The 203279-nt window shown below is 38.2% G+C and overlaps 13 protein-coding genes across 21 annotated transcripts; 9 read left to right on the forward strand and 4 right to left on the reverse strand.

The window, feature by feature from the left end:
• Positions 1-3383: 3383 nt before the first annotated feature.
• LOC105388779 (peptidoglycan recognition protein-like) lies at positions 3384-8380 on the forward strand (the record flags this gene model as incomplete). The annotated part of the gene is given in 5 exon segments (NM_001305536.1): positions 3384-3425; positions 3889-4032; positions 4905-5100; positions 7433-7545; positions 8109-8380. Coding segments are annotated over 5 exon segments (720 nt in total). The 5' UTR covers positions 3384-3409.
• A 578-nt stretch (positions 8381-8958) lies between these two features.
• On the forward strand, positions 8959-11227 carry LOC125491291 (peptidoglycan recognition protein-like). Its single transcript, XM_048632876.1, has 5 exons — positions 8959-9160; positions 9275-9451; positions 9601-9802; positions 10543-10655; positions 10964-11227. Exons 1-5 carry the CDS (start codon positions 9106-9108, stop codon positions 11206-11208), a joined length of 792 nt encoding a protein of 263 aa, XP_048488833.1. The 5' UTR covers positions 8959-9105; the 3' UTR covers positions 11209-11227.
• Positions 11228-20191: 8964 nt separating this feature from the next.
• LOC105388780 (LIM/homeobox protein Awh) lies at positions 20192-52459 on the forward strand. Its single transcript, XM_011559750.3, has 6 exons — positions 20192-20363; positions 39611-39792; positions 48313-48530; positions 49607-49849; positions 50321-50416; positions 50798-52459. The coding sequence occupies exons 1-6, from the start codon at positions 20358-20360 to the stop codon at positions 50875-50877; spliced, it is 825 nt and encodes a 274-aa protein (XP_011558052.3). The 5' UTR covers positions 20192-20357; the 3' UTR covers positions 50878-52459.
• Positions 52139-64604, reverse strand: LOC105388781 (protein henna). Of its 2 annotated transcripts, none has more exons than XM_048632583.1 (6): positions 64582-64604; positions 55822-56125; positions 55167-55526; positions 54713-54975; positions 54226-54455; positions 52139-53984 (listed from the first exon to the last, which is right to left on the reverse strand). In XM_048632583.1, exons 2-6 carry the CDS (start codon positions 56114-56116, stop codon positions 53825-53827), a joined length of 1308 nt encoding a protein of 435 aa, XP_048488540.1. In that variant the 5' UTR covers positions 56117-56125; positions 64582-64604; the 3' UTR covers positions 52139-53824. The 2 variants fall into 2 exon arrangements, with proteins under 2 accessions (XP_048488540.1, XP_011558053.1); XM_011559751.3 differs by lacking the exon at positions 64582-64604 and adding an exon at positions 60069-60251.
• Positions 62868-68931, forward strand: LOC105388782 (ATP synthase subunit gamma, mitochondrial). The gene is made up of 6 exons (XM_048632584.1): positions 62868-63054; positions 63325-63572; positions 65343-65506; positions 65799-65963; positions 66331-66506; positions 68807-68931. Exons 1-6 carry the CDS (start codon positions 62963-62965, stop codon positions 68895-68897), a joined length of 936 nt encoding a protein of 311 aa, XP_048488541.1. The 5' UTR covers positions 62868-62962; the 3' UTR covers positions 68898-68931.
• Positions 68932-69387: 456 nt separating this feature from the next.
• On the forward strand, positions 69388-81685 carry LOC105388783 (proton-coupled amino acid transporter-like protein CG1139). Of its 2 annotated transcripts, none has more exons than XM_011559753.3 (10): positions 69388-69588; positions 74414-74490; positions 75937-75999; positions 76194-76344; positions 76624-76830; positions 77984-78253; positions 78663-78838; positions 79260-79441; positions 79754-79854; positions 79943-81685. In XM_011559753.3, the coding sequence occupies exons 1-10, from the start codon at positions 69571-69573 to the stop codon at positions 80078-80080; spliced, it is 1383 nt and encodes a 460-aa protein (XP_011558055.3). In that variant the 5' UTR covers positions 69388-69570; the 3' UTR covers positions 80081-81685. The 2 variants fall into 2 exon arrangements, with proteins under 2 accessions (XP_011558055.3, XP_048488672.1); XM_048632715.1 differs by lacking the exon at positions 69388-69588 and adding an exon at positions 72723-72865.
• Positions 81686-86982: 5297 nt separating this feature from the next.
• On the reverse strand, positions 86983-174233 carry LOC105388784 (hepatic leukemia factor). Of its 7 annotated transcripts, none has more exons than XM_038122209.2 (8): positions 174008-174233; positions 116014-116052; positions 93859-93995; positions 93223-93403; positions 91961-92073; positions 89493-89630; positions 88229-88349; positions 86983-87902 (listed from the first exon to the last, which is right to left on the reverse strand). In XM_038122209.2, the coding sequence occupies exons 1-7, from the start codon at positions 174105-174107 to the stop codon at positions 88263-88265; spliced, it is 795 nt and encodes a 264-aa protein (XP_037978137.1). In that variant the 5' UTR covers positions 174108-174233; the 3' UTR covers positions 86983-87902; positions 88229-88262. The 7 variants fall into 7 exon arrangements, with proteins under 7 accessions (XP_037978137.1, XP_037978139.1, XP_048488625.1 ...); XM_038122211.2 differs by having other exon boundaries at positions 91970-92073; positions 93868-93995; positions 174008-174231; XM_048632668.1 differs by lacking the exon at positions 174008-174233 and adding an exon at positions 118341-118477.
• Positions 120123-122437, forward strand: LOC125491213 (acetylgalactosaminyl-O-glycosyl-glycoprotein beta-1,3-N-acetylglucosaminyltransferase-like). Its single transcript, XM_048632666.1, has 2 exons — positions 120123-120831; positions 122163-122437. The coding sequence occupies exons 1-2, from the start codon at positions 120132-120134 to the stop codon at positions 122426-122428; spliced, it is 966 nt and encodes a 321-aa protein (XP_048488623.1). The 5' UTR covers positions 120123-120131; the 3' UTR covers positions 122429-122437.
• A 1033-nt stretch (positions 174234-175266) lies between the features above and the next one.
• Positions 175267-178228, reverse strand: LOC105380516. Its single transcript, XM_011550092.3, has 3 exons — positions 177872-178228; positions 177033-177647; positions 175267-176753 (listed from the first exon to the last, which is right to left on the reverse strand). Exons 1-3 carry the CDS (start codon positions 178107-178109, stop codon positions 175423-175425), a joined length of 2184 nt encoding a protein of 727 aa, XP_011548394.3. The 5' UTR covers positions 178110-178228; the 3' UTR covers positions 175267-175422.
• Positions 178229-178666: 438 nt separating this feature from the next.
• LOC105380514 (OCIA domain-containing protein 1) lies at positions 178667-180298 on the forward strand. The gene is made up of 3 exons (XM_011550090.3): positions 178667-179056; positions 179582-179708; positions 179987-180298. Exons 1-3 carry the CDS (start codon positions 178814-178816, stop codon positions 180190-180192), a joined length of 576 nt encoding a protein of 191 aa, XP_011548392.2. The 5' UTR covers positions 178667-178813; the 3' UTR covers positions 180193-180298.
• A 647-nt stretch (positions 180299-180945) lies between these two features.
• Positions 180946-183186, forward strand: LOC105380515 (OCIA domain-containing protein 1). Its single transcript, XM_011550091.3, has 6 exons — positions 180946-181125; positions 181206-181332; positions 181595-181769; positions 182087-182262; positions 182459-182573; positions 182776-183186. The coding sequence occupies exons 1-6, from the start codon at positions 181051-181053 to the stop codon at positions 182870-182872; spliced, it is 765 nt and encodes a 254-aa protein (XP_011548393.2). The 5' UTR covers positions 180946-181050; the 3' UTR covers positions 182873-183186.
• Positions 183187-183375: 189 nt separating this feature from the next.
• On the reverse strand, positions 183376-191616 carry LOC105380512 (autophagy-related protein 13 homolog). Its single transcript, XM_011550089.3, has 6 exons — positions 191138-191616; positions 190239-190587; positions 189908-190070; positions 189357-189522; positions 187229-187387; positions 183376-187008 (listed from the first exon to the last, which is right to left on the reverse strand). Exons 1-6 carry the CDS (start codon positions 191333-191335, stop codon positions 186778-186780), a joined length of 1266 nt encoding a protein of 421 aa, XP_011548391.3. The 5' UTR covers positions 191336-191616; the 3' UTR covers positions 183376-186777.
• A 1326-nt stretch (positions 191617-192942) lies between these two features.
• On the forward strand, positions 192943-198091 carry LOC105380511 (coatomer subunit gamma). Its single transcript, XM_038122358.2, has 3 exons — positions 192943-193085; positions 193346-193942; positions 195634-198091. Exons 2-3 carry the CDS (start codon positions 193394-193396, stop codon positions 197680-197682), a joined length of 2598 nt encoding a protein of 865 aa, XP_037978286.2. The 5' UTR covers positions 192943-193085; positions 193346-193393; the 3' UTR covers positions 197683-198091.
• Positions 198092-203279: the final 5188 nt, after the last annotated feature.

Consider the following 203279-nt stretch of genomic DNA (forward strand, 5'->3'; position numbering starts at 1 on the left):
GCATTCTTATTATCCTGGTTATTGTTATGAGTCTCATTGTCTACTTCTGTTTGAGACGAGATAAATCGAAACATGCATATTATGAAAACAAGACTTTGGGCAGCCTCCCACGTCCCCATCTAGGTAAATAAATATTATAAAGTCACCTCATAATACCTTCGGGAATTACAGTCGTGAGCAATGAGAGCATAAATATACTGTATGTTTGTATTATGACATAAAAAACGACCTAGCCCGTAAAAATTTCCTCATCCAAACCCTCTTCTCAATGGCAGAATATAGGACTTGGCTGCTCCCCTCTAAGCACTGGAACGCTGTGCAGGTAGACCACCACAGGACTGATCGCTTTTTGAAGCTGGTGGTGATAAACCACTCGGTGATGCATGGATGCCACGGCAAGAAGGCTTGCGCGGATGAGCTATTCCGAATGCAACGCTATTTCCGAGAACACCGCGGGTGGAAGGATATGCCGTTAGTATCTCTTTTCATAATTTTTACTTAGTACCTACTGCGCTTGTTGGTACGTGGTCTCCACTCGTGAACTCTTACGCCACCTGACCTTCTATGTTATTATATTCTCTGTGGGGGTGTAAGAACCTGCACCTGGCTCTTTTGGCACCTGGCACCTATGTGCATATCCTCAAGGTCTAAACTGCCTTCCTAAGCTTGGAACATTTCCCACGCTGGTCCACTGCGGGTTGGTAGGGACATGCAAGTTTCCTCACGATATTTTCCTTCAACCGTAAGAGCGATGGTATACATTGTACTTAAATTCAAAGAACTCAGTGGTACATATCGGAGTCGCCGTCGGCATTAGAACCCGTATCTCTGGCGTGAGGAGCGGGCACTACCCGACTGAGCTACCACCGCTCACCATCTGACGTTATTCTGGTGTTGTGTTGCAGTTACAACTTCGCTATCGGCCAGGCCGGGAACGTGTACGAAGGGCGCGGCTGGGCTTCCCACGGCGCCCACACACGCTCATTCAACAATTGCTCCCTAGGAATTGGCTTCCTTGGTAAATATTTTATGTTTTTTTCACTTTCATCTTCCACTTACTAACTAACTAAGCGGTTGCATAAGGTCTGTAGCGCTGCTTTTGGAGCTTGTGCTTGTCACCTTTGGGAATAATCGGATTGGCTTCAAATCTCTAAAGCAACTGTGCTAAGTTTAATCTTAGTTGTAGTTGTAGAAACTTGCAACTATTGGTCAAAAATCGTAGCTAAGTAAGTAACGTAAGTTTATAAACCATCTTATGTACCTAACTGCAAGTCCCGGAAGTATTTTGATTCCTATGAGAGTAGTTGTGACCACTTCAATATGCAGACCCTCAATAATCGTCGTATCGTATCAGACATGATGTTCCTTCACGAAAGGACAGTTGCGCAGCCGCGTGGACTGCCCGCCGCTGCTGCGGGAGGTGGGGCTGGCGGGGCCCGCGCGCCGCACGCGCCACACTCCGCTGATGATTTTACTATGCTATGATTTTACCTTGTATCTGTACCATTGTAACGCTGTTGATTTTCATAAATAAATAAGTAAGTATTAGTTAAAAAGCAAACAAAATACATAATGATGTTCCCGTTATACTTGACACGAGACGTTGACCAATCGGATCAAAAAACCGGCCCTTACCTACTCAAGTATTTATTATGAAAATAATTAAACAAATAAGATTTTAAACATTTACAGGTAACTATAATGAGATGAAACCAACGAAAGCCCAAATGGTAAGATTACGACAGCTACTTGATATGGGCGTGCAAAATGGTCACTTGTGGAGAAATTTCGTCATAGTTGGTCATAAGGACTTGTATCCAACAAGTGAAAGTCCCGGCAAATATCTTTACGACGCAATCAAGAAGTTAAGGAGATACAACGCCAGACGTTATAAAAATATGAATTGTGCACAGATTATGAAAAGCAAAAAATAATGTAATAAATTATCTCTGATGTGAATAATCCTGTTGGTCCTTAAGTTAATCCTTAAGTTAATCCAGATACCTTTGCGTGTTTAAGTAAAGTTAAATAATTCGAGCTGTTAGCTAAATAAACATTAGGTTGTGCCAAAAGTGGTATAGTATAAGGAGGGGCTCTTTTCTATTCTCTGGGGGTCTTAGTGACTGTATCTGGCTCAGCTCCATAGAACCTAAATGATTTACATAAATCTAGGTCTCATTACGAAGTTTTCCTTAGTTATTATTTATGAATGTATAGCTAACTAATCTGTTATATAACATTATACAGGATGGACCTTTGGTAGGTGATTATATTCGCCTGCAAGTCTGGTGGACTTAGGGCCCTTAATTGCCAACGCCACAACACTTTGTATTCTGCCTTCCTCTGCTGATTACACTCTCGAGCAAATAAATGACAATGGGCAGATTGGGATCACCCTCCAATAGCATTAAGACTAACATCGTTGGATAGGTTTTGTCAATAGGAATAACTTTTGCTATGACAGCTTTGTTGTCACAGTTGTCCGTTCAGAGATATATATGACTTATAAGTTCCGATACTCGTCAGTTCATCTTACTGCTATTGGAGGCTGGACCACCCTCCAATAGCAGTAAGACTAACGTCGTTGGATAGGTCTTGTCAATAGGAATGACTTTTGCTTTGACAGCTTTGTTGTCACAGTCGTCTATTCAGAGATATATGACATATAAGTTCCGATAGGGGGTTAATTAAATATTTTCTTGGGAAGAAAAATAATAGCACTGGTTATTCTTTAATTATGTATTATTATAATTACACTATCTACACTATCAGACGAGATCTGGGCATATTGGATAACAATAACTGACGATAAAAAACAAAAAGGGCAGCGGTGGAGGTGTATTCTGCCTCCAATAGCAGTAAGATGAACTGACGAGTATCGGAACTTATAAGTCATACATCTCTGAACGGACAACTGTGGAAACAAAGCTGTCAAAGCAAAAGTTATTCCTATTGACAAGACCTATCCAACGACGTTAGTCTTACTGCTATTGGAGGGTGGTCCAGCCTCCAATAGCAGTAAGATGAACGACGAGTATCGGAACTTATAAGTCATATATCTCTGAACGGACAACTGTGCCGACAAAGCTGTCAAAGCAAAAGTTATTCCTATTGACAAGACCTATCCAACGACGTTAGTCTTACTGCTATTGGAGGGTGGTCCGAGCTCCCATATATTGTTGCCCATCCTCTTTTCAAACTGTCATTGCCGAATCATAAAATAATAATACGTCGTTGGAGCTTTTTCATTGCTCGTGACTCGTGAGTGTAGACTAACGTTACTTATAGTCGATCGAATGTATGAATGAATTTAAGAAGTTTATATTTCCCGTCACTATTCATAGTCATGGCCCACTGAAATATTGCGTTTAATTTATAAACAGTGTTAAAACCGCACCATCGGCAAAATATGTCTTCACGTACCGGCAAGTATAATAATTATTTAAATATAATAATAATTATAATAGTAAATTATGATTATTAATTAACTCAATCAAGAATGCATAAGTTCGATGATAATCACGACTGTTAAAGATGAATTGTTAATTAATTCTACAATCTTCATCGAACTGTTCTGCAAATACCTTGTCCACTGAAAATCTGGCACCTTCCTTCTTAGATGATGTTATTTGTGACCAGGTGCATTCACGACACAGGCTGAGCCTATTGTGGAAGCCACCGAAAAACGTTAATTTCTAGTTAACTCACACCTTTTAAAATTTGTTTCTATACTTAAGTACTTACTCATATACCTAAATTCTAAAGTGTTCAATAAATATTTTTGATTCTGAAAACACAAACTGAAATGACTTTATTCATCGTATAAATACTCGTAAAAATAATTCTAATAAACGTAATTTTTGTACCAACTACGGTTCATTGCTTCAGAGGTTCCGTTTTGGACGTCCGTGGGACAGAGTCTAAGGAACTCGAGTCGAACAGAGAAGATCTTTTGCTGTGTATGCTGGACCATTATACTCGGGGCTGTCGCAGCCATTGTTTACTTACTCGCCTTCAGACAACAGGAGTCTCGTAACTATATTTATCTTTAACTGCAATATTCTACAAGTCAGCGGTGGTAGTCAGCTATGGTCTTTATCCTTTTGCGTCCTGAAGTTGCGATTTCTATTGTGTCTGATTTCCAATATCTATATCATGTTAGTTACACCCTGTAACTGTAACTAAAAAAAAAAACCCACCAAGTGCGAGTCGGGCTCGCGCACAAAGGGTTCCGTAGCAGCAATTAAATCAACCTATCTCAAAAACTATAAGAGATACTTTGATCAAACCAAAAATCGTTGAAAGAGTTAATTAGCATGCATCACCTCAATTTTTTTTAGAATTTTATACCCCGTAGTTATAAAAATAGAGGGGGGGGGACATACTTTTTACGACTTTGAGAGCTGATATCTCAAAAACCGTTCACTTTAAGAAAAATGTTTCTTAGAAAACTTTATATCATTTTAAAAGACCTTTCCATTGATACCCCACACGGGTATGTACATCGAAAAAAAAAATTTCATCCCTCAGTTACATGTATGGGGGGCCCCACCCCCAATTTTTTTTTTTACTATTTAGTGTCATATTTTTGTAGCGGTTCATACAACACATATTCCCATCAAATTTCATCTCTGTAGTACTTATAGTTTCCGAGTAAATCGGCTGTGACAGACGGACAGACGGACAGACGGACAGACGGACATGACGAAACTATAAGGGTTCCGTTTTTGCCATTTTGGCTACGGAACCCTAAAAACTACAATAATGTAGGTTTTGAATAAAATTTCGGTATAACAATATCTAACATGAGACGTTGCCACTTGCAACCAATTTTAAACAAAGAATTTAAGGTTTTGACAGCACTAAGATCAGGATCTGTGCACAAATCCTCCTTGCTTTCCCAGCATCCAACGTTTGGAACATAACCCGTGCCATGTGGCTCGGCGCGGACATCGCCGGAGACCCGGTGAAGTACCGGCCCTTGAAGCTGGTCATCATCAACCACTCCGTGTCCCCCGAGTGCAGGAGCTTGGAAGGCTGCGCACAGTCCATGCGCAACCTTCAGAACTTCTTCTTGAACGATAAGGGATGGGATTTGCCGTGAGTTATCGATGTTCAAGCTTGTTTGTGGATTTTTGCCGTGTGTGGTGACTAACACAGAAAAATGGACAAATTACCTAGGTACGGCTGTTTCAAGAGACAAACAATTGTTTATACCTAGCCATTGAGTATGAGTATGACCCGAGTCCGCGTTGTTCTATGTACCTGGCTGTCTTTACGGTGCAGATGTGCCCGATGTTATCCGTGGCGTTATTATACCAACCTAACTATCCTAATCCTAACTTCCTAACTTAATATTATAAATGCGAAAGTAACTGTGTCTGTCTGTCTGTCTGTTACTCTTTCACGCCAAAACTACTGAACAGATTTGAATGAAATTTGGCATACATATAGTATAGACCCTGGGAAAGAACATAGGCTACTTTTTATCCCAGAATTCCCACGGGAAAACTTTTTAAGTCGAAGCGAAGCTCGCGGGCACAGCTAGTGAGTAACCTATATTATCGTCAGTTTATCGTCTTTCAGCTACGCGTGTTTTGAAACTATACAAGGCCAGAACGCAGAGGGTGGGACTGCTCGCGTATATTTTCAAATTAAAATGGTGCCATGATTTACTTGAAAGTATACAAGGCCATTACGCACTAATCGCGTATATTTTCAAGTAAGTTGGACCAAAATTATTGCTTGAAAATATACTGCAGCAGTTACCACTGCGTACCTACTAATCGTGTATATTTTCAAGTGCCAAGCGGCAATGCGAGCACTTGAAACTATACGTGATTAGTTACCAGGTAGCCCTTTTGAATTGTTGCTCTCTCTTTCTTTCATGCGAAATAGTAATAAGTATATTGCTTTCCAAACATTGCATCATCATTCCACACTTAGCATTGTTTTCGTAACGTGTTTTTTGTTTACATCGCACAGTTTAAAAGTAAATTGATTTAAATTAAACTGTAGAACTGTTAATAGTGAAAATGATCGCAGAATAGGGTGTACAACCATTCATAAAAGACAATTACGGTGAATTCAAAACTTGATGAAAAATATGTCTGTAATAGGTCTATAGGGTAATATCACCTTCTACACTCACGAGCAATGAAGTCCAAGTACCAAAATTTAATGTAGAATTTGACAAAAATCATTCAAATCAAATTTTTAGTTGGTTATAATATTTTGATGCGCTGTTAAATGTACTTTAATATTGCCAAAGGCGTCATTAAGGTAGTCTTTTTCGTTCAGGAGCTATCGACACTGGAACTTTTTCATTGCTCGTGAGTGTAGTAAGTATTCATATAAATAAATATTCATATAAATAATAAGATATTAGGATTTTTACTTGCAAGTATGATTGCTATAAATATCAATTTATCAATCAAATAAGAGTTTGTTCATCATTATTTATTAACCTTCTCTAGGTATGAGGGGCAGAAGAAGTAAATTGTAGTCATGTACCTACATTTACCGAAATAGTTAAGTAAATCAGAATCAGCATGTAGGTATAAATTATATGCGACAAGTACGCCAATTAAGTAATGTAATAGCAATGTATATTTTCAAGAACGATTTACTAAATCCCAACTTGAAAGTATACGCGACTAGTACGCACAAATCGTGTATATTTTCAAGTAAAAATTTTTTTTTTCACTTGAAACTATACAGTGCTAGTACACTATGGGTGCGTTCTGGCCTTGTATAGGTTCAAAACACGCTTCAGCTATATATTATTTTAATTCCTAGTTCTTAGGTTATTAGTTGAATAATTTAGTATAGCGTTTATATTTATACCTGCTTAGTTTAATAATTTAGTTAGTTAATATTAAATTTTATCTAGTTATAAGTTTTTCTAGCACCTGTTACATTTTACATAGTCGTAATTTTAACATCGAACATCGTAGAGGTATCATACGTTTTTATCGGATTGAATGAGAATAGTGATGACGATATAGCGCAATTATTGCCAATCCGACTAATATTATAAATGCGAAAGTTTGTGAGTGTGTGTGTGTTTGTTACTTCTTCATATAAAAACGGCTGAACCGATTTTAATGATATTTAGTATGGAGTTAGCTGACACCCTGTATTATTACATTGGCTATTTTTATCCCGGTATTCCCACGGTAAACCTTTTTTAGACGAAGCGAAGCTCGCGGGAACAGCTATATATATTTAATATATTTATTAATACTTCTACAAAATATGTTTTATAACCATCGTCCAATCCATATTTTAATGGGTCTTAATTTTGCTTATAGTTACTCCTACTTATTTCGCCTTCGTATCATAATATTATGGACTCATTCTTTTGTTGCCATTATGTCATGTATAGACTTTAAAAATTATAATGAAATCTTCAGTTATTGTAAGTTTTCAGTTACAACTTCGTGATCGGCAACGACGGCCGCGTGTACGAAGGAAGAGGCTGGGAGCGCGAGGGGGCTCACACTTACGGCTACAACTCTTGCAGCTTGGGCGTCGGATTCATAGGTTTGTCACATATAATATATCCAGACCCTGTAGCACAGGGCGCTATTAAAACGTGACAAGAGTTCTCGCTCTTGAGGCTGCGCGATGTGAGTAAGCGCGATGCAAAACTCTTGTCACGTCTTAAATCCGCCCCGCCCCCTTCAGGAAAACACTTTTGTTCACCTTTATCTCATTTTCATTACTTAAATAAGAGATGAATTCATGAGATTGCTCCCATAAGAAAACCTTCTATGCTATTCTCTGGGGGAGTGTAAGTACCTGCACCAGGCTTTCTCGAATGGAACCTTTGTGCATATCCCCAAGGTCTAACTGCCTTCCTAAGTTTGAACCATTTCGATCCATGCTGGTCCACTGTGGGTTGGTGAGATGCGCTAAATCTAGATATTTATGCAGGTTTCCACACCATATTTTCCTTCACCGTAAGAGCGGTGGATTCCAATGTACTTAAATTACCAAGAACTCATTGGTAAATGTCAGCTCATCTCTGGGGTGAGAAGCGGGCGCTTACCCAACTTAGCAACCACCGCACTGAAGACAACCTTTAAAATACCTAAATTTCGCAGGCGACTACCGGCCAGGCTTCGGCAATACCGTGCCGACATCGCTGCAAATGGAAAGATTTAAGGAGCTGATGCAGTACGGAGTCCTTATGGGCTACCTAGACCCTGACTACGCGGTGGTGGGCGCCAGTGACCTGCAGACCAGCGCCAGCCCCGGCGACAACCTGCTCAAACAAATGAAGGCCTGGAGTCATTACAACCAGGATATATATCGCAATATGACGTGCGCTCAGATTTACGATCTTACTAAGTGAATTTAATACTGTCGCAATAAACCGTTTCGTCAATTATATTCTTGAGGTACTTAACACTTAATAATAAATAACATGTTACTGTATTTCGTACTGAATAAAATAAATTATTTGTTACCAAATCAAACTTTTAAATTAAAACTTAAGTATAGCTTAGCAAAGATTTGCTTGTAGGTAGTGAAAAATAAGTTTTTACAATGAAGTCAGAAAACATCAAAATGTAGGTAATAAAACAATATCATACTCAACTAGTTAGGCTTCTTAAATGAGTTTTACGTTGAAAATGTGCGCTTGGTGATGAAAGCTTGAATCTTTTACTATTAGTATCTTACACTTGCAGTGATCATTTTATTTTAAGATGCGGATGCAGAATTTGACCCCTAACATAATATATTATACAGGTTGTAAAAGATACTTATTGCAGCCACGTGGGCATCGTAGCCGTCATAGAAACCGATCATCGAACATTTTTATGAGTAAATAGTTGTGGTTGGCTACATAATGAAAGTTTGAATGATCAAGCGCTATGTAGTATAGTTCCATAGTCAAGTGAGTTAAAACTTTTTAAGTTAACTTTATTTTACCCTAAATAATCTAGTTGGCCCAGGTAATCATTTGTACCTATTAGAACCAAGTGGATTGGATATTAAATAAGTACTTAGTATACTTTTGTATTTGAATATTTACAGCATTTTGTATTTTTTTTAGATTGTGGTCTAAAAGTGTTTAGAATTAAAAACTGGATAAAAATGAGTAACGTGGCTCCCGGAGCATCTCAGCCAAATGGACCAGCCCCAAGAACAAGTACCTAAGTTTATTATATAATTGTAGTCATATTATATACCTTATATTAGAGGGTTAAAGAATCTGAATGAATCATGGATCAATAATACGATAATAATTCCTTTTTCTTTCCAGAAATTTCAGTTAAAGAAAGGCTCTCTAGTAAGAGCAACGTTAGCAAAAGCATTATTTGTTTAACTATTTTCGCTCTTATCATGGTGGTTATTGCCCTAATTATTTACTTCACGGTGCGGGGACCTAGACCAAATTCTACAGAAGAGGAAAAGAAAACGGACCAATACTCTCAGACAGGTAATGTACTGGTTTTTGTGCTATGTACGTTGTACGTAGGTAATAACATTTCCTCAAGCAATACAGGATGTGCATTTTTATTGTAAGTATTCGTATTAACATAATATGTTAAATAACTGTAAAAGTCTCAATTTTGTTTCTAATTGTAGGTCCTAAGCCGTGGCTGGTCCAAACTAGTGATTGGAAGGGACTGTCCGTAAAGCACGTACTGCTAAAACGGAACTACCCCCTGAAGCTTGTGATCATCAACCATTCTGTAATAGGTGGATGTACGAACAAAGACTCTTGTAGCGAGGAATTAAGGAAAATGCAACTTCATGTGCAAAAAGATCTCGGTTGGATTGATATACCGTAAGTTTGAGATTTTACTTATTGTTCATCTTTTATAGGCTTTCAACTGGCAAGCCGTCTCGGCATCGGACGGAAATGGATGTGTCGGCTGAACTCAAACCGTGGCATGTCGATGCGTTCTTTTGGATGCGTACGGATCTCGGATCGGATGATACGGATGCCGCCGCGAGAAAACCTATCTGAAATAATCTCTCTAATGTGAATGACTCATGCTCACGTCACGACCCACTATATTTTTTTTATATTTATTATTTATTTATTTTCAAATACATACATACATTACACAATATAAATCCGCCAAACTATAGACACATAGTTTGTTGGCGGAGAGAGCTCTCTTAAACATAAACATTAAATATCTACATTACCTGCTATATCTACCCATGTTAGTGACTCGACTTTATGGTGATAAACTAGTCCAACTACACTCACGAGCAATGAAAATGTTCCATTGACAATAGCACAAAATTACTCCTAAACGGAAAGATTTACAAATTGAAGTCATTTAACAGCTCATCAGCAACATATGACCTACTACAGCAACTTTAAAATTGGGGTAATTTAGTTTCGAAATATTATAAGTGAAACTTTGCTCGTGAGTGTATTGTTGTTGTTGTCCTATGATACCCTGGTGGTACAGAGGGCCTTCACGAGAGTGTGCCATGCCGTCCTGTCCTCAGCAACAGCTCTGGCCTCCGACCTTGTGTGTATTAAATAATTTTATCAACGTTTTGCTCCAGCTACAACTTCGCGATCGGTCGAGAAGGCCACGTGTACGAGGCTCGCGGCTGGGGCTCCGAGGGGGCTCACACTCTCCACTATAACAACTGCTCCGTGGGAATCGGCTTCTTCGGTTGGTTCATAGTTTCGTATTTAGCGGCGATTAAACTACACTACATGTAATGCACTACAAATTGGCGTCCTACAAGTTGGAGTTAGGACGTTCTGTTTACACTGGACTATGTAGGATGCCGATTTCAGGATGTAGGACGGTCAGGACCCGTCAATCTCCGATGTGAAGTGTCCTACATGCCTAACTATGGCCTCATACAGTCATGAGAAATGAAAAATACAAGTTTAGTTCCAAAGAATAGTTAACTCTAGATATCAAAAGTCATGCCATCTGAAGATTTCCTAAAACAATTGATTGTGTTCCTCCAGGTAACTATAACGTCATACGGCCAACTAGAGGGCAAATCATGAATTTAAACAAATTGCTTGACGATGGCGTTCGACAGGGGTACTTGGATAGAAATTACGTCATAGTAGGTCACAAGGATATCTGGCCGGGCAGCGAGAGTCCCGGGAATCGTCTGTACGCCGAACTCAAGAAGTTACCAAAATACAACGCTGAACGCTATCGTAACATGAATTGTACCCAAATTATGGAAGATTTTAGTAAGTAAAATTTTAATTTAAAAGTAATTATGAATTTTGCTATTTCTGCTGGTTGATACCGGGACGTAGCACATTTCTAATATTTACAGAATGCAAATTAGATATCTACAATAGAGCGACTTGCCTTGAATATTGAATAGTCATGATTTAATCTTCCAAATAGCCGAACTATAAGACAATAACTACTACTATGACATGACCGCTAACCATGCAAGATGAATAATGCTCTTTGAGAGGGGTCAGGTTTTTTGACCAGACAGTTACAAAAGTACAGGTACAGTACAGTAAATACAGTTAGAAAAAGAGCTACAAAGACCACCACAATTTAAATACTTTAATTTTATTATACACTGACGGGTGATACGAGTACCTACTAAGGACAAACAATACTTGACTTGTTTGCATGTATCGATGAAAAATTATTTGATTCACCTATCTTCCACCCACGAGTCTAAGGATCAAACTGTTTATGCTGGGGTGGCACACACGTCTCTTTTGCTGACTGTACATACGGAGTTGTAAGTAAATTACAACAGGACAAGGGGGGGGGGGGGGGTTTAGGGGTGGATTGAAGTCAGATCGGGGAGGGGGGGAAAACGGCAAGCGGTTCATTACTGCTGATGTTATTCTAATGTATTCACTGCCGAAGTCGGATACACCACCAGCTTATGTATATTATGTATATAGGTATTATCTACACTAGGGCATGCAATACCGCAATACCGGTATTCGTAATACCGGGATCCCGTACAAAATTCCCGCTTTTTTCAATACCGGTATTGAAAGTTAATACCGGTATTGAAGTAATACCGGAATCGGACTTTTTTAGGCTATAAATAAAGCGATTAAGATTTAGTTGCAGCCTTGTGTGTGTATATACTGTGAAAGCGCACTTGTTCCCAACCGTTTAATGCAGTTTTCGGCTGCTAGAAATCTACTGTTGACCATGCGTAAACCGGCACCGGATGTAAAAAAATAGTTTATTCTAAAATTTAAACTCTAAAACTGATTTCTCGTAAAAATCTACAACAAAATACAGAATATGATTGCATTTTCTTTTTTTATTTTGATGTATACGACCTTTAAACACAGTATATGCCATTTATTACAAGGAAGTCTAATACCGGTATTAATACCGGGATCCCGGTATTGAGTTGTAATACCGGAACTCAATACCGGTATTGAAAATTGTTCCGGTATTGCATGCCCTAATCTACACCCACAATATTGTGCCATAGTCTGGCTTTGTGAATATCATTATGTAGAGTAAATAACAATGCATAATTTATTCTTTGGAGAGTTGCAGTTGCTAGATGGAAATACGCTCAAATATAAATATTTTCTAAGGGTGTTATGAGTAGGTACTAACGTACTTATAAAGATAGGCCGACGTAGACAACTGCTCTCAGAAATACACAAACCAACGAAATAACGCTAACTATGTAACTGACTAAGTACAAAAAAGAAATTTAAAATAATAATTTGGGTATGGTGTGTAACACCATAACAAGTACCATAATTATAACTTCGTTATCACTTTCTGCCTTTGAGGAGTTCACTGATAAAAATTTACGCAGTAGTATAACTAAATACCATACTACATAATACGTATTGTGTGCTCAACTCACGTAGGTATCCGAAGACAATCCAGTTAGGAATCCTCTACAGGATTTATTTTTTTGTGATTTTTCGGCTCCCGTACGATGTTGGGCCGGAGCGAGCGAGGGAGGCAGTAATCAAATAAGAACACCCCCATTGTTGTGTGTTCCCGCTGTAAAATGTCCGTGTATGTTTCCGACTACACTGCAGTCTGTTGGATTTTCTATAGAAGATTTTTATAAAAATACAATTGATTTTTTACGGATACAAAGTTGTTTCGTGGAGACAGTGCCAAGAGCTTCCATAAAGAAAAATTAAGGCAGAGGTAAAAATATGCTACATGCGTCTTTAATACCATGTCAAAGTGAAAAAAATGGGTCATCCGTTTGAGAGCTATGCTACCACAAACAAATGCACGTGAAAGTTATCGCTTTTTAATATCCCTGAAGGAGTAGTCAGAGGTCGTCTGAGCGAGACACCCGCTTATTCTGCTCTGTACCTATCATTTAAGGTGCTCCAATCTTCTTTCCTGAACGCATACGCATACTACAACGTTGCTATAAAATACACACATCCAACAGTGCAAAAATAAATGAAATATTGTGCGAAAAGGGCAGTATTTAACGATGTTGCACAGTCGACTGGGCACACATCCCTCCAATTATCTGAACTAGGTCCTCGTGAGATCGCGGCGAGGGCAGCATTAACTCACGACACGCGACCTCAACACTCTATTGTACATCATTAAGCTTTTTTAAACTAATTTATAGTAGCTGCGAAGTGGAGGGATATAAGGCGTTACTACCTGAAGACATAAGTAAAAGATTGTTTAGTGATTGGGACCAGAATATGCTCTAGCCGTTTTTTCAGTGAAGCTATTCATAAAAACACGGAAATTACCGGATTTATAAAACAAACGTAATCCGTAGGCCTTGGGCTAAATATATGAACTTTTCAAAATTAATGATGAATCATGTCATGAGTACTCACCTAGATAACACTGTAGCTTCTTATATTTCCTAAAAAGCCAGCTTCAAGCTTCTAAAAGCTAGCTTCTAATTTCAGCTTAGATAAAAAGACGCACACTATTATTACATCGTAATCTGAATGCACCTTTATAATAAAGCCAGTGCGTCGCGTGGGACCACTGACGAAATTGTTCAGACTCTTTGGTACCTTTGACTTTGACCCAACCGCGTTTTAAATCTTTTAAAAATAGTATTTCTGATAAACATTGTATTTTTTATCAAAGAGTGCTACAGAGGAAAATTTTATGCATGCACCCACTGAAGCTCAGTCCTTGTTTAATAAAAAAAACCTAAGCTGTAATCGTAATATGTCGTGTGCAGCCTAGGTCTATCTTTCTACGCTAAATGAGAACAAAACCCTATGGCTTGTGGCAATGAGCACATCAATCGGACCAATCCACTCTACTGCGAATACAGTTGGAATGTCAACAATCACGCTAAACGTGCCTATTAGCCTATAATCACAAGGGCTGTATTCGTTTGCGTCTGTCTAGAATTGGACGCTGTCGACGAAAAGGATCCAAACCATTTATGTATTTATTTAGTCCGCGTTGTTCTATGGTCTTTACGGTCTATATTTTATTATTTATTGCTGTCTTGATCTGACACTATACTGTTAAAGCAAGCGAGCAATAGATTTACCCCCAAATTCATAGAGCTTTTTCACACTTTACAATAGCTTAAAACTGACGTAGTAATATAAGAATTTCAACCATTTCACTGACGTAAAGAGTCGAAGTCAATTTTAATCTTGTTGTAAATTTACAATACTTTCTATGAATTTGAGGGACAATTTCGATTAGGTATTTAAATGTTTTTGCAAGTCTTAACTAACCCTTAAAAGCTCACTAGGGACCAACCCACATGTATGGCAGGCAGGACATTAGTTTACTTTCATAAAATCTTCGATATCTCAAAAGTAGGTTCGTGTGGGTTGGATACCCCTTTCGAACCTGAATGATACGAATGTGCGCTCGATTTTTTAGAAATTCTACTTTAGCGTTAAACTTATTTCACCGCGTGGAACCGAAACGCATCGTTTGTGCGTATCGTTGTAAATACCTAAAAAAATTGTGGTTGATATTTGAAATCAGTTGGCCTGTGACAGGCGAAGAAATTGGCGGCGTTCCTTGAACCTGACAGCGAGCGTGTTTAGGAATTAATGTAATTTTGCTGTTTTAGCTAATTTTCTTCACATATTTTATGCTACATTGTAATATTACAGTCTTATCTTTGTTGTTAGCATAGTAAAGTTTGCACAACACAATGATTCCGTGATAATTTTTGACCGACAAAACTGAACCGCACATTTGTGCGGTTCAGGTTCAAAATGTACAAATGCACAAAATTGCATGAGGTATTTTTTGTCATAATAATAGTACTTTTCGTTCCATGAACCAGTTCCATGGGGTCCCAGACATTTGGAAGGCGTTCATGGGCCAAATTATTATGTAGGGACTGTTTGACAAAATTAATCTATATGAAATGTGACACCAACCGACGATATTCCCTGCTTAGACTATAGAAGAAAGCCCAAAGAAACCCCCCAGTTGGTGCAGGACTGTTCTAAGATATGGAGAAAATAAATAAAGGGTTATGGAATGGGTGCTAAATGGACTGGGTAACTGACTATGGAAGGTCTATGGCTCCTGTCTGACCTATATATTTCGCACATGGATAAAAAGGCAGGGGGTGACTTGCACACACAGCCAATGAACCCCCAACCCCCCCAAAACAGTCGCTAGATCATTACAGTGGCGTAGCAGCAAGGGGGCATCATGACATGAGGTAGTAAGGATGGAGAGGGATTCCACAGCTCTCAGAATAATCAAGTTATGGGTGAAGATCTCTACAATACCTTACTGGGTAACACATCCTTCTTTGAGCATTTCTGCTCTAGCGAAACACCACTCAAACCAGCCAAGCAAGGGGTGGGAGATCCTGTTCCTCTTCAGTGTTCTGGACAACCAGTAAAGGCAAGCCAGAGACGAGGAACAGGGGTTCTCCGTAGAATCTGGTGGGTGGAATCCCTAATGCCCAACAGCTGGCCAGAAGCTGCCCTGCTATTTTATGATTATCATTATTATTATTATTATTAACTTAAGATTTAAGCTAATAATTATTTATTTTTAGTATTGTACCTTAATATGCACTTCGCTTTCATATTTCACGCCTTAAATATGTTATTTACGTTTCGGAATTCAAAACTATATATTATTATCATTAGAATTAAAAAAATAGTCAAAAAGCTAAGTTTTTTTTTTTAATTTTATAATATTGTTGCAATGATTGATTTTAGAAAGTGTTTAATACATATTTTCTATTTTTTATTTCAGTCAATTAAATAGGTATCCTAAGTAAAATATGGTAATGCACAATTGTGTTTTGGTGGTATTGAAACCCAGATAGCACGAACGTGCTATGGCTTTTCCGGGAAAACGGAAAATGCATGATTTTTTTTATTATTTTTTCCTAGCCCTTTTAGGCATAAAAGGCAATATTATGCTATTTTTTTTTACATATGATAGAAAAAAAATCTCAGGTTCGAAAGGGATACTTTTCGTAGAACAGCGTCCAATTGCAGATTGTAGCAACACGGGCAGTTGCGTGGAAAGCCACGCGGCCCGTTGCCGAGTTATTGTACATTTATTGTCACACCCTCGCGATTATTGTTGCACACCGTGCGAGATGTGGGAGCGATCTGATTGCTCACACATCCGGTCAAGTGTACTCTCCTAGAAACATCTATTTTCCCTTTATTAGAGGCTCGTGAGATTCGTGAGATTGTTGATAAAATCTTTGTTTCGCAACGATGTTGGTTATCAGACGCTTTAAAAATACATCTCAGGAATAAAGCATGTACCTAACTTCTTTCTATATTACATCAAAAATTACAATCAGTCACATAAACACTGGTTAAAAAAAACATCAAAGTAAGCATACATACATCGGATACATGGGAAAAGACAGCAGAAACCGACTCTCTTTAATACTAGGTATGTAATAATTCCAAAGTAATACAGCAACACAGAAGGTAAGTACAAGTGTAAACGAGGATTAATTAGATTTTCTCGCAAAAGAAACGGGGTCCACACTATCCCCCAGCTCAGTCCCGGGAGGACCAACAACAACAACCCCGCTCAATTGATACAAACGCCACGGCACTAACAAGTCCGCAGGGACTTTGGCAGGAATTTAGTATGTAATTCTTTATTCATCGCTTCAAACGGCTACTTTCCGCGCCCCGGGACCGTATTAGGGGGAATTCGGAGGCTGTTTGATTATCCTCCGTGCAATGTTTGACAAGCGAGTCGCACCATGCGGGGATTAAGAAATGGACAAGGAATGGATGCTCATGTCGTAGAATTTGTGTCATGTTAAGCCTAGGTTCTTGTATGAATTTGTTTATTCGTTTTCTTTCTTTATCAGAAAATTCCATCCATTTCATTACAATCTTAATTATTCATTAGAAACTTTTCCATATGAAAAAAGTTTTCTTTTATGAAACTTTCACCTTAGTCTGGTACACCCATATATAGCAATAGAGACCTTTTCTTAAATTCAAATTCACCTCTATTCTGTAATCAGTGCGGTCTTCCCCGAGGTACGCGCCCCAAAAATAGTTTACTTTTGCACCGTCAGATGTTTGAGGGTAAATCCAGTTACGATTGAGCCGGGGCGGGAGTCCGAGGGGAGCGGCGAGGGGTGAGAGGGGATCAGACAGGAAAAGAGGGAGAGTTGGTCTTAATCTCGTTGTGCGCTCAACTGCGCCCGCGCTTTAATCGCATTGTCTGTGTAATAGTCTTATCCGCACAAAGGCCCGCAGCTCAAACGCATCAATTGCTGCACCAAATGCTTCGCGTATCGCGGCGCTTGGCATTCGGCCGATGTGTGATAAAATAATGAGTGCGTTAAAAAACAATAGGTAGGTACTTTATACGTGTACCTATTCAATTTTCTAATGTAAGTATAGCAGATACCAAGATCATTTTTAAAACCACATGATATAGAACAACATGAGAATAACCAATGTTTGAGTATATTTTTTTTCATAAAGGAAATTGAGTCTCACATTTTATTTACCTCTGTACTTACATAATTATGTGTTTACACTTGATAGGAGCTTTCAGTTAGGTGGGCTTCGAGTATTCTCATTAATCACCACAACTAACCTCAATATTTTCCCAAACGCATTTAATGGTAATACATTATTTAGGTACATAAACACGGGTATCAGACGAGACCTGCCAAGCCGGCATCGGCATAATAATGCTGTGCCATACCTATTATAGTTATAATTCCGATGGCCATTGCATACATAGAGTCCTGGCCAGCACAGCAGGCTTTGAAAGGTTTACCAAATTCGCAAAGCTAAAGATAGCCACCGGCTAGGAACAAACAACATACTAACTCCTCTGCACCCAGTAGCAAAAGTTTAGTTTCAGTTTCACCCCCATTTTTGCCTCCCCCCGAGACTGTATTCTCTGGAGACGCTTTAGGACGAAGTTTGACCTCAAACATACGCGCTCACAATGTTACACATTATTTATTGCATATTACAATGTTTTTATTCGACATGTCCATTAAAACATGAACAAATTAATACGTTTCGTTATTATGTGAAGGATGGGTTTCATTACTCATAAATCAGACATAGTATGCAAACTGGTACATTGCTAAATGAATGAAAAATATTATTGCCGAATTAATGCTTGTTTTATGGTGGTGTATATTTTATGCATTTTGTAAGGTGTATAAATAACTGATACTATGTGTAGCATATAAAACTTCTAAGAGTTATCAGGGACACTGATCAAAATCTTATTACCTACACCTATTTCACTTCTTTGTTAGAGACTCCCGTAGATCAGTCCTTTAATTTCAGACACAATCTACTCGTATCTTCATTAAAATTCATAACTGTGTTGATAGTCCATATGCTACGCAATTGCAGGTGTGCTGATGGCACTAGCCGATAGACCAGTGATCAGACACAGTGGCAGGTACATTCACGCAATAACTGATCTACGCACTTGAACTACCGCGAAGAATACCGCAACGCTATCAATACCATCTGCGGATGCATCTTGTTTACAGTCATAATTGGTCACCCTCAGAAATATCGTAGAAAAGGGGTGGCAAACAAAGAGTAATCAAGGGCCAAACTCCAGCAATCGAATCAATTAATATTCCGCTTACCTGAATAAGAGATATGATCTTTCCGATGAATCAATTTCGAATGGATATTTTCGTAGAGTAAAAAAATGAAAAGTTGAAAAGGCGGCAATTCGCGCCGGAAGTGTCTCTCGGATATCTAGCCGTCGATAAATGCGAATAATTGCCTCCCCTGGAACAGCTCGGTCCCTCCAGGCGGGAACCCCTCCTCCGCTCCCGATGTCCCACCCCGTCTGTTTCGTGGGTCAGCCAGAATTTTTCAAATTTTATAATTAAGATCCCCATTTAAGTTAGGCCTGTGATAGCTAGTGCTAATAGGCGTATGTAGCATGTGTAATCGGTAGCTATAATTACATTCTTAAAATTTCCGTGCCACTGCTCCGGCAAGTGACAATTTGTCACTTGAAGTCGGGACACTCGACAACCCGGCAGAATATAGGAGATGGGGCAAACCGAGGATAATCCCATGATTGGTCGTAATGACTTAATTTGTGCGGTGTGTGGGGCCACTCGAGACTTGATTGGTGATTGGTGATCGATTGGTCATCGTGATCGTGACCATTGCAGCCTTAGTTTTTGTGCGTACAAATTAAATCGAATGGGTCGTTTAAGATTTGCTGTAGGTAAACGAAACTATTGATTGAATTCTTTTCGGTTTTACTGCATTTTTTCTTAGTATTGTGTCTTTTGCGTATTTTGGATTGCTTTGGTAATGGTGCACGAATTAAATGTACCTATAAATTTTGTGTTAAGTATTTGAGTGTTTTTTCTATTTTGAACTGATGAATTTTTATGTTGTTTATTTCGCTATTCATTAATAATCATAATTAACAACTTACTTACCGAAACATTAATTGACAACATCCGCCACAATGTCTTAAAAACAAAAGTAATCATCCCAATTAATTTAATAACATGCTAATATTTAATTTCATTGTAGCCAATAGCCAAACTAAGCAGATAAGTCTCCGTCAAAAAAACGAAACCAGCCGTGGATTAATAATTCAGGTGGGTCTCTTTGCTGTACTTTATATAAGACTACGCAATGGAGTAATGATCTACGCGGCAGCCCGACTACGTCGCTGGGCCACGCCCCTGTGGCCATGGACCAATGAGGAGCCTCGCAGTTCCACGGAGGCCGGGGGTAGTGGCACCGCCTTCTTTTGTCCAGGGCCAGTTGTCATTGAGCCGGCCCCGTGGATACTCGTGTATGACTCCTCTGATTCAGCAGTGTGTAGTCAGGCAGTGGTGCGCGGTGAAGTGGAATGCTGTGAGATCGGATGTGGTGAGCCGATGCTGAGCCGCGGGGCACCCTGGGGCACCAGATCGACCAAGTGTTGGGTGTGAAGGAGGAGATGAAGGTAGTAAAGCTATTGGTTATTCGTTTTGATACGTAGTCATAGGTGCTAGACTAGTGCTAGAACTGTAGGGAGCTTTTCCGCTGTATAGTATATTTTTCCAGCTGCGTTATTTTAATTAAGTAATCAAAGTATGTGCTTAAATTAGGTGAGAATGAATACTTGTACCTATAGCTGGGACTTCGGTGTTGTTATTCGTTACCTACTAGGCATAAGTACTTATTTACTACCTATTACCGTTATTGAAAAAAAAAAAACTGATTACAAAAAATAGGCCTAAATGTGCGTAAATGAACTTAAAGCCTTATTGGAACATAATGTACAATTTAGTAAACTGTTAGCTGGTGCCAAATATACTAATTACCTAGTATGTGTTAGATACGAGAAGTCACTAAGGCATAGATACACAGGTGCTGGAAATGCATAAAGATAGGTAAGTACTTCTCTACCCAATACCTATGTACTAAGTACTTACCTATAATAATGTCGATATCTGACTAAACCTTTGCCATATCTGAAAACAGTCATCATCTGGTCTGATATGAATGTGTTTTAAAATTGTTATAATTGCTACTTGACTGACCTATAACGTGATTTACAAAGTTTATTTTCATGTAAACTTTTTATTTGTGATATTGAGTAGGTGTAGGAGTGGATTTAATTATTCACCAGTAGGTAGGTAGGACTGTTATGTATGTAGTATTCTACACATTCTTAATTTCTTACTATTCACGGGGTTTATTTTAGCTACATAAACCCTTTTACCTTACCTAATAACATTTTTGTGACAATTTCTATACTTACCTACTGTATAGTTAGTTATCAACTATACTAAGTAGGTACTTACTACTACTTACCAAAATCATTGAAAGAAATTGTATTCATTTTCATAAAAATAAAAGTTAGCACCTTTCCAAAACAGCATCGTTAGTTACTTATGGATCATACCTATTCCTATTACAAACTATGTATTTTAAGGTTTTAAAATAATACAGAGAGCAATGTCATGCCCTCTAAAGATTTACGTACAGGATCAAACAGGGTCAGGGTTAAACTGAAAGATTGTCACGACAAATAGCAAAGATGTTTTTTTAAACCTAATACCCATTTCACATCGCGTATTACCGAAATCGATAAATAAAAGGTATCTAATTTGCGAGGCTATTGTAAATTTTGTGAGGTTATCCAGTTTAATCCTTTGATAAATAATACGAACTTGATATAGTGTCACATACAAAAACGAAGCTAAATAAATACTGTCAAACCGAGGTAAACGTATTGTACCAATGAACATCGTCTCAAATCTTCTTACCGAACTAATTCCTAATAAGAACTTACTTAGAAAGTAAGGTGTGATAAATAAAATGACACTGACGCTCCATCTAGTTCGTATTGTTTATAAAAGGATTATTCAGTAATATCAGAAGTGCCTCATATTGCTGCGTTGCTCGGAGGCCCGTGGCGAAGTTACTGAACTGTTTTCAATAGTTTTTACATATAGAATGCCTCTACCAAAACGGTTTAGTTGAGCAAGATTTAGATGGAGTGTCTGTGCAAAAGGAGCGTCTCGACCAATAACACCCCACTTCTACCATTGAGGTCTTATTTTGATTGATGATTATTTTGGTTAGAAGATTGGTAACTTTATGCAATGGCACAACGGTTGTCATGAGATGAACAGTACAGTTTGACAGCAAACAAAACACGGTTCATTTCATTTGTTTTTGTATGTAACACACCTAAGGCCTTGGTCTCCTATTTACGCCGTAGTTCGCGTCCAGCGTCACGCCGTAGGCCGCGTCACGATGCTCACTATAGAAATGTACTGATGCGGTCTCCCTCACACGCCGACGTTGGCGCGTAGACATAATGAGCATTGTGACGCGGCCTACGGCGGTGACACTTGACGCGACCTACGGAGTAAATAGGAGACCCGGGCCTAAGATAGAACTTCTTGTTCCTATATCAATATCGTTATAAGACGCGCGTGCGATCTAGGTGACTATTGCCAAGTTGCAGAACGGGGCATTGAGCAATAATGTCGGCACTCGGCATTAAATCTATGTCTGTCTCTTTCTATCCGTATAATGTCTAAGCATACATTTAAGGTCTACTCTAGCATATAGATCTTACTAAAAATCAAAAGAAAATTACAAAAGCTATAGGTATGACCAAAAATGCAATAAAACTTCACTACATAGAATCAAAAAAAGTAGGAAAGTTTGTTTCAATAGGTTTATAACACATATTTTTTATAGACTGAAAATAAACAGCCCATGCATAGAAATATGACCAAAACACTTACAGTTTTTCGAATTCTATAAGCACCCTATTTTACTTGCTAACTTATATTACATTTTAAACTGATATAAATGTGCGCTTTCTGGACATGAAGGGTCTTGAAAGACAGACAGACAACAATGTGATCATATAAGTATACTTTCCTTTTTTGTGGTATTGGTATCCCTTGGCTGGTGTACCCGTTTACTATACACAATATTGAAATTTCCGTTTATTTGTACTTATTCCTACATACCTACAGTGTTAAAAAAATATTTTCATGTAAAGAGTTTTTTGAAGTTTCTTAAAATGTTTAACCGTGATTAGTCTCATCCAGTCTCATCCCATTGATCAGCATTTATTCCTATAGGTATTATTAAGAAACTAAATTAGCGAAAGCAGTCCCGTTGCCTCCGATCATAATAATTATAATGCCTATATTGTTCCGCAGGCTGAGTGGATGTTAAACAATGTATAGAATAAAATACTATAACTTTATTACACATAACAAACGCAACATACAAAATATAGAAACAATATATATAATTTGTTACAAAATAAACAAAATATAAACGAAGCGGCTCTATCGCTAACAAAGATCTCTTACAGAAAACTTTCCAAAAGAAACAAAAATACAGGAAACAAATTTGCAATAAACGCTCAGTTCCTGTACAGGATTTGCAAGTAATTTTCAATGTTTCTTAATTGCAATTTAATGATCGTAACTGATCATAGAAGTATCACATGGCTGACATGGCACAATCACTTATTGGATGGGTTACCGATTTCAATTGTTTTCGGGTCGCTTCCGTGCTTCTGATTATAACTGGTTGCCGTTTCGGGAGTAGACGTAAAGCCTACTGCCAGAGGCCTTCGGGCAGCTTGGAAACATCTGACAGTCGGGTTGACCACTTACCCGACACCTTTCTCAGCTCAAGCTTTCTTGTGTTCGGGTCCAGCACCAATCCACACTGGACCCGCGTGGTGGACTATGCCTAAAATCCTTCCATCATTGGAATGAGACCCTTGACCCAGCTGTAGGGACGTGATAGGTTGTGATGATGATGATGGTTGAGAGATCATAATGATATCTTTCTGTCAGTTTGATCTAACCAATTCATAGATAATAAAGACTTTTGCACCAAGTAAAAACTTCGTGTTTCGTTCAGTAGTGGACTGGTATTCGTGGTCCGGTGGCCGTGCGTCGGCCGGCCTCAAGACACCGCCGCACCGCGGGGGTCACCACCACTAAATAACATATTAGCTCCAAAGCCGCCGCCACACCGCCATATTTCTCCACTTTTCGAATATCGGAATATATCGACGATGACAGAAACGATTTATCGGTTGCACCCGATTCCAGTTTAATCGGATTTTAACTAATACTCGGCGGACTTACACGAGCGGCCGCAGCGTTCTTTTGTCGCGGCCAGAATTAATAGCCTTTAATACTAATGTTGTGTTGCTCGTCTGCTCAGGCTCTACAAACAACTGGTATTTTCAGAATAGGTACGTGTTATATTATTATTTATATCCCGAGCCCAAGCCCCGTAAGTGACAAGACGCTCCGTAAATCAAACTGCAGTGATGCGGGACTTTGCCACCTACATTATTGTCGCTGCTGCGAGGAATACAAAAAGGGATGTTTATTTTCTTCGCACACCCACTTATAATTTCGTTATAACCGCAAAAGAAGTATGTATGTACATTATATTCTTACAGTTTTATATTCACATTCACACACAGTACTTAAAATTCTGAGTAAACTAATCTACATTTATTCCAAAAACTGAAATAAAGTTTATTTTTAAATATCTTTAAACCCAATACCTACATCCAAAAATTAGTATCATAATCGGTCTATAACTGACAAAAATATCAGTGGTCATACATAAAAAATACATACGGACGAATTGTAAAAATCTGTTATGTCTGGTCTAGCAATGGGTCACCGGGACGTAAGTGCTTAATTGTTGTGGCAGTCGTACTCATAAAAAAGTAGAACGACTCCGAACTGAAAAAAATCGAAACGCAAATTAAAAAAAAATATATATATATATATATATATTATATTGTATATAATTGTGTATTATAATACATGTAGTAGGCGTATGTACTTGTGTGTATTTTTTATTTATTTTTTGCTTATATTTAGTGTGTAGTAGATAATAATAACTTAAATTATACTATATTCCTTGAGTAAGTACACTGTACCCCTTTTATATCTCTAGTCCATCCATCCAAAGGTTGTCTGGAAGAGATCGCTATAAGCGATAAGACCGCCTTTTGTACCCTAGTTAAGTGTCTATGTAAAATTGTTAATCATTTCTTGGTGTACAAATAAAGAATACTCTATCTATCTATCTATCTATCTATCTATCTACTCGTATTACCATTCTTAAATATTTAGGAACACGACGATGCTATGATTTTAAAACCTTATAAGTTTTTTTATTATTACAAACTTAAAGGGCCTTATCACAAAAACTTAGACAGTATTTATCAGGTGTCAAACGCCTACAAAATCTGTCAAATTTCGTTATATAAACACTTGTTAAACAGTATTTAATGTTTTTTGTGGTAGTACAGATAAGGTCTTACAATTTAGTAATTCGTATAAAGTTAGGTAGTATTTATAGGTACTACTACATACCTACTTCAATACATTAAGGTTTTGAGTAAGTTTTATGTGCTTGGTATGTTTTTTTTTGTGAAGTTGGAATGTAGTGGCGAATATGCAGGAACGAACCGCATCGAATCGGATCTTTATGGTCCGCTGCATGACGACGGATTTTCTCGTATTATATATTAGCTTATACTTATTATACATATATTTTTCAAGTTTTGCCTGTAGGTAGAGCAAGAATATCCTGATATTTACGAGATCGATTATTTGCGGTCCTGCATTCTTGGATATTTATGATCACGGAGTAAAGTCATATCGAATATAACAGAAAAACCATAATGTAATAATACATATATGTAAAGTATGCCTACAATTGTCGACTTTCTGTGATGTGAAACTGTAAATCTTTAAATACAATTATGTAAGCCATGGTAATTGTAAAGCTCTTTTGGGGTCTCGGCACTAGATTTTTTTTATCAGAGTGGTTCTATGTCGGCACTGCTGCCCTATTACTTTCCCATAATTAAGTAAGTAAATCTCAATAATCCAGATTCTTTCTGTAAACATTTCATAATTAATATATTATGTTAATTACACAATCATAATTTACAAACCTAACACCGTTTACTTGTCTTTTATGTCTTGGATTAGGTACCTACACTCATAATTCTTTTCCCTGCTTTTATTTTTTAATTTAATCAGTTCATCACTTTATCTTTAATATTTTATCATACAACAGAATATATAGTAATTAAAAACACCGAAAAAAACTTACTTACACTTAAATAATGCAATCAAATTAAATTAGTCTTGACGCCAAAGCTTCCGTAATGAAAAAGTCAAAATAAATCTACCTACGTATCTAACATCGTGGCTGAACTAATAAGCTACCGTTTTGGCCCTTTGAAAGTAATATTCTGTTGTAGATAAAAATCTAGAGGTGTTGTAAGAGCCGACGGCCGGGGCGGGACGGGGCGTTATACACGTTTAGATTATCCTACCAGATAACCACTTCAATAAAAAAACGTACCAACAACACCGAAACAAAAATCAAGATTGCTGTGTAGAAGCAGATTGAATAAAAACATACTCCAACTCAACATATAAACACGTATATGTATCGTATGCTTAAAGATGTGTGCGTTTTGGCATATTTACGGAAATTCAACAAACATCTTCAGTTTCAGGTAATTAGATTGCTCTGTTGTACGTAATATCCTCAAAACTAACGCCCATGTACTTTATACCTTTCTCTACAAACAAGTAATACTTAAGTCAAGTAACATTTTTACGTAACATATCACCCGAAAGTAAATCAGAGGAACCGTGGCAGTGCAAACAAACCCCAGCGCTCGGTAATTTTTACACCTTTGAAAATGATAAGTGGTGTTTATGAAAAATAAACAATTTGGCGGAGGCTCGCGCGGCCGCAGCGGACGTTGTAAATCTGAGCCGGACAGGACACTCGTGCCTCGCGCCCGTTCCGACTGACTGGACCAAATGTTGCACTACGTTACGTTGCGTTAGTCCTCAAGTGAATAAATCACAAATTTACGGATATTATGTACTTATAAGGTTAACGAAAACAAGCTACCCCTAATTAACTACAAGAATCTCGCTAGATTCGTAGATTTTTTTGTGAAGTGCCAAAGTTTTTTAATATTGTTTGTACTTAGACATAAAATTTAGAAACGTAAACATTTTGTCACGATTCTATCGCCAATAGAGTCAACCTCCGCCTATGGACAACAAAAACCACAATAATAAATGATTCAATTCGAGCCGAGACTTCGAACTCGAAGCGTTTTTTTTACAAAACATCGGCCGATATAGATAGATAAGATACGTTTAATCGACTCGGGCAGGAATCGAAAGATCGATTAATAAGACGATGTGTGAAGTACCAAGACATGGATTCCAGGGCCATAGAGCACTGCCTGGTGTTGACCCTTCTCGGGTTAGTTCTCAATGGAACTAATAGTTGATCTCACGAATTAAATATTCTAAGTTCTAACAAATAAGCATTACAGAATGACTAGTAGCTTAGATAGTAAATCACAAAACGATTTTATGAACATGTCAAGAGAAGAGTAATTTAAATATGGTTTTACCCTAGATTTTTTTTATTATTTACGACTATTTCAAAGTTTTGCATAAAGTTAATATACGGTATGGAAGTTGAGTCGTAGATATTCGCATTCCTTAAAAATCATTTATCTTATGTCTTAACATCTGCAGGGTCAGACTATTTCGGTAAAACGGGTGTAACTTAAAAGGTGAGGTTAGCGAGGCTACAAGTATTAATCATATCCATGCATTGTGTGCTTGCACTGTGATCGATCATCTTCGCATATCGACAAACACTATGTGAGCACACAAATCATGATGTTGTCTTTTTCTAAACGACTGCAAGTGATAGAGACAGCTTCCACAGATTTACGTGATTTTAAATTTGTGAATTTACTTACTGAAATATCAGACCAAATTACTCTGTAAGCTGGTGTTGGAGGCATCAAGGGCTAGCGTTCGATAGCTTGGTACATTTTTATCGTAACACAAACGGCAGGTTAGTCTGTCCACTTCGCAAGCCGCCGCCCACAAGCCTCTCATAAGCGGCACTTATACCAGGCGCGTGCTTAACAAATGTTCTCGTGTATGATACAATACAACTCCATACATCATCGCTAGCAGCGACCCAGTGAAACGGAGTTAATAATCGCCTCGAATGTAATCCTCTGGTAAGAACTCATTCTTGCCATAGAGCCAGCATCGCCCTCGATGGACGCTATTTATCAATTTATACATTTAATCTGTCTCTGTATTCTTATTCTGTATACGTTTTAAGTAAAATTGTATGAACGATATTAGATTTATTTATTTTCTCCGGTTTTGAGTGTTAAAGTAGAGCCTTATTTCCTACATTATTCACACAACGTAGAGCGGTGGGTTTTCGTTGAATGATTTATAATTTAAACTATACATTTTAATGGTGTCATGATCTTTTATAAGGCTAAGATATTATTATAATATTTATTAAACTTACGATAGCTAAAACTAGACACCCTTAGGATAGGTACCGTGTTAAACATGCTTTAAACTTTTATATGATAAAAATACTTACGTACCTTCTACAGTTCTACCTGACAAAAGTCATAAAAAGTATGGGTTCATAAAAACTATAGCACAAATAAATTCTTCAAGTGAAGCTCAAGCAAAGCTTTAAAAGATGACCAATCATGTTTTTTATCACTGATGCTTGAGAGTACGAAAGCTTTTGTGTAAATAAAATATTATTTACTTTAGATCCTCGTTGCGTGAGTCGATCTTTATAAATCTGGTTTAGTTCTTATCATATGTTATATATAAAGATTTATTTTGTAGATGGCACTGTGTGAACACCTCAAAGAAATTAGCTGTAGAAAACTTACAAAACCTGCAAATTTAAGTTTTGAAATATCTAATGCTGTTTAATAGACTCCAGATTTGATGCACCCTCAACAGGCGATCCGCTCAAGGAATGCATACCACGGCCGGGGACGAAACACATGTCTGTAGTAGTACGTCATCAACAAACAACTCTTCAATGGTCTCATGTGATCATGTGAAACACAAACTATCAATTGTTCGCTGCAGCCTGATAACTTAATACGACCTGTGTAAGCCGATGTACAGAAACTAAACTTTAATTCAAAGATGTTAAGGTGTACGATTAAGTGTAATGCTTTGTTATTTGCAGTAAGTTGGCCTCACTTGAGTAAATGTTCATTTGTTCAAAGCTCCCAAGCCGACCGGGACGGTCTGGACAAATAGAATATCGATTATTACAAATATAGTGCGCATTCCACAGATATACAATTATGAACGGTGGATTTTGATCTCGAAATAATTGAAATAAATGAGTTACAAAACCGATAACATAAAAAGGACCGAAAAATATGTCAAGGTAAATTTGCTCTTGGGGTCTCAGAAAAGTAGCTAGAACATGATCATCACGAGAATATGTTATGATATTTTTACTTCAAGATATATACTAAGTACTGATATAATACTTACGTATTTTATAGTCAGTATGTTTTTGAAATCAGTAGTTTATTTATGAAAACTTTGACTAGACACAGACGGGTCATGCACATGCAGGGTGATTTAAGAGTATTTATGGTGATTCAGCAGACTCTAAAACTTTGTCACCTACTGGAGATCTTTATCTTAGGTATCTACTGTAGCTGATATCCGTCATCAGTTCTTCACCTCTAACACATTCGACCTTGCTACTTTTTTTCGGATCATCTTGGTGTCGGTGGCATAGCAAGGGGCTTCGTGACCGATGTGGCTAATGCGCGGCTGTGCGCAGCAGTCAATGATGGATGCGCCCGCGCCGCTCTCCACACCTGCGCGCATGCGCCAGACCTCCTTACTTCATACTATACTTATATATAGATCTATCTAGCTACTTTTTGTTTAATACTACGTACTTCATACTATACTTATAGATTATATAGATAGAAACTTTTTCATACACTCCGTCGCCCAATCTTTAGATACTATTTGTGACGCAAAAGTTAAATTTACATACATAGAAAACAAACCTAGTATCAAACAAGTTGGATCCCTTGCTACTTTCAGTTCCTGTGAAACACTGTAATGAACTGAAAGCAGCAATGAACAAAGGCAGCAAATGAACCTCACTATGCAATATTCATGCATGATGCTGGTACACAGCATGACCTATATCATTTCGTTATCGCTATCACCCGGACAGATAAGCTTTGGTGGTGTTGGTTTTTGCCTAATTCTAGGTACTCTGCAAAAGCGATGTGCTTCTAGCACGTTTTAGCTTACCAGTGCTTTTAAAGTGTGTGAAATGTCAAGTGAAGTCTAGTAGAATCATCATTCATCATCATCAGCCTATAGCAGTCCACTGCTGGACGTAGGCCTCTCCCAAAGCATGCCACTGGATGCGATCTTTAGCTTTCCGCATCCAATCATAACCAGCCACCTTTCGCAAGTCGTCACCCCATCTAGCCGGAGGGCGTCCCATACTACGTTTGCCTAGTCGCGGTCTCCACTCCAGAACACCCATTGTGTTGTTTACCCCATCGGTCATCGGTTCTTCGACAGATGTAACCAGCCCACTGCCACTTAAGCTTACTAACTCGGTGAGCTATGTCGGTGACTTTAGTTCTCGAGTCGAATCATCATTACTATAGGCTATTTACACGGCGATAGGTTTCGCGATCTATAACGTGAAATTTGAGCACGAGAATTACGGCGGCACAGAGATTTCAGTCCTGAATATTTCTTCAACTCATAAAGCTCTATCTATATTGTATTGAACGCTAGGATTCAATCGAATAACCAATTTTCGAAAACTTCAATGGAAACAACCGAGATACCTTTCAATATTGGGCGGACGCTTTTGATACGAACCGGTTTCGTGTCGTAAACCGAATATGTTATTATATTACTTTGTCCATTCAAATTCAAATATCAATAAAATGGAAACAATTTCATTTCATAGCAACTGGCCAAAGACAAAGGCCTCGGGGCTTCATATATGAATTAAGGAATTATGAACACAAGGTATAATGGTATTCGTCGCGTCGCGTCGCTCGCCTAAAGCCGAAAGCCAAAGAACGGACCGACCTTTACTATCATAACGCTATGCATATTAAAGACCATCGTTTAATTTACTGGCTTCGTTTAATTCTTCTCTGTTCGCCCGACGATCACGTAATTAAACTAGAAATGGTCAAGTGAAGGAACAACTGGCGCCTAAAACTGTTTGAATTTTTTCTAATTTATACATCAATATCATTTCTCGGGGCATTATCGTAAAATGTGAATAGTATTTAATAGTGAGGAAGACGAGCCGCCCTATTACCGCGTGAGTTACGGACGGCCGGACGGCCGACCCTCGCCAGCACCCGTCATCGACTTTTGACTGCAGCGGATTGCGTAATCATTTATAAATAGTGAAATTAATTAATTCGGCCACCATCAAAAAATATTATTAAGGCTCTGGTAAAAGTACATACTTTGGATTCAGTGGGTAGCTACTTTACAGCCATCAAATGTACTTATTATAGACACTTTACTTATTAGTCTTATTACATAGGTAACTTACTTTTAACTGCATTTTCAAGTTGCAATATGGTTTTCAACTCAACGTCGTCGACCTAATGCTAAGGATACACGACGACACACGTGTATCCTTAGCATAACTGTATTGTAAGTGAGGACGATCATCAAGGAGGGAAGGCAATTATTGGGCGCCAGTAGGCCACACTATCCCAGACGTCACGGGACATAAATTTTAAAGAAAATATTAAAAATAAAAGGATTTAAATTAAATAACTTATAATATTTTATGCGTTGCAAAGTTAACATGTCTTGTCATAAACCTTTGACATCTAAAACGAAATCGGATATGTAATAAAAAAAAAACTTGTGCAGTAGAAATCAAACTTACAACTCTACCAACATACGTACCTTTTCGCATACCTTTCGTGATCAGTAAAGTCGTTTATTGATTCCCGGCAACATTACCTTTGATATTTTGCCCATTATTGCATGTAAACGCCGTTCCACTCTAATGCTGACGAAACTTTTTTTGCAATCTCCTTCAAATATACTTTTATATTTTTTCTAGTGTGCTGCCTTGATGAGCTCTTTATCTAAATTCGCATTAATTGCCAGACTGGAACGCTGACGAAGATTTATATGGCTACTAGTTACTTCGTTTAGTATATCCAACTCACCTAGGTACATAAATTCGTAAAAATTCTATGATAAATAGTTTAATACTTCCCTAAATATAATCAATAGCCTGAGTAAGAACCCGTTGATAGTGATTAGATTAAGTTGGTAACATGACATTGCTAAGACTCTTAGGAATGGCAAGACTTTATTTTCCTACATATTACTATTATTCATACACAGTTTTTTTCAATATTTTTGGCCTCAAATGCACAAATTTGCCTCAATTTCCAAATACGAAAACTCCCTTAACCCATTATATGGACCAGGAAGCTATGACTTGATCAAAGGTGCAGCGGCGAAACATGGCCCCCCATAGGAGGCAGCGGGGGTCGCGGGGGCTGCGGGGAGGGGAGGGGGGGACTATAATCACTGGCAATTAACCCCGGGATGCTCTCTCTACAGCTTCATACAGAGTACAGCGATACCTCCGGAAGGATAACTGCTGGAATATTCATGAGCTTTCCCCTTGCTGTGCTGGTGATTCCGGGACTGATTATAAATACACGTAATATTATTATGAGACAGTAATTGTCGTTGGTCCCTGTGTTTTTATAAGTACAAGTACAACCGAATTTCGAAAATGTATCATGAAATCACGTGATTGTTTTTCCCTTCAGTTTGGTTTTTATGAATTTCAGATTAAAGACTTGTTATTTTATATTATTATATTATATCTTATATATTATTATTTGTATACATACCTACCTACACTTCACTGTATTATTTGAGTGCAAATGCGCAGTGCAAAAATCGTAAATAGGTACATGTAAATGTAGATAAGTACACCTACTTAATTTGTGAACAGACAGAAACAGAAGTACTATTCGTACCTACCATAAAGTTTACAGGAATGCAGTTAGTGCCGAGGCAAATTCAAAGCTAAGGTCGGACTTTCACTGCAGCTCAGTCAACTAGCAACTCCAATGTTTACTTCAGAAGCACACCTAGCTACACACCGTTCTTGAAGGTCCTATAGGTATACTGAAGTGAAGCTATCGATCGAGGTCTCGAGGTACAGTTCGCAATCAACGAGGTTCGGAGAGAGTTCAGGATTAGATTACACACACAGGCGCATGACTGTACGCACGTACAACCACACGCACACACTCACAGCGAGTGACGTCAGCACGCTCCGCCTTGCCACGCCCCCCGCTGACGACCGAACCCTCACTTATACCACTGAAAACATAAAGTACACCTTAACCCAACATACAAAAGCTCAAATTCAAACAAAACAACAATGAGAAGAAGCCGCCGGCGTTCTGAAATCGAATACCGTTTGAATGTTGATTATTGTTTGTTCTTGACGTTTCGTTCCTTTTTTCAGCTTTTTATTGCAATTTTTTTGGACCCTCGAATTTTAATCAATGGTAAAATCTTACCCTAAAAGTTACTTTGTATTTTAATAACGGCTGCCAAGTCGCAGATGAAAAAGTTCGAAATGTTTTAAGATTTATTTAGTGGCTCGATTGGATAGTGAGCTTTTATATAGGTAAGCTTTTTAAACTCTATAAACAGTTTTTTTTTTATCGTATTATGCGTATAAATCACGTATAAATGCTATGGTCTTAGAAGATTAGTCAAGTGGAACTTTTTATTCGCTCGCGAGTGTAGAAGAAGAACAAAAACTTGTGTCTAAACTTTCTACCACAAGCTGTTAATTCGTGGAAAGTGATGTCCGCGCGTATATTAGTAGATCTTCCTAGCGATACTGGCCGTGATTAGCATATAGCGATGTCACCCGGCGTCGCCCGCCCGGTGGCGCCCCCTGCCGCGCATTGTTCCCGTGACCCACTCTCCGTCACACCACACCTTCGTCATACCCACAATAACCACTTTTTCACACCAACCACTAACAGATGGCCACAACATGCAATAAAAAGTGCGGGTCTCCCCCGACGTCGGCAGTCAAAACGTATCCGTGCGAAGATCAAGAAAAAACTTCGGAAAACATCAACAAGAGGCAATTGAAAGTTTTATTGGAGGAGTTGTTTTGAATACCGTGATTTTCCTGTCCCCCCGCGCCCGGCTTACTTCTGCCCCCTCCCCTGTCCCTGTAATGCACAAAGAGCTTTCTGAATATAAAACGCGAGGCAACTCAGCCTCACGGGCCTCAGATTGGCTGAAGTTATGGAGATTTGAGCGAAGAAACTGTAGCTCATTTGTGCTGTATTGTTGTGTTCGTAGGGGCTGCCAACCCCGGAAAATATTTGCGCAAAGAAATATGTAGGCATATAACAGTTGTTACAAATATTATTCTGTGAACATATGTAAACGACAACGGATAAAAATAATAAATCAAAGGGTAAACTTATTTAGATCTAAAAACAACCATAAAGAATTCCAATCCGAATTCTTCTTAACAAAACGGCAACATAAACAAAACCTTTAAATATTTTAACACCACAAAACCGTGTTAACCGATAAAATATTGACACAAAAGATGAGCTGCACATCAATAAGTGTCGGACTGGCTCAGATGTGGAGCCGAGTCTATTACGAGGCGCGGTGATCACCCGGCCGCGCTCAATAGGCCCTAGACCCCGCACCCACCGCGCTTAATCTTACAAACACATTTATCATGTTCAACAGATAAAAATGCTATTGAGGCTCGTTCACAATGAACCCAGCCGCATACCTGGCTCGAGCCGAAAGTCAATTATATTCAAATATAAATCGGATTTGCAAAGTTAAGACGCGGACAATGCCGTAAGCGCCGGGAGTGGTGGCTCGTACCATTAGAGTGACATCAGGACATCGTCAAAGTAGATTCAAGAGCAATTCAGTTAATACAGGATGCCTGCATAGACTAGGGTTATGATGGCTTTAAGCGATTCTTGCATTGAGAAGGAGCTCTGTCGTAAAAAAATATGTTAAAAGTGTTTATTTCCATCGCGGCACAACTTTTAACTTTAAAACCTATGCTATGGTGATGTGACTGTGGTGATCTGATTGTGAGAGAGGCCACAGACACATCAAATAATGGAACTGAAAAATATTCATAACCTTTGAAACAAAACAAAACACAACAAAGTTTTCACTAACCAGCTCATAATCAAAGCCAGCCGAAGAAAACCCTAGTAAAAAAAAGAATTGAATTCAATGATCACCGTGTCCAATGATGGCGCTTTACGGCACATTTACTAGATTATGAAGTCAGTCCATTACACCATTTATGCCCAATGTTCACGCCAGCCATTTCGATGATGCGTGCACATTTTAGTTTGTGTACAACCGCCCCCCACGGCTCATTGTCCACTTCATGATTCTCCAATAGAGCACGTCACGGTCATTGTTACATTCGGATTTAGGTGAGTTAACTATTTTGAAACATATTTGCCACGACGTGCATGCCAATGATTTCAGAGTTAGGGGAGGTAATAGATGCCTACTAATACTACTACCTACCACTGCCTAATAGGCAAAATATAGATGTAGAGATAAATACAGTTTCTTGTGTTTGAACGTTTCTTCTCTCTTTTCCCAACAAATATACTAGACTTTTTGTACACACAAAGCCTAATCTTACACAAAACTATTGTTATCTTACACTAACTATTTTCTTCAAATCAACACCTCACATCTTGGCTATATCACATCACATCTGCAACTTGGCTAAAACCTAAGATTTTCATAACTATTCATAAAAATCCGTTAAAATGGAGACAAATCATCTGAATGCTTTTTCCTTCCCTCCGCTGTCACGCCTGCGGTATTACCGCCGCATGCTGTTGCGACCCCCCGGGGTTCGATCCGCATCGGCCGTCCATTGACGTTCCGGAACCATTGTCAACATTATTGGATATCAATGACGGTAAAATCTGCAATGTATCATCTTCTGACTTCACGTGTCGAGAGGGGTACGATCTTTTTTTAAAGTCTTTGAGAAGATTGTTTGCTCATGCACTCGTATTAAATCGATCTATGATCTACAAAGTTTATTATAACTTCCGAAATACGTCTTCTTCTTCTTATATAAGAAGAATACGACTTGATTTTGAGGTAGAGTTTAATAAACAAATAAACATGTCAACTCTTTTAATTTGTGCGGGTGTCATATAGATATCAACGGTGAGGTTGAAAAGAATTAGAAAATCCAAGCGACTAAAAAGGTCTTCTTTTGCATAATTTCGTCCGTAAACCAACAGACCGTTCTAAATGTTGCGTTAAACACACAAATAACATCATTATACGCGACGTGGATTTCGTCGCAAAAAACCGAGACAAGTCGGATGTGTGGAGTCACTTGGACAATGTGGCCGGGGAGCCATTATACCCTATTGTCAGAACTCTTAAGAAATTTGTTTCTCGCAGTGTGTTCGGTGGCAGAGAGTGTCGTGCGGGCTGCCACGCATTGTTCGCGTGACGTCGAGCGACGGCTGCACACATCACACCACACCTCATATAAATTTATCGTTTACAAACCGCTTGTGAATTTGATTTGGGGTGTGAAGAAGCGGTAATAGTACTCGAGTGGTTATTATTGGGGTTGTAACTGCGCCGGCGCACCCGCCCCTTCTGACTTTTGTATCAACTTTTCATAGTTGTCAGTTGTCAGACAAGAGAGAAACATGAGATTTATCGTGTAGTGGTTGCGAATTAATGATCGGGGATAAACTATGATCACGTAAGCGTTTTATTGAAATTTTTGCCCATACTTATTGGTTTCACACATGATTGTACGTCGTAGTCTTACTTACATTTTACGGGTAGTAAAATAGATCTTTTATTAATTTACCTGTATATTTTATCAACAGAAACAGATGCTACCCAAATAGCAATTTAAACTTGTTTCAGCCTTGCATTAAGTTTGAACTGTCAAATGAGAAGACTTGCAACAAGTCTGATGAGGCAAGTGAGTAAACTTGTGGCAAGTTTAAATCAAACTTTCTAGTTTCCCTTGAACAAACTTGCTGCATTTTTGACACGACAAATTGGCATAATTATCGGGTTAAAAAGACTGCGATGTGCACACGACATATTTGCAGTGGAGAGCATTGTGGCAGGGTGCCGCGTCGACCAGGAGAGACTGGCTCTGCTTGCTGACCTGCCGAGGCGCAGTGTCCAGTGTGCTGTCCGCCTGTCCCAGGTGCTGGTGGTCATTCGAGAGAGTACACCGGAGTCCGCGTTCTTCTATGGTTGAGGCTTTGACCAGTTATCCAATTAGCTTTCTGCCCAACGGTCAGTTTGGGGGCTCTGTATATATAGCAGCGTAGGTGAAAAACTTCGAATGCGCGATGTAGGATTTCATACAGAATTGCTTCGTTTCCATACATGTTCCGTGTGTGGCGTTCCGAGCGCCATCTGTTGATTGTGTGGCGAGGTGTCCGCCACATGCTTATTTGATAGGAATAATAAAGTTCTCTAAATAAAAATAAAAATAAGAAAATTGACGCTACCTAAATCTTTAAACAAATATCTGCCCTTAGCCGGGAATCGAACCCGGGACCTTCGGCATAGCAGTCAGGGCCACTATATAACCACTACTTTCACAAGCTTACAGCAAATTTGAAATAAACTTGACATAGAAAACTAAATTTCACAAGCTTACAGCAAATTTAAAAATAAAGTTGCCATAGTAAACTTACTTTCACAATCTTACAGCAAATTTGAAATAAACTTGCCATAGGAAATTTGACGTTGCAACTCTTGCAACTATATATCACACAAAAAACAAACTTGAAGCAAGCTTACATTTTATCTGGGTAACTTACACCGTAAGACAGTTTGGATATCATATTTTTGAAATAATTTAAGTAATTGTAATTGTAACAACCAACCGACATTCAAAGCAACACACGACCACCAATTTCCACAACTCTTTCATTGCAATTAACGCTCGTGAACCTTTGACTGTTTGATCGCCCCGCGGAGGGTGAGGGCAAATGATAGGTCTGCAAGGAACTGTGATTACACACAGTAGTAGCAAATAGCAAATAAGATGAGTCGCAGAGGCAGGGGCTCGGTACAATGTGTCTAATTCGGGATAATTGTCGCGTGTTGTGACGCGAGTCACGTGCGGCGCGGGGGAGGACGCGCGCCCATTGTTCAAGTATTATTTGGTTAAGCGGATTTGTAGTTCGATGACGTCGGCGATATTTTTAGGGCCATCGCGCAGTAGAGCACTCGGTTTGTAAGGTTTGAGGCAAGAGGAATATTAAGTGTAGCTTAAAAGTTTTTTGATTTTTATAACTTGACGCACAAGAGAAATTCGGATAAGTTATTATGACTGTATTTTTGTTTTTTTTTAATTGCTCTATTTTTTATCCCGAGGTCCTATTTAATGTCGTTGTACTGAAAAATAACGTATACATAATTGAATATTTACGTTACTAACAAGCGACGTTTAATCAATAAATTAATGTTGGGCATGTTACAAAACAAATTATCTCAAAAAAATGCTTGGGTTATTACAAAAGCCGAAAAAAAACAAAGGACTGATTATGACAGTCCGACGACGATGATCCAAATAATTTCCATATTATGTATGCAAATTGCAGCGCACCACTTATGTTACTAAAGCGTACGAAACGTACATATAGTCAACTATCTAGTTCCATCGTTAGCATTGGGCTAATCAATTTAAAATTCAGTTTGAATTCCCAAACAATGGTTAGATAAATTGGCAATGACTATAATTCAGAATTGTCAAACGCGGTTTGGGTGGATCGACCGAATTCCAACTGAATATGTATTTATGAAAATGAAGTTAAACTGAATTGCAGGGACACCATAAAGGGTTTATCGTCTGCAAATTATGTTACAGATTGTAACTCTGTAATTGATCAAATAAAAACATACAAAGCTGTCGCACGCCGCTGATTGTCGCGGGGGCGGGCTGTTGACGCAACAGTTATTAGATTACTTGTACCCTGCACAACACTGTACTTACACCCTACCATAGATTCAATATCACATGTTGCAGAATAGTTCGAAAATAAAACAAATGTTTACTTCGATACTAGCGATGTCAAGCTTATAGAGTTCAGTTGTTAAGGTTTTGACCGCACAAATATTAGAATGTATTGATGGTCCCACCCGGGAATCGAACCCGGGACCTCTGGGTCATGAAGCGAAGCTTCTACCACTAGACCACAGAGGCAGTGGTCTAAGTTTGGTTAGGACATAGAAGGCTGATCACCTGATGTCCGAAACAGTGAAACGATCCATGCTGTCGGATGGGCATGTAAAGCAGTCGGTCCTGCGCCTAGCTCTCTCCAGTCGTGTCGGTCAATCCGTCCCATTGGGTTATGAGAGTGATGGAACAGAGAGTGCTCCTGTGTACTGCGCACACACTTGGGCACTATAATCTACTCCTGCGTAGATGGCTGATCTCAATTGAGATTGGCCGCCGTGGTCGAAATTCGGCTAGGAGGACATTATTATTAGAATGTATGCCTTCATAATCGATATCAATAAGTATCTATTTTAGATTTAGCTTTCAGCTATCTTTAATTTTCTCTTTCTTACCTTTCATTGATCTCTTAACCAATGTCACTCCTTCTTTCCTTTAATTCATCTCATCTGACCAATGTCGCCTCTTCTTTCCTTCAACCGATCTCATCTGACCAATGGCATTCCTCAGACGGAGCACCGCGTGTGCTGCGCGTGCGGCGTGGGCATCGCGGACCGCTTCGTGCTGGAGGTGGGCGGCGGCGCGTGGCACGCCGCGTGTCTGCGCTGCTGCGTCTGCGCAGCGCCGCTGGACTCCCAGCCGTCCTGCTTCCTGCGCGACCGCCGGGTCTACTGCAAGCAGGATTATGCCAAGTAAGTCTGCTCCAGTAGTCACTTTCCGTGTACCTTTATCCGTACCCTTGCGTGGCCAACCTGTAGAATGATAGTAAAATAATTCTAAGTTGCTCTTAGTTTGCTTTCTAGTTCGTATTAGGTATATTGACGGATTGTGCCTTTTAGTTTCTACTAGCAGGTTGTTTCTGCTCACAGCCATTCTGATTCCTGATCCTGAGTGATGTGGATTTTTTTATTTATTTACTAGTTATGTTAGTCTGTAGTCTAGCTCTAAATTTTTCTCATTGCTCATCTTACATTATGCAAAAATGATGTTTTTTACTAGCTTCCAAAAATTTTGTTTCGAATAGAAAACAAACATGATCGCGGGTACTATACGAAGAGGTTCGTCACCCACTTGAATTGATCGTCTCTAATCTGAAATGATTCTCTAACGAGACCAATGACGGACTCGAGCCCGTTACCTTGTTCATCGATGACGGCAACTTAACCGCAGGAACAATGGCGAGCCGGCCTGTGTGAGTGTGAACCACTCCACATCATATGAGGCTGTGGCCTCAGCGATGAGGAAATTGGTGCTTCGTGGATAAGGCATATTCGGGAAAATCTTCTAAGGCTTCGTAACCCCTATGAAACTAAGTTCGGAATGTTTTGACGAGATCTGTTGAGTGATATTTATGATGTAAGATAGAGCATCTGCCCCCAGCAGCGCCGTGTGAGGGCAGCCGTCGACGCGCGCCGTCGATACCGCGGCCGATACTGCCTCGTGCCTCACAATCCGTATCGCTGTCTCGATTAAAAAATATGGTTTCACGTCGCACCAACTTATCACAATCAAAATAAATGACAAATGAAAACAGCGGTGTTGCAAGTCATGGCAACTCGGCTATATTTTTTATCTGGCAACATTCTCCAGGGACCTCTTTGTTGTGCGCCGGTTTTCAATAAAACTCTCGAGACACTGGACTTTTTTCTATGTTAAGTTATGAGTATAAGTTCTCACGCACCTGTTTTGGTGAAGGCTTATTCCCCTTTTAGGAGCCTTTTGTGCTTGTATCAACATTCGGAATTTGAAGTCTCGAATGTGTTCCCGATGCGTTGTGGCATTGGACAAAAGCCATTCCAGCTTGTGGGTTCGCTCCTTTATTTTGTGGAAGGATCCTTTTGAATAGTCTTAACTTGATAGATGTCATCAATATATTCTGATCAATTTATCAGTTTACAGCTCAGACTTTGAAAATTATTTTAGTTCCACTTCCTCCTAGTTGAGTTCCGATTTTCCTGAAAGGGGTAAGGTTTTGGTGGACATTTATTGTAACGCACGACAAGTGTATTTGATCTGATATCGTTGGTGTGGTCGGTCGCTGGTCCGAGGCCCGCGGTCCGGTGACGACGCGGCGAGCGGCGGCGGCGGAGTGCTGCGTCACGCGCCACACAGCGCGCGGGTCAGAGGTCTTGGCCCCTGCCCCCCTCCCGCCTCACACCGCGATCCTCGCATACCGCCTCCTAACCAACCGTGCATCGAACACCCACGAACCAAACTATCTTTAGCCAATACCCCGACTTCGCCATCTGGCCGGGTTGCATTATTCACCGATGATGAGTCGATGTTTCTAATGCTAAGGTTAATTGGACGCATGTCCATATTGTATAGGAATTAAATGTACCTACGTTTGAAATTCCATTGTGGTGCGGCTAAACGCTCTTTATGTTTTGTAAACACGAGGAATTTAAGAACGCAATGTGATCTCAATGGTCAGTTTTTATAGCATGCCGTGGCATCGCGATATACGATGCATCGTGATGTGTGCATTTGTTTATATCGGGCCTGTTTAAATACTACCCTTATTTACAGAATTGATTACTTCAAAACAATCCCCTTCCTATGTTCAGTTCGTGTAGTTTTGTGTCTTTATTTGATTTGTTTAAAATTTGCATGATTACGTACACTACTTTTTTTGCTTGAATTAATATATTTAGCTGAACATAAAATATTTTTCATGATAAAAAGACAATCGGTTAAAGGTTATATATGATTTGTGACAACTATGATATTATTACTGATATGCAACGAAAATGTAGTCGATTGCAAAAGAAACATAGTAACGAACATAAAGTAAATTTTTCAAACAGGTCACAGAAATTACGCTTTGTTACCAGCGCCGCCGATTTCTTTTCAGGCAAAGTACGAATATAGTAGGTTTAGAACGGACAGATCTGCGATGTTGTGATGAGCCGAGGCCGAGCACAAAATAGGGTAGACTATTCAAAAAGAAGGTTTACTCCAAACTATGAGATAAAACCGCCTTATTCAGGTGTTTCATTGATGATTGCCCAAATTTGTGCAATATTACTGAGCTTTCAGCGGGTCTTCTCAGGAATTTAACTTTAATCTTTTAAGGCAATGTAAGGGAGCGGGAATAGCTGATTCTGTAATACGTATAATCGTTTGCAATAGAATCCAACAATCATGTAAACAAACCAAATTTTCACGATTACTCCGTAATCACATACATTTGACGATCAATTATGAACATAGTCTGATTTCAACGAACGCACCATTGTTTTCGCATTATCTTCAACACGATTTAACTTGTATTTATAAGTTAAATTTGTTAAAACATTTGCAACGTAAAAATTACGAAGTATTTGACAAGCTGTCATCTTAGTTTTTTACTCATCGAACTCTATAAGTCATTGAAAAGTTAGTGTTGTTCGTAATCTGAAGTTATCTTTTATTTTTAATTTAATAAATTATTTTAATTTAATATTATTTGAATACAATTATATTTTTTTTCAAGAGCTTAATATAATTAACCAAAACGAAAAAAGGAAGAGGAAGAAATGAAAAAGGTCGACGGCATTTTAGACACGGCAAGCGATGACACAGTGGTTCCATTTATAATTACGGTCACCGGTGACACTTCTGATAGTGATGATGACGAAGACAAAGATTTAAATTTGTTTTAATAAACACTTTTTTTATATTATTATACCTATAATCAGTTTTATTTTATAGTCTATGGCTTATATACTTAATCTAATTAGAATACTATGACATCACTATGGGCATAAACAATACGCTGTCAATGTCAGTCCGCCATATTTGTTTACATGATTGTTGGATTCTATTGCAAACGACTATATATGGTTAAGTACTTGCTTAATTCTTCTGAGTGACAGACGTAGCTTTGATGTAACAGCCGTGGTCACCGTGTAGGAGTCACACAAACTGCAATCGTGTGTCGGTCTGTCTGTCCATCTCGCACTCCTACAACTCTGATTGTGCTATTGTTGAACACCTCCGCTCTATCACAATCGTTTCTGCTTATTTTCTTTTGTTGCCCTCTTGCTGTTAGGTATATTATTACGAGTATTTACTCATATTATAGTCACTCAAGCTCAAGCCGTACCTAAAAGTTCCTTTGTTGAAAACCTAAATGTGTTTTCTAGCATAATGTTTATAAGTAATACATTTATCATACTCGTAATTTATAATATTTCATTACAAATATAATTACTTACTTGAAGTTATTTTTACTAATTTAAACTTATCACGTCAAAGAAATGACTTCTGTAACTTGCAACGCAGATCATTCTTGAGATAAAGAACATGCTTCACAAATCACACCGTGATCTACTCGACAACATTTAACGATGGCTTAACGAGGAGTTAACAAGGTGTTTGGTGAGCAAAGCAATGACGGGCAGGCGCTACCAGGCGGGTAGGTTACTGAGGAGCTAAATAAACAATAAGCAGCGATATATCAACGGAAAGCAATCCCGTCTCGTCGCCGGCGGCTGGGCAAGCGTAATCGGCACCCGCTGCCGATTTATGTTGCCCCAGTATAGTGGATGTTATTTACATTCAGAATGTCTGCTTGTCCAATATCTCCCCAGGAGGCCCACTGAAATACCTAATCTAAATACTTAATAAAAATAATAAAGTAGTTTGAGAAGCTTTTTTGCCACATAGGTGATTTCAATTCCGGGTTCAATGAAGTCATTAAAGTCTGAACAAAGATTAATATAAACTTTCAGTGCACCAATGCATCTAACACATAGTCTTCCTGCAGTTTAATCTCTAAAGCAATAAAACCAATCTACAGCCTTCGTTATCTGAACGTAAACACTTTAGCGGAATTGTCGAAGCGTGTTGTAAGTTGTATCAGTTTATCGCGTCACCGACACCTAGGTACCTGCTGGTGCCTTGGTCCCGGCTGCTACTGCTACCAGGGTTGTATAACTACTAGGAGGCTACCCGCCTCCCACACTCCGCCGCAAATGCGCACTCCATGTTGTATGTAAATGGGGGCTTGTCGCCGCGGCTTTTAATTAATCTCTAGTCGCATAAATATACACGGCAATCGATTCCACTCTAGATCGATTTATTCGACGGTCGGGCGCCGGCGGGAATATTAAAGAAACGGTTCATGGATCTCTGCGAGTGATTCTTTTTGTTTGAGCGATTGTGTTTTGTTTCATTATGGACCTACTAGCCTATATGAAGTTTACGGGTTCCCCTCATCTCGCCTAATCTTTATTGCCCTAAACTCTTTTGGCATAACTCGTAAGGTCTAAACTTTTTTGGTAGAATCATCACTACGCCAAGACTTATGTGGCATAAGACTCGTTTCGTCTAAAACTCTTTCGGCACATACTTGAAACACCTAAGTCTCGTTTGCTCAAATTGATCGTATTGTTATAATCTTGTTTCTCCTTATATTATCTTAATAAATACTATATTAAGTAGTTATAAATGTACAAATTGTGGTATTTTTCTCCAACATCTCGAAAATCACGATATTGAATGATCAAAATATCGAAAGTGAATGACCATTATTATTATTACAAACGCCATTAAACCCCCTGGGATCGAAACCTAAAGATAGGTGCGACGACGAGCAAAGCGAGGAGGAGCGTGTTAGGTGCACATGTTCGTCAAAAGCAAAGCGGAGCGTTTTCCATATAGCGACTACAATACAAGGCACCAGTTTTCGCTATGTAGGGAGACGCTCGCGCTCCATCAAAGTTAAAGCCAAACGAGTATTATTATTTATTATAACCTATGCCTTAGCATTATTAGACTATTCAAGATTTGGCCATACCATTATTAGGCTAAACAAGATTATGCGAAATAACTTTTTACTAAAAGAGATTTATGCCATACGATTTTCGGCGAAACGAGACTTTGACCAAACGTTACTATGCAATATGAGATTCGGCAAATAAATCTTAGACCAAAAAAGGTAGAACCGAAGTTTACAAATTCTTTTTAAGTCCTATCTCAACGACTATGATACTGCCGAAAAATTAAGTCTGGAATTTCATAGGAGTATAAAAGTAATACGAGTATGTATGAGATTTGAATTGTTACTGCCTATAGCATGTTTATTGTAGATAGTTTCCACTTCCATAGTCTTTCCTTTCATTTTAAGTATATTGTAGTGAATTTGCAGGTATAGAAGGGTTGCAGTTTCATTTTAGGGATCTCAATATAGCCTTTACAACTTTCATGGAAACTGAATACAAAATTCGAACTTAATGAATGCAAATCATCTACCTACTTATAAACATATTGTAAGCCAATTGTCTAAGTCTGCAATAATTCATGTTCCAAATTATAATCTCCAAGGAAACACACAGACCTGAACCAGCCCGTTAATCGCGAAAGTTCCCAAAAGCGTGGTGGGGCAGTGACAACCGCCAACGCGTGCGTCGACGCATCGCAAACAGCCTCCGGCGCAGCGCATAAATCCTCACTCGTTGATTGCATTCCCTTCCCCCCCACCCGCACCCACCCCGCGCACACCCGGCGACATGACTTAAATTATAACATTCAACCAAACCGTACAAAACCCATTCAGTTAAACCAAGCGTTTGTTTAAAGAAGTGTAACTCGCCCCGGGCAACCTTTGATGACTACACGGGAACTGAATGCACCATTTGTATTATAATATCGATGATAGATCGCCGGCTTACAGGAATTTAATTGCTTTTCTAATCTTCGACAAATAATGTACGGTATGAAATGTGTCACGGCATTCGAACGCGGGGAAACTCTTGCGCATTAAGCTTGGAGATCCATGATTTATTGTGCTTGCTTTTAATTCCCTTAAATCTGTTGTGGCTATGACTTAGCTGAGATGTGACTACATTTTACGTAAAACAAATTGTTTCCTTACAAACCATTCACTTTTTAATTTGACTGCCTACTAATTTTACAGCCCCTGAAAATTCAGGAAACCTTGCAAGTTTTTATTTTGGTCTAATAGTAATTAGTATATAGTTTGGTGAAATTACATTATAATTTAAGTAACTCTACCTAGATCAATTATAACTGTTTTAATACCGGAAACCGGATGTTTTTGAATCCAAAAATAAGTGCTATCCAAAAATACATGTAACTTAAAATTCAGAAATGTTTGAAGTGTAAATGATATTCAAAGGACCACCCTCGGACCCGGGAGGCTCGGCGGCGTTATCAGGGGTACTCAACATCTTCATTACGGGGGCCGTTTGACTTGTCTCTCATTACCATACGACGCGTTAATTGACTCAGCGAGACAAAATGGTAATAAGTGGTGATAAGCGCGCCGAGCAAATGGTCTTACGATGTTTAGCACGCAGCCGCAGGAAACGCCACGTTGGGATAGCAGAAATCATTGGTTTTTTGCCACAATAAATAATTAAGCAAGCTTTCGTTTGTAGGAACTAAAAATAGATCGACTATTCAATCACGAAAAGACTGATGTTGAAAAACTGAGGTAAGTAGGTTCTAGAATACTACTAGTATTATAATTAATAAATTTTAATGAAAGATGCTTCTAAGGTCGACAGTAAAAATACGACAGATTATAGATATTTCTGCAATGTATCATACTTGAATTTTATAAGGCTCTGTAACTTTACAAGTATGTGTTCAAATATTTAATGTAAGTATGTCACCTCACCACTTATTACTGTTGTGATAGATTTCATAAATATAGATCACATAAATAAAATAAATAAATAAAAGATAAATAAAATAAATTAAACAATAAGGATTTCCTGAATGGCGAGACTTTCGTTTTGCATCTATAGATAATTTAGTATGACAGTCATTTTTAATTATTTTGCCAGATTTATTTAATACTGTGATTGAATAGTTCGGGGCAATAACTTAATTAAATAATTGACAGGCAATTTAACGCTTTAATTAAAATAGGTACTTATTAAAATACTGCTATCAAACGATCTTTGGGCAATATCTCAAAATAACACTTAAAACCGTTAAAATAACAAACAGGTTCCGTCAAACTGTTTGTCGCCAAATGTTTGATAACAATGTTTTAAGCCAGTGTTAATGGGTTGTTGCATGCTTTTACATAATTAATTATATTTAGGGTCCCGCAAAATGATAATGAGACGGTAACAGGTCCGAAAGGTTGATGACTTCTGGCCACCAAAAGAAGCCGTTTTATGAATGCACATTTTTTAAATTACATTATATCTAAATCTAGCTTATTTTTAAAACAAATAAGTGGAACAAACTTCGAGAGACCAGAGCAATATTTATAAAAAAGATAAATTTACAAATTGAGTGATCTAAAAGAGCACTAATTGGCTTATTTAAAATATGCATTTATTAATAATGGGGGAAACCTACCTACTTACCCCAGTTTTGTGATGATGATGATGAGTATTTTTCCGCGAGGACCATAATAAGAAATAGCATTATTTTTCTTCAGTAGTTCCCATCTAGAAATCATAGCATGTGATGGAAACAGTAACATTATGTTAAATTTCATAAAATATCTTAAAATAGAGGAAGGAAAGCTTAAGAAGTAAGGTACTTAAAAAACATAAAAGAGAACGCTATAGAATAATAACCTATTCATTATTCATAAACTTTTATGGTTGGTGAGCAATTTCCAATTAAAACATATCTTTCATTAGAATTCTACATGTAATTGCAAATTAATTGTTATATGCCGGTAAAAAGGAATTGTAATAAATTTATTTTTGAAAGCTTTGCGTGTGGCATTTCTTTAAAGTCTATAATATTATTTATATGATATCTCCTACTTTTGTTTAAATGCTTCTGGAGTGAAAAAGACAGAGGACCGCTGCAATAATTTCCAACCGATAACCTTATGATTTACAATGCACTTTAACATAATTATTTAAATAAATAGCATTGCGATCTGATGATTTTTACGCCATAATAATTTTTATGTTTTTAATTATCTTAGGCTTTTAAGCGAATGCCTATTTTTAATTAATGATCTGGGGTTATGCGAGTTTTAATTTTTTATTTTCATCCTGTCCATAAATAAACCAACAACTGAACAAAGATTACTAAGGTGTCGGTAAGTAAGTCTAAAGTTTACACAAAGATCATTTTATGTTCAAAAATACCAAATAATAGACATTCCGACCGGTATGTTATGGTAGACTGTTGCCTACAAACTATACCATCCACCACACCAGCCCAGCAGCTCGCACAACCCCGCAAGCCCGACTCGCTGACGCCACCAGCCGCCGCTTTGTCCGCAGATCCTTCGGTGCCAAGTGCTCCAAGTGCTGCCGAGGCATCTCGTCCTCCGACTGGGTGCGCAAGGCTCGGCAGCAGGTCTACCACCTGGCGTGCTTCGCGTGCGACGCCTGCGGCAGACAGCTGTCCACGGGGGAACAGTTCGCGCTGCATGATGACCGGGTGCTTTGCAAGCCGCACTACTTGGAGACACTCGATGGAGGGTCAATTTCTAGTGATGGTGAGTTTCACGTGGTTTTCATCTGTGTATAGAGTGTTTTTGATTGTTAATAATGTTGAAAGGGCTAAGTACGTAGATGGTCCTACAGTATCACAGACAGGTATTTGTTTATAGACACAGATATTTTTGCTTGGTTGTTAATTATTAAGAGTGGAGATTATGGTAAATCTCTTCAGACTTAAAAGAGGACTGATAGTACGTGTGCGTGCGTGCATGAGTGTAACGTAAAAAAAAACAAATAATTAAACAGTTATCAGAGTTAAATAGGTTATGTAAGCATGTTACCTACGACAGTATGACTCAGTTTTTAGGGTGGAAAAACTTTCTCATAATGTCTATACTATAGTCAAAAGTCTAAATGGCCACATGTCTAGCCTATTATTCAGCCCAAACGTACAGAATCATACCTAGTAATGTTGCTACAAGTTCGACAAGAATATTGTTGAAAGCGTATACCCACCTACATATTGATCGATTTCGGTGCAGTGCATCGGAGCTCCAGCTGCAGCCACGCGGCGAGAAAGCTAGTTAACATTATTAATTAAGCCGCCTCTACATTACTAGTTTCCCTACTACGACCCCGTCGGCTCCTCAATGCAAAAGCCGCAGGTGTATTACAATGATCTCATCTATAAATGGTATGTAGAATGGCCAATAAATAACCTGTCTCATGATGTTTTCATTGAAGTGAAATTCTCCACGTCTTATTTTACAAAGAACAAGCGGAACTAAGATTAAAAAAGGCTAATCACGTTCCGAGGCCATAACTGTCAGAATTCATAGTTACAATATCTATAACTTTGCAGGTTATGGGATTGGGTCGAATGAGGTCCGGCCCCACCCCGCATAGCACTCGGGCTTACGAGCGCTTTTTATAAGACCATAATATTTAGTCTCACGACTGTAATGATAGCCATCAATATGGTAATAAATGTTTACAAGTTTCTATTAGTGTTTAAACATACTTATCACTAGTTATGACTGACGTATTGTAAACTACCTCGATCCGAAAATAATAACTTTGAAATTTATTGCCAAACATTAAGTTTAAGACGATTTTTTATATTATTTGCCAGACGGATGCGATTCCGAGGGCTATCACAAGAGCAAAGCAAAGCGAGTGCGCACGACGTTCACAGAGGAACAGCTGCAAGTGCTGCAGGCGAACTTCCAGCTGGACTCGAACCCTGACGGGCAAGACCTGGAGCGCATCGCACAGGTCACGGGCCTGAGCAAGCGGGTCACGCAAGTCTGGTTCCAGAACTCCAGAGCACGCCAGAAGAAACACCAGCACACGGGGAAAGGGAAACAGAATCAACGTGAGTATCGGCTCAATTTCGGTTGGGCTAAAACTATTGATTGACTGAAGCAATTTGTATAACTTCATAGTCGTCAATGTAAATGTTGCGCTTATATTTGTTACATAATACTTATGGTTTTGTGTTGACCACACCTAGATGACCCTACTATAAATTTGGTTACGAATAAAGATATATTCAGCCCAACAAGTCAATCAACACTTTTGTCCCAATACTGTGTTCGAATAATTGAATTAAACAGAAAATTTTGCATGTTATATTTAATTACGCTGAGCGAAATAACGAAGCGAGCGGTGCGATTCTGTTGGAACAACGCGAATATTTATTATCCTCCGACTGTGCTCATGTTTTATTTAGTTAGTTAATTCTATTGCCGCTGTAATTCATCTGCAATTTCCCAGTCGAAATCGGTGGTAGTATTTTTCAGGCTGTGGCTTGCCGTGTCTGTATTTTGTTTTCGTATTGTTATAGTCATGGCGAGAGACGGGGAGCCGGTGGGGTTTGGGCGCCCCATCAACCTCCACCTCACCTATTCCTTCCAGAACAAACCACCCTTCGTGCCGATAGGTAAGATATAGGTATTGTGCTTTTCATTGTATGTAATGTAAAAATTATTGTAACAACACTCTTGTCGTGAAAAAATGCATTCGAATCGACCATCATTATCAGTTTTGGGACAACAAAGTTATGACACTTTTCTGTTACGAAGGTTTCTTGTTTTGATGGTTAAGATTTATGACTAGCACACTGCTATCACATATATATAGGAGCATAATATACCTAAGTAAAATCGCGCAGCTGTTTAAATCTAACACTTAAATCACTGTGCTTATACCTACTTCTTTAGGGGTTTAAAATTATATTAACCTCACATATTAATAAATTTTCTATATGTTATAGATTAGGTTTAGTTAATCCTAGAAGTAACTGAAGCATTTCCCGTTTCAGATGGAACCTCCTTCACGGATTCTTCAATGGATGAATTATCTGAGGACTCATCAATCCACTGCATGCAGAATGAAGTGTAGATCACGAAACTCGTACACACAAGTTTTGCACCATGAGAGAGACTCTTGCAAACATATTGTTTGTGTACCAAATTTGGCCATATGGTAGCCAGATTATATACCTGCTCATTTCAACAATAATCGTGTGCGTGGCATGACGCTCAATCACAATGTTAATTGGCCTCGGAAAGGAATATGATGATGACTGTTAAGACATACAGCACACATGATAAAAACATTAAAATAATGTAAACATACAGGGTGTTACATAACGGTAACATAGCTCACGTTTTAGGATACTCCTATAGTAGGAATGCTGCAAATCTTAAGTAGATAGGTATTGTTAGCTTGGCCAAGGATGAGGTGATTTGCAATCAGTTTGTTTTTACGGGAAGGATGGAAATGTTAATCTAGAAATCATTCCATGAATAGAGACATATCATCCGTATCCTATGCTTTCGCCACAAAACTCTGTCCAAGTGCCCACTAACAATATATTGTGTTATCAATTGTGGCCCTTTTGCGTCCTATTTGGAATATTGTTATATCAGATAGTACCTACGTAGCGTGACTACAATATAGTTTTATTGAAATTGTAGTTTAGTGCAGTGACTGTGGTAAAGTTTATGTTGATGTGACTGCAAAACGGTTTTGTTAAGTTATCTAGATAACATTGTAGTTTAGCGCAGTAGTAAAGTTAACATAATCTGATTTAAAATCTTTCCTTCAGGGTGCAACAAAGCAATTACTGTGTGTATCGTTGTCTTCTCCGATCAACTTAGTTATTCCTACGTATTTAATTAATAACAAGTCTAGGTTTATTTTACTTACTTATTGTTTATTTATTTACTTGCTTAATTTATGAAACTGTGATAGGTTAATTTCAGAAATAGGTACTTTTTAAAAGTGCAATGTATCAATCTCGTGTCTTTAAAAACCCTACAATCTTTGTCATCTGATATCAAATGAATATCATCTAAATGTTCAAATATGATGCAATATTAGCATAGGTAAATTAAATTCGGTGAAAAATCTGTGTCTCGAAATATGCTTGTAGGTACTTATGTAAAATAAATATTTATTGGGTGTATGTGTCTTATTTAACGTTAGCCTACATGTAATTAATATTCAGAATATTCCTGTACATTTCAAAATAAATTTTGAGTGGTCCGATGAGCTGAAAAAATTAGACTATTTGTAGAGATTGAACGAAGTCATGGTACCAGTGTCGGTATCTAAACGTACGAATAATCACGCAATCGGGTAATATCATATCACTGTAAATTCTTAAACATTTATTAAAGTATAAAGATAAGAAAACTTTTACAAACTTAAATATTTCCTATTTATACTTATTATGTACTTACTTAATGAGTGCCAAAAAATATAAATCTTAACTATTTTCTCGATGTACCTAACTAGCGAGCTCTCTTCTTGCCAAATAATGTTTTAATTCAAATACAATGAACTAGGTATTACGAATCTGAATGAAAGCAATATGGTAGTACCTACATACGAAGAATTTATAAATAATAATAACATTACATTGTTATATTGTGACTGTCTGTATATTGTATATATAAGTAACATAAATAATATGTTTTTTTTTAATATATAACGTACCGAACATCAATCGACCACACGTTCAAAAGTAGACATCCAATATGTAGGTATGTATGCTGTAGGTAAGTATATAAAATTCTTACATACATACATTACAAGTTAATTATGTACTTGGCCCTTTATTTTGCATTAGACATAGATCTGCAAATTGAAATTATATAAGTATTTGGCTTTTATACTTATACCGAAAATTCACACACTTAACAGCTACTCCACATGAAAACTATATTATGTATTTATAAATAAATGGTTGAGTACCTAGATAGGTACTTCTGTATTCATAAATAGACTTAAATAAGTAGAGACTTTTGGCATCACCTAATTTGGTCATAACTGTTAATTACTCGTAGCTGTCAATACAGTATAATTTATTTTTATCATCAAGGTATTTAGTTAAGTATATAAAAATGCTTCTTCCTGAGTAACTAAGTACTCATGTCGTGTATTGTATATAAACACTATTTACTTTAGAAAATTGTACATTGGCCGCTAAAGGCGTCTATTTATTAACTTAGATGTAAGTTATAGCTCATTATCTTGTCATTTTAATGTAACATTTTAGTTTATTCGAGTACTAGGTACTTAAGTTTTATCTGTACAAATTATTAATTATATATGTTGAATAAAGACGTGTTTTAATTGAAAAGTTCATATTGTTAGACTTTCTACATTGATATTTTCTTAGTCTGCCTGCTAGTATCAATTAAATAACATAAAAGTTTTTTGGCCATTTCTTCCTGATATAGGTACCTACTTATATCATAATCTGATAACATCTGAAGCTGAAGTAAAACGTCATAGGTACCTATTAGTATTCTTTTCTAATCTAGCTCATAATCTTATAAATAACTAATTACACATCTACTTAAAACATAAGTACATTTACAAGTTAAATTTAATTATTTATAAATACTATTCTTATGAACATCGTGACTCCAACATATCTTTTCTGCATATCGCTATAAATATTAAACCATATTAAACTGCCTGAAAAGTTACACATACGACGTTAGCCAATTAAATACGAACTAAATAAAGTTCCATAAAGCAATTTTTTTAAAGGAGTAGTTACATACATATATCAAAATATATTATGCTATTGGGTCCAGAGTGTAGCAAAATATGCTATTTTGCGTAACTTGCAGGTGTACATTTTACAATACCTATGAATGTGTACTAATATCATCATCATACTGTAGATAACTTTGTACCAGATCCCAAACAAACGGAACAACAGTAGCGCCATCTAACAGTCACATTCAAACTAGTAGGTGAGTGAGTATTTGACTGAATTCACTGGTGGTCTCACAATCTACGCGATTCACAGAGTCTCAGACAGGTGGAGCTATTCCAATTTTTCCATAGCATTGAGGAGTTCCTCCATCTCTTGGTGGATTCCTTTGAGCAGGACCTTCATTTGCCGAGGGGAGTCCAGGATGTCGATGCTCTGGGTGTATGGGTTGTAGCGCACGCTGAAGTCCCGAGGGATGGTGTGGGAGAACTTTCTGGAAATTAAAAGTTTGGCTTATTAGATTTATATTCTCTCTTTACTTACTTATAATTGGTTCGTGTTTTTTTGCCATTAGGTACATAATTTTCCGGCCATTTATCAAAACTGTGGTCAAAAAAGGCCTCAGCACTAATTCTAGTAGGCCTATATTAGGTTGTTAGGTAGGTTTATAAATATCTTTTCTTCTTTATAATTTGCTACTGAATTAGCTATCTAGTTACGATAAAAAAACTTACATCATCTTGTCCTTAGCATCTTCAAACGAGTTGGCCACGAAGTACACGGGTTGGTACTCAGTGATCGGGTACTTCTGGACTCCGGTCTGTTCGGGCTCGAAGTCCCGGAGCTCTGGTTTGTCGGACAGACTGTACTGAAGCTCCCCGAAGGAAGACAGGAGACCAGCCCCGAAAGCCTTCAGCTGTCCGTCTTGCCGGCACAGACCGAACTCCACGGTGAACCAGAAGCACTGGAAGAAATAAATATGATTGCTAGCCATCGTAGTTGTTATCAAGTCTTTGAAGCTTTGAAAAAAGTTAGCTCTTATACATATAATATTATGTCAATGGTTAGCTAGCTCTATTTTTACTATCTGTCTGCCTTTTAAATTATGACTGGCCGTTTCGGGTTCGATTTCCGACCGCTTCTGCTCACAATACATGTATCAGGGGTAAAAATGTGTCTGACAAAACTAACTTAAAGCTAACAATAGCGTTTGATACGTACCGTAGCCAGCTTCTCAATGTAATCATCAGGTGCTCCGAGCGAGGCCAGTCCTATCTCTTGCGAGAACTGCGCGAAGGCGGGATCGGCAAACAGGGGGGCGTGGCCCAACAGCTCGTGGCAGACGTCTGGCTCCGGAGTGTAGAAGGGCCTGGAGTGGTGGCGGATGTACTGGGTGCTGTGGAACACCCGGAATGCCAGGCCGGCGAGGAAGTCGCGCGATGATAACAGACCCGCCACGGGGCGCAGGGTGAAACCTGTGCAATCTGTGGAGCAATTAACGTGTAAGCTGTAATATTTAGGGTTAGTACTAACTTTAAGTATTGTGTCTAATTAACAAAAGCTTGTTCTCTGCAATAAAAGTAGCAGTTTACTTACTTAGATTTACTTCTCATTACAGTATGTATGCTAATGTTTTACTATGAATATAAGGTAGGTAGTAGTATTAAAAACTTACCTTTCAGGAAATTAGAGACATCTTCCAACTGCGGAATGTTATCAGCTCGGTAGCCGCAGTTCTCTATCAACAGCTGGAACACGTGATTGTGTTCTCGGCACGCGTGGGTCGGATAAAGTTCCGTCAACTTCTCAAAGATGGCGCCCCAAGTGGCGACCTCCTCCTTGCTGTAGTTCACATGAGGGAGAGGCTGTCCGTGGCGGTAGTTGTAAGCGATGTCGGCGAAGTACTTCCTCCTGGCCCGATACTCGGGGTCCGTGAAGCCAGGGTGGTCGGAGTCCAGCTCGGATCCGTACGACAGGATCTGGTTCGCGAAACGGTCCAAGTCGCGGATACGACGCGGGAACCACGGAACCGCAGCTGGAATTAAAAGAATACGATTTTCATTACATGTTTAAAAAAAACACACATTTTCATATCATATTTTATTTTAGCCACTAGTTCTTAATTTATGTTTTTGTGCTGTCTTCATTATTTGTCTACACTACCAGACTAAGGATTTTCGTCGTGGTGAAAGCGAAAGCATTATCCAGTCATATTTATATTGCTTTCAATCGCTGATAACCCAAAGTTACTCGTGGAGCTCCTTTCTTGCAACCCCGTAGTAGCAGTTACATAGCATCTATAATAATATCGATAAATTATTCACACTCACATCGGTTATCCTTGTAATTCCTCGAAATAATGTTCAAGTAGCCGACGTCCTTCTTCAAGTCAGCCAGAGCGGCACCGAAGTCCCCGATCCCGTGTTCACACTCAACCATGAACTCGTAGCCCGGTCTCCTGGCTGATGAGCGGGACTCGATGTGGCTGAGGTTGACTCCGTGACCGGAGAAGATGCCCAGGAACCTGGCCAGGTCTCCTGCAGCGTCAGGGCTGGCTGGGGAGAATAGCAGCCACGTCGACTTGGACGAGTCACGACCCTCGCGAATGTAGTTGCCGCCCTCCATTAATTTCGGCTGGAACAAGATTTGGATTTTAAACTATTAAGTTCATGATTATTCATTATTATAATATCACTGCTACGTTACATTTGAGAAAAATGGGTTGCCGTTTTTTTAATTATAAAAACTATTCAAAACACAGCATTGTTTCTCTTTCTAAACGAAAATATTTATCAAGCTTAGTTTGCATGAGCATGAGCATTAACATCCCGGGTAAGAAAATAGTGTTGCAATTCCTCATACATATTTTCTTTTTTTAAGTTACATTTTGTAAATCATTAATTAATATTTTGTACATTCATGATACGAATGACGCAAGTCATCCAAAATAATGTACATCTGAAGTAAAGCAAAGTTTATCGCGGGAAGATAAGGGTAAACGTCCCATTTATGGGTGTAATATTGAGGTTTCATGTTGAATTAAGTGTGAACCGCGATAACCTCTGACCGCGCACGTTACGTGAGTCGACGAACCACGGGATAACATTGAGATAATGATGCGACTACGTAGTCAATGCCTGATCGGCTATTATATTATCATCTGCGGTAAAACAGCTTATGCTTACAAAAAACAACGTGGATTAGGTAATTGGCAAAAAATATGCAAAAAAAACGCGATAAATGAAAAAGTTAAGTTGTAGGTACCTATTTGTAGCACAAAATTACTCCTAAACGGAAAAAAGTCAAAAAAGCTAGCAATGACGCCTCGTCTGCAATATACTATAATAGAAGTAGATCAGAGTAGTATCAACTAATAATTTAAATATTGTGTTCAAATTTTAAATAAACCGGGGCCATTTGGAGTCGCTATATTGTGGGTGGAACATTTTTTTGCTCGCGAGTGTAATATCGGAGCTGGTATGTTTTAATCCGCTTTGTTCTGTGATCGCAATCGAAACCTTTCTCGATATATAGTATTAAGTACATTATATTTACCTATTATAAAAATTTAAGGAGTAATTTTTGTATGTTTATATTGTATCGGTTTATGCTTATTTTATAAAAGCATCATAATATCCATCATATTCTCAAAGACCATTTCCTTTATCAAGTAGGTAAACTAACATAATAATTTCATAATTTTCTGGAATGTACAACTGATTCTTGACTGATTTATTGGATGTTTATAACGTTATTCTACTTTGATATAGACAACTGAACCGACTCGTACTAAACGATTTTATTGGCACTTAGAAACATGAAATTATTGGTTATGAATAGGATTGGACGGTTTTGATAAGCGTGATAGTATAGCAGATGTAGGTAACTATTAGGTCTGATGATTTTCTCATCCCGAGATTATGAAAATGTATTCGTTTTATTCAGAGTAGGAAACAAGGATTCAGGAAATAAAATGTAGAGCACATAATTTTGTCTTTGTTTCGGAAAATAATATGTACCTAAGTACCTATGTACGGTGGCCTGCGCCTAAAAGTATACAGGCGGAGTTTTTAAAATAGCGATCCCTGATGATGAAGGGACCAGCTACATCTGTTATAAATCCGGGGACGTGTTGTGTGTGATATGTGTAGCAGTGGTGTTTATGTGGATGTGCTTGAGCCGCATGTGAGCTTGAGATCGCTATTTTAAAAACTCCGCCTGTATACTTTTAGGCGCAGGCCACCGTACCTATATGGTATGTACGTGCACCGTACATCAGATCAGAGTAAACGAAATAGTATGTGTACCTAATGTTTGATGAGCCATATAATTAAATAAGTTATGGTAGGTACAATATGTTTTATTTATTGTGATGTATTTAGGATTATATTTATTATATATTTCCGCCGCAGGGCAGACGGCGCAAAGGGCGACCTGCAATAACTTGGAGGCGATCCATTCTCAGCGACCTCAATGCCGTCGGAATCTCCTGGGACGAAGCCAAAGAAAGAGCCCAGGACAGAAACGTCTGGAGAAGAACTGTGGAGGCCCTATGCTCCTCGTGGAGTTAGAGGAATTAATGATGATTTAGGATAAGAAAAATATCGAATAAAAGAAAATGGCGAATCAAGAAGTACCTCGATGAGATGGAATCAAGAAGTAGAAGGTATTCATGAGCTTCAACAACAACAACCCGTAAAAATGTACTTATTCATAGGTTATTCATAGGTAGTTAAGAGTAAAACATCTAAAAATATTGCGAGGATTTAGCAACTGATAAGCTATCATTTGCTCCTTGACTCTTGACAAATTTAAATACAAATTATTTTCAAAACATTCTTGGTCGTTAAATATCATTTACGTGATAACTTTGATAATTATTTAAAACGCTATTAGGTATATTGCATTATGCTTTTTGATTGTTTTAAAATATAGACGCTCTCACGGAAAATTCTAAATACGACGAATAAGTACATTCAAGTACAACTTCACTGTATTGTGTAATTCTGGGGAATACTTTGTACTTTGTCAAAAACAAAAGAACTAAGTACCTAAGTACCTATCGAAATTACCATTAGGTCGCTAAGCAGTATTTCAATTATTTGTAAAAAAATAAACTACACAAATAGAATAAGCATAGAGAACATACTCGTTCTATTACTATCTAGCATTAGTAGTTAGGTACCTACGTTAATTAGAAAAAAAAACTGTTTTTTGTTATACCTACTTATTATTCACGCAATTACAAAAATAATGAAAATTTGGGTATTGCTAGGTCATTAGACGACATTCCAGAATAGTTTTATGTTGGGCCAATACTTTAATAACCGCTTATGTCGCGGCGACCCATTGGTAAACTAGATACAACAGATTTTTAACTGTTTCAGATTTCTCGGGATGCGAAAGGTAGGTGAAAGTTGAAAAATCCCGTAAACCTAGGTTTATACTGAGTTCGATCTGTGAATAGTGATGATGAAAAATAATTAATTTCATCACGAACAAGTCACGAACTTTAACACGCCTTTGTTTTGTTCAGAGATTAGATGCATATGACTAGCACCTTCTCGTATATTATAATTAAAACACATCTAGTTAAATAAAGTAACGTCTTTGATCAAAACATATTTGACATATTTCCTCCCTAAGGTTGTCTTGAAAAAATCTATTCAACCCGCCATTTTTGTACATATGTGTTAGTATTTAAGTTATGTAAGTTTATTTTATGTGTGTGTACAAATAAAGAATAGTCTATCTATCTATCTAACCTGTTATTTTTACAACATCGGCAGTACTATTTATTTGCGTTCGCTTAAGCATAACATAAGTTGAAAAAAAACCTGGATCATCATAGATGAAATTATAATAATATAGTTCTTACATTCGTTGTACTCATATTATTGTTATTAATCAAATCTGTGCATTTTAGTATCTTATCACCAAGAATTACCGCAATGTATGAACTATTATCACTATTTAATAATAATAATAATAATTTGCCATCTTTTTACGACTTTATACTACTTAGGTATGTGAATGTTAAACCGCATTTTAGAATACTGTCGTAAATAATAAGTTTTACCCCAATATACACGAAAAAATCAGTGGCGAAATGACCAATAAATATAAAAGCTACAAAATAATCGCGAGCTCACATTCGTATTTCATATTTCACACAAGTAAAGTTAGCTTAGGACTTAATAGGGACACAACTAAAAAAAACATGATTGTGACAGTTTTTATAAACGGACACAAAATAAAAAATACTAGAACTTTTCCCCTAAAACTTCATATCTCATATACACTCACGGACAATGAAAAGGTTCCACTGAGAAAAACACCAAATTACTTACTGCTAAACGGAAATAGCTTTCTGCAATATTGAAGTACATTTAGCGGAGCATCAGGATATTACCAACTAAAACAATAATATTTATTTCAGTTTTTAAAATAAATGTTGGAAAAAATGGGGTCCTTTGGCTTTTTTTGAGTGAAACTATTTCATTGCCCGTGAGTGTATTTTAAATAGGCCCTTAGATCACTAAGTTTTAAACTTTCGCCAATGCCTTTGCTTACTTACCTTGTCAGGGGGTGAGCTTGAAAGCTCCACAGGCTTGTTGACTTCCATCATGGTATGTACTCAAATAGTATAATCAATTAAAAAAATAGTCTAAAATATAGTTTAACTACGACCGATGTGCTTTTGTTCACGTCTTGAAACAAATGAACGTGATGAGACAACGCCTCGCTTTTAAGTACCTATATCAGTGTGATGCATAACCAGCTCTATATTAATATTAATGTACAGTAGGCTAAACATGGAAGTTTGGAAGTTTTTCACTAAATAAAAAGTGAACAATGTCTAGAATTCTAGATATAGTTAATACATATTATGTATGTCGATTTGATAAGTTCGTTGTAAGATAATTTTAACTTTCTTTTAGCTTCACTGCGTCTTAAAGGTAGAGCTTGAATATGTTGTTCTCGGTTTTCCCGGTGGGATTCTGGGATTTCCGAAGTTGTTCTTTTTTTCAAGATCTTTTTTCTGACAATACTTCTATCATAATGCTGTAATCAAGGGTAATAGGGATTAATTTCTATAAGTAAATAAGGAATGTTATACTGGATATCCTATTCGGAAATTAATGGCGTGAATGAACATCGAGTATATATTTATTTATTTATATATTTATTCTTCATTGCACAATATACAAAAGTAATTATGTACAATTAGGTGGACTTAATGCTAAAAGCATTTTCTACCAGTCAACCTACAGGAGGTACAGGGAGTAAATTGTATGGGATATTGTGGGTGCGTATCATCTTAGCTCCAATTAGCTAAGGCTAGGTTCTAAAACGATTGTTTTACTAAGCTATTCACTAGGTGACTCGCTAGGCTCAGTGCGCTAAGTAAGCCTAGGCGGCTAACCTAGCCCTAAGCCTAACCGAAATAATAAAAGATTTTTTTTTTACTTGTGTTTGTAGCATCGTAACCCGACTATAACCTAACCATTATGGCTGAACAGGATTTGATGAAATATTCCAATAAGGATATGTGAGGCGAAGAAGCGTACGTAGTCTTCTCAGTCAGCCTCAGTGATCGTAACTGATTACTGAGGTCATCACATATATATGTATAAGCATCACATGGCACGGTCAGCCATTGGATGGGTGACCGATTTCAAGTGGTTCTTTTCGGGACGCTTCCGTGCTTCGGACGTTAATTTGTGGGTCCCGGTTGCTGCTTCTGCAGCAGTCGTTAAGCCTACTCAGAGATCTTCGGGCAGCTTGAAGACATCTGAAAGTCAGGTTGCCCACTTACCCGACAACTCTCTCAGCACGGGCTTGCTTGTGTTAGGGTCCACCAACCCGCACTAAACCAGCAGCGTGGTGGCCTAAAACCCTTCCTTCATTTGCCCGTGCCAGCAGTGGGGACGTAGGTAGAATTTACATAGTTTTATACATTTACAATATAGGCTTACAATCAACTATTAATAAACAAGGTCCTATACCTATGTCGGTAAGTAAGTACATAATATAGCTCTATGTATATTTATTGTTACAATATGATTTTTAGTCCACCATTGAGATAAATTATTGTCAATGATCAATGAATATTTCAATCAAATTGTTGATTATTATTTTTGCGCAACATTCGCGAGCGTCAATTTTATTCGAAGGTCATTATTTATTGATACAATGCGACACAATTTTTTGTCATTACTGTATAACTGGATTTAATTTGTTCCTTAATGACTGTTCTAGATTTTGCCACTGTTACTTGATTTACTTATTAAAAAAGTTTTGCTATTCATTTATCTACGTCACGAAACATGTTTTGTTTAAAAAGGTCATCTTTGTTATGTAAATATTTGATGATAATAAGTACATAAGTAGGTACTTATATTATAAATTTAAAAATCAAGGTAATTTTTAAAACACTTTTTCGTCCTTTGATAGTCGTATCAAGAATTAAGCCAAGCAAGCCATTAAGAAGTAAATACTTCATACCAAAAAGCTTCAAAAGACGATAAGTATCAACCACCAAACATATTTTTTTAAACATTACATTATTACCACGATAAGCCCATAATACTTATGATGCAAGCGTTTCAGAAACAATGTTTGTTTACAATTGAGCAGCTAAACATAATAATATTATCGAAGCGGCTATTCGTCAAAGAAACAGCCGCGGTCAAGTGCGTGACACAGCTCTCACGAGGATGCGCATGCGCCGACGACGACGATACAGGGGTTCACTCTATATGAGGAAAAACGATGTTTCGTAGCGCTGCTGTTAGAGCCACGACTCTATCTCGTAAGCCGATTGCACGACCGCTCTCTGTAAGAGTATAGAGTCGTATATAGTGACCCCACAGTGCACGCTTACTATAATGCAATACTTGCATTTCTAGGACGTCTAACTTCTCGCCATCATCAGTTCATCAAAGGAATCACGATCAAGACATGTCCGATGGTAGGTTGTAAAATTAAATAGAAGGCATAATTATTTATCTCAACAATTAAAGAGTTTGGAATATAAAACTGGCAGGTATAATCACTCGCTTCTCGGAGGCATTTTTTTATTTTATCCCGGTAGAAAACCACCTTGTTGGCCCTGACAATATTGCTGCTACCACTAAGAATAATAAGAGCACTAGTGGTCCTTGGGCCCTAGGGGTAGGACGTGGGGCTGTAGCATAGAACAAGCAACGTGGACTCGGATTGGGGCAATGACGATTGGGGCCTACCCTACCCTACCCTTCCTACCTATACGGCCTTTATGAGCTAATTTGTTAAAACCATAGACTTGGTATATACTAAACAGCCTATTCTGTGTTATCTGTCATAACACGTCAATGGAAGTTATTATTCTAATGCTTCTTTCCGAAGACTGAAGTGATTGTGTTTGTATTCCTTCAACCGAATATAAAATATATTTATGAATATTAATGAAATACCTATAAACTCATAATGGTGCAACTAAAGCAAGTGGTCATTCGTCTGAAATCTATTAACAATATTCAGAAAATCACCAAAACTATGAAGATGGTGTCCGCCAGCAAGTAAACATTTATTTAAACTTTATACTTTTCCCTGATTAAATATAACAAAGTGATGAAAGTAAGATGACCCACCAACCTAATAACCGTTTAATTTTTTGTCGGTACACACCCCTATATCCTGCTTTAGTCTAGGTATAGGTACGGTCCTACGCATTGGCAAAGAGAGATAGACAATACAGTCTTATTTACTTATCAACTCACAGTAGAAGTAATAATAAACAATCCTATAGCGTTAAATTACAAAACGCAAGAAATCCCTACTAACTGCAGGTTCACACGAGCAGAGCGCGAGCTGGCGGCCGCAGTACCATTCGGCTACGCCCCCCGCAAGTTCTACCAATCCACCCACCTGGTCCTCGGCCCAGTGGACGAAGGAGATTCCAAGGAGAAGTTCAAGCTGAAGGATGCAGAGCAAACCCCAGCGGTTGCGGCACCTCCACCAGTGGAGAAGACCCCGGAAGAGATTGAGAAGGAAGCCAAGATGAGGAGGCTCTATGTTGCTGTCACTTCAGATAGAGGTCAGTGCCACGGAATCATGGTGTTGTAATTAATTTATGGGGTATGGATGGGATGGAACGATCAGGAAAATATTTTATCGCCGGAGAGAAATTGAACATTGAACTAGCCGCTGGGATGCCTAATAAAAACTGAGATCGATCACACTCCATCTCTCTTTATGTTACCTATACTTATTCAACTATCAATCCTCATTCGGTTGAACACATGGTTGCTATTACCAAGTTGGTTTGAATTATAGGCAACACAATAATTCGCGGACGGGGTCACTACGTCTTAATTAGACATGATGAGGGCCTGAACTGGTTGTCCTATAACCGGTTGCCAACAGCCACTTCGGCTTATTGAGGCTAGGCCATGGTAATGCAATGCACTTAGTACTAGCTGTAGCATATACTACCGGTTAATGGTCTCCTGGCCTAAGTAGCTGCTGGTCTGTCAATCATATCACGGACACAAATGAAATCTGCACAAATCATGACCGTTTTTAACGTAGTGTAAACAATATTCACAAGTTATGCGTGTATTTGCTTATTTACTTAATTGTACGTTAAACCTTATGAAGATACTCAAAAAAACTTTAACTATTAGGTCAAATAAGTGAAATTCCTTCGGTTAAGCATTATACTTGATTGATTGACGCATTTTATTCAAGTTGGTATGTACCTTTTGCTTTGCATGCTTGTAACGCGATTAATAACTCAATTAGTGTTAATTACTGCTAATAATAATAAAAATGTTTCATTAATATTATTATCTTGTAACCTTTCACATAGGGATATCGGAATCAACATGCGAAAACCCACAGGAAAATTATTAGATTTATTTCGCTACGGAAATGTATTCGAAAACAGCTATGCAATATGAAATTATTATGCATTTTATTAACCTGGCAGTAAAAATATATTATCATTCAGTTCGCAGTTGCATTTTGGCGCAAAAAATACATAGAAGCACATTTTCAATAAAGTTTATGGGATAAATAAATTAAGAACCTACATAAATACATACCTTTTCTGTAGAAGACGCCAGGATACTTTACGAGTGCTAATACCAATCAGAGCACTTTTATACCGACACCGGCTCTACGTTGCCAATTTAGTCTTTTTAGCATGCTTCTATTACTCACTTACTCAGCTATGCCTGTAATTGTCCTCACGGTGTTTTCAAGACTCTTGCAACTGCCCCCCAAAGTTTCATCATAGAGGATGTACTAATGATATTGAATGAATCTTACGACGTATGTTTTGACTGTAATAATGAATTCAATTTATTTTTATAAGATGTTGTTATATAAGTAGTTTCTTTTATTTATAAAATAGATTTTTGGTGTTTAACATACACTTTATATGTATAATTATGCTGACTAATTTACAGTTTTACAGCAAATACTGGAAATACCGACTCCGTCCTATTTTTTCGAAGTTGGACGTTGGACATAATCCCCATGCTTCACAGGCTTAAAATGACGTTTTTCACAGGTGGTATTGTATTTTATGTCACACTGAGCATGCAAAGGGGACGAAGCGCCTAGCAATCTACTATAGCAGTATGTCGCTTGGCTGTGCGGCGGAGTCCACAGCGGCATGGCGCGGCGGATCAGGCGAGAGGGTCGTGTGCATCGGCGACAACTCGTACCTCAAAATGATAAATGGAACCCTTATAGCATCACTTTGTTGTCCGCCCGTCTGTGTGCCTGTCTGTTTACGTTACGTTTATCTGTGCTGTGACATTTAAGCGCCTAGCAATTAACTAATAGCAGACTGTCGCAGGGCTGTGCGGTGGCGTTCACAGCGGCGTGGCGCGGCGGATCAGGCGCGACCTGACGGCTCGCGGCGCGGACCGGCCCGGGCAGAGGCTCGTGTGCATCGGCGACAAGTCGCGCGGCATGCTGCGGAGGACCTTCTCGCACCAGATGCTGGTCAGCGTCAAGGATGTAAGGGTTTGAAAGAACCGTCTGTTTGTAGCATCGATGTAGCTAATAAAGTGATGTAGTAGTAGGTATAAGATTGTAATATTATTCGGCTGTGAAATCTAGATGAAAAGAGAGAGTAAATTTTTTTTTAGTTCCGTTCCGTTTCCAACAAAATGCATCCATAGGTCATCTCACTATCTTCTTCTGGGTCTTCCCCTAGCTAGTAGCTGAAGGCGTTTTTGGACTAGAGTTTTTGTTTGGTTTTAAAATTGGGACTCTTAATGGCTAATGTTCGCCGATACCAACCCCCCAGATCGGTCGCACAGCGCCGGTGTTCGCCGACGCGTCCACCGTGGCCGCCGCCATCGCCGAGGCGCAGTTCACGTACGACATCGGAGACATCTACTACAACAAGTACCACTCGCCGGTCAAGTACGAGCTGTCCACCGTGCCCTTCTTCAATAAGGACAAGATTGAGGTAATGCCATTGCTAGTTAGGTATTATTCTGTGCGCAGAACGGAAATCCCTCCAGAATGCTAGCAGGTGATTGAGAGGTGGTAAGTATATTATAGTGGTTGATGGAGAAAAGCGCAGAGTGTGGAGAAACTCTTTGGAAGAAGCCACTAGTTTTAACTCGTTACAACGGTAATAGTGTCATCATCTCTACCATCCGCCGCTGCACGAGTTCGTTATCGACGACGTCGATAAACTCGTATGATACACACATCAATCACAGCGCCGTATTAATGGGGAATTGCGATAATGACATTTATCTACGTCGATAACGAACCCGTGTAGTGGCAGCAGGTAAACAACATCCAACCTCACCTCTTAACTTCACCAGGTGGCGCCCAACATCCTGATGTTCGATGACCTAGACCCGGACAGCATCGAGAGCTACGCGGAGTGGACGGTGGCTGCCCTACTGTACTACGCCATGAAGCAGAGTGCCGCCTCGGAGCAGTCGGCCAGGATGGCTGCCATGGACAACGCTACTAAGAATGCCAATGATATGATCAAGTATGATATTGAAATTGTAGATAGAAAGTCAATTCACTATTTTGTCACATCACAAGTCGTCACGTCCTCACTGCTGGGGCACGGGTCTCCTTGCAATGTAGGAAGGGTTTTAGGCCAAGTCTACCACGCTGGCCTAGTGTGGGTTGGTTGACCCCAACACAAGCAATCCACACTTAGGTTTTCCATCTGTATCGAGGCAGGTATCAGTCAAGCTGAATGGCTTATCCTTTCACCACGGTGAAGAATCCTAGTCCAGCTCCAGTATCTGTCTTCGGTACTCTTAAAGAAGATTAGTGGTAATCGCTCACTTGTTACAAAATATACAAATATTTTTATTACAATTCGGTACATTCTGAATATATCAATAATTTTAATATTATCTATAATTTTTAACTACTTATACAGGGTGTTAACTTAATTGCGTTGGAGCGGGAAATGGTAGATACAGCTGATGATACTGAACACGATAAGACATTAAAAAACGTATTTTATTTGCTTTAAGCTGACCAACATAAAACAGTTTTATTTAGTTCATTTTAAAATTTCATAGTCACCCTATTCATGTTTAGGTACGTTTGACAGAATGACCATGAACTTGAAAGCCAAGGTCAAGGCCAAAAAAATCAAAGCCAAGGTCAATAAAAAATCAGCACCACACTTGGAGCCACATCGTCAAGGTACCTACCGAGATTTTGGGTACTCAAAGTACCCAATCCATTGTGGACATTTCATTTTACTCCATAAGTATCACTTTATTGATACACAATAATTATCTTTTATGAATACAGAACAGTTTCATTTTATGCTTCATAACATAGGTCACACGTATTCAGAGCACAGCACAACATAAAACGAGATGAGGAACAAGGCTTGGTAATCAAAAGATAGAATTGTAGGTACCTTTTCCCTTTTAGGCAATAATTGTAAAAAATGATTGTAAACAAGTAAACAACAATGACTGACTGACAGACTAGATTCACAGAGAAGGTAATGACTATCATAAATACTCGATGGTTATGATACGCGAGATTGTTATTATTCTACTGGTATTCAAAGTGAGGCCATACTTATTATGAGGATTTCCGTACTATTCGTCATCAAAGACGTCTCAATCGCAAGTACACAACACAAATCGAGATGAGCGAGTGTAAGTAAACCAATTCGTCATTGAAGTAGACCCTGTTATCATCCTGTTATGCATTGTGGTCTTTTATCTTTAGCTGCGTACAGACCGGCCAAACGAACGCCAACGAACGGGTTTTGTTGACCTTCGTTGCTCAATCTGCCCCTGTATTATGTATGATAAATGTCCATCGGTGGGCGTTCGTTGGGCCGGTCTGTACGCATCTTTAGGTAATAAAAGAAAAATAAAACGTGGTGAGTATCAATGGTGAATACTAAACGCTTACCTTATTCTGAGTAAAAAGGTTTAATTATTGTTCTGAGCTCCTAGAAAGTCATAAATTATATTCTGTACGATCTATGAAACTTTATGCACATCAGCTGTTTAATTGTTGATTACATGTTGATTAGTATGTCATTAATCACCATGAATAATTTCAATTTTATTTAATAATTGTTATTACCTACTGTGTAATTAATTACAATCATAGTTACATCAAATAAATTATGAAAAGTGAAGTTGATAACAAATTTACAGTGTGTGTTCTTTTGCAATCGAATGTCTCATTGGTTATGTGTTTGTGTAGGGTGACCATGTTTTTGATTAAGGTAAAACTTTCCACTTTACTTTAGACTTTAAACATAAATATTCGAGATTCTGATGTTTTTTTTCTTAGAAACGTGCTTGGTTAGACTAATACTAACCCCCATTTCCCGCTCAAACGCATTCTAGTTAACACCCTGTAGTTTGGTGTGTAACTGTAAGCCTCTATGTTCTCTCTAATGTACATACGAGTACATACCTTAATGATGTGGGTTGGGTTGACAATGACTAAGACGAGTTGCTCGTAAAAAATCTAGCATGCATGCCAATTGGCACATTGAAATATATGTAATTGTAGTTACACATTTTGGTCAGTGTCCCAGTTGAGAGATTCGCGATAATGAGTTATGAAGGGAGAACCATTTTACAGTTTTTAAGACGTTTAGAATATTGTCCAAGCATCAGAAAGCTACGAAGCTATCATCCTAATAGTAATATAATTTATAAAAGTCTCACAGAAAAAGAAAACAGTGTGCTAGGCGTGCAAAGGTGCTCATATAGGGCATATCTACCATAGGCGTTTATTATTAGCTGTGTATAAATCTAATACTTATGTAATGATGATTGTCCTCAGGAAACTGACGCTCCTGTACAACCGCACCCGACAGGCCGTCATCACCAGGGAGCTCATCGAGATTATATCTGGAGCCGCCGCCCTCAAGTGAAAAAGCCTCGACCTTTTAAGTTGTATCGTATAATGACATATATTTATTAGTCCCTAGTAGATTAGTAGACAATAATAATGTATTCAGTTAAATAAACGTTACAATGGTATAATTTCGCTTCATGCTTTTTTCTTTCGTTTTAGCCCGATTATTTAAAAATAGGCTTACTGCAAAGTCGCTGTCGTCGTAAAAACTAGATAGTTGCAACTTTTTAAGTTTATTTTATAAGAAATTCAAATGTTCCTTCGGCATTGTAAATTATTGTTGCCTAGTAATAAACAAACAAAACAAATACGCAACAAACTATTCTAACTTACATCAAAGTTGCAGTAGCAGCTATGCAATTGAAGACAGCCTTGGCAACGGTAAGAAATACGACGACAAAATAGCTGCCCTTTTACAGCGGTGTTTCAGCGGTATAGGGGGTGGGGTGGAGAGCGACTGAACGTAACGAGGGGGTGGAAGACTTCGGGGAGACTCGGGCGCGGCCGATAACACTCGGGAAGTAACCTTCGCCCGGCGCGGTGTATCCGTCCGTCAATAAAATCCTACTAACTAGACAAAATACGTAATCGTAAAAGTGTTATGGTTAGATTACCAGTGAAACAAATTCGGAGCTGATGGCACGTACTTTGTTCCGAAAAAAGAAGAGCTTGTTATAAAAGCAGGCAGCATGGAGAAGGAAACATCGGTAAGTTAGGTTTAGTTTGTTCTGACGCTTGATATTTTGGAAAAGCCCTAGAGCGGGTGATTCGGCGCGCAAATTGTGGAGCTATATCTAGCTACGTATTGTGGACGTGTAGGTACTAGATAATAAAATATATTTTATATTATGTGATGATCTAGACAGGCCTTCAACATAGTGTGACAAAGTGTGTAGGTAGAACCGAAACAAATTGTTAGAACAAATCTTTCCTTGCTAAGCGCCGTGTTAAACCTAACTCACGTAACCTATGTAAACAAATATTTGATGCTGCTTTTATTATAACTCTACATAATATAAAATCATGAATAGATTTTCCTTCACTTTCCTACGAATTCCACGGGCATTTTCAGAAACTATTGTGTGTCGGTTTGAAGTTTTACCAGGTTTTACGTAACCATGGCATGGGTCGGAGTTGGCACAAGAAGCGTGTGGAGGTGTGACGAGTGAAATGAAATCTTATTGGCGGTAAAAATGTAGCAGATTTTTAGTTGGTAACTTAACATGAATTTAACTAATGTTAGGTAGTCAAAAATAAATTTTTATTTCTAAAATTTATTGGTAATGAATGCCTACTATAAGAATTATAAGAAAATGAATATTTAGTTGGGGGCCGTCCATTAATCACGTGAGGTCGTTTTTCTCATTTTTTGACCCCCCCCTCCCCCCTGGTGATATTTGGTGAGGTTTGGGACCAACCCCCCCTCCCCCTACCTGGTTCACGTGTATTTTTTTGGAAGTGTATGTAAAGGCAATTTTTGACTAGAAAAAATATAGAGGTCATACTACAAATCATTAAAATTTTTGCGCCGTCCAAAATATCGATTCAGTAATACCTAATTTTTGACAAAAAATTAATACACGTGATGTCTAACGAGAACCCCCCCTCCCCCCTCGTGATGTTTCGTGAGGTATTGAGTACCCCCTCCCCCCCCTTTGAGCCTCACGTGATTAATGGACGGCCCCTTGGACCATTGTGCTAAACGTTGGTTCTGTTCTGTTCACTTCAGTAGATATATTGCAACTGTATGCATAAATAAGTATAAGTAACTTAAAATTACTATTTGGCTGCTTATTGGAAACTTATTTATCTGCTTACATGGCATGTCAAATTTAATATCAGCCATCTAAAAGGCGTACTTTTTCACCAACTTTGAATGTTTGTGCCTTTGAATTGGAATTGGTTTCGGATACTGGTTCGCTCACATTCACAGTCTGCAAACATTTATCGTAGTGACGTCACGGATCCCCGCGCCTTCAGAGGTCATCGCGCTTGCGCCATACTGTATTCTGAATAGGGGCTAAATTTGCTCAAAAACGTCACAGACTTAATCCAAAGTGAACTTGTTAGCACTTAGCACTGCAGCTAATGCTGCATTTGATGTTACTTAGGAGATTGAGCTTCACCAACTGTCTTGAATTCGGTCACAACTCAACTCAAAATTGTGAATTAAGCGAATTTATAACTTAACCACCCGTCTCGTGGCCAATTCAGCTTACAGCTTCTAACATGTAAAAGATAAAAAAAAATTTATATGTTTATGTTTTTGTATACCAAAGTCGAAAGAGTCACTTCGTCGATTACATAAATAGCCGCTAGCATAAAAACATGATAAAAACCTATGCCTACATGGGCTGAAATATTTAATCTGTGGCTGAAGGGCGCCAGCAGGCCCTGCTCTTGCGGCTATATTATTCAGATTCCATCGATTACGTTCCTATGTAGAAGGAATCCATGCGGTATAACTTATTGCAAAATTCATGACCCTCAAGATCACGGGACATAAATACTTCACTAACGTGAAAATCAAGGAACATAAGCTATAAACTTCCTAATTTCCTCACAATTAGGCTCACATAATTAATTATCTTTAATAGGTAGATTGCAAGCACTTTTATTTTCGTATTCCATATAAGTCTTTTAAAAAAGAGATTTTTTTAAAAAGCTAGCTTTTAGAATATAACCAGTGTGTCTCTATTATTGTTTCTAAAATGATTGCATACTTTTTCTCTGGTAAATAAATGACCTAGTGCATTTAGGAAATAAGTACCTACACAATAAGAGACAGCTAGGGTTATCATCACTTGAAAATCAGAAGTCGCGTTATGCCTGTCGCCTGATCTCTATGTAGACTGTAGAGGTCTTAACTCCTATTGTCGAAGCAATATGTATCAATTATAAAATTGATATAAATGGTTGTTGTACAGTGAGGGTCTCGATAAATATACCACTTTGGACTTTGTTCCGTTCTTAATTTAGGTTAAACTTGACTGCTAGAGTTTAATCATTATTAACCATAGCTACTTATTAGTACAGTTAGGTTACAGAAAAAAAAAGTTCAATTAAAAGCGTTATTCTCAAAACTTCTTTATTAGGCATGCTATTGCTAACTCCAATTTTAGAACCACCTATTTTATTTGTGATTTTTGAACGCTGTGCGATTTTTGTACATAAGTTAATATAAACAGAACCGATAACCCGGGGTGTCTTTTTGGGGGTGTCGTTAACAATGAACGCTGTGTGTTACACGAATTCTTGACTTCTTAAGTGGTGACAACGAACAGGCAAGCGTAGCGTAGGACGCCCTCCGTCTCGACTGGCCGGTATAGTGGCTAGAAGAGAAAGGGCGAGGACTAAGGGTCGTGGCGCTTCTATGTCCAGCAGTGGAAAATTAAGGACTTATGAGATGATGAATGGATGATGATGATTATTTTGTTAGAGACCTTCTTACGGTTACGAAGTAGAAGTTAGGTAAAACAAAATATTTGATAATTAAATACCACACAGTTACAGCAATTAATATTACTTCTGGTATCCCACAAAACCATGCAATTATAATGAGTTCTACATTTGTGTACACTCAAGCAGTGATGGAGTCTTTATCCACCACAGATACCCAGCACCACACTCACACAATTTGTATGAAACCGGTAACTCGATGCGACCACGAGCTGTCGTAGTTAATAGTCGTCAACATCGCAGCATTGTTCTTTCTAAGTATACACAAATTTAATACAGTACTGCAGGCTGATATACTTACCAGTACTACTAACCCACAAATGCGCGCAAACGCTCAGGCAAACGACAAAGCGTGCCTAAACAATAGAAGAAAATGGGAAGCGATTCCCGCGGATATCCCTTAGATCGTTTTTCTCAAAGCGGGAACGTCGGGAGCTAGTATAGAGTGGCGCAGTAATACGCGCGCCGCGCCCGCGCCTGCCCGCTTCGGTCGACCCTGCACCACCAGCCTGACTCTCCTCCACCGTACGTACAAACCACAACCACAAACTCCTAACCATGTTTTCGTATACACACACGATACAACAAACGTCTACGTCTATATTTAACTCATACCTAGTCGCTGTCTGACATGAGCTTTAATGTTAACTGCTTGCTTTGGTATTTATAGAATAACTAATATGTAGAGAGATATTGTATAACGACAGATTCTGTGTTGTTAGCATTTTTCTTGGAAACACACCAATAAGCAAAAGTTCTTTGTGTCCGGTGTGGCCCGATCGTATTTCTTGTTTGTTCTTAGTGCAACTGAGTTACTTTCATGGTTGTGACAGTTTGTTGGTTCGATTCGCAAGCCATTCATATTTTGCGCATTGTTCGCCCATCATCATATTCAAGGATGTTGTAAAGGTCAAAGACAAATGTATGCTGTTACAGACTGGTCACAAATGCCCCAGAATATTTACGTATTCATGATGGAAATAAGAAAAGGCCGTCTATCGATTTTGCTAGTATAATTTTAAAGGAATTTTCGGGAGGTTGTCGGTGGGTTCTGGAATTTCAGGATCAGAAATTATATTTCAATCACATTCATGTGGTATTAAATAGATTAAATGGGGATTAGCATATTAGCAGTCTACTTAGGTTTAGGTCTTGTTCTGTAGACTTCGCTTGTGCCAGGTTCCCTAGGGTTTACGTAAGGGTTTATTTGAGGCTTTGAGTTTTAACCTGCGATGAGCCTTCTGCCACTAGAACCTATGTACATCTTCATCTCTTGCTTCTGATACCCAATATCTGCTTCTTTATCTCTACCTTGAAGGACCCAAATTGCTTCAGTATTTAGATAAAGCAAAAACAATACAATTTATAAATATAAAAATACAGCGAAGTAAGTGGCCGGCAAGGGCACGTCAATCACTGCGAGATGAGAATAAATAACTGGGTATAAGTAGTCTGATTAGAGCGATAAGGGGAAGTCCCCCATTATAGCAGGTTTGATAGCTCAATGGGTCACATCCCGCATCATACCGAGAACCCAGTCCCGGGTGTGACGTGGGCGAAATGGACTAAGCTCTACAAATATCTAGTTATCATTAAATCACCCCACATTAGTTAAGGCAATGATGAGCAAAGAACGGCTTTTGGTGTAACATGAAAGATAAACCCTTGGCGTAGAATTTATTTAGGAAATTATTATTGGACCACTAATGTGATATAGCCAATACATAAAAAATAATTATCAAAATCAAAGGGCTTGTACACAAAACTGCGATACGAAGTCGCATCATAAAAATGAGTGACGGTTTTGACAGTTTTTCAGGAAAAAATCTTATTACTGACGCAGTTTTTTGCGATGCTACGACGACAAAATGACGGAAATATCGGTCAACTTACATAAAGTAAATACGAATTGAGAAACTCCTCCTTTTTTCGCAATTGGTTTCAGTAACCTTAGATCATAAACTCCCTAGATCCAACATTTTCTATCTTGCAAGCGTGACATTAGTGTAGCATATACTTCTGACATGTCTTTGAGTGAATGAAAAAAATAACTTGATATGTTTGTTGTTCCAGGGTCACTCGCTCAGCACCATGGCGACCCAGCAGGCGGAGGGCGTCACCTTGACCTTGATCACAGAAACACCCAAGAAGTACGGCAGTTATGCAAACATTGTAATGTAACTCCCACGCCTTGTGTTAATGTTCTCCCCTGTAGGATAGTTAATATTGGTATAGGTAGAACCATTGCCGCACCCACTTTTCGCGCAAATAAATATTAATTTTTGTCGATAAGAGTTTTGGGGCAGGTAAGGATAGATCTCATGGTTATTATGGACTGCTAAAAAAACAGCTGTGTTTGAAATACAGATCTATTATGGCTTCGGGTGGCTTTGGTGGTAATACCTCTACATTTTTTCGGGAAAATCGTACCCAGAAGAAATCACAAATTTTGATTCACAATAATTATGTAGAATGTCGACTTGGATGTTACTCTTTCAGTTATTTTTGATACGTCATGCAGGTAGAGTTGTTCTTTTAAAATAATTAAACTGTGTAGGTAATTAATGTGCATATCTTACGTACGATGATGTGTCTTGGTTTAGTAGCAAAGGTTAATTTTATACGATAATGATGATTAATCTCTCCTTTATCCGGAAATACTTACATGACTGTGCAATCACATCACATGTAAGGTAATAGAGCGAGTAGATTTCAGCGCCAGTATTCCAAAGATTATTAAAAGAAAAAGATAATTTAGAAGGACCTACACCATAAGTGGGCTATCGATGTCAGTTGAAGAACAGACAAAATGGTTCTCATGCTGAAAGCTCATTAAATTAGTAGGCCGCCTTAAGACCTGAGTGGAGGGCTTTGGTTAAAACCAAAGTCCGTGATTTTGAAGTCCACCGGCGCGCCGAACTCGACTTGAAGCGCGATGAGTTAAAACCCGACCACCTGCGCTAACTCAATACAATTATGAGAATGGTGTGCTCACATGCCCGCAATGTGCGAGGGTCTTCACGAATAAGATAGGCTACACAAGCCACATGCGAGCACACGAGCGACGAGTCTGATCCTCGAAGCGGTCGCCGTGACCGAAATCGGTCGGACCGCATCATCATCACATATTACGACAGATATTGATTATTATTGGTATTACGTAGATAAACCACCCCATGCAAGAGGCTTTGTTAAACTTTGGAACACAGGTAAAAAATACTGTGAACGCATGTACAATAAACTCTATGATTCAGGTGACCTTTATGATGCAAGAATAAGAAATTGTGATATAAGGATTGTGTCTGCGCGCGCGCCAAAACGGCCCCGAAATAATATTCTATCCCCCAAATTCAAATTCATAAGAAAGCTATATAACGTTTTAGTTATTGAACTGTTTTGTTCCTCTTTCTTAAAGAACAATTAATTGTTCTTTGACAGAGAGGGACAAAACAGTTCAATAACTTTTCTTTGAATACGGGTATATAGTACAAATACAAAGTTACAACGATCGATGTAGGCATGACCATCTTGTTCTTGAATACCTTGGTATACACAAAAGTCATAACCATGTCTGACAATAGTTTATCTAATTTCAGGAATGGAAGTACAGAAGATGACTACGATCCCCATTTACACAGGGAAACACCAAATGCTACTTCGTAAGTATCTAAAAAATATATAAAAATACAGATGTATATATTATTACAGATGGTTATAGACTCAATACTACATTTTCACTTTCATAGATTAATTTTATACCAATTTTTGTACTAAGCAATAAATCAATATCATTTGTCTTAATATACCCAAAAGCTTTAGGGAGTTTCCCTACTTACAAAATATTTTTGTCCAGAAACTTCGAGACTCTCGTGCACTTGCTGAAGTGCAGCTTGGGTACCGGCATCCTGGCCATGCCTCAGGCGTTCGCCAAGGCCGGGCTGGTCACCGGCACCATCGCCACCGTGCTCATCGGGATACTGCTCACCTACTGCTTGCATATTCTGGTAAGGATCAAATAAATTGTGCACACGGGTCTAAAATTGATTTTCCTAAAGAGTTTCCTAGTTTTTTCTTTTTTTCTCTGTTGCTAAGTAAAAACTTACTACTATTTCCATTTGTATATTGTATATATTATTAATCTTTCTTGCCATACCGATTTGCTATATTTTGGCACGAACTACTTTTACTGATTTCTTCCTCACGTTCGCAAAAGTTGAACACAAAAAAAAAACTGTTGAAAAACCCTGATTCAACATCTCTTAATACCCTCTGTTATCTCTCAGGTGAGCTCTCAATACCGGCTGTGCAAGAAGGAGCGTGTGCCGCTCCTCACCTACCCGGAGTCCATGAAGGTGGCCCTGCGCCATGGCCCGAGCTGCTTGCGTCCCTTCGCCAACATCTCCGCGCCCATTGTCGACGTCTTCATCGTCGTCTACCAGCTGGGCATCGGCTGCGTCTACATCGTCTTTATTGCCGAGAATGTTAAGAGTGTAAGCATTGACTAGTTTGTTTTTTTAATCTGAAGTTTTATTTTTGTTCACATAAGTGGTGAGAATGGCTTTTGTGTTATAAGTCATGTTTTGATGATTTTGAATATTTCCATGTTAATATAACCTATGTATAAAGTAGATATAATCAGACTAGGTACAGAGGCGATACGAGTATGGACATTAATTATGATATGAAGTCATCGCATACATACGTATTCATGGTTTTGAATAAATTTATAGTAGTTATGTTAAAACAATCATTATTTAGGAAATACTGTAAAATATTAAATATTTCTCTATGATCAGAACAATAACAAAACATGTGGTGATTAAGAATTCCAGAAATACGCATATTATTCGTAGTGCTTACCGACCCAATGACTCGTGTAAAAGATAGCTACACATGCCAACATAGTTCGTAGCCGCATTTCGTTCCTAGATTCCTAGCATCATTCATTTAATTAGGTGACACGTGCACTACATACATACTCCAGTAAGAATGCTTTGTTAAAACACAATAATAGCTACATCATAATGTATTTTCCTTCAATGATGGAGTTTATAAAGATGGACAAGCATACGCCATCGATATGTGAGATGTTGAAGTACAAAAGCGTGTGTAAATGGCTCAAGTGATGAATGCAAAGGTCGGCGATTGCCGTCTCGGCCGAGGCCCGAGACCGAGTCAATTGCTCTTGTTGGTGGCGATCTCTTTAATGAAACCCAATCAAATACGACGCATACCTACGCAGCCCTGCCTATTTTTAGTTCGATGATTTCGACGACAATTTTTTTACATTTCAGTAGGTTAGTATTGAAATGTAAAAAAATAATGGTACAGTCTTTACAGTCTTCCTTACACGTGTAAAACAGATTGATGGATTATTGAGTGAGGAGTCACGTGTGAGCGATATGATAATGAACAGAAGAAATTTTATCAATTTTATTGATTAAATATTACTGTGGATTACCGATATGGTAGCTTTTGTTGACTGTGACCCCGTGACCTAACAAAGGTTACGGAATCTTTCAACCGTAGAAGTTTAAAAAATAACTGATAATGCCAAATATAAGTAAATAGCAGTAGGTATACATAGAGTGTGTCATGTCATGACTTCGGCATCTTACCTTAAATTTTACTTTTTCATTTCAGTTAGTGGACCCAATCTATGAGATGTCGCTGACCCTATACATGGTCATCGTGATGGTGCCTCTGCTCTGCTTCACCATGATCCGAGATCTGAAGAGGCTGGCTCCGTTCTCCCTGGTTGCCAACGTGTTGACCCTCATAGGGGTGTGCGTCGTGGTCTACTTCCTACTGGCCCTGGAGCGCAAGCAAGGGGACCTGGACCTGTGGGGATCGTTCAGTACTTTCCCACTGTTCTTTGGTACAGTCCTGTTCGCCTTGACGGCTGTTGGTGTGGTTAGTATATTTTGTTCTATTTTTTTGCAATGTAAATAAGGCACCTAGATGATTTCTTTGATTTCCGGTCTAAGAATGTAGAACTGTATCCTATTGGCTAGCGTCTGCATTCAAAATTACAGCGAAGAGAACCATGCGACTTCATTTGATAGAAGCGAATGAATTAAAATTGGATGCGTTTTAGTTTTGCTAGTGACTGAGTTTTATGAAATTTATTCTGATCTTGTACATGGCTATGTACAGAAAGATTTGAAAACCCTCAACATTTTGAACTAATATTAATGAGCGATAGTGTCATATCCCTTAGAAGTACCTACATATTTATGCCTTTGAAATGTCCCCTCTCACATTGGCACCATACATATTCTCACTAGAGCGCAATATTAACTACCATCTAACTCCATTCCAGGTGATAACCCTAGAGAACAACATGCAGAACCCGAAGTCATTTGGCAGCACATTCGGCGTTTTGAATGTTGGCATGGCATTCATTGTTTTGCTGTACGTCGCAGTCGGGGTGTTGGGATATTTGTTCTGCCTCTCTGACTGCAGGGACTCTATCACCCTGAACTTGCCTAAACAACCGTAAGTTACTCTAATTACGTGTTAAATTTAAAATTGTATGGGCTGCTCAAATCTACCAATAAATAGAATACCAATAAAAGTAGGGACGAGTTATAGAGCACAAATAGGACAACATGTTCAAAGGAGCTTGGTTGGGTGAATGGTAGTCACTGGATGATGTGTGACAGTGTTCAGCTGTGCCCAGCAGGTTTGTTCCACAAGATTGGCAAAGATGTATGGATGCCTTTGATTATATAAATGGTCGCAGATGCATGCATCCAGATTTATTTATAAATGTTTACTTGTATGTTTTCTAAATCAAGCTGAATGAAGTATCATAGGTTTGGCCCCGGCTAATGCTTAGTTTTTTCACTTGTGATGTGAGTCAAGTTAGTGAACAAGAACTAATTTGTACAGATTATAAATAATTTTATTGTTTCAGGTTACCCATGGTAGTACTTGGACTGTTTGCTGTGGCTATTCTCATAAGTTACGTCCTTCAATGCTACGTCCCGGTTGAGATCGTGTGGAAGACTTATGTCCGACCGAAGCTGGTGGAGCGAGAGGTCAAAAAACTACTGCTTTGGGAGTACGTACTGCGAGTCGGCTTATGCTTGCTCACATGTAAGTACACACATGAAACGAGTCGGTTAGTTTACTATATCTGACGTTGTTAAATACTATATTAAGAACAGTAAGAATCCAGTCAGGGGAGTTTATGTGTGAAACTTTACGAAAAGACCAAGGACCTATGCAGTATCTTGTGGCTCCTATAGTGTTGCACACCTTAGTCTGATTGTGTGACTCGACTCTAGACAATTTATAGTGATGCGCCGAGCAACCAAAAGTAACTCTTGTCGAAAAGATATACCTAACGTTAACTTATATATAAAGCTATGAAAATGTGTTTTAACTCATTACTTGTATTCGTTTCAGTTATACTGGCAGTGTGTATCCCTCTGTTGGGTCTCTTCATTTCCCTGTTTGGGGCACTTTGCTTGTCCGTATTGGGACTCTGCTTTCCCGCCATTCTTGAGGTATGTATCAATCAATATATTCATCTATGATTATACCCCTGTATATTTCATCCAATCACCTAATTTAATCATTGAATTTATTCCACAGCTGTGTTCAAAATGGGGAACGCCGTCGCTTGGGAAAGGTACGATTGTGAAGGATATCCTGATCGTAATATTCGGCATCGTTGGCATGATTGCCGGCACCTACACCACTATGCTCAGTATAGTTCGTGCGTTGTCTTAGTCGCCTCATTGCTACAAGTAGATACGTAAATGTTTAATAGATGTACCTTCACTAGAACCACTGTGAGCGGCGAAAGAGATAAGAAAGGAAATGTTATTAAGTAAGTAAAACTATCGATTTATGGAACCTATAAGTAATATACGAAATTATGACTTTTCTTATATTATGGTAAGGCTTCTTAAATTTGGCATGAATAGATAAATACGTAAACTTGAGTGAATCCCCAGTATCTATTTTCTCGTCTTCATCAGCCCCTCACAGTTCTCCAAGTGAGGATGCATCCTCAAGGCACTGCCTGCGACCGATAGCCTATCCACCTGCGACTGTAGGTAGACTCTGTGAAATACATTTTATTGTGTGATAGAGATCTGATAATAATGTACTTTTAGTTCAGTATGCTTTTAGTAGATATTATGTCAGGCCAATAATGAAAAGCATCTAATAAGCATGCTTAAAACGCCAATACGTAAATTGTATTTTAATTTCATTTACCTAGGTAATACTAATTCTATTAAATTTTAGAAATGCAAGAAATGCATCTTTTTATCTACTGCATATATTTGGATAGGTCCGCTATTCCAATACAATTTGAATAGATGATCTAATAAATAAATGGTTTTGATATTGTGTTTTTGCAATAGCCCTACTGTTTGCTTTTGTAAAGTAGGTAAATTAATTGAATTATGTATGTATAAGCTTAGATATTCTCTGTTTAGGCCATCTATCTAGAATATTTTGTATGTTTTGCAGTGGCGAAGGGTCCATACAACACTATTATTATATTCGCATCGGCTACCCTTTTGGATTAACACTGATTTGATATTTGTACGTCTCACGATATTTTCATGATACCTACTATATATTTTTAACAATATTTTCGAAATTAACCCTTCGCCAATGACGTGTTGTGAATGAATGAAATTTTGGATTAGTTTACACTAGTTCCTTTTCTGTTTACCTATCTTAAAGATTTTGATGTTGTAACTTATACAAACTCAACCAACGAATCTGATGGATTCTCCTTGATGTTTCACGTTATTCGTGTAAATTTAGAACTTTTGCGACGGTTGTATGGTTGTGCTGTTTGTAGATAATTATGTAATTAAGTATATCGTACAACTTTCTTAAACTATTTCTTTTTTTTGTTTGAGTTCTGGGCCACGATTTAATTAGAAAGCTTTTGACAGCAGTATGGGAGTTTTACGAGTATTTACTTACCTTTCAAGGGATGTATACAATGTATTCTGTAACTCACAATACTGTCAGCTAATAAGTAAGCTGTATTCGCGACCCTTTAAACAAATTGCTTTATGTGGAGTAGTTTAATTATATGTATAGTGTAAGTACTAAGTACCTAATATACTTACCAAAGTTTCTGAATTGAGTGAAGTTGTGCTCATGAAAAATCCAACCAATCACAGCGCAGCATTTCACTCTTAAGGTGAAGTGTAAGCCATTGCACTTCTGCGTTTACAGATTTACGCAATTGAGAAACTGGGCTTTAATTCTCGAATGTTAAAATGTATTTCTGTATTTTATTATTTTTGCCCATAGATATTATTTGATTGCCGTTTGTTTGATTTACAAAAAATATACAAGTTTACCATAAAAACGAATTTTGATATTTTTTGATTGAGATAACTATGATAGTACAAATTCATGATGTATATATATCGTATATTGTATACCTATAATTATGTTGCGTATCATTATTACTAGTTTGCAAGCAAAACTATTGCATTTTCTGAGTTATTCCTGAATTAGAACAGCGGGCGGGCAAAATCCACTGAAAATAAACAAAAACGATGATTATCTCTTTTGAGGCTCTTAGCTCTTATGTTTTAAAAATTTGCAGAACCGACACGACGGTTCTCCGTTCCTAAGTATATAGACCTAACTTGATATAATATTATTATGATGAATACACTAGGTACTCGCATTTCGCGTTTTTATTATGATTGATATACTTGATATCATTTAAATTGCAATGTTCTCATATAACTATTTGAAACACACCTACAAATTATTGCGTAAGTTCTTTTGAACGAATACAATTTTATTAAGAAAGTATATAATATGTTAAGTGTCACTTGTTGATGAATTAGAGAGATTTAGAGAGTATTTTAATTACATCTAAACCTTTTTAAATAGTTTGATTGTACCTCGTAAGTCGTACCTACCTACCCGAACTAGAATCCAGATTCTCAGTGGATATATATATTACTAGCTGTTCCCGCGAGCTTCGCTTCGCCTTTAAAAGTTTTCCCATGGGAATTCCGGGATAAAAAGTAGCCTATGTTCTTTCTCAGGGTCTAGACCATATGTATACCAAATTTCATTCAAATCCGTTCAGTAGTTTTGGCGTGAAAGAGTAACAGACAGACAGACAGACAGACAGACACAGTTACTTTCGCATTTATAATATTAGTTAGGATGGACGTAGCACGAAGATTCACATTACAGGTGTAAAATAAATACCTAAATACTTACTGAAACAAATGAAGTTTTCCTTGATGAAGGACTACTTCAATACAGTGAGTTTATGGACAACTCATCTGCTTATAACCAAGGGGTTGATTGCAGATAACATTACAAAAAAAAAAAAAAAAATACTTACTAACTTTTATCTACATACTTACCTTAATTCTAAAGATTTTTTTTCGTATTAACGAGGATTTTCGTAACACTAACATACCTATTTCATAAATAGAGTTCATATTAATTTATTGATCGAAAACATTTTCTGACAGTTTTCTATCTAGCTTTTCTACCGTTATTTTTCAAATTATGAAGCCTATTTTATAGTCCTATCTATGTAAATCAAACTCTAAATTATATTCAGGAGCACTCTGTATGTTGTGTATGTATGTCAATTAACAAAAGGAGAATTTAATTATTTACTCAATTAAAGTTTTAGATTTTGACCTGATTTATTATTTATTTACATCTTACGCATTTTCATAATCGGTTTATATCATTAAGTGCTGAAAGGATTAGTGCCAATTTCTCCATAGTCGGTTAGAGCATAACCAGGTATTAGTGGTTGACTTTTGACACATCTAAAAATAATTTTATATGGAGATGACGTATAATTGATGAACCAATCCCTGGCGGTTAGATAACCGACTATGGAGAAATTGGGGCTTAGCATCATAAAATGACGGCACAAATTACAGCGTACTCCTATATACAGGGTGGAATTTTAGTAGTAAATTTACCTAACTATACAAAAGTATATGGTACGGTTTGATACGTCACTCAGGGACGTTTAGAGGTGTCCAAATATTGCGCATCATGAATTCATGAAGTGTGCGCTTGCGCTTGCGCAGTGCTGCCCTCTACCGCGCACGAGCATACATTGACCGGGTTCCCTGCAGTTGGCAAACTGTTCGTTCCTTACTAGGCGCGTGGAATACTGTAAATTGCGTACAGTGAGCTCCAAACTAGGTATCGTTTGTGCCGAACGATTGTTTCGGCGATCGGAGCCTCTAGTACGGGTTTAGCAATTTACGAAAAAGAAAGATGTTTAGGTTTATTTGTCATCTGTATACTTTATAATCTTTACATGTCAAAAGTTTCATGTTAGTTTCCACTAGAGGCGCCACTTTGTATGTGAGGAAACGCAAACTTATATTTTTCGACAAACTATAAAACCTGTAAGTACTAGACGTAAGTGTAGTGTATAATTTCCACAAACGGGGTGAAAGTGCTATCATCTGCAATACACTTTCATGATTCTCTTTGGAGAAATGTAGGATTTTTTCTGTGTAAGAGTCTAGTATAAGAGTTTCATGCCAGTTTTCGCCAGAGACGCTATACGTTTAGGGAAAATCATTATGTCGATTCTAGAGGCAGAAAATTATATATTCATTAGTCAGGTCAAACTATAAATATTGCCACATAATAATTTGATTGGAGCAACACTCATAGAGCCAAACTTTCAACAAGGAATTTTATGTTTTTACAGATTTGTATTAATATTTTGTGCCTTTAGAATCTTAACCAATATTTTAGTGTTTTGATAAAACTAGCCAACTACTGGTGAGTTCTATAGTAGTTCATTTTCACTTCCATGCTATACTTACCTATTTCGGGAATATACCAAGGATTAGTAGGTGGTCTTACCTTAGTATTCTTCAGGCTGGGATAATAAAGGCTACACGAATATTAAAGCGTTTTAGGGTTGATTTCATAAACAATATACCTAATTCTGTTTTTTGGTCTACAGTAGCATGCAGTAGCAGTAGGTAAACATCAGGAATCAGGATGACCGCTGCAAAGAGGGAAATGATTGAAAAGCAAAGTTTATTACTCACATAGGTACAACATTTATTAAATTATCTCAAATGGTAAACGTACAGACAAACAATCTGTTGGCCATCCTTAAATTTAATGAAGGTAGATCGGGACAGGGGTACTTGACCCCACCTACACTCTGGTGTTCAGGTCTTGGTACATGGGACAGTCTGGACTCACTCACAATCAACATTATACACAAGTAATATTACGCTACACAATTAAGGTTATGTGCATTAAATTACCATAAATATATTTGTATATTACAAAAGAAAACGTCAACTTTATAAATAACTTAACTACCCTGTCACGGTAAAGCTAATATTTAGCTTAGTGGGACAAAGTATTATAAATTTATTGATAAATAATTAATTGTACTTAAAGGTTGTCTCGGATACGAAAAAGGGGGCGCTTTGTCGGGAAACCCACCTGGTATAGATCAAACACTTCTACATGGGATTATCATACACTTTACAATACTATAGTTAAATACAATATGACATCTATTTATAAGAGCTGTTCCAATTATTGGTAAGTTTCAATGCAAACACATTGAGGAGGATTTCACATTCCACATCATACTTAGTACCAGAGACAAACTATAGTTACATTACATTTACAATAATTATTGTGATTTAATCAAATTCATTTTAAAAATACGTATATATATTCACATTCTCATACCTTAACTCAAGTGTTATCCAGACTGATCCTTTGTAGGATTACAATAAGGTCGCTATTCCAAATAGGTACTTATAATGCCATGGTGTTAAAATAAATGTACAAAGATAATAATAGACCGGGTCGTCGCATTAGACCTTACTAGATAATAACAAACCAGCACCCTTACACAGTCAAATACCTTATATACAGGACCTAAGCATATTAATTGGAACTATTGGAATTTCAAAAGATCTTTAAGTATAACAATTTTTCATTATCTTAGTAATTTTTAATAAACTTGAGGTCCCGTAACAAGCCATAACTTTCAAATAATATGTCCGCCATTCAGACTCTATACCTTAGCCTTATTGTAAACTCCAACCACGATCACCGATGACGTGATAGCAATTAGTAACCCTGTATGCAAGTGACATTCATATCAAAATATATTCAGCAAATAAAAACCAGTTGTAAAATACCACTTAAAAATCATTGTTGGTAATTTCATAAAAAATAGCATAATCGTTTCTGTCGTTAGATCACTACCAGCTTCGGCATAGGCTGAGTGGACGAACACTTTATTAAACCTAAAACTATGCGTCCGCCCGACCTTTGAAAAGAAACAAAAAGGACAGTGTGTGAAAGAGAGAGGAATAGCGATCCTGGCTGTTGAGTTGGTAGCGGGTGACATCGGTCAGCACGTTCGAGCTACGCCTACACTACGCGCGGTGGCGCCTACCAACAGCTACGTCTAGAAACAAGCTTATAGCACGAGCAGAATGTCTGTCTACGCAGCGCCGCCTGTTCCTAGCACCACCACCCACACGGGTCCACGGACCAACTAAAACATGAGGACAGAAGACAGAAACAAACTCAACTGAATAGGCCGAATCTTCGTTGCATCCGTATAGACCGAGGAGTACACACGAGATAACAAAATAAAAGTAATCCTTGTACTATACAACATTTATCGTTTAATTCAATCCAAGAACCAAGTTACAATCGAAACAAAATTCTAATTGCACAATTAAATCAATATGATTTCATATTTTTTGATAAAAGTATAACAGTGTAGTCTACTTTAAAAACAAAGTAGCCTCTAGGTAGAGGTCGCTTGATTAAAGAGTAAAATAAATAAGGATGCGCGGTGCATAGGAGCGCGAGGGGGCGAGGCGGGGGCGCCCCGCGGCCCTGGGGCGGCGCCAGGGGGGGTCGGCCAGGGCCGGGGGGCCGCGGGGTCCGCCACGCCGCGGTAGGCACACGGCACTGATGCCACTCTAGACACGTCTCCATTTACTTATCTTCACCAAACTATTTATACAATATATTATACCAATTTTACATCACTTTATATTTTGACGAGATACAACTTGTATGCACGTATAGTATCAGATATAATGTATAGATTTAATCAAATATATTCAACAAACAAGACACAGTATCAAATGTCGCTTAAACGACCCTTTAACATTAGGTTGTATTCGATATACCTAATATCATTTGATATGAAACGGTGCATTTTAAAATTTCAATCTTTTCACACCTTGTAGAATCCCTCACATGTAAACTTTTGTAGAAAAACATTTTATTGTTCTCGCTTCGTATTCATAAAATACTTTCAAATCAAATGCAACAACTTCTTAGTCTTACTTTATAAACATTATTTTTCGTTCACATCATTATTTTAACATTCTCAATTGACTTTAATTATTAACGACAAAATCTACAAAAATATATTATAACATTAGCACGAGTAATAGAAGGCGAGGCTTTCCGGGAGTTGCCCTTGCGACGTGGGCCCGTTGTGGCTGAGTGCCCTTGTCCGGACCAGGCCGCGTGGGGCGGAGGGCCCCGACCGGCCTGGCTCACGTGGGGCTGCGGCCCCCGGCCGGCTGGCTGGCCCACGCCGCGCGGGGAGCCCCGGGGCCTCGCAGAGAGGGTGCGGTGTGCGGCAACGTTCGGGGTTCAACCCAACTATACAAACGAGTCTGTTTACAACTAAAAACTATAAACTTTCAAAAACTTTTAACAACTACAGCCATAACAAAAATAGACTAATAACAACTACGCTATGGAATCTACACGCTACTTAAAAGCTATTCACTAAGTAAAGTTGAAATCGTTCACTAGGGATACGACAGAGGGATGCGGGAACGTGAAGCGGCGTCCGCCCTGGCCGGACCTAGTCCGGGCCCTACAAGCGGGGCGGGGCTACCACTAGCTATATACAAACGCAGCCACTACACTTGCGTACGCGAGCCACTTGAGCAAACTTGCCTGCGCACACGTCGTCGGTGCCTAATCGATATAAATATTCAACAACATTAACTTATATTAGACGTAACCTGACGCGCCGCGAGCGTCCGGCGCCGGCCCTGTGGTAAACTGACACCTCACTAACATCTAACGTTTATTACTTCATACACCTAACTACGGTAACTGCAATGTTTCTAGTATTATATCTACATGCGTATGGATACTCAAACTGATACAAGCTGTAACTGACCCTCTTTAACATTAAAGAATACCATACATTTAATAAAAGCATGCCATCATTCTCATTTAAACAAACGGATCGTGAGCCCCTCACGGGGACACGTAACAATTTTATAAAAAAATCACAGTCGGTAAAACAGAGATGCTAATCGTAAAGATGGGTAGGTGCTTATTAATTTATTTGTAGTTGTCCGGGTCAACAGGTCGCCAGTGGAGCATGTTGGTTGAGGCGTACGAGAGAGATAGAGGATGCGGGGTGTGGGGGTTGTCGGAGGGAGGGAGGAGGACGGAGGGTTCGACGCTGCTGCTGCGGCGGCCAGCGGGCCGGTGTCGGCGAGGCCGCGGCGGGCGCGGGGCCCGGAGCCACCTGCAAACAACAACCAGTCGTGTTAGACATACCATACACCAAGCAAGGAGGACGAATCTGAAGGCACTAAAGTTAATTTATGGACAGCCAAACTAAATAAATATATCTGAAAATTGGTGCTTTCAGAATGGGATAAAATATTAAGCTAGAGTATAGAGTAAGACATGAAGGTGTGACTACAAAAGCTCTAGGGAAATCATTTTTTTATATTACAGAAAATTGGCAAGTATTTTCTTATAGTGTATAGGAAAATTACTCCAGGTTTTACTCAAAAACTGCCAGTATTTCTTATGGCATAATGTTCAAAGCAGAGAAACAATACTAACGTTTGCGGCTGTCGGTGTTTGTGCGGCGCGACGTCTAAACATCGGCGTACTTTGATAGCTTTTCGCGTAGGATGTGGTTCTCCTTTTTCAATAGTTCCACCTCTTGTCGCAGACCCATGTTCTGGAAACACAAAGTCATAATGTGAGTATACACTCCCAAACAGTAGCCAGTGACGACGATATACCCTCAAGTACCTACGCCAAAACAATATTGAAAATTTCTGACTGATGACTTCAAGGGTTACCTAATTGACTGTTTTGATTCCGGTAACCACTTGTGCATAAAGGATCTACTGTTTAGTTTGCACGTGTCTGAAGACTCTGAAGGCACAACACAAGTAAGTGAAAGTAGAGTGCGTTCACGTAAAGGTGACCAATTTTAAACGTCTGACATTTTTAGGGTTCCGTAGCCAAAATGGCAAAGACGGAACCCTTATAGTTTCGTCATGTCCGTCTGTCCGTCTGTCCGTCTGTCCGTCTGTCACAGCCGATTTACTCGGAAACTATAAGTACTACAGTGATGAAATTTGATGGGAATATGTGTTGTATGAACCGCTACAAAAATATGACACTAAATAGTAAAAAAAAGAATTGGGGGTGGGGCCCCCCATACATGTAACTGAGGGATGAATTTTTTTTTTTCGATGTACATACCCGTGTGGGGTATCAATGGAAAGGTCTTTTAAAATGATATAAAGTTTTCTAAAAAACATTTTTCTTAAAGTGAACGGTTTTTGAGATATCAGCTCTCAAAGTCGTAAAAAGTATGTCCCCCCCCCTCTATTTTTATAACTACGGGGTATAAAATTCTAAAAAAAATAGAGGTGATGCATGCTAATTAACTCTTTCAACGATTTTTGGTTTGATCAAAGTATCTCTTATAGTTTTTGAGATAGGTTGATTTAACTGTAATATTATATTTGCTGCTACGGAACCCTTTGTGCGCGAGCCCGACTCGCACTTGGCCGGTTTTTTATTTTAATATTGCTACACAAGCTCTAATATTTTTATTTCTTTCAGGTAAAATACACTATTATAAGTAATACGCAAAGCAACTTTCACTACTTTCATCTAACTACTCTGACATAACTAAATTTTTGGCCGCCTTTCGTGAATCGAGCTAAACGTTACAGAATCTGAAAAAAGTCTTGGCTATATCAATCTACCTAGGTAGATCTTATTGGTAAACCGTCATCAATGTCACACTTCTAAAATCAAAACCACATTTCAGAGAATCTTAGGGAACCTAGACTGAGGCACTGACCTCCTTCTCTAGGTATCCGGCGCGGAGGGCGATCTGGTTCTCCTTCATTCGGCGCGCGTCGCGGGACCGCTTCGCCGCCATGTTGTTCTTTCGCCGGCGCGCCCAGTATTTGTCGTCCTTGAGGTCATCCGGGACGAACTGCACACGATAGGGTTAACCGTTAGCTTGGGCCCACTCTCTCACACCTTTACCACTACAGGGTTGATACCTGGTACAGGTCTAAGAGAAAGCAGCTGGGCCATTGACCGGAGCTGTGGCAGCGGCTGAGCCGTTACCACCCCGAGTTCCTGTGCTTAAAGAGGACTTGGTCAACTCGTGTTAACTAACGTCCTTCGCAAGGATACTATGGGTATGGTTGAGCAGTCAGCCTCTAATCGGCTGGTACTACCAAGCAGGTAAACCATTGGAATAAGAATATAGGCTATACATAAATATAAAGATAGGAAACTGTGCAAAGGGACTAGCATAGTTAGTTATTAAGTGCGTATTTTAAGTGTAACCAAAACCACTACCCCATAACCGTGATATAATATCTGATTATTAATGTTTATTAAATAGTAGGACAGAAAGCTAGGTAAAAGTGATAATAATCGTTTCAGTATTTTATTTTTATCATAGCGATGGCTATCATAATTCATGAACTACCGTTTATATAAATGTTTTCATTATAAGGGAATCACATGATCCGTGAATAAAGCCTAGGTATAAACTCATTTTTCATTATAAACATGGAATGTTGAAATAATAATGTTATGTAAGATGGTAGGTAGGTGCGTAGTATACTTAATCAAATCATCAATGGAATACTATTGCATTTATCACAAGATATTATTAAGTAGGTATAATTTAATAGAATACATGACTAAAGTCGTACTTTAATCTTAGATTATCAGCTAATATGATCGGAAGTTGCACGTAAATTCCCAAGATAGGTAGTTATTATTTATTTATAATTATTTATTGATAGAATATGTATTTTTGAATTATTTAACATACTTCATAATACAAACATTTTCATGACTTCACAAGAAATGTAAGTATGAAATTACTATTTGTTGTAGACTTTCCATAGTCGGAAATTCATTATTAAAAGCCAATTTCTCACTTGCTTTTTATATAAGTAATTTTAATTTATCTGTAATCCCTCAACATGTTGGTCGGTTTTAATTACGTGAAGTTAATTGAAATATGAATTCATTTTACTGTTTTCAGATTAATTTAAATCATTTTACCACAATTCGTTTGATGTTAATTTATAGAAAATGCATGTCTTCCATTCATTGCCGATAAGCAACCAACAAATTATTATTTGTTGGAAGTAATAAATTAATTTATTCAAGACATAGAATATACTTTTTCTGTGTTAAAAAGTAAGTATTATAAGTAATTATCAATCTAATCAGAAGTAATACTAAAATATAATTAACAATGACATCGTATGACGATGAATTAAGTCTTTATAAATTACACGTTTTCTTTTTATAATGTCATTTATAAATAACAAATTGATATAAAGACATTAAATAATACTTATTATTGCAAATAAAATTTATACCTACAGTCACAAAATAGATTCTATGTTTAATTCAAGAAAAAATATCCATTATTAACTATTCGTTTGTTCTAAAGCTTCGAAATGTTTTATTTTTATTTGACTGCTGTACAAAATATCTAGATTTTATGAGGACCATTTAAGTATCGGAATAGCTTTATTAAAAATGAGTATTTACATAATTTATATTAAACCTTAAAGGATGTCGCCCAAATTTGAGATTTAATAATAATATGTAGTTATTTTAACAAATAAAAAACATGAATAAATCACATAAAAAGATCAATATTAGGCGGCACCCGATCTTTTGCAATAAAACATTCTTCCTTGTTATTCTTCATAAAACCATTCGTATTAATATTCTTTAAACTATAACATTTATATAGGTACATAGTAATAATTATGGTGAAAGTATGTTTTATTGCACGTACGTTGTCATTGATGTTAGTAGATAAGAGTAAGGTGGTAGAGCAAATAGCTTCCGAGTGAATTAGTTTGTTGGTCGCATCACCGCTCCTTTGGCTCATAGATACGTACTTTAAATAAACATAATGTATTTTTTTCGAATTATTTAATCAGGATTTTGAATATCTAATTTATCTAACTAAAGTAAGTCAAAGATAAAGATAAACCGATATAATGCTACTCAGATTAAACATTAATATATAATTCAAAAAAGTTATATAAACACTTTCAAAATAGGCAACCACTGCTGCAGCGCGGGAGTGTTCTTATTGAAAAATTTCAGCTCTGGCTGAAGACATGATCCACAGTACAAAAACTTGCGAGTCGCAGAGTAAAAAATCTAAAGTGACGAAAGGAGCGGTGATCGTTTGAGTGTGTGAGTGAGTGAGTGAGTGAGTGAGTGGCGCCGCGCCCTCAGCATCATGCCGCTAGTAATCATCAGCGCACTAACATCATTTACCTGTTTCCGGGACTTCTTGATCATGGGCTGGGGCTTCAGCTCCTCATCGGAGAAAGCCCGCGTCCGCGGATCGAAGTCTCGCCCTGAAGACGCCATGGAAAATGCTGGAAACGTCAGGGTGGCACTGTTAGACCAGCAGCGAAACTACGCCTAACATGCTGACCGGAATTGTAAAGACAATAATAGTCCCTGAATGGCTTGCTAATTCTACATGATTATATAGTTATATGTTAGAGAAAAATAAGTACTAGTTTGCAGTAATTGGACGTCGATGTGCTCCAAACGTGATGGTAAAATGGACGCTAATAAGAATGGAGCTTAGTGGGATATATTTAAAGATTTGCTAACGATTATCTGGAAATAATTACAGAATACAACATACAATCTGTAGGTAAAACGAAAAACAAGAATATAATATGCAGTATATAGTTAGACAGAATCTATTATATCGGTTGAATCCATTTATATACTCGTAGCTCATACACGCAATCCACTCCCATACATCCTTTACATCAATAGAACCCATCAGTTCGGTTACAGTTTCCATTCGGGTACAAATATGATCCTTTCTAATCTCTCTCTCAAACATGCATAAGTACAATCGTGATGCATACACAGGTCCTTTGCTACGCAGATATGGGTACCTGACTGATATTCAAAGGCCTTTACAGAAGCTGAGGCTAAATCCGATGCAAAGGCTCATTAATTAGAATATATTCCCGACAAAACACACGGATCCCAACATGTTGAATCCCATCCCTACGGATTTCTAGCATCAGTTTGCAGTTTCCACGTACAATTTATTCGATTACTGTTTGAAGCATATTCGAACATGCATTGACAAAGGCTTTATTCCGTCAAAGCCACTCCTGGCTTCGGAATACAATCTTTTGATGGAAATGTAATGTGAGCGGCAAGGGCTTAGTGAAATATTGATCATGTTGCATGGATGCTGACAGAGGAGCATTCCAATTAATTGGTAGAGTGGTCCTGTCCATATCCATATTGTTAACGAAATACGTCACTGTGAAACTATAAAGGATCAAACAGTTTTCCAGCAACTGAATCTTAATTTGATTGGTAAGGCTCAGCTTCCGAGAGAGTATTAAAATATGCTCGTATGTATAGACAGATTGATTTTGATATCTGCAGAGAATTTCCAGTTTCAATGGATGTATCTAGACATACAAAGCTACCTAGTAATTGATAGCCATTCAAAAACTGATGTAAAACATGGTAAAGTGGATACGTACTGGAGTCAGCGGGCGACAGCGGCGGGTTGATGGTGTCGGGGCTCATGCACTCGGAGGGGGAGGGCGAGCGCTCGCGCTTGGTGACGGGCGCCGGCAGCAGCGCCGCGCCGCCGAACGCCGGCCCCACCAGCGCCTCGCCCGGCATGCCGTTCTCCGACAGGAACTCGTCCAGGTCCACATACTGCAACCACAACGAACATCACCACCCCGCACCCCGCCCACTCCGCGCGCAGCTCGCGAGCACAATCGCTTGCAGTGTACACTGACCGGCGCCAGCAGGGTCGCATCGGCGGGCATGTCAACACATACACGCAAATACAACCCTCATTACAACTAGCACAAGTAAACAGTATATCATAGCTTAATGTCACAGGAGACCCCGCAGGCAACGCGTGGAAGTTGCCTGCCGGGTCTAGATATCTGAACATAGAGGACGGAACAAATAAGCTAGACTACAACACATTTAAGCTCGGGAGTGGAAGGGCAGAGCGGGGAAGGTCGGGGTCAGGGTTCCGGTGTGAAGTATTTGCCACCGTCGACAGGTTAGGGGTGATTACCTAGTGCGGGGTGGTTAGGAGTGCACGAGCACGGGACCAGACACACGACACGCAATAGGTAATGATGTTGATTACTGACTTCGTGTACCTTGAGATCGGGATCGTATGGCAGGGTCTTGTCCCACAGGTTGGGGCCGAGGAAGGCGGCCTGCGCCTCCCACAGCTCGCTCTCATCCTTCTTGTCCTCGAGGGTGTCCTTATTGTTCACCGACTTGCCTGCAACAAGCACGTGAGTCACTCATCGCCCGCGAGTACGACCCTCCGGCCCTCGCCAGTGGGCCCTACTCCACACACTACTATGGCGACACAAGGTATTACGGCAATCGCAGAGCATTAAAGATAACGAGATTAAAGCGTAAGTAAATATGAAATCAATCGCGAATGCAATATCATCGAATAATTTAGATACTTAAATAATCTTACAGGGTACAAACTGTTTAGTAGTATTTTTAATACATATTTACAAAGACGAAGTATCAACGATGGACATTCAATTATTATCATTTCTAATATGGAAACAAGTTGAAACTCTTAAGAAAGAAGTAAATAATAGGAACATAATGAACTATTACCGGCATGTGCATCATGATATTGATGATAGGTGTACACTAGTTTAAACCTACAATACAATGACAATGGATAATTGAAACCGGTAATTAACTTTGTGTCAGTTTTAATACCGTAGTGCAACAGCGAGAGGTAAAAACGTTTCCTATAAACTCACAGCCAGGCTCGACAAATAGCATGTTACTTTTACGAATGCAACAGCACCGCACCACTGAATTTTACATTGTCATTTTAGTGATTCTGATTTCTTATACATTCAAGTAGGCTGCAAAAGGTTGACAGGAAACCGTTCAGATTGTATTTGATACACGGCAAGTCTGGTATTGGCATCGGGGGGTTTCGTTTCGAAGAATCACGGAGGGAAAATTGTTCTGAGTGAAATCAGGGTGCTTTGCCGCGTGACAAGGGGGTAGTCACGTTAACGGTGAGGGGTGAGGCGCGAGGGACGGGCGGCGCGCGCGGACCGCCGCGTGACACGCCGCGTGACTTCGAGACGCACCTGCCGCGTTGCTATCACGCATCGGGATAACTAGCCTAATCCCTCCGCACGGCGACGTCATTATGACCCGATCAACAGGGCTGGCCTTTCAGATAAACTACCTTTAGATACCTCTACCATGTGTAAAGCTCACACCGAATCACATTTACATGTTTCTTGTTTCTCTGATTAATGTACATACATAAATCTCGTTTATTTATTTTCTTGTCTACCTATAAAACACAGGTAGGTTCCAATATGTTGTTGTTAAGTTATTGGTTCATTAAGTTACATTAGCTAAACGCGTCTGTACTTTTCAGCCTTCCTCTGAACTAGCCCCGGAAGCCAGGTTATGTTTTTCATGATGATGATTATGTATCGCAGCGATCGTAGCATTGACGTTCTTACATGAGGTTTCTGCGCAATACAACAATACAAAAGGATAGCATCTTCTTAACTTTAATCTTTGCGTCGGTATTATTAGTATGTAACTGTATAACAAAGAAGACTAAGGAATACTAGATTGGCTAGATACGTTAGAGTTGCACAGTGCTCCTTATTTCAAATCTTTAAATACACATGAAAGTCAAAGATCAAGCAGGTACTGAGATGAAATCGCAAGTTTGTTAGACGTATGTAAACCAGAAATTCAACTTGAGAACTGTATACATATATTAGTTAGTGTTGGTGTAAAATTATAATCAATAAACATTTGAAGGTCATACCCATGTTCCAACGAGATATGGAGACTGAAGAGTCAAGGTTCACTCAAATTATTGTATTTTACATGTATTTATCTCTGAACGTACTCATTTCTCTCAGCGTATGGTCATACGTCCATCAGAAACATATACCTACTCATAATGTTTATGATAGTGAAATAGTTTTAGATAGCGTTTCGGCATAGAATCTTTATATTTTTGTTTGCCTTCGTGATCTCCTGAATTCCCGTAAGTCATGGATATCAGAATTATTTGGAATGAAAATCCCATCTTAAGTATGTCTATTGCAGGTTTTTCTTTCAAATATTTACAAGTAAAATTACTATATCCTGGTTTGGCTTCCAGAAGACATAATTTACATTCGTTTCAGCTAGAAGTAATTTTATTGTTTTGAAAACAAGTTATCGATACCATAACGTTAATTCTGATGATATCTCTTTAATTGGGCAGTAATGTCTTTCCCACGACTAGTATAATTGCAGATCAGTATGAGATGCAGTTATCCGGGACAAAACGCGTGATAGAACCTCGAGCAAAAACATAGCGAGCCAACAAAACCAAGGAGAACCGACGAATTATCTGCACACCATATCGCACTAAGAATAATATTACTTAGCAATGATTCTTTTACATGTTACCTACTTGCCAGTGTTTCAAGGATAGTCCCTACTGACCCTTGTAGGGTACATTGGTTGTACTAACAACTGTACTGATTAATTTTCTGATGAAAATTGATATCTTTAATTTAGTTAAATCCACAAACATACACCTGGCAAATTCAAGACAAGCAACTAGCTTATACACTAATTAATGCTACAGGCATAAAACGATTGCCGTCAATAGGCGCTATCCGTCATCAACGCATTTTGACAAGCTAATAGAGCAGTGGATCAGGTAAACAATAACACAGCAAAAACAGTTGACTACTGACACAATAACTGTGCGAACAAGGAAAGCGGCGCGGGCGCTTCCTCGTGAAAAACCCCGTCTGTGTGTGGGTGTGTGGGTATGGGGCTGCGGCTGTGTGGGGCAGGAAGCGGGAAGTGGCGGTGTTACGTGCGCACTTTCCTTGGTTCCGCGCGTGCACACACCAAGTTGTGCAACTCTACGGCTTTTTGTCTTCGAGAAGAGTTCTGTTGCCGCCCCGTGCCGCACTGTGGGGCGCATTGATTAGACACTAGGAGTTATTAGGTCAGTTCTGCCTAGTTTGGCAGTAATGTGTTGATGGGTCACGTAATGGTTAGGTACTTTCAAAGTGACCATGTGTGAAAGTAACAGAGAACGTGAAGTCTTATTTATTGCTGGTGTTATTAGGTATACGATCGTTACTAGTATTGTTACTGTCTGACTACAAATCTCACCTACTTATTAATTTCCAAATACGACGTTACCACATAAGTGTACAAATTCGATTCCGGTCGAAAATTCTTCATCGAGTTGTGAACACTCTCACCGAAAACTAGTCACCGTGCTATAAGAAAAGTGTAAGTGGTTTAGTGAAGAGAGTTCGCTAATGGCTCGGAGCCGGCGAGTCGCAGCACATTCACTTTCTCCGGCCACTTCCGGCCAGGCGCGAACCCCACCGACCAGTTTATCCACAGCCGATACGCGAATACTTTATCTTCCAGCCGACTAGGAAGTAGATACTTTCTTTATTTCTTTATGTTACAGAAACGGCACTAACTTTAGTACCCACATAATTTTTAAATCCACGGCCCATTACATTAAACTCCGCAAATTCTCAATGAGGAAAAGTTTGCGCTTCGCGTGCACATGTAATCCCATTTAACAGCCAGTAACATCGAGTTTCGTCTGTGCCAAACGGACCTTTGTTCGCAAAATTTTCTTGTGAACCGTACCCGATGAACAATGAGGTGTTATTAAAGTAAAATGGCCGCTGGAGAAAGTTCCCAAAACCTGCGGAATGCGCCGCGCCGCCGACGCACTCTCGCTTTCAATGACGTTTCACAAACGAGACGAGAATGTATAATGCGTTGTATACCTTACCTATGCCACGCGTACCTAGCCTTGCTCAGCTTCTAATCGGCCAACGTAATAGGAGCTATTTGAAAGGTACTAAAGGGACAATCATAAATGCGTTTTCACAGCCTAATTTTAATGATCTTGATAGAGCATATACAACCTTAATTAATATAATGAAACCAAATTTATCTCTTAAAAGATAAACGCAGCATTCGAAAAATCCAAGAAGTAAAAGGTAACGATTGATTAATTGTCTGTAACGTGTGAAAATAATTGGTTTCCAGGTAAGAATGTGGGCTATGCATGACTGGGGTATGTGGGTTAGCGGCAGCGGCGGACGTGGAAAGCAGTGGTTGCGTAACTGCTTCGCTTCCTCCTCGGAAAATATAGGTGAGGACGGCTCAGGGGGGAGGCGAGGTGGGGGGGGCAAGCGGGAAGTGGCCGCAAGTGTTGTGCAACGTAGAAAGCGGACGTTTTCCGGCGATCATTTTCGTAAACGTGTAAAATGAGCGAAAGTGAATGAGAAAGTAAACGCCTACGCAGCAGCGCGTCTTGCGCCCGCGCCGGCCTTGGAGGCCTTCGGCACCTTGCTCGTAGGACAGATAGTAATGCCAAAGATTTACGCACCGTAACTATATTATACTATCGGCAAAAGTATTGGGAAGAACTCTAAAATAGAGTTGTAATTTTAGTTTGATATGTAAAAGAATATCTTTGAAAAAAAAACATAAATACTTACTACAGCTTTTCATGACATTCGTTATGAATAAGATCACTAAGAGCTATGTAATTACTACTCTAGTTGAGCTCAAAAAAAAGTTACGTAATAATACGTATAATAATTATATCAATACACATAGATAACAAAGCAATCACTATCGCTAGTTGTGGTCATTAAGAATTATTAATTATTTGTATACGTAACTGTGCCTACGTGTAGAGATAAAGAATGTGAAAAAACCAAACGGATATAATATATATTTTTAGAGAAAAGGACTAAAAGGTACCTACTTGTAATAGCTATTGTCTCTTTATGATAACTAGATACAAGAAGTATTTTTTAAATGTTTCTCATTAGTAATGATAATGATACTGACGATTTCTAAAATCAACATCATTATAAATTGTAGTTTATCAGGTAAGTAATAAATTTTAATAGCAGCCTATTGAACTAAATCACTTTTCAAAAAATCTTCAGCTATATTATGATTATGATATTTTTGCTTATCTAAAACTTCTAATCTTTAAAAAAATCAGTAAATAGTAAGATACAATTTAATTTAGAGACCAATTTTAACAATCAAATGTCTAGTTAGCTGCAAATAATATGAAATCCTCTTATCCCTCATCAGGGACATAGGGCTAATAATATAAATAAGTTTAACTAGTCTATACTAATCATTCAAGCCTTAACACGAGGTAGTTCAGAAGGCAGTCGATTTGAGCTTCCATCATCAGACCAGCTCCAGGTTCATGGTTTGTTATAAGAACTATATTTAGGTTAGTATCTAGGTTATTGTAACTTAAGATTTGCTTCGGGTGAGGAATTCTAGAACAACCCCTTATTACAAGAGCATGAGAAAATAAACTACCTACTTATTATCAAACAACAACAACGAATTTGTTAGTAAGCAAGACGTTTATGACGTCATAACACGGGCCTTGCTTGAATGAAGATTGGCCACTCACACACACTCCTTCCCGATAAGATAACACACACACACACACACACGCAACACTAATGGTCACCACTTGTTGGTTCAATGTTTAATTGACTGCAAACGTGGACCAAGTCTGAGACGACTGCATGCCTTCGGACTGTATATTTCCTTCAGTATTTTAGACCTTATAGTTGTCCAGAAATAGGTCTCTACGAAGGCGCTTATAACATGGACCACATAAACATGTGGGCTGATCACGATCATATATTGTATAGGTATTCGTATATTGTAAGGAAACAAGCCAGATATTCGAATGCACACGCCACAAATAGATACACGTGACAGCTTCATACTTCATCCAACGCAATATCTGCCTATAAAGAAGCGAACAATCTGTTGTGCTTTTAAAAATGAGACTATATTTATAAATGGCAAATGGCAGCATACTCTAGCATATCTTTACAAAAATGAATAAGTTTACTTCTAAAATACACAAAACATTAAAGGTCTTCACCAAATGGCTATTTAATCCGTCATTAATAGCTACACATTATCAGTGGCCGATAGAAATGCCAGCAAACAAATGCTTCCGAACGACCCAGCATGTCACAATCTTTAACAAATATTACACAATATTAATTTTACTTCTATATTTATAGAAGTTGCACCAAAGCGTTTGAAATAAGGATGTTTCAGAATACATATATGCAATGATTTTCTGAGAGCGAACCTCTAGGCAACGAATTTACCATATATTTCAAAGAGACTGATATAGGTACTATACTAATATATATAATAGGAAGTAGAGTCTATCATTATATTTCCTGCGCTCGCTGGCAACTTGAGGTTGCTCGCTGATGTTCAATGAGGAAGTGGTGGAAATTCATTTTAGTTCCCAGTTTCCAGCAATTACTTATAAGAACTGTGCTTGGTTATACAGAGAAGCTACAATGAGGATGACTACTAAATCGAGCGTTTGGAAATGTAAGAGAAAAAACGAATTTTCAGTCAAAATACACTCTTATGGCCCATGCCTTCAGATATGATAATATTTTCCGGTGATACAGTGAAAACTAGAATACTGAAGCTATAATTGTAATGAAGTTTAACTGGTTTTGAAGCGTCAATTCTACTTGTTTAGAAACACGTCCAAGCGAGATTTCTTCATCGATTATGTTGATGACTATTCGCGGAAACAGTTAATAGGACTCACGTCTGTAGCAGTATATTTTAACGCATGTTGTTCTATAGGTTTGCATTAATTACACTTCAAAGTTAGTATCTCAAGTATTTTAAACTTGGACCTCATTTAAATGTTAAAACGCGTGGGTTGAGTAAGCCATGAGCCATAATATAATTGGTGTTGTTAGCACTATAGTTAGATCTAACCAATCCTGATGCAAAAAACGAGTAATTGGAACGAAGACGTTTTGTGGTTTAACGTGTGGCAAAGGAACAGCAAAAGTTGAGAGAATCCAACCAAGCATGGCGCATCGGCATGGCGAACCTAATCGATCACAGTTGCGCTCGAGTTTAGCGGAAAAGTAAAAGTGGTTGCAGGCAGCGGGGGCCGAGGCGCGGGGCGCGGGGCTGACGCGGAAACACTCCGGAAGATTACTTTTACTCTCGCATAGCGGAGACTGCGCCCGCGCACACATGCAAGCACGACGATTCAGAGGTTTACTGCCATTTTATAATGAATACGACTTGGGTTTAAATCCTGATTTACGTATATAAAAGTTATAGGCGTAGGTATATAAAGGAGAGAATTAGAACAGTCCTAAACAAATATGGGTATAGGATAGGTGAGTACATCAGCAACGAAATTAATAATATTATTAAAACGATACAGGTCTAATAATAAAGAACTGGTCTAGCAAGTTTGCCTGCGCAGTTACCAAGTCGCTGTGCGGCTGATTCTCTTCTCTACTGCAGTCTCCTCCACTGTGCCAATAGATGCAAGCAGCAGAAGACAACATACCACACACTGTTTCAACAACACATATAGCCTACCCACCCATACAAAACTACCTATAAACCACTACTAATCTAGTTTTTAGATATACATAATATAAAAAAGGGAATTGACCCGCCTATTACTGAGGTGGACAAAAAGTTCTTACACGTGTCAGTGATATCCTTGGCTCGAAACTAGCGAGAGGCGAGAACCAGTGTTGTGTGGATGTAATTTATTATTATGTGTTTTATTTGATAGTCGTCCGTCCCTATTCGGCTTGTTGACGACCACACGGCGATGGAATAGGCTTTATTGGTAGCGACAGCGGATCTCGGGCACAGCTATTGTCGAGTTTTAAAAGTAAAAGTGTTCGGAGAGGCAGCATGCGGAAGAAAGCAACAAGCGGTCCGCGGGGCGCGGGGCGCGGGGCGAGCGGCCGCGCGGGGGGAGAAAGTTGCGAAAAGGTCGTCACTTTTGTCCAAATATTCCGAGTGAAAGTGCTACGGACACGCTCGAAAAACCAAAAGGTACGGCAGGCACTCACATTTAGCACAAATAAAAAAATCGCGGAATGCTACAGATAATCTTATTGTACTGAACATTTACCTCCGTAGTCATAGAACGTACAAAGGGATTGAAGGAGGTGAGGTGAGGATTCGATATAAAACTTGGACTCTTTGTGTCAATTAAAACGTTGAAATTCAATTTGTAGCTTTGCAAACCACTTGCGAACCGACTACAAGTTTTACGAATACAGGGGTTAACGTTATGCAAACTGTATTTCCCTTAATTTAGGTCGGATCTGCATACAGACCCGACCTGTATTCAAACATTTGGTTCGTATTCTAACATTATACTAATGCAAAATTTCAAACCTCGATGGCAGGGGACAGTCATTCATAACCAGCTATTGGTTATTCACAACGTGAACTGACAGTACCGTTTCAAACAAAAGCCTACGGTTGTTAATCCAACTTGCATGAAATTTTAGATTTGATATTTGTAGTTAATTAAATATTGCATCCTATTTGAGGATAGAATTTAAATAATACATTCGGATACCAAGTTATTTTCGGGTAACCATATTATGTTTACAATGTCCCTTATAATTATGAATGCATTCAGAATTGAATCTAGGTTCATAGTTGATGGAAGTGGATCTAAAGTGGTAGATGTTACGACATGTCCGCGCTTCGGTGTGACATAATCATACACATCTCACAACAATGTCAATGACACAATGTCAAGTTCACCAGGGACCAGTGTCAAAAACTTAATTACCAGAAGAGAGAATCGAACAAATTATTTTTGATCAGTGAGCGTTTCTCTGAAATATTTTGGAGATCATAGTAATAACTCATATCGTAAGTTTGGAGAAATGAACCTCCCATTGCGATTAGAAAGGCTTCGCTCGGCCAAGTCGTGCCCGGTGAGAAATGGCAGAGATGACTTAGAGCCTAGGTTCTAATAACTATGTACAATAAGGTCACATCTTATAGACGTGCCGAGTTGTTCTATAGTCACCAAAAACATGTACGAAGGTATACTAGTAAGTATATTCTAATGAAAATATAACTAAAGATTGAAAATATAAAGTTCTGAGCATAAAATTTTCACAAATACTATTCATAAATAATATTTTTTTCTATAATAAAAGTTTCAGTAAGATACCGTTACTTTGTTATTTTTAGGTTCTAGTGAAGTAAGCCCTTTTAAAGTTCTATTAGAAAAACATATTGAAATTGCATGGAAAATATGTAAAAAAGAAACTGCATAATTTATCAAATTTAAGAATACGGGTTTTGATATTGATACCCAAACCAGGGCAGTTTTCAGATTGAAATGAACGATCAAGTTGGTCAGTTTCTGTTCACATAACATTGTACATTAGGTACTATGGATGAATTTAGGTACTTACTTATAATTCAAATGGGAGCTGATGAGGCCAAGGTAGCGTAGTCAAGTTGTTTTATACTTTTAGCTTAAGGACACATTATTAAATAACAGGTTCATCGCAACTATGAATAAAGTAGTAAAATGTTACTTTATTGTAAATTTTATAAGGTATCTCATGAAACTGGCAAAGGTGTGGGTTTTATGCTTTAAACTTAGATCAGTTGAGATAATAAGTTGTTTCATTTTAAACATCGATACCGAAATGCCTGATACAAACATTACGTAACTATTATTAAAATATCAAAGCTATTGGAAAAGACCAATATGCGTATTGGACAGTGAATGCTATACAAATATATTATGTATGTAGAACATTTTAAAGATTCGTGCATTTTTTTTTGTTGCATTCTGTTCGCATCCTGAATGTGAGGACTCGAATTAGCTAAATGACTTTTTATGGAAGTATAGCGAGAAAGAGATGTTCTACCACTTTCCCTGAATAGAGAAAATATGCTGTGCGATGGTATCGCTTGAGGCCTCGGTAATTAAATCAAAGGAAAGTTGCTTAAAAATTATGCGTTTTTTTTATGTGGCAGGAAGTTTTAGCTGTGTGACGTCGCATCGTTCCAAAGAGGCAATACGGTTTGGAGCGTGGCTCGCGGGAGTCACGGGTAACCTGATTACCGGTGATCGTGAGGCTTCCTACTACTGGGCTAATGAGATTATGAGTTCTCGCACCACGCACCGCCGATACTTCCGATACTAATGACAACTTGCTGCAGTTTGCGACCAACAATGTAATAGCAACATTGCATGCTCGGCCGCCCATCAACGGACCCTGAGCTAATACAGTTGTTACAAATTATTAGTGTTAGTTGCTTGTATGAACGACTGTACGTGCTTTGCCCGGTATGGGACGAAATGGAGAGAGATTGTAGAGTAGATACTTTGGCAGTACGAAAAATCTCCTTTCGGTATACATATTATGATAAAGTAATTTAGTACATATTATTATCTACATTATTAAAAATCTTGTTTTCATACAAACACGGTGCCCGCAACAAAAGTTGGTAAAATCCATCTAATTCCTAATTAGGTCAGCACAATACATATTTTAAAGGTTTTGCAGTGTATCTCACTTAGATACCTACTTTTGAATAAGATTTTAAAGTTTATACAATAAGTCCCAAGGACCGAATCACAAAAAGCTTAAAAGAATATCATTCTATACTTATCCTTAATATTTATCAGTTTCATGTAGTAAGGATCCCTAAAATCAACATTCCTAAAATGTATTTAACATTTTAATGACATACATTTGTCGCATACGCAGTGCTGTTATACGTCAATTAATAAATTAAGAATGAATTGGTTGTGATACAAGTTTTATCTTAAAGTTATATAACCATGGTCAGCATATCGGTGGGTAGCGAAGCCCTTGACTACAACTTCCGAAGGTGTTATGGAGAAATTGTTAAGTAACGGAGTGCCGTAAGGTAAACTAGATCTACTCCAGGCCATATTTCGAATTCAATTTCAAATTATTAGGTAACAATGTCATTATCGTGCGCAATTTTTTATACGACCAATCCCATTTTAGTATGATATGGATAGGGACATTCATATTTGTATTATAGATTTTTCGTAAATGAAAAAGAAAATGCATAGATTAAATAGACAATGCCGTACAAGAAAGCGGAAACGGAGCAAGTCGGAAGTATTTATTTGCAAGGGTGGTCGGCGGGCTGAAGCGGCGCAGGTGAAAGGCCTCGACAAAGAGCTTTCGATCAGTCGAAAAGTAGTGTCCGGTACAGAGCGGCGGCGGCGGCGCTCGCGCACTTTCTCCCGCGCCCCGGGCAGCGGGCCAGGAGAAAGTGGCGCGCCCCTGAATCACAACTGACCGTTGACGAAGACGTGCTGCCTCCATATGTGGTACTGGCTCCAGCGGTCGTCGTCCTGGTGGTGCTGGTGCTGCAGCTGCGGCAGCGAGGGCAGCGGCGCGGGGTGCGGCAGCGGCGCGGGCGGCGGGTGCAGCGGCGGCACCGGCGGCGGCTGCATGGGCGGCACGTGAGGGTACTCCATGAGTGTCACTGCTGTGGCGGTCACTGAGCGCGCATCGCGCTACACGGCGCGGGACATGCGTGCGCGGCGGCGGGCGGCGCGCGACAACGCTGCGGCCGGCCCGGCGCCCCGCGCCTCCGCGCGCCCCACTCCGCGCCCCCCGCGCCCGCGCCCGCCCCCACACCCACCACCGCTTCCTTCTCAGCCTCACGTTAATTGCAGTGACATAACTATCACTCTCACTGCTGATAGTTCGTGCCACATACATGCATGTGACCATGTGACACACAGCTCTACATATGTAAACAAACAATACATACTCGTAGCTTCAGCCCGGACACGCGACGTAACGTAAACAACACCACATTTTAATCACTCGCATATTTGATATTATGTCAGGCGTTGGTGCACCTAATTGGATTTCATGGTCAAGTTCGGAAGTGAACATACGGTAGCCAAAGAGCTGAAAACAGTTGGTATGACGAGCCTGAGTGCAACGATTATAAAATTTTATAGACAAAAACACTATTTTATAGGACTAATTTCAGTTTGTCCTGAAACAGTCTCACGTGTAGCGTCCGTAGAACATTCTCGCCGCGGTTGCAAGCGCGGCCGCGCGTTGAATTCTTTTGTATGAAGAAAGCTTCACGAGAGGCGTCGCACTACTCACAATGTGCTTTACCACTTATATTATTGATTCAATTAGACAAAATCACTTCCTGTGCCCTATTTGACTGTGATTAGTTTGTGAAATTAAGTTAAGTTAATAAATAGTGGATTTTGGGTACCTAGTTAGAGTTAAATTTCATAATGTCTCCTCGGTTAATCTCATACTTAGAACAACGCGGACTCGGGTGTAATCTAATAAACGTCTAAATGTCAAAATATATAATAAAGTCATGTCATATGTGACCTATTCAATTGATTCTACTACACTACGGTTAAGTTAATCTGGTATTTTTATAAAGAGTGTATTTATACAAATTTGTGTTCGATAAGACAGCATTTTGATAAAGAGAATCTTCTCATGTTGTATTATCTACGGTGACACGTGTAAAGTGTTATATAATTAGACCGATAATACTCAAGTTATCGACATCCAAAATTAATGTACTTAATGTACCGTCAACCTTACGATCACAGTATTGTAGCATTTAGAAAAGTTATTGTTCAATACACAGTCTTTGAAAATAAATAAAATTAATTTCTAGGCAGTATGATAATATGAGTAATATCAACAAAATTGGTCAACTTATGCAGTTTTATTTTTCATATTAGTATAAAAAATACTTTTGACCTTTTCATATTGAACAAAAAAAATTCCCTATTGATAAAAATTTAGAGTAATGTGCACTTATTATTTTTTCATTCACTTAAAAAAATGCTGTCATAATTTATTTTTGTTGACTGTACGAATAATAATCGTTGGTATTGCTATGTTTACTTAATCTGTTAAAAACACTTTAAATGACCCGAAACATACATTTAAAAGTGTTTCTTCTTTCAGATAATAGTTAAATCTAAGCGAAATTAAAACCGTTGATAATGTGGATTGATGACCAATATATTTTGGAGTGTTTTACTGGTTAAAAAATAGGTTTTGCCGTAGACCTAGAAAAGTTTTGAAAAAAATGTAATCCAACTAAGCGAGGTATTTAACTGAATAGGTAAAATATTAATATTGATAAAAGCCTTTATTGATGGAAAATTATGAAACAACGGGTAATTTGGTTAAAAGGATTTATTCCATAAAATCTAGGGATAGTTCTTCAAAACGATATACGGGTCAAATTTCAAATTCCATAAAATTAAGTATTACACACACTCACGCCTTGTACTAATGTACTTACTCCCTTGCGGGGTAGGCAGAGGTGCATTGCTGCACCCACTTTTCGCCAGAGTGTTCTGTTAGTCCCAATGTAATAGGGGGCGGGCCTATTGCCATTTTACGGGCACATCCAAGACCCGAGAACAAATATCTGTGTTTAAACAAATATCTGCCCCAGCCGGGAATCGAACCCGGGACCTTCGGCTCAGTAGTCAGGGTCACTAACCACTACGCCATTCGGTCGTCCTATAAAGTATTTTTTAAAGTATTTTATTTATTATTAAGTATTATTATTTTCTAAATCTGAATATTTCGCGCAAAAACCTTTTTTGTCAATATTAGCTATCGTTTGGTACTGGGCGTTGATAAATCAGTTTTAAATACAGGTCCTTTCCCCTTTAAACGCAGATCCATCAGTCATTGCAGTCGATAATGGGCTTCGTAACAAGTGTAATTGTAAATTGTAATTGTGTTGGTCGCATCTGGCCTGGCGGTGCTGGTGTGGGTGTGATTGTTCCTTGTTGATAACGCGTAACAATGGCTCTGCATGTGCACCGAGCAGCCTCCTATGTACTTATTAATTGGCTAAATACATACATTACACGTTTTAGATAATTTGACGACGGACATGTTCACTTTACTTTATATATTATAATATATAATATATATTGGCGCACCCTGGACCGTCAGTAACAGAATCTACTTTTTCGATTTGATTGAAAAAATATACGTTTTAAATGAAATAAAAAACTTCTGAAGTATACATAACCTTCTAACATCCGTATGGTTGTATAGGCATAAAAAAACTTTTGTATTGTACAAACTTGTTAAGTATTTAACAAACTTGAAAACAAATTTACGCAAGGTCTAAGATATGGGGCTTCTAATCTTTTATAACGTACTAAGTACCGAAACTTAAGAATTACGGACTTTATTTGGAAATCAAGCTTTCTATGTAATTAATGAGCATTAGACTAAGGGTCTACTTGATTCAGAGTTGATCGTAAGTTTGTAAACTAACTAGTAACCCAAGTTTTACCGCAAAAAAATATGAGCGACAAATCTAATGTAGAGACAGGATTATTATAACGAACAATATGTCAACCTCTTCGATGATGGTAAAGGTCGCTTCGCACATTTCAGTAAGTATTTGTTTAGTTTAACCAAAAGTCGGTATAGTTTGGCGATGGGTGAATGTTATGTATTTCCCGATAGCCCCGGGTTTATCGCTGAGCTGAACTTGACTTCTGCCCCCTTTCCTCGACTGTTGTGGACTCAGTGAACTGAGCAGACAGAATTGCTAAGATAAGTGCCTTGAGTAAATTGATATTAATTTGTTACCCGGATAGAATTTAAACATGACTCTGCGTGATTTTTCCAGAATTATGGTGTAATCTATAACATATCTTTCATTATGAAAGATAAATACTACAAAATTAAATAGAAAAATAAGTTATTGGTATGAAAGTTTCTAAAAATACCTATACTGTATTTGTATTAAATAGCATATCAACACATGCACTTGTGCTTTTGTGTGAGTTGGTTATTATTATCAGAGGTTTTCCGTTTCAAACGCAAAGGTATAAACTCATAAATTCACTTCAGCGCGTTGTCAAGGAAAGTTGAATAAGGGAAAAATTACCATCTTCCAGGTAGTAACGTGAAAGACGCTGTCCTCGACAGACTCCACTCAATGAGAGCATAATATTCGCAGACTTGCTCGAATATTGAATCCATATATCGTAAACATTTCAAATGGCAAAGTAAAGGTCTTCGACTGCAGGCTACCTAGACATTGACATTGGGCAGGTATTCGGCAAAAGCCGCTGGCGTTTCTCCTCGCAGTTACAGGGGGCCGCGCGGGCGGCGGGGGGAGGGGCTCACAAAAAATCGCTGCTACTTTTCCTTTCTCAAAAACACGAAAACTTTCACCTTGGCCGAAACTCGCGAGAAATTGCCTCGACCTCGATCATCGCGCATGCTCCGTACTACTCCGTAGACTCCGTTTTCACTCTCGACGGCCACGTGCGCCAGCGCACTATTTATGTAAGACTGTTTACATTAGAACAATATAGACCATCGATTTATATGTATTACTGCCTTACTTTCGCGGTTGACGTCAGTTGACATCGATCTGATGGGCCTGCAAGTTATTGACAGTCATTTATACCGAAAACAACCGCATAAGAGATAAGTACAGTCGGGTGAATACGTCGCGCTTCAACAGAGGTAGTCTCCATGTAGATTTGAAACTGAAAAATTACAGGATATCAAAACAAATTGAAATGCTTGGTATAAAGAAAGGAAACCACACACGATAATTGAAATTAAATTTTGTAGAACCGATTGGATATTTTAACTAATAATGTGAATCTGTATTTCAAACTCGCGCAGTGTAGTTTATTAAAATATTTGCCTAGCCTGATAAAATCTTCAAAACACATTTTAAGAAAATTACAAAAATCTTTTTTTTATTCGTTATTTACGGAACATCCCGTTTTAATTGCAACAAGGTAGCGATGGACGACAGTACATGGAGAGATGAATTTATTCATCGTTTACGTGAATACCGAGTCCCGATATATTTTTATAACTACGGGCAAGCAGGAAATAAAAGAGGTGTTATAATTTTGACGTGTATGTCTGTCTGTATCATTTAAGTAGCACCGACGTAGTGTTTTTGATATCAACATTGAATTATTTTATGGATACTTATAGTTTTTAAATATAATCTTTAAAAATAAAATACAAAAAAGATATATAAAAGTAAATTTTGTTTTAAAATATATTTATTACGCTAAGCAAACGCATCTTTTTAGGACGGAATCTCTTATAGAAAACCGGCGTGGACAGGCCACGCACATTCCCGGAAATCTAATTTAAAATAATAATATACTTTCGTAATTGGGTTGAAATACTTATAGAAAAAGTTATTACCAAGTTAGGTTGAAACAAAACAAGTGAATCCCTACAAGTTTGTTTCTAGAAATGTTTGCAAAAGTTCCATCGAAATGTTTAGGAAATATTAACTGCTTAAGGTAAAACTTTACTTTAGTTAAAAATAAATGTATTGTCTGAATCCTGGCATGGCAATTAATTTTATGCATTAAAATAGTAAAAAAATATTTATATAATACAGTTTCTATGGAGAAGGTTTTTTTTTCGAGAATTTTCAAAACTCGTAGTTCCTTTTTGTAACACCCTGTATGTTACCCTATTATATGTTCGAATTCATCACTCACAGGTGTGCAGGAGAGAAAAGGGTAGGGAAGGTAAGTGGGGAAGGTGCTTATCACCATCATGCTCGCATTGTTACACTTGAATGCCTGGCCATTGTTTACAAAATATTCACATCATCTAATCTGAGAAACCAAGTCATAATCAAAGGACCGCGTTTATATGACGAATTGCCAAGGTTAGGTTTGCGAGATAAGAATGCCAGCGATTGAAATTAAAAACTTATCTACTATATTTTGTTTTATGTATACATGGCTGAAGATAACGAATCGGAAGATCCATTTGAACAACCACTAAGTATTATTTTCGTATAGAGAAACGGATCCGCACATACGTAAGCGGTCGTATTTTTACGGTAAATATTTTGATCACATAGATAGGGATGGGCGAGTCCGACTAACACTAGGTACATATCAATACTTAATCATTTTTAATATCTTATTCATATCTTTAAAACCGTTCGGAGAAAATTCATCAATTTTATAAAATGAAAATTTTAATAGCACGGAGATATTTTGTTTACTTACAATATCGACTTCAATATTCGCCCGACAAGCGTGTAAGTAGGAATAATTATTTATTTATTAATATTTGCAGATTCAAATAAGCTCGGCACTATTTATTAAGCAGTCAAAGTGAACTATATTTATATGCAATCAGCATTGAAATATCCACCAAATATTTATTTGTAAAAAATATAGTTAATCTTAGGTACCTACTACCAAGTTTCAAAATATCAATTTGTGAAATATGAATGACAGATTTTATTAAACTTGACATTGGACTTGCCAGTTTAGTATCCAAGTTAAAAAATATACATTAGGATAGGCCACCTTACTCAAGAAAGTAGCGCCCCCTTATGAAATTATTGAGAACTTCGCGGTGCGTGTGAAAGGGAATGATTTTCTTTTTCTTTAAGAGTCGACCAGAAACCAGAACAACGACATCTTATGGTAGGATCATGAATTAAAATGATCTATAATATTAAAATCACTACTTATTAATTTTACTTTTCTGACTGTGCACTAGAATCCACGATGTTCTATGGACGTCAGCGACCTGTATAGGTAGCATGAACAATCTCATACAACTCTCATACATTAATGTATAGATCCGACTGGCGCCGAGTTTCTCTTAGTCTTTGCTAATGCGTTAAAAACAACGAAGGTACGCAATTTCTTATCCAGGGTAATACATTCTATCCTATTCTATTCTATTCTCTGTAAAGGTTTAAGGACCTGCACCTGGTTCTCTCTGATGGAACCTTTGTGGATATCTCCAAGGTCTAAACTGCCTTTTTAAGCTTGGACCGTTTCCCACTACGCTGGTCTACTGTGGGTTGGTGAGTTCACTAAACCGCTGTAAAGTTGTACCGCTTGTATTATAATTCAATATTCTTGCTGTTATAGGTGCCTACTTAATTCGTTCGTCTTAAAACTATACCTGTCTCCAATGTCTCCATTAACGTATGTGTGTATGTGGGCACCTTCAAATCAGACATCAAAGGATTTTTCAATGTGATGTAGATTAGATGTCATCAGTAGATCGATGCCAATAACGTAGGTCAAGTTCAATTCAAGCACTTGCGTCGTGATGATGCGCCTGATCAATATTATAAACAACTACAAATAGGGACAATGTACATTGTACAGAGCCGTGGTATAACGGAAAGGAACTCTCCTCTTATTAGAGAGGCTTGGAGTTCAAATCTGACACACACACCAATAAATTATTTATAATTACATAAGAATTTGAATTACAAATATAGCACGTACTCTTGAGCTGAAGAAAAACATATTGAAAAGACCTAAACGTCTAGAAATCTAGATAAAGCATATCAAGATTGAACCGACCAACTCGCAGTGGACCATCTTGGTGGAAAATAGGCCTAAGTTAGGATAGCACAAAGGTTCCATTCTAGAGAGCTTGCAGGTTCATTCTAAAGGAATAGAATAGCGGTTTATAGGTATGAAAATAAGTTTGTAGGTACCTACTTTGTAATTTTAAATTGATACCTGTGTCAACCCTAAAGTGTATTATTTAAAATTATCGGGCTCATTTCTAATGTTAATTAAGTACAGTAAATTTTCCTCTAGAGGCAGGAATGTACCATGGAAGATCTATGCGTGTCTTGTTGGTATACCTAGCAATATAAGCACTAATTAAAAGTCATGTGAAGCTAGTTTTAGCAAGTAATGCAGCAAGTTCTATACATATACTACAGTACATTATAATTCTATGCTATACACCTACATACCTATGGCATTTCAAACAGTACAACATTGCAACTCAAAATAATACAGCCTAAATAGGACTTCTTCATATCTAAGTAAAATATTGTATAGATTGACGTAGGTCATCATCATCATCGTCACCAGGCCGTTCTCTGCTGTGAAGGCCTCTTCAAAGTACCGTCACAGCTCTCTATCCTCGGCTTTCCACATCCATCAACTACCGGTTACTGTATTATGTCTAAAAAGAGCTACGTTAATGCATAAATAAAACGTTATTGTTAACATGTATTTTGTAAATAGTCTACTTACATAAGTATATGTGTGTATGTAAAATTTAATGATAAGATAATTAGGTAATCTATAGGTATTAATTATTACTTTGTAAGTCAGAAGTTTTGGTAATGATTGAAGTATTTTTTACATTATCAGGTTGGGAGGAATACATTGGACACATACGTGTATCTAAAGTATTCCCCAGGTATATTTATACCATTGAAAAACCAGCCTATAATACTACTATTAGGTATATTATGTAATTTAATTATTTCCTATGTAAATATTAAGTATTTGCGATGCATGTACATTTATGTTATTATTATTTATCTTATGTGCAGTATCATGGAGGGGTCTAATCTGGCTCTATTATCCACACTGAAATCATTTCACAGATTTATATTATTTTTATTATAGACCTTATAGCATATTAATTTACATTGTGTTTATAATTGTTTACTTGCCCGAATAAAGCTTTTCAGACATAATAAATATTTATAAAAGTCTCATGCAATTTTTTGTCCTATTTTGAAAAGACAGTTATTTTCTGCCCCTCTTTTTCAAACAGAGAGCAGTTTGTAAAAAATACTTTCATCAGTTTTTTTTAAATATACTATTAATAAAAGCATGTGTATATAATGTAGTTACAGTTCGATCTAGTCAAGCCATGGCAAAGTCAAGGACTCGAGGCTGATATGCATAATTATTACCTATTATTCAAGATGTACATAATACATAACACAGTCATACGGATATCTTATATTATTATGGTGGATACATATAATTAATATTAAGATACATAGGTAAACTAGTTTTACTAGCGGTAGCAACTCAAGATACTCGGTCGAAGCAAAATGATCTGTGTAATTGATATTCTTACGCGCAGTCGTGTCGTGTCCACTAGCTTCCATGCTGCACTATAGTTACTACATGATATGACAATGGAAAAATTTAGCATCTTATGAAGGGCTAGTACGGGGCGTATTTAAGACGTGACAAAAGTTTTGCATCGCCGTCACTCACATCGCGCAGCCTCATGAGTGAGCGCGACGGATAACTTTTGTCACGTCTTATTAGCGCCCTGTGCTACAGGGCATGGATAAACTAAATATGTCATTAATATATGATCGAATACAATACCCTAATTTGTGGGTTTTCTCCAGGTTTTCTACCAACAAGCTAGCATACAAGGAACGAGCATAGCGAAGTAGAACCTGCAAAAATGCCATTATAAATATTATAAAACTCGCGGGCGATGAAAAAGTTCCACCCACAAAACTTTACTTTGAGACGCTGGGTTCTGTTGCCGTTTGAAAATTTTGGCTGGTATTTAAACTATAACCATCGCTTCTGAAAAATTCAGGCTTTCTACTATCTACAAATTATGTATGATACAGAAGTTCTTAGGACTTCCATAATACCGGCCCACTCGTTTATGGGATTCAACGCGTGAGTGTTTATGTTATGAATGGTTGACAGTACAATTGCCTACAAAGTAATTAATTGTAATTCAGCTAATAAATATCATGAATTACTGAATACCTATAGTTTGAAAACCTGCATTAATTACTTTCTACGGCCATTCCAGAAAAAAAAAACCTTTTGTACACCTAACCGTTTTACAGTAACTTCTTCCTAATTCCATGACTAAAAGTGTCATTTATGTATGTATGTAGATGTTATGTATATTTTCCAGGCTGATCAGTGTATATGTGACCAAGTAGTATGCGAGCGGCTCGACCTTTGCCCTGCAGCGCACGTGCTGAGGAGCCGCGTGACGGCGCTGCGTGTGATGCAGTTACCTGTGTCGTAGTCGACCGGCGACCGGCGGCCCTCCGCGCCCGGCAGCGGCGCCAGGAAGCTATGCTGGTGGTCATGGGACGCCGCCGTCGCCATGTCGATGTAGCCGAACCTGTCCAGCCGGCACGCGGGCCAGCATCGCGGCCACGCGGCTTTGCGGTCTACAGCGGTCTCAATGGTGGCTAAGATGTGGCACGTCCGACGGCGGACGCAGCTCGGGGGGAATGCCGGCCGCCGGCGCCGCACGCGCGCCCTCACGTGGCCCCCGCCCCCCGCCCCGCCGCCCGCCACGTGCCGCCCTCGCCCCCCGGCTCCAACTCTATCATGGAACCTTTCTTTTCAGGACTTCATGGGTAGGGAAAATAGGTTTCTTGTGGAAATGAGGTTGGTAAGTTTCGCAACTTTTTGTCGTATACTTATGATTTGTGAAGCTGAAAGTGCAGTAGTCATAGTAGTACCTACTCAGTCTAGAAACATTTGAATCGAAACATAGTCTGCACTACCGTCAGAATTTAAAAATTAAGTAAAATGTTCTATGCTATTTGATTAACACGTTGTATCGTGTTACATCTAAAAATAGTTAAAAGTATGTTTTATTTCGCAACAAACGTTGGAATAAAAATACAACAGTTCGGTACTAGGGAATACAAAGTTCCGACGTCATACGCAATCCGACTCAGGGCGGGCGGTAAAGTATCGTAGGGCGGCCATGGAATAAGCATCAACTACAGAACAGTACTGCCTGTGTCAATCAGAGCTATTTAACTGTGATTAAACTCTACGACCACCGTATATTAGGTGCAAACCGATATACCATGTAACTACATGAACTATTCGAAAGTTTAATCCTATGTCTGAAACCCGAACGAACATTGTAAGTTATATTTATTAGATCGCATTACTTCGCTAATGTTCAGGACTCAGTGCGACCATACGTGGTTCCGCTACACGGAAACATTGTTTCAATACACATAATTTCAAACATAGAGTAATTGTTTTGCTGAAATTTAGTTTTACCAAAGATTATATCATACATACCTATTCATTCCTACAATAATATAGGTATGAAATGAAAGGGATGCTGAAAAACTGACTCAAATTTTATGTTTCTTTACATGTATAATAAATGTAAAGTTAAATACTGCTATTAATATCGAAGAATGCTTTTTTAATTTATATTGGTTCAAGAGATCCTGAATTATTTAAGTATGTTTAGAAAGTAATGGAACTCACATGGTCAGGTACATGGCATTTCTATGGTACTAAAGTCCTTAACAAAAAAGGTAAGATCGTATTATTTTTCTTAATTTAACTAATAATTGAATGTCCATCTGAAAAACCTACCTATAAAGTTTCTGATTTGGTTGTACCTATGTAGGTACTTCTATTGTATTTCTATTAATAGTTTCTAAGGTCTCCGAAAAAGCATTTTTCGCAAAGTAAAACAATATTGGTACTTATAGAAATTATGTTAAAAAAATAATAGAGTTTAAGGAAATACCTACTAATGTGTAAAATATATTTAGTAGGTACTTACCGTATTTTTTATTAAAACTTGCTCCGTGACTCAGGAAATCTGTAACAAAACAATAAAGATTAATGTTTTAAATTAAAGCAATTTTTTTTTAATGAATAAACTAAGTCTAAACACTTGAATTTTACACAAGAGCAGAAGATTTGCGGACTGGAAATTATGGATGTGCAAATCCATTTTTTTGTATGATTTAGAAATTAATTTCTTACTTATCAGTTATAAATAAATTGATCCTTCAAAAGAACTTGAAAAGTATCTATCCAATCCAATTCCTTGACAATGATTGGGTATGGGGTATGGTATGGGCTACGATGGGTAGATAACGTTACAAAGTTTCGAGAAAAGTACAAAAATAAGTATGTGCACCTTCCTTGCTTTAGTTTTTGTACTTTTTTTTTATTAATGTACTTATGTAGGTAGTACACCTGGGTTCCGCTCATCTTGCATAATCTTTATTGACCAAAACTCATTTCGCATAAATCGTATGGTCTAAACTTTTTTGGCCGAACCATCACTTTGCCAAGACTTATGTGGCATAAGGCTCTTTCGTCTAAAACTCTTTAGGCACAATCTTTAAACACCTAAGTTTCGTTTGCTCAAATTTATGTTCGTCTATACCTATGTATAATCTTGTTTCTCGTAATGTTATCTTAATAAATAATATATTAAGTATGTAGTAAATGTACAAATTGTGGTATTTTTCTCCTACATCCCGAAAATCACGATATTGTATGATCAAAAAATCGAAAGTTAACGACCAATATAATTATTACAAACCCCATGAGATCGAAACCTAAAAATAGGTGCGACGACGAGCAAAGCGAGGAGGAGCGTATTAGGTGCACATGTTCATCAAAACCAAAGCGGAGCGCAGCGAAGCGGAGCGGAGCGTTTTCCAAACGGAAACAATACAAGGCACCAGTTTGCGCTATGTAGGGAGACGCTCCGTCAAAGTTAAAGCCAAACGAATATTATTACTTTGTATAAACCTAATAAACCTATGCGATAGCATTATTAGGCTATTCAAGATTTGGCCATACCATTATTAGGCTAAACAATGTTATGCGAAATAACTTTTTACTAAACGAGATTTATGCCATACGATTTTCGGCGTAACGAGACTTTGACCAAACGTTACTATGCAATACGAGATTAGGCAAATAAATCTTATGCCAAAAACCGGCCAAGTGCGAGTCGGGCTCGCGCACAAAGGGTTCCGTAGGCACAATAACTTAACCAAAATTACAGTTAAATCAACCTATCTCAAAAACTATAAGAGATACTTTGATCAAACCAAAAATCGTTGAAAGAGTTAATTAGCATGCATCACCTCTATTTTTTTTAGAATTTTATACCCCGTAGTTATAAAAATAGAGGGGGGGGGACATACTTTTTACGACTTTGAGAGCTGATATCTCAAAAACCGTTCACTTTAAGAAAAATGTTTTTTAGAAAACTTTATATCATTTTAAAAGACCTTTTCATTGATACCCCACACGGGTATGTACATCGAAAAAAAAAATTTCATCCCTCAGTTACATGTATGGGGGGCCCCACCCCCAATTCTTTTTTTTACTATTTAGTGTCATATTTTTGTAGCGGTTCATACAACACATATTCCCATCAAATTTCATCACTGTAGTACTTATAGTTTCCGAGTAAATCGGCTGTGACAGACGGACAGACGGACAGACGGACAGACGGACAGACGGACATGACGAAACTATAAGGGTTCCGTTTTTGCCATTTTGGCTACGGAACCCTAAAAAGGTAGAACCAGTACACCTACATACTACAACCTATTATTCTTATATTTAATTGAAGTAGCGTGTCTGTATGAGGAATTTGCAAGAATAAAAAAACTTCTAGTATTAAATGACTCTATTATTACTTTACATGCAAAACAACTAAATATTTTGTTTGAAATCTCTTTGCACCAAAGTGTTAAATCTAGATTTAAGTGTAAAATCTCGATTTAAGAAACGTTTGTCCATATAAAATGGCATAAATCGAGATTTCATACTAATGCTAAGTATGTGACAGTAGTTTTTTAAAATCGTAATATTTTATCTAAGATCATTTTATTTATGATGTGCTCATACTGTAAAACTATAAGCGCCACCTATACGACAGCCTAGTAACTGTATCGTAAAGTCCTACTTTAGTTAGTGAAAGAGCTGACTGTGGCGTAGATTATACGCTATCATGAAAGGTTTCGAAATAGTTCCAGCTGCAAACTACAGATGGCGCGGGTAGCACGAAGCCGGAACATGAATTCGTGACCTCTACTATACTCAAAAATGCGACAAAAAGTAAGTGAACTTACTTACCGTCCTGGCTCATTATTAAATAAAGACACATACAATCACTTATTACAAAAACGCAGTACAAAAAATATATATCAAGTTACAAGAAAGTTTACTATCAAAAGTTTGTTATTGAAAATTATGAAAGATTCGTAAATAGTACAAGTCACATGTGCGCACTGTGGTCAAAGTATAGTGTGCTTTGATTGGTCCTATGGATTGCATTGGTAAAGCAGGGAGCGTTGTGATTGGTTAGTATGCGTTTGGTCGGTAGATCAGCACACTAGCTAGCACGTGAGCGGCAAGTGCTGTGGGTCACCGATAGAGGGCGTTCTGTTGTTTACGTGCGCTAACAAAGCTAACAATTACCGATTGTGACATAATTCACATAAGAGACGGCAGACCAGACGACGCCACGTGCGATCGTAGTTATACATTCTATAAAGTCTATAAACAGTCATTCAGGAAGTCGTAATCAGGATATAGTACTATAATCTGAAGTGGACCCTGTGGACCTCCGGACTAAAATTTTGTATGAAGAAGTATCTAAGGAACTTAAGTACTTACTTACCTACTTAAAACTAAAATAATAACACAAACAAATCTACTGTATTTTAGGTGCTTACACGTAGGAATTTTAACCTTAAATCTAGATACGTGTATGTGTAACTGTCACTTTCTCTCCGTAGTGTCTAAAGTACCTACCTCAAATCAAGGTAGCACTAGATAGGACGACCTTAGTTTAAATTACCTCGTAACTCGTAACCCAACTCAGAGTACGCAAGATAAAATAAAATGAAATATGTAAGTGTTATCATCTCATGGTAATACTAACATTAAATATGCTGGAATCCTTATTAATACCTTTCTACACGATCAGACAAGAGGTCAAAGTTGATAATCCAATTTCCGCGTTATTTTCAGTCAGCACACGGTACTCTAAGTAAGTATAAAACGATTGAGAGAAAACACTAAGTGTAGAACGATATCAAAACAGAAAAGACGCATTTTGATTAAAATAGTATATATACTTAAATGCCTTTATTATTAAAATCTCTTTTTATTAGTCAAAACAATATATTATCAAACATGCCCTGGTTGCTTATTATCAAAGTGATCTAAGATAAAAGTTGATAAAACACACAACATCCCTACATCCCGGTCCAAATGTAAACCGTACTCAGAATTAACTAACACAGCAAAGCATGAGCGCTCAAAACCATAGTCGCTCTAAATGATCAAAAATATTAGGCTAATATTAAAAAGTGAGTTCCTATTTTGTAGATTTTACATAGAATCAATAAGCCATTGCTAACAAGACCGAATCTGTCCTTAACCTTTTACTATAAGTAAACGTTTATGTACTTATGTTATGGCGCCGTTCTGTCTCTTCGGTAGGAAGGTAACCTACCTATAAGTAATTTTGGGACAGTCCTGTATGTATTTAGGTCATCGAGTACCTAGGACGGACGAAGGGTAGTTTCAGGAGGTATCGTGTTTGTTGCCAGTTCGGGATTAAACTCGCTGTCTTTCTATTATTATAAATGCAAAGATTTTCCAGTTTGTTCGTCAGAAAATTTTGGATAAGTATAATAGGTTCTTTGAGCTTAAAAAGCTTGTACAGTGAAACTATAAAGTCCTGAAAATAAATGAGGGCGCAGCTATCTTTCATGTACCGGCCCTTGTAATTTTTAGCAGTGAAATAAGGAATAATCATTGAAACTTGTATTATTTTTGAACGAAAATCTAGGTTCTGAACGGGTTACAGTTTTGACATAAATCGGTAACCATTCATGAAGTATATTTTTGTAAACAATGCTTAATAATTTGCAAATTTTACACCTTTTATGTATTAGTACCTGTATCATATTGCTTTACTCAAGAAACACACATATAGTCGTTCAGATGAGAAGCACATTTTCTTTGCGAGGCCCCAACGACGACGAACTTCCCAACGTAACTGATGCAGTCGGATCTTTATTCAACGTGACTGAGTTCCAGTGGAAATTTACTAGCAACCCATGCGCCCCTTACCCAGCCGGTCTGCTGTTGCTAATTCTAGTCCCGTCTAGCCCTTTCCATGAGCAACATAGAAGCATCATCAGAGACGCTTGGGCCAGAACTGGGGAGACAGGGCTATTCTTGATGGGAGAAACCATGGACCCTACTGCAGCAGCCATTATAGCCAACGAGTCATCGACCTACGGAGACATGCTTCAGGGAAATTTTATCGATAACCACGCCAACATGACTTACAAGCACATCATGGGGTTGAAGTGGGTTGCTCATCATTGCCCTAAAGTCAAGTACATACTGAAGCAAGATGATGATGTGACAGTTGACTATTTGACACTGAGAACGTTCTTAGTCAGAGGTCTATCACCGTGGGGTGCCAAGAAACTGCTCCTGTGCACCTTGGAGAAATGTCACTTGGTAGTTCACCGCGTTAAGCATTGCAGGTTTCACGTTGGGAAGGATGAATATAGCAAGGACATGTACCCGTGCATGTGTCCAGGTGAGCCGTGATATCAATTGAAATTCAATTTTAGTCATAATTTATATGATTCCTAAGTAGATGGATACATTCACCTAAGCAAAAATACATTTCTTCTCATCTAAAAGCATTTGGTTTGTTCTAAATACTTACAGCCGTTATACAGGAAGGTACACAAGTTAAACTTTACTCCTATTTGAACATCTCTGTACCTAAGTAGTAAAATTAAAATAAGTGTACATTTATAATTTCAAGGATTTCATCATTTTAGTCCATAGCAGATTCCACTGGTTTTTTTAAAGCTTCCCTAAATACCGACGGCCACGGTCCGCCCACGTAGCAGGCTTATACTGTTTGCATTCTCGTACACTCTTTATTTTGAGGTTTGTGTATATTTGGCGGTGTTTGTAGGTTTGCGGTGAAAAATTAAAACATTTTATTATGAGTGGCGAAAAAATTCATGTTAAACCCACAATTTACCAGTGCAGAAATATCATTCAACCACAATAATGGACCATTATGGATATAATATTAAAAAAGTAAATCCATAATAAAATCCATGTAGCATTAATAAAATATTAACACGAGATTCACCCATTGCTGCTCCGAGTCAAAGGCTTTTCCCTGCTTTAAGAAACAGGATGCAAGCCTGGAAATGTTACACTTGGTAGAGATCTAGAGTTCACAGTAATCAAAAGAGTTTTATCTGTAATAGGAAGAATAAAGATTGCACGATGCACGTCTATAGCTCGTATGTCAAATTATTTTTAATTCAAGCTTCATTTATCATAACTATAGTTAATAGAATAAAAGAGGAAATATTTTAGTGAATTAAGATTCTGTATGTTTGTAACGAATCAAGCCAAAAAAATGTTTTTTAGAAAACTTTATATCATTTTAAAAGACCTTTCCATTGATACCCCACACGGGTATGTACATCGAAAAAAAAAATTTCATCCCTCAGTTACATGTATGGGGGGCCCCACCCCCAATTATTTTTTTTACTATTTAGTGTCATATTTTTGTAGCGGTTCATACAACACATATTCCCATCAAATTTCATCACTGTAGTACTTATAGTTTCCGAGTAAATCGGCTGTGACAGACGGACAGACGGACAGACGGACATGACGAAACTATAAGGGTTCCGTTTTTGCCATTTTGGCTACGGAACCCTAAAAAACTATGTACTACTGAACCGTATTAAAAAACTTGCTGCACTGCCTGACTGCTATACGCTACTTTTCATTCCGGCATTCCTATGAGCAACATGCGATGCGAAGCCTGCGGGAAAAGCTACACCAAAATAGAATTCATCGAATACATTTTCACTTTCGTTCCCTTCATTTCAGGTAGCTTTTTACTGTTCTCACAAGACTCGGTGAGGCTTCTACTGGATGCCAGTTCACGTGTGAAGTTTTTCAAGATCGACGATGTGTACGTTACTGCCTTTTTGGCCGAGGCTGCCGGTGTGCAGCGCACAGCGGCGGCGAGCGAGGGCTTCCGACACCCTTGGAACAAAATACCGTACGTCATCCTCCAAGACGAAAAGCTTAATGTTATCCAAGAGTACCGTAACTTCAGCGTCATGCCTCACTTGTTTGAAAATAAATTATAATATACATAACCAACGTTGTTTAGGAACATTTTATGAGTTTGGTAATAAAGTACGTATGAATAAATGCTGACACACACAAAAATACGGGTGGCCGTAAGTAATTAATTTTGCGAAAGGAGCATGACAGTTACATGAAATGAAATATGTAAGTCAATGCATGATATAAATGTTATGGTTTCATTTGCTATGCACACTTGGGCTTATGGCTATAGGGCAGCAATGCCGGAACTGCGGACGAAGCGCAGCTCACAGGTAAAAGATAGTTTAGCTACAATCCTACAATAAAGGCGTCACGTCATACACATGTCACGAGTGTCCGCTAGTTAGTCGATAAGGACTACAATGCCTTACAGTATACTAACCTACTAACGTAGGTGCAAACACACAAAGACGCACAGCTTCGAACGAACACACACATAATGAAACACACACACACACCCGCATGTCTAACCTCAAGGCCAGCACTATTTTTACGAAGGCGCATTCAATAGTCAGCAACTCCGCATTCGCATCATGGCAGTAAATTATAAAAGCGGACTAGATACGAACAAGTACCGATAATTTAATACATATTTTACATTTATAACAGGATACACAAAACGTGGTAGACAAGATCCCGAATTAGACAAGTATTTTTTTTATGTGACTACTTGTACACTCACGGGCAATGAAAAGGTTCCATTGAGAAAAACACCAAATTACTTCTAAACGAAAAAGGCTTTTTCTGCAACATTGGAGTACATCAACAGAGCATCAGGATATTACCAACGAAAAAATTAGGTCGTTTGCTGTCGGTATTTTGTGAGTGGAACTTTTTCATTGCCCGTGAGTGTATTAAATTATTGGACTAACATAAAGAAACATGCTTAAAGACATGGAGTAGGCATACGGAAGACCACAAGATAAACCATAAACTACAAATGGCAAAGCTGATAATAGCAATAGAATGCCAAAGTTAATTAAATTAATGGCAGCCGAGTCATTTGAGTACCTACCTAGCTAACCTACTCGACTAACTAATAAATCCATGTCATTTTATGTATGTATACTGTAGGTAATAATATAATGTTGGTACTTTTATTGTGGCTTAATGCTCGAATAATTTTCCCGTATTTTGAGGTCTATTATACTTCAATTTAATAGGGTCTATATAGGAATTCTATTTCTTTCTAACTCGATAATTTCTAGCGGAAGTCTTTAACCTACAAAAGGAACTGTAATAAACGCCCAATACTGTCAAAGCAATTTCCTCCAATTTGAACACTTCCTTCCATTACCTGCATATATTCTAAAATGAAATTCTGCAAAAAGCTTTCTGTAAAAGAAAGAATTCTTAGAAACAATTATTTCCAGTGGCATCACAGTGCAATGTCAGGTACAATGGCGAAACTCGTTAGTATCAAAAACTGGATGGTTGGATTTAATTTGCTGTGCCCGACAGGGGTTCCATAAAGTTCCTCATTTTACGTATTTAACACCTGTTAAATATTTATGCAATAAATCATTGGGTATTGATTAATTATCCCCCTGCACACACTGGCTATGGCTGTATACAGGTAAAAGTTGAATATTAATCCGAAAGCGGATATTTTGAAAAGATCATAGTGAACAACGAACAACGTTTGTGCAACGACTTTTGGAAAATTCTATGAAGGAAGAAAAGATAAACATATTTATTAGATTAATTTTAAAAAATCTCAAGTAAAGTGGTTCGGAATGACAATAAGCTTGTCCTTTAGGCTGACTACATCACTTTGCCCACCCTGTATAATATCTTTACTGCAGTTAACAGCACTGTGAATGTATTGTTGCTTTGAACGTAGGACGTAGGTTGTCACGACATCTTTGTGCTATGTCTATAATGACATAAAATTAGCCCTATTATAGTTTCAGAATCGGGGCAAATAGAATACCTACTACTATCCACGCCTACACTGAAACACGTTTATCTTTCACAATATATATTTTTTAAATCCGTAAATCCTCCTCTGACTCAAAGGTATACAGTAATAATACGTAGAATTGGATATTTCATAATAGCTTTGCAGGGATTTCTGAAAAAAACATAGGCTATTGTTGATTAAAAATACAACATTTAAACTCGTGTTAATCATACAACAAACTATCACCTCTAGCGACCTCTAACCGTGTTTAACTCTGTCGAAGAGTTTTAAATAAGAGTAAAAAGTGGTTCGAAGAGTTTGCAGACATACGAGTACAAATACGACAATAACATTTTCCATTGTGACATATTGGTAAAAGGAATTCACTTTTCGCGTGCATTCCATTGGCGCTGGAGGGAGAAACTCAAACAAACGGAAAGCTGCTGGTACACTCACCGCAAGTTTTAACTCGCGACTAGCGTGGCGCTAAGACCTAATTAAAACTCGTAAATTGTGACTTAATCCCGGGTTAAGCTTGAGTTAAAACATGATAACAGTGGGCCTAAGCTGCATGCGCATGGATTATGCTCTTTTCTATTAAATAATGGACACTGCAACCTATAATCTAATTACAATGTCCGATTACGGTTCGTCTTAATTTTTTATTCAAAAATTGCATCGTGCGTGACCGACGGATAACCCTCCTGATAGAAGGTATGCCGGGGCAGTAGGCCAGAGAGGGGTGACATTCAGCTCACCAGTAGGTCACCCAGGCACTAACGTGGCTCACTTATCTCTTATTATCACTATCTGACGTACCTACCTACCGACGCCGCGCCGCCACCGAAGCCGTTGGCAAGCAAACACAGATTTGATTTAGGTTTTTTACCTCGATTTTATGCCGGTATTGCACTGATTATAATGTCTGAGATTGAAATTTTTTAGTATTCCTATTGCCAATTATGAACAGCCGTATTACTGAAGTTTTAATCTAAGGGTCTATCTAAGTATTTTAAAGTTTAAATAAAATTAAGTAGGTATTATGCGCGATGTGATTCAATATTCATAATATATATAATTTCGCAACAAATGGCTTAAATAAACTGTATTCCTGGCGTAATTATAATAGGCGTTTCAACCTAGAGCATATTCGCTGTGAAAGAAATTTATTAAAATTCATCATGACATTGAAAAAAGTTGATATTTATTTATTTCATTACTGGGCCGCGCGTGAGCAGCTCATCTTGACTGAAAACACGAAATTCCTACACAAATGATTGCAACATGGAGAACAAACAGTGAAATTGCTCCATTGTATGCCGTGGACTGGCGCTCGGTGTGACTGAGTCCAAACAATACACGTGACAGGCAGCCACGCTTCTTTAGCATATTAAAAAACCTCATATTTTAAGGTTTTCAGGGCCTGCTGGTCTATTTTTAAGGTTTACAGGGTCCGGTCTTGTTTTTTTGAAACTTGGGATTTACTCATGATTGCCTGGTAAAAAGCGGTTTGCGGTGTTGACTAAAGTGCAAAGAGGTTTAAAAATAAAAATACTATTTTATTATAATAAATAGCGTGCGGTTTGAGGCTACATTTATACTGACACAGTAACCATGTTAGAAACTGAAGATTGGAGTTGTAATTCACTATATTGATGAAGATATTCTTATCTCACTAGTAGATTGTAGATGTAATAATGAGGTAGATACTTAAGTGACAAAAAAACTAACACATTCTTATTGAATAGATATTAACAGATAATTGTGTAACAGCTGTTCGCAACAATGTATCAAGAATTAGCTGATAGTAATTAAATAATTTGGCACAGAAATACCAGGCCGGGTGCAATAAACCTGTAAACAAAACAAAAATTACATAACCCCCTCGATTGTATAAGTAGGTCAATGGACGAATGCTTTGTGAATGAATACGAGTACACTGAAGACTGTTCTGAAGCCGCCGCCGCCGCCGCCGCCGCCGCCCCGCCTGGCGCCCCGGGAACTAACAATTAAAACTTTTACTTTCAACTTCCCGTAATTAAATATAACAATAATAATTAACCCCAACGCTTCAATGGTACAACTTCAAAGGTCATCAATGGATGTTTTATGTCGTTGTGTATTCTTGATTGTATTTCTATGGCGGACTTAGTAAAGAGCATACTTAGAGGCTTTTTTGCTAAAGTTTAGAATTACCGAGAATGTAATCAATTGTTTTTGTGGACGTAAACCCTGATAGATTAAGCTGAGAGAATCTGTGCTCTATACTGTGGTGGCACGGTCTGTTTTATTGTGACAATAGTGCGGATGAAGGTTATCGTCACTCGGCGCCTTGACTCTTGGACCCCAACTAGTATTTTACTCGACGCCACGTCACTTCTACACAACTACTCACTACACGTATGTAGCTGCTGGTGTAATCTTCCTATTGTCTATCAGTAGAAATTCTGGTCTGGAAGCAATATCAATCATCAATCAAAATTTTAATTTTCATATGTTTACAAAGTATAAAATATAAGTAGGAATATATCGTATATATGTAACTTTTAAATAAATATAATAAATAAATTCATTTATTTCAAGTAACCACGGACTCATAATATAAAACATTAAAATTACATTTACACATTAAAAAAATACAATTTACACATAGAACACAAAAAAAATCGGAGGAACAAATTAACAAAAAAATTTTAAAACATTCATTAGGTACAATAATATTATGCAGTAAAATTTAAAATAAATTATCAAAAAGTAAAATAATATAAATAGAAAACAAAGATACTTTTTTGAATAATATTGTCAACGTAAATAAAATTTATATAAAAACAAACATACAAAAAATCATAATAATTAAAATTTAATAATATTATATCTGGCACTGTTCGTTGTGACATGTTTTTGACAGCAGTGGCGGATATAAGGACACTCCTCTTTGTTCGCAATCATCGCAAGTACAGTGTTGGCGCTGGCCCGCACCCTCCGCACCAGGGACGCGCAGCGCTTCCGCACGGTCGCGTGGAAGCAGTCCGTGCGCGCCCACGCGAACATGCCTGAAGCGCTGCAGTAACGGGGCAGCCCCAACACTGCCCTTAGCGCGTTATTATACTGGACCTGAAGGGCCCTAATAGACTTCTGCGTGTAGTTAGCCCACAAGCTGCACGTGTATAATGAGGTACAAAATGCTCGGAAGAGAGTTATTTTTACATTTTGTGAACAACGTGCAAACCTGCGAGCCAACATGTTTGCTCTTATCGATAGGGCCCTTCTTTCCCGCTCTATATCAGCACAGTCTTTGAGGTCTGGTGTTAGAACATGCCCAAGGTATTTAAAATGTTCTACCCGGTCCAAAGGCACGCCATATAGTCTGATGGGCGGCACACCGTCGGGACGTTTTGAACCGGCCGCAAAGACCATGTATTTGCTTTTCGGCACATTATATTTCAGACCATGACTCATTGCGTAATCCTCACAGATCCGCAGAAGCTTCCTCAGACCGCAGACCGACGCGCTCAGCAGCACCATGTCATCTGCGTAGCTCAAATTGTTTACACATACGCCGTCTACGTGACATCCGACATGCTGCTTGCTAAGCGCGACGATCAGCGCATCCACATATAGGTTAAAGAGTGAGGGGGAGGTTAACCCCCCTTGTCTCACCCCGCACTCCATACCGAAAGACTCGGACATCAATGGCCTCAATAAACATTTAATGTGTTTAATAAACTTACTTAAATATTTTATTCAAATTTATTCAGAAATAAGAACCTAGGCCCAAATGTCATCCATAGAAAATAATCTAACACAAACCATTCACGGTACAGTACAATGAAGTAAAATAATTACCTAGTACCTATTATGGCTGAATGTTATTGTCTTAAAAGATATATCTATTAATTTTGTTTTCAAACCAGTAAATAAATATAACTACCGCAAAAAAATTGAAGATAAAAGTAATATTATAATATTATGCTTTAATTACGCCTACCTTGAAAGTGCGGTATCATAATAGCTACGCGTTATCATCGAGAACTGCGCAAAACTGCGAGGCCGTCGCTGAAACATTCACATGATGCACGAAAACACGCCAAAATATATTTCGCCTATCGCGTACCAAGTGTCTATCGAATCACCCAGGTAGCGCTGCCCTGATATGTTATCATAATGTTTCATCATTAAATTGTGTTTATATACTTGATAATACTGTAGGTAACTTATTACACTTTTTAATTAAAGTGTTGGTTTGATGCAATTGTAAGTTATTAGTAGTTATGTTTACTTGTAACAGAACAACGAACGGCTCTCTAACTAATATATGTCATCATCCTTTTACGAACTTTTTATCATGCATTTGCCTGTATTGAACCATTCGTAAGAACGTTACATTACACAGAAATGTTCGACAAAACGCTGTAATCTATACCAAATTACCCACCTTAAAGTGCAATATCGTGAATAAGAGTCTCCTGTTTTCTAACAATAATCAAGTAAAACAAGGCAGAGACAAGGCATAATAAAGTTAGAACAGTGCTGTCCAGTGTTTTAACTTATTTATTGTGCCTTTCTATCTAGAACAGGCTGGATCATCTTCTTGTCATAGAATATGTAAAGGAGGTCTTTTATTTAATGAGAGAATATTTAGGTTCTGTCATACTTATTATCAACATGTAAATATTGTAAATACGCCGTTTAGGTGAAGTATAAAGTCAACTAGCACCGCCAAATGAATAAAATCATAACTTCCGTTTCAAAGCGTTTTCCCCAAAACTGCTACGTTTCACGCCCTCTTCATGCTAATTCCAATTTTTCCGTCAGAAGTGGATGTTTTTAACGTGTTATATTAACTTCGACAGTGAACTTCGTTTTTAGTTAGGTACTTTTATCACAGTCAACTAACGAACGGTGATGGAATATGTTATGAGTATAATTTATGTCAATTTTATTTTATTTCATTTTCGAAGCCCATGGAAGATTTATTTGTTAGTAAATATGCATCAAAATAGTTCCGTATATTTCAGAAGCTAGTAGCCATTTTAAGGCGACGCTCGCGGGCATAAGCTATTCTTATAACATAATGTAAGTTTGCAAAATGTGACGACATACCCACGCCTAGCATTACAGACAAAGAGCCATTCTCAGACTGTCGGCCATCTTAACTTTGTGCATAGAAACTATATTTACATAAATGTGCAGTCAAGATACTTTTCACAGATTTAGCGCAATGTGACAACAAGGTGACGGGGCGCTATTGTGCTAAACTGGACAAAAGCCTCCTGAACACGCGGAGACAGAGTTGTCGCAACTGCACCGCGACAAACTTGCATATCTTCAGACTGTGTTGGCACCATACCTGATCATCAGTCTATCTCAAAATACCAGCCGCTACTATTTCAATTTCGTAAACAAGAAGGTGTTGCCTACAAAATAGAATATATCACGTTGAATTTCCAATTTAACAGGATGAATTCTATTTTGTAACCTTAAAATATGTGTTCATTTCCATTGCGCATAACAGCGGTGACTAAAATGTTTTTAACATAAAACGAATACAAATAAATGTTGTTCGAGAATAGAACAATCAAGCGCGCGGTGGATTGGTCCCGTGGCCGCGGCTGCGCCTGCGCACGCGACGAGGCGGCGACGGCGACCAGTCCACCGGGAGCCATCCCAACAGCTCCACGTCCCCCGTGCTTTCAAAATATAAATAACGTGGTTCTACCTTTTTTGGCATAAGTTTTTTTTGCCTAATCTCGTATTGCATAGTAACGTTTGGTCAAAGTCTCGTTACGCCGAAAATCGTATGGCATAAATCTCGTTTAGTAAAAAGTTATTTCGCATAACATTGTTTAGCCTAATAATGGTATGGCCAAATCTTGAATAGCCTAATAATGCTAAGGCATAGGTTTATACAAAGTAATAATATTCGTTTGGCTTTAACTTTGACGGAGCGTCTCCCTACATAGCGCAAACTGGTGCCTTGTATTGTTTCCGCTGTTTGGAAAACGCTCCGCTCCGCTTCGCTGCGCTGCGCTCCGCTTTGGTTTTGATGAAAATGTGCACCTAACACGCTCCTCCTCGCTTTGCTCGTCGTCGCACCTATTTTTAGGTTTCGATCTCATGGGGTTTGTAATAATTATATTGGTCGTTAACTTTAGATTTTTTGATCATACAATGTCGTGATTTTCGGGATGTAGGAGAAAAATACCACAATTTGTACATTTACTACATACTTAATATATTATTTATTAAGATAACATTAGGAGAAGCAAGATTATACATAGGTATAGACGAACATAAATTTGAGCAAACGAAACTTAGGTGTTTAAAGATTGTGCCTAAAGAGTTTTAGACGAAACGAGCCTTATGCCACATAAGTCTTGGCAAAGTGATGGTTCGGCCAAAAAAGTTTAGACCATACGAGTTATGCGAAATGAGTTTTGGTCAATAAAGATTATGCCAGATGAGCGGAACCCAAATAACGTACTTTGGCATACAAAATGAAAACCAAATGTTATGTTATGCATATCTATTGCATGCATTTAGGCACAACTACGTACATTGTAATATTTCTATGGGCTTTGTCATTTGCGTTTGGCGTTGTACAGTTTATTTTGTTGTGAACAACCGTCAGCGTCAGCTAACGCCAGCCAACCTATAACAGAAACTGAAGACCAGTGGACAGCGCGTGATCACCGCGAATGTGTGTCAAATATTCACATACAATATTTACTCGTGCTATTCGTGACCGGCGCTCTACGGTTATTTATACTAGTGTGTTATAGTATTGTGCTAACCGCAGTCCGTGCCAGCTCCCGCCGCGCCAAGCAGACGATTGTGTGAGCATCGATATAGCATCTCCATCATAATCGTTCGAGACGGCTATAAGTGAATGCTCATACATTCAAAACCCGACACTCCCATTCAATAAGCTCACAAAACAATATGAGTAACTGTTTCAACGCTGACTACAGAAGACTGCCCTAACTGTAATCATGTTTACAGCGGCTGACAATTTTGAGGGCGATAAATCTCGGTATTTGGCACCGGTTGCAGCCCGCTGAAGTAGCAGTGTGTAGTAACTTCATGAACGGCCGTAAGTTTAATAGGTTATAGGCTAGATTAGGTACTAAAATAATGTCATGATCATGTTGTGTTGGCAGCGCGGATGACGACAATAGACCATGTCCGGATCACGGCCGGTATGTTCCAGTTGTTATTAAACGGAGTTAGGCAAATCTAAAGTGCAAATTATCTCCGCATGTTACCCTGGAGATAACCCTGTTTTGGCATAGCTACCGTGACACACACTACGACCACACCCTAATATCACATGAAAAGGTCTCCGAGTCAAGTGAACTGATAATTTCCGTCCCAGATAACCACGGCGGAGTGGAAAAAATACAATACACGCAATTTCATATTTGTATTGGTTGATTTTTATGACATGAGCTGTGATTCCGTCAATGAACGGTTGTTAAACACTATCCATTTCTTTCAATTACAATAAGTATATAAAAAAACAAGAAGCATTTTCTATCTAACTCGCCTTTGTACGCTTATAATATACACGAAAAACACGAAAGGAAAACGTAGATCCTCAAAGATAGTTAAGGAAAACTGTAGGAAAAGGTAGATCATTATGAACAGTCTGATGAATAGCCGCGGCCCTCGCCCGCACGTGCGGGGCACAACACAACACATCCCACCACGAGATAGAGCCCTCGACTTTAACGAAGAGGCGATTCTGCTCGCAAACGCTATAAAAATTCAACCTACCTCTTCGTAAACTGTTTACGCCGCAAGTTATAAACATTGTCGAGGTGTGTGAGCCAAGAAGTATAAAACTGCGAGTTATTTAGTGGGTATCGGTGGGGAATGTGTTTACGAGGAACATGAGTACCAGCCGGTACCATGATCTCTTGAGGAAAGCACCCTGTACCATGGGCCGGGTCGTACTGAGACTCATGTGTGGAGCACACTTAGGTATCTAAATTGTCAATTTACCTAAGAACTTCGTTTTAAAATAATAAAAATACATAAAGTACTTACATGGTAAATAGACGCTTCTACTGTAGTATTAAGTTTTTACTTTTATTTCGATTGATTTCCTTTGCTCATTTCGTCTCGAATAGCGTGTATGGTTTCATGCATTCAAAGACCGTACAGAGCTAGTGCAGCCCAAGAAATTGCAGAAAGCTCTTATGCACAAATCCGGGTCCATATTTGAAGGCATAAAATTAAAAGAAATAATTTTGAAATATGCTGCGTCGCATGATTTTAGTTTTATGGACTCCAATATCTGAATCTAATTAATGCTAATTATGCTCAGTATCATTGTATCGTCAAGTTTAATGAACGATGGTTCCAATCTATAACGAACATTGTCAAAAGCAGTTTCAAAAGTTCAAAGCTGCACGAACAGATTAAATCTGTCCATTTTCGTCGATGACTGCACTGCACTATACTTACCCCGTCATTCACTTTGTGAGAGGTATTAGGCCTCTGGTGGGTTACTCTACTTTTACAAAAAACAGCCAAGTGCTAGTCGGATTAGCGCATGAAGGAATCCGTACCACGTAAATATACAGATTTTTTCATAGTAAAAAATTTAGTTCTATTTCATAGATTTTTTCATAAGTTGAAGTGCTGGAACCAATCATACGTACAGCCAAACTGGACTAGGAAATTGTAAATACTAATTCAATCAAAGCACACAGCCGATCTATATCGACTTGATAATTGTTCACTAGTACGTTCCAAATCCGTAATTAGAACTATGTACTTACATGGATGACAAATTTCAATTTAGCAATTATTGAGATATTCACAGACATGCAGCACTAAGTAACGAATCGTGTTCGGAACGGCATTTTAACCGGATCACACGGATGGACTTCGTTCTTCACGAATTTCACGATACGTAATTAATTTATCTACGAAATTTTTGTGATATGGGGATATGGGATTAATTGATTTAAGTTTGATTCTGTTCCGAGTAGCTTTTTCGGCAGCAGTCATTCTTTATTACATTTATTACTTTGGAATTTTTTAAATTTTATTATAGCTGTGTTGATGTAGGTACATGAATGACCTGTCTATACTTACGGGGCCCAAGGTATGTTGATTTAATAGTTTGTTAATATGGCCAAAAACCAAAAGTGACAAGATATTATACATAATTAAACACTGCCTTACCACAAAAACTTTTTTACCGCCAGAAATCTGTAAAATTTTGTTTAGTTTTTGTGGTCATACAGATTATTTTTATACGCAGCGACAGAAGATGATTGGTTGATAATAGGCAGTCGACTTATATTATCCTACATAAATTGAACGTGTTATAATTTTAATTCATACTAATTCAATTGAAACTGAATTGATCAATTAACTAGAGATAGTAAATTTATCGGGATATTGCATTTGATTGGTAGGGAATGGATAAATCTGTGGCTTTTATTCAATGGTAATGATACTTATTATTCTGTGGTAATGATTGGAAATTCGTTGATGAGATTTAAATACATTTAAAAAATTCCGTGATAATTTATGTATATTTTTAGACATTATACAAACATACATGTACTCACTCCGCCTGGCTTCCAGAAGGGTAGGCAGCACAGACTATGGACCTCCACGTTCCACGATCCTGAGTATCCTTCTGTCGCGTCCTCTACATTCATAAGTCTCCACATACACGCTTGTCAGTTTCGGAAACTCCTAATGTAGCTTTTCGTAAGTATGTTGCCTACTTATAATATTATGTATTATACACAAGGTACAACATACGAGTATAAGGTACAACATACGAGTACAGTACAAGGTACAACATACGAGTATAAGGTGTACAACCACATAATTACAGACTTTTACTGGTTCTTTTATTTATTTCCACGCCTTTGATTACACCTACAATTTGCATTACAAAGTAGGGTGAAGTAAATCCCTAGTAAAGTTGTTCAGGACACATTATTCTAAGAATTAAGTTACAACGGCCTATTACTGTGTCACATACAGATGGGGCGGTTTGAATCAAGTAACTGAACTACCATACCTTAGTTTAAAACTTTTACTACTGCAAAGTGTATTGTTTATGTATAAGTCGGCTGTCCCATTTTAAAACACAGTAACAGCCATGAGACAAAATGTTCAGGAGAGCCAAAAAACGTTTTTGTACCTTCATTTCAATGCCCTGGTAAAACTATGATAGATATCTGAACAAATGTAAGCTTAAAAGAAGCGGCAGAACCTAGGCTTTATATACAATACTATTTCATTTAAATATGACTAAAATTGTTGCTGTAATGCACAAAAGAAAACACTTACTAGGTTTTATATGGTTTTCTCACCCTAAAACCGCCCTCACTGACCATTTCATAACCTAGTAAGGGCCATTATTGTGTCATTTAAGACAAGTTAAGTATATTGAAATTGCAATAATTGCGTAATAATTTCATTTTTTATATGTTTGGGATCCTTCACATATTATAAATCCAATTTTGCAGCACTTTTACACGACGGCACTATAAGTAATAGCTGAAATACGGGCATATTTTTATGTTTGTTTTTTTGTTTTATGTAAATGAATTAAATAGCCATATTCAGAAGGCTCTAACATGAAAATTATTAATGGCTGCCTTCAATTAGACAATATTTCCTAAATTTCTATCTAAAAATCAGTTTTATAACTTGTTTTTTTTTTGTTTATGCAAAATAGGGCTAGTAGAAAGGTTCTAACGAGAAAGGTCTCTATAGCTTTTATAAAGAAGACAAAATTTACTTATGTTCTACTTTTAATTCAACTCTCTAGGTTTCATTGGTGCAAAGATACAGGTTCTGAAATGTCTGATATTTTGTTCGAAAAAAGTGTTAGTAATAATGTATGCCATTTGTGACTTACTAAAATTAACGGACGAAAATTGTCCTTTGCTGACCATTTCAAAACCTAGTAAGCGCCATTGACCATTTTAAAACCTAGTAAGTCATTTTCACTTACTGTGTTTTAAAATGGTTGGTGGCTCTTACTATGTTTTGAAATGGTTTTCGTGGCATTTTTGATTTCGCAGGGTGGAGTTACTAGGTTTTTAGAAATTTTATTTTCGTTTCTAAGCGGTTTTTTGATATTCTTACAATGCAGTTTTGTGCGGAATCGCCTAAAATAATGTATAAATCAAAGACCCGTTTTTTTTTAAAGTTGGCGGTTACTGTGTTTTGAAATGGGACAGCCGAAGTGTATGTCCATGCGAAACAAATAATCAGATTGTATTTATTTTCAGAATGGGAAGTGCTAGTTTTTCCAACCCGTTCAAAAATCGGCGAGTAAACGTGAATTTGTATGGCACAGGTCGGTTTCCTAGCGATTCACGCGCTGCCTGCACTAGCTCCGCGCCATACAATTTTGTTTTGTTTCTTGGAAAACTTACACTAAGCCCTCTGTGCGCGAGTTCAACTCGTAGTTGGCCAGTTTTTTTATGAGTGTAAGCATAAAAGAGATAACGATTTATGTCTTATGGGTAAACCTATGCCAAATATATTGAAGGTTCTGAAGAATATATCCTATTTGCTTTTAGTCTTCCATGACTTTTGTCTAACTCATGGCTTTTATGTGATGTGAGTCGTGTTTGTTAGCAAGGTATTGGTTTAATTAATTTGATAGCAGTTTAGTTTTTGCCTTAGGTACATAGAAAATGGTAACAACACTTTATAAACTTTTAAATTGTTTCAAAGTGGATCGAGCTTACACTAACAACTTTGTTCGCAGTTTCTAGGAAACTAGTAGAACTCACGACAATACCTCTGTCTGATAGACGTGTAATTTGGCTATAACTATTGCCAATATTGGATCATTGGATGCAATGTGAAGTGCAATAGATAGCATAACAGCTGTCGATTCCCATAAGTAAAAGCGAAAGATCGATTAAGTTAAATTATAAAGGAGAAGGAAATAATTAAGAGAAATCTTAATGAGTGTTCATATTGCGATGTAAGCTGAGGCGCGGGCCTTTTCGGTGCTGGACAACACACACCGCTATTAATTACTAATAAGTTTATATTATATAAGGTTTTTTTATTTGTTTGCTTTGTTTTCCTATTTGTTATTTTCCTTTATTTTTTTTGTTTTTGTGTATTTTCTTCTGTATTTTTGGTGTGTGGTGCTGGACGACGAATAAAGAATTTTTATCTTTATCTTTATCTATATTGAATATTGAATATGGATGCTGTGCAAGGAAACTACACACCGAATCAGAACTGCACAGGAAGCTATGGGGCGAACTATGTTAGGCTTATTCCGCATAAGTCCACCCGCCGTAGGAGAAAACATGGTCGATAAGGATGGAACGCCAACTGCAGTGGAAATTGGCAGGACACTTGGCTAGACGGCAGGACGCACGGCAGACAAACAATATGGCGTATTATACAGTATTATACACGGTCGGAGAGCTGTGGAGTTACCACCACCGAATATTAGTATGGTAACGTGATGGTAACCGAAGTGTGGATCTGACAGATGTTTGACGCTGCTTAGGGATTGTTAATTGCTAATTTGTCGGTGGTGGTAGCTGTAGGTAGAATGGTCAGATGGTCCAGGGTAGTTAGTTCAGTAAAGATAGGTGACAGAAAAAGTTAGAAAGAAAGCTAGCTAACTAACAGTTGGCGATAGAGGGCTGACGATAATACTACCATTGAAGAGTAAGTATATGAAGCAAATTGTAACTACACTATGTAAACTGTACAGGTTTACACGAACTTCTTTGTTAGCAATACTAGGAACTAGTTTAGTACTCGTAATTAACGACCAATACGTCTATAAGTGTAATTTAGTTATGAACACATATACAGGTACATACTATACAAATATTGAATGCACTTTGAAGCGCTATAAATAGCACACACACACCTGCCGATTCTCATAATTAGAATACATATAATATACTACACAGACATGTATAATGAAATAACACTTTTTTCATTAAAAGAATTCATCGTTTTTACAGAAAAATCTGTCTGAAACAGGCTGTTTATTTGTTTTGAAAACCGTGGCCGCTGACCGCAATATACACAACAAATACTTACATAGATGGATAAACTGCTTGCTTGATTTTGATGAGATTCGTGTTGTATTGGATGACGGGTGCAAAGTAAACTGATCAAAGTGGCGTGTTTACGTACAGGGGAGGCCACAAAGCGCTTTATTTACCGCCAGGATGTAAGCTACAAAAGGTCGACATGGGATGGAAAAATAATGAAGATAAGAGCAGAAACAATGGTTGCACTTTTCAATAATAAAGGATCATTTTAATGACAACTGTAAGTATTGTTTTACCAGGATAGTTTTAGTATTATTGCCTATAGTGATAGATGCATGCAGCCGAAGATGAATTAAAGGAAATTGGTTTAAACATGGGAGAAGAAATATTTATGCAAGTTTAGAACAGGCCCAGTGGGATTATCGCGAAGTCAAAACGAAGTAACATTGACGAGGTATTTAATGTCAAATTCAATATTTTTTTATTCTAAAATCGTTTTCAAAGCCAGTGCGCGATAGGGGGTCTGTATAGGATAGGGTATGGTATAGCTTACTGACGGCCGCTGACCGTCCTGTCAGCATATCCGGGCTACACCGTGTCCGAAACACGTGACGTGACGACAAAAGCTCGCGTCAAAGCTCGGCGTCAAAGCTCCGCGTCCTCGACTTCGGGCGCGTAAATAGACGCGCGTGCACAAGCTTGCCAACAAAATAAAAAGAAAAAAATATACAACACTTTTCTTCCAGCCACAAAAAAGCTGCATAGTTTTGTCACAGAGCCGTGCAGGAATCCCGAATTTCCATTAAACATTTGTATTTTTCCGGAAACTCCGTGAAATAATACGTACAAATTGTCTATTGTAAAGCGCATTGCTATAATTTAACATAGCAGGTAAGTAGTCCAATTTTGTGGTAAAATATTATTATGGCCTATAGGAAATTATGAAAATATCAAAATGTTGCGAACTGATACCACGAACAACCCGTACCCCGTACATCGTCGAACCTTGTAGTTCTAATAAAACTACGCTGAAGCGCACCGTGGTAGAATTACAATAATATTTCCCAGAACATCAGCGAAATTACAAAAATATCTAAATGCAAAGCTGCCGTAATAGTAATTGATGCTTTACTTCGGTTCGACTGTAAACACAACATTCATAATATTATTAGTAAAGCATAATTTTCTATTAATTAAAGTAAAAAAAACAGAATCATCTCCACTTTCATATGATAAAAATTATTTGATTTTTTTCTTCTGCACATTATACCTACCTTTCTATGAACTTTGTACTGGGCATTAATAATTAAAAAGCTCATCAAGTATATAATGTGAAAATCCAAGGTTTTATCTTGACCAGAGATACAAATACAACCAAGAATCATATTGTCACAAGTGGCCAAAATACGAATAAATAAAATGCAATGGTGGGATTATCTTGGAAATTCGTTGTGGCCACCGGGCCACCGCTGCCGCGGCTAGCGATACCGTCCACTTATGCATGTGCAACCACCGCTTAATCCGGAGAGCTTTGGACTTTTTGAAGCCTTCCAAAGGCCTTTGGAAGCGTTTATTCGCGTGTTTGGGCGCCCTTTGATGGGTCCAGTATTCGACACTTGGTGCTTATTTTTTTGTTTCCAGAAATTCTCTCCCATGTGTCAAGCCGCAATACCATGGATTACCTTTGGTTAGCGTGTGGCCTCTGACCTATCTGATTGTTTTACATTTTTATGGATTGCGGATTTATTGTTAAATAAGTACTTATTATTTTATTTTGATACCTAATTTAGTTAAAAATTTTAAAAAAATCTTTGAATATTTATTAATTAATTTTTGAATAATCGCTTCTTAACAGGTGCCTACGTCATACAAAGAATGCAAGTTTCAAGAGGATACGTTCCATAGTTTCGGCCCTGCGTTTATTCTCAGTCAGTCATACAGACCGAAGGATTTTATAAATTTAAATTAGACAGGTAATTATAACAAGCCCGTTCGGAGGTCATTCTACCGGTTTTCAATCGCATCAGTGAGGTTTTAAGTGTTTGACTAGCTACTAAAGTGTGGACTGTCCAATCAACTAATGCATATTTAGTGGTAAATCACGGGAGGTTGACTCACTACCCTCCATGGTACATACAACGTAGGTACTATCGGGGTATCTGTATAGCTTAGCTATCTGAAAGCTTAAAAGGAAACTGAAAAAGCTTGATACAATTCAATGCTGTATATGCACTATAAATACACACATACGCTCGCTCGTAAGACGAGTAACGTAAGATTGAAAATATTTCTGAAAACCAAGCCAGCATTTCCTCGATAGTACCGGCACCAAACCAACCAACCAACTACATTGGCCACCCCAGCACAAACACTTCAATTTTATGATCTACTAAAGGGTGATACTGATACGTGACATGGAAAATACTAAACTTAACCCATTGTTTGAATGTATCGATACAATATTATTCGATTCAACCCTTGAGTCACAAAGGATCAAACTATTTGCTCTGAAGTGGCACAAATCTCTTTTGCTAACTGTACATCGTCTAAGTCCATACAGTGCCGCCTTGAGCCGGCTCGTCCGTGTGATGTCTCTCAACTAGATAACAACAAACACTTCCGCGCTCCAAGGCCGCCGTTTACTCTCTATTATTTACATCACAATTTGTATGATCCCAGATATCATATCATAACCGTTAATCTTCAACAAAAGTTTGCACTTTGATAGTGACATGCAAAAAGCGCTATTATTCGTCATCGGAACCATAATTATCTAGGTATTTTTGTACCTATTTGCTTCGTGACGTATACTGCAGACTGAATGTTATTATCGTTATACATACCAGTCGACTAATTATTCATCGCAGTTTGGCTCCGCGGTGCAAGCTGTGATAATTGCACATTTGTACAGATAACGGCCAATATCTATAATGGCGAGTACCAAGTTTATTTACAATAGCATACCAAAGTGACCCACTTACAAAATGAATGTATGGACCGCGTCCAAAAGAGCCGTGGGTGCGATGCGGCAAAGGGATTTTCCGGCGCAGTGTTTGTAACATTATTGCTCGGGATTACGACAGTGAGATAATCGATAACGTGAATGGCCCGCGGGAGTCTCGGACGCATCATTTACGCATCGCGCTTGCTGGGGCTATTTACGGTGTGGGCGGGCGGGCGGTGGTGAGGGGCGGGCGGGCGTCACGCGCTGGGCGTCCCGTGACTCGGCCGCCGCGTCACCGCTCAGCTATTAGCTCCAGACCGGCTCTTCCGCCCGCCGCCGCCGCGATGCCCAGTGCCCGCAGTGACTAGCTACGACCACGATCAACAGTCCCCAAGCAGAATAATTGTGCCGCAAGGTTTGTTGTTTTCTAATATACCTATCAGACGTGTAAGTGGTGGTAAGGCAACAGCGCTCATTGTCTTCGGACATAGAACAACACACATTGAGTCAAGTACTTAAGTACATTGTACTTCAATGCATTCAGAAGACATTTTTCGGACCAACATCATAAGTAATCATAACTTCAAATGCAGTCGCGGGAATTCCAACCACTGATTGGAGAAGTACACACAATAAAAAGATGACTGTCATGAAAGCAGAGCTACTTTTACCATCATCATTATGTAGGTTTTGGATTAAAACCTACATTGCTATCAGAAATTTAATAATAAATTAGGTGTATACTTTAGTGTCCGCTTACTATAATATCCAGGTCATGTGATAGTCAATGTTCAGTTGATAGCTTTGACCGATGAAAATGCTAAAGTTCCTTGACGTAAAGTGATTGTACCTACTGGAGGTTTGATTCGATTGAGAACTGCTGAGTGACCACTTCAAGTGAAGTGGCGCCTACGTAGTAAAGTAACTATTTAAAGTTTTTAGTGATGTGTGGAGTCCTCAGTACATTCCCATACTGCATCGTGAAACTGCTTGGATATGAAATAAACCAAGCCATTTATATTACCTGAATAATGACAATATTAAATGTGGTTCATAATAATACACTCGCGAGCAATGAAAAACTAACTAACACTAAGACAAAGGTCGTATTTTTTAAGACATTTAATTGGATCACAATGCTGTGTTTGCTGTTGCTCATAAAATTATGATGCCTTAAAATTTCTTTCAATATTGCAGATCGCGTCATTAGGCTATTTTTTCCATTTAGGAGAAATTTGGTCCTAATGCTAAGTCACTGCAACTTTTTCATTGCCGCGAGTGTATTATCTACGATTTCATGTGACCCACAAAATATTGTTGCGAAGACAACATGCAAACAATCCGTTTCAGATCAAAAAGAAAGGACTGAGAAAAGTATAATAAAACACTATAAACAGATAATAAAAATAGCAATAAAACTAACGGCAACACTTAAGAAATGAAGAATATAAATAACGTTTTCAAAAATGTTAGTAAATTAAGTAATGTTGTAGACTTGTAGTAGATCGCAAGCAAAAGCGGAAATTTGAAGATAGGTAGGCGACAACGTATAGGTATAGTAAACATTACAGCAAATGATAAATTATTGTTTATTTAATTGAATAGTAGGTATCTCGCTTTGCGCAATATTACAAAATATTTATCTTTTATCTCGAATTAATAAACATAACAAAATGTTAGTAGGTAGTTAGTTACATTTCGTTTATACATGTGTGTTTCGTGTATATTACATGTGACTTTTATTTAACCTCCGTACCCAAGATTTATAACTTTATTGAAATTCATTAAGATCATGATTAAACACAAGTTATTATATTATATTTATTGTACTACGTACTTGGTACATAGGATCATGACTTCTGCCACTCCCACTTATCATAATTTTAGGGATGTCTTATCATGTTTTGATGTAATTGGTACGATACGTCGATACGACACTACGCGTAGCTTAAATATTTATCAATCCTTGTCTACCCTTACACAAATGAAAAGAGACAACTTAGGGTAATCAAATCAAAGGCGAACTAGAAATAACTTCAATCTAACATAAATAATTTAAGTGTCAGAGCTCACAAACCTTAAACTAATTTGCTTAACCGAGTCTGAGCAGTCTGTATAATATGTAATTGCAACTTGGAAACGCCTTACACGGCCTTTGAGGTAAAAGGTTCAAGCGGTCTACTCAGCTGACGGAGCAATTCCATTCTGAACCCAACTTTAGGGGTAGCCAAATAAAGTTACATGTCCCTTGTGGAAGCCAACAGCTGTCCTCCATCGATCCAAGAGTCGCGCACAGCCCTAGTTAAAACACAGAGTGGCACGCGACTCCCATGAATGGAAAGAAGGAAGCTAGTTTACTTAAATAAGTCACTTTTACTTAATTCTCTATTGTGCTTGTTAAACATATTTTTACGGAATATAATGCTGGAGTTGAAAACAATATATTTGAAAGAATTATTTAGGCGACTGTACAGCTAATATGCAAATTGTCGTAAGTTTCTATTGTTACCTCAAGGACGCTATTACGGATATTTGCAAGCGTTCAGTGTTGTTACCTATTTTGAGCAGTTAATAGCCAACATCTAGCTAAACTTACCCGCCCCGATGCTATTATACAGGAGTAAAATTTGCTCTCACCTGAAAAAGACGAAAAATATATTTAGTTAGAAAATAATTAAGTTCAAGGCGTAAGTAAGTATAGGTACCTAAAATTATAATAAAACTTTGGGAATTTAATGTATACATATTTGTAGATAAAACGTATTATAGAAAAGAATATACTTAATAATATTATTAGCTACAGAAAGTTTAAGTATTTTTGTGTCCCCACTGGTAACTTTTGCAACCACTTCGCCTATTCAAATTTTGAAACAAAACTCGCAGGTACCTACAACGTTGATTTTAATTGCTGGCCTTCATAGTTAGTGTTTCGTTAGAGAACTTTTGAGTTTTTTAGAGTTTTGTTTAATACGTGTCTAAAAATGTGGACGCTCTTTTTTTTAAGTTGCATACGTGATTATGACACCATAAATAACTACAAATAGCATTTGAAGGGCAAATGTGCTTGCTTCCTCAATAAAAAAACGATAGGTCAAATTTAATTCGATCCACCTTTTGACCTTTTGCTTGAAACAGTTCACATAAAAAGCGCAATTTAGATAACTAGTGAACAAACAGTTTTACGGCACGGTTACTCAAGTAATGTTGCACATTTTTGAATTATTGACATTGCTCTTCTAGTAAATGTAGGTTACAGTCTGTTATATTATATTCTTACATCATATTAAGAAGCTAACTAACTTCCTAGTAGGTTTGGAAGAGGTAAGGTGGAACCTACATTTTGTACAGATGTAAAACTTAAAATTTCCAAGTGTGTTTATGTGATCAATGCATGTCGACGGATCAAAGTTCAAATAATAAGTAACATTTATAACTTCGACCGATACTGAAGTTACAGATGTAACTATAAAAAGTGATATCATAACTACTACCCATTTTTTTTGCAAAAAGAACACATTGTGTCTTTTTTTAAAAGAAATGCACGTCTCCTTAAATTATAGCGAAAAGGTGGTTTCCCTTCTGGCCCCGACTCGTTTTTCCACGAAAGCGATTCTCAAAGTAAACCTCAGAAAATCATTTATGAACGGGGATTTTATCTGAGCGCAGTGAAGGTACCTACAAGACAGAATGTTGCAAAAGTGGAGTAAGCCGGAAGGAGACGATTCAAAAGGTCATCCTGTAAAACTTTATTTGTTCTATGACTTTAGAGAAGGCGAAAGAAAAAACTGCCCCATAGTCAAGTCTTACGAAATATCTATTATATCTCCCGAAAAGCAAAATTTTGCTGTCGCAGATTTTCAAAACCAGTAGAACAAAGTTTTTCAGAATAACCCCCTGATTGACCCCTTTTTGGGTTACTATACTAATGTTACTATACCCTTTTTGCTACCACCCGAATAAAGGCACGTCCCGATTAGAATCTGAGTCAATCCTGACTAAGTGCTGTACCCACTGTTATATAGCGCAGCAAATTTTCCGCCTTTTTCAGTCTAGTAACTAGACTCTAGTTGACGGTCGGCCATTATAAGTGAAGCGAACGGAGAGGAAAGCATAATGGCCTACGCAGATCAGGACGGCATGGTAAAGGATTTTAATTTTTACTAATGGACATTCAACCGTAATTTTACAGAAATACAACATAAATTGCTATGCTTTAAAATTATGCCGTGGCATTGAAAGGGATTTTTCCCGTCCCGTCCCGGTCTGCATAGGCCTTAATGGGGAAATGGGGTAAATGCCTTTACGGTACCTAACTGATACTGAAACATCAATTACCTGTCATACCTGTGTTGGTAATTGGCTTGTTTTAATAACTCCTGTCGATGTCTTTGAATTTCTGATGAAATTGGAGCTGTGTTAGTTTTGAAAGGAGAACACTTCTTTAATTTAATTTGACGATACTATTACACTATAAATGTAACAGTAATTGCTATCAAAACAGCACTAAATAATGTACATTGAACCCTATTTCATGGTCAGTAAAATCCATCAAGTGAACTTGCGGGTGTATGAGAAGAATGTTAATGAATGACAATACGTAGGTAGGTATATATAAACAACATAATAATATAATTTTAAACACAAAAGGAATGGTCAGGAAAAGGCTTTAAGGAATTCAGTCCTATATTTATGACTATGAGGTAATGTGGACGAACCAAAGACTTGTATTCTTAGCTCAATGTACCCACCGCCTAGACTCAAGTAACCTAATCCGAGTTAAGATATTGAACAGTGACGCTAATGAGAGTTGAGTTAGGCACAACATGACATAATTCTCAAAGAAGGCCTTGCTCACATCACAGCTAATGGCTGCATACAGGGTGCCTAACATCCCGATGCAATGTTCGTGACTTTACAAGTAAGATATACTAACTAAAGAAAACCACCAAATACACCACCTTGTAGAACCGTCGGTCAATGGTCGCCAGTTTACCACTACACCAACCGTGTCAAGGCAGAGACCGGATACTATGCTTGTGAGTTCAAAGAGACAAACGCTATTCGCTTCATATCGAATGCTTGGTCGCCACACATGCGGAATGGACTGCCTCAACCACAAGCAGCAATGCAGACTACAACTTTGATTTAGATCGCTGCACACTGAATCAATCACGTAACTGAATACAGTTGGTAGTGAGCAAAGCAGACATCTCAATGCAGATATCTACTGGAGCCGGAACTTAGACATGGTGTTGGTATAGGTATAGTTTGGGCAACCACTGAAGTCCCATAGACGCAGCGCTGAATATGCAGAAATGTTGCCGTGTTGGTATGCCTTTTGTGTAATAGTTCCCGTTTTTGCCGCAAGCTTTCAGAGATGGTGTACTCTAGTAAGAAATTACATTTGAAGTGTCGTTGATGTGAAAAAATAATTCTACTACACATAAAAACGTATTCAAAACAGAAAATGAAGGGAGTTTTTAAAAGTTGTAGAATTAAATCCCCCTTTTACCATGCAGGTTATAATAATAAACATTAATAATAATTCGCAAGTTCTTGCAAAGACCAGCCATCTCAAACACAAACACCAACAACGTCAGAAAATTACAGGTACGGCTTAGGCCGGGTACATCATCTATCACCGGTTCGTATAGAAAAAAAGCGAGCTGAAATAATTCAAAATCGAAATTAATAATAATATTTATTTGCACACCGTCAATAAATAACAGAATAGCGTTCTTATCGTTAAAACGATTAATTACGGTTTTTAGAAAATATGTATTAACTAAGCACAGCAAATGTTAAAATTGGAAACTTTTTAAATTATTTTTTTACTATTTCGTTTACGGTTTTATGTATATTAAGGTAGGTACAGTAGGTTGGTAAGCAGTGACATAGTTTCATAACAAATTGTGTAATAGATACTATCATTAGATATTATTACGGCATGAATTGTTGACAATATTACAATTTAACTTCATACGTATAACACATAACAAATATTACGGTCCGTCGTTTTATCTCGACCCATCGCGTCGAGTTTGTTCAGATGGAATCAGCTGTTGTTTACGTATTACTGTAATCGATAACCTCCACACGACGAGGTATTATTTAATCCGAAACGGAGGCAACGCGCAACGGTCGAATCTTAACCAGTCTGCCGTAGATAAGTAGCGTACGCCCAATTTCTCACTTGAGAATGTCATGTTAAGCACTACTATATTTTAAACTTTAATATTTATTCAGTGTTTGTCTTTTGTCTGACCTTTTCAGACAACTAGATGGTGTAATTGTAAATTAATTAGTTTATTTATGGTGCTAAAATTTATGTACTTATTTACAAACTTAATTTTATTTTTTTCAAAATATGTAATATAAATAATATATTGTGCTACACCCTAAGCGGTAAAATTACATTGAAACTAATTTACACTGTTTTGTACATACATCTAAGCAACCTACATGTAATTTATGGCAATAAAGAAACTGAACTGAACTGAACTTAAGTATGTGATTGGCTGTATTAATGAATTAGATTTACTTTACTCAAGTGGGTAGATCTTTTATGTATAGAAGAGGAAACATTTGAACAGAACATAAATGGATAAAGTGAGAAAAGTCTACATTTTACCAAAACTTAATTTACTTACGTTAAGTAATTTATGATATCCAGAAGCTACAATGTAACAAAATATCTTAGTTACTTTTCTCCAGTGTTATGCCATAATTTCTTCTTTATCTCACCGTACCGGCGGCCGTAATATAAAATTTCTATGGTCCTGCGACTATTATCGAAATTTAAAATTCAGAAGCTAAGCAGTGGAGCTATCATAGCGAGAGAAATGAGGTCGGGCGGCGAGGAGGCGGCGGCCTGAAGGAAGGTAGGTAATACGGACGGGTAGAATTCGCCGTAGAATCGATCGGGCAATATGGAAGAAGGCCCGTTTCGACGTCTAGGCCGTGCGAGACGGAAATAAAGACAAGCAGCGGCGCGACGGTGCGGCCCGCCGCCGCAACCCGCAACCACCCAACCACGTATTATGTATATTGCAAAGGAAAGAAATGAAAAATTTGGACGTAGAATATTAGAAATGGCCGTGAAAAAGTTACACGCTGAGTGAAAAATAAACGTAAATAAGTAGTGCCTCTAATGAAGGCCAATCGTTTATGTAAAAACAAAATAGTCTATTAATAGATAGAGCATCGATTGAAAGTCTTCAAGCACATGAAACTAATAAAATAACTAAATATATAAAATCTTGATCATTCATCATCCCGCCTCTATACAAAGTTACAATGAACAATATTTCAAATGGACAGAAATGAAGCCCATTGCAGTTGCAGCTTTAATACAGAGCATGGCTCAACACATAGTTTTGAGAGTTTGCTTTGATATAACTTTACTACCGCGAGTACCGCATTCGCATTTCAGGGCAATCCCACGTTTGATCAGTTTATTCACCTTTGATCGATAAAGGTGGCACGGCACTGTTTGAGGAGCTTCAATAAACTGCAGTGTAGTGTTTAAATACCCACCGTACGAACCCTCTGTGTGGCCACCGCGTACGGCTCTGCTTAGCAACAGTTACTTCTACATCATATGCAAACAGAACTGCCAAGGCTGCTTTGAAACAAGTTTGCGAATTCCGTGGTTATTTTAAAATTGGTGTAATTCATCAGTGTATTGCTCTACTTAAATAAAATTAATTGCAATTTAGATTTGTACAAAATAATCTATTTTTGCTCAAAGTCTATATTAAAAACTAAACGTCGACAGTCGTACATCGCGGAGACATCGTCGTTGTCAGCAACAAGCTGACGAGTTGTAAAAATAGGGCTCGCTTAAATTTTCATTGACAAGAAATATTCGTTCGTACCAAAATAGCTTAGAGGTGAGACAAAGCATCTCTGCAACAGAGTCGATGCCAAATATCCAGAGCATCCCATTAAAACTTAAAAATGCTATTTTACTGCTTATGCTGATCCCGTGTTTTGGTTCGGAAACTGCTAATGAACAAGTCGTGTGTAAAAGCTTGTCGATAAAGAACAACAACTTATCGTCTGTGCAAAAAGTGAAATAGAATAAATTGTAATTTACCGACGTACCTAATGAATTCAACGGTAGTGTTGATTGTTTGTACAAAGTGGCCGAAATCGTCATTCATAGCCGTGATTGGGATCAGGGCCGGCGCGCCAGCAGCCGTTAATTAGTAGGTCATTCCCACAATGTGACTTCATCAATGACTTGTCTTACATACGAGTATTATTAGTATACCTAGGCATACATAGAAGCAATAACAATGCAAATGAAGGAACTGCCCGGAAACGAAAATAGAATGGAAATCCATTTCTATAAATAAAAAGAGATTTCCGAGGATATCTATTCCACAAACGTTTTAATTAAAAGTTACCGATAGGAAGCAGTTGTTGTCAGTTGCATTGCAGCTGACTAGACATGTGAGAAGTACAAAGTATTTTAACGGCCGAGTCCTGAGTCTAGGCTGCGACCGCTGATATGTTCTCGAATTGCTCACCAACAAAGTCTCAGTCATCTCGTGACCACATCAGCTTCAAAGCGAAATGCCAGTTGGACGATTTTAAACTAGCAATCAGGATGTTAACGCTGACAAGTCGGTTGGAAATCTAATGAAAAATGTAAAAAGACGACTCTCCTTCGAATACCTATTTTACAGTTTGTTTTTATAAACATAGACATCGAAGGCACTTTGCTGTACCCTGGTGGTACAGAGGGGCTTTACAAAATTGTGCCTTTCCGTTTTTCTCTTAACGCGAACTTGTTTTGACAACGATTTTCGGATTTAAAATGTACTGGTAAACGATACTTCATTTTAACTTCGCGACAACCCCACTGTACCCAACTGAAGTAAATAAGTTATAACTATTTTTAAATTGGTATGTTATTAGTTTAGATTTCTAAAATGTGTTTCTAATCGGCCAGTCGGAGAAGTAGGAACTGACGAAAACAAGGACAGTGTTCAGAAATACACAGTGCTGAGTGACAGTCGCTAGTCAAATTATTTGAAGTAATCGTAAACTAAAGAATGGGAAACTCCATTAGGCAGGCAGCGGACGAAGTTTGACATGATTTTACTTTTTGTATTCCAGAATAGATCTCCTAAAGCTAGAAGTAAACGGACACACTATTCTTGAGTGTGTGAAGAGTACAAAGGAGTGACTAAGCTACTAAACTGTTCATACAAAAGTTGCAAGTTCCCCTGATAGAACGAATACATTTTCAACCGGAACCCTCAAATAGTAAATGTTATTTGAAGGGAATGTAAGAAAAAAATACTACGAGTAGCTATATCCTTGAGTAAATTTCTATGTCAAGTTTAGTTGCTCCTAGATCTTGAAGAGTGAAAACATCCACCCGTCGACTGCGGCGCTTTCGCTCCGTGTTAGCTCTCGAAATCGTTGAAAATAAGTTTCCGAGTCCCGATTCAATAAAGAAATTACTGTTTCCGTTATTTTCCAGCAAATTTTCCACTTTTCATTTTTTTAAGTGTGTGACCATCTCTGACAAGCTAGGTAAGGAATTAATCGTAAACTCATCATCATTGATGAGACAACGATGAATTTGTTTTGTTATTATGTAAATTAACAACATGAAACCAACGGCTTTATTTAGGTACTTGCAAATATTTATATATTTGATTGAATTTTCCAGCACTAGACCAATTGTTTTTTAAATAAACATCTGGATGATATAAGGGTGTTGTTACACCCGTTGTAGGAGGTTTTCCAGTGCATTGAATGTTGTTTAAATACCAATATTTAAGTTAAGTAAGTTTATTTTATGTGTGTGTACAAATAAATAGAAGAAGAATATTCTAGCTATCTATCAGATACAAAGGCATGAGTGCAAAATTGTAAATGCCCTAGATGAGCAAGCTAGCAACTCTCCACCCCAACCGACGAAACTTCGCACATTTCTTCCCGTCACAATGCCTTCCTACTACGAACCAACATTCTTGTATTCCAATTTGAGCGGAATACATCGAATACTTCTAGTGTACTAGATAGTTAGATGCACTAATTGATTGAATACCCAAATTGTCATGGTTTAGTTTGGGAAGTTAAGTATTTTGCTGTTAGTGCGTTCCGATAGTGTTATTAAATTTCGACAGGATACCTACTTATAAAGAAGATGGAGCTTGAAAACAGATGGTTTGACGGACCGTTTTTAAGTACTTATGGATTTATTGACAAATCGCGGTCTTAAAGCTACTGCTTTCGATGAGGATCAAAAGCGGGAAAGCGGATGCGAAAAGCGTATGTCGTGAATTTTTCATATATATAGATGCGCTTAAAATGAGCGCATAGTCGGAGATTTTCATAAATCCGGACTAAACGATACACAGGACGAATGCTTGTAATCAGTAAAAATGCCCTCAAATCGTCATCGGAGCTCACGGCTCACACCACCGAATCTCATTTGCAATGCAAACAGCGCCCGCTCTACGAGACAACATTCAAGAGGAGCCCAAAAACCGTGCCAAAATATACCGCAATCAAACTGTCTGACAAAATCGATACCCCACCAAAAAAACGATGCAATAATTGAATCAGTGGATGGGATGACACGTTTTGCCAAGGGCAGTTTCCAAACTGACACCTGCATACGTGATGGAATAGTGGATTAAGTTACGCGGCTATAACTGGCGCTGGATATTTCACTCGCCAAAATTCATATACCCGGATTACCTAGAATACCTAGGTCATGCGGTCCGGCCTTGACCCTGTCGCGACGTTGAGTCAAAATGTTGAGGCTTTTAATTTTTATGTCTGTTCCGAAGCAGAAATATAGATGTTAACTTTTTCGTTAAGCTCAAAAGAAAGAAGGGGTATTTAAAAAGTTTATTTGTAAACAACACGGGCGGACTGTAATGTTAGCCTTTTTTTCACAGGTCACGTGATTTATCATAATTAGTTCATCCGCTCGAGTTATGTATTTTTTCAATTTAAGTATCATAATTATCTATTAGGAATTCAAAACTGTGAATAGTTTATACTCGTACTTAAAAAGCAAGGAAAGTAATAATGTAGTTTTTTAGATAATTAATACAAAGGTATTTTACTTATAATATTTTTTTTAGATTACTTAAAATTGAAAAAAGCCAGCCTTGGTGATTCCTAAATAAAATGTTCAACCATTTTTTTTTAGTACTCAGGTATAATATGCATATAGTAATTGTAAAAGAATTTCTGAAATCAATCCAGTTTCAGTTTATGATATTTTAGAATAAAAACAAACAATAAAATCTTTCCGCAACGTTGTAGGTAGACTGCTGCCGTGGTCTGTTAAATTAACAAACGAGTAAAAAAGTATAGTTCAGAAATTCCTGGAAATACAGCGCTATATTTTTGCAAAAAATATACCAGGGTAGTAGAAAATACATACGTACATAAATATTATGGTTCGTAACGTTTTTTTTTAGTAAAAAATACAAAAGTATCACGAAGAGTAGGTACATTTTCGACAATGCCAACTTGCCAACATATATATACGAGTAATATACGTGCAAGAATGTCCAAGATAATCGGAGAGTGCTGAATTTTAAACAGCTTTACGGAAGCCCTATAAAGAAAACGCTAAGACTGCGTTCCCAGTAGGTAAACTGACGGTCGAATGGCGTAGTGGTTAGTGGCCCTGATTGCTATGCCGAAGGTCCCGGGTTCGATTCCCGGCTGGGGCAGATATTTGTTTAAAGACTCTTCGTCATGGGTGTTGATATTTTTTATTTATATTTAATACTTATGTATCTATCTATGTATTTATGTAGATATATCAGCTGCCCGATACCCATAACCCAGGCTCTAGCTTGGGGTCGGATGGCCGTGTGTGAAATGTCCCTGTACGAGCAAGCTGCACACATATGCCTAATGTAACATGATTCCTAACACACACATTAATACTAACATTATTTACGTCAGTCCAATAAAGACCATCAACAAGGTAACATCGCCTTTACATTACAACAACCAATTCCTCCACCACAAATACTTGTACCGGCAACAGGACGCCCGTACAGTTTGGTCCTTCGAACATAAAGACCTTTTGACATCGTGCGTGCTACACTCACCATCGTCACGAGGTCAGAACCAGCAGTGCAGTGACTAGTGAAACAGTTTTACAAGTTCGCGCGCACCCGTGGGTAACAACAGCTCACGCTCTACACACAAGCTACAAGGAGCTAACAGGACAGCTTCAAGATAACTACAACTACAACTACAGTGTTTCATATCTCGGTGCGGTAGCAAATCGGTTAAGTTGGCCTTCCACCAGCGGACCTCCCCAGCTTAATTGAGACGGTGCACATATCGTACTGAGGTAACAGACACGAAAACATTGGCTCGCAGACATTCGCGGCCGCTACTTCTACGCAATAACAAACACATTTGCGTCTACATCAATACATCATGTCCAACATGGAGGACTTGGTTCAACGACAGAAGGAGATCGCTGATTTAATCGATACTATTCTGATTAATTTCAAAAAGGATCCTTCTTCCCGCAAGACAGCGGACTACATCGAACAACGCATCAAGAAGCTGACAAGCCTTTGGGCGGAGTTCAACAACAACAACAACGAGTTAACATCATCGGAGATAAAAACAGATGAGTACTTTACAAAAAACATATTCAACAAAGTGAGTGAAAAATACAATAACATCCGTACGACATTAGTCGAGTTTTCCCCGCACACTATGACGAAAGAAGAGAAATCTTGCCTTTCCAAGGCCGATGAATTGAAGAACCAACAAGCTACAAACTTCAGAGCACTTCATCGAGTCATCAAAGGCATCGATATTGAAGCTTTAACCGAAAAGTGGGAGATGGAAGACAAGATCAAGATGCTGGAATCTCGCTGGAAGGTCATCGACGAACTACATTGGCAAATCGACAACATACTCGCCGGTTCGGACTCATCTTACGAGTCAGAATTCTCGAAACAAGAAAAACTTTACGAACAAACTAAAAGAACACTCAACCGTAAGTTAACCGCCAGCATTCACCAATTTTCGGCCACACCTCAGATTGAAATACCTACATTCTCTGGAAGCTATTCCACGTGGACAACATTCGTGGATCTCTACCAAGGTGCAATTCATAACAACCCTGTTCTGTCTAAGGCCCAAAAAATGCAACACCTTAAGGGGAAGCTGAAGGGAGAAGCGGAGCGTCTCGTGCAACATCTCTGCATCTCATCTGACAACTATGACACGTGTTGGGAAATTCTAACACATCGTTACGACAACAAACAGTCTCTATTCACTCATCAAATACAAATCTTCATGAATCAATCGCCGATACAAGCACAATCAGCAAAAGCTCTCAAGAATCTGCATGACATCAGCATGGAAACAATTCACGCCATACAGAACCTTGGGATTGACACTCTCTCCTGGGACCCCATCTTAGTCCACATCGTGACCGAGAAGCTGGACCCCGATACATACGCTTCCTACATGGAGACCAGAAAGGCCCCCAGGGAGCTACCTACATTCGACGAGTTGATGGACTTCCTGGAAAGCAAGTTCGTGGCTCTAGAACCCCTAACAAACAAGAAGATTTCGACTACCAAACAACAGCAACAACAAGCTAAGGAGTCCACCCCTAAATCTTCAACATTCAACTTCCAACAGCACGGGAGGACAAAAAACTTTCAATCAAAGGGAGTTTATCATACAAAACAAGGAAGACATTGTCCCTTATGCAAAAATGAACACATATTATTTCATTGCGAACAATTCACAAGTATGGCGCCGGAAACAAAATGTAGAACAATTTCGCAACTAAACGTGTGCAAAAACTGCTTATACTGCCACGGAAACAAACAGTGCAATTCTACGAAACGGTGCAAAGAATGCAACGGCCAACATCACACGTCGCTGCATGAAATATACCACTTGACATCCGAGAAGCCGAAGTTAACAAACAAGCCGACTACTTCAAGTCAACGTAACACTAATCACGTAGCCGGTGAATTCGACGTTTTGTTGGCAACTGTACAACTCAAAGTAATGTCATCCAATGGTACCTACATCCAAATGAGAGCATTACTGGACCAAGGCTCGCAAGTAAGCCTCATCACAGAAAACGCAGCACAGCGGCTTGGCCTACCAAGGAAACACATGAATGCAACAGTGTCCGGAGTCGGCACAGTATCAAACCACAGTAGAGGTGTTGTTCAACTATTCTGCAGTTCCTTGTACGATGATTACACAATCTCAACAGAAGCGCTCGTGATGACTAAGGTCCTGAACAACCTGCCCAACAGCACCTTCGAGCGGAGACCATGGTCTCACATACAGAATCTCCAGCTGGCTGACCCTGAGTACAACATTTCAAGGCCAGTCGACATACTACTTGACGCGAGTGTCTACTCTGAAATAGTGATGGACTGTATCCTACGAGGATCGCTACAAGCACCCATCGCTCAGCAAACAAAAATTGGATGGATATTATACGGCAACGTAAAGACATTCAACTGCAACGCTGTAGTAAACAATATCGAAGACATCGCACAGTTCTGGGAAATGGAGGAAATAACACAATCAAGTACAAGCAACGCGACACCGCCTGACGACTACTGTGAACAATTATACAAAACGACAACTAAAAGGAATTCCGAGGGCAGATATTCAGTAAAAATACCTATGAAGCCTGGATTTCAGCAACATCTGGGATCTACCAAACCCCAAGCTGTGGCTCAATTCAAACAGCTGGAAAGAAGATTCGCCAGAGACAAAGAGTTGCAACATAAGTACAAGCAATTCATACAAGAATACATAGACCTGGATCACATGAAACAATGCAAAATGCCGAGAGAACCCAGCTTCATTCTACCACACCATGGCGTAATCCGAGCTGAATCTCAAACTTCGCCACTTCGTGTCGTATTCAACGCCTCGAACAAGTCAAGCACAGGGCACAGTCTTAACGAGTTGATGGAATGCGGCCCAAATCTACAACAAGACCTGCAAACAATGCTCATACGATGGAGACAATATCAGTATGTCTACACTGCTGACATAGAAAAATTCTACAGGCAAGTTCTCGTACAGGAAGAGGACCAACATTTACAGAAAATTGTCTGGAGAAACAACAACACAGAACCCATCAAAGAGTACCAAATCACAAGAGTAACATACGGCCTGAAGGCTGCTGGGTACCTTGCGATGAGAACCGTCAAACAGCTGATTCAAGATGACGGACACAATTATCCTCTCGCCATAAACACGTTAGACCAACAACTTTACGTCGACGACTTATTGGCGGGAAACAACAATATCGCTGACGCAAAAACAACACAACAACAGCTGATCGACCTACTACATGGAGGCGGATTCAATCTACGCAAGTGGACCAGCAACGATCCCAGACTTCTGGAACACTTAGACAGAGGCCAGATCAGCGAAAACATGCTCAATTTCAAGCACGCTCAATCAAACAAGACATTGGGATTAAAATGGAACCCTTGTACCGACGAGTTTACATTTGAACACAACATAAACGAGCAAGCGAAAAATGCTGACAAACAAATTACGAAGCGGTCATTGCTATCGGACATGTCGAAGTTATATGACCCGCTCGGCTGGTTATCGCCAGTTACAGTAAAAGCGAAAATACTGTTTCAACACATTTGGACAATTAACCGAAACAACTGGGATGAACCACTTCCGGTCACACTACAGAAAGAGTGGCTACAGTTCAGATCCGAAATGTCACACATCGAACAAATTAAGATTCACCGATGGATAGGTGACATGAACAGCAACGTCGAACTACATGGTTTTAGTGACGCATCCGAAAAGGCAATGTCCTGCGTCATCTACTGTAAAACCACCGACGTCACCGGAAACATTGTCATCAGGATGGTGGCGGCGAAGACAAAACTTGCCCCACTAAACAAGTCCGTGTCACTTCCACGCCTAGAACTATGCGCCGCACAACTATTGGCGCTACTCATGAAAAAAGTCATCGAATCAATCGATAAGCCCGAGGTCACAAAACGCGGATGGACTGATTCTATGGTAGTTCTTGGCTGGCTGCAAGGCGACACGTCCCGCTGGAAGACATTCGTAGCCAACAGAGTGCGCGAAATAGTGGAAACCATGCCAGCATCCTGTTGGGGACACACAAGATCCGAAGACAACGCTGCTGACTGCGCAAGTCGAGGGCTGTCCCCGTCACAACTCTCATTACATGCGTTGTGGTGGCAAGGCCCAACTTGGCTTAAAACAGATGAAAACAAGACAAAAAAATACACTCCCGAAATCAAACCGCCACAACTTGAGATGAAAACAACAAAAGTCGCATATGTCATGCAAACATCGTCTTCAATAATATTGGGACTTATTGAAAAACACAGCTCTATACAACACGTCATGCGTGTTACGTCATGGGTCAAGCGATTCATCAAAAACGCTCGCACAGCAAAACCCGCCGAGCGGTCGCTGACTGCCTACTTGACAACAATGGAATTAGACGACGCGCACTCAACAATTATCAAAGCCGTGCAAACAAGTTGCTTTCAAGAAGAAATAATAGAATTACTTCAAACAAATACTGTAAAGAACAAGAGCAGATTACTACAGTTAAATCCCTACATGGATAAACAAGGATTACTGAGGGTTGGAGGCCGACTCAAGAATTCGACACTATCAGAAGGTCAAAAGCATCCAATCATTCTGCTGAACAACGACAAGCTAACAGACATGCTCATACAACAAGCTCACATAGCTACTCTCCACGGAGGAGCTCGCCTGACATTGGCGCATCTCTACCAAAAATATTGGATAATTGGAGGTGGCCGAACAGTGAAGAAACAGATAAGGCGGTGTGTAAAATGCACTCGCTTCACTGCCTCAAAAAACAATCAGATGATGTCCGACTTACCTGCACCGAGAGTGATGCCCTCCCGCCCATTCACACACACGGGCGTAGACTTCACAGGACAAGTGGAGGTCAAGGCCAACAAAGGGAGAGGAATACGAACATCCAAGGGGTACATAGCCGTCTTCGTGTGCCTTTCCACCAAGGCCATTCATCTCGAACTGGTATCAGACCTCAGCTCTACATCATTTCTGGGAGCGTTCTCACGCTTCTGCAGCAAACGAAGCAGGCCGAAACACGTATACAGCGACAACGGCGGAAACTTTGTCGCAGCTGCAAAAACCCTAACAAAGGAATACAAAGCAGCATTACAGACCTACATCAACACAGAGTTCATGGACAGCATTTCATGAGCCTGCAGGCGCAGGTGCAGCTGGTCCGCGCGGGCGCCGCCGCCTTCACCGCCAGCGCCGTCGCCGCCGCCAGCATGGTCGCCAACCTGCGTCGCATTCAACACACGCTAGTGGAAACGCTAACAGACCTGCACCACGGGAGAGTCGACACACAGCTACTACGACCGGAACAACTTCAACAACAACTAAACATAATAGCGAGACACATACCAAATGATTTGACGGACACAGAGTTCATGGACAGCATTTCCAACATGGGAATAGAATGGCACTTCAATGCACCCGCGTGGCCTACAGCTGGAGGCTTGTGGGAGGCAGCCGTGAAGAGCATGAAATACCACCTCAAACGCGTCATCGGAGAACAAAAACTCACCTTCGAAGAATTCTCGACGCTGCTAGGCCAGATTGAAGCATGTCTCAACTCTAGACCTCTAATACCACTGACAGAGAACATCGAAGACCTGGACTACATTACACCAGGTCACTTCCTAGTCGGAGGCCCGATATTGTCATCCTCATTAACATCTGAAACTGAAACGTTCAACATAAGAACCAGATGGCAATTAGTCGAACACATGCACAAGAGCTTCTGGAAGGCCTGGTCATCCGAATACCTATCAACACTACAGAAAAGGTGTAAGTGGAATAGACCAACAAAAAATCTGGAAGTCGGTGATGTGGTGCTCATAAAAGAAGACAACGCACCACCCGCTAAATGGCACATGGGAAGAGTCACCGAGATCTATCTTGGCAAAGACAATCTAGTACGAGTGGTCATGCTGAAGACAAAAAACGGCTACATGAAGCGACCCATAACAAAACTTTCATTGCTGCCGACAGAAGAGCAACAATGGAACTCATCTTCTAACAACAAAGAAGAAGACAAGAACAAAAATGATGATAGTGCAGAAAAACAAAAGAGGAAGACCACTAACAAAAGGAGCTTCACCTCCTACATCTTCACAACTCTACTGGTACTGATGACAGCGATCAGCCCATCTGCATCTCAACCATCATTCAACATAACACAACTAAATCCAGAGACACTGATTTACTTCGATAAAATTGCTGACGTACAGATGATACAGGATGAATGGAAAATGGTAGTGTTCTACAACATGACTACCTACTGGCGGGCATGCACATACATAGAAAAATACGTGGATCATACTCTAAGTAACAGCCAAAACCAAACAGATATAATGGCAATGGCATCACAACTGAAACATGACGTCAGCGAATTACAACACTTCAACACATTCCTACAAACACAACATCAACAACGATACCGACGCGGACTAATCAACGGTGTCGGATACATAGCGAACGCAATGTTCGGAGTACTAGATTCAACGTTCGCCGAAAAGTACGAGCACGACATAAGCTCCATTACAAAAAATCAGAACAACATGATGAACTTATATAAGGAACAGATATCCATCACAGAAGGTGAATACAACATACTCAAGAGAAATGAAGAAGTGATGAACAAACAGTTCCAGATCATAGACGAGCACTTCATGAGCCTGCAGGCGCAGGTGCAGCTGGTCCGCGCGGGCGCCGCCGCCTTCACCGCCAGCGCCGTCGCCGCCGCCAGCATGGTCGCCAACCTGCGTCGCATTCAACACACGCTAGTGGAAACGCTAACAGACCTGCACCACGGGAGAGTCGACACACAGCTACTACGACCGGAACAACTTCAACAACAACTAAACATAATAGCGAGACACATACCAAATGATTTGACGCTACCAGCTGTGAATGGCGAAGATAACATTCCAGAGATGTACAGACTTCTACGCGTTCATTCAAGAATGACATCTAATTACATGATATTTGAAGTCAAAATCCCGCTCGTCAACAAGGACAGCTACGAGCTACACAAAACAATAACAATACCTCAACAACATGGAAAAACTTCAGTCAGCATTATTCCAACAGCGAAGTACATAGCAACAAACTTAAAAAAGGACAAGATAATTCTTTTTCACGACGAAGATATACACAGATGCGTACACTTCACTGAAAGGCTGCTCTGCTCGCTGTTACAACCAATATACGACCTCAAAGGCAGCGACGCTATATGTGAAGCTCAAGTTATTATAAACAAAGATAAGATAACGACATGTAAAACGGAGCTACAACAATACTCCGACAAATGGATCCAGTTACACCGCCGCGGCGCGTGGCTGTACAGCTGTCGGCGAGACTGCAGCGTGCGCATATTCTGCCCAGCCGACATGACGCCGGCCACTCTACACGGAACTGGCCTTATCACATTGGGTCAAGGTTGCATATTGAAGAATGACAACTTCACCATACATTCATACAATGACTTCCACAACAAAATGTTTATGAATGAGAACACAGCTGCACTAGATATACCGCAGATTAATCAGCTAATCAACAGATCAAATCAGCATCTCCTGCAGCCAGAGGATCACTCTGAGACACTGAGAGAATTGAAACAGAGAATTGATGCAGTCAAGGACGAACAACAGAAGTTCAATGGAGATGCACAGTACAATAACACTCATCACTACACGCTGATATACTGTCTGACAGCTTTCATCGCAATCTCATCCGTCCTAGTCGGCTATCAGAAAGCGAAAAGAGAATGTCTGAGAAGAAAGACGAACAAAGTACATGATGGAGAACCAAGCCAAGGTGACGTCGAGATGGCGGTGCTGGAAGGCGCCCACCCCCCGCGCCCCGCCGCCCCGCCGCGCGCGCCCCCCCTGCCGCGCCCGCACGCCCCGGGGACGGCCGACAAGGCGTGCTCTCCAACTCCACAAGTCAAACATACCATTTCATAATTCATACTACTATTTAAGTTAACATTCATACATGATATATTTAAGTTGACATTTATATACTTACATGATATATTTAAGATGAATTACTTAAGTTGACATATTTAAGTTCAAATAGTTACCTTACCTCCTTAAGTTGAAATATTTAAGTTGATATATTACATTGACATATTTAAGGTGAAATATTTAAGACATTAGACATTTAGTTAAAGCTGACATCATAATATTTACTTTTGATTCATATCTTAGATTTGTCTCATCTTTTGAGTCGGGAGCATGTACGAGCAAGCTGCACACATATGCCTAATGTAACATGATTCCTAACACACACATTAATACTAACATTATTTACGTCAGTCCAATAAAGACCATCAACAAGGTAACATCGCCTTTACATTACAACAACCAATTCCTCCACCACAAATACTTGTACCGGCAACAGGACGCCCGTACAGTCCCCACATATTATTTTTTTTAAAACTATTCGCCGCTGACTGAGTTAGCGGTGGGCTATCGGTTTAGTATGGTGAGTGTAAGTTTGCGAGTTATGTGTCGACTCACTCTTCTAACAAACTATGAAATAGCTGTTTCAGTATGATGAATGATGAGTATATTCAGCTGCCAACTGCTAATATTCCTCTACAGGGTTGCGGTCATATTATCTTTCTATAAGAACGGTTTTAGAGTAGCGCATTTACAGGGTGTTGCAAAAAGGGTTTACTAAGTCGAAACCATGTAGGTTTAGGTGCAGCGCGTTTTTTTTTTGTAATTTTTCATAGAAACTATGTCCACGTCAAGTGACTTTTTACTATGGAGAATGACTTATTTTTCGCGAATTTTGCAATTCTGCTTTCATTTTCGGACTTAGATATACCATGCTGCACATTTAGGTTTCGGCTTAGTATACCCTTTTTGCAACACCCTGTATAAGCGCGTATAAGCTCGTATTTGAAGAAAATATGAAGCGCATGCACGAGCGATGACGCGCTTTTAAGCTCTAATATTCGTGATTTTTCTAGCTCGCGTGTAAACGCGTATGTTTGCTGAAACTAGCCAATAATACGATAGTCTGAAATCGCTCTAAAATTCAATGGACTGATGATTCAAACTGATTATAGTGATTAATGATTCAGACCCACAACTGGCCGCTGCGGCATTTGCATTTTCAACTCTAATCCTATGGAATATCAACAATGATCAGGTACTATGCAAACATATATTGTATACTTACACAGTCCTAACTAATTCCATGGTACACCGATTTAAAAAAAAACATTTATTACTATCTAATTAAGTTTATAGGCAACTAGGTACATACTATGAAAAGGTTGTTGAGCCCATTTAGTCTAGTGTTTCTCTAGAATATGACCTAAGGTAATATAGAAGGAAAACCGAAATAAAATATATTTCTCTGTGAGATGGGTTTCCCGGACGAACTGCCCAGGCAGACAAAACAGAAACAAGCGGAAAACTCCATAATCATGTGACTCGTGTTAAAATAGAGCAACATTTAAATATAGGATAATGTAGCTCCTAGCTATATTGTGAAAGACATTTATTATAGCCGTGTCTCCAAAGAATTTATTTCAGCATTTGTTAAAGTTTTTCAAGATTTGTCGGTGTTCTAGGTCCTAATCAGTCGTAAAGCTAACTTAACATTATTGAATAGTTTGAATACAAGCTTTTGCTAATTCCGTGGGAGTTTCGGGATCAAAGTAGCTTTTGGGTTCTACAGCTTCTTGAATACCAAACTTCATTTATATAAATACCATGAGTGAATGATGAATTTCATAACTTAAAATATATCTAGTGGTCCCTATTGAAACATAAAATTACCATTTGTGTCATTAAGTTTCTTGTAAGTTTGGTAGAGCTTTGATGATCAAGATTTGATACGATTGACTAATTACTTTATCAGCGTGGGAGAGCAGTTGATGGATCCATCCATGTCCTGCCAGATGGTTGCTATCGCTCAAAATAGGCTTTGTAAATGCTAAAAGCACATTTTTATCTAATTACAAAATAGCTTTTACCCGCCTCACTTTATACCGTAAAAGCTTTTCCCATGGGTATTCCAGGGTTCAAAGTTGACTTTCTTTTTTACAACAAAACGAAATGTATCGTCTAAAACACACTAGGTAACGAATACCTTTTACCATTTTCAGATTTAAGCTTTAAAAATGTATCCAAGATGTGATTTTTTTATTGTTAATATTCTGATGCGCTGTTAAAAGTACATATTTTTATATTGCAGACGGCGTCATTAACTTAGTTCCGTTTAGTAATAATTTGCTGCTATTGTCACTGGAGCTTTTTCATTGCTCGCGAGTGTATTATTATTAAATAAAGTATATTATTTAATCTCAGATACTAATACTATTGACGAAAGCAAGTGTGAAGTTGAATAAAATCTGGTAACATGATATTAAGGTTCTTATTTTAAAAATTAATTATGGTCCAATTTGGTTGACAAAGTAATTAATTTTAAAGCTTTCACTGAGAGTTTTCAATATGAATAGATAATACACCGTGTTGTCCCTTTTCAATATCGTAAATCTCTAGGGAACGAATACTTAATTCTTAAAATAATTCTTCAGATATCTTTTATAAATCTTATATACCCAGGTATTTTCAGACCAAGAAGTCACCGACAACTTTGATAGTTTGCATCTTTTAGCCAGCGATTCACTGAATACTTAACACTTAGTTTGCCTTGTTGGAAGTGTCGGAGCTAGATTCATTTCTGAAGATGGACAGACTCGCGGAAGTCCCCAAGTTTGATTGCGATTCGCTCGGAGCATTCCACAACTAAGTCCGAAGAGGAGTGGTGTAAATATTGGCTGGATGGATTGATTTCTTATCCGGCATCTTTTAAGGATTCTATCTTTTAGACCTACTCTTCTGTAACAATTTCCTTTTTGACGAAAACTCTATTGAAGTATGGCGGTATCAGGCAATCAATTTGCAATACGTACTTACTGGTACATATTGAAACAAATGGTTGCACAATCAGCAAAAAAACATACTTACAGACGAACTTAAAACCTATTTTTTTGAGGTCAGTAAAAAAATCACGCTTAGCTAGTCACACACACAGCCGAACGCTTTATAGAAAGAATATAGAAAATACATCCACTGTATGTTATCCATCCGATAGGCATGTGCAATAACAGTATGTAGGTAATCGACCCAGTTCATACCTATAGGTTCTCTGAAACCATTAAGTCGGTTTAACACAGCAAGGGGTTGAACTGTAGTTAGTTGATGGGAGGGGAGGGGGAGGTGTCAGTCCCGTGATGGATGGCGGAGCTACACAATACACCCGTAAGCCGAACACCTACACAAACGCAACCAGAGTTAAACCTGACCTACTGTAAGCAAACACGACTCAAGGCCAATCAAACAAAGTGCTTAAAAGAACTGGAAATCGATTCCGATTGTATAGGTGCTTAAACATTTATGAGATAATTAGGTAGCCTCATTGCTATGAAGATGCTAATTTTCATATAGAGAAATAGAGGTGAATATATATCGGACATGCTAACTTATCTAGGGACTCTCTAAGTCCGCGAATGAGACAGATGGCTGTAGCTCAACTACACTATCGGAGACAGAGGTCTTATAAGATTCTTTTTAGGTAAAAAATTATCATACCTACGAGTAAAACTGAAAAAAAACATACGTGGTTGAAGGCTTAAAGTATTGGAAACTTCCGAAAAACAAGACATAAAGATCGCTAATCGCAGAGCGATTACACGACATGTGACTGTGTGTGAGCGGCGGCGAGTGCGCGTGAGTGCATCGTTAACGATAAATCAGGGCGAAAGTGGCCACAAGCCAACAAATAAAAGTGCCACTAGATTCAACAATCGCGCCTATCTCTGGACAGGAATAAACATGTAAGTGTAGTAATCTACACGATGTCCTGCACATGTTTTTGATAGCATCCGTCATACCGGAATCCGAAATGGCAACGTGCAACGCAATGCAAAAAGCTGGATCTAGGCCGACACTTCGTCCATTGCACCGCTGTCTGTCAGAACGTACGCAATGGTCGAGGAGTAGGTAGCTATGGAAAAGCTTCCCAAATCCCAGCCCAGGCTAGCCTAGTTGAAGATGTTCATTCAGTATCAGATTAAGAAAAAAAGAGTAAGATTATCTATTTCTGCCATATGTGTGGACCGATTTCTTCTGCGCCTGGCTACGTTAATAGTGCCGGGTAGGAGCGATGTCGTAGCAGGGTGTCACTCTATATGACGACGAACGAAGTTTTGGAGTGCGAGCCACGGTTCCATCTCGTTGTAGGTGTTCAACGTGCCGATTATGACTGATTTATATTATATTTTTATTGCACGACAGGTCTCGTTCGTAAATTTAATTATAACTGATTTATATTTTGATTGCACGACAGCTCTCGTTCGTAAATTTTTCGTTAGTATAAAGATAGAGTAACCCTTCAGGAACGTAGCAGCGAGTGCTGAGGACGTAGCACGAGGCAAACTGGACCCGGTGACGGTATATCACTAGTAATTCAAAACCATTTTGCTACTTGTCATCTCCACTCACGCGCTTGATTCATTGAGAAGGTCATAGTTGAAGTGCATACAGTAACACGAATGTACAACAGATGACACTCTAGATACGTTACACTTACAGCGTAAACCTAAACGTTAGTTATTATTTCCTAAATCGGTACTGAATTGATACCGCTATGGAAACCCTCTCCTGGATTAATAAACAGGGTATTATTAAATTTAAATCACTTGTAAAATCTAACCTGATTTGCGTAGCGTAAGTAATCAAGTGGGATGAATAACCAATAATTGATCGTTCATTCGAAAAATTTCATATCGCAGTTATTACTTCCAGCTATAAACTCTTAACTCTTCTGTAATCTGTTGCACTGCACTGCTGTGTTTGATCTTGATTCCCAAGTCGCATAAACTTTCATTGGCCTTTGAGTTGTGATAATCTATTATTAAATACCACATTTGTTATTTTATTACACTAGACAAGTTAATGAGCTATAAAAATGTAAAAGTAATTCAGACTACAGGGATCTGTAGATTTCTTAGAATAAATTCAGCAAACGTCTGAAAATAAAACTAAAATATTTTTTGGGAAGATGTTACAAAGATTTCATAGAGTTTTCACGAGTTTCAAATCGATTTCTACGATAGTGTAGAATTGATAGTTAAGCTCACAATAGTCACAATAGACTAAAATAAACGATGAAGGGACGCTCCGTTCTGATCCTAGATAGACTTGTTATTCCGCTGGCATCCAGGAAACGCTGAGACTGACTGCAGTCGCGATCCTGCCATGACCGATACAGATATTGTGCCTCAGACACAAATCGCTTACAGACAACTTGCGGACCGTTTCTAATGGCCAAATGGAAGCCAAACAGACAACGACGTTAGCTTGCGCTTGCTCATCACAATAATAAATATCATGTGACTGCATTGAATTGGTCAATAGGTAACTAGGTATATAGAAACCGTATTGGATGATTGGCCTGTAGTCATGTTAAGTCAAACGCAAAAAAATAAAAGTACCTACAGTAAAGGACAGAAAGACCTGACCCCTCTCAGAAACATTGTTACTATGAGACCCCTCTCATGGTCAGGTTTCTCTGCACTTGATCGTACCTATAATACATTCACGGGCAATGAAAAGGAGACACTGAGAAAATCACCAGATTACTCCTAAACGGAAAAAAACTAGCTTATAATCACCCCTTCTGCAACATTGATGTACTGAAGTTAACAGAGCATCAGGATATTACCAACTAAAATCAGTAATATTTTGTTCAATTTTAAATTAAATGTTAAAAAATTGGGATTGTTTGGTGTCGGCATTTTGTGAGTGTAACTTTTTCATTGCCCGTGAGTGTATACTTAATTGTTATCGTAAAAATAAATTGAGAGTGAAACTGAATTAAATAAATTGAATTTAGTTTTCTGCGCCACAGTCAATTTAGATGAGTGGCACATTCCATAGCCATATAACAGTTTATCAGTATTTTTTCAAAGCGCCATGCACACTTCAAGTTTCTTCTTTCAGCTTTTAAATAAAAACATAATATACAACCCTACCCTACCCTATACAAAGTTATAAAATCAAATGAATATCAAAAGCAAATTACAAAGCTTATTAAAGTCTTATAAAGTGTATAAGCATATCTACCTACTACTTTCGTACAAGATAAACTTTGAAATGAGATTTTCCGGTAAGTTTTGCTGAACAAATTTATAATTTGACAGTAATTTTATGGAGATACGTATCAACTAACTAAATACATAGCTATAGTGAATGTATTGAAATAAGATAGAAATAATTTTGTAGTAGAAGTAGAATGCTAATATTTTAAATACGAGATGCACAAAACTCTATAGGTTCATTCAGCTGCACTGAGATAATAATGTGGGTTTAAGCATGGTTTAAGTAATATATAGTTCAATGTGGTTTACTCTATAATAAATATTGATATTGGAAAATTGAAAAGAAACAGCGTTATAATTCCTACAGGATACGTCCTCGAAAAGTAAAATTACTTAACTCTAATTCACTCGCGTATAATTTCAGAATACCAAATCATATTATTAGAAAAGAGCAAAATTACTTACATATAGTTTTTATAACGGAGACGGAGAATAAATTCTAAGAAACTCGATAAGTGTATTTTCAACTGTTTGCAGTATTGTACTCGTATTATTAGCATTTTCGGATGAGGTAGACAAGATAACATAAAATATTAACATTAAATTTCAGTGTATTAATAACTAATGTTTAATTATAAAGCGTTTTTGTCGTGATTCTTGCTATAATAATTATTATTTATGTATTTTAACTTACAACTTAGGTCAAATTGTGTTAGGAACTATATATACAACTATACATAATACGAATTGAGTGGACTTCAAAGACTTGGGGGCAAGAATTAGCACTCAGCATTCAAAGCAGCTCAAACGTTCAAGTGGAGCTTAGCAACTAAGTCAATCCATAGCATGTGAATGGAGGCTACCTTGTGGCTACCCAGCTCTTGACTGTCACACGCTGCCTCAATTCACTAAGCTTACTCACACAGCTCGGTAGGTAAACATAGATTCCTAATTTAATGGAACAGCTAAGTAAATATCTATAGCTATAACGATTATGGATCCGCCTTTTGTACCTATCGCAAACTTTTTTGACAACCATTTTCGGATTCAAAATGTGAATTTGACACTAATTAGGTACTTGGTTTTGACTTCGCGATACCTCTAGTTGATTTGCTAGTTTAAGTTGCAAGTTTAGGAACGGTGTTTTTTGTCTTTATTAAAGACGAATATGTGTATCTATCGCGTCGCGATCCTCGCCCACTTTTTTATCTGGATGACATCTACAAATAGTTTCTCTGCAGTGACAGATAAGAACGCGACAAGTGACGCACTGAGAATGAGTTAGGACGATTTTATAAGCCGAGGACGATTTTTTCCTGATGGTCTAGAAAGGCATACTATAGTGAACGTTATAAAATTGGCTGCATTGCACCTAGTTAGCCAGGTCCTATCACAAAAAGTTAAAACTTTGATAAAGTAAGAGGCAGGTATTATCGACTTACATTAAATTAATATAGCAGTAAGAAGTGTCTAAATAAATACACAATGTAAACGAAATTGCCTAAATCAGTGGTTTTAAATCTGTGCTTCGAGTACTCACGGCCCTCCAGGGAGTCGCAAAGACGCGAAAGAGGCTCGCCAGCAAAACGAATAGAGAAGAAAGTCAATACACAACAACACAAGCATACTTAATATAAATTATATGCATGCTTTTACAAACAGATAGGTATTCGAGTTATAAAATAAACATAATTATAAAGATTTTCTAAAGTCTGAGGTGGCCAGGTGAGACATATTCAGCGGCAGCGATTATAAATCACTTGTATTGTATATCACAAAAAAATGCCTAGGTGAAATGTGTAAAATATATACTATTAAACTGTATCAGGTTATTTTGTTGAGTGTTGGCATTGGCAAGTCCTCTATCCAATCCTTTGAAGTGGCCAGAAAAAGTTACTATTACTCTGAAAATTTCCACGCGTCTCATAAAATATGTGAATCCTAACATAATACGATATTTTTTACAACTCTGTAGCGTTCCCCGCGGAAGACGAAATTCAGTATACGTACGAGAGGTACGTTTGTTTGTAGCAAAGACAGTGATTAATCACTGTGCTACATTACGTTTGGCGTCGTTTTGTTTTGATAAAACATGCCGAGATATTTTAAACCGGGGGGAAGGAAAATTATCTTATCAGTTAGGTAGGTATCTCCTGTGTGCTCATGTCTACATTTTGGTAAGTAACTACGCATGTCGTTAATAATTTTTTTTTATATAAAGTCTTTTTTTATTTCAATAAATGCAGAGCAACACCGTAAACTAAACTACCAAATTTTTTACAAAACTTACAAGTAAAATTACCTACACTGGTAGTAAATAGTTTACCCTTAGTTCCTTCCTAAAACCAGAAATCAGCTAAATTTCCACGACTTTTAAATAGTAATCCATAATCCATCTTCAATAGATAAAAACTTTATGAATTTGTGCATGAGCTTTGAAATAGAACATTAGCTATAGCTTGTATCAGCTCCATCCAGTGCTCACTTTCATCGATTCAGTCTAACCCGGCAGACTGCCTGTCCCGAGCGATGTGGGATTGACCGAGTTCACGGTTTAAAAAGGCACCGATTGTATCTTTACTCTTCTTCTTAGCGTGTCTCTGGCTATTCCAAGGATGTATGTGGATGTTCCGTGTTTGTCACCGTAGTCAAAGTTAGGATTAGGTAGGTACTGAGTACTCTGCTCACCGTTCATAGCTCGATCGTTTGTTATAGGTATCAGCTATTCTTCTTAGCATGCGAACCACTAACCGACAAAGTCGCTAAATAAAACATTCCCAGAATTGGTATAGCCATTAAATAAAGGCTAACTAACTTAACTATTCAACTGGATCTGTTCCAGCCAAGTTGAAGTCTACAGCAAACAAAAACAAGAACTCGCCGACTTCAAAGTCCAACTTGACGATGCGACTCCACAGATCAAAGTATCAAAATAAACATACCATCAAAATAATCTTTATCAAAGTTATTCGACTTTATTTTCAGGATACACTCAATGCTGCTCATAAGTAATGTATGTAGTTTCTCGAGAACATAATATATTTCTATCTGCAACATCATGAAAATAATAAAAACAACTTTAGTATTTTTCGATCTTCACGTAACAAACTTGTGCGTAAAATAATTTGATTTGGTTGGAAACAAAGGTCCCAATTTCAACCGAACGGGGCGGCGAACTCATCAGAATTAAGCAAATAGCCGTTGGTACTGCAACCAAGTATTGTGCTGAAGCAAAAATATTCATGTAGCGTTGCATGTAAAGTAATTTCGTAAACATTTTACATTCATGTACCGAGGTATATTATTATAATCCAATGAATAAAGCCATGAAAATAACATTGTAGCCAAGTATTGATTGAAATAAGGGAAACAGTTTTATGCGGACGCTCGCACCTAATTTAGTTACGAAAATGGTGTTCTTATTCAATTCAAAGGATGGGTTAATCTCGTTTGTGACGGTTATGATGAGTATTGGTCAGGCGGCGCTGCGGCTTGATCCGACTCAATCCTGTTCGGCTCGCCGCTTGCCACTACAGACATGCTATCGGACATGGCGCAAACCAAATCTTATCATCACTTGACGACTTATTTTGATATACTTACAGATAAAAATCAATGAAGTGATTTTATTTAGCTCATGAGTTTCATTTCACATTTAACAGAATCGCCAGAAATAAACATTTGAAAGACAAAAAGACAACACTACATCATAATTTTGCACGCCGGAAAGAACCCAAGTAGCAAAAATATGTGCAATAAAGGTAACGGCCACGTTCCTGTTTTGCTAATATGTGCTGTAAAAGTCCCGTAATTAGTCGAATAATGGTCACGGCAGCGCTGTCTCGACGCGAAAAGGGCACAAATTATACAGCAATTCAGTGCTATGAAAGTCGAGTGATTGTAACCAAGAAGCTTATATAGTAGGTTAAAAGTCGAGTAAAAGTAAACTGTACCCAATTTAGGGTTGTCATAGCAATTTTGTTGCAGCTTCTACACTAAGGGTGCAGTAACAGCGATGTGGTGCTCATTAATCGACTAATAAGTAGAATAATAGCTGTCGAGTTGCTACAACTCTTCATTTTTGTGGGATAAATGCAACAAAATTACTTTTTCCCCACTATTTAGCTGAATTTTAGTCACACTGTTGCAGAAAAATATATGGAAGAAAATCTGTGGATTATTGTGACTGATCTATCGTAATGACTGATTACAAAAGCATAAAGGTAAGTAAGTCTCCATTAATAACTAAATGAGTTATTACTAGTGCAATTTCTATTGTTGCATTTTACACATTCGTATACGAAAAATCTTAGGCGCATTTAACTTTATCGATAAAGTAATAGGAATTCTTTAACATATGTTTAAGGGCTGCGTTAAATCTTTCTTAAAAAATAGTAAATATGGTCAAAATTAATTAAATAAATTATAAAAATAAAATAATAGCCATGTTTGTTCGTATATCGCTATTACAGCACTGCTAATCGATTTTTGATGCAATAATAGTTACAATGTTGCACTTATAGCAAAACAAGCAGCCATCATTAAATAAATTTAGGGTTCCTCAATGCAAAATCCTTAGCTTGACTAACCCGAGTTGGGGTGAATGTCATTTGATGTATTTTATTAAATGTAATTAATTAACGATTGGTTCATATTTGCTTCATTTCATACTTAATGATAAATTAGCAACTATATAATTATAAAAAAAACTTCATTTTCTTCACACGATGAAAAATTTATTACATTGATTTTCAGAATAGAATATAGCAAACATTTAAAAGTGATTGATTGATTGCAAAGCAAGCAAGTATACAACTTGAATAAAGCAGAAAAGATACTAATCACGCTTTTTTTCCAGAATGGTTTTCAAGATTGTGCAGACAATTGAGAAGGGAGGATTATGTTTTATGGACCGAGACACCAGGCCCACGATTTCTTCAGTTGTTTTCTGTGGAACAACGGAACCACTTGACGTTTCGGCCATCGCACTTGACGAATTTTGAGACAAATACTTTGTTTGAACCTTAGTTTGAATTTTTCCGTATCTTTGTTTTAATTTTCTTTTTTAATTTCCATGACTTGTAATCCATTTTATCACGTAATAAAAAATGAATGTGCAATGGAATTATTTATTTGCTTGTCACATTAAAATACTATAAACTGTATAAACGTAACCAAAATGCTGTTACTGAATTATTTATCGAATTAATGTGCCATAAGAGCATTTCAAATAGTATGTGAGCTATTACAGTTATTTGAAAGCTTTTATTCGAAATGTCGATTAATGAAGCTATAAGAGTTACAATGATGCAGTATAGTAAAATAAAATCTTTTATTCAGCAAATTAGATCCAAATAATACAATGATGAGTAATAGTTCTATAATAGCAACCTGAACAATCAATAAGCGAATTAATAACTCTTAAAGCTCTCTTTCAGCACTAATGTGTGCGTTAAATAAAATAAAGCAGCTTTTATAGAAATGTCGAATAAACGGGCTATATAGGTCGAATATAGGTCGAGTAGATGTGTATTCGACATTGTTACAGCGCAAATTAGATAAAAATGCTTATTAATAGCTGTACCACTTTTATGGCACAATCTAGTAAAATGTCAGCCATTAATCAATACTTATTCGATTTGAAGTGCTATAAATGGGCCCTTATTCGACCATTTTGCTTGTTGGGAATGACACCGCGAGACTGATTAAACCTGAGCCGGCTCAGAAACCGAGACCAGCAATGTCAGGGGCATCAATTATAACGACGGTCGAAGAGCTGCAAGTGTGATCAGCCATTCACAAACAATGTGACATTGCATGGGGATTGGAGATCGGTCTCGAAAGCGATCGTTGAATGGGCCATTCTCCGGTTGGTGGTCGTTTGGCGTGTAATCGAGCGTTGCCGCCGCGGCTGCCAGCGGCCGCCGCGGCTGCCAAGCCTTGCAGACATGCTCACAACACAAACTAGATAATTAACAAGAACATGCGACTGTTGGGGACCCTTAACTATTGTCTTCCTCGTTGAGACGCCATCAAATGGGGGATACGGATGCCGGACGCTTTACAGATTGTCGGTATGAGTAGGATTGGATTTATACACACTATTTAGGTCAGTTCCCTGAATCTTAAGTATGGCAGATTCAAATCGTTATTGAAAAAATTGACGATATATTAATATGTAAGTTATCTGCTTTGGTTCCTATCTCGTACCATATTACAATCAGAAAGTCTCAATGCGCAAACAAATAATCTGTAACTGATTATCGTTTTTTTTCTAATTGATAATACAGCGGTAACGGTAATCCCTGATAAATATGATTATAGAATTTCCACTTTTATTCTATTTTAGATTCAAGATCGGCAATAATTGAATGAAATATAGGTAAGTGAATTTATATGAAAATATAAATAAAATGCTGTTAGAACCGTGAGAATCTATTTATGGATAGCAAGTGGGAACCATGCTCCAGTTATCACATTAAACTGAGTGACTACAAAGGTGTCCTATTATTTACGTTGTTGTTAATGCTATGAAATCCCCCAGGCAATCAGGCAATTATGGTTCAACTTGTTTATGAGTTTGTTTTTTCAAAACCGCAATGTTGGTGAGGAAACCGCGACTTTAGAGCTCCAGTATTCAAAAATGTCTCTACTGAAGTATTACGTTCAAACTTTTTTTTGGCTTATGAATGTCGGAAAATGTAATGGATACAAATATGATGGATTTATTAACACTCGTAATATTGTATATAGGTGATCCAGAAATAAAATTCAGTAGGAATATAAAATGATAAATGAAATAAGTCAAGTTTTACAGGCATATTGATAAAGGGATCTCGTCATTCATATCTGGCGTTTTGTTAAATGTGACCCGGAAGATTCCCGCTCGGGTGCCTATTCCTGCTTGCACCCCGTCACCCCCTGGCAGTCGATACACCCTACCCCTGCCATTCTGATGGTCGCGACGAAAACAAGCCTCTCTCGGCATTCGACTGCCACTACAACCACTAAGGTCACCCTCTATCGATCTACAGACACATTCGCCAGCACCAGACACCTTCCTTACATCTTCCTCTACCTCCTGGGTCGATTCCACTGCAGTATCACTTCACAATAATATTACTAGGTATGTATACCTACCATTCTGCAGATCTCTCATTCATTGCCAATAGAGCTTCTATGTGTATAAATTCGACAAACTTATACAGGAAGGGGCCGAGTCCGCGGGTCGATCGAACTCGCGACAGCAGCTTTAATGCGGCAAAACTGTCTAGCGTCAGGGTAGGTACGATCCGCATTCCTGGCGACAGGAGCACAGCCAAGAAGCTGAGAGAAGAGGAGTGTGACCTAGATCGGAGGGTGGTCGCAGCACGCGGCGCGCGCGAGCACGAGCGCGTGATGCGCGCCCAGCGCTCCTCTATACTATATCCGTCGCGGGGCAACAGCGACCCTCGGGAAGATCGGGTTCTCACTCACCGTTTCCGTTTATGAGAGGATAGTCGTCGTCGTGCCGGCCGATGTACGTCTTCAGCGGGGTGTCCGTGAGGGAGGGCGAAGACCTGTCCCTGTCGCTCATAATAGTCACTTAAAACACCGGCTCCGATAGTACTGACACTGACGACGGGAGGCGCCGGCCCCCGAGCGCTCACTCATCCACTGGCGACCTCCGGCCCGCGGCGCGCGTGGCGATTGAATACGGCTGTCGGCCGCCCGATGTTCGGCGGACCTCCCCTCCTCCCGCCTCCCCTGCCCGCCCCTGCCTCCCGCAATCAATCCTCAGCGCCGCGGTGCCGCCGGTGGCGCCATCGCGCGGCCCTCCGCGGAGGCACGCCGTGTCGCACGCTCGATCGTGTCCCTCTTGTCCTCACATATAGACACTAGTTTCGTAGTGTTCTTTTCTCTATGCTAGTTTCTGTTTCAAGTAGTAGATGACGCTCCTACTTTTTTAGTTGGACCGAACTCAATAGCATCGGAACTTCGGTTTCAGACAGGTTTTGATAATAATAATAAGGAATCGTGTTTTCCTGAAAGTATCAGATCAGACCTACATATTTATCTAACCGAGATTCAGTCGATAGTATGAAACAGCTGTTTATTTTTCAGCTATAACTGAAACAAATACTTACTTTTAGGTAGAAAAATTGTCGGTTCTTAGTATCGCGTTTAAATAAAAATGTGTACCAATGGAAGAAACCCGTATACTTATCTTTGTAAACAATGTAATATTAAAACTAAAAAATACACATACATCGAAAGGCATATTTTGGTGCCGTAACTAGCGCCTGCTATAAATTGTCTCCACTCTTTATCAAACCTATCATCGAAGGTATCTGTTGCAAAGAGGTTAGGTCCGCCATTGCTTGGCGATGTTGGGTCCAAGAGTTTGGAGCATGTGGTTGGAGGACTGGTGGGTTCCAGGGTGGTTTCGGCCCTTCGCTGACGATGGGCAGATAGAAGGGCCTGAAGCTCCTGATCAGCGATGCTGGCTGGAGTGGAGGAAGGCGGTGGTGGCACGGACGCAGTCGATGGAGAGGTCCACCTGGTTATTTCTTCCAGTGTGCTGGATTCAGCTGAAACAAAATTTCGTGCTGGAGTCATAAGTGCCTAATTCTAATGCTAGTGAGTACAGGAAACAGAAAGTAACGTTATATTTGAAATTTTAGCCAGTTTAAATAACCTACTCGTACTTACAGGTTTACTGTTAATTGTAATGTAACAATAAAATACTCAAAACATAACAAAATAAAGTGTTTATTTGTATATTCAAATTAAAGAAAAATACATTTAAAAACTGAGTAAAAATAATAAAGCAACAGTAGAAATAGTAAGTTTGTACCTACATGTACTTAGGTACGCTCGCTGTAAATAAATACGAGTGTCTTCTAGTACAACTAGTAAATAAACGTCCAAAACAAAAAGGGCACAAACAACAACACATCAGCTGTAGAAAAGCGGTGTGGGGCCAAATTTGATATTTTCTTCTGTAATGTCTCAACGTCGATGTCTTCACACACGAGGTCGTTCCAGTCTTCGGCCAGCTGTTCTGGGGTCTCGGCTCGGGCCACCAGGCGGCGCCGCATCACCTCTTTCACTTTGTCCAGGTACTCCGGCGCCCAGAAATTCGCCTGACGGTTCATCCGCCCTTTAGACTTCTTCTTCTCCGATTCCTTCAATTCTTCCACATCCCCATCTTCATAGACACCAATCACGAGATTCTCTTTCATTAAAACCTTCTTTATTATTTCCAACCTTTCTTCCATCATTGATGCGTTGTAAGTATAAGAATTTTCAGAGATAGTCGTACATCCATTTATCGTTGATTTATCATCTAAACTTGCGTTAGTAAATCTTTGTTGCGTGGTTAATGGAGATTTACTGATTGCAGTGTCAGAAGTAGTTCTATGAAGCGTTATATCGGAACTATTTACTGTGGTTGTTATTTCGAATATTTTAGAGATAGCAGAGTTAGTTGGATTTTTACACTCAATGTCATTTTCATTTTCTTTGATGCATTTATTACCATTAAAATTCGTTTCTTTTACGGTGTCTAATTTATCTGCATCTGTAACTAATTTTTGAATCATTTGTATATTCAATTGATTTTCCAGATCTCTTTTGAATTCTTTTTCTATTGTGTTGTACTTCTGAAATTTTTCCGATTCGGTAAACAAATTTGAACTATCTTTTTTTGATCCCCCAACTGTATAGGACTTAATATTGGTTATTACTTTCAGTTCGTTTTTTTTAAGTTCATTTAGAATCGTTGGAGAAGTCAACCGCTGCTCCTGTCCTTGTATAACTGAAGAATTTTCTTTTTCATCAGCGTCATTGTTTACTTTTTTGGCTTTATATCTTTGTTTATTTTTTCTTTTTACTGATTTATTTTTTGCTATTTTGTTGGTGGGATGTTTTCTGTGTAATTTTATTTTGCGAACATCATCCTCTGGAGCCAATGACTCATCGTCATAATTAACTACTGAGGGCAATGTTTGTGCAGTGGAAGGTGCTATTAGATGTTTCCTTCGATCATCGATTGCTGGTAGAACTTCATTTAATATGTTTACATGTATGCCGGTGTAAAATGCTGGATCATTCATATCTTCGTCCTGTGAGTTCGTAGTGTCTTGGAAGATGTTAAGCGTAGACCGCCGCATCTTTCTGAATCTTTCACGCTGTCTGCCCCTTTTCTGCATCTTCAGTCGCCGCTGACCGAGCAGTGACACTGGGCACACACAATCCACACATTATTGTCTGAATGGTCCTTCTAATCATTATCTATAGTTATTTATTTTCGATAGTCTCGATTCTTAAGTACCATGTTTTGTTCTCCTATCGATCCGTAGAATGATTAGTAACACTTTTGAAATAGGTATTACGTATAATATTATAATGATTAGGTATTTTTAAATTTTATACCTAGTTACCTACCATGAATAACATATTTTTACATCTACATACTGACTATAAAGACCGTACTAAGTAATAAGCTAATTTGACTTACTTGGAGGAGGAGTAGTAACTTTGCTTTTGACTTTTTGTATTCTTTTCATATCATCATAATCATAGTCATCTTCTTCAGGCAGCGGTCGTTTTGGTCTCGGTGGAGCTTTCATCACTTTCTCTTTATCTCGCTGACGTTGACGCAGCGCTTCCTCTCGCTCCCCGCGCGTCATCCTCCCCCCCTCCGCCCGCAGACCAGGCTGACGATGCAGACCAAATGACTCTTCTCCATCATACTCTATCGAGGGCTCAATTAAAGACCTATCTCTTGGTTTCCTTCTAATTAATGCATCTGATATAACAGAAACCGGTTCCTCTAATTCCGCATCTTTATTTTTACTAAACACTTCTTTGTTTTTTCCTATTACTTGACGGAAATCTTGGTTCATGTATCGCGGCACGGTCACTCCTTTCATCACTATCTCGTCTCTCAAATCTTTCTGGCGATTGAACCAATTCCGCTTTGTTGGACTAAATTCTGATTTGTGTCGGACTGGACGCTCAATTTTATAGTTTTTCATATTTTCCGTGTCGTCATCGTGGCCGCGACTTGATACAATTTTTCTTGAATATGGAGACCAACTTTCTTTTCTTAGAAAAGACTTTTCGTTTTTGTCTGTAAAATAACATTGATACAATGAAATAATAAAAATATAATAATAAGTATATGGTTTTTAACCCCGACGGAAAAAGGTGTTATAAGTTTAACGTATCTTGTATCTCTGTGTATCTATCTGTGGTAGGGTAGCTCACAGGTGGCTGAACCGATTTTCGTTTTGTTAGGGTAGGGTATATAAGACCTATATTAATGTTACCCCGATTCATAAATATGTAACCTACCGGGGGGACTGTCTTCATTGTAGTCTTCTTGTGGTTCATCAGGTTCATGGTAGTCCTCATCTCCAGGCGCAGGCCCTGCCGGCGCCCCCGACACCGGCTGACTGTTCGCATCATAGTCGTAGTGAGGCATCTCCACCCCTGAGTATTCAGGGTAGCGGACCCCCAAAGAACCCGTGCAAAACCATAGTAGTAGCAAAAATCTTACAATGTATACTTCTCGAAATAAATTAACATGCATTACAAATAATTTAAAGCTAAACCCTACAGCGTAGTTTTGATATTTAGTAGATTTTACTCAAGAATAAAATATAATTCGACCGATACATAGCACTGACAACCATAAAATAAAATTTTATTGTCAGTTTCATTATGGTTTCATTAAAGTTTCATTGAGTATGGAGCATAGACCTACTTTACAAAGTCCTTGACTACACCCAATTCTAGTCTATGACTACACTGTATGGAGCAAGGACTTTGTAAAGTCCTTGGTATGGAGCAGTATGGGGGGTAAACCCGAGCCCTTATTGTTCTATGATCTGTTTGAACTATTCCTCAAAAAGCTTAGCAATATCTTCAAAACATTACAAAATTATATTATGAAAATAAAACTATACTTTCTATTCAATCCTGAAATAGATGTTTAATATTTAGGAATAGGAGTACTCGATTCGATGGACAACAAGTAAAGAAGGAACCGTGCGAATAATGAATGAATGCGATGCTGACGATGCGATGCGCACAGCGCACAGCCACAGCATACCGTCATCAGTAAAAACCAAAAGTGTCAAAGTCCACTCAAAGTCAATGAATGATAACCAAAAACTTGCCAAAAACCAAAATTCTCAGTCACAAAATTTGCAAGATTTCAATATTTTTTACTAAATTTGAAGTAAGTAAATACAGCCACTTTTACAGTCGAAAATGTTAACGTAAACGTTAAAAATGAGTAACGAAGTCAACCCAGACGCAGTAGTCGAAGAATATGGACCAAAGAAAGAAGACGTTGTGGTAGATAATACACCAACAAAAGAACTTGTGGTGGAGCAAGTTAATCGCCCAGAATCATCAGAACCAGGAACAGAAACTGAAGAAGAGCGAAGACTTCGAGAGAAACGTTGCAAATGCTACGCTGACGCGAGAAAATCTAGTGCTTGCCCTCCGATAAAAAATGTTACCCATCCACTGGTAATTATATTTATTCTGGAATTACTCGTGGTACATGGCCTATATCGGTTATAACTACCTATGTGTGTGTGCTTCGCCACGCTGCGTTGTTTTCCATTGTGTTTTCCATATTTTTTAGGGTCATGGCATTCAAAATATAATGGAAAACAACGCAGCTCCGCTGCAACGGGACCTCACTGAGAGAGTGTTTATCCACCAGACATGCTATGCGGCCCGTGCATTCCGTTTTCATCACTGAATTTATGAAAAACATCATAGCAACGCAGCATATCACATAATATCTGGAGGATAGGCCATCTTACATACGAGTACCTATGTATAATCTCAGGTGGGCTGTTGAGTTACTCTTCTACAATCATGCTCGTCCCTACAATACTCTGTAACTTTTAGTCCGTTGTCGTTGATGATTATCGTCGTATGCTAGTTTTGGGCACACTCTACGATTTGTGGTGACGTATGCCTATTATTAACGACTGAGCAATTTGCCTACTGGGAACTCAGCCTTCAAATATTTGTCACCGGCAGCGTTACTACGAGTTCACCCCAGAAGAGCTGAAGGCGCTGGAAGAGTGTGACCGAGAGAGCTTCTACAGAAGATGTCTTCCTTTAAGTACCACACTTGCTACTGCCACCTACATTGCTGTTAAGAAAGGTGAGTAGGTATTTTACGTTTATTCAAAAACGATAGGTCGGTTGATAGGATCCCACACATAAACAAGATGCTATGTAGCGTCGTAAAATTGTCTCATTCCCACTGCAGATGTGTTCAATGGGAGAGAGCTAGATAGTGGCATCGTGTTTGTGTCTGGGAGCCCGTTAGGGACGCCACAGAAACCTTCATAGAAGTAAGAATTTCCTGCTGTTGTTATTTTTGTGACGTTCCTCTAACGACTGACTATTTCTTACTTCTTTGAATGTTTCTGATTGTAGGAGTCCTGAAGAGGAACCCGCATTTTGGTGCCGTTCCGAAGGTGACGTTTGCATTTCTGGCCGGCCACGTCATAGGCAGACTATCATCTATAGGCAGATGTGACGAAAGACTTCGGAAGAAATTGCCAGATGACAGCTACCTCGGAAACGTCTTGAGGGAATACCACAAAAAAGCCAACCCACCACCAGAAGAAAACCAAAGCTGAAGTCTCCTTCCTGGGACACCTGCTTCTGCCTTTCAATATTGCCGTATACTGGTAGTATATTATGTATTATAAAATGTATTACTTAAATGTATTGTTTAGTCCTAGATGTGCATTTTTTTATTAACTAGTACCTATTTATTTACTTACGTAGTCATCGTCTACGTCGTATTCCAAGTTCCAACCCGGATGGCATACAGAATAAAAGAGAACTTCAGTATACCTATTAAGTACACTTGCGAGCAATGAAAAAGTTCCAGTGACATAGCACATGTCCATGGCATGGCAAGTAGAACGTTTTCATTGCTCGCGAGTGTGGTTGCTGTACCTTGGCTAGGACATCCGAAGGAAACCTCCCTTCGTTAGCTTTGAACCACCACCTCCATGTTGGTGATGCTAAGTAAGATGCAGGGTTTCATATCTTCTTCACCGTAACTGTGATAGTATCGGTACCTACTACCTACATCACATAATTTTATCAAAATGGATTCAAATCGGTATCGGTTGGTATCTCTGTCGTAAGATGACTAAACACAGTATTCTTGTGTTCTGACCAAGGTCTTAGGATATATGTTCTTACGAGGTTCTGACTTATGGTATGGTATGAGTGTTGTGTGCAAGGAACGCAGTGCTTTGCTCATAATAATAATTTTATTATTATGTGCCCTATTTTTCTCAGTTTCACAGAGCATATTTTTTTACTTTAACATCAGACAGCACTGACATTGACATCTGTCTGTCATTGGTGAATTGTCATTTTTTATGTCAGTTGAAGGTTTCTGCTTTCTGCAAGTGCAAATCGTTTTCTTTTTCGTAATCTGATATTACTGAATTTCAATTTAACTAACCGATTCCATAACCATGAATGACCCTAACCTGTATGGTTACCCTCAAGGAGAGGCGCCAGAGTCGCCACAGCCGCGAGGGCCGGGAATGGTAAGTAAAGACAAAGAGGTTATTTTCGTTGACTTGTTGAGATGCCAACAGATGTTATTGACCCTCGTGTGGTGTTGTAGGCCGGCTACAAGTTCTCTGCTGATGAACTGAGGGTGCTAAAAGAATGCAACAACGAGAGTTTCTTCCAGCGGTCGCTGCCGCTTGGCACTGCGATGGGCCTGTTCACTTATAGCGCGGTCCAAAAAGGTAGGCACTTTATTGCATAATCAAAACATCTTGTTGACAATACCAAAATTTCCAGTCGTTTCGATTTGTAATTTGTGAAAATAATTATTTTACACAACAAACAGGTTGGTATCATAGAACGTAACAGATGTATTAACATAATCTGAAATAAATTTAATAATATAAACAACAACACTTGTGTTTTGCAAAGGTGCCATGCTCCACCAAATTTGATTCTGTGTTATGTTAAAGAAAACTATATTAATTCATTGCTGTATTTCAGGTATGCTTAAGCCGAATGCTCGTTTTGGACCGGCACCTAAAATTACACTAGCCGTGGTGGTCGGCTACTTCTTGGGAAAGTTGTCATACCAGGAGGCGTGTGCTCAGAAGCTGATGGCTCTCCCGGGGAGCTATATTGGTCAACTGATTCGAGACAAGAAGGAAGGCAGAGGAGGGTATGTAATTATGTATATTGAATAATTTACTTGTATGATAAACATAGTGTTTGCATACTTAGTTCCATTTCATGTGGCAGGCCTCTTACACCCTTGTATAAATTAGAATACAAACTTGCTTAGCATGTTGTGTACAATAACCTGCCAACAGGAAGATCACAGATCCAATTCCACCCTGTGTTATGCACCTTACGGTGTAGAAATCGCAGTAAAGAAACCAGCACATCTTGCTACCCTAAGTGCCTTCTACTGTTAATCAAGCAAGCAGGTGTAGGAGTATTCCTATTCATCTATCTTCATCTATAAATCTGCCACAGGGGCTACAGTTCCCAGCGTCCAACACAGCGGCCGATATCTCCGGGTAACATGCTTGGGGCTGGTCCTAATGACATCTATTCGGATGCTGGACCTGGCAACTCTCTTGACCTGGACACAGAGCGGCCGTTCTTCTCCGGAGATGAATCATACAGGCCACACGACCAGGAGAGCATGGGTAATAAGTTTTTGGGTTATTTATGCCATTCATTTGGTTTGTTTTAGAGTGGAGTGCATTGTACTAAACTGAATTTTATTGCCAACTTTGGTTCATACGTTACCTATCTGCAGCTCTTTCAATGAGCAGGATGATCACATTAGCTGCAGAAGAGTTTTCTAGGTAACTTTCCAGTAACAATAAACATATTTCACAGGCCGTGACAAAGACGGGCCTCTGCCTCCAAAAGTTGGTGGTGGTGGTTTCAGCTACGATGAGCTTCGGCGCAAAAACCGTGGCGAGTATACCGAAGCCAGGCAGGACCCTTACAGGTATTTAGCACTTTGTTTAAAAAAAATCATTAAAATTATGAGGTTATGATCATCATTAACAGGTGAAACTAAGTCTGGACTGAACAATAATCTCGCAAAACTGTGATGAACACTCTGTTCTTTCCTTCCTAGCCTCCCTCATCCAGGTATTACCAGCCATAGGTGCGAATAATGATCTGACTATGGGTGCAATTCGTTTCAGGTTGGATCCCAACGCGGTCCCACCGATCAGCCGGCCGCGGCAGCCTCCACCCCCCAGCGCCAAGCCCACCAATCAGTACGGAGACACTATGGAGTAAACCTGCTCTAACTATAGCTATAACTATGTAGGACTTGCATAGCATTAGGCTATGTGTACCTACAGATATCCCCAAATGACCATTGGTTGGTAAATACTATACTGAGGGATAATTTTATTAGTAAATCAAGAACTTTATGAAGCTAAAATAATTGCGTTATTTTGCAGTGAAATGTCTCTGTTCTGCATTAGGCATCATAATTATTATATACTTGTTGCTGTTTGTAACATAATATTATAACATTAATCATTATAACATGTTGTATTATAAATGGCTAAAAGAATGAATAGATAAGAAAGTTGTTGTCAATATAAGTATGTTTTTTATTTGGATGATGTCGGACAACATTTTGCATGCTATGCACATAAGTAAATATCTAGGAGTTAGGTATGTAGAGATACCTTACCTACACACGCGGTTGCGTGATATTTTTTGCAGTTCCTAATCTACTTACGTATAATAAACAGGTTTTCACCACCGCACGATTTAAAAAGAAACAACAATTTATAGCGTCTAGATAGATATATTTCGATGTTGACACATCAAATCAATTAAACGAGTAGGTACTTTCTTTAATTTAGTGATTAGGTACCTATACAATAAACCAACATTACTGAAATTAACAAGGGTGAATTAGCGACTGCTCCACAATGACAGACAAAAAGCCATGGAATAAATACAAGTAGAACAAAACGGAGTGAGTGTGAATCAGGCCAGCATGCATTCTCTGCAGTTGATGGTAGTTTTGTATTTTTAGGAGATATCTATGTGAGGCATCTTGTTAGCGACAACGGATAACGGCCCGTTATGACCTCAGCCCGTCGCGAAATGTATTATCATTAACAACAGGCTTTCATGTTTATCCAACATTTTGCTAAAAATTATGACTTTTATATCATATTTGGTTATGGTAGGTACTTCCTCACAAACAGATAATATGGTAGGTAATTGGTTCTTTGGCTTAATATAATCATGAAACACTGTCTAAGATTGTGAAACAAGCCTTCAATGGGTACATAAATTAATTAAGTAAAATGTGTGCGCCAGTCAATGTAATCTGAATTAATTACTACAATCAATAATACCTACCGTATAATAAATGACAGTATAATATACATATATAACCAGCAGCATAATTTTATGATGGTGCTGACTGCTGCCACACTCTAACTTAAAGTTATCAAACATTAATACAAACATGTGGCACTACAAATGGTACAAATACTTTTCATGTTTCATGATTTTATTAGACATTTTTAGCAGCAGTATGGCAGCACCACGTTATAAAGGTGAACTTGATTCACACATCACAATCATTCTCAACCAACATGTTGATGAAAAATTTACAAAACAAAACATGCCCTTCTCAGTGAATAAACCCTCCCCGTTTGTGCCCAGATCCATTAGACTCACAGGTCTGCATACAGCGAAAGCATAAAAAACCTTGAATCCAACTCCATCCAACCCCGGTTTAATGCTGAATTAGGAGTAGGTACACGAGACTCATGAATTGAGTGTCTAGATGTTAAGAACAACCATCGTCTCTCTTTCTCATTTAGAGGAAGAGATCTAGGTCTCTAATGACGTGGTCACGGCATAAAGGCTAATCCACAAACGTAATCAGCCACCCCCGCCGCTATAAGCATTAGGGTGAACTCTGGAGGAGCTGGGCGATCTAGGCATTCACTTACACATTAGTAAATATACCCTACGTACTGAACAATTATGAGACTTACTGCGAAATTGAAGAAAACAATCGTTATTTTATTGTACATTAGACCCTTTATCTGCTCAATACACGGTACATACATTGTGACTGAAGGCGGTTCAGGAAGCTCACTGATAAAATTACTCTGTATATTGTGACAGCTTCATAAAGTTGATCATCTGACTGATTTTGAAAGTTGTTAATACCTTATTATTGTTATTATGCTGATTATAACTACAGTGACAAAATAAAAGTATACAATAATTAAGGGTAATGCTAGTAGGTACTTTACATTTCAGAACTTGTTAATTGAGAGGAACTGAGAGAGCAATTAAGTATGTAAATAATTACAAGAAGTTTAAAAAGTATTCAGTAACGTCCAAAATAATGAAGGCTTATTCAAAAGGCATACTTACATCTTTTCTTTTTTTAGAACATGAGGTTCAGAATTTAAGATGTGTGCCTAAAGAATTTGCCCTATGTAGAATACAATATAAAACAATTTCATTAACATTTGACTAGGCATCAACATTTGAGTATTGGTCACTAATTTTGATAACATACAATTTGCATAAGTACATCTTATTATATAATCAACAACGATAAACAACATAACGAATTTAATACTCCCAATCAATTATTTTGGTGTTATATATTTTTAGTCATGCTTTGAACAATGGGTAGGTAGGTACATTATTTGAACATACTGACAATAAATATTTCTGATTGACTTTGCAATCAGTCTTAAAATCTAGCAACACTTTGAGAATAACTTTAGATTTTCTATAATAAATTGTTAACAATAAGTATTCTGTTATTCTTAGGTCACTCTTACTTTTAAATTTTATTGGCACAAATAAAACGTCACAAACACAACTAAATTAAATCACCGAATTCAGAAATAAGACGCTTTTAATAAACTATGAGAAGAATGCTACTTATTACACTCAACATACAAGTTCACACCATAAATGTTTTTTTAACTTTGCGATAATTTGCTGATCCTGCTACGACATAAAAGGAATATAATAACATCCAATAATATAGCTTTTATAGACACAAATAATAATAATTGTCAATAATTTACTTTAAAACTAATTTGTAACTTTGAAATCTGCTTGTCCATGGCAATCTTATGCCAGAAAACTGCACTGTTTACTACTCTAAACCACTAATGATTTCACATTTATTATCATTTACAAAATAGTGATTGAGTAGAGGTCAGTGACTCAGTTATGTTTGTCTAAAAGTACCTTTTAATGAGTTTTTAATAGGCCTCTATTATTTATAAACATTTCTGTATCATAAACATAAACAACCTTAATAAACACCTGATTCCGGTACAAACTGTTAAGCACGTTTCAGAAAATTAAGAAGAAAGAAGATCCTAAAATTATATTGAAAGAAACAATAACAACCTAAATTGTTGCTTGAAAAATGAGTATACGAAAGGAATGGAGGAAGTATCTAAATAATCATAATTAAACGTTATAAATTTTGCCTGGATCTGAGCATTTATCAAAATAAGCCTACTGGTAAAAAGTAGGATTTATGAATTATACCACGACAGGTACTTTCACAAAACAATTAATAAAATACAAGACTAGAAATTATTATTTAAACTTTTAGTACAGCGCTACTAATTAAAATTATTATACCATATTCAAATGGGAATTATCTGAAATTTTGTTTTTACAAATGTCAAATAATTGTATTTTACAATAATGCTACGATATTTTAAAATAATAAAATAAAGAGCACATAATAAATATTTTTGTACGATTCTAATTAAATCATAATACAAAACTAGTTTTCATACTGTCAGCATCTCCAATCATCAGTACCTTGGCTTACTTCCTCAATTCTTTGAATTACAAAACGTCTATTGACTATATTTATGAGTACATTTTTACTTTCCATATCTACGCCTCGCTTTAATTAAACATACAAAATTCCTTAGTATACATTTCTGTCAATCACATTTCGACCCATTACTTAACAATGAGCATAAATAACATCCTTACCAAACCAACAAGACAACCAGTAACCGGGAAAGTCGCCTAACTAATACAATCTAGTACGACCATGTCGTCAGATTAAACGTGAATTAAATACAAACAACTGTAGTTACAAAGCACAGTGGTTAATATTTGTGAGTATGTCACGTCCCGGTTAACTTACCCAGAGCAGTTACTATCTAGCCCTCTCCGTTTTCCGAGTTGCTGAACATAGAGGCAACCATACTGTCAAACTCAGGGACGGCATCTTCGAAGATCTTGAGCTGCCGCGAGAGGGCGTCAGAGTCGCTCGAAGCTGATTGCTCCTCCACGATGTCGCACCACTCGTCGCTCTGGGACCTCGCGTGAAGACACTCCTGGTAGAAGTTGGCCAGCTCTGTGATCGGGCTACCGTCCGCGAAGGGAAACTCCTGTGGGCGAGAATAAAATGAAAATGGTTGAGTTTGTTTCAAGAAACAAGTAAGCACACTCTAAAGTAAGTAAGCTCTATGCTAATCACAGAGTGAATATGGAAAATCATGATAATTCTAATTTTAAGTCGCGATCGCTCATTCGCTCGCTTCTGCACAAATGGAAAGTCAAATTAGGCCTAAGGTCCAAACTGAAAGTAATAAAAAAAATAGTTTTTACCATCATCTTGGAGTATTTTTGGCTTTCAGAGTAGTAACGGTTCTTGGTTGGCACCTCGATGGCTTTGGAATGGGAAGCGTTGGGGACCGACGAGGAAGTCACCTGGGCGTCAGCCTTGGCGGCCGCCTGGCTCTCGGATATGGACCGTTGTTTCTTTTGCTATAAAACATAACAAGAAATCATTTTATTAGGAACATATATTATTATACAGGGTGGCCCAAAGAGTGACGTCCAAAGGAAAATGTTTGATTCCTTAGGTCAAGGGGTAGCCAAATCACCCCCATGTATGTTCAGCAATTTTTAGTAGTTTAGGAGTTATGATTTTTTTTCCAAATTTTCTACGAAAATCGACCTCAGTGGATTAATTATGTTTTATTATTTTTTAAATAACTTTTTAAAAGCATTTTTTATTTTTGTGTCATCCTCTTAAGTTGTTCTTTTAACCATAAAAGTTTCAGCTTCCTATTTGTAATTTAAGTTAGTTATTTTTTTATCGAAAGTTCGAATTATATCATCGAGCTAGACTGCTCTGAATTTTCTACTTGAAATTAAAAATTGAAAAAGATATTCTCATGGTGCCTTATTAATTTTAAAAACTCCGCAAGGTTCCAAAATTACATAAAAATAAAAATAAACTATTGCTTAATAGGGTATTATTTGCAGAAAAAAGCTTTCAAAGGTACCTGGGTGGAAATTACCTAATTAGTAAATTGTTTCAGAAAGTTGAAATATTCCTGTTATGTCATTACTAAGGACTAATTAAGTTAGAAAATGTATCAAATTAAAGGGAAAATTAAATTATTTACTTTTTTTTTAATTTAAGTTACATTTTTTTATGTAAATTCTTAGAAAAATGTTTTAGTCTGAGTAGTAAGATTTATGAGATAATTTTATTATTAATAATAAGTGAATAAACTCTAATAATTATTTTACACATTTACTCACAATAAATTTTCAAAATGGCGACCTCCCATAGCAATACACAACCTACATCTACGCAAGAAATTTTCTTTAAGTCGCCTATACTATACGCTTCTCTGTTTCATTCGGATGTAATTTTTTGACAGATGTCACATTTTTGAGAAAAGGTACTTTTTTTACATGCTTAACCTTTTGACAAATATCATATTTTTTACATTTGTCACTTTTTTGACTTAAAGAAAATTTCTTGCGTAGATGTAGGTTGTGTATTGCTATGGGAGGTCGCCATTTTGAAAATTTATTGTGAGTAAATGTGTAAAATAATTATTAGAGTTTATTTACTTATTATTAATAAAAAAATTATCTCATAAATCTTACTACTCAGACTAAAACATTTTTCTAAGAATTTACATTCAAAAATGTAACGTAAATTTAAAAAAAAAGTAAATAATTTAATTTTCCCTTTAATTTGATACATTTTCTAACTTAATTAGTCCTTAGTAATGACATAACAGGAATATTTCAACTTTCTGAAACAATTTACTAATTAGGTAATTTCCACCCAGGTACCTTTGAAGGCTTTTTTCTGCAAATAATACCCTATTAAGCAATAGTTTATTTTTATTTTTATGTAATTTTGGAACCTTGCGGAGTTTTTAAAATTAATAAGGCACCATGAGAATATCTTTTTCAATTTTAAATTTCAAGTAGAAAATTCAGAGCAGTCTAGCTCGATGATATAATTCGAACTTTCGATAAAAAAATAACTAACTTACATTACAGCTAGGAAGCTGAAACTTTTATGGTTAAAAGAACAACTTAAGAGGATGACACAAAAATAAAAAATGCTTTAAAAAAGTTATCCAAAAAATAATCAAACATAATTAATCCACTGAGGTCGATTTTCGTAGAAAATTTGGAAAAAAAATCATAACTCCTAAACTACTAAAAATTGCTGAACATACATGGGGGTGATTTGGCTACCCCTTGACCTAAGGAATCAAACATTTTCCTTTGGACGTCACTCTTTGGGCCACCCTGTATAGTAGTCAGCAGAAGTGAAATGCATTGTATAGCTCCTTCAGCACAAAACTTTAATTTTAAGATCCACGGCGCATTCAGTGGCGTGCTTTGGGAGAGGCCTACGTCCAACCATGTGGACTGCTATAGGCTGATGATGAAAAATGAATGATTATCGTGATCTTACCATATCCATCTTCTCTTTCTCATCAAGGATCCAGGACATGGGAGGCTCCGGAGGCAGCTGCTGGCTGAGGGTGTCATGCAGCTCCCTGATCCTCTCCGTGTCCACAAAAGCACCGGCTGTGAGCGGCTTGTTCAAATCTATAACTCTTTTTTCGTGGGGATCTTTCCTGTTGGTTGCAATAGGATTTGTTACAAAGAGTTTAGAGATGCCTTCATGATGAAGGTGATAACAATTAATAAAGAAAATGACACAAAGTTGGATTAAATGTATTTTGTATAATTTGATTGCATACATATTTCTGTACTTTAGCAAAATAAATAAATTATCATACTGGTTAAAACAACTTTAAATATTTATTTTCAGCTGCAATGCTAGAAATAAATAGGTACATCATTGGCATTATGAACCGCAGTGTGCGCAAAGCATCAGATTTTCGCAAGCAGATATAAGCATTTCAGTAACACAGTACAGTAGTATGTAACTTTAAAAAGCTCTAATGTAGAATTACCAAAATAGAATGTATACCTATCATATTATGTATAAAAACTTACTTTGGACTGTCATATGGGAAGTGGTCGCTTTTGACCATGATAGATTCAGTCTTTGGTTTTTTGCTTGGAGACAGTGTCATCACCGTCCGGTAGTTGAGGGCGATCTGTATTGTTCCACAGGGAGTTCCCAGTTCACTCACTCGAATACTTCTGAACCCTTCACCTGCAAAGGCATAGTGAACATTGGTATAATGCATTTTGTCATACATCGCATAAATGGTAAACATGCATGCACTAAGATTGTTTACTTTTTATGCCAAGTATGAAAATAATAAAATATTCAACCAAAAAAATATGGAAAAGAGTTAAGAAATCAATATGAGTAACTTACCTAGAAGATCTGTGTCAGGCTGACCAGAATATATCCTGTATGAGATTTTGTACGACTCTGAACTCTGGCATCTGGATATTTTGTATGCGGGAACTATGCGGGATATGGTGAGGGTTGACTTCAGCATGATCCCCATGCGATAGTAAATTGTTGACAATGAGTTCATGGCTGGGTCACACTCTGGGTCCATTTTTATGGTCCATAGCTCTAGAATCATCTCATCTCCGTCACTAGTTGTTAGTGAAATCTCAACAATGAAAACTTGACTTAATGCGGCAACTACTTCACCGTTCAGCACTCGCTTAGTGTCTATAGTCACTTCAGGAACTTCAGGAATGGCCAGATTGAACTGAGGAATGTAAAAACAAGATACAATAAGAGGGTGCAGATAGCTGAACTTTGTATTCCCAAATGTTTTCACAATAGACAATTCACACTCTTTTGCTTACTTTGATTATTTTACATAATTTTCAATACATAAAAAAATTAATAAATAGACAATGAATGATTTCTCCCATTTTATTTGTAAATACTTGAAATAGAATTATTATTCATATAACATTAAATTTTGTAAGTAAATGTAAATTTAAATCAATTTAATAGAAAATCTAAAGTAATCTATGGTGAATTGTTGTATGGCTGCCTGAGTCTAAAAGTGTGGATACAGATGGGCAAAAACTGATGCTTCTAGTAACCAGCTTGTACCTATATCATCCTAGGTTATAGTTTTGTGGATGAGTTATTATGTGTGTGGCAGCTGTGGTGGCAGTATTGTTTTTTGTAAGTGGGCTTGCCTGTGTTTGCTATTTGCTCCACTGTATACATACTTTTAGATACAGGTAACCACAACCATATAATCAAAGCCATAACCATATATATGTGATTTTTATAATATTTACCGAGTCAACGCCTAGCTGCGCCTGAGGTGGCGGAGACATTTGACTGTCTTCAGGTAAAATCGGTTCATCTTTGTTGCTCTGAACAATTTTCTTGCCTTGGCGACTTTGCACAACTATCTGAGCCACTTTTAGGGTAAAAAACTTTGAAAACTTCTCTAATGACGCTCGGTCATGAGCACTTATATTATCCGAAGACATTATTACTAATTTTTATACGCAAGCTCAATATTTTATCAAAAATGTGGGTACAATAAACTACGTTACATTTTTATGTAGTAGTGAACTAATGATACACGATATGGAAATTTCAATTTTGGTTGGTGAGCGGAGGCTGCCATGAATTTAAAACAATGAATAGAAATTAATTAGCAAGTTGTTTACAATAATTATCTTTTCAATTAAAATCACGAGGTATTCCACACTTCCACTCACTCAATACAAAAAAATAACATGCAGCAGCAGACGGCAGACGAGAGACAAGCACGCAGGCCTTTGAAGGTTAAATTTTGTAGTGAGGTTATCTTACTGGTTAAAAATAGAGGTGGCAGTTATAACACATAGCAACTTATATATCACATTATATTTATATAATTTCATAATGATTATTAAAATAAAAGAAAGACTGTTATAAATATAATTATTTTCCGTAAAAACTTTTTTTTCGTGACAGCGCCATCTTACGGCGTTCTAATCAAATTATAGTTTGTCAAATCTAATTAGTTGCTAAAATCGTCAAGAGATGTCTCTAGATTGGCCAACGAATCGAATATTGAATGAGTAATATGAATTATGATCCCTGTGTACTCGTATTAGAGCCTATTTTGCTTCGTGCTATTTTTCATTATGAATATAATTTCAACTACTGTTATGAGTATCATTATATTGATTGTCTTTATAACAGGTTATCGTTTCGGTATATCGTCGCGCGTAAATTATAACTGCTCGGCACATTGTTTAAAGTTAAATATGTATAAAAACAGTGTGTTTAGTGTATAACTTTATTGTTTAGTTCCACGTGTTAACTTATTTGTAATATTCAATCATAATTCATAAATATCATTATAATTTTAATATAAACAAAGAAAAACGCAAATCAAACATGGATATTTATGAATAGAATGTTCCTAATACCTAAGTATTATGTAAAACTACACATACACTCATGCTTATTTTACGAGTAAATTATAATTCTACCCCATAAGTAACATACGAGTACATATCAACTGAACAAGTTATAAGTATCATATTTTCAAATTTTACTTTATAGTTTGAAAATATATTTATAATGAAGATAACGTATCGTTCATTATATTGTTAAAAAAACAGCAGCTTAAGATACCTATACTGCTATCACAATAACAACTTAGGATATTACTTATACTGTTACTTTATATTCGTTATCTTAAACTGTTGTCTTAAACTGTTGTTGATATAACAGTTTAAGACAACGAATATAAATTTATAATATAACGTATAATTCATTATTAAGATTTAGCCGTTATAACCACCTCTAGTTAAAAATTTAGTAAAATCCCTGATTCTCAATCCGGATAGGCTAGCTTTGAATAACGCAGTGTTTCTATTGGATCAATGTAAGAACCTTGTAATAATCTATTTATCTGTGGACCATGCAAAAGGGTCCTTGGAATACTAATAATGTGCACAGTTTATTGGAAAAATTGTCGTGGGTTTATAAAATACAAAAGAAATTAACTATTCCTTACTTGTTCCTTACTTATGTTTCTAATTTCCATTTCCTCTCGATTTCTTATCTCACTATTACGACATCGAAAATTATAGAAAAAGGAAGGAAAAAATTATATCATTTTTGTATCTGTGTTATGTTTGATGACGTGCCGTCAAAAAAAAACTGTCATTTTCATCCTACTTTTTCTTGTTTCGTTCGCCAAGTTGAAAATCGATGTAATTTTTTACAACACAGTAACAGGTGTGTACTGAATATTTTATTGTTATTCATAAATTTATATACTTTAAGTGCTCGTCCTTCCACAGAACGGTTGTTCCAGTGCTTGTTAGGTTTAATTCTGCATATGTAATAGTTTTTAAGTTCAATTCGCAGCGAAGCGGCGTACATATCCAAGTACATAGGCTTGAAGTCTTTAAAAATTACCTACTGTTTACTTACAGTGGACATTCAACAGTTGATCCAACTATTTTCCATATTAAGTCCGTGTTTTTTTGCTCCAGGTAGTTCACAACATACTTGCTTACCAAGTGATTCATAAGAAAACGAAGATGAGTTCATTCCGGCGAGACAAGAAGGAGGAAGAGGAAGGCGGGGGAAATCCATTCCAGAACCTGGACAAGACCACACTTCTGCAGGAAGCACGGTACTTCAACGAGACGCCAGTCAACCACAGGAAGTGCACGCTGATTCTAACCAAAATCCTCTACCTGTTGAACCACGGAGATCAGGAGTTGACCACACAAGAGGCTACTGAGATCTTTTTCGCCACCACAAAGCTATTTCAATCGAAGGATGTAGTCCTGCGTCGATTGGTTTATCTCTTAATCAAAGAACTGAGTTCACAAGCTCAGGATGTTATCATTGTAACATCTTCGCTTACTAAAGATATGACTGGCAAGGAAGACTTGTACCGTGCCGCTGCTATTAGAGCTCTTTGCAGCATAACGGACAGCACAATGCTGCAAGCCATTGAAAGATACATGAAGCAGGCCATTGTTGACAAGAATCCAGCGGTCAGCTCTGCGGCTCTGGTGTCTGCGCTGCATCTCTCCGCTACTGTTCCAGACCTGGTGCGGCGCTGGGCTAATGAAGCACAGGTAATTATTGATTTAAGGGACACATCACATTCATTCTTAGTGTTGAAATTCAAACAAGTGCGCCCACTTCATCAGCATTGCTGGCGCTGTATCTTCTGATATTTACGAAAATCCAATTGGTCCAATATGAGCAACACTGAAAGGTGGGTGCTTACCTTTGTTTTGTTTCAAAAAGCCATGGTTTTCTTTTCTTTACCATTACAGTAGCAATTTTCATACAACAGGGCTAAAAAGCATCCAAATTGCTTTAAGTAGGGATTTATTTGATTCGTAATTATTTAGTGTTTGTAAGTTTATTGTGCATAATTTTATTAATAGTGTGTGCCTTAAACTAATCCAATTGAAAGGAAAGCTGCACTTTTTCTGCTGTGCTGATTATTAGTAAACTCATTCCTATTAGGTATCTAAATTATTCCTTATATTTATGTTTAGGTACATAGTTCATTCACTGGCCCAAAAAACCTGAAATTTAGTATTACATGTACAACAAGCATCTCATTATGTACAGTATCTAATTACAATATGCTGTGCTAGTTACAGTACTTAGGTACATGTATTATATGATACATAGGGTACCTATCTACCTGTGATGCGCAGCTGCGCGGACCATCGCGCAGATTTTTAGTAATCAATCATTGCGTCTAGACGTCCTCCCACGTCCTGGGGGGTCACTCTACATAACGAATAACGAAGTTTTGGAGCCGAAGTTTTGGGGCGCTGCTGCGCAAGCCAGGACTCTCTTTCCGATTGCACGATAGCTCTCGTTCATTCGTTTTTCGTCAGTATAGATAGAGTAATCCTCTAATACTGTCTGTGAAGGACATATCTACCTGACTCCCACTGCACTGATTACTTTAGTCTCAATAATAAGTAGGCTTTTGAAAGATATGCAAATCGAAAATCGGCGTGATATCTCCAGTAGTCTAAGGAGATATCTCGCGAGTCTGTGATGAGTTGAGGTGAATTAGGTGCCTAATTTGACGACCGAATGGCGTAGTGGTTAGTGACCCTGACTACTGAGCCGAAGGTTCCGGGTTCGATTCCCGGCTGGGGCAGATGTTTGTTTAAACACATATATTTGTTCTCGGGTCTTGGATGTGCCCGTAAAATGGCAATAGACCCGCCCCCTATTACATTGTGACTAACATAATACTCTGGCGAAAAGTGGGTGCAGAAATGCACCTCTGCCTACACCGCAAGGGAGTACATTAGTACAAGGCGTGAGTGTGTGTGTGTGTTTGTGTTTTGAAAGCGTTTCAATAGAAACTAAGTACTCATGTCGGCATGTTATACATATAGTAAATAAAATATAAGGACGAGTCGGTAGGTAGGTTTCTGCCTGTGAATAAAGAACTATCTTGCTCGGAATTTAACAACCGCACCTTTGTTAAATTAAATCACATATCATAAAAAATTATGAAAATAAAATTAAAATCGCAATTGTTATTGAAACGTGATTGAAACTTATTTTTTATTTTTACTTTTATTTAAAAAATAATCAAAGATATTATACACACAGATCTTATGCTAGGTTCGCGATAGATGCATTGTCGTGCTTATTTTCACCGTCCGTGTTATCATCTGCCAGACACAAACCCAAACTCAAGAGTAGAATTCATAGCCCACGACGAGTCAAAGAATTTCTGAGTATTGTAATTTAATTATAAAATGAGTTCTTTGTTTTGTTATAGGAAGCCATCATGTCTGATAACATGATGGTATCGTACCACGCACTAGGAGTAGTGGTTGGAAGCCGTCGCAACGACCGACTGTCGACTGTGAAGCTCATCACTAAGCTGGCGAAATCATCTCTGCGCACACCGTACGGAGTGTGCCTCCTCATCCGCCACGCTGCCAAGTTAGCTGAAGAAGACGGCAATGACGCATCTGATGTCTACATCGACTTCATTGAGTCTTGCCTTCGCCACAAGTCAGAAATCGTGGTATACGAGGCAGCTCACGCTATCGTCAATCTAAGGAAGTCGGCCAGAGATCTTGCCCAAGCTGTGTCTGTGTTGCAAATCTTCTGCGGTTCCTCCAAGGCCACTCTGCGCCTCGCTGGTGCCCGCACTTTGGCGAAACTGACAGCCAAGCATCCGAATGCTGTCGCAGCTTGCGCTGTCGACCTGGAAAACTTGATTTCGGACCCGAACCGTTCTGTAGCCACTCTTGCGGTTACAACTCTTCTTGCGACTGGGGCTGAAAGCTCAATCGATCGTCTGATGAAGCAGATTTCCACATTCATGTCTGAAATCTCGGACGAGTTCAAGATTGTTGTTGTTCGTGCAATTAAACGTCTTTGCACTAAATATCCTCGCAAACATCAATCTCTGGCAGCATTTTTGGCTGGTATGTTACGTGACGAAGGGGGCTTGGAGTACAAAACCGCCATTGCAGATGCTATTATTGCACTCGTAGAGGAGAACCCTGATGCTAAAGAGACTGGGTTGGCGCACCTGTGTGAATTTATCGAAGATTGCGAGCATACTTCACTTGCAGTGAGGATATTACACGTCTTGGGAAGAGAAGGGCCAAAAGCTCGCCAGCCGTCACGATACATTCGGTTTATTTACAACCGTGTGATTCTGGAGTCCGGGCCGGTGCGCGCGGCCGCCGTGTCCGCCGTGGCGCGCTTCGGCGCCGCCCGCCCCGAGCTGATGCCCAACATCAGCGTGCTGCTCGCTCGCTGCACCGTCGACGACGATGACGAGGTCAGGGACCGAGCTATTTACTACAGCGCCATCTTGGAATCTGGAGACAAAGATTTGGTCGATGAATACATCTTAAACGTGCCAAAGCCTAATCCAGTGCTGTTGGAGAAAGCATTACGTGACCATATTGCTAACACTCCCAACTCACCGTTTGACATTGACACTATACCAGTACTTGCCGAGGCGGTGGAAGTGAAGGAAACACCGGCAGAAATCGAGCAACGTAAACCAGCTGCGGTGTCACGTGAGGAGCAGTACGCTGACCAGCTCAACGTTATTCCTGGCATTGAGAAGATTGGACCACCGTTCAAGACATGCGAGACAGTTGATCTAACTGAAGCTGAGACTGAGTACCGCATCCGTTGCGTGAAGCACGTATTTGCTCGTCACCTCGTACTTCAGTTTGAGTGCTTGAACACGCTGAGCGACCAACTGCTAGAGAAGGTCCACGTGCGCCTCGAGCCCCCGGCCGGCTACCAGTTGCTCGGAGAAGTTGCCTGCAACGAGCTTCCTTACGACAAGCAAGGCAGCGTATTCCTTCTCCTGCAGTTCCCGGATAATCCTATGGAGACTCTGGGATCGTTTGGAGCCACGCTCGAGTTTAACGTGCGCGACTGCGACCCAACAACGGGCGAGCCAGAGCCGGGTGAAGGGTACGCCGATAGCTACCCTCTAGAGGAGGTGACTATTGGTTGCGCTGAACAAATGCGGGCGAAAGCGATGACTGACGACTGGGAGGCGACGTGGGAGCGCGCAGCGTCTGCCGCGGAGACGTGCGACACGTTTGGCCTGTCGCAGAATGATGTTGGTGAGGCGGCGGCGACTGTTTGCGAATATCTTGGATGGCCGAAGTCGAGTATAAGTGGTGACGCGGTGAAGGAGATCCGCGGGGGTGGGATGTGGCGGGGCGGGGTGCCGGTGCTGGTGCGCGCCAAGCTGGCGGCGGCGGGCGGCGCGGTCACCATGCAGCTCACAGCTCGCTCGCCTCGCGAGGACATCGCCACCGTTCTGCTAGCCGCTATCGGCTGAGTACGCCGGTCCGTATTATTTTTGTCTTCTGTAAGTGTTACAGTTGAAAATGAAACAGTGGAATGATAATTTTAATATACGTGTCTGAATTCATATTAATCATTAAAGTGTTAAATGTTTCTTATCGGTGTCTATTTATATTAGATATACATAGAACAACGCGGACTCGGGTGTACCTTGGGGATATAGTTACACCAACACCTGCGAGTGTCAAATTTCTTCAACACTTGATTCTCAATCTAACAGATACCAGCCATGAAATTTTAAAAACTTCGAGCCGTTAACTTTTACTGTCGTAGCCAAAATACAATATAAAATAATGTTAACGTTATAAACCCCATTGAAAAAAATAATTTTGGTGTTTTAGTTCGAGATTCGCTATGTGTATGTTTATCAACTTCAATTTGAATTTGCTCCTACTTCTACACACCAAAACAGAAAAGAGTTTCTACCAACTGTAACAACTATGTACTATGATTTCTTTCCATTTCACTTATTCATTTTCACCTGTGATTAACTGGTGCCTTTTTTGTTATATTGTTTTATTGTACCTATCTCTACCTATAGCTATAAGATAAATTTGATAATGTACCTACTTACACTTTATATTTTCTCAATTTTATGCATTATTCCATATTTCAATCAAAATTTATCTGAATGTGATAATTTTAATACTTTTCTATATCATAATTTTAATATTAACACGCTATACTTATCCGATCAGGTACGAATCATAATACCTATAGGAATATTGATGTTTTTAGAAATCCATGGAAGTAGAAAAAGTTCCATGTTATGAGACTAAGTACATGTGTTTCAGATGTATTTTTGTCTGTAATACCTAATTATATTATCATGTATAACATATTACATACTTAATAAGGGAAATAAAATTATACCTACTAAAACTGTGCTGTACCTATTATTATTGACGTATCTAGTTCTCTCCTGTTTGATTCCGATATAGAGATGCCTTTAAATAATAATAACGCCTAATTAGAATGCACGTGTCGTGTGTCGCAAATGCAGGGTCATTTACCTGGCACAAATCTGTGTCAGTGGTTGTATACGAGTACCTACCTATTACCTAACACAATTTCCATAAGTTTGAACCCTGCCTCGTTACTTAAGTTTAAGCGTCGTCGGCCACACTGCACGCGAGAGTTTCGAATTGTCTGTCCGGCGTTCTCTATAACCAATGCTGTTCTTAGAATCCTACACACACAAGCGCTCGGACCTCGACTGCTTTCTTGGACTGACTGAATGCGGAACTCGGAACTCTGACCGCTAGACCGCGATCAGTGTGGCCGACGCCTTATGATTTTATTTGAATTGCAGCATCAGCAGGCTATTCACCTTGCGTCTAACCGCTCGCACGTGGGTCCTATGTAGGTGGGTAGATACTACGAGTTTTCGCCCGTGTCAAAACGAAGCCGCTTCTCCTCAGACCATTCTTGGGGAGCAGCAGACTGAAGACCATGCGGTCCCTGAAGACCTTGGTGCAGCAGTCAGGGCACGTCGGAGGACTGAAATCTGAGACTTCACGGGCTCATAAGTTAATCACTGTAAAATTTTATATTTGGTAGGTAGGTACTATAGGATAGGTGGCGTGCATACCTATAGCACAAAACATAGACCTATAGGTAACTACACCTATAGTTACTAAAAAGCTTCAAGGTAGGTTTGAAAGGGTAGATATTCTACTGGTAATACTCATACTGAATTTAAAACTCTTAGCTGCACCTGCTCTACAGTAGTAACTAGTTAGAAGGTTGGTTTGGTATCGTTTGGTATGAATGAAGACATATTAGCCTAGGCATGAAGAAATGGCTGTCAAGATGTTTAACTACTTTACCTAAACTAGGTAGGTACTAGGGCATGCAATACCGGTAATATTTTCAATACCGGTATTGAGTTCCGGTATTAGAACTCAATACCGGGATCCCGGTATGAAACTTCCTTGTTATAAATGGCATATATTTTGTTTAAAGTTCGTATAGGGCAAAATACAACAAGAAAAAGCAATAAAATTCTGTATTATGTAATATTTTTACGAGAATTGAGTTAAAATTTTAGAACGCATGGACAACATGTAGGTTTCCAAGGGCCAAAAACCGCATTTAACGGTTGAAAACAAGTGCACTTTCATAGTATATAGAAACACAAGGCTAACTACATCTTAATGGCTTGATTTATAGCCTAAAAAAAAACCGATTCCGGTATTACTTCAATACCGGTATTGAAAAAGCGTGGATTTTGTTCGGGATCCCGGTATTACGCAATACCGGTATTGCGGTATTGCATGCCCTAGTAGGCACGTAGGTACTAGTTATTATTCTGTGCCTAAACTAAACCTTCCTTTTGTGGGTAATATTCCTAATATTTTTTTAAGATCGAGGCACATATAATTATTAATATGTTACTTCTCTAAAGCCCTCCCCCCATTTATTACACGCACCGCGAGCTTCGCCCACACACTACACGAGCCCCGAGTTGCAGTCCAGTCGATTGTGAACTTTACGACCCTTGCACAAGGTACATATTATTATTAGTACTACTTTCGTGGCGTTCGCGTCTCGTCTCGGGACGGCGAGCGCCGCGCCACAACACATTCACATGCATAGGTACAGGTAGGTATTTGTCCGCGGACTTGTCGCCACGCCAGTGACAAATCCGCGCGCTCGTGAATCACGTGAATGGGATAGATACACAGGTAGGTCCGAGAGTACCGACGTAGTGTTTTTTTCTGTGGTAATAACGAAACTAGTCCAGTCAAGGAATGAGGTGTAGGTGCGTGAGCAGGTAACTAAAGCTGCGTACACACCGGGCCAACGAACGCCCAACGAACGCCAACGGTTATCCCAACGATGGATATTAACATACATAATACAGGGCAGATTGCAGAAACGAAGGCCAACGAAAAACGTTCGTTGGCGTTCATTGGCCCGGTGTGTACGCGGCTAAAGAGATTCCTTCAGAAACTTGTTCAGGGGGCTTAGGTTGTTAACATACCAAAAGTCCTGACTCCTAAGTGATGAGCGAGAGGGGAGGAGGGGCTGTTAAAGGTACGAAATTTTGGTTTTTTGCTTATATCTCGAAAACGGTGCATCGGAGGGAAATACAGAATACGGAAATTGTATATAACCATAACCTCGGAATAAGTTTAAAATTTACAAGAAAAATTTATTAATGTCTCTTTTTCCGAGGTTATAGCTCGAAAACGGTTAGAAATAAGAAAAAGCATATGATATAAAAGTTTTAGATAATTTTAAGAACTCCATTTTATTACTAAAAAATATTTCTCTCTGATGTATCGTTTTTGAGATATAAGCAAAAAACCAAAATTTCGTACCTTTAACCCCCCCTCCTCCCCCCCCGCTCATCTCATCACCTAGGAGTCAGCACTTTTGGTACTTATGTTAACAACCTAAGCCCCCTGAACAAGTTTCTGAAGGAATCTCTTAAGCCGCGTACACACCGGGCCAACGAACGCCAACGAACGTTTTTCGTTGGCCTTCGTTTCTGTTAAGTACAAAATTAAAAATTGAGTAATGCCGCGTACAGACCGGCCCAACGAACGCCAACGAACGTTTTTCGTTGTCCTTCGTTGCTGCAATCTGCCCTGTATTATGTATGATAAATATCCATCGTTGGGTTAACCGTTGGCGTTCGTTGGGCGTTCGTTGGCCCGGTCTGTTCGCAGCTTAAGATACCGAGTGACGAACGTCTATTCATATTTGTTTAGATTTTCGCAAAAATACGGATTGCGGACTCGGTTAATAACTGAGAATAATAACGGCCTCGTGGTGGCGGTGGTGGCCCAGATTTGCTTTGCAAATATGAGTAGAAAATAGAATCTCAATGTAAAATACTTTAACTATTAGTTATTTGTGCACAAGTTCTAAGCCAGTATAAAAATATTTTTGTCATAACTTACCTCCACAGCCTCAAGCCTCATACCTAATATTGTAACTATGGAGTAATGATAGGTACTTAATCGTAAAATTTGGATTTTTATATATTTTATTACAGTGAAACTATAAAGTCCTGAAATTAAATGAGGACACTGCTATCTTTCATGTAGCAACCCTATATAGCGAAACATAACTGACTTTGATACTTGAAATTTTGCCTGTTAACTTCCTACTTATTTATGTATTTAAAAACAACTTACCATCCACAAAAAGCTCTTATACAAGCTAGAAGGTGTTAATATGAAGGCTAATAGTGAACCAATAAATATTTATTTAGATAACGTTATTACAACTGTATAAAAAAACTGGATCTGTTGACGAAGGGCACACATAGTAAAGACATCAATTTCTCTTTTTGGACGGCCAGTTCTGTTTCTTCCAGGAGTTAGAAATATTCCATATTTAGCCCTCTTTGGCACGCTGGTCCGATATAACTATAAAATAAAATAAAATAAATCTTTTTGAGTTACACAATGCCCCCAAATTCACACAATGTGAATTTAGTAAGTAAACAAACATATATCTTCAAGTATCAAAATGTTAAGGTTTGACTCAACTGAAACCAGATGAAACCTACAATCGGGTTCCGCTCATCTGGCATAATCTTTATTGACCAAAACTCATTTGGCATAACTCGTATGGTCTAAACTTTTTTGGACGAACCATCACTTTGCCAAGACTTATGTGGCATAAGGCTCGTTTCGTCTAAAACTCTTTAGGCACAATCTTTAAACACCGAAGTTACGTTTGCTCAAATTTATGTTCGTCTATACCTATGTATAATCTTGTTTCTCCTAATGTTATCTTAATAAATAATATATTAAGTATGTAGTAAATTTACATATTGTGGTATTTTTCTCCTACATCCCGAAAATCACGATATTGTATGATCAAAATATCGAAAGTTAACGACCAATATAATTATTACAAACCCCATGAGATCGAAACCTAAAAATAGGTGCGACGACGAGCAAAGCGAGGAGGAGCGTGTTAGGTGCACATGTTCATATAAACCAAAGCGGAGCGCAGCGAAGCGGAGCGGAGCGTTTTCCAAACAGCGGAAACAATACAAGTTATACAAGGCACCAGTTTGCGCTATGTAGGGAGACGCTCCGTCAAAGTAAAAGCCAAACGAATATTATTACTTTGTATAAACCTATACCATAGCATTATTAGGCTATTCAAGATTTGGCCATACCATTATTAGGCTAAACAATGTTATGCGAAATAACTTTTTACTAAACGAGATTTATGCCATACGATTTTCGGCGTAACGAGACTTTGACCAAACGTTACTGTGCAATATGAGATTAGGCAAAAAAATCTTATGCCAAAAAAGGTAGAACCCCTACAATCAGTGGTATGTAAACAATGTTCGACTTGTGCTCTAAACCTAGGTTTATCGAGAAATGAAGCGTTGGTACTAATAAAAAATGAGTTATTACAATTTGTACAATGCTACATACCCGTCATAGACGTTGTAACTACGAGCGTAAACATCCTCCAAATTCGACAAAATGTGTCCAGCTTGATGTTCCGCTAAACATTGTATTAAAACTCGATAAATAACTTCACTAGCTTGACTACGAATATTTTTCTTCATCTTCCTAATTGCAACCAAGC

The sequence above is a fragment of the Plutella xylostella genome, chromosome Z (genome assembly GCF_932276165.1).
Source record: "Plutella xylostella chromosome Z, ilPluXylo3.1, whole genome shotgun sequence".
In the NCBI taxonomy this organism is placed as follows: domain Eukaryota; kingdom Metazoa; phylum Arthropoda; class Insecta; order Lepidoptera; family Plutellidae; genus Plutella; species Plutella xylostella.

Bases quoted from the DNA above. Each gene is read 5' to 3' on its own strand.
- LOC105380511 (XM_038122358.2), top strand. From the start codon at position 193,394: ATGAGTTCATTCCGGCGAGACAAGAAGGAGGAAGAGGAAGGCGGGGGA. The intron at 193,943-195,633 runs GTAATTATTGAT...GTTTTGTTATAG, and splicing joins GCTGGGCTAATGAAGCACAG to GAAGCCATCATGTCTGATAA.
- LOC105380514 (XM_011550090.3), top strand. From the start codon at position 178,814: ATGAGTAACGAAGTCAACCCAGACGCAGTAGTCGAAGAATATGGACCA. The intron at 179,057-179,581 runs GTAATTATATTT...TGTCACCGGCAG, and splicing joins AAAATGTTACCCATCCACTG to CGTTACTACGAGTTCACCCC. The intron at 179,709-179,986 runs GTGAGTAGGTAT...TTCTGATTGTAG, and splicing joins CTACATTGCTGTTAAGAAAG to GAGTCCTGAAGAGGAACCCG.
- LOC105388784 (XM_038122205.2), bottom strand. From the start codon at position 105,125: ATGGAGTACCCTCACGTGCCGCCCATGCAGCCGCCGCCGGTGCCGCCG. The intron at 93,996-104,944 runs GTCAGTTGTGAT...TGCTTGTTGCAG, and splicing joins GCAGCACGTCTTCGTCAACG to GCAAGTCGGTGAACAATAAG. The intron at 89,631-91,960 runs GTTAGTGCGCTG...TATCGTGTGCAG, and splicing joins CCCGGAAACAGGTAAATGAT to TTCGTCCCGGATGACCTCAA.
- LOC105388783 (XM_011559753.3), top strand. The intron at 78,254-78,662 runs GTTAGTATATTT...ACTCCATTCCAG, and splicing joins CCTTGACGGCTGTTGGTGTG to GTGATAACCCTAGAGAACAA. The intron at 79,442-79,753 runs GTAAGTACACAC...TATTCGTTTCAG, and splicing joins CGGCTTATGCTTGCTCACAT to TTATACTGGCAGTGTGTATC.
- LOC105380512 (XM_011550089.3), bottom strand. From the start codon at position 191,335: ATGTCTTCGGATAATATAAGTGCTCATGACCGAGCGTCATTAGAGAAG. The intron at 190,588-191,137 runs GTAAATATTATA...TACATTCCTCAG, and splicing joins CGCAGCTAGGCGTTGACTCG to TTCAATCTGGCCATTCCTGA. The intron at 187,388-189,356 runs GTAAGATCACGA...TATGTTTTATAG, and splicing joins AGAAAGAGAAGATGGATATG to CAAAAGAAACAACGGTCCAT.
- LOC125491213 (XM_048632666.1), top strand. From the start codon at position 120,132: ATGCTTAATAATTTGCAAATTTTACACCTTTTATGTATTAGTACCTGT. The intron at 120,832-122,162 runs GTGAGCCGTGAT...CCTTCATTTCAG, and splicing joins GTACCCGTGCATGTGTCCAG to GTAGCTTTTTACTGTTCTCA.
- LOC105388782 (XM_048632584.1), top strand. From the start codon at position 62,963: ATGGTGCAACTAAAGCAAGTGGTCATTCGTCTGAAATCTATTAACAAT. The intron at 63,573-65,342 runs GTCAGTGCCACG...AGACTGTCGCAG, and splicing joins TGCTGTCACTTCAGATAGAG to GGCTGTGCGGTGGCGTTCAC. The intron at 66,507-68,806 runs GTATGATATTGA...GATTGTCCTCAG, and splicing joins AATGCCAATGATATGATCAA to GAAACTGACGCTCCTGTACA.
- LOC125491291 (XM_048632876.1), top strand. From the start codon at position 9,106: ATGAGTAACGTGGCTCCCGGAGCATCTCAGCCAAATGGACCAGCCCCA. The intron at 9,803-10,542 runs GTAAGTTTGAGA...GTTTTGCTCCAG, and splicing joins CTCGGTTGGATTGATATACC to CTACAACTTCGCGATCGGTC. The intron at 10,656-10,963 runs GTTGGTTCATAG...GTGTTCCTCCAG, and splicing joins CGTGGGAATCGGCTTCTTCG to GTAACTATAACGTCATACGG.
- LOC105388780 (XM_011559750.3), top strand. The intron at 49,850-50,320 runs GTGAGTATCGGC...GTATTGTTATAG, and splicing joins GAAAGGGAAACAGAATCAAC to TCATGGCGAGAGACGGGGAG. The intron at 50,417-50,797 runs GTAAGATATAGG...TTCCCGTTTCAG, and splicing joins ACCACCCTTCGTGCCGATAG to ATGGAACCTCCTTCACGGAT.
- LOC105380515 (XM_011550091.3), top strand. From the start codon at position 181,051: ATGAATGACCCTAACCTGTATGGTTACCCTCAAGGAGAGGCGCCAGAG. The intron at 181,770-182,086 runs GTATGTAATTAT...AATCTGCCACAG, and splicing joins AAGAAGGAAGGCAGAGGAGG to GGGCTACAGTTCCCAGCGTC. The intron at 182,263-182,458 runs GTAATAAGTTTT...CATATTTCACAG, and splicing joins ACACGACCAGGAGAGCATGG to GCCGTGACAAAGACGGGCCT.
- LOC105388781 (XM_011559751.3), bottom strand. From the start codon at position 60,119: ATGATGGAAGTCAACAAGCCTGTGGAGCTTTCAAGCTCACCCCCTGAC. The intron at 56,126-60,068 runs GTAAGTAAGCAA...ATCTTGTTCCAG, and splicing joins CAAGCTCACCCCCTGACAAG to CCGAAATTAATGGAGGGCGG. The intron at 54,976-55,166 runs GTAAGTTTTTAA...ATTGCTCCACAG, and splicing joins TGTCTCTAATTTCCTGAAAG to ATTGCACAGGTTTCACCCTG.
- LOC105380516 (XM_011550092.3), bottom strand. From the start codon at position 178,109: ATGCATGTTAATTTATTTCGAGAAGTATACATTGTAAGATTTTTGCTA. The intron at 177,648-177,871 runs GTAGGTTACATA...GTTATTTTACAG, and splicing joins CAATGAAGACAGTCCCCCCG to ACAAAAACGAAAAGTCTTTT. The intron at 176,754-177,032 runs GTAAGTCAAATT...GTGTGTGCCCAG, and splicing joins AGTTACTACTCCTCCTCCAA to TGTCACTGCTCGGTCAGCGG.